Consider the following 284,567-nt stretch of genomic DNA (forward strand, 5'->3'; position numbering starts at 1 on the left):
AGAGAGGCAGGAGACCTGGCTGGGTCCCTCCCATCCCTGGGCCTCATTCGTCCATTTAGCCGCTATTCATGTCTGCCTCTCAGGCTCTGTGCTGGGAATCAGGGCTGCAGTGCTGGGCAAGAGCAGTCACACCCTGGGCCCTCGGGGACATGGGTCCCACACCTGAGAAATGCATGGTCTCCATGGGCGACCCCGAGCCACCTGCCCTGATTTCTCACACTGGGAGACCACATTTCCCCCACGGAGAGTAGAGCACCTCCTGCCTGCATGGCCAGAGCTGTCAGGAGCCCAGGCACAGGGTGCCAGTCCAGGGGACAGACAGAGGAAGGCTTCAGGATTAGCTTCCAGAGCTAGGGGGATACCACAAGCGCAGCACCATCGCTCTTATCGTTAGAAAACAAAAAGGAAAAAAAACACTTATTTTGAAAAGGAAAAGCAAAAATACCTATACAAAGTACCTAGGTCACCGAGGGGCAGTAGGCTGAGTGAGTTTCCCTGCGGCTCAGTGTTCAGAGCTCGTGATTTGGAGCCAGGCCACCTGGGCTCAAGTCCTAGTCCTGCCCCTTACACGTGACCTGGGGCGATCTTGAGGGAGTTGCTGAATGGGGGAAATCCGGTCCACCTGATGGTTGTCTCGCCCCTCACAGTTTACGCCTGGTGCACTCTCCCCCACTCCACCCCGACTTCAAGAGGGCCCTCAGGGCCCTGCCCCCCCACTTCAACGCCTCCACCGAGCCCGACTACCTCAGGCTCATCTCCAACTACGGCACCCACTTCATCCACTCCATGGAGCTGGGCGGCCGCATCTCGGCCCTCACCGCCCTGCGCACCTGCGAGCTGGCGCTGGACGGGCTCACGGCCGACGAGGTGGGGGACTGCCTGAGCGTCGAGGCCGAGGTCAGCATAGGCGGTCGCGCCAGCGCCTCCTCGGAATACAAGGCCTGTGAGGACAAGAAGCAGCAGCACAAGATGGCGACTTCCTTCCACCAGGCCTACCGGGAACGCATGTCCGAAGTCGTTGGCGGCGACCACACCTCCGTGCACGACCTGCTGTTTGGGAACCAGGCCACGCCCGAGCAGTTCTCAGCCTGGGTTGCCTCGCTGCAGGCCAGCCCCGGCCTGGTGGACTACGCCCTGGAGCCCCTGCACGTGCTCCTGGAGAGCCAGGAGCCGCGGCGCGAGGCACTCAGGCAGGCCGTGAGCAAGTATGTCACCGACAGGGCACGCTGGAGGGACTGCAGCCGGCCCTGCCCCCCAGGGCAGCAGAAGAGCCCCCACGATCCCTGCCAGTGTGTGTGCCACGGCTCGGCGGTCACCAACAGGGACTGCTGTCCCCGGCAGAGGGGCCTGGCCAGGCTGGAGGTTGTGAACTTCGCGGCGACAGGCCTGTGGGGAGACTGGGTCACTGCCACAGACGCCTATGTGAAGGTCTTCTTTGGAGGCCAGGAACTGAGGACAGCCACGGTGTGGAACAATAACCACCCCAGGTGGATGACACGGCTGGACTTCGGGGACGTGCTCCTGGCCACAGGGGGGCCCCTGAGGGTGCAGGTCTGGGATGCAGACTCTGGCTGGGATGATGACCTGCTCGGCAGCTGTGACCAGACTCTGCACTCTGGTTCACATGAGGTGACATGCAACCTGAACCATGGTCGCCTGAGATTCTCCTACCACGCTAAGTGCTTGCCTCACCTGGCGGGGAGAACCTGCCTGGAGTACGCCCCCCAGGGGCTTCTGGGGGAGCCTCCAGGAAACCGGAGTGGGGCAGTGTGGTGAGAAAAGTGGGCCTCCAGAGAACCGGTATGCCCAGACTGGAGGCTTCTCAGAGGGAGCCAGAGCCTATCTTCATAGCCCCACTAGACAGTTGGAAAACAGGCTTTATTTAAAATTTCAGTGAGGTGGCCGAATTTACAGGCCAGCCCTGAGTCTCCCTGCAAACTGCCTTAGCTCCCCGATATTCTTCAGCCTTGGAAATGAGCTGGGGCTAGGCCACTGCTGTGTACCCGCTGCTCCACAGGCCACAGCTTCGGTCAGGAGCTGGGCAGAAGGCCAGGAGGCTGCTCCCTTCAGGCTGCTTGGTGTCATGTAAGGCCTTCCCTTGTGGCCCTTTCTAGCGTGGTGAAGTCTCCATCATAGTAGCTCTAACCCCTTCTCCCCCGGCTTCTCTGCTTGCTCTCTTCTTTGCCCTCCAAGCTTTGCCTCTCAGATAGATCAAGAGCTGTCTTGACCAGTCTCATTGTGTACATAGCCTGACAAATGACCAATAAATGTGATGTGACAGTGACCATGATGGTGGTGGTTGTGGCAGAGGAGAGGACAGGGACCAAACATAGCCCTGGAGATAAACTTCTACACCAGCAACCCCACACAACAGGACAGGTGGTTCACCCCAGGGGTAGGCAGGTAATGTGAATAAACTGTTTTTCCACTCTTGTTGGAAATGTGGGGACCCAAAAGATTTTACTTTCCTTATAACTATCTAATTTGAGAAACAGCAGCATAAACTCAGTGATAAATGGCAATGGACATTTCGCTTCCCGCTGGGAGACAATAGGGAATGGTGAGGACTATGGCAAACTGAAGGGCACATGTCTTATCTAGAGCAGGTCTGCAACTCAGCATTAACCAAAGATTCCCATGCAGGGATGTGAGCCCAGGGCTGCCAGGTCTTCTAGTTTCTTAAAGTAACCAGAAATCCCAATTTGACTTCTAATTGTTGGCAAATCATTTCAATTTGTAAAAATAAACCTATGTGGGCAAACATGGTGCAAAGCAAAGAAAACACGTATGCAGGCTGTAATTGATCCACAGCAATCATTTGGAAAACTCTAATTTCAACAGAACCCATCTGACAGGCTGAACAGCTCTCCCCTGCCCCACAATTTGAGGGAAGAGGACGTGGTTCTAACAAGGTGGTATTTGAGGGCCTGGCTTTGGCACGCAGACCCCAGAGCCTCAGGGTCTGATATAAAATTAAGTGGTCTTTGTTTCACGTGCCTGGGACACGGGCCTCAGGACACAGGTCCACAGGGTGGGTGGCAAGATCCAGGCGGCCTCCTGGACATGGTAGGATTTGGCTGGGCAGGGCCGTTCTCAGAGGGGCTCAGAGTTGCTAGCATGGCCCTCCTGATTCTCTTTGAAACTCCCTACAAATTAAGCCCCTTGAGGTTTACATGGACCCATAGGCTCAAAATCCCAGCAGCTCTGACCCTGAAACCCCAAGCAGGGCGGGGGTATTGGCAAGCTCTAAAAGCCTGGTTGAAATGACCGTTCTTACACATTTCTGTTCATAGTCACACACACACAAACAAGAGCACAAGACAAATCTTGACACTTCATGCTGGCTGCTGCCCTAATTGAAGATAAACACGAGTGTGGGCCATACCCCTCTGGGAAAGTAGGGGCAGGGCAGGCCTGGCCCAGGGGTCAGCTCTGACAAGAGACGAGCGTCTTGTTCAAGTACCCACATGGTCGGTAACCTCCAGCAAGTCCCTCTGCTCCCTGGGCCTTGGTTTCCCCAAAAGGACAATCTTTGTTTTACTCCCTTTTTGGGACTACTTGGAAGGGGGCCATGAGCCTTTCTAGAAGGTCAATGCTACAGAAGGGGTCCAGAAAGGTCATCTGGTTACCCCTCTGGTCTTACATATAGAGCAAGTGAGGCCCAGAAGGAGAAGGGATTTAACTATGGTGACAGGAGTTAGCGGTAGAGCCCGGTCTCTCCGAGTTCTGGGCGCTCCACTCCGAGCACAGCTTTGGAGAGGCCAACAGTTCTCAAAGGAGGACCCTTGGGGGAGAAAGGTGTGATAAGACCAAGGAGAAGGAATGTGCCACTCTCGTTGAGGGGCAGCTATGGAGCCCTCAGCCCCAACTCAAGACCTAACGTGACATATTTGTTTCTACCCACATGGACATTAGGACATGATGTCACACCAGAGGCCCCTCGTTTGTACAGGAAATTCCCCACTGTGCCAGATATCCTTCATTTGCCCTCCAGCCAGTCTTCACCCTGCTCCACCGTGCTCTGGTGCAGTAGGCTGGCCTGCCTAAGCCCGTCTGTCCGTGGGCCGGAGATTGGGGGCAGGGGCAGAGGGGAGAGCAGAGATTGGGGCATTTACTCTCCTCAGTGTCTCTCAGTGAGGTGGCCTTGCCCTGGTTGTGTCCTTCTTCCTCTCAGGAGGCCTCTGCATGCCTCTCTGTCTGGGTTCCTCAACTGCCCCCTCCCCTAGAACCCAGGGGTGGTAACAGCTCCACGGCTGCCAATCCTGTTACTGCACTATCCCTTGTGCTTCCCCACACCCCCTACACCTTTGTAAATAGGCCCTTTATAAACAAACTCTCCTCAAATTATTACAATTTGAATATGCCATTGGCTTCTGCAATGGTCTGAATGTTTGTGTCCCCCCAAAATCATATGTTGAAATCATAATACCCAAGGTGATGGTATTAGGAGGTGAGGCTTTTGGGGGTGATTAGGTTGTGTGGGCAGACCTCATGAACGGGATTACTGCCCTTATAAAAGAGGCCCCAGAGAGATCCCTACCACCATGTGAGGACACAGGGAGAAGGCACCAGAAAGTGGGCCCACTGAATCTGCCGGCACCCTGACCTTGGACTTCCAGCCTCCAGAACTGTGAGAAATAAATATCTGTTGTTTATAAGCCACCCAGTCTGCGGTATTTTATTAGAGCAACCAGAACAGACTGAGACAGCTTCCTATCGGGACCCTGATGACACACCACCTGAGTCCTGGTGGAAAGCAGAGCCGCCTCCCCCCAGAAGCTGAAAATGCCCAATTCTTGCTTCCCCATCCACCCCTGGAACTAGGAAAAGACGTGTGACTAGTCTGCCAGTCGGGTGCACCTGCCCAGATATGGGGTCCCTTCAGAAGCAGACGCTAAGACAGGATCTGAATGCAGGTAATTTCTGTGGGAGGGGATCCAGGAAGCGCCAGGAGCAGAGAGGGTAAGGGAGCCAGGGCAGGAGGGGGCCTGTACAAGGTGCATTATCCAGTAAGTCTCCACTGTGGGCGACCTGAGCCAGTGAAGAACACGGACCTCAGAGTTATCCCAGGTGAGGGTGGAGGGAGCTAGGCATCAATACACCACCCCCCGTCGGTCATTGGTTTCTCTTTCTACTTATTTCATCCAGACTTGGCTTCTATTGTTGACGACTAAAAACGTTGGTTGATGACACCATCCCATCTTCTCCCTCGCTGCTTCAACTCTCCCATTCCCTTTCCCAACCATCTTCCCACCCCACCCTGGTGGGCCCACGTCCTTAGAACCACCACTCGATTGGCCCCAGCACCTCCCTCCCATGAGCATGGAGCACAGAAAAGCAGGGACCATTCACGGGTTCCATCATTCGACACATGGTTACAGAGCACCTCCCGTGAGCCAGGCCCCGGGGCCGGTGAACAAGCCACGCAGATCATCTGTCCTCTTGAGGCTCGTATCTGATGGGGGGAACAGATGTAGACGTGGAGGAAGACATGGGGAGCAGGGTGATATTCAGGGTATCGGGCTTGGCCGGACTGCTTTTCTCTCATTTTCATACATACAACACACACAAACACACACACACACTTGGTCCGAGTGGTCTCTTCCAAGACTTGGGGCTGGCGCTGATGACAGGCCAGTTTTTGCTTTTTAAGCAGTTGCCACAGCGCCTTCATTGCCCTTCAAACACACTTCGCGGTCTCTGGGGCGTGGCCCCCAGCTGCCCTGAGGGCCGTGTCAGTGTCTCTGACATGTGTGAGCAGAGGAGGACCTGTTGGAGGAGAAGCAGTATGGGGGTGGAGGAGGTGAAGGGGGCCCCTTACAGCTTTGAGAGGCTGTGAATCCTCTCTGCAGTGTTCTTCATTTCCGCACCTCTGTCACCAAGGCCAGCCATCTCTGCGTCTTAACATTGTCCCCTTCTGCCCATAACCACAGCCTCTCCAGCCCAGGCCACCAACATCTCTTGCTTGGGCTAGTCTTCCTGTAGCCTCCTCACTGATCTCCAGCCTCCTGTTGCGCATCCCTGTCCCTCTACCCCACAGCCAGAATGGTGTTGACACTCTGCCCATATCCCCTTGACCCCACTCCAAGCCGGCCCCTGCATCTCTGCCTGAGGGCCCACACTGCAGCCACTCTGTCTGCCCCACTGGAAGACCTAAGTGCTCAGGAAGTGTCCACGCACCACCCAGCCCGGACTAGCCTTCAGTGGCCAATAGGAGGTAGTATATAAATACCCCATCTCCCTCCCCCTTGGGGGAAGTAGCTCTGAGGGATAATTCTGTGCTGGCTCCCAGAGTTCTCCAGCAGGGTTGAGCTCTGGTACCCACAGTGGTGACTTGCTGGACCACACACGCTCTCTTGGCTGTCTCCTTTCCCTGTCTCAATTCCCCACTCCCCTACTGGTACTTTCTGGAATCACCTCCCACATAAACTAACTGCCCACGAGCCGCTGTCTCAAGGTCTGTCTCCGGGGAAACCAGCTAAGAAGCACATCTGACCACATTGTTGCCTTGCTTAAAACCCTTCATTGGTTCCTTGTGGCTCTTGGGATAAAGCTCAAATCCTCTAATGTGACCCACGTGCTGACCTCACTCTCAGCTCTGTTCCCCTCTCACTAAGTCCCGTCTCAATGAGCTTATTGGTTCCTCTGCTGGCCAGGCTCTCTCTAGCCCTTCACACACGCTGCCTCCTCTTTCTGGAACTTTTCTCCTCCACCCCAAGTCCTCCTCAGCCTCCAGGCTTCAGCTTCGAAGGTAGCTTCCTCCAGGACACCTTCCCTGACTACCAGGCCTAGGTCATGGTCCCTGTACCCTGCTCCTATGGTCCCCATTATTTCCCTGTCACAGGGCTGTGAGGCCAACGGCCATTTCTATCTTATTCATAGTTGAATAAACTAGTCCAGCACCTGGCATAAATTTGATGCTTGAAAAATATTGGATGGATGATTAGATGGGTGAATGAATGAATGAATGAATGAAATCCACCAAGGAACCTTCCAGCCTCTGCTCAAACTCTCCCAGAGGCAGAGAGCTCACTGTCTCTGGAGGTAGCTGTTCTACGTGTGGAAGGTTCTGACCATGAGCTGTCATGTTATGTAGAAACCTGCCTCCTTACAATGTCCAGCCCCGGTCGTGGCTCAGGGATTCTGTGTATCTAAATCTCCGGGCCCCTCTCCGACTTGGTTGGGTAGAAGGACCAGTAGGCTGATTCCAGTTCAGGCAGCCACTGCCCCTCACTCCTTTTCCTGTGAAGGAGCCACAGAGAGGACACACCGCCAGGGTGCAAGTGAACACGGGACTGGGCCGGGCCCCTCTTCTCTGTTACTGACAACAGAAATGAGAACCTCTCATGGAAGGTGAGTGATGGCTCTTGATTATTACCTACCCAGACTTCTTGTGTCTCAGTAGACCCAGTCACCAACTGAGTCCGTTCCAGCTGGCAGCTCTTTCTCTGGGCACAGCTGGTGCCCACTTGGCCTAGGCAGGTTATGACCCCGGAAGGGCCAGGCCCACCGCCTTAACCTGCACATGGGATTCCCCACCCCCACCCCTGCCCCACTGCCTGACGAGGTCCTTTCCAGCCAAGACTTCCACAGCCCAGGTGGCCACACACACGGGCAAGGGCAGACTGAGCGTCCACCTGGCTTTTCACTGTTCGAGATGAGGGAAGACAGGGGATCTGGTACAACTGAGCCCAGGGTCACAAGGTGAGATTCTCATGGGGTGTTTAGGGTTAGTGTCACACACACAAAAAGCTTAACCACCATCACAGACAGGACCCTCGAGAGCAGCCAAGGACTGACATCCAGCCCGGGCCACAAATGAAACAAGCCCGGCCACACATGCACGCCAGGCTAGCCATAGAGACCCATCTACGAACCTTGATTGTGTTCGACTGAGCCCCATCCTCAGTTCTCTTGAGTACATCGCAATCACACTATACCTTCTCCAGACCCCAGGGTCCCCAGCTGTAATGGGAGGGGCTGGCACAGTGATTTCTGCGCAGCTGTCCAGCTGGGAGGGGCTGGGCCCTGATTCCACAGGCCGTGAGTCCCCGATACCCACTGGGCGTGGCAGAACGGACCCAACAGCCCTCTCACCTGAATCCGATCCCCAAGCGTGCTCCACGAGCACCGCCTTCCCGATGCTTGGAAGCAGCCTGGCCCCCTCTGCCTTTCTCTTCCCAGAAGCCCAGACATGCAACCCCCGCCAGCCAGAGCCAGAACAGCTGCTGCTGTTTTGTGGGGTATAATCGGAATTTGTTTACTGTGGGGCTCTGACTGCACATCTGGGCTCACAGTTAATCTTCATAACAGCTGGTTCCCGTTTCATCTTAAAAGAGTATTGACGTCAGCCTGCTGGCAGGACACTGGCTTTTCCCCTGGGAAACCCAAACCCCCTGTGAGACTCAACCCTCGTGAGTGAGGCTGACCCCAGGGGAACGTCTTTGTCTCCCTTTCCTCTTTATTCACCGGAATCAGCACCTTTAGGACTGGGGACCTTCGCCCAACGTCCTGCCGCGGGTGGGAAGCAGTAGTTAAGCGAGGACATGGTTACTGCTCACGCCTGTCCCTCTGCGGTGGTAACGTGGGACTTCACGTGATTTCATTTGTAAGGCATTTTTCCAAGAGGGAGTCATTGAGAGAGTCCTCGCTCCCTTTCTTCGCCTCTTCACTTCTGTTATCTTTCTCTAACACCACAAATGAAATACTGATAAGTAACATTCCTTGAGTGCTAACTGTAGTGTTTTAAGGACCATACCTGTATTAGTGCATTTAGTCTTCCCAGCTACCCTATGAGGTGGAGTTACTTATGCCCGTTTTAGAAATGAAGTATCCCAGAAAGCCGAGGCCCTTCCCCTCACGTTTGTTCTGGACCGTCTCCACAGTTCCACTGTCTGACTCCGGCAGCTTCCAGAGTGTATTTTGCATTGTCTCTCCTTCATGGTCTTCACAACCATCTTCAACTCAATGCCTTCAAGTGGCTGAAGAGGCCTCACTTTAGGGGGATATTCTCGGGGGTGCAATCTCTCCATGCCACCTGCCACTCACTTTTTAAAAACTGTAATAAAATATACAGAACATAATATTTACCATTTTAACCATTTGTAAGTGTACAGTTCAGTGGCATTAAATACACTCACAACGTTGTGCAAGCATCACCCCTATTTAAACCTGAAACCTTCGCATCACCTCCAACAAAAACTCTGTATCCATTAAACTATAACTTCTCCCCACAACTCCCCCCAGCCTCTAGTATTTCTGTCTCTATGAATTTGCCTACTCGAGGTACCTCATATAAGTGGAATCGTGCAATATTTGGCTTCCTTGTCTGGCTTCTTTCACTAAGCATGTTTTCAAGGATCATCCATGTTGTAGCGTGTGTCAGGACTTCATTCCTTTTATGGCTGACTCATATCCCATTGTACGGAGATATCACTTTGTTAATTTATTCATCCATCAATGGACATCTGGGTTGTTCCTACCTTTGGCTGTTGTGAATAACACTGCTGTGAACGACGGGCTGCAAATATCTGTCTGAGTTCCTGCTTTCACTTCTCTTAGACACATATCTAGGAGTGGAATTGCTGGGTCCTATGGTAGTTCTCTTTAACCTTTTCGGAGACCACCAAACTGTTTCCCACAGCCTGCCTCGAGGTTCTTAGCTAGCCTCTGCCTTGACCTTCCTGGGCCCACCCTCCCACCTGTCAAATCAGGTCTTGAACACGGATCCAGCTCAGCTCTCCAGCACTGGGGAGACCATCCTCAACCTCAGGGCAGGGCTATGACGACTCAAGCCTCCCCAGGCGCCAAAGACTCAGCCCTGCCCACCACTCCGCCCTCCTCCTAGAGCTCCCCCATAGAGAAGTGGGCCCCAGCCCGTAGGCGGCGGTGAAGGAAGCTGAATGGTGGGCACCTGTTACTGGGCCTCGGTAGTCTCTTGCCTGGCCTGCTATCTCATTCTGCCGTATTCATCACTGTCTCCATAGCCCCTAGCACGGACCTGGCACATAGTAGGTGCTCAGTAAACATTGTTGAATGAATGAATGACTATTGAGATGTCTTCCCCACCCCCAACAGGACTATGAGCTTATTGAGGGGAGGAGCCATGGCCTGTTCATCTCAGAATTCCCATCAAGCCTGTTCTGAAAGGGAAATTCACAAACAAGAGAACATTTGTTGGATGGAAGTGAATTAACATGACAGTGATTGGGTGGGGGGTCAATGAGACTGGGGAGAGTGGGAGAAAGCACTGGAGCCCTGCTCCTAAGGAAGAGGGCTGGGAAGGGCTGAGGCTGGAGGCAAAGCTGTCTTCCTCCGTCCTCCCCTTCTGAGAGAGCTTCCCCTGCAGAGGAGCAGCCCCCCACCCCTCCTCCACCCAGAAAGGCCAACTCCACCCCAACTCTTTCCCCTTTGACCTCAAAACAATTTGAGGCCCATGAGTAGTGAGCCGACAGGTTTGGAGGAAGGGGTTTCCCACCAGAGTCAGCCAAGGTGCCCCCACCCTCAGGCACAGGTGCATAAAAAGGCACAAACTTAGAATAAATGTCAAGGTGAGGATGAGACTTCAGGGTTTATTGTTTGAATTACCTTTATCTACCATTTCTTAAGTGACTACTGTGGGACAGGCCCTGTGTAAATACACATTATTTCCTTTAATTTTCCTAAGAGCTCCACTTTACAGATGAGGAAACTGAGGCTAAGAAAGTTCGATAACCTGCCCAAAGTCCCCCAGTTGCTTAGTGCTGGGAAGAAAGATGAGATTCAAACGAGGGCTGTCTGCTGCCACTGGCCCAGGGTGTGGGTCCTGCTCTGGCTCCCAGTCCACACCCCCCAATCTGTCTTCCCTTGGCAGAGAGCTACTGCGGACCTTCAATCCCTCCTCTCCCCCCAGCCAGGGCAGGGGCTCTCACTGGGGCCTTCCCTTCTCTCTGGCTCCTCACTCCCTCCACTCTGGTCCATCTTGCACTGCAAGTTCTCAGCCTAGCCTGGCCGTCCCCCTGTGTTCTCCTTGGCATTTGGAAATGACTCCCATAGGTTGCAGAGCAAGCGGCACACTTGGTTTCCCTCCCCGGGGCACTCACTGAGCCAGCCCAACAGCTCCCATTCCCACCTTCTGGACCAGAAGAGGGTGGGAAGGCTGGAGTGGGAATTCCAAGGAGCTTGAAGGAAAAGTAGGGAGCGCACGTGTACTGAGCGTCTTTCTGTGTCAGGCACGTGCTGGGCATGCTGACCCTCCTTCTCTCTGTCACTCTAACCCCCTCAGCTCACAGGTAAGGACCCCACAGGCAGGACAGGAGGGGGTCTTGGTGAAGGCCATGCAGACTGGCCCAGAAGGCCCTGCTCCTTAGCAGCCATTCCTTCTATTCCCAAGGGTCCTCCCCTCCCCCAGGAGGCTGACAGCTAAGGGAGAGCCAGTTGCTGGAGGCAGCTCAGGGGATGCGGGGTGGGGGAGGGAGCTGGGGGGACAGGACTCCAGCCTGGCTAGAACCTCCCTCTCTGTGCCTTAAAGAGCAAGCTGGGCAGAGGAGAAATAGAAAGCCTGTGTTTAAGCTGGAGCCGGCAGTCTGAACATAGACATCTGTTTATGATTTCAAAAACAAAACAAAAATATAGTTTGCTGAACCAATTCACAGGGCAAATGAGATGGCAGGGAATTCTATAACTTTGTTAAGAACCTAAACTGCTTTCAAGTCCTTTGGAAACCATTTAAACCATGCAAATGTGCTTATTAAGCAAACCACACAAATTAGCTGATAAACCACGAAATCCCTCGTGCCTCTCGTCCGGTGCTCCAAGCAGGTGCTGCTGGGGTGCCAGCTGGGTCAGCAGTAGCTGATTCTTGGCTCTCATCTATAGTGTATCTGAAAATAATCCCAGGGCTTTCCTTGAAAAGGTTCAATGAATAGATGTTCTGGTCATTTCTTCCCTAATTATGGCTCTTTCCTAAAAGCACTTGTTTATTGTCTTTGTTGTATCAACAAAACTGGGTGAAGGGCTGTTATTGGTTCCATCTGCAGTGAACAGCATACCCAGAGCCTTCCCAGACCACATGTGTGCGGTGGGCTATGCCCTTATTTGCTAAGTGACCTTGAGCAAATGTCTTCTCCTTCAAGTCTCCAGTTCCTCACATGTTGCCTGGATGTTCTAACAGCTAAATCAGGGTTTCAGATCACACGTGTGCTCATGTGTGGAAAGGGCCTAATGTGGAAGCGTCTATAAACGTGTCGGGTACAGCAGTGTTCAAAAGGGGCCTCGCTTATGGCTCGATGCCTGTCCTGCCCCAGACACTGCGGACAGCTGGGAAATCCTGCCTGAGCTCAAAGAGGGTGTCTGGGGCAGGGAAGCGTTATCAACTCCATCTTAGTGATGATGAAACTGAGGTTGGGAGGGTAGAAGCAATTTGTCAGGCACGTATTAGATGCTCAAGAGTTTCTTTTTACTCAAGAAACATTCACAGAGACCTTACTGGGTGCGGAGCCATAGGGACACAAGGACACACCCGTCCACAGCCTGCTGCTCTGGTCTGCTGCTCTCACCTCCCCACCAAGAGACCTGCTCCTGCTGGGACCAACTTTCCTCCTCAGCAAACCTTCCTGGAAAATCTCTATGAAGCCATGATTCTGCCTGTAGAATTCGTCCTTCTTGGTTTGGAGGGGTTAAAACGTTCTTTTATGATGTGATAGTGTTGTGATGGTAGTTAATTTCTTTTAAATGGGCTTACTTTGCATCCTAATATTCTCTTGAAAATTCTATTTGTCTCTGCAATCAAGAAGTCGGGGAACCGCTGGAGAGAACATGAAAGGGAGGCTCCCCCACCCATTCTTTGGGGTCACGGTTTTTGTATTTGCTTTGAGAGCCTGATGCAAACTCTGGATCCTCTCCTGCGAAAAGTATATAAACACAATTTCACGTGCAGCTTCAAGCCTCTGAAGCCCATGGAACCGTCGATGAAGAAGAAAGAAGAAAGTCCCCATCAGCAGGTGCCTGGATAGGCCCCCACAGACACTGAGAGGTTCTTAGGAAATGCAGTTTCTCTGGGTCTCCGGGCTCTGGGCTTAGCAAGTGGTACCAATCTAAATGTTCGGGTGGATCTGGAGAGGAAGGGAAAGAAAGCTCACTGGACAGGGAGTCAGCAGGCTGGCTCTGCCCTTGGCTCCCTGCATGACCTTGGCTGAGTCATTGCCCCTCCAGGCCCAGAGCCCTCATCTACTAAGTGAAGAGGTTGGTTGAGGTGAAGGACAAGCTCCCTTCAGGTGTTGTATTCCAGTAGGGAACGAATTTCCAGCAGTGAATGCCATATTCTGGTAGTGAATTCCAGTGGTATGAAAATATTCACCAAAGGATCATTCATTCGTTCTTTCAAAAAATATGTATTATACCTGCTAGTTGCCAGGTCCTGGGATATTTCGAAATGCATAAAACACAGTCCCCAGCCCCAAGTAGCCTCCAGTCTATGGAGAAGGAGCCAGTGCAACCTCACCAGCATGGGCTTTGAAGGCAGCTTGATGATCTGAATCCCAACTCCCTGAGGGATACAATGGGAGCAAATTATGAAACCTCTCTTAGTCTGTAAAACAGAGACAGTAATCCCTGCCTCACCTGATTTGTGAGGCTCTGGTGAAATAATGTATGCAATGCCCTGACACAACGTATGAAAATCCCCAGAGGCATTCAATAAATAAAATTCCCCCTCTTCGTTTGCTAGGAAAAACCAAATGCTTTGTGAGTTATGGATTCATCCAACATTTACTGACAACCTTCTGGGTTCCAGGCCCCTTTATTTTTTTTTTTTAATTTTATTTATTTATTTTTCCCCCAAAGCCCCAGTAGATAGTTGTATGTCACAGCTGCACATCCTTCTAGTTGCTGTATGTGGGACGCGGCCTCAGCATGGCCGGAAAAGCAGTGCGTTGGTGCGCGCCCGGGACCCGAACCCGGGCTGCCAGCAGCGGAGTGCGCGCACTTAACCGCTAAGCCACGGGGCCGGCCCTAGGCCCCTTTAGACTCTGTAGACAAAAAACAAATCCTATGCAGCCCTTTCCTTCAAGGCATTCACAAGTTAGTAGAGGATATAGACAAGTAAATGGACAATGGTGTGAAGGTGCTTTGGAGAAGTGGGCACAGGGGCGCATGGGTGTTCTCTATGCAATTCTTTCAACTTTCCTGTAAGTTTGAAATTTTTCATAATGAAACGTTGGGGACGATGTGGGTACAGCACTTTTGAGAAGTCAGAGCCCTTTCTCTAGGGGTCTTGAGGGTACTTAGATCGCAGGAGACCTGAGTTGAGCGGAACTTGGCAACATAAGAAGCAGTGAGCTAAGGAGGGAAAGCGTATCAGGCTGAGGGAAGAGCGGAAGTCGATTCTGGAGTGTGAAAGAACATGAAGAGTCACAGATCAGGGGATGCCTGGGCTTCCTCCTTTGTAAAATGAGGATGATAATACACCCCCCTCCTCGGGCTGTCATGGACCTCCTGGAGGTGACGGCACACACAGAGTGCTTGGAAGAGGGCTGTGCTGCTGATCCTGTTTGTCTGTCTCCCCACTTCCCAGCTCTGGAGGCTGACCCCATGGACCACATTGCTGGGACCTCCTGCAATCAAAGGAAGGCACAGACAGGAGATCAGAGGATGAGAGAAGAGAGAAGTCAGGGCATCTACCCCAGCTTCTCTAGCCACACACTCAGCGATGCTGCTTTGGCACCAAACTCCCCAAAGAGACGAACTGACACCCAAGGAAGCAGAGCTAACTGAATAAGCCCTCAAATAAGAATAATTAATATCTTCAAAGAGGTGAGGCTTATTCAACCCAAAAAAGAATGAATTGGAAATCTTACAAATTAAAAATGTGACCTCGGCAGGGAGGGGCAGAGGGGAAATAGATCCACTACACACTTTAGAATGGCTACAATTAAAAAGACTGATGATAGCAAGCGTTGGTAAGGGTGTGGAGGCACTGGAACTCTCAAACACTGTTGATGGGGATGAAACTGTTTGGCAATTTTTTAAAATGTTAAACAAACACACATACCATATGATTCAACCACTCTCCTCCTAGGTATTTACCCAAGAGAAATGAAAGCATATGTCCATGCAAAGACTTGTGCCTGACTGTTCATAATAGTTTCATTTGTAATAGCCAAAACTTGGAAACAATGCAAATATCCAACAACAAATTGGATTAACCAACTGAGGTATAGCCATACAATGGAATACTACTTAGCAATAAAAAGGAATGAACAATTAATGTGCATCAAACATGGATGATTTCAAAATAATTATGCTGGGGGCCAGCCTGGTGGCACTGTGGTTAAGTGTGCGTGCTCTGCTGCGGCAGCCCAGGGTTCACAGATTCAGATGCCGGACGCGCACCAACGCACCGCTTGTCAAGCCATGCTGTGGCGGCATCCCACATAAAGTAGAGGAAGATGGACACAGATGTTAGCCCAGGGCCAATCTTCCTCAGCAAAAAGAGGAGGATTGGCAACACATGTTAGCTCAGAGCTGGTCTTCCTCACAAAAAAATAAAAATAATAACTATGCTGAATGAAAAAAGTCAGATAAAAAAGAGTACATACTGACGATTCCATTTATACAAAACCCTAGAAAATGCAACTGAATCTATGGTGATAAAAAGCAGATTAATGGTTACCTGTGGAGAGGGATGGGGCAGGGAAGGCCAGGAAGGAGGAATTACAGAGGGACATGAGGAAAATATAGGAGATGATGGATACGTCCACTGTCTTACTTATTATGGTAATTTCACAGATATATACATATGTCAAACAAAAAGTTATCAAATTATATACTTTAAATATATGTAGTTTATTGTATGTCAATTACACCTCAATAAAGTTGTTTTTAAAAACCTCATGGAACGGTAAAAAAAAAAAGGTTTGTATTGGAAAAAGAGTGTTAAAATGAACAATATTTTTCTCACCCATTTTTGAGTATGTTGGGTTATATAGGGTACCTCTGAGTAAGAGAGTAAGAGACATAATTAGTAGTCATTTGACAAGTCTTAGTAAACTTTTGGGGGCATATTGCCCAGAAAATGAGAGTTAATGACACCAATATAGGTGATAAATACTTTTGCAATTCAAGTTTTTCCAATTCTCTGCTTGTAACAAAATTGCAGGAGTACCTAGTTGAACTGGCAGCTAACGGAAAAAAAATTTTAATGTCTTGATGAGAGATTATGATGTGATTTTTGGCATATTATTCAGAAGAGGTTCATAGAATCGAGTGGCATTACAATAGCAAAAGTTCATGTCCATCTACTAGTTTATGTGATTACAAATTCTCAGTGCTCACATTTATAAGAATGAAAATGGATTATTTAAAAATAACAATAAAATAGAAAATCTAGCAAATGTGACCAAGAAAAACATGTAAGACATTCCTGAACATTAAAATTGAGAAAGGAGACATTTACAGATGCAGAGAGGCTTTCAAATATTTAAGAGAATATTATATATGATTTTACATTAATAAATTTTAAAATATTGGCTGAAGATTTTCTGTCTGTGTGTTATTCTGGGTAAATGTTGGTATTTACCAAAATTGACCCAAAGAAAAGTAAAAAGCCTGAGAAGACTAATAAATATAGAAGAAATTGAAAAGTTTATGAAAGAATCATCCCTAAAGAAATACCAACCCAATGTTAAGAGTTCTATGAAACCCTCAAGGAACAGATAACCCATGAGTTATATGAACTGTTCCAAAACATTGAAAAGGATAGAAACTACCTAACGCATTTTTAAGGTTATCACAACTCTGACAACACTAAAATGAATAACACAAGGAAAAAAACACTTATAAAGATAGATGCAAAAATCCTAAATAAAATGTTAGGAATTCAAATTCAGCAAGAATAAAACATCATGACCAAGAAATATTTATTTAGGAATACAAGGATTATTCAACATTGAAAGATCTGTTAATGTACTTTTCAATATTAATATATTAAAAGAGAAAATATATGACTGTCTCAATGGATGCCAAAAAAATTTTCTTAATTAAAAATCCATTCAAGATTTTTAAAAATTAGCAAACCAGGAATAAAAGGAAATTACTTTAACATGATAAATGGTGTCTATTTTGAACCTAGATCAAGAATAATTACATTTAATGGTGAAATAGTAGAAACATACCCATTAGATTCAGAAAGGAGTAAGGATTGTCACTATTTCAAACATTGTACAGGAGGGTCAAGACAAGACAAGAAAAAGAAACACTAATTATAAATATCAGAAAGAAATGAAATAGTATTTTCAGATTATATAATCATCCTCTAAAATCCAAGAAAAATTTTTAAAAAACTATTAGAGATATTAAGTGAGTTTGGAATGTGGCCAAATTCAAGCAAAAATATAATTTTTTTATTTTTTTCTACATCAGCAATAATCAATTAGAAACTAGAATAAGAAAATAATTCATAATTGCAAAAAAACTATTAAAAAACCATTAAGCTCCACGAGAAATAGGCATGACTTATAAGAAGAGTATTAATAACTTTTACTGAAAGACACAAAAGAAACCTTAATAAATATAGGGAAAAAAACATATTCCTTAGGAGGAAGGCTCAATATTGTAAAAGAGTCTATTCTCCCTGAGTTAGCCAATAAATTAAATATAATCGCAATCAAAATATCAATGGAATTTTAAAATAAAACTTGACATGTTGACTCTAAAACTCATTTGGAAATGAAAGAAGGAAATAAAGGAGAAAAGAAAATGAGAGAGAACTTGAAAAGACAAGAAAAGATCAATGGAAGAGAATAAAGAATACAGGTATGGAATATGATGCCAATACAATGACAGAAAACACAATCCAACTCGCTTGAGCACAAAGAGAATCGGCTTGTTAATTAAAAGTTCTCAGGGGATGAAGATCCCTGGGTCCAGGCACGATGCGATGCAGAAGCTCAAAGTCAACATCTCTCAGCTCAATTCCATCGGCCTTTGTGTGTTGGTTTCATTGTCATATTTATTTTTACCTCGTGGCTGTGTGACAACTGTAACCACTTCCAGCATCTCTTTTCAAGTTCAGCAAGAATACTTAAGACTCTTCTGGTCACTCAGGCAAGTGCTCAGGATAATCTCTGATTGGGCCTAATTAATCAGCTGAGTCACATGTCCAGCTCTGAGTCATCGCAGTGCTCAGGACAATGAGATGGACAGGTCAGCTCAAGCCTTGGCCCCTTCTGAGGATGGAAAGTCAGAGATGGTTACTGGAAGATGAATGGATGGTAGGAGCAATGACAGCCACACGTCTACCCTATGGATCCACGTGTATATGTGGACCTAAAGGATGACGAAAGCTGTGGTCCAAGGAGAAGAGAAACTTGGCTACTCAATAAATAATATGGAGCCAACTGCATATCCATTCAGGAACAAATAAATTCTATTCTCTACCTCATGTCAGTCACAAAAATTTATTCCAGATGAATTATAGAACTAAACATAGGGGCCATGTGGCGTAGCGGTTAAGTGCGCGTGCTCTGCTGCTGGCAGCCTGGGTTCAGATCCTGGGTGCACACCAAGGCACCGCTTGTCAAGCCATGCTGTGGCGGCATCCCATATAAGGTGGAGGCAGATCGGCACGGATGTTAGCTCAGGGCCGGTCTTCCTCAGCAAAAAGAGGAGGATTGGCATGGATGTTAGCTCAGGGCTGATCTTTCTCACAAAAAAAAAAAGAACTAAACATAAAAGACAACGTTGTATGAAAAGATGTTCCATCTTATTAGTAATCAGGAAAGTCGTATTAAGATAAAAATAAAAGACTATTCTTTCCCCCTATCGGATTGGCAAAAATTTAAAAGACTGGTGACCTCAAATGTTGGGGTGAGAATGGGAAAATGGGTATTTTCATAAACTCTTGGTGTTTAATTCAGCCCAGAAGATGGCCTTATTTAGTTCAAAGAAAGAATGAAAATTACTTTGGGATGTAGACATGATGTCTTATAGAGTTTGTTGACGGGTGAGGTGGGTGGATGGTGGGAAAAGGAAAAAATAAGCTCAGAGGAAGAGCAAAGTGAAACTTAAAAGGTCATGTCATAGACAATCTACTAGTGTGACTCATAGGAAACAAGCATTTTCTTGTGGGTGTTGAGGGGAACCTCTTGAAAGAACATAGGGGTTTGAATAGCCTCAAGTCTGAGAACCACAAGACCTTGAGGGACGGTTTTCAAAGCAATCATTCTTTCCCCTCAGCCCCCTAACTCCATCCAGCTAGAGAACACTTCCAGAAGGACTGATATTTCTCATCCCATCATTGAAAACGTCAGTGAGGATTCCAGTGTCCAGAGCTGGCTCCAAAATCCACCTCTGAAATGAGCAAGGGCTTGGAATCAGACACTCTCTGGGCCTCAGGATCCCCATCCATAAAATGGGGACCATAATACTACCTTGTAGTATATAGGACTTTTTTTTTTGAATGGGATGATGACTGTAAACGAAGCCAGGTTAGTGCCTGACAAGGTAAGTACTCTAATAAAGATCATAATAAGATAAACAAAGATTATTGATCTGGGACTGAGTCAGCTGCAGTGTAGACTGAGGGCACAGAGGAACAGAGATGACAGGCTTTAAGGGAACATGTGTGTCTGATGATGTTTTAAGGCTAAAAATAATGCAATGTATATGAGAAATAAAGTGTTGCCATCTTTACAAATCAACAAGAAAAACTCAGACACCCCAAAGAAAAAGTTAGCCAAGGACACAGACAATTCATAACAGAGAAAATATACATGGCCAATAAATATGAAAAAAGTTCAACCTCTCTATTAGCTTAAAAGAAATATAAAATTAAACAAGAATGAGATTCTATTTTGAGCCACAAAACTGGCAAGAACTTTTTACAAAATGTAATAGGCAGTGTTGGCAAGGATTGGGAAACAGTGTGCTCCTTCACTGCTATTTGAGACTGTAAAATAGGACATTTCTGGAGGACAAATTGAAGGTGCATCTTGAAAACCTTTACAATGGTCATTCCCTTTATTTAGGAAACAATCAGAGGTTTGCACTGCCATACGCAGATTTGGGGTTTCAACCCAGATCATTACAACCCCCTCAGTCCTCCTCGCTTCCCCATCCCCATCCACAGGGAAGATTGAGCAACAATTTCCCGGCCACATCCACAGGACCAGCGGCCCCCTCACTGAAGATGGGAGGGCAGGGCACTGCAAGATTGAGAAAGACAACTTAGTCTGGCTGGAACCGTAACAATGAAGTTGGAACCCAGGGTGGTCATTTTCCCCAAGCAGTGCCAGAGAAGGCTGACCTTCGCCGGAAAGAAGGACAAAGCAGTTGCCCAGAGAGGCCAAGACAAGCGTGAGGGTGTGTCGTTCAGGTCCTCAGAGTGATTTATTTGGGGAAACTCCAATGAAGGATAAAGGAGGAAGCAGAAGGCAGGAAGGGCCTTCAGACCACAATGGGGGTCTGACACCTGTGAAAGGAGAGAGGGGAGGAAGGGACCCACCCGGCTGGGTAGCTCTGAGGAACTCCTGCCCAGACCAATGGGGAGGCCCCAAGCTAGGCGACTGGATGGAGGAGAGCTGCAATGGGCAGAAGCCTGGCTCTGGTGGCTCTAGGAGCCCTGCCATTCTTAGTCACTGTCTGGGAGCAGCCCAAGGGGGGAGAGTGCTAGAGAGGGGAGCATGGCACACGCTGGACCCGAAGGTGCAGTAGCTGGAGGTTGTGTCAACTGCTCCCCAAAGCAGGTTCTCCTGAGGGAAGACCAGAGTGGTGTCCCCACATGGACACCACAGAGGGCTTCTGGGGCTTTCTGGACAGAGGAAGCCAGCAGTGGGCAAACCCTCAGCGAGCCTAATGGGAGAGCGTTTCCATAAGTTTGTTGCAATTGGATTAGGGCGGACAACTCGGCTTCCAGAAAACCTCCCTGCCTTTGCATGGCCCAGGTCAGAGCAGGGTTGGGTCAAGAAGCTCAAGGAGAGGTGAGTTCTAGAGTTTTCTGGGGGCCCTGGGCCAGTCACTGCCTTCCAGTTCCCAGTTGCAGTCCTCCCAAGCGCCTACTACAGTCCTACCAGGGGCCCCATGAGATCCTCCTACTGACCGTATTTCTACAATCCTCCTTTTTTGCTTAAGCCAGCCGGGGCCATTTTCAGTAACACGCAATCCAAGGAGCTCTAACTATTACCTGCATGAAGACTGGTGTTTGAAGGTGTTCTCTGAAGTATTGTTTATAAATTTTAACATTGAAAAATAAGCCGAACGTAAGGCTGCATATCCTGATAGGGGTTTGGGCTACACAGGTGTATGCATTTGTAAAAACCCATCAAAGGGTACACTTAAGATCTGTGCAATTTTTGGTAGGTAAATTTTACCACAAAAGAAAAAAAAAGCTTAATAATAACAACAAAGTAACCTAGATGCCTTAGATCAAAGGAATTGATTTTTAAAAAAGTAGTAAGTATTCACACAATGAAATGTTGCGCAGCCATTAAAATGTTCCAAAGGCTAAAGGCAGAGGGAAATGCTTTTGTTAATATGTGTATTAGTCAGGGTTCTCCAGAGAAATAGAACCAATAGGAGATAGATTGATTGATTATAAGAAATTGACTCATGTGATTATGGAGGCTGGCAAGTCCAAAATCTACAGAGCCAGTGTCCCAGGTCAAGTTTGATGGCCATCAGGCAGGAGAATTCTCTCTTACTTATGGAAGGGTCAGGCTATTGTTCTATTCAGGCCTTCAAGTGATTGGATGAGGCCCACCCACATTAGGGTCAAAAATCCATTTTACTCAGTCTACTGATTTAAATGTTAATCTCATTCAAAAGTACCCTCACAGAAACACCCAGAATAACGTTTGATCAAAAATCTGAGCACCCGGAGCCCAAGTCAAGTTGACACATACAATTAACCATCACAATATGGTAGATGAAAAGATAGGGTAACAAAACCTCCCGGTCCTAGTTTCCTAAAGCATACGTGAATGAATTGCATGCACATTTTTAAGACATGGCAAACACGTTATATGTATATTGATAGACTAGAGCTAGACTGAGATTTTTTTTTTTTTTTTGAGGAAGATCAGCCCTGAGCTAACATCCGTGCTAATCCTCCTCTTTTTGCTGAGGAAGATCGGCTCTGAGCTAACATCTATTGCCAATCCTCCTCCTTTTTTTCCCCAAAGCCCCAGTGGATAGTTGTATGATATAGTTGCACATCTTTCTAGTATGTGGGACGCGGCCTCAGCATGGCCGGAGAAGCAGTACGTCGGTGCGTGCCCGGGATCTGTACCCAGGCTGCCAGTAGCGGAGCGCGCACACTTAACCGCTAAGCCATGGGACTGGCCCTAGACTGAGATATTGAACATGGTTTTGTCTGGCTGCGAGACTGCATGTGATTTTTATTTTCTTCTTTCCTTCTTTGTTTTCCAAGCTCTCTCTGATTTGAATGAATCTCTCACCTTCTACTTGACCCGCTGTTTCCTCATCTGTAAATGTCGTAGTCTCGGCCTCGTTCCTAACTGTAAATACGATAGTGCATGTAAAGAACTGATGCAGGGCCCAGCGTGGTGTTAGTCCCCAACAGGCCTTAGCATCTGTCCTGTCCTGCCCTCCATCAGGCCAAGGTGCAGAGGGAGACAGCTTTTTCTTGTTTTCCCTCAGCCCACCTCAAGACAAGAGGGGCAGGATCATTCTGACATTTCACAAGAAGGGCAGCCCCCTCAGGAAGGGCCCCCAGCAAACTCTAGAACTCAAGTCACCTTTAGTTTCCTGACCTACTCTGCTCTATCCTGGGCCATGCAAAGACAGGGGGGTTTTCTGGAAGCCAGGTTGTCTGCCCTAATCCAATTGTGACAAACTTATGGAAACACTCTCCCATTAGGCTCATCAAGGGTTCGCCCACTGCTGGCTTCCTCTGGGACACCGCCAAGTCAGCCCTTCCCAAGGCCTCTCCCTGGCCCACCAGCCTCCACCTCGTGCCCCAGGCTGCCCTAGCCCTGCTCTGGTCCTTATAGAAGTCATGGAGGCTTCCCTAAGAGAATGACTACATGAGACATAAGGAGTACCTTTGTCCCCTCATACTGGCTCCTCTAGGGGCGGAGGGACCTGGGTGATCTCTGAGAGCTGGGGGCACCAACTGACCCCCTGCCGTCACTTGCCTACTCGCTCAAGCTCCCCTGACTTTTAAGGAGCCTCCTGTCTCCTGGTCACTACTTCAGTGACACCTCAACTGGACTCCTTTGCTCCAGGTGTCATGATAAACTCCACAGAAAAAGGCAATTCCTGCAGGAATACTGCTGTAAGGCATGGCACGTGGCTCTTCGCCACATTAACTCTGATCTCACCCTACAACATGAGTATCTTAATCCCATTGAGAGTTGAGGAAATTGAGCCTCCGAGAGGCAGGGTGGCTCACCCACTATCTTAAGTGCCAGGGGATGGATGCTGGAACCACTCTTGCTGCCTGAGCAGAAAGGGGTGTGTGTGTCACACAGTATTAGATGGCCAGAGGAGCAGCCCGGAGAAAAGCCCGACCACCCCACAGGGCTGCACTGGTCACAAGGGGCCCTCCTATAACCGGAGGAGGGGAGTGGAGCAGGAAGTGGGAGGTTAAAGATACTCGTTGAATTTTCACAACTAGCATGTGATCACACCTCACTCATGCGAATAAAAGATGAACAGCTTTTTGTAAGATAAAACCAATGAGAAGATATGACTGTGCTGACCCTGCAGGCGAAGTTGGGGGCCCCCGTACTGGACACCACAGGAGAGGATCAGGCAGGCCACCTCTGGGTGGACCTTCACTCTTTCAGCTCATCCTAAACCGGTCCTTGTGAAGAGTAAAGAAACCAAGGGACCCCTGGGGGGATGCCCTTCCACGGAGTATGGCCAATTCCTGGAGACTGGCCAAGGGATGGGAGGGTAAGGGAGGTCGAGAAGAGCTCAGACCATCAGTGCTGTAGGGTTTCCTGGGGTGTGGTGGCCGGATCCCAGGCACGGCGTGCCCCCTAGCCCTCTGCCCCCAGGGTCCACGCCATCAGTGTTTCCTTGTCCTAGGAGCTCCTCAAGAAGAAAGCAATGGAGGCCGGAGCCCCAGGCTGAATTCTGATCAGGAACCTCACTGCCCCTGTGCACCAGCGCCCGCGCCATCCTAGATCTCGCCACGCCCAGCAAGAGTGACGTGTTCACTCTCTTCCCTGAAATGCCACAGGCTCCGGGAGGGCAGGGCTGTCTCTGTACACAGCCCAGTTTTCATTCGTTGAATCACTGCCCACAGCCCACGTGCCAGTATCTCCACCCTGCACACCCACCCTTATATACAGAACCCTGTGTGCGCTCATTACCACCCACAGGTACACTCCTGAGCCAGGCGGGGTCCCAGCGGGACCCAGGTAAGGCCCGTCTGGTCTGCGCATGGTGGCAAACTGGTGTGGCCGGACCCCAGAAGACCTGGGAGCCTCCAGGAGAGAACAAATCATGAGGGAGTGGGAGCCAGGCATATCAAGGTCACTGGCCAGGGGTACCAGGTCCTCAGGGGGCAGCTCAACCAAGTGACCCAGTCGGGATCCTCAGCTACAAGTAAGCACAGACCCAAGGGCTCGTTCCAGTGACACCTCCCAGCCACGGCACCTGAGGCGGGGGAGGGCATCGGCGATGCCTGACCTCCTAGAGCAGCCCGGATGCCCGCCTGACAGTGACCAGACATGTCGGTGAGTGGGGGACTACGCCTGAGCACCCCAAAGGGCTTGGAGAGAGCTCTGCAAAGTTGGTTAAAACTGACCGCAGGCTTACTCCGTGTTGGGCACTGGTCTAAAGTCAGACACATACTCACTTGTTTAACCAGAGGCTTCAGACCGCGTTGACCAGCGGAGGTACTGAAATGTGAGCCTGTCCCATCTGTGTCACTACTACTGGATGTCCTCCCACAGGCTGCCGCAGGCCTGCAGAACTCGGGGACACACGTGAACACACCCACCCACTCCTGTGTGTCCCCACCCAGACCCCCTCGTCCCAGGCAGAGAACTGCAGAAATGCACGCACGCGCACACACACACACACATATCCTGGAGCACACACCTCTACACTCAGAAGCCACACGGACCATCCTTGACTCTGTTGTACTAGGAAATGACCCCGGGAGGCCTTCCCTCCCAGGATGGGGAGATCACCAACCCTAGCGCAGTGGGGGCTCTGGGTTCCATACTGACCACCCCAGCTGACCTCGGAACTACAACCCAGAAGGCCTTCTTCCCTTAATCCTGGAAGAGCTTGGGGAGAATTCTGGGGTCAGTGCTCTCTGCCTCACTTTCCCCATGGCCTCTTTACACACCAGTCTCTCAATGTAAGTGTGTTCCAGCATCCTGAAGGGGGGGTGAGAGGAGGAAGTGGAGGCTGAGGTCCACCCTCCTTCATAGCCCCTGAAATTCCACTTTGTTCCATTTCCCTGGATACAGCAGCCCTTCACACTTTAGTAGGAATTAGCCTGTTATGTTGCTTTCCTCAAGGAGGGGCTCAGCATGACAGCCCTGGGCATCCACAGCGACATGCTTATGGAGTTTGGAGATATGAAGTAGAGGGATGTCTGTAAAAACCTACCTTCTTTGAGAATCAGAAGCACTAAGGGCAGGTGCTCTCAACTCACCCTGCCCACCCACCATTGCTCTGAAAGAGCAGGGACCCCAGCTTGCAGCAGCACCATAACATCTGCCCCAACTGAAGACGTCAGCAGGCAGGCACACACCACATTTAGCCATTTTTAATGCTCAAAAGCTCTGTACAAAAAAAAAAAATCACGAATGAATCCTCACAACACCCCTGTGAGGTAGGTAAGCAAGTATTATTCTCCCATTTTACAGACGGGGAAACTGAGGCAGAGAGGTGAAGTGACCGGCCAGTGGTTGCAGCACAGCTGAAAGTCAGGGCCAACCGTAAGAACACGAAGGAGCCCTCCCAGTTCAGCCCTGATCTCTGATCCCTCATCTAGACCTTGTCTGCAAAGAAATTAAAACTTTTTAATACATGCAAAAATAAAAACAAAAACAACAAATCTGAGAAGGTAGTGAACAGACATACAGTAGTTTTGCAAAAGAATTCATCCAAGATGGTCAAATATTTTCCAATACTAGGTAGATGTGAACAACTTCGGCCTCTCCTCCCCTTTTCAAATATCACGCCCGGAGACACGCCGGCCCATTTCTCTGTAGAAGTGCGCGCGCCCATCCAGAAAGGCCTCCCTGGCCCCGACAGCCAGGCCAGGTGGACACCTCTGCATTGCTCAGCCCCCAGTTCCAGCAGACACCAGTCCCCAGAGGCAGAGCTGCAAGACTGAATCCACACCGCCTGCCTCTCTGAGCAGCCTTCCCGCTGTCTGGACGGAGCTGATCCCAGCCGCTAACGCAGAGCACTTGTTCCCTTCAGCTCCCACTGGAAGGCAGCTCAACGGTGCTCCGCGAGGATGGCCTGGGATCCACGTGATGCCTTGCGCCATCCTTAGCCCACTGTCACACACTCCCCGATTCACTCGGGGTGCCCACGGTCCTGGGGGCTCCTGCTGCAGCAGGTAGGGGTCTGGGGCCATCCTCCGCTGGTGGGGCAGAGAGCATGAGCAGAGGGACCTGCAGCAGGGGGCTCTGGCCTCCTCAGAACTTCCTGCCCAAGCTCCAGGGAAAGGGAGCAGGCCTGTTCCACAGGGCTGCATCCATCTTCTGGAAGCTCTCTCCTCCCCTGAGAGAGACTCGCTGATGTTTCCAGTCCTGGAAACCTGCAGTCCTGCCAGCCCCAGGGGAGGGGAAGCAGAGAGAGGCAGAGGCCTCGGCGGACCCACCGCACCACGTGGCTGTCCTTCCTGAAGTCTCCAGGTTGGAGATGGGGTACCAGAGGCAAGAAAACTGGGTAAAGCTGCCTTTAAAGTAACAAATCCACCCGGAGCGCCATCCACTCCCCAGAGAGCAAGGGGCCCAGCCCTGGAGCGCTCAGACAGCAAAAGGGGAGACACCAAGCAGGACAGCTGTAGCCAGGGAAAGAAAGAGAAGGAAACCAGCACTGGCCGGCCCGCTGGGCGCCAGGGACTGTCAGAGCTGCTCTGTACGGAAGTGGCCAGTAGCTTGGTTTCGCACCTTGGGGAGTGAGCTCCTTAGAGGACTGACACCGCCCGTCTGCAAGGCGCACACTGGGCCTCGCTGGAGGGCCGTCCACACGCCTGCCGTTACAAGGTATAACTGTGTGCTAATTGTCCTATAAAAAACTCTTTCAAAACGGGTCCCAACCCCACCCCAGTCTCTCTGGGAAGCTGGGGAATCACGGCCTCAGGGCCACTCCCAGTGAAGAGCACCTCTCACGCTTCCAGCCTGCGTGTGGCCCTGCGGGAGGGGGCAGGCGCAGGGGCCGGGGGAGCACGTCCTACAGGAAGTCCCCAGCAGCGGAGGGCTCGAGGCTGTGGCTCTGCTCCTGCCACCGCCAGCGCAGCCTCGAGAAGGGCTGGTCCTCCACGCTCTCGAGCTCTGGGAAGCCCAGCTGGTTGAGGATCTCGTAGACTCCGGCCCTGGATGCCACCTGGGAGGAAAACAGATGGGAGCAGCATTCCAGTGAGAAAGGGTGTCATTCGGGTCAGCCTGCCCCCTTTGCCATGCCGTCCGCCCCTCATGGGCTCCAAAGCACACAGGAGAGTCTGGGCCTCCCGCCAGCTCAGTGCCCTGACCGAGTGTACATTTTGACTTCTGTTAATGGCTCTGAGCTTCAGTCTCCTTGTGACAGGGTAACAGTCTCTACCTCCCAGGACCGTCGTGGAGGCTACAGAAGCACAGAAAGCACTCAGCAGACAGCAAGTGGAGAGCAGCAGCGGCGGCCGAGCACACCCTGTGCCCATGCAGCCTCGACGCTCCACGGGGACTCCCAGGAGCACAGGGCATTACAGCTGGGGCCCGCAGGGAGGGCTGGGGAGGGTAGTGTGGATGCAGGAGCCAACAAGGGCCCTTGGCTGGGAGTTCCGGCTGGACCCCGGGCAGGCCCACATAGGCCTCAGCCGCGGCCCCTACTTCCCCACAACCCTGTCACCCAGGCCCTGGCCCAGACTCAAGCCACCCATCAACCAGCCCCCTTCTCTCCCCACCATCCTGGGGGTTGGGGAGGATGCAGGCTCCACTCAGAACAAAGGACCCTGGGCAACCCTCACCCCCACCCTCCATTCATCCCAGGAGAGAGGGGCTGAGGGCCCCTGAGGCTGGAGCCCACACTCCTGCCTGGAGGCAAGCTCCTCCCCAGCCCCTGGCTCTCTGCTTCCAGTCTCCAAGCAGAAGCCGAGCAGAAGCGTCCGAGGTCCCCCCCCACCTCCACCCACCCAGGGGCTCAAAGAGGAAGCTGAGCCCAGGCCTGCTTCAGAGGGGGGCCCTGCCGTGGCCTTGGTGTGACTCACCCCCCATCGGGTCTCCTGACTCCCACTCATGAGCCTGAGGACCACCCTCAAGGCTCATCTTCAGCACAACTGCCCAGTAGCACCATTCCGGCCCCCGGGCACTGCAGTGGCCTCCCTGCCTCCATCCCCTTACAGCTCTGAACCCATCTCACACCTGCCTAAGCCCCCATACCCTTCCTAGACCCCCTCTGGCTGGGGTCACCGGCCTCCCACCCACCTGCGCCATGGCAGCTAATGCCAGCCTTGAGTCCAGATTAGAGCCGCCAGGGCTGGGCTGGTGAGGTCAGCAGGGGCAGCTTCCTGGCAGAGGGTAATTACAGGCCGCTTTGCTGGGGAGGGAAGGAGGCCTCTCTCCTGGCCTAGAGATGCCGAGGTGGCAGCTCTGCCTCTGAAACCAGCCGAGCTGGAGAAGAGCCGAGCGGCCAAGCAGAGAAGGACGGCGGAGGTGGAATGTGAGGGCAGGGTTTTAGGCCAGACATGGTGGACTTGGAACCAACCAACTGGCTCTAACGCTGACCATGAAGAAGGTACTTAACCTCTCTGTGCTCAGTCTCCTCCTCTGTAGAATGGGGGAGTAACAGCATCCATTTAAGGTGGACCGGCCCAGCACAGGGTCTGGCAGACAGCACTGTGTGTATCTCCTGGAGGCCCCACCACAACCTTCTGAGGCAGTGGGGACAGTGTCAACATTATTTCCATTTTAATGTTGAGGGCGGCAGGTTAGAGGGGTTAACTAACTTCTCCTAGGTCACAGCTGGGAGGTGGCAGAGGCTGGGCCACCATGCCACCTTGCCCCTTGCAGAGCAGGTGAGGGCTGAACACAAACTGGGCAGGAAGTAGGACACTGCCCTGTTCTGTTCCCCACACGCCTTGTCTCCTCCTTCCTCCTCATTCATTCACTCATTTATTCACTCATCAAACTTTTACTCACTGCCTGCCAAGCGCAGACACCTTGCTGGGGACCCAAGGCCGAACAAGACAAAATCTCAGCCAAATGGAAGAGTGAGAGATGAGAACGCTTCCCACTCAACAGGCCTGTCACCGGGTCCCTGCAGGCGATGCTTAGGGCAGCCTCAGCCCGCTCTCACCTCCCGCATCCAGGCGCTGAAGGGCCGCTGCCAGGAACCGGCCTTCTCCAGGTGGAGGTAAGCGTTGAAGAGCACCAGGTAGACGTAGCGCTCCAGGTACTGCAGGCTCCGCAGCTGCAGCCTCCGGGCCTCCTGCTCCGACTTGGCTGCCTTAGCCTGGAGGACGGCGCGGGGCAGGAGTCAGCGTGCAGGTCCGTCCCCACCCAGCACACATGGACACACCACACACACTCACACCACACACTCACGTACTTCCACATACACCCCCACACTCACCCTACACCCACCCCCACATACACACACCCACCCCCACATACACCACACCAAACACACCTACACCACACCCATACACACATACCCACACACACACACCACTCACACACACATACACACTCACAGCACCAGGGTGGGGACAGGAGGAAGGGATTCACACGGCAAGGCCAAGGGCGTCCACTTCCTACCCGGGAGGTGTGGACAGGTCACCCGGCCTCCCTGAACCCCCATTTCCTCACTGTGAAATTATAACCACCATCCTGTTCAAGGGCGACCAGACAAGGACCGGCTGCCACAGGAAAGCTCCGTGCAGGCCTCCTCCATGACGCCTGAGGTGTAGAGAGGCCCTCCCGGGTGGTAGGCCCCACAGACCCTGAGACTGATGCCCAGCTCTAACCACTGGGAGGACCCTTATCGCCAGCTCCTGGCAGCGGCTCCTCCTCCAGCCCCCAACCCTCAGGACTAGAGGAAAGACTCTCAGCTCCTCTCTCTCCCAACCCCTCAGGCCTCCCTCAGGGAAGGGTGGCTATAAGGGCTCTGATCAGTGACCCGGGAGGGGGCCGGGGCAGCGGTCAGCAAGGTTAAGGTCTCGGCGCTCTGACTGTGGATGCAGCATGGACCCTCTCCCCTGCCCCGGCCTGGGCTCTGAGGCCCCCAGCTGCTCACAGCGGGGAGTACGGGGAGAAACCCCAGCTTGCCCTCTGATCCCGAGTGGTCCCTAACTGACTTCTTGCCTATTTCTCAAATGGTTCGGGATCAGAGGCAGACGGCATGCCTATGGCCCTCAGACCCCAGCCCTCACCCTCCCAAAGGCTGGGGACAGATTGCAGAGAGGCCACCAGGGGTAAGATCAGCCAGAGATGCAGCAGCTCAGGGAGGGGAGAGCGCTCAGGTGTGTGCGTTGGGGGAGTATGTCGTGGGGGCAGTGATGTTTTTAACAAGCAATCTTGAGCACCTTCTAGGAGGATGATACCAGGCCAGCACTGGGGAGAGCAGGGACAGCCAGGCAATTAACGAGGGGTTTCCCAGAGAGCATGTGATTCAGCTGGGCCAGGAGGGCCTGGCTGGATTTGGATGGAGAGAGCAAGCACCAAGTGGGGGCGGCATGGAGGTGAGGATTGGGCCCAGCAGGTGGGGAGTGGGAAGGGGCTGGCCTGGCTGGAACGAAGATATGAAGCGACAAGAAGGGGAAGTAGGCTGGCACCAATTATGGAAGCTGTCCCCATGCCTGGGAAGTCCATCCTGGAGGCCAGCTTCCCAATTCTGATATGCAGATGCCTGGGCCCCACCCCAGACCAATCAAATGAGAATCTGCAAGGGGCAGGCCTGGGCAGCAGGAATTCGAAAGTTCCCGGTGACTGTAGCCAGGGTTGAGCACCGGGCCTTTAGGGCTGGGAGCCACTGAAGGCTTGGGGGTAGGAGTGACCTGCTAGCAGAAGACTCATGGGAGACCAATGCTCGGGAGGAAGGGGACTCAAGGGGTCCTCTTGAGGTTCTTCTCTGTGTAGGGGTCAGGGCAGGCGGGGGACAAGGCCCAGGACACACAGAGCCAGCTCTCCCCCCGCAGAGTGTCTCTGCCAGCATGACGGACTGAGCTCCTCTCACCACCACAGATGGGCCGCCCGCCGGGAGAGTCAACACCAGGCCTCACCTGGCACCCCCCCCATGCCCAGGCCCCCCGCCAGAGCAGCTCTCTCTGCTCCTCTGCTCCGGGAAGAGGATGTGGCACAGGGGCCACCCCTCAAGCATCTGGAACATCCGCAGGAGGGCACAGCCAGCCCCAGGCCCCTGGACACCAGGATGGGCAGTCTCCCAACAGCTGGGCCACAGCTGGAAGCCTTCATGCACAGGCAGAGTCAGCCTACGTGTGTCTCCTCCAGGCTATCGCAGGAAGGCTTCCAGGTGGGACCCTCTTGACATGACATGACACACAGCACCAAGAACCACGAGCTAGAGTGGGCCTGCCTGCCAGGCCTGTGGTCCCCCACATCCCACTTCTGCTCGGGTGACTCAGCCTCTGATGCCTCTGCTGTCTTTGCTCCTGGGGTCACGTGAGTGGACAGTAACTTGCACAGCCCCCACCCACACCATCCAGAGGAGCTCTGGGGCCTTGGGGATGGGGGCGAGGGTGCAAGGCGGACAGAGGACGGGGCCCAGGAGGGCCGAGGGCCCCCAGCCAGTGCTCTGACTCCCTGGGAGACACGACTGAGTTCTGGTCCTGGTTTTGCCGTCAAAACTCTCAGCCACCGCGTTTCTGGAGGCAGGACTACTCAGTAAAGTAAGCTATGAGGAAGCACCTGAAACCACGGAGAGCCACGTGGTCCAATCACTCATGGAATGGGAGGGAGGGCTACACCTCGAGAGCGAAGCCCGCACAGGCCCCGCCCGCAGAGACGCCGCGGTCTGGCGTCTGGGGAGGCAGAAGACAATGCATAGCACCCAGAACAACCGGATCATGGGGTCCAGGCAGGGCGGTAGCTGGACCAGGGAGGCCATCAAAGAGGAGGCGGCATCTGAGGGGGACTAGGAGGAAGAGGGCAGAAAGATGCCCTGAGAGGGGGAGGCAAGGAGTCAGAGTGAGGCTTGTGGCAGCAGGGGAGGGGTGATGGCCGGAAGTGGGGCCCAGAGCAGGTGTGGAAGCCAAACCACGTCCTGACCCTACAGACAAAGCAGCCAGCGAAGGCTGCTGGTGACTGGAGGCTGGGAATGGCCTCAGAGCTGCTGCAGCAAGACAGCAGGGGCGGGGTGGGGGCAGGACGCCTGTTGTTGTAAGGACCAACCAACCAAGTGCTCAAAGGAATGCAATTTTGTTTAGAAATTAGGTAGTGGACCAAAAAGAAGATTTTACCTAAATACAAATTGTGGCCCACGTCCCACCAGGCAAGAGCCATTTTAAACTGAAATTTCAACTAAAGAGCTCAGAAGAAACATCCTGTGGGCAAGAAAAGCCCCAGCTCCGGGCTTGGCCCAGGACAGGGCCACACCAGCCCTATCCTCTCCGTCCCCCACTCCCGTGGGGACAGAGGCCTGCTGCCCTCGGAGACACCACCGAGGACTGAGTCTGAGGACTACTGGGAACACAGAGGTTGAATGATTCCTTCTGAGCACTCCTGGCAAGGTAGGGTAGAATTATCTCTAAATTCAGACCACTGGGTAAAGGTGATGCCTGACACCCCCAGAAGGTTCCGTGGACATATCCTGCCTGATCGCAGTCTGTGATTTGAGACAATGACCCATCTTCCCATCAAGGCCCTGGTTTCCTTAAAGTCACCCCATGTTGGCACCGTCTGGGAAGGACAGGCCAGGCGCCTCCTGTCAATAAACACAGTGGAGCTGTTTTTAAATGGCCTGGCAGGCCAGGCTGTCATTAGCTGCGGGAGAGCCAGACAAGGCTTCCTCGTCCATCAGGACTGAGCCCTAAAATAGAAGGGCCCAGGAAATTTGGCCAGGCCTCTCGAACCTGCAGTCTGCCAGGCATCAACGCAGGCCCAGAGTTACCAGCAGTGACTCTCTTGAAGCTCTGCTTTTGCTGGGCCATCTGGGAGAGGCCCACTGCAGCAGGGCTGGCAAGCCTCCCCAGGTGTGTTCAGGGCCTATGGCATGCCACGTGCCAGGCTGAGCAAGTCATATCCAGATCTGATTCTTAGATTCTAATGTGCTCTCCCAGCCACCCCATGAAGGAACAGAGACATCCCGTTTTGCAGCTGAGGCTCTGCAAGGTTAAGTAACCGCCCAAGGTCACAGCCTTCCAAGCTGAGACACGAACTCCAAAATCCCAGCTCTCCTACCACCGTAGCCCCTTCACCTGCCCAGGCCTCACTCCTGTCTCTGTGCTGGTACCCCCTCCTCCTCCTGTCTGGAATGCTCTCCCTTCCGCCCGGCCTGGCCCTGTTCAGCTTGTCCCTCCAGGCCTAGGACAGCCCCCACTCTCCCAAAGCGGGCTCTGCGCGCTCCGCCCCACAGCCCCAGCCTCCCGGCCTCTCGCTCTCAGTCTGAACCATTTCATTAAATATGGCATCACATTCCGTCTTGAGGGTTTCTAATTGCTTCGCCAAGGCGCGATCAGGTCCTGACAGTGATAAGCCCTGGGGCAGGCACCAGATTATAACCAGGTTTGTATCTCCCCCTCCTCACGGCTGGAGGGTCTGACCAGGACTTGGTGTGCAGCTGGTGCCCAGTGGGGTCAATGGGTACTCACCGCCCAGGTCATCTCATCCCATCTTAGGGCAACTCCATCCTTCCTGCTGCTCAGCCCACACCCAACATTCCTCCTTGACTTTCCCCTTCTCAACCGCACATCCAACCCATCAGGGAATCTCGTCGATTCTACTTCAAACGCTCCCAGAAGCTGCCCACCTCTCCGCACCCTGGTCCAGGCCACTTCACCTGAGTGACAGCCCCTGACTAGCCTCCCTGCCACCACCATCACCCCCACCCCTGCTGTCTATTCTCAACACAGCACCAGAGTGACTCTACCAGAGCATTAAGTCAGCTCCTCTGCCCAGCACCCTGCGTTGGCCCCCGGCACTCAGAGTGGAAGCCAAAGTCCCTGTAATGCGTCTGTGTGATCCCAGACAAGGCCCCATCCAATCTGCCTCAGCCCCCACAACCTCCGACCTCCTCTCCTGCCCCTCCCCGTTCCCTCCCTCTGCTCCTCAAAAACACCAAGCAGCTCCAACCTCAGGGCCTCTGCACTTGCTGTATCCTCTGCCTGGATGTTGTTTGCATGGCTCCCTCCCTCACCCCCTTCAGGTCTGTGTTCAAATGCCACCTTCTCATGAGTCCCTTCCTGACCCAGACCCTACGTAAAACTGCAAACCCCTCCCCGACAGACGTATCACCACCCGACCCACCACGACCTTCTCTTGTGGATTGTTCACTGTGTGTCTCCCTCACTGGAGTGCAGGCTCCCTGAGGGCAGGGTCTCCCGTGCTCTGTTCATGAGGCACCCCCAGACCCAGCACCGTGCCTGCACTCAGGAGGTGCACAGCAAATGTTGGCAGAACCAGTGAATGACTAGCACTCGCATCCTGCATTGTCATTAAGCCCTGCATCACAGACTGCTTGGGGTTACCTAGATCAATCTGTGCTTTCCAGAAAGGGAGAGTGAGGTCAAAGAGGTGAATTCACCTGCCAGGGTCACTGGGAGGGCTGGACACAGCACAGGCTCCAGGAGAACAGAGCCCGAGGGGGGACACAAGAGGAGCAAAGCCAGGCTCAGAGCCTGTGTCAATGCAAGCCAGACAACACCCCCCTCCTGGAGCCTCCTGCGGCCCTCTCCACCCACTCAACAGGAACAAGCAGTCTGGTGACCTCTGCCCTCCAGCCGAGGTGGGGTCCAGGCTGGGCAGGCAGCTGACAGCCTTCAAAGATGGTCAGTCTCTAAGAGGCGGGGTCCCAGAGCTCAGAGCTCCCCCTTCTTCTCAAAGTTCAACACCACCCCTCACCTTGGCAGCCACTGGCCCCCAAGCAACCAGCGCCAGCTGCTTCCGGGGGTTTCCCTGAGTCCCCGTAAACTCCACCCTCAGGATGTAGCAGTGGGGCCTGGAGCACAAGGAAGCTTTTGAAGACCTGGTTTTTTTAAGATTTTATTTATTTTATTTTTTCCCCCCAAAGCCCCAGTAGATAGTTGTATGTCATAGCTGCACATCCTTCTAGTTGCTGTATGTGGGACTCGGCCTCAGGATGGACGGAGAAGTGGTGCCTCGATGCGCACCCGGGATCCGAACCCGGGCCACCAGCATCGCAGCGCGCGCACTTAACCACCAAGCCACAGGGCCGGCCCATAACAAGGAAGCTTTTGTACCTAATTCCCGGAAGGGAGAACATGGCCTTGGGCCCATCCGCAGGTAACTGGTTTTCCAAAGATGTGTCATATTTTGTGCAGCGCTTTCAAAGAATGAAGGGGCTAGACCTGGCACCATGGGCTTCTCGGCGTGCCATTCGTTCAACAAACGTTATTCACCCCTGGGCCAGGCTCTGGGATTCAGCACCACAGGCATGGTCCCGCCCTCAGGAGCCCCTTGTCCCTGCACACAAGCCAGTGGGTCAGCCCGGTGTCCCAGCCCCCTGCCCACCACACCCCACACACCCACTCCCACCTCATACCCTCCCCAGGCTGGTCCTCACCACCACCCTTCAAGGCAGGCGGAGCAGCGGTCGTGACCCCAGGTGACAGACAGAAAAGCAGAGGCCCACGCAGGCCAAAGGGATCTGCCCAAGTCTGTGCAGAGTTACCAGCAGAACCAGGGCTGGAACCCAGGGTTTCCAACCACCGCCCCAGGCTCTTCAGGCTGCTGCAGAAGAGCACCCTCTCCTGGAAGACCAACAATGTGGACGAGAACCAAACAGTATCACGACGGTAAGAGTCAGGTTTCTATTTAATCATACCATGATTTATTCAACCTTCACCCGTCCAGCCACTCACCAGACAGACATTTGTGGAGCCCTTATTTGTGCCAGGCAGCGTCTGAGAGCCATGGTTTCAGAGATGAGCCTCGCACAGCAGAACAGAGATGAGCAGCAGGGAGAGGCATCTCTGGTGACAACCACAACCCAGATAATGAGAGCAGTAAGCAGAGGCAGGGTCTCCGTAGATGGGGAGTGTGCTGGGGGGCGTGCTGGAGTTGAGATTGTAACCCCTCCCAAACCACTGAACATTCCCAGCCTGACAGTGCCCACTGAGAAACCAAGCCAGGCACACTGCAGGTGCAGTGGATGGATGGTGTTGAATGAACCAGGAAAGTCCCCCCGGAGGGCGGACATGGCTCCAGCTCAGCCATACAATGGCCAGGAAGGGAAAGCAGGAGAGGTCTCAGCTACTGAGAACACGTGCCCTGCACACACACACACACAGACCCACACATGCGCATGCACATGCACTTTTCGTGCATCCGCTCACTGACCACTGGCTCTATTTTGGGCTGGGTGTGAAAAAGCCTTGGAAAGCAACCCTTCCCTTCCGTCATATGTTATGTGACAGCTCACAGCATTCCAGGGCTGCTCTAATCGGACAGCCCGGGCCATGGAGGCACATCACCTACTGCAATAAGGTCTCCAGGGAACGACGTGGGCCAAGCCAGAGTCTGGGCCAAGCCAGAGTCTGGGAGACACTGAGAGAGACCCCGTCCGGGGCTCAGAGCCAGAGCTGTGTCACTTGATATTTTTCTTAAGAAATAACCTCAGTCCTCGGGGTGCTGAGTGGATCTCTTTGACCTCTCGGCAGCTCTGCACCCACTCAGGGCGGTGCAGGCAGTAGGGGCTGGCGGCTTCCTTGCCAACCCTTCCTTTTTCTGCCACAACAAAATTGCCCTCTCGGTCGTGGCTGCCACAGTGGAGGGAAAGGAACGCAGGTCGAGGAGCTGAGAGACAGGTTCTGGCCCTGCCTCTGGCTGGTCACAAAACTTCACTAGGCCTCAGTGTCTTCCTCAGTAAAATGGTTCTAATAAAACCTGCCCTCGTCTCCTCACCAGATGCTCCAAGGACTAGAGGAGACGAAAGGTAAGTTCTTAGAAAACACCAAAAGCACTGCTCAAAGTTAAAGCACTATCGTCTTTAAAAAATAAATCTCAATTTGAGAACAAAGGACATTTTCTCTCTGTGTGGCTACCTTCACTTCAGCTTTTCTTCAGACTCTTTCTGAGGGGCAGCCGGGAGACACATTAGACTGTTTTAAACACAGAACACTGAGAAGGAACGCCACCAGCCAAGGTTAAGGAAAAGGGCCCCTGGCATTAATGATTCTAGCAGGGTTTCCTCCAGGGCTCCAGGAGCCCTGACTTTGGTTTCTTTCACAAACATTCTCCCTTTCAAGGCCCAGCAGGAAACAACTAGTTCACCAGATGGTGTCACCATTGTGGGCTGGTGGCCATCGCGGATTCTCCTCAGCCTGAGGCCCAGCCTTCTCACCTCCATTCCGACCCCACAGAGTGGCTTAGTTCAAAGGGTTTCTCTTTCTTTTTTCCTTCTTAAGTGGTTTTTAAAATGTCCTGAGTATTCTGGCACCCTCACACGCATGGAGTGACCAGGCCCTGACCCAATGTCACCAACACTCTAGAGAATGGAGGCGCATCACCGGGCGGCGGCCCCCAGACGCTGGGCAGTCTGAGACAGGCCTGGGCAGAGAGAGGAGCCGAGGCTGCTACACCAGGGAAGGTCTGCCTCCGTGGAAAATGTGTGTGCAGGTTTGGTCCCGGCCCGCTCTGTACCATGACCCATTTGGGGTGTGTCTGTATTCTCTGGCTTTCTCCCCCCTACTCAGGGTGGGAATACAGGGGCAAGGATCACGGCTTCTAGTTCTTATTTATCCCCCCAGTAGGGCTTGACGTGGGCAGGGGAGGGGAAACTGAGCCTCCTTCTCCTTGGAGGCAGTGTGGCTTGGTGGAGAGGGCCTCATCTGGAAGTCGCTCTCCTCCTGCCATCCAACGGGTGTGTGTTCCTGGGCAAGCCCAGTGCCTCCCTTCCTCAAATGCAGAAGTGAGGGTAACATCATAGCCTGCCCTTCGCCAGGCACAGACACATAGTGAGGACTGAGCGGGACTGTGGATGTGAAAACGTCCAGTCAGCCTGGTGTGGGCACCTCGCGGGCTGGTTCTGAGGGAGCCGAGATGTCAGGACACGTTGGGGATGGGACGCCTGGCCTCCAGCACCGGCCTCTAGCGACTCCCAGCCTCCCCTATGAGCCCCTCCTTCTCCTACCCCGCTCCCACACGTCGCCCAGACCCTCATCTGGTCTGCTCTGGATCCTCGTCTGCAGGAACATTACATTGGGCGCGCCAAATCCAACCCCCAGCTTTAGAGAAGCACCCCTAAACCTCCTCTGAAGACGGGTAAATCCAGGAAAAGCAAGCACTGGATCTGCTGCTCGCTCCCGCTGCACCTCGGAGAAGTCTCTCTCTGGAAGTATTGCAGTTAATCAATGCAGAGGGAATGAAAGAGTTGGTATGTCAGCATTTTGCAAGCCCCCAATGAAAAAAGGAATCGAGGGGACTAGCGCCGGCCACCGCCAGGTCACAAGAGAGACCACAGGACCTTCCATGTCCCCGTGGGAGCACACGGCACCACCCATGACTATGCTGGCCAAAAACCGAGCCAAATCTGATCGCCTCTGGCTCTACCCGCTTACAGGAAGCACGGGGACTGGGACGCAGGCTCAACTAAACCCGGGGTGCAATTAGCAAGATCCAGACTGTGGGACACTCAGGAGGACAGCCCGTCACAAACACACTGCAGGGGAGAGAGAACTGTTCTGGATTCAACGGGACTAAGGGCCACATCAACCAAACCAGCAAGATTTGTGGATCTTGTCTGGATCCTGATCCAACTGCAAAAAGACTTTAGGAGACCAGTGGGAAAATCTAAACACCGACTAGGCACTGGATGGTAAGACATTACTGTCGTTTTAGGTGTGATAATGGCGTTATGATGATCTTTTTTAAAAGATCCTCCCTCTTTAAGGTATGTTCTGAAATATTTACAAAGAAACAGTACGAGTTCTGGGACTTGCTTCAAAATAATCCATTAGGGGTCGGGGGGCTGGGGGGGGCTTTAGATGAAATAAGATTGGCCCTGATTGGTAATTCCTGCAGCTGGGAGCTGGGCACACAAGGTTCATGGAATTATTCTCTCTACTTTGAAATTCCCTGTCTGAAATTTTCCAAAATAATTTTTAAAAAATAAGTTCCTACTTTTCAACTCAGTCAATAATTCTACTTCTAAGAATCAGTCTACAGAAGAAACCCACAGGGATGAAAGAGCCACATGCACTACGCCCTTTACTGTGGCATCACCCACCCCGGGAACAACAGGAATTAATCTAATGGGCATCTCTCTAGGAGCAGCTCGTGACACTGCACACTTCTGCTCGACTGCATATTATGCCAACATTAAACATGATGATGTAAAGGCTGTTCAACGAACAGGATAAAATGTCCATGAGCTGAAACTCTTTATTAACTTGCCTCTCCTCGTTCTACTGGAACGTCAGCTCAGGAGGCTCTACCCACTGTCCATCCCCAGACACGGCCACAAGGGACAGGCGCTCGGTGAGTACGCGCTGGCTGAGCGCATGTTTAATGCGTGAACGTTGTCCAGGTGAACAAGCGGGACATCCTAAGCGTGCACCGTGATCACACCTATGAGAGAAAGTGCACGCATGTGCACAGAGATCAGAAAGAAAAAGGCAGAAATGAAACCACCGCTGGGTTAGCGGGAGTGTGGGAGACTTTCTCTCCTGGACGAAGTTTCAGGTACTGGTCTAATATTGTCTGCCAACAATAAACAGGCTACCCACAGTCCTCAGCCGCATTGTGTAACCTCTCCATGCAGACGGAGATTTGTGCACACACTGAGCCTTCCTTTCTGATCCACAGCAGAGAAGTGACCTCCACATTCCCCCTCTCTTCTCCGCTGAGGGCCCGGAAATAGTTTTATTGCTGGAAGAAGCACAAACGCTGAGTTCCAGGAGCTGTTTTCTTAGTTGCTTATTATTCAAGTAAGTTGACTGCTGGGCCTGGCAGGGGCCAGAGAAGGGAAATTCACTGTCTGGGCACTCCAGGCGGTGCAGGGCAGGAAGCCCAGGAGCCATGTGATTTGAGGGTTTTAGAATTCCAAGGCTGTGGACACCTGGGATGAAAACTTCAGATGGGCAGAACGTGGACAGGACCTGGAATGTTCCCAGGCAAACGGAGCCCAAGTAGTGACAAATCCCCGCCCGGACCTGGGCTCGGGTACCACTTCCATTCGGAGTTGCCGGGGCCCTGACTAGGCTAACGAGCGTCACTTGCACACACAGCCCCCTGGCCTGCTCTGCGCAGACCCTGCAGGCTCCCGGAGATCTCCTGTGGACTTTGGTTTGAAACCAGAGGGCACAGGTTTAAGTAAACAGCCAGATACCAAGGGTGAGACACAGCTGCCAATTTCCAGAGGAGTCAGTCCATCTGAGGGAAAGGCGAGAGGAGGCAGCTGCCCTTCTGGAGGCTCAGCAAGCCCCTGATGCCCACCAGAGCCACACGGACCGAGATCCTCAGTCAAGGATGATGTCGGGGAGGGGCTGGGGGCTGGGAGAGAGGATTTTTGCCTCTCATCCCCGGTCTGCCGTCAACTTGCATGGGCCCTGTTTCCTCATCTGTAAACGGAGGGGCCAGACACTCTCTAAGACCCCTTAGCACTAAAATCTGAGGGTCTATATAGGGGTTTTGAAGCTATAAGACAGGACACTCTGGCCCTACAATGATCCTTGGAGCCCTCCCGCTAGTTGAGCACCAGTCCCTCGCACAGGTCCCCCACACAGCCCTGCCAGGAAGCAGCACTAGTCCAGCCAGGCAGTGGGGACACAGGCGGTCGGAGAGGAAGAAGACGGCCCTATCGGAACCCAGCTCCCTTCAACTCCCACATCCACGTTCCTTCCGCCAATCAGCCTGGAACAATCCAACTGCTTCCTTCTCAGATACACGGGGAGTGACTTTGGGCTGTGTCGACCAAAATAAAGTCCATTCCAGGGTCCACACACACATGCTGAGCTGGCCAGAGGCCCCTTCTAATCCGGAGGCAGCTGGGACAGCTCAGACCATCCTGACCTCAGGCCGATATGGGCTGCGGCCTGGCCAGGACAGGGCAAGCACAGGGTGACCCTGGAGGAGGCATTCTGCCTTTCTGGCTGATGGAGACAGCAGCCTGGGCACCAAAAGCTGTGATTCCCAAACCAGGTCCATGACCAGTTTCACAGATCCACAAGAATTTAAAAATATAGATCTTTTCAAGGACTGTCCTCTATTCTGAGTTTATGTCCATTCTACTTTTCTGGTACTAAAATATCTTTTCTTTAATGAAATGCCAACCATATCAGATGGTAGTTGGGTCTTTAAATTTTTGTTTCTTTCTTTCTTCCCTCCTTTCTTTCTTTAAAATGGACACATTTAACAAAATTACATGTTGGCAACTCTAGAAAGGTCCTTCCTTTTTTTTTTAACTGTTCTGTGAAATCCCAATGACTGGAATTAAGATCCCTTTTAGTTCTTTCTTTGATCTCTTACAGCACTTCCAGGAGCCTATGATTAGATGACTTCTAAGACCAGTATCCTTATAAGAAAGGACACCGGAGAGCTACACACACACAGACACACACACACACACTAACATGATGCACCAAGGAAAGGCCACGTGAGGACATAGTGAGACAGCAGCCGTTCACAAGCCAGGGTGAGAGCCCTCGCTAGAGACAGAATTGGCCAGAACCTTGATCTTGGACTTTCCAGCCTCCAGAACTGTGAGAGAATAAATCTGTGTTGTTTATGCCACACATTGTGTGGTATTTTGTTATGCCAGCCCAAGCAGAATAACACACATGTAAACCCCTCTCTCCCTCTCTAGGCTTCAGTCTACCTATCTGTAAAAGTGAGAGAGTATCACTCTGTAAGACCAGTGTTACCCCAACGCCAAAACCAAACAGAGACAGCATAAGAACAGAAAACTACAGATCAACATCTCTTATGAATCTGACATAAAAATCCTCAACAAACCAAAGGCAGCAATATATAAAGAAGATTAGACACCATGACCAAGTAGGATTTATCCCAGGAATGCACCTGGTGGTTCTACCTCGGCAGCCTGGGGTTCACCAGTTCAGATCCTGGGCGCGGACCTACTCATCGCTCATCTAGCCATGCTGAGGCGGGGTCCCACATAGAAGAGCTACTACTCTACAACTGTGATACACAACTATGTGCTGGGGCTTTGGTGAGAAAAAAGAAAAAGAGGAAGATTGGCAACAGATGTTAGCACAGGGCCAAGCTCCCTCAAAATAAATAAATAATTAATTAATGAAAAAAGAATATCCCAGGAATGCAAGGTTGCTTTAATATCCCAAATCAATGAACATAATATGTTTTACACCAATAGAATAAAGGGCAAAACCACATGATCATCTCAATAGACACTGACAAAGCATTTGACGATATTCCACATCTCTTCACAAGAAAAACATTCAACAAACTAGAAATGGAAGGGTATTTCCACCCTCAACCTGACAAAGGGTATCTATGAAACCACAGGCAGCATCATACTCAATGGTGGAAGACCAAACGCTCCTCCCCTGAGATCAGGAACAGCACAAGGACGTCTGCTCTTGCCACTTCCATTCAACATTGGACTGGAGGATCTTGCCAGGGCAATTAGACAAGAAAATTAAATAAAAAGCATCCAGATTGGAGAGAAAGAAGTAAAACTATCTCTATTTGCAGATGACATTACCTTGTAGATAGAAAATTCTAAAGAATTCACTAAAAAAACCCTATTGGAACCAATAAACAAGTCTACCAAAGTTACAAGACAGAAGGTCAATACACAAATATCAAGTGCATTTCTACACAGTAGCAACGAACAAACTAAAAAATGATACTAAGAAATCAATTCCATTTACAATAGCATAAAAATAATATACTTAGGAATAAATTTAACAGAAGAAGTGTAAAACTTGCACTCTGGAAACTATAAAACGTCACATAAGCAATTAAAGACCCAAATAAATGGAAAGAGATCTCATGTTCACGAGTCAGAAGAGTGACTACTGTTAAGACGGCAATACTCCACAAATTGATTTATACATTCAACGCAATCCCTACCAAAATCTCAGCGGGCTTCTTCACAGAAATTGATAAGCTGATCCTAAAATGCATATGGAAATGAAAGGGACCCAGAATAGCCAAAAAAATTCTGAAAAAGAAGATCATAGTTGGAGAACTCACAGTTCCTACTTTCAAAATTTACTACAAAACTAAGCAATTAAGACAGTGTAGATTAGCATAGGACAGACAAACAGATCAGTGGAATAGAACTGAGGGTCCAGAAATAAACCCTCACTTTTATAGTCAATTGATTTTCTTTAAGGGTGTCAAGACAATTCAATTGGGAAAGAATCATCTTTTCAACAAATGGTGCTCGGACAACTGGGTATCTACATGCAAAAGAATGAAGTTAAACCCCTGCCTCACACTGTATATAAAAATTTACTCAAAATGGATCAAAGACTAAATGAAAGATTATAAATATAAAGCTCTTAGAAGAAAAAAGGGGTAAATCCTTATGATCTTAGATTAAGCATGACACCAAAAGCACAAGCAACAAAAGAAAAAATAAGTTGGACATCATCAAAATTAAAAATGTATGTGCTTCCAAGGACACCATCGAGAAAGTGAAGACAATCCAAAGAATAGGAGAAAATTTTTGCAAATCATATATCTGATAAGAGACTTGTATCTAGAGTATATAAGAATATTTAGAATATATAAAGAACTCCTATGACTAAATAATAAAAAGATTTAAAAAACCAATTTAAAAATAGGCAAAAGATCTGAATAAAACATTCTCCAAGGAAGATACACAAATGGCCAATAAGTTCATGAAAAGATCATCAACATCTTTAGTCATAAGGGAAATGCAAATCAAAACCATGATGAAACATCACTTCACATCCACTAGGATGGCTAGAATCAAAAAAGACAGTCACCAGGGCCGGCCCCGTGGCTTAGCGGTTAAGTGCGTGCGCTCCGCTGCTGGCGGCCCGGGTTCGGATCCTGGGCGCGCACCGACGCACCGCTTCTCCGGCCATGCTGAGGCCTCGTCCCACATACAGCAACTAGAAGGATGTGCAGCTATGACATACAACTATCTACTGGGGCTTTGGGGGAAAAAAATAAATAAATAAAAATTATAAAAAAAAAAAAAAAGACAGTCACCAGTGTTGGCGAGGATGTGGAGAAACTGGACCCTTTGCACACTGCTGATGGGGATGGGAAATGGTGCAGCTGCTTTGGAAAATAGCCTGGCAGTTCCTCAAAAGGTTAAACCTAGAGTCACCATATGACCCAGCAAGTCCACTCTTAGGTATATTTCCAAAAGAAGTGAAAACATGTCCACACAGAAACTTGTACACAAATGTTCACAGCAGCATTACACTCATAACAGTCAAAAAGTGGAAACAACCCACATGTCCATCAACCAATGAATAAACAAAATATGGTATATCCATACAATAGAATAATATTCAGTTATAAAAAGGAATGAAATATTGATACATGCTACAATGTGGATAAACCTTGAGAATATTATGCTAAGTGAAAGAAGCCAGTCACAAAGGACCAAATAGTGTGTGATTCCACGTATAGGAAATGTCCAGAATAGGCAAATCTATCGAGGCAGAAGTAGATTAGTGGTTGTCTAGGACCAGGCCAAGGTGGCAATGGGGACTGACTGTTAATGGGTATGAGGTTCCTTCTTGGGATGATGACAATGTTCAATGGTTACACAACTCTGCATGTACTAAAAACCATTAGATTACACACTTTAAATAAGCGAATCGTATGGTATGTGAGCTATATCTCAACAAAGCTGTTTTATTTAAAAAAAGAGAGTGAAAGGACAAGACATTATAACGGCTGAATCCCCAGTGTGGCCCCGGCCAGGAGCAGCAGCATCACCCAGGAGCTCGTTAGATATCTAGATCTACGGGTCAGAAACTCAAGGGGGGCAGCAATCTGCACTGTAACCAGCCCTCCAGGTGGTCCTGAAGCTCACCTGAAGCTCACTTAGAGCACGTGGTTCTCAACCATTGGAATCACCTGGGGAACTTTAAAAAAGACCTATGCCCGAGCCCCCCCCCCAGCAGACCAACTAAATCAGGCTCTCTGGGGATGGAGCTCATGCATAGGTACGTCTCAAAGCTCCCGGGTGAATCTATGATGCAGCCAGCGTGAGAATACTGGATTAGAGGGTGTCTCAGGCCCCTCTGCTCTGCAGTCCCTTTAGGAGTTCGGCCCAAGCTCTGCTCACTGGGGCCACCTGGTGGCCATAGTGGGGAATGACATTACATCTTGCTTCTGCACTCCCCCACCCCACCTCCACAGAGCCCAGAGATGGGGTTTAGGGATCCCGATCCTCTCGCTGCAGAGATCAGCACCATCCTGGGCTTTGGAATGGGGGCAGGTGGGCCTGGTGGGGAGGGGATGAGAGTCCTCCACTGGCTCTGCTTCCCTCCTCTCATTAAAACACCCCACGCCCCAAAGGCAGCCAGAGTAACCACTGCTAAACACAGCCCCAACGACACCCCCCTTCCCACCTCACTGCAGTGGAGTGGAGCCAACTTACCCACCCGACTTCCTCTCCGACAGCTTCCAACACAACGGTGTTCGTGGGCACCACAGCACCTTCCCTGCCTCTAAACTCACTCTGCACCTTCCAGCCTTCTGGCCTCCGCCCATGCAGTCCCTCCCGCCGAAGTGCCTTCCCCTGGCTCTCATTATATTGGGATTGCTCAAGGCCAGCTCTGGGGAACCTCGCCTCTCTCCCCACAGCTCACATCCCCCTAATGCTCCCTGCTCCACTCTCTGTGTGCCTCACATGGACAGGTTTGGCTGCAGAGCTCAGGGGAGAGGAGGGCCTGTCAGCTTTGGAGGCAGGGGTGGGATACCTGGAATGCCTGAAGGCAGTGAAGAGCTAGCAGGGCTCGAGGTAAGGGCATGGGGAGGGGGACTCTGACAGAGCGTGGCCAGTGTGGGGTGGGGGACCTATGGTGCTTTGAAGCAGGGCTAGGATCCCTTTTCAACTACCTGGGCCTCCAGCTACAGAGAGAACTGGAAGCCTCAGTTCTCTGCCCTCTCAGCGTCTCTTAGTTCATCACTGCCACCTGGTGGCAGTATCCCCATGTGAGTGGGACCCAAAGGGAACTCAAAAGGGGATACAATCTAGCTGCTGGCCCTGGGAAAACCTGTCTATCTTCCAAAGCTCAGCAAAGTCCACTTTCTGAAACCCCTTAACCATCTTCCCCACCCCACATTTTGCAGCCTCCTAATCTCTGCAAACTCCCCTTCCAACTGACCTCTGATCTTGCGCACAGCCTGACCCCAACGCCCTGCTTCCAGCCAAGCACCCACCCTTTGCCCAATCATGGTGTTATCCGCGACCCTGAGCAAACGCTGGCCTGGATCAGGCATTTCACCAACGTGTACACGGCTACAGGCGGAGCACGGGGCAGGCTTGAACAGCCCCCTCTCTGCAGGGTCCACAGGCAGAAGCCATCCTTGGGTCAGCAGCGGAGAACACAAGGTCAGCACCCATGGGGGTGCTCACTCACTTCAGGCACAGCCTTCCTGAAGCCCCCCATTCCCCTCACGGCTGCTCCCTCCCACTCTAGCACCCTCCTTTGTCCCAGTAGCCAATCAAATTCACTGGGCCAGAGAACAGAATTCAGCACGTCAGCGTGCTCCACACAGAGACCAGAGGACGCAAAGTCCAACGCCCAGAGCGGCCCAGCGGGTCACATGACTGGACGAGGAAGGCCACGTGTGATAGAGCCCCAGGGACTATGACGAACTGGAGGGCACATTTTTTTCTAGATAGGCTGAAAATCCAGATTTTTATATGAAATCTGGACTTTTATAGAAACCTTCTGATTTTTATAATTTAATGAGTTATTCAAAAACAGTTTTTAACTGAGCAGGTCCATCTGGGGGCCAGACCCGGTTCCCAGGCAGTGCAGACATACGTAGTCCTGAGCATCAGCTGGTAAAACGCTGAACCGCCTCCCTGCGGGTTGTGGAAGAACCACTCTCCAAGGCCTTGGAGGGGCCCACCTGCCAACCGGACCCTGCCTCCCAGGACCCAGCAACTAAGCGGAGGGGTAAAGCCTGGCACCACAGGGGTCTAGATAAGGTGATCATTCTGACGGGCCACATCCTTGACGGGGACAGCAGCTGTTCAATACTCTGAACATCCTCCCTGCACACACCCCACCACGCACTCCAGAAGCTGGGCAAGCTTCCATTTCAGGGATGACCACCACTTCCAGAAGGTGACAAAGTTACCGAGAACCGATGAGGGTCCCACCCCCTCATCACCCGACACCCAGGCAGCCACACCCCGGGCTGTGCACATGGGCGGGCTCACCTGGCGGTAGGTGCAGATGATGATTTCCCGCAGGTGGTAGTGCATGGGCGTCATGGTCTCACTGACCGTGTCCAGGGCCGCATCCACCTCCTTCTTCACACGGTGCCCATCAGGCAGCAGCTGCACTACCTTCATCACCACCTGGGGCCAGAGGAGGGGGCATGAGCAGAGAGCAGACCAAGGGGGCGGGTGGGGCCTCCAGACCCAGCAACAGGCTCAGCCCATACGGAGGGTCACACCGGCCTCAAGACCCATTTCAACACATGGTGCTGGGAAAACTGGATATCCACATGCAGAATTAACTCAAATGCATCAAAGACCTGGACGTAAGAGGGCCGGCCCCGGGGCTTAGCGGTTAAGTGCGTGCGCTCCGCTGCTGGCGGCCCGGGTTCGGATCCCGGGTGTGCACCGACGCGCCACTTCTCTGGCCATGCTGAGGCTGCGTCCCACATGCAGCAACTAGAGGCATGTGCAGCTATGACATACAACTATCTACTGGGGCTTTGGGGGGAAAAATAAATAAATAAATAAAAAGTATAAAAAAAGACCTGGACATAAGAGCTAAAACCACACAACTCTTAGAAGAAAACAAGGAGGAAAAGCTTCATGACATTGCATTTGGCGAAGACTTCTTGGATGTGATGCCAAAAGCACAGGCCACAAAAGAAAAGACAGACAAATTGAATATCAAAATTAAAAACGTTTGTATGAAAGGACACCATCGACCATGCAAAAAGGCAACCCACAGAACGGGAGAAAATATTTGCAAATCACGTGTCTGATAAGAAACTGATATCCAGAATTCATAAAGAATTCCTATAACTCAACAACAACAAAACAACCCAAATCAAAAATGGGCAAAGAACTTGAATAGACGTTTCTCCAGAGAAGATATACAGATGGCCAACAGGCACATGAAAAGATGCTCAACATCACTCATCATCAGGGAAATGCAAATCAAAACACAAGGAGATGCCACTTCGCACCCACTAGGACGGCTATTATCAAAAAACCAGAAAATAACAAGTGTTGACAAGGCGGTGGAGAAACTGAAAGCCTTGTGCTTTGGTGGTGGAAATGTAAAATGGTGCAGCTGCTGTGCAAAAGCATGGCCGTTCCCCCCAAATTAAACAGAATTACCATATGATCCAGCAATTCCACCTCTGGAATTGCAAGCAGAGACATGAACAGATATCTGTGCGCCCACATTCATAGTGGCACTGTTCACAATAGCCAAAAGGTGAAAAGGACCCAAGTGTCCATCGACAGATGAATGGATAAACATAACGTGTTGTATACAGACAACGGAATGTTAGCCTTAAAAAGGAATGAAATTCTGACACATACTACAACATGGATGAACCTTGAAGACATTATGCTAAGTGAAATAAGCCAGACACAAAAGGACAAATACTGTATGACCCCAGTTATACGAGGTACCTAGAGAAGTCACATCCATGGAGACAGAATGTAGAACAGTGGTCCCCAGGGGCTGGGTGGGGAGGGAGGACGGGGAGTTAGTGTTTAAGGGGCACAGCCAGTTTGGGAAGATGAAAAAGTTCTGTAGATGATGGTGATGGTTGCACAATCATGTGAATGTACTTAATGCCACAGAACTGTACACTTAGAAATGGTTAACGTGGAAAATCTTATTTATGTATAGTTTACTACAATAAAAAAAAACAAAAAACAAAAGCAGCAGGGAATCAGCCAGGAGAAGGAAGAGAGAAGAGGTCCAGGGCGAGGGAACAGCATACGCAAAGGTGCAAAGGCCCCGGAGCTGGAAGAGCTTGGAGAGTCCGAGGAATTGCATGGAGGCCAAGGGTGGCAGGACAGCAGGGAGGGGAGGGGCGGGGCACGTGGCGAGGCTGGCCAGGTAGGCAGGAGCCGCCCACAACGCTGACACCAGGCAGCCACTGTGAGTTCCTCATTCCCCTTCTGTAAGATGGGGACACTGCCACCTACTCACAGGTGTCTGAGAAGATGACGCACGGCAGATACATGAAACCTGGGTGACTAAATCGGAAATGTTGGTGGCTGTCCTTACAGTGCCCTGGACTGAAATGGGGGCGGGCCAGGCCCCACACCAAGGTCACCAGCCACAGCTGGGTCCCAGGTGCCTGTGAGGCAGTCAACGTTACCCAGACAAGATGGTGGCCAGAGGCCCCCTCACCCAGGACACAAAGCATCCCAGCAGCAGGGCCAGGTGGGGTGGGGCGGTCCAGCCCCCCTTTCTCCCATGGCCATCTGCCAGGGCCCTGTGCCTTGGTTTGCTCACCTGTGAAATGGGAACAGGGAAGTACTGACATGACGAGGTGGAAGAAGGTGACAGCATTGAGAAGAGCTCTGACAATCCCCTCCCCTGGGTGTCCCCCGGGAACCCCACAGGGCATACTCACCTCAAACTCGCCCTTGGTGAACTTGGCATCAGGTACGCTCACGAGCTCCTCCTCGCCCACCTCGGGGAAGCCCTGAGGGAGGACAGTGCTGGGATGGGAGCCCCTCTGTCCTCTGCCCAGGACTGATGGGAGGGGCTCCAGGACCACATTAGGCACCGCCTCTGCCCCCCACTCCCTCCTGCCCTAGCCGTGCCCCAGGGACCGAGTGCCCACCCTGCCTGTGGGCACACACAACAGGCCACACATACTTGGTTGGCCCAGAAGGTGAGCACAGCCACCACCATGGCAGTCGTGGTCCGGCCCTGGCCGCTGAGGCAGCTGAACACAAAGCCAGTGCCTGCGTCCTTGGCGAGGGCAGCCCGCAGGGCCTCCAGCAGCCGGTCAAAATCCTGGGTGGGGAGACCAAGGTCTGAGTCAGTGGGTGCCCCCAATGTGGCCCACCTTCCAAATGGCCACCCCGGTAGCTGTCCCAGGAATGCTCGCTCCGTGCCAGGCTCTGCGTCAGGCTCACAACCTTGCATGCTCACACTCAACTCACGAAACAGCCACACCCCCGTGTACAGCCATACCCCCCACCCCGGGCACCAGGACCGGATGTGTGAGCAGACACACATCCACACCTGGGCCTGCTGCTGCCCACTATCCGCCAGGCAGGACATGCACATGGGTACGCCACCCCCATGTGCTGCGCCCCGAGGCTGTGCATGGACCCCCTGGCCCTGCTGCCCCCCTGAGCTGGACCCAACCCAGGTCCCAGACTGAGGGCAGGGTCCCGACTCCAGTCGATCCCTGCAGCTCTCGGCCACCAGGGAGTGACAAACACTGGGCAATGGGACCCACCTGGCAAAGCGAGGCAGGAAATAATTCTGTCACCACCTGTCACACGGAGCACAGCACACTCCCCACACAGACCCACACAGACACGTCACCCACACAACCAACATGTCATATTGGCACAGAGCAACCCTACACAATACATGCCACGCACACACACCACACAGACATATCCACATACCTTAAAGACACACAGACCATGTACGCACAAAGACACAAACCCCTGTCACACACAAGGACTCCACAACACCCTCCTCCACAAACCCCATACACATACCACACCACACAACTCCACACACGTGTCCCCCACTAAAGACAAGATGTACATCACAGACTCCACAATAACACACGTGTGCACCACACACACACACACACACTCCACAACGACACCCACTCCAAACATTCCCCCCACAGACACATTCACCATAAACACCATGGACATGCTCACCCCTACACACACCTACAACACATAATAACCACACATGTACACACACGTGCAAACACCAAGCTTGGAAGGGATGTGAATCAACCACCCGGGGCCACATCTGACACCCTGTGGAAGAAGCTCTCTGCCCCTCAGAGGAGTGGGCTGGTTTTCTGCTCCTGGAGCCAGGCCCATAGCCGAGGCCCGGGCCAGAGGGGAGGCGAGGACAGCCTCTGCTCCCGCCCCAGAAGCCCGGCCTGCCCGGCCCCTCACCTCCTCGCAGGGGGCGCAGAAGTCTGGCACAGGTATGCGGTGGTAGGTGAGGCTGGGGCAGGCCCCGCGGTGCTGGCTGAAGACCTCCTGCATGGTGAGGCACGTCTGGAACCGGGGGGCCCGTGGGCCCTCCACGGTGGGCGGCGGCGTGCTCAGGTGGGCCTTCAGCTGGGTCTCCAGGCTCTAGAGGAGCAGGGGACAGAGGGCTCAGGCCGCTGAGGGTGCCTCCAGGCCAGCCCTGAAAGACCAGAGCCTGCCATGGCCAGGACCAGTCCTGGCTTCTTGGCCCGTCTCTACCCCTTCCCAAGCTGCCAGGTTCATAACCAGACCCAGAGCCGGGCAGGTGGTCCGAATGGGAGTCCTGATCCAGTTGCTCCCAGAGACTGCGCCTCCTGGGGCCTCAGTTTCCCCCTCTGTATAACGGGAGCACGGGACCTTCTGAAGACTCTCCCAGGCCAATTCCCCAGAAGGCCTCCAAGGTTTGGGTGTGTAGAAGGCAGGCAGGCCTCACCTCCAGCTGGTCAGGGGCCATGGGGGGCCCAGGCCACCGCAGGCTGTGGGTGTGGCCGTCACACTCCAGCACGGCCTCCTCCCTCAGGTTGACCCACACGACCTGCCGCAGCTTCCTCTTGGTGTCGGTCAGGTAGGCCAGGATACTCCCCAGGGCCTGGGGGACAGGAGGGCTGCCAGTGAAAGGGCTCCCCGCCCCCCTGCCCCACGAGTGGACCCAGGCCCCCTGGGGTGGTCACCTTGGCGCTGGGCTGGGCCGTGCCATAGATGGGCATCCGAGGCACCCGCCGAAAGTTGGCCACATCCATCTCTCTGACGGTGCTGAGTGCATCCGGGGAGACAAGATCATCGGCCCCCTGTGGGGAGAGCAGCAAGCCTGGGACCCACAGCAGCCAGTGAGAGGCTCAGAGCCCAGCCCAAGCTGGGCAGAGGAGGGACGGGACCAGCACTTTACAGTTTACAAAGCACTTTTGGACACTTGGAGCTTCATCACCGCCCCGGCAAGGAGAATAGTGATGGCGCCCACTCTCCGGACGAGGACGCTGAGGCTCACAGATGCGAAGCTGGTGGCAAAGACAGTGGAAGCAGGTCTTCTGACTCCCTGCCCAGAGCACTTGGTTTGAGACTGAGGAGAGGACACTAGAACAGCGGCCAAAGCTGCAAATGCTTCCTGGGGCCTGAGAACAACCCCACTTCGCTCACAGGAGGATTCTACCCGCCACAGGCCAACATCCCTTTGCCTCCTATAAGGGCAATGCTTAAACCAACCCCGCAGGAACCAGCGGCCGACTGGCCCCCGGACGGCCCACACCCACTCCCACTGCCCCAGCCTGCCAGCCAACTCACCAGGGAGCCCTTGGTGATGAGGTCCCCGGGGACCACAGGCCCCGCTGAGGTCAGTGTCACGGGCAGGCGGTACAGCTCGGGGTGGGCACACAGCCAGTGGCTGAAACTGAGGGCAAAGGCCAGCGGGTACTGCAGCCCGAGGCAGAAAGACGAAAGTTCAGGGGCACAGGGCCATCCTGAACTCTCCCTGCCTGCCCCTTGGTGGGGGAGCCCCAAGAGTCATCCATGACAGCCAGGGAAGGGATGAGGGGGCAGGGGAGAGGACCAGGACATCCACAGTGAGATCCTTGCAGGCCCTGATGCCCTGGCTAAGGCTACAGAGCCCAGGGCCCAGGGAAGGGAGAGGAGGGGCCACCCTTTCTCTGACGTGCTCAGAGACCACCCCTCTATCTGGGTCTCTCCTTGCCTCCCCCACACCCACCTTCCTCTGGAACCAACACACATGTGTCCACCCTTCTCCCCAGGTCCATGAGGATCCTCAACGACCCCATGCCAGTCACTGCGGTGGGGAGGGCAGGAGGGGCCCCAGGAAAAGGGGGCGTGGGTCTGCGCATCCCTGCCCCACCTGCTCATGGAGATAGTAGTTAAACAGGATCAGGTAGAAATATCGCTCCAGGCTCTGCAGCGCCCTCTGCCGGACACTGTGCTGGCTGCCACTTCCCTGAGACGAGGGGAATAGGAAGGAGGGCAGAGTGCTCAAGATGGGGCTGCTCAGGCCACCCCGTCCCCACCCCTGGAAGGGCAGGAGTTAAGCCTCAGAAATCCCCAGAAGACAACCTAATCCCCCCTTCATAACACAGTTCTGGCAGGCTGGAAGTTCTTCCAAGTATCTAACCCTACCCATTTGCTGCGGTTCATCCGTGGTGCGGGGAGAGCTGCTGGTGCCTCCAGCAGGCACTACAGTTCTCCGCACAGGGACTGCCTCCCCCGCAGGCTCTGCGCCCAGAGGCAGGCTGGGGCTCCCCGCTTTGCTCCAATGCCACCCACCCTGCAGGGCTGCCCACAAAGTGCGCTGGAGCAGCAAGTGTATAAACACCCTTCCCTGAGCCAGAGGCCCTTGCTTAGGAGCTGTGACCCCCTCTCCCCCAAGAAAACAGAAAGATTCTCTCGACAGTGCTCCGTGGGGACCGTAATTATTACTCCTGCTTTACAGAGGGGAAACTGAGGTTCAGAGAAATGAAGTGACTTGCTCAAAGTCACCCAGCTGATGGCAAAGAGAGCTGGATCCCCAAACAACCGTCCTAACCCCAGCCCAGCACCCTCTGGGTAGGGGGCTGTCAAAGAGGGTTTAATCCCAAGGGTCCCTCTCAACCTTTGGATCTCAGGGTTCCCTGCTGGGTCAGTACCACCCTCTGGAGGACAAGTGAGATTCATACAGGCCTGAAAGAAAGGTCATGCCCTTTGATGAAATTTAATTCCATCTTTAGGAATCTAGGCCAGGGGTCGGCCAATTTTTCTTTCCATAAAAGGCCAGACAGTAAATATTCTAGGTTTACGGGCTACACAGTCTCTGTTTCAACTGCTCAGCTCTGACACTGCAGCATAAGAGAGACATCGACGGTACACAAATGAATGGGCAAGACCATGTCCCAGTAAAACTTATTTACAAAAACAGGTGGCGGGCTGGATTCGGCCCACGGGCCATCGTCTGCCAACCCCTAATCTAGACTAAGGAAAAAAATGCTAAACGCACAAAGCCTCATTTTCATGAAGCAGCTCAATGCAAAAGTATTTACACTGATGAGGAACTGGAGGTGATTCAACTGTCCAAAAAGAGGGGCATGTTTAGTAAACCACGGCAGGTGGCATGCCAGGGAGACCTTCTCAGTGCTTTATGGATCTTAGCTCACCTACCCCTCACAACAACCCTATGGGGTAGTTATTATTAGCGGCCCCATTTTACAAGTGGGGAAACTGAGGCACAGAGCGGTTAGGCAGGTTGCCCATGTCCACACACCTGTAGGTGGCAGAGCCAGGACTGCAACCCAGGCAGTCAGGCCAGAGCCCACGCTCAGCCTACCAGGCCAGTGATGGCTGAACCACGCAACGGGTCTAAGTCACGTAGCCAGTAAAATCTCAGTGACAACCGGGAATGGCCTGAGAAAGACAAGGTCAAAGAAAATAAGCAGGATGCAAACCTTGCTTGGGGCAAACTACACAGGAACACAAAAAACATAAAAAATGAAGGCAACCGGCCCAAAAAATGCTCACAGCAGCTGTGTTGGGATTACAGGTGATTATTTTCCTTTCTTCCCTAATTTCTCAATTTTCCATAATATAATACTGCTTTTAAAAGACATTTTTTAAAGTGTTAAAGAAGAAAAAGGCTCTGCGGGCTTTAGATTCTTTCCATGCACGGTGTGCAAACACTGTCAAGCCAAGCTCCTCTCCACAGAGGCCTCGTGGGACCTCGCAGAGGTGGGACAGGGCTGCTGAGACAGTGCAGAGCCCATCTCTCTTCCAGAAGCGGCCAGCTGGACCAAACCCCGGCCTTCCCAAAACACCAAGGGTTTTATTTGCAAGGGGAGCCATGAGCAGTCTGGGAAGTGTCTGGATGCAGAGGCCCCCAGCGCCCCGCCAGCAGCCCCCTCCTCCCTCCTGTTTATCCTGCAGCAAGGGGACCTGGTCAGAAAAGTACACCTCCCCCTTCCTCGTCATTCCTTCCTGCAGGCCCAGCTTCCCTATCGCCCCTTCCTCTGAAAACCGCTCTTCTCACAGGAGAAGAAGCAACCAGGAAAACTGAGTCCAACAGAAGCCAGTCAAGGGGCCTAAGAAAATTCGGCTGCAGGGCTCGGGCAAAAGCAGCAGCTCCCGTGCCTCACCTGGGCCGGGCTCTCCGGCCGGATGCCTTCCAGCTTCCTCTGGTTTTCCAAGACTTCTTCCTTCAGGTCGTGCAACTCTGCGCAGGCGGTGATGGCCCTGTCCACCTGGGGCCAGGGACCAGGGCAGGGAGGAGGGGACAGCAGCCAGGTGGGAGCAGGGCCGAGGAAAGATGGTGGGAGATACAAGAGAGCAAGGGAAAGAGAAATGATTGGCTGAGAAGGGGGGTGTCTGGGGAGGGAGAGACCTCACCAGGGAGCAGGGAGCAGCCCCTCCACTGCCCCGCCCCCAGCTCCGAGCCCAGCCCCCTCGCTCACCTCCTCCACCACCCTCCTTCCCTGTGGCACCGTGTGGAGAAAGCTCTGGATCACCTGGAGCTGCTCCATGGGGAGTGGCTTGGTCTGCAAGGGGACAGCCCTGACAAGGAAGGGGGCAGTAATCAGTGCTCCCAAAGGCCTCTAGCACGGCCCTGCTGTCAACTCTCGCCCATTCGTATGGCTGCTGAGAGGGACCAGACCACAGGTTCCAAGTCTTCCTTCCAAATCACGCTGAGGGAGGCAAGGGGCGTTTTCCCCACTGGGGAAACTGAGGCCCAGAAAGAAACTTTCTCCAGGTCACCCAGCAAGTCTGTGGGAAACCAGGAAATGAACCATAGGTGCCCTATTTCCAGCTCTGGGCTCCTGACGAGTCCCCAGCATCCTGGGGCAGCCCCGTCTCCTCCTCTCCTCATCCCCGCAGCCCCTTGGGACACTGGGTCCCAGGCCACTCACTCCGGCCTTGAGGCAGTCCCACTGTGGTGAAACAGGATGAGGGTACCCAGGACCATGCCCAGGTTGGTCCTGCCCACGCCCGTCTGGCAGCTGAAGAGGAGAGCAGGGGGAGGCCCATGGGCATCGCGGAGCAGCAGCAGGCTGGGGGTCTCCTGGGGAAGGACCATGAATATCAGGCAAAAGTGTGACCCGGAAACCCCTCGACTGAGGACCAAGTCGGGGGAGGGATCATGACATCGGCCACTCCCACCCCACGGTCTGAGGTAAGGTGGGGCCGGACAGGCAGCTGGGCCTCTGTCAACAAACCCACAGCTGATCGGCTCCACCTCCCCAGCCCTGGGGAGCTCAAGGAAGCCCTGGAAGTGACAATGACTCAGAGCAGACAAGGCCTATTTAACACCCCATGCGAGATGCAAATTAAACTGGTGACCTCCTGAAGGGGTGGGACAGAAACACCACCAGGACTCAGAAAATGTCACCTGAAGAGTCACAGGGTGAGAATGTTTAGCTCCAAGAAAGAAAGGAGGAACTTGAGGTCTAGAGAGGTTAGGAGATTTGTCCAAGATCACACAGCAATGAGCAGCCAAGCCACGGCCAGAGTCGTCCTCCAGACGGTCAATGCTGAGCTCTGTCATTAGAGCCGGTACAAGTACACACCCACACAGACACACACAACCCACACGTACACAGACAGACGTGTACACCCCCCACACACAGAGACACACACACACCTGACACACTCGACCCCATACACAACACAGAACTAGGCCTTCCTCTGAGGAAGGCTGGAGGCTACACCCGCCCTGAGCATCTCCATGGAGACAGGGCCTAGACACAGACCCACCCTCCAGACACCTGCCCCCACCCCGTGCTCCCACCACCCCCTCCCGCCCCCACTTACCCGGAGGACACTGACAAAGGCATCAAACTGGGCTTCCAGGGGGGCCCCATGCTCTGGCAGGGGCAGGCGGTGGTACCTGCCAGGGGAGGGGGAGCAGCCCATCAGGCAGGCCACACACCCCGGGCATCCCCCGACCCGGCAATCCCATGGGGTGTGTGAACCTGCAGACGGTGAAACTGAGGCTGCAGCTAGGAGCAGGCCCAGCACACTGGGGTCCCGTGCAGCCCCAAGCCTCTCGGCAACCCCAGGCAGGACTGGCCCTCAGTACCTGTAGGTGGGCTGCAGGAAAAGGGGCCGCCTGTACACCTCCTGGGTCACATGCACGTCGTCCTCGCCCCGGATGGCCACGGCGTGGGGCTCCTCCCGCAGGTCCTCGGTGTTGTGGTACACGTGGTACGTGTTCTCGCTCAGTTGGGCAAAGTCTCGGATCTAGATGGAGGTGTGGGGGCAGAGGGCCATGAGGACCTCAGGTCCCTCCTGGCCTTCCTGGCTGAGCTCTGGAGTGACCAGGCCACACAGAGGCCACAGACAGGCTGCTCCTCCTCCAGGGGGAGCTATGTGGCCAGAGCCACTCTCTATGCCCTGGGAGTCCTGACGGGATCAGGGTGGCCACTGGCCCGAGGGCAGCCACCTACGCATGGGCTGACAGGCCCACATCGGGGCCAGGTAGGAAGGGCTCTGCGCAGCGGGCAGCAGGAATTAGCTGAGCTGCCAGACTCCTGGACAGGGCGAGGCTCGGCCAGCTGGGAGCTAGAGGAAAAGACCAGTGACCAACACGGCCTCAGGTCGTGCCCAAGGGAGTCTCTAGGAGCACCCCCCACCACCCACACTCTACTCACACACCTCTGTCATGTGTCAACAGCCTCAGAGACCTTGCCAAGCCTCTGTGTTATGGAGGAGGACAGAGGACCCTCAGAAACAGAGGCCCAACGAGAGAAGTGACTCACCCCAGGCCTCACAGCCCACAGAGGACTCAACCCCAGTCTTGGGACTCCTACTCTAGCTCTCTTCACTCCACCAGATCCCTTTCTAAACAAGGATGCTGAGCGTGGAGGAGAAAAACAGGGTGGGAAAGGGGCAGAGGCAAACAGAGCCAGGACTGGGAAGTCCTTCCTCTGGCTGTCCATGAGCTGGCCTCACAGCCAACCTCTCACCCAAACAGAGCAGAAAAATGGTTGAGTGTGGGCTGGCGAGAGCCAGACAGGCTGTGGGCTGGGGTCTCATCTCAGCAGCCCGAGGCCTACCAGGGAGGGGGCCTCCCGCCCACAGCAGTGGCCCTCACCTCTTTCCGGATGGCCAGCTCCAAGCTCTCCGCCTGGACCCCGGGTCCGAGGCCCTGGAGGTTCTCCTGAAGGTTCTGCTTCTCTCGAGGTGTGTAGGGCATGAAGTCTTCCCCATCACGCAGAAACAGCACGGGCTCCTCCCGCACACAGAAGATGACGCACTCCTGCCGGAGCCCCGGGAGGAAGGAAGCATCACCATCCAGCATGGACACTCGCTGCATTGCCCCACCTCCGGGCCTCTGCCCAGGCCGTTCCCCCCTCCTCGAGGGCCCATCACCACCCTGTGCCTGAAACCCGAATCCTACTCAAAAAGCAAAGCTCAGCCCAAACGCCACCTGCTCCGGACCCCCCTCCTCTCGGGGCTGACAGTCCTTCATCTGAACCTCGTGGTGTTCACTCCTGCCTTGTACTAACATGATCAATGAAGACATCTTTTCTGCCTTCATGGACTACAGGTTCCTCACAGGGGGCATCATTTCCTGGTCACTTTCACGTCTCCACAATTCCTAGCATGGAGCCCTGGGTATATCAGATGCTTCATAAACATCAGCTGAACAAATGAATGCCCACCACCACCAGGCAATCATTCATTCACTGAGCACTGTACAGACAGAGGAAGATACATGTGCAGACCCCACTCCTGAGGAATTACAGTCAAGCTGGGAAGACAGGATCTGCACACAGCTAACACCCCCACCCTACTCTGGTTCACTCAAGGCCTCTCCACCTTAACCCCGGGTCAATTCAGATGCAGGCTGCCCTCGATGAGCCTGCAATCACAGTGGACCCTCAGCCTCTGTCCTGGAGACACTCGAAATCCCACCTCGACATCCTTGACAGGCAGTAGAGAGGAGTCATTAAAAGCAGGCGCTTGGAGTCCAGCTGCCTGGGTTTGGATCTTGGGACACCACTCATGAGCTGAGTGACCTTGGATAAGTCACTTATTCTCTCTGGGCCTCAGTTTCCTCCTCCGTAAAATGGGAGAATAACAGCCCCTCCCTCATAGGGTTGATGTGAGGATATACGTGTTAGCTGTGACCATCATCCTGTGGCTCTCTCATTATGACCTGGCCCCTCCTGTCACCCTGTCACCCTCCTCACTTCCTCCGAGATTCTCAGAGTGGGATGTACAAGGGGCTTCTGACCTCAGGGCTCCCACGTCCCTACAAGACAGTGCAATAAACATTCACCCAGAATTTCCCAACCATGCCAACCACAACAACCATCACGCATTCAAGGCCTGGCGGGGCCTGGTCCAGGCCACCAGCTGCCCTCCATAGCATGTGGCCAGGCCCTTTCAGAGCCTCTGAAGTTGTCCCTCCCAGGAGCTCCTTTCCCCAAATTTGGGGGGCTAGCCCCTGCCTGGAAAGTGACCATGCTTACCCTATGTCCATCCTTCTGGAGTTTCTGGAGGACCCGCCTAAACCCTGAGAGGCTGGGCTGTCCCATGCCGAACACAGTGAGTCCACCCCGCACCTGCCGGAAGTTGGGGGCCCCACAGCTCCGCACGGTGCCCAGCACATCCATCTTCTCAGCAACATCCTGCACCAGGAAATAGCGGCCCTGGCAGAGGAAGAGCCATGGGGGTTCACTCAGATGACTCAGGGACATCTTCTACAGGCAGGCTCTATCCCAGATCCCAGGGGACAGGGAGCAAGGGGATGGGGTGGGGGACATGGTCTTCAAATTGTCCGTAGGCTCACGGAAAAAACAGACAAAATAGGTGACCATCTGTGATCCTGGAAAGGGTGTCACAGAGTGCAGCAAAAGGAAAGACTCCTGACGGGGAATCAGAGAAGGCTTCATGTAGGAGGTGGTATCCGAGCCAGGCCTTGAAGAAAGAGAGCAGGGAGAGGCACTCCAAGGGCAGGAAACCAAAACTGGCTCTAGAGTCGACCCTCAGCCCCCTAGGAGGAAGGCAAACATCTCCTGGCCCCAGAGGATGCACATGGAGAAGGGCCAGCGTAGGGAGTCACAGGTGGGGCACCAGGAATCAACCAGAGAAAACTATGCCGGCCGCTTCCTGGGGGCCTGCAGTTCTGAGGATGGGCAGGTCTCTCCCCTCCTCAGCTGGGGTGAGCGGACGCAACGACCAGAGAAAAGAGGAAAACACTACTCAGGGATCAGGGGAGAGCAGGAGGAACCAGAGGAGTTCATTCTGGGCAAAGGGAACCTGAGGTCACCTTGTCCGCCTCCACGCCTCCAGGAGGACCTGCCTATACCACTAGACAAATGAGAAGTGGGACCAGCTCTTGTGACGCCAGAAATTCTCAGCCACCCTTTCAAGGACAGTTTAATCATCACAGTTATTCATTCACTGGACATCTACTGAGCACCTACATGGCGCCTAAGCACGGCTCTAGGGCCTGGGACCACAGGAGTGAACAAGGCAGACGAAAGTCATCTGTCCTCGTGGACTTTACCTCCTCAGGGATATTTAAGGCAAAACATAACAATAATAGCTAAGCTAGAGAAGTTCTGAAACTTCGAAAAAGAACAGGATGGAGGAAGCAGCCTGAAGTCCCCGGTCTCTGCTCTCCCTGGTGCTCTGATGGAGGAGGCTGGGGGCAGGTTAGGGCCAGATGGGGAGAGAAGAGCAGGGGGCAGGAGGCCCCGGAAACCAGGGGCGAGAAGTGGGGCCAGGACCCCGGAGGGTGGGGTGAGGCAGTGAAGTAGAGAGATGGGGGAACAGTGGGGGAAAGCAGGAGGTAGGGAGGGGCCGGGGAAGGGCCCTGTGAGGAAGAGGACAGGAGGGTGGGGAGAGGCCGGGGAAGGGCAGGGCCTGGGCTCACCTGCACCAGGTAGTGCTCGGGGGTGGTGTCCGAGAGCCGGCCCAGGGTGTAATGGGCCTTGAGCGGCTCGTCGTGGATTTGGAACTCCTCCCTGCAGTTGTACCTGCAGGTGCAGAATGGAGACCCAGTCAGGCTACCTCTGCGGCCAGGGCCGTCTCCACCTCACCAGGGGTGGACAGGGGACACCCCATCCCTGCCCATGCAGCCACCCATTTGTGGCAGAGACTGCCCACTGTCCCCCAGGATCCACTCTCCCCTTCTTCCTCAGCAATAAAACCCTGAATGGTGACCGGGCCATCCAGCTGAAGACTACATTTCCCAGCCTCCCTTGCAGCTAGCATGGTCATGTGATGAAGTTCTGGCCAATGGGATGTGAGGAAAAGTGACGTGTACAACTTCTGGGCCATTCCCTTTAAGGGAAGGTATCTTCTACTTTCTCTCCTCCCTGGCTAACATCCAGAAGTGGAGGCAGGAAGTAGACGTTGATGATGGCAGGGCAACAAGAGAGGAGGAGCCTGGCTGATCATGGAGCAGCCATCCCAGCCCGGAGCACCTCCTGGACTTTCGTGCGGAGAGAAGCTTCTGTCTTGTTTAAGGCCTCCTGTTCAGGGGTTACTTTGGTCCCAGATTGACCCCCCCATCAGACTGTCTCTGAGAACAACCCCCACGTGACAATCCCACAGCACAGTGAGATGGCTCAGAACAGGCTTTGGGGCTGCGTGGCCTGGGCATGAAGCCCAACCCCACTGCTTGGTTACTCCATTGTTTTGGATTCACTCGCTCTCTCTGTGGCTCCTTTCCAGTAAGTCTCACCTCCTAGAGCTGTTGTGAGAATTCAATGTGCTAATCAATATACATGCTTAGCCCAGTGCCTCGGGCACAGGGAGCATTTATTAATACAATTATTAGTACCAATAGAGTTCTACCTTCACACAGGTGTTCTACCTTCAAACAAAACTCACAGGTAAAATTCCAGACTTCTGTAGATGCTAAGCCAGGGGGAGGTCCGTGCACTCAACGCACAAAAAGATACTGTGTGGATTATAACAGTGAATAAGACGCAGCCTCCCAGAGCTCCTGATCAGACACTTGATCCTCTTTACAAAAGAAAGGCGGGTGGTGAAACGGTGGGGTGGAGCACGAGATGAGGAGTCCACAGAGCTGGCTTCCCGCCGCCAGCTCTGCTCCCTCTCACCACAGGACCCGCGGCAGACAAATCCCTCTACCTCCTCGAAACTCAGTTTGTATCTAAATCAGTTTTCACATCGGATCTAAAAGGGATTAGATCAGGAGTCAGCAAATCTTTTATATAAAGGGCCAGATGGTAAATATTTTAGGCTTTTGTGGGTCACATGGTCTCTGTTGCAAGGAGTCAACTCTGCAGTTGAAGTGTTAAGCATCCACAGACAAGATGTAAATGAATGGATGTGGAGTGTTTCAATAAAACTTTATTTACAAAAACACGATAGGCTGGATTTGGCCTGCAGGACAGAATTTACCAACCCCTGTGCTGGATGATCCCTAAAGTCCCTCCCACCTCAAGCATGCTACAATGCAGGAGTCCTGAGACATGGCTGGCTCCGGGAGGCGCGTACAGTGCCGTTGTAGCAGATTTTTACAGCAGGCCGCTGACTGTTCTGAGCCACACTACGGTTAAATATTTTCAATGTCATCCCCACATATCCTGATAAGGAAACTGAGGCTCAGAGAGGGAAAAGGTTTTGCTCAAGGTCACAGAGCAAGGGAGAGGCAGAGCCAGGTCTGGGATGTGCATCTCCAACACTGCCTCGAGGTCCAAACCTAGTTTTGTCATCTGCTAGTGGAGAGACTAAATATCAAGTCCCTTTTATGTAACATCTCTTCGCCTCCCCTTATCATGAGCACAGTGATATATTATGATTACAATTTTCCCGTCAGGCCCCGAAGCCAGCAGGCTGGATTTATCATGCCCACCCCTCAGGTCTCCTTACACAGAAGGCCCCATCTGCTAGGTCTCTGCCAAACTTCTATGTGTGGAACATATTTAATTCTTCACTCATCGTGTCCTACTTTCTACGTCCTGGAGGGGCCCAGAGGCAGGGGAGCGTGGTGGCAGGTTAGATGAAAGACAAGGTCTCCCAACTCACCAGGAGATGGATCCCATGTCCTTCTATCTGTCTGGCCTCGGGCTCCCCAGCAGCTGCTCCTTCTCTGGCCCCAAAGGGCAGACAGGGTTTCCGAGCCCCCTTCCTGACCCTCTTCCTCTGGACGCACACAGTGTGTCCAGGTCTCTCAAAACACGGTGCCAGAACAAACCCTCAGCATCCTCTGGCAATGTCTCTAAAGGACCTCATTAGGACAGTCCACCAACAGCTTCCAGCTTTTCCAGCCCAAAGCTCTTTAATGGCCTGGCTTAACCTCAGTTTCAAACCATAATTACTGGTTGTGAAAAAAAAAAATCTCAATTTTATGCATCTAAGTATATAAACTTCCTTTGAAAACGTTCAGCAAAAAAGTATTTTCAAAACGGTGTACCCCCAGCTACCCCTCCCTCTCACGTACCCCCTGCCACTCACGTGATCACGACGGGGGCCACCTTGTTGGGGATGATGGACTTGGCCTTACTGTTGTGCAAGCTCATGGTCTGGAAGGAGTGGACACTGAGTGAGTGCCGCCCGTCCATCGTGCCACTGCCCTGGAAGCCCTCGAAGGGGGCACCCGCTGAGACCGTCTGCTGGGCTGTGCTGGCTGTTGTACCCATAGTCCGCCGGCAGCCTCAGGACCCAAGACCTGTGGGGTGAGAGGCGTGTGGTGAAGGAGGGGGTGGGAAAAGCCATGGCAGGAAGGGACTCAGCCCACCCCTCACCCCCACTGTATAGACACAAAGTCTGAGGCCCAGAGAGGGCCAGCTTGCCCTGCAGCTGGAGACAGAGGGCAAGTATGCCACCTACCACACGTTCACTGAGCGCTCACTATGGGCCCTCTGCTGATGCTGTGGAGGAGTTATGGACACAGACATAGAGACGCAGCCCCTGATCCCTTATAGTTTATACCTCTCTGGTGAAAATAAGACAGTTAGCAAAGGGTTAACCCTCCACGCCAGGTCGGGACCTAGGGCTCTAAGTGACTGGGTCAAGCCACATGGAGGCCAGGCCTTTCAGACTGGGAGAAGCGGGAGATTGTCACCTGAGGGAGAACCAGGGGCAGATGCAGACGGAGGTCGGGCTTGCATTTGAAGGCTCTGGATGGGAAGAGGATGCCAGAGGATGTTCTAGCCATGAATGTCACAAAACGAGGCCAGGGAAGTCCAGATTGGGTGAGCTCTCAGCAGATCAAGGGTTCAAAGAAAGCCCCGGCCCCTGAACTCGATGTCAACACTATCAACATCAATCTCATCAACATCAACATCATCAACATCATCATCAACCTCATCAACCTCATCATCAGTAACATCAACATGATCATCATCAAAATCATCAATATCTACATCATCAACATCGTCAATAGCCAAAGCTTCCGCCCCTCAGGAGGCACGCTGGGCATCCTCGTGGAGTCAGCAATTCCTCTTGTAGGGCTCTCTGCTACGGAAATACTTAAGGATGTATGCAAAAAGTGGACCACAAGCGTATTTTGCTGATAGAAGTATTGTTTATAACAACAAAACACAGGAAACAACCTCCAGCCAACACAGGGGGATTTGTTGAATAAATTATGGGACGTCTCTAAGGCGGAATGTTAAATAGCCATTAAAAATATTGACTGACATGGAAAGACATCTAGGAAATTAGAATGGAAGGAGCAGGGCCGGCCCCGTGGTTTAGCGGTTAAGTGCATGCGCTCCGCTGCTGGCGGCCTGGGTTCGGATCCCGGGCGCACACTGGCCCACCACTTCTCCGGCCATGCTGAGGCCGCGTCCCACATACGGCAACTAGAAGGATGTGCAGCTATGACATACAACAATCTACTGGGGCTTTGAGGGGAAAAAAATAAATAAATAAGATCTTTAAAAGAAAAAAAAAAAAGAATGGAAGGAGCAGGTTGCAAGGCAAGTACAGGCTACAATCCCACTTTAATTCATAAAAGCGTATCAGGATAAAAGTCTCGGAGGGTCCACATCAAGATGCTAACGTGAGTTATCACCAAGTGATGAGATTACAGATAATTTTTATTTTCTCCTATTTGCTTAACTGCATTTTCTGATTTTTCTCCTCTGAACACTGGGTAATACAGTCAAGGCCTATTTAAAACAAATAAGGGAACGGCTGGGGAAGCGAGCTGGAGACCCATTAAGAGCTGCAGGAGAGTGTGGGGAGGACTGGCTCAGGGGTCCTAGAGTCAGGGCTGCTGGGAAGGGAAGGGGCTGGAATTCCACAGACCCAAAAGAAGGGCAACAGACATGGGAGACAGAGGCTCCCAGAACTTTCTGAGAGCTCAGCAACTGCTGGCCCCATATGGCACTGGCAGTCCAGGATCAGGACGGGGGGGCAACCTGCCCTGCCCGCCCCCAACTCTGCCTGCACCCTGAGATGGGTCCACTCTGCAGAAGCACAGGGACAATAAGCAGTCCTTACAACACGACAACTCCCCCAGCTGCCTTCAGCTGGCACGAGCTGCTCCACATCGTGGGGACTCTGCTCCAACCTTCCACACTCCCCCCACCCCGCCCCAGCCCTCTCATAACCAGCAGCAGCAGCTCAGGAAGGGGACGGTGGAGTCAGCGGGTCAGCACGAAGCCAGGGTGAGCAGGTCAGTCTGAAGGCTGAGCTCACCGTGTCCTCTCTCCCCCAGAGTCAGTGTTCCTGGTCCCAAGGCTGCCCCAGGCCTCCCCTACAGCTGTTCCTTAAGGCTCCCCACCCCCAGAGCCACCTAGACAGAATGACTAGACTCATCTGCCCCTCCCAGAACCTTCCCGAACCACCACCATCCCTCTCCCTCTCCAGTCTGAAAAGGGCTCCCTCTCCCCCTCCTGCCCAGCCTTGTCATCCTTGAAAACTCCCAGCGGCCGTGTGACAGCTTTGTTAGCATGCATACCTTGTGTTTATAAGAGCCCCATCATGACTTTCCACACCCAGTCTAATTTCTCTCTCTCTTGTTCCTTTGGTCAAAGGTGGAAGGAATGAGCCTCTGTTCCTAAACAGAAACACAGGCAGCTCAGAGAGGGTGAGGGGCTCCACCGTGGAGCTCCAACAGCAGAGCCAGAACCTTCTCTCCACGTCACCTGCCGTGGCAGGCCCCCAAGCCAGCTCACCGAAGTTTCCCAGACCTCTCTCAGCAGTCTGGGCCAAGGAGGCACGGATGAGAACAGCCTCCCGCAAGAACAGGGCTGGGGTGTCCCGAGGAAGGCGTGACAAACAAGACACGGGAAGGGCCTGCAGGAGGCAACAGCGGGCTCCAGCTGCCGGGCTGAGGCCAGGCCTGGTCCCAGCAGGCTGGGCCGGGCCTGACACCTCCACAGCTCCGGCTCCGGCCACCCTCATCTCTCACGGGCTCCACAGGCGATGACAGGCCCCAGCCGGCCCCTGTAGGGCCAGCAGGGAGACAATACAGATGTGCACAGCTGCAGGCTGCAGGGGGGGACAGAGTCCTTTGAAAGTTGACCCGCCTCCATATGTCTGGAGGAGGGCAAACCCCCGGGGTCCCCAGGCTTCTCACTCTGCAACTCTTCCACTGAAACCTCTCTCAACCCCGCCCAAAGGGAGCCTCACCAGCAGAGGGACCCTCAGCCTGCTGGCCACATGCTATGGGGCTTCGGCAACTTCCTTCCCCTCTCTGGATCTGAAAGCCCCTTCCAGCTTCAAACGGATCTGGCTCCTAAGATGGCAGCCTGGTGGTCACATCACTGCTGTGTTCAGGGACAGTGGTCAGCGAGGGCGGGGGTGCTGGTGGGGCCACTAGTGCTCAAACCTCTGCTGGGGGGAGAGTGGGGAGGGTGGATTGGGATGAGGCCAGACTGTAAGATAGGGGCCCATGAGCCTGGATGGTTTGTAAATAATTATGCCTTTAGTTTCTTAACTTCTAACTGAAAGCTAGCATTTCCTTCAATCACGAGTGAAGCCTGCCCCTGCTGCGTCGCAGAACTGGGGACGTGGTCGCCACAGAGCGCCCAGATGTTTCACATCACAGGACAGCCGTGCAGGTTTCTGGGAACGTGGCTTCCAGTCACCCCTCCTTTCAAGCCACAGCAATTATCAGACCCGGGTCCCCTGCCCACAGACCGGGGGTGACGTGACTGGCCAACTTTAGGCCACCCTGCGCCTGGCGGTCTTGGGCCCCCACAGTAGGATCCCAGGTTCTCACAACTGAGTTTAACTCAGTAAGCGTGGAGAATTCCAACGATCCTAGAGAGAAGCCCGTCCTCACCTTACGAAGCCAGCTATAAAGAAGCTGCCATTCCATCTGCAAAGTAGGGTCTCAACATCGGGACCATCAAATCAACCACAACTGCCTGGGTGTCAGTCATGCCGGTCACGTGCCCATCAAGCGCACACCCCAGCTTAATGTCCCACCAAAGCTGAGCAGCCACAGCCATGTCACCGATGGGTCCTTAAAAAATAAAATTTAACCTTAATTTACCTAATGGATGATCTTGTTAATGCAATAATAACTAAGGACATGCATTACTACACCACCAGTTTGCTTTTTAGTATTTTATAGCTCTCTCAATAAAATTTACTTCCTCTGGAATCCCATATACTTTGTACATTTAAAAACATTCTGAGGGCCGGCCCCGTGGCTTAGCGGTTAAGTGTGTGCGCTCCGCTACTGGCGGCCCGGGTTCAGATCCCGGGTGCGCACCGACGCACCGCTTCTCCGGCCACGCTGAGGTGTGTCCCACATACAGCAACTAGAAGGATGTGCAACTATGACATACAACTATCTACTGGGGCTTTGGGGGAAAAATAAATTTAAAAAATTTGAAAAAAAAAAAACATTCTGAGAAGGGGTCCAGGAGCATCTGCCAGATTGCCAGAGGGGGTCTTGGCAAATAAAAACAGAGGAACCCCCGCTTCAAGGCAAGAACAATCCCCACCAGACACAGGCCCTCTTCTACCTGCTCCTTTGCTTCTGTTTCTTACCATGTCAAAGCACCTACTGAGTGCCAGGCACCCCACAGCCCCGTGAGGTCCAGGCCCCGTGCGTCCGTTTTCAGGTGAGGTCAGCCGACTTTGGAAGTGGCAGCAGTGGTAACTGCTCCTCCTCAGCATGCCTTCCCTCCTCTCCACAGCCGACCCCGACAGCAGAGCACCCCGCACACTCTCCCTCGCTCTGGGATCTGTGCAACCCCCTCTCAGGGTCCGAGGACCCCCATCCACTCCACTCTCTGCCAGAACACCCCTGACAGGGCCTCCTGGCGCGGTAGAGAGATACACGGTTTCCCGTGGAGGGATCGAGGACCCAGGCCCCACGTCACCACGGGAGCTCTCGGTGACCAGCTAAGAAGCCACGGAATCATGTGGGCTGCAGCTATAGTGGCACTTGAGACAGTCCTGCACACAGACACGCCATCCTCCTGCTTCCAGGCAAACGCACGGCAGTCAGTCCCTGGAGAAAAGAAACTTCCCTGTGGAGCCCTCAGCAGAGAGATGGCCCTGTTTCCCCAAGAAGAATCAGACTTCAGAAGCTGGAATATTAGCTCCAACTCAGCTAACTGCCCAATACTGCAGGAGAAATGTCCAGCCTGCCAGAGTGGTGAGCTTCTCATCAGTGGCAGTATTCAAGCCAAGGGGAGGCTACAGACGAGCATTCTGGGTCCTGGAGTAGAGGAGGGCAGGCAAGAGGTTCAAGAGCTGATTCCTGGGGCCCCGGCTCCAAACGTCTCAGGAGTTGAAGTCCATTTCTCTTCATATGGTTCTTGGTAGAAGTGACTCGTCACCATTCTGGCCCATTTCCCTATCTCTAATCCAAAGCTCACAAGTACCCCCTCCTCTGTCCTTGGCATGGGGCAGCAGCCGTGACCTCCTGGTTTGTCAAACCCTGTGAGCTTTTCCAAAGCAGTGTCTGGCTCTTGGGATGAAGCAGAAAGCTGGACGTCTGCTACCAATCCTGGCCACCTCCCACCCCGTTCCTTTCTCCTGCCCTCTCTGCCCTCCAGGATCTCAGACCCTGTTGCAAAATCCCAAGTCTCACCTTAGGGAAAGACGTGACCACAGGAACCTCCACAAACGGCTGTCACCACTGGCCCCCAAAAGCAGAGATTCAGAGCTGGCTATACCCCTGGAGGTCAGCTAGTCCAACCCTCTCTTTCAACACATGAGGAAACTGAGGCCCAGAGAGGGAAAGTGATGTGCCCCAAGTCATAAGGGAAGGGGCCACAAGGACAGATTGGAACCCAGGGCTCCTGCCTCCTGCCTAAGATCCCTGGCTGGGCCACCCTGACTCTGGCCTGAGGCAAAGGGGAAGATTCTGTTGTGAGCACAGGGAGAGTGGTGAGCAGACACTGTACCAGCGTGTAATCACACTAGCCAAATCAGGATCTATTGGCCAAGAGTGTGTGATTCGTCTGCCTGCCCGGGGGGTTGGGGGCTGGGGGTTAAATACCCGCCTGAGAGAGCCAGTGATCCTGAGTGCAGAGATGGGGGCACCAGGAGGGCCAATGGGTGGATCTTTGACTGCAAACCATTTGCCATATATTATCTCATTTAATCCCAACCACAAAAAGAGGTGTCAACTCTTACAACTCAACATTAAGTTAACAAAAAATCCAATTAAACAATGGCAAAAGATTTGAAGACACATATGGATGCCAAATAAGAATATAAAAAGATGTTCCGCATCATTTGTCATCAGGGAAATGCACTAGAATGATAAATTTTAAAAGACCAACAATACCAAGCGTCGGTGAGGGTGTGGAGGAACTGGAACTCTCAGGTACGGCTGCTGAAGTGTAAGATCACCAGCCACTCTGGAAGACAGCTGTAGTTTCTTACAAATTTAAACATACATTTACTGTATGACTCAGCAATTCCACTCTCACATAACTACCCAAGAAATGAACACACGTCCAGAGAAAGGCTTGTGCATAACAACATTGTTCATTATACTCAAAAACTGAAGTCAATTCACATGCCCATCAAGTGGTGAACAGATGAACAAAATGAACACATTCATACAACAGAATACTACTCAGCAATAAAAAGGAACACGCTACTGATATACACAAGGACATGGATGAACCTCAAAAACAGCATACAAAGAGGAACAAGCCAGGACCCAAAGACTTCAAACTGGACTGGATAGCTATGTTTATACGACACCCTAGAAAAGGCAAAACTAGAGGGGGCAGGGGCCGGCCCGGTGGCGGAGTGGTTAAGTTCATGCGCTCTACTTTGGCAGCCTGGGGTTCGCAGGTTCAGATCCCAGGGGCGGATCTACACACTACTCATCAAGCCACACTGTGGCAGCGTCCCGCATACCAAATAGAGGAAGATAGGTACCGATGTTAGCTCAGGGCCAATCTTCCCCGGTAAAAAGAGGAAGACTAGCAACAGATGTTAGCTCAGAGCCAATCTTCCTCAACAATAACAAAAACCATAGGGGAAGAAGGCAGATTGATGGCTGTCAGGGGGAGGGGAGGATAGGGCCTCCAGGGCCCCTTTTGGGGGATAGAACTCCTCCATATATTGAATGTGGTGGTTACACAACTACATACGTTTGTCAACACTAACTGAACTGTACACTAAAAACGGATGAATTTTATTATGAAATCTCCCTCAATAAATCTGCTAAAAACAAGAGGTCCTTCCCTGTCCTCTGTCCCAGTGTGCTCACTCCTCTAGTCACCTTCCTACCCAGCACCACAACTCACCCGCTGTGCCACCTCGGCCAAGCCACCTCTCTGGGCCTCAGTTGCCACGCCCTTGAAATGGGGCCAATAGTGGTACATCTCTCGTGGAGTTGTTGCAGGGGTTAAATAATATAACGTAGGTGAAGGCCTCAGAACAGGGCCAGGTCAGTGAGTGTTGGCTGTCACTACACACTGCAGGAGTGGGGACACTGATCAGTCAGACTCGGGAGCCTGGCTCTACGGTGCTCTACGGTCACCACCAACTGCACGTGGCTACTGAGCCCCTGAAAGGCGGCTGGTCCACACGGGGATGTGCGACAAGTGTAGAATACACGCTGGATTTCGAAGACTAAGTACAAAAAAAAGTAAAATATCTCATTAACAATGTATTATATTGATTATATGTCAAAATGATAATATTTTGATAGATTGGGTCAAATAATATGTGTTATTAAAATTAAGCTCATCTATTTCTTTTTAATTTAATGTGGCTATTTAAAAAGACACACATGGCTTCCATTATATTTCTAGTGGACAGTGCTGCTGAGTCTCAAGTCCTCCGTGGTCCTCGAGGGCATCCGCGGTCAGCTCGGGGTCCTCGGAGTTGAGCCCAACGCCTGCTGCAGGTCAGAATCAACAACTCTCTGTCCAAGGCAGGAGGAAACCCCGGGAAGCTGGTACCGGCATTCCCATTGGACAGAGAAGCCAGGACTCGCAGAAGCTCTGAGTGACTCTCCAACGTCCTCACATCTACTTGGGGGACACAGTGACCCTCTGTGAAGCATGGACTCCAGGGCCAAATCAGATGGGCTGATTCCCATCTTCCCGGGACCCTTATTAGTTGTGTGGCCTGGGGCACATGGCTTAACTTCTCTGAGTCTCAGTTTCCCCAACTATATTGGGGACAGTAACTGTACCTCCCTAATTGGATCGTAGGAGAATGAAATACGTGAATGTGTATGTAGAGTGACCCCCACCCAGCCCGACACACAGCAAGGCGCAGACTCACCAGCCGCCCTTCATTTCACCCAGGCCCCATCCTCCCCGCACTTCTCTCCCCCTCCTCCTCCACAGCCCCTCCCTGCAACCGCTGGCTGGTACCAGCTACCAGATCTGAACCTCCCTGGCCAGGCCCAGGGGCCTGGGCCAGACACCGCCTATAAAGGAACGGTAAGGAATAAGCGGGCTCAGGGGTCCCCTGGCTCTCATCCCGGCAAACCAAAGAGCAGAGCAGGGCTGGCCGCAGCAGCTGCCCTGTTCTAGTAACACACAATTACAGCTCTCCCCCTTTCGCTCTGTCCACTTAGCCACATAGGGAGGTTTCTGTCTGCTCCTTGCCTTAATCAAGAACCACGAAGGCCCAGCCCTGCTCTGGGGCCTTGGGCAGTCCTCTGCCCACTCTGAAACTCTACCCACAGAAGAGCGGGTTTGCAACCTAGTCGGTCCAACTGCTCCCCCAGCCCCAGCCCCCGGCCCCCGACTGGATCCACTGCAAGAGCCTCTACTGGTCTCCCTCCTTCCCTCCTGTGCCCCCACAATCCATCCTCCATGCAGCAGCCAGAAGGATCTTTTAAAACCCTCAATCACATCTTTGGCCCTGCTCAGCCGTTTCCTCTTCTGTAAAGTGGGGGTCATAAACCCTGTCTGCCTCCCTTAAGGGTTGTTGTCAGTAGCAAAGACAGGAAAAAAAAACCCCATTCTGTACAAAGGGAATGATTATCATGGGAACATGGATGACAGTAGGCAGAAGACGCTGGTGGAGGTTACACCATTTCCTTCCATCACACTGTAACCTCCAAACTCCTCATCCTGGGTACATGCCCCACCTCCCTGACCTCACTCACCCTCTCCCCATGCCCTGCACTCCAGCCACTGGCCATGCTCCCCCCTCACGGAGGCTTCACACCCACCACCCCTCTGCCTGGAACACCCTTCAGCGTGTCCACGTGGCTGCTCCTTCCTATTGTCTTGGCTCAGATGTCCCTCCTCAGAGAGGCCTCTCTGAGCCCCTGGCGATGTCGTCTGCCCACGTCACCCCCACAGTACCTGTCCATCTCATGAGCCACTTCTATTTCTTAATCGCCTCACTGACAGCATTACATGTGTAGCATTAGTCTCCCCAATTCCCTAAGAGCCTGACTTGTCCACGCCGCGGCCCCAGCACCACAACAGCACCCGGGGCCCAGCAGATAGATGCTCAGGAAATATATATGAGATGAACAGCTGACCCACCTCTGGGCATCTGCAGCTTTCAGGACTCACAGAGGAACGAGCGCCCAGCCTCAGGGAGCAGGTCTCAGCCCTCTGTAAGAGGGTGTGGGGGGAGGTGCTTCCACTCCACACTCCTCTCACCTGGACTACTCTCCTCCCCCTCCCACATTCTACCCACCCTTGGAGGTTAAAGCCCACCTCCTCCAGGGAGCCCTCCCTGACTATACACCCACCCCCACCTCTCAACTCCCACAGCCCACTGTGAGCATCACAAAATGGGACACTCCATTCCCTTCTGCTGCATGCTGTTCCTGGCAGGGGCCCTTCTGTGTCCTTCCTGCCTCTGTCCAGCTGTCTGGCTCAAGAGAGGAGCTAGACACATAATGCTGATGGGACAAATCGGCTCCGTCCCTTTACCTCCCCACCCTGCCTGGCTCCTTGTTGACGGGACCAAGGACTGCACGCAACAACAATTAGGCACCAAAGACAGGAAGGATGTTTACTTAAACATTACAGTACCTATTCTTGAGACAGGGCCTGAGTGTGGATTTACTTTCTTCTTTTTTTGCTTATCCATCACTTCTAAATTTCCTACAATGAACATGATTACTTTGGAAACATTTTTTTAAAAGTACCATTATTGTTAACAGTTTCAAAGTTGGACAAAGGGCGTCCCCACCCGCCCCCACCGCAAAGCCCCCTGTCCTCCTCCAGCTCTGTGCGTTGCCGTCCGCCCAGTGCCCTCTGCCTACTGTCGGCCAGGTTCCCACAAGAATCATTCCCTTCACACAGCCTGGGGGAGGGGGGTCTGTGGTTTCTCTGTCTTTGCTACTGACAACTTTCAAGGGAGGTGAGACAGGGTTTATGACCCCCACTTTACAGAAGAGGACCCAGCTAAGCAGGGCCAGCGATGTTTATCTCTCCAGGCTACACAGCTTAGTAGAGGCAGAGTCCTGGTTTTTGCTGTGTGACTGTCACCTCAGGTCTCTAAGGGTCACTCAGACCTGTCCCTTCACAACCTCTGGCCCTGAGCCTCCTTCTCTTTAAAACTAGGATGAGATCAATTTAAAAAATAAAGCTGTCTGGGGTCTGGACAGCAGACATTCACCTGCTAAATTATATGTTGCTGATATGTTTTTATTTTTTCTAAACTGAAAAAAAAAAGTTAAAAACAGAAGGTGGAGAATTGTTTAGAAATGCTGCCATGTGTTCAGCAGGTGGGCTGCCCCATGGGGTGGGCCTTGAGTTCCAGGCTTCAGCCTGCCAACAACAGGGAGCCTTTGAAGGTCTGAGTTCCAGAAGGGAAAAGTCATCATCGTGACACATTGAGATGACACCTCGAGGTGGGCTCAGAGCCGGGAGTGGACAAAGGCGGGCAGAGTAGCTGGGAAGCCAGCCGAGGAGTGGTGGCAGACAGAGGCCAGCATGGGGGAGCGGCAGAGTGGGGGTTCACACTGCAGATGGACCCCCTGAGCCGGGAGAAGCTGCAAGTGGAGAGGCAAGCCCCCGCCCTTGGTGAGGGGGCACCCCTCTCAGCTCCCCTGACAGGTGAAGGGCAGAGAAGGGGCTCCTGCCTGCTCTGCAGCCAGCAAAGACCTTGGCACTTGTCACCAGATGCTCCAGCATGCGCCTGGAGGCTCCAGGAATTTGGGACCCTCAGGAAGGAAAAGGGCCCCTCTGGCCCCCCTAGTTGCCTGCCTCCAGGCCTGGGGAGCCCCCCACCTCTGGAGCTCCCCATAGTGGGTCAGCCAGCTCTGCCTGATAGGAAGCTCTGACTATGTGGATCTTGGATTGGGGAGGGGAGAAAAGGCTATAATGGACATTCTGAGGACAAGTGTGGGAAAATGTGAATATGGATTTTATGTTAGATACATAAGTTAACTTCCTTAGGTGTGACGACGATACTGTGGACACAAGAAGAATGTGCTTGTTCTTAGGAGATACAGGCTAAAGCACCCTGTGTCTGCGACCTTCATGCAGTTGAGAGAGACGGAGAGAGAGAGTGCAGACGAACAGACGTCGGCACCTGGTGAAGAGGGGCACGCGTTCACTCCACTCCTCTTTCAACTTTCTACAGGGCTGAAATTTTTCAAAATAAAAAACTGGAGTTACAAACATTTTTAAAATAAAATTTTTTAAGAAAATGTTCAGCTATCTTATGAGAAGCTAGTCTTCCACATCTTCCCCCTGGTTCTCCCCCTTGAAGACTCAGAGAACCCAGCTCGTCTGGAGGGAGAAAGCTGTAGCCCGCAGGCCCAAAGGGGTCACAGGTGCAGGGTGCTTGATCCTCAGTTTTGTGATTTTCCACTCTCACTAGCTGCCAGTACTTAAACATCAAGGGATTTCAGATGACACTCAAGATCTCCAGCTTCTCTTGAAGAATGAAAGTTGTGCAACAACAGGGCGCCATGGCAGGGAGGGAGCGGCGGTGCCCCAGGGGACCCGCTGGCATACTCCAGGCCCGGCTGGTCTCCATGCCCGGCCCTCCCACCCCTTGGGGTCTAAACCAGACTGCTCCTCCTCTAACCCTTGTCCTGTCCATTTGTGTCACTGCACCTACAGTGCTTCTTCATTTTCCCCAAGCCTTTGAGTCCCCGGCCTCCCGGCCCCTCTCCTTGAGCGAGCCTGTCCTCTCCCTCAGGCCCCAGCAGCCAGACACAGGCCACACTTGCTCAGCACACTCTGATCCTGAGGGGAAGGTGACCCCCCTCCTCATTCTGACCACTGCCACTGAGCTGACTCCCTACCCCTCGAAAGCCTATCTGTTCCCTCTTCCTGGACTGGGGCATGTGGTCTTCTGGTCCCACGGCAGGACTGACCTCACCCCTGGGAAGTCTCTCTGGGTGAGACTCTGCCATCCCTGAAGCACTGGTCCAGCTTCTCAGCCCGAGAACATCCTCAGGTCTGATCAAAATGCCCACAATGCCTTCATCCCCCTCCCTCCCTGCCATCTTACTAAACAAACCAGATGAGGGGCAGAGGCAGCTAGCTGAGCACACAGCTCCCCAGAGCCAAGACTACATTCCCCATCTCCCTTGCAACAACCTGGGGCCATGTGACTAATTCCAGCTAATGGAACGTAAGGGGCAGCGTCATAAGGCAAATTCAGGAATCCATCCTTATGAGCCCCCTTCCCTCACTTCTTCCATCCTGCTCCCTGGAACACAGATGTGATGACTGAAGTTTTGCAGCCATCTTGAACCATGAGCATGTGAAGCCACACCCTAGGAGTGGTGGAGATCAAGTTCTCCAAGGAATCCATGGAGCGGAACCCCCACACCAGGCCTGGATCGCAAAGCTCTGGCCTTGGACAGGACACAGAAATAAACTTCCATTTTGTGTAAACCACTGATATTTGGCTTTTCCTATTACTCACAGCCAAATGTAATCCTGACTAACACACTCCGTTATTTTTAGGTTTGACCCTCCATGACCACACGGCACCCGCCAACAGGACAGAACTTAACTTCTTTCCCCTCTGGCAGGAGAATGTCAAGTCTCCCTGCTGGTGAACATCAGGCTGCACTGGGGCTGGGGGTCCCATGTTTGGGGAGAGGGACACCAGGACCCTGTGAGCCCAGCCTGTGCTGGGGCCCCCGGGTTCACACACAGACAACATCGTCCTCGGCCACTGTGAGGGGTGTGTGAGGAGATGCACACAAGAGACGAGCCTAGCACCATCGACTGCTAGACAGAGTGTACAGCAGCTTCCCCCGAGTCAGCTACAGAAATACAGAAAGTTCCAAGTAGCTAAATGTCTGTTCCACACTCTAGATAGAGGCTTGGCCTCCATTGCTCCAAAAAGGCAGAGAGAGACCACAAGCATCTCCATCTGCAGTCCCTCCATGTCCCTCTCAGGGCCTTTCTGAGACGAGGAGCTCCCTGGAAAACAAGACGGTAGTATCTGGATGGGAGGGACCCTGTCTGTAGTTCTTTCACGGAGGTGCAGGAGGTGAGTGGAAAAATCCCCAGGGAAGGTGCCAGTCCCCTCTGGGAAGGGCATTCATTCTGTTCCTGAAAGAGCCTGAAGCTCCTGTCCATCCCCAGGGTCCACGCAGCCAGACAAGGGGGAGGGGGAGTAGAACACTGCGGGGAGGACCCTGCAGAGAACAGGGTACAGAGGACCTGGACATGCTCACGGGCTCAGTGCTGGGGCTCCAAGAAGCTGTGCATCTGGGCATCTCGAGGTGAGCAGAAACCCAGAGTCAGTCTCCTGAGACCCACCCGGGCCCCTGACCCTGCCGACACTGTCCTGGCTGCTTCCAGGGACTGAGCCCCAGAGGGCCCGTAGGAACTTATGCCTGAACCCCGCTTCTGACCTCCAGCAACACCACAGGAATCTGAAGCATCATGTCAAGGAGCTGGGAAGAATCATGACCCAATTCTGGGATCTGATCCCATCCCTCCCACCTCTGTGGCCTCCGGTCCAGACTCCCCTGCCTGGCATTCAAGACCCCTGCTCCCATCCTCACCACCCCCTATTTACCCTCCACACCCCGACATTCCAGGCTAATCCAGGTCTCAGCAGCCATCCAGTGTGGACCAGGAAAAGCCGCAGTGACGTTCCCCTCCAGCACGGGCTTTCCGAGATGCCTCAGTCCAGCACAGCCCTCTCCAGGCCACACTCCACTTCCATCTGGAAAGCAAGGGGGCTGGACAAGAAGGGCGGCTTTCAAACATTGTAGCAGCTGAACCCTTTGTGCAAAATCAACCTTTCACGCAAGTCCATAAAACAGCAAGAAGCAGAGCCGCTGTGCTGGCCGCCAGCTCAGGAAGGGGGCTGCAGAGCCTCCAGGCCCCAGACCCACCCTGGGGCCCCTCCTAGGGAGGAGCAGCTCCAGAGCTGCTGGCCAGGCATGCTCAAGACTGCTTGGACCTCCCAGGACACATCTGGCCCTTCCCTGCCTGCACGCCTCTGCCCTCCTCGTCCCACCACCAGGAACACCACCCTCACCCTCCCCCTTCACCACATCCATCAATGTCCAGTGGAAACGCCCCCTCCCCTTCCAAGCCTTCCAGCACTCAGCCTGCACCCCACACCACCCTGGCCTTGAGCCCACCGGCCTGGTGTTTGGTAAGTACAAGCCTCTTCTCCCCGCTCTGGATCCCATGCTCCTCGGGGGCCCCCACGGGGTTAAACAATAGTTGTAGATTCCAAATGTCATTTTGCTAAACGAAGTTCACATTCACTGTGTCATTTCAGCTTCAGAACAACCCTATGAGAAAGGCAGGAGCAGAGGCCAGCGTGCCATTTAGCAAATGGAAGAACCGAGGCTCGGAAACCTCACTACATGACACGATGACAGAGCCGGGCCTCTGGCTCCACAGCCTGGGCTCTTTCTACGGCAGCATCCACCTGTCACTCTCCCATGTCTCCTGAAGCCACCCTCGCTCTCCCAACAGCCACTGGGAAGCTTAAACCAGGGACCTCCAGAAGGCAGAGAACAAGCTGGACCCAGGGAAGAGTGCCCCTTCCCGGGCCACAGCCTCACACACCCCTGGCAGCCAGATGCCCGGGGCGGGTAACAATGGAGCTAAAAATAGGACAGGAGGCTGAGTGGCCAGCTGCAGGAAACATCTGCCTCGCTGCAGAACAAACACGGAGGAAGTCACCACACTGCAGGGTCTCTATTGCGGGGGTGGGGGAGAGCTGGGGGAGGGGGCATAAAACTTTCAGGTCTGCACCCAGGGCAGAGGCTCAGACCAGCCCCCCACCTGCCCTGGGCAACACACACACTCACACACACACACACACAGACATGGTACAGAGTATAAGTCCCCCTTGGGCACCAACACGAATCTTAGAGTTAAAGTCAGAGGCACCTTTGAGACCCTAATCCTCTTCCTCTCATTTTACAGAAGAGCAAACTGAGGTCCAGAGCAGGCCAGAGACCTGCCCATGGTCACAGAGACAGTGGACAGCACGGCACGGACCGGGGTCTCCTACTCCACTCCCCTGCACCTCCCTGCTCATCTGCTTTGCTGAGCATGTTCCTTCAGGGCCATGGAAGACCCTGACCAGGAAGAGCTCTCCTGATCCCGAGGACAAAGCACACCAAGCAGAGGAGACAGATTTCAGCACAACAGACTTCAGTTAGACTCAGGCGGAACCACACGGCAATCCATAACTTCCTGCAAGCAGGCCCAGCCTTCTTTTCCAGCCTATTGCTCCCCAACTCCTACTTTTGCTCTACACTCCAGCCAAAGTGAATTTCTTACAGTCCCTGGAACAGACAATATCGCAACAGGCCTTTGCAAATAATTTACAATGATAACAAAAATAATAATAAAGTAGAGGTGCATCTTACTGAGGCAGGGGATTGGGGTGGGGTGTTAGTCTGTGGAAGGCAGCAACTGTGCCTTTGAAAATCCTTTAAGTAGCTCATAAAGGACAAGGCTGGGCCATCTCTCAACGGGTCCTACCTAGTCAGCTTCCTCCAGCGAAGGAGCAGACGCCACCGTTCCTTCTGCCGAAAGCAGATGAAGCCTGAGGACCACCCTCCAGCCTCCCACTCATTCATCCACGTCTCCCTGCAATGCTCACTCCCTGTCTACCTCACTCCCACCCCCTGCCCCAGGAAACCTTCCCTAACCTCCCCTCGACCACATCCCACTATGAGTGTCACCCCCACGAGGCCCACCAGGCCGGGGCTGGGGCTGGCCTTCAACAGCATCCCAGTGCTTGGCACCAAGTAGCCACTTAAATGAACAAAATTGGAAAGATTTTTAAAGGACAGCAACAAAAAAAATCAACCCTGCAGGTGTCCACGTCGTGAGCATAAATGAGACAATATGAGCAGAGTTTTAGCCCAGGGCCCAGAATACAACAGGCATTCCATAAATGCAGGCCTGTTTTCATTGCTTTATAAAAAACGGGGGGGAGGGGAGAGGCCCTGACCCCGGGGTCCCACACAGCTGAGAAGATTAAAGAGGAAGGGACACAGAGGCCAGAGGCCGCAGAGGCCCCTTCGGGCCAGGAAGGAGGGTGACTCTGGCCCAAAGGAGAAGCAGACCCCACCCATGCGGGAGGGCTGCCTGGCTGAGACCCCTGGGTCTCTCCCGCTGAATCACGCCCTCCCTGTCTCCCAGAAGGGCAAGAAAAAGGGGGCACCTATAAAGTCCCCTGGGCCCCTCACTCACTCCTGAGGACCAAACACGTTAGCACCTTGAGCAGGATTTGAAATCACAAATGATGAATTTTTAACACCAAATGGCTTACATCACTCCCCCACGCTGTGTTCTTTCAGGTGTGTTGGGGGAGAGGGTCATTACGGCAGCAGGTGAAATGTCCCGGACCTCGGGAGGGGCCCAGTACTGCGCTAAGGCCGTCCACCTATCATCTAATCCACAGTTCTGACAGCGTGCTCCGCAGAGCCCAGGGGTCCCCAACACTTTCCAGGGGTCCACAAGGTCAAAACTATTCTCAGGATAGTACTAAGATATCACTGCCTTTCTCACCGTGAGGACATTTGATGGAGCGAAAGCCACAGCAGGGGAAGCTGTTGGAAGCTCAGCAGAGGCACAGCACTGGCCCCAAACTGGACTGGTCATCACTCACAGTGACAAAACAGGCCAGTGTCACTTAAGAACATCCTCGATGAAGCAGTAAAATTGATTAATTTCACTGAATCTCAGCCCTTGAGTACACGTCTTTTTAATATTCTGTGTGATGACATGGGACGCACCTGGGCTGGTTACTGGACTAAAACAGGGGTCTGGAGGAACAGCACTCCTGAGCGTGTCTGAGCCGTCAGCTGAACCAGCCTCTCTGGCCATGGAACACCACTTTTACTTGAAAGAACGGCCAACAGACAAATGACGGTTATTCAGAATTGAGTATTTGACAGAAATTTTCTGAAAAATGAACAAAGTGAACCTGTCCCTTCAAGGAAAACAACTGAGAGCACTGTTGCCAATGATAAAGTTTGAGCTTTCAAGGGAAAAATCAGAATTTTGGAAAACTTGCATCAGCCACTCTGAGTTTGACAGCTTCTCAAAACATTAAGATTTGGCAATGACATGGGTGAGATGCGAACATACGTAACTTTTGGGTATGATGAAATGAAATGTGTCCACGTTTGGAAGATCTGTACAACTCAGTGAACCAGTATTTTCCCAAGGACTGATGTATGATGTTACAAAATCACACCTGGATCAAAGATCCATTCAGAGTGCAAGACAGTCCAATGGGTTTTAACGTGACAAAATAAGAAAAGTTCATTAAGTTTTCGGAATCTACATTTTGACTAACCTTTAAGAAACTATCACTTGTCGAATTTTTATGTAGTATCAAAGGAAAATATCCAATGGCTAATAAAATACTCCTCCCTTTTCCAACTACACATCTGTATGAAGCTGGACTGTCTGCACGTACTTCAAGGGAGACAACACATCCCAAGAGATTGCACGCAGGGGCAGCTATGAGAATGCAGCTGTCTCCTATTCAGCCAGACGTTACAGAGAGACTGCAAAACAACACCACTCCTCTCACCCTATTTTTGTTTTGGAAAAGTTATTTTTCAGAAAAAGAAGATTTTATTTACATTAACATATAATGGATTTACTATTTTTTTTAATGAATTTATAAATGTTTTTAAATATGCTCAGTTTTAATTTCTAATACTGTAAGTATCAATTTATATATATAACCCACATAAACAAAAGCTCTTTGGGGGTCTTTACTTTCTAAGAATGTAAAGAAAGGAGTCCAGAGACTAAAAGGTTTGCAAATAACTATGACTTAGCCCTCGCAGTAGCCCTGTGGTTACTGTATACTAGCATAATTCCCATTTTGCAGGGACAGACACTGAGCTCACAGTCTGATAACCTGTCCAAAGGTACACAGATGGCAAGAGCTTCTGAGTGCATGCTCTTAACCTGCAAGCCGCCCCTCACCTAACGTTCTGCTCCCAAGGAAGTGCAGAAGGAGGAACGACGGTGTGATACAAAGGAAACCACAGAAGCAAAGGAAGAGAAGTAAATAGTTGTATCACCTTGGGGTGGAAAAGAAATTTCTACACAAAATGCTAGAGAAGACATACAGTTAGATATCAATAGATCAGACTACAAAACAATGGTCAGCTTTTAACCGACACAGAAAAACCATAGTTATAAGGGAAATGGCAAACTGGGTAAAAATATTTTCAACATATGTTTATTATTTATCATATTCAATATAGAGTGTTTTTTCCAAACAAATGAGGAAACAAGTACATCTTGAGACTAAAACAGATCAAAAAAAAAACCCAACAGAGAAGAAACACAAATGGCCAATAAACGTAAGAAAAAATTTCACTCTAACTTGTAATTTTAAAACTGGAAAAAAGAAAAAAACTGGAAACAATGAGATGCCACGTGTCGTCTACCATCGTATCATAGGTACAGCAGGATAAATACCCAGAGGGGGCGTCCACTCCCTCCTACACACCTGGCAGGATGTCGGCTGGCACAGCTCTCTGGAGGCCAATCTGGCAATAATTCTAAAATACCTTAAAAATGTGCAACCCTTTAACCCAGCAATTCTTTCATCAGTTGATCCAAAGGAAATAATCAAACACATGGCCAAAGGGGTTCAGTACAGCTCCATCTACATCAGTCAAAGACTGGAGACATCCTTCACACCAATGGAGGTCAAAGTCGAATGTATCATGGCCGTCATCCTGTAGTCATTAAAACAGAGGGACAGTGGGTCCGATGAATGTCACCAGTAGAATGTGGAGCGGAAGAGGCCAACATAAGCAAATCCTTTGCGACTGTATTTATCTAAATTCAAAAAGAGGCCAAGCTAGTCTACGGTGCTGGAAGTCAGGCAAGAAGTCAATTCTGGAGGAGGAAGGTGGGGCTGATGGGGTACAGGGGCTCAGGTGCTGGAAGCATTCTGTTCCTGTCTTGGGCGAGGCTCCAAAGGCTGTGCTCACCTGGTCCAGTCATCAAGCCGTATACTTGTGACGGATGCACTTTTCTGCACATGTTAAACGTCAACTTAAAAGTTTCACAAGAAAGAACTAGCAGTTTATTTACTGACACAGGAAAACATCTACTGCCTGTTTAGTCAAAAAAAAAAGACAACAAACAGTATTTTAGAGTTTTGTCCCATTAAAAAGGAGGGAGGGCTCTTGTATACAAGTATGCATGCACACATACACAAACACACACACACACACACACACATAAACATGAAAAATGTATGGAAGGCTAAATCTCAAAACATTAATGGTGAACTGTGGTTATCGCTGGGAAGCAGAGTCACAGATGATTTTTCTAATCTTCCTGCATATCTTCATGTTCTCTGATTTTCCTATAATGAACAAATACTATTTATAGAAAAGGGGGGGAAAAAAAGAACTACACAGTATGGCCGCTGATACCAATAATTCTGGTTCTGTATCAAACTTACAGCCCAGAGAGACCCTGAGTACACAGGAGAAGGTCAGAGGAGTTGGGATAGTCCTGGGTTCTTGCTGATGGAAAGCTAAACATCTTCCCGTGGAAAAAACTAGGACACTGGAGTCAGAAAGACCTAGGTGGATTCCGAGTGCTGTCTCCACCAGAGGCCTGGGGCCTGTCCCCGAGGCTCCCTGAGCCTCGGATTCCCTGCAGTGGAGGGAGGGTTAAACAAGGTCATGGATGCCCCAGCCTCACTGGCTCAGTGCGTGGGGCACCTCTGACACACAGACTGCTCCAGGCTCCACAGAAGAAGAAATAGAGGCCCAGGGAGGCTGAGCGATGTCCTCACCTCATACTGCAGGCCTGGGACCCCAGGGGACACCCACAGAGTCCCCACAACTGGAGTGTGGTCAGGAGGCCTGCCTCCTGGTCCTGACCTCGGGAAGTGCCCTCCCCTCCCTGGGCCTCAGTGCCCCCAGAGTAAAGAGCAGGCTGGGCACTGGACTTGACCTCAAGTAGACCCCTCCAACCCCACACCCATCATTCCCATGAAAGCCCCGTGTGGAAGGCTGTGGCAGGAAAGGTGGACAGCTGATACAGACAGGAAGGGACCTCACCGGAAGAATGACAGGCCAACATTCCATCAGGAGCCCCACCTGCTCGTGACCTTCAGGGTCATGGGAGCCAGAAGTGGGTGGGCACGCAGAGGCCAAGGAGGAAACAGGATTTACTGCGGAAGGCCAGGCACATGGCAGACCCCCAGCGGGGAAGTGACTTCATTTCACTCTGTCCTCCTCGCTTCCGCCCCAGCATGGCAGGGAGTTAACCCTGAGAGGGCCATGCTTCACCAGGCCCTGGCCAGCTCCACACAGGCCAGAGTAAGAGAACCCAGGCTTTCTCCTCCCCCCACTCCTATTATCCCCACTCCACAGATGAGGAAACTGAGGCTCAGAGAGGCTGACAACAGGGCAGGGACTGCAGGACCTTTCCTGCTACACTGAGCTGCACAAAGCAGGGAGATGCTAACTCAGGGTCAGGAGAAGGTTCCTGGAAGAGGAGGCCACTGAGCTGGGCCTTGAAGGATGAGCATCATTCGACGAACAAGAAAGGCATTCTGCACAGGGGGAACAGCATGGGGAGAGAAACGTTTGGCATTGTGCAGAGCCTCCTAGGAAGTGTTAAGGTATTGTGAGGCCAGAACACAGGATGGGGTGGGGTGGGGCTGAACCCGAGTGCCCTGGAGCTGTGCTAGGGAGTTAGGAGGTTGCTCTGAGGGGTGAGATGTGCTGCCCAGGCTGGGGCAATAGGAGTGAGGCATGATGCTGCCGTGTGTCAACCTAAGAAGGCTGCATGGAGGAGGTAACATGTGGGGAGCCACCTCAGCAAGGGCTAGATATTACTCTGGGACCACTGGGGCCCAAGTCTCAGCAGGCCTCACCCTACCATCCCATCATCCCCAACTAACTTGGTTTCTCTGTAAAAGAGAAGGGAAAGAAATTCACAGTACCAACAGTACTGTGTGCCAGGGTCTGCACCAGGTGCCAGGTGATGAAACAGCAGGAGCAGGACACTGGGTCCACACACGGCCTGGGTTTGAGCCTCGGCTCCACCACTCCTTGTGTGACCTTGACAGAAACACTTAAGCTCTCTGTGTTTCCACGTCTGTCAAATGAAGACAACAACACGCCCGCCTCTGAGGGCTTCGAGGCTTAACTGAGACAGCCCCGACAGGCCCTCTGGAGCGCCACAGCCCGTGTTCAGTGAACACTCGCCCTGTTATTTCCCCAGCACTCCTAGGGACATGGATCACGGCCACTCGGACCCATGGAGAGGCTGAGCGACCTGGCCTGGATCACGTGGCAGAGAAATAGTGGAGCCAAGACGCAAACCCTGGCCTGTCGGGCCCCAACGCCCAGGCTTATCCCAGCCCATCAGGCAAAACAAAACCTGAAACCCTAAAATCTAAAACCCAGCCGCTGTGGCTCTCCAGGCCTCCGGGCGGGATCTGGCAGGAGAAGGGCGCCAGCACCTCAAAGCTCCAGTGGCCGAGGAAGAGCAGGGAGAAAACGCCAGGGCACGAGAGGGGACGAAAAATATTTTTTAGTTTCTCCCTCTTCCTGTTTATCTAGCCTCTTGATCCCAAAGCTCCTGGTAGCTGTTTGTTCAGGGAAGTTCTGCCAACAGGGACATCCTGCCACTGGCAGCCCTGAAGCGGGCAGCCCCTGCCAGCCCTGTGTGGGGGGTGCAGAGGCCCCTGTCCCTGCAGGCCGACCCCTGCCCGGTGCAGGCAGGCTGCTTCATAGAGGGGCTTTCAGCAGAAACCGGGGCCCAGGAAGAGGGATCCGGGCCAGGGAGGAGGGCCGCGGCCACGGCCTCTGCAGTGCCAGCTGGCACCGATCAGCTCACACTCAGCTCTAATCAGCTGCGGAGAGGTGACGAGAAAGACTCAAGGAAATGACTCTAGGCCTGGTGCTGAGGGAAGAAAAGCCCAAGCTGGCCGGGGCACTGCGCTGGGGCTGGGAACACGGAGCACGGGCTGCACAGCCAGGCTGACCTGGCGTCCAGTCTTGGCTCACCAATGACTTGCTGTGAGACATTGGCCAAGTTACTGAACTTCTCTGAGCCTAGTTCCCTCATCTGTAAAATAAGGATGATATTGGAACCTACTTCACAAGGAGACAACATAGGGAAAGGGCTGGCGCCTGGTAAATGTGAGTAAATATTACTTATTCCCATTCCCACCGTCAAGCTGACCCCCTCAGTCAGTCCTGAAGATATGAGGTGCCTTTAAACTGTGCTCAAAAGAACAATGACAGCCTAAAGAAGGAATGAAATTCTGACACGTGCTACAACATAGATGAACCTTGAAGCCATTATGCTAAGTGTTTAAATAAGCCAGACACAAAAGGGCAAATACTGTATGATTCCACTTCTAAGAGGCACCTAGAACAATCGAATTCACAGCGACAGAAGGTATAATGGTGGCTGCCAGGGGACAGAGGAGGGGGAAACGGGGAGTTACTGATCAAGAGGCACACAGTTTCCATTTGGGAGAATGAAAAAGTTCTCGAGAGGAATAGTGGTGATGCGTTGCATGACAATGTGAATGTACTTAATGCCACCGAACTGTACAATTCAAAATCATTAAAAGGGTAAATTTTATGGTAGGTATATTTTATAATTTAAAAAAATTAAAGGATCATTAAAAATAACGGGAGGGATGCCCGTATTTATTTCTGCCCCTGCCCTTATAGGGTTCAGGGCTGAGAGGCAGGACAAAAATGGAAAGAGCTACAGGCACCACCCCCCAGGGAGCTGGCACAGTCACAGAACCCAGTAGAAGAAGCTGAGGAAACAGACATACACGCTGCCCGGGGGCCCGGGAGGGCTTCAGGAGGAGGGGGCCCGGGAGGGCTCCAGGAGGAGGGGGCCCGGGAGGGCTTCAGGAGGAGGGGGCCCGATCCAGGCATGTGGCTCAGCCAGGCATACAGCAGCCTGGATGAGCCACTCTGCCAAGCTCCTTCCAGTGCCAGGCGGGTCTGACCACCCTCCCCACGAGGCTGGGGTGAGAAGCAGGGTGAAGCTAGGGGTAGGAGGTAGGTAAGACCGGGGGTGAGAGGGCCTGGGGGTGGGGTAGATGGGCTGAGCTCGACCAGAGTCACCGTGTGGCCTTGGGCAAGTCACTTCCCCTTTCACATCTTCTGAAGCCTCCTTAATTTCCTTCTTGGTAAAATGAGGACTTAATCCCAGCACCCAGCAGGCACCCCAGGGCATACATCCCAGAGAAGTGAGTGTGTCCACCAAAAGACAAGCAAGGGTGTTCAGCAGCTTTTTTCATGATCAAAAACTGGAAACAAGGCAAAAGTCCATCCACAGAAAAAAAAATGAACACATTGTGGTATACCCATACAATGGAAAATACTACAGAGCAATGAAAACGAACCAGCTGCCAGTACCTGCAACATCGTGATGACTCACAGAGCTTATGTTGAGAGAAAGAAGCCAGATAAAAACAGCTCATATGGCATGATTCCATTTACATAAAGTTCAAGAACAAGCAAGACCAACTCTTGGGAAGGCACCCAGAATGGTGGCCACTTGAGAGTGTGGGAGGGTTGGGAAGGGGCCCCAGGGAGCCTTCCAGGCCACTGGAAATGCTCTGTATCTTGATCTGGGGATGGGTTACATAGGTGATAGATCTGTAACAATTCATCAAACTATGCCCTGATTTACTGTCTGTAAATTATATCTCAATTTACAAAACAAAATACAAACAGCTGATAACTGACACTCTGCCTTCCTCTGAGGCCTGCAGTGAGGTGATACTGAGAAGCGGTATATGGAAAGTGTTGGGTGGTGGGTAAGAACACGGGCTGGGAGTCAGAAGGACCAGGGTTCAAATCCTGATGCTCCCTCTGACCATGGGGTCAGATATCTGACTGGATATAGTTTTTTCTTCTGTGACTTTTTGGTTGACGAGATTTCTTATTACAAAATGTGTACTTACTGTCACAAGCCAAACAATGATGTATAAAGAAAAAGTTTATGCCCTTCCCATCCCTCTCCAAGGCCACCTCTTAAGCTTCCTTCTACAATAAGCTTTTTTCCCTTAACAGGACAACACAAACACCCCTCCCAGTTAATTACATATAACTCCAACCCTGTCTGTTTAGTGGAGGTGCATCATTTCATTGTATCACTACCCATTCAACACATGGCTACTAAGTATCAACCATGTCAATGTGACAGACAGGTCCTGGCCCCTCCTAGAGCAGACATTCCACCAAAAGAGAGAAAAAGAGATGGAGGGAGGGTGGGAGTCAACAAAGAAACACAATAATGACACATTGTATACACTGTGATGCGGGTTACAAGGGGCTGAGATGCCGAGACAGAAAATGAGGAAGGCAGGAAAAGGACATACTTTAGATATGATAGTCACAGAAGGCCTATGCTGAGATCTGAAGAATAAGAAGGTTTCCGCCATGTGAAAAAGCATGCCAGGCAGCGGGAACAGCAAGTGCAAATGCCCTGAGGTGGAGAAGAACACAGAACTGAAAGGAGACAGTGTGGTCTCCAGTGCACTGCCACAAAATCTTTGTGCACAAAGCCTTATATCCTGATAGTTTCACTTCTTTAGGACGGGATATCAAAATTTGGACTACTTAGATAAAAAGGCATATGCATTTTAAAAACTGTAGTAGATACTGCCGTATTACTTTTCCAGATGTTGTAGCATTTTGCATAGCAACCAGAAGGAGCACTCTACAATGAGGGCAGGCTGTTACCATCATTTCTGTACAAATGCCAGGAGGTAACTGCCAATTCCGTAACTCCCAAGCTAACAAGGAGAACTTCCTAAGGGGAGCTCTGAATGCTCAAACCCACAAGGCTTAGCACGGCTGTCCCTGGAAACAGGGATATCATGAGAAAAAGGTGGAAACTATGGCTCAGCAAAAAAGAGCACTGGGCTGGGAGTCAAGAGACCAGGTTCATAGTCAACCTTTCTGAGACTCAGTTTCCTCACGTATAAAATGGGCTAATTCATTCTCCCTTCATGCAGCCATTCTACAAACATTTCTGGGGCACCTGCTACATGCAAGGCACTACTCTAGGAGCTAACAGCACAGAACAAAAACTCCTACCTCGTACACGCTAGCTGGAGACACAGAAATAAACTATGTAAATTAGTAAAATATATGGCATATCAGGAGGTGATAAGCCATGAGAAAGAAAATGGTATGGAGATGAGGCATGAAATTTTAGACAGGGTATCCAGGGAGGCTTCACATTTGAGTAAAGCCCTGAAGGAAGCAACACAGCAAGCTATGTGGCTCTGTGAAGGAAAAGCATCCCAGGTTGAGGGGACAGCCTGTGCAAAGGCCCTGAGGTGGGGTGTTCCCAGTGTGTTGAAGGAGCCGTGAGTTTGGGTGCAGCAAGATGAGTGAGGGGGTTGTATTAGATGGTGGTGTCCTGGAGGCCATGGTAAGGACACTGGCTTTCACTGTGAGTAAATGGGGAGCCAGTGGGGGCTTGGGACCGGGAAGTGCCCTGATCTGACATGTACGTTCTTACAAGGTCACCCTGGCTGCTGTGTTAGAAGAGTCTTGGGGGGGGTAGGGCAGAAGCCAGCAGACCTGCCAGGAGTCTAGTGCAGTAGCGCAAGTGATGCGGGAGGCTGGGGCCGGCGGTGTGGGGAGGTGAGGGGAAGGGCTCCTCTGGGACCCGTTCTGCTGGTGAAGCCAGCAGCACTAACCAACACGGCCCTTCTGAAGTGTGAGGGAGACGGAGCACCAGGGACGACGTAGGTGCTGGGCCTGAACAACGGGGGTGGGGTCGGCGCCAACAGAGACGGGACAGACCGAGGGGGAAGCAGGTGTGCGGCGAGGCCTGGACAGACAGACAGGAGGGCCAGGGTCTCGGCCCCCGCTGCCATCGCAGACGGAAGCAGCGGGCCCTGGAGACCCGCGAGGGAAGAGGCACTGGTCCTGAGGCCCGTGCGGTCACTCTGAGGGTGTGACGAAGACAGAGGAGAGGAAGTGGGTCAGAGGGAAGTCAGCGCGGTGCATCTGACCCGCCACAGGCTTCGCTGCCCGCAGAGCCCGGGCCACGGCCAAGGCCGGCCGCCCACAGGCCCACTTCACGGTGGGAAAAGCTGAGTTTTACACTGGGTATCTTTTGTTTAGAAGCCAGACAGGGCCAGAATGAGCTAAGGGAGGGGGACAGGCAACTCCCACCCACCACCCCACACAAGGACGGTGGCACTGAGGCCCCACGTCCTGCCACCAGGAAGTCCACGGGATCCCAAGAGGCCGTGCAGGACTCTGGGCTCTCCAGGGCTGAGAACATGACTCAATCCAGACTCCATGGATGGCTACTGCAGGGTCTGTGAGCTCTTTTTTTTTTTTTTAATGGGATTTAATTCACATACCATAAAATTCACCCTTTTAAAATATATAATTCAGCGGCATTTAGTACATTCACAATGTTGTGCAATCATCACCACTATCTAATTTCAAAATATCAAACCCAAAAAGTTAAACACAGAATTACCATATAACCCAGCAATTCCATCCCTAGGAATTCACCCAAGAGAATTGAAAACAGGTTTCCAGACAAATACTTATACACAAATGTCCACAGCAGCATTATTCACAACAGCCAAAAAGTGGAAACAACCCAAACGTCCATCAACTGACGAATGGATAAACAGTACGTGGTATCTCCATACAATGTGTTATTATTCATCTATAAAAAGGAATGAAGCCCGACACCTGCTACAAGGTGAAGGAACCTGGAAGACATTATGCCAAGTGAAAGCCAGACACAAAATTCACAAGTTGTATGATTCCATTTATATGAAATACCCAGAATAGAGAAACCCATAGAGACAGAATGTAGATTAGTGGTTACCAGGGCCTGGGGCGGGGGGGGGGGGCGGGAATCAGGAGGGACTGCTTAATAGATACGGGGTTCCCCTTCGGGGTGATGAAAATGTTTTGGATGCTCAGCATCACTAATCATCAAGGAAATGCAAATCAAAACCACAATGAGATATCACCTCCTGCCTGTCAGGATGGCTATTATCAAAAAAAACAAAAGACAAGTGCTGGCAAGGATGTAAAGAAATTGGAACCCTTGCATACTGTTGGCAGGGATGCAATACAGTGCAGCTGCTACGGAAAACAGTATGGAGGCTCCTCAAAAAATTTAAAATAGAATTACCATATGATCCAGCAATCCCACTTCTGGGTATTTACCCAAAAGAATTGAAACCAGGATCTCAAAGAGATATTAGCATACCCATGTTCACTGCAGCACTATTCACAATAGCCAAGAGGTGGAAGTAACCCAAAGGTCCACTGACAGATAAATGGATAAAGAAAATGTGGTATATACATACTACGGAATATTATTCAGTCTTAAAAAAAGGAAAATCTACAATATGCTACAATATGGATGAACTTTGAGGACATTATGCTAACTGAAATAAGCCAGTCACAGGAAGACAAATACTGCACGATTCCACTTACATGAGCAATCTAAACAAGTGAAATTCACAGACTCAGAATGGAATGGTGGCTGTCGGGGCTGGGGCAGTGGGAAATGGGGAGTTACTACATAAAGTTTCAGTTAAGCAAGACGTATAAACTCTAGAGATCTGCTGTGCAACGCTGTCCCTACAGTCAACAATAATGTACTGTATACTTAAAAATTTGTTAAGACGGTAAGTCTCATGTTAAGTGTTCTTACCACAGTCAAGTTTTTTAAATGTTTGGAATCAGATAGAGACGATAGTTGCACAACCTTGTGAATGTACTAAATGCCACTGAATTGCACACTTTAAAACAGTTAATTTTATGTTATATGAATTTCACCTCAATTAAAAAATAATAATAATGAGCGTATATCCTGGGTCATCTGAATGACCTTCGTAAGCCAGTGCTACCGTGCAATTTGGGGCTCAAGTCTGCTCCTGTGTTTACGATTCAGTTCCTTCTCGTGAAGGCCAAACGACATCATGGCACACAGTACAAACAAAGGTTGTGGTTCAAACAGGAGAAGGAGGGTGGGGTGGAGAGCTGAGCCACCCCACAGCCCATGGCAGCCTGGACGTGCCCAATTCAAAGGCCCGGCATCTTAGCAGTCAGGACCACATCCACGTTGAGAGCATCTGTGTGAACTGAGCAGAGCCATCTCTGTTGTGCCAAATGCCTGATTCCCACAGAAGTGAGTGTAAGAGGCACTATACGCAGATTTCAATAACGCCACTGTTCCGCCCTTATATTCAGTCAAACAAGCCACTTTCCAGGTCTCAAGCGATGCTCGATTAAAACAGACATTTGGGGATTACTAACTGGTAGTTTGGGCTCAAATGTGAGGAATCAGAATTGCCCCAAACCACCCAGCCAGCCCAATTACTGATGCCACTCTGTAGAGCAGGCTCACGCGACAGAGGCAGGGGGACAGAAGGGGCCCAGCTCTCTACTATCAACCAGTTTACATCCTTCCACTTACATTAACATTGTTCATTGGAAATGGGTTGTCTTTCTGGTGGTGTTAGTTTTTTTCTGGCTTTATTTCATGTTTGTTTTATAGTTACATAAAAACTACATAGGTCTAAGGCATTTATACCCACTTTATATTTGTACACATATAAGTTATATTCAAATAAAGAAATTTAAATCAAGTAAGGCATTTTTTTTTCCTTTAAAAGGGAGTCCACAAAAAAAAACACATACTGTATGATTCCATTTATATCAAATGTCCAGAACATGCAAATCTATGGAGACAGAAAGTAGATTGGCGGGCTGGGGGTGGGGAGTGACGAGTTACAGGTACAGGGTTATCTTCTTGGGTTGATGAAAATGCTGTAAAATTAGACTGTAGGGACAGATGTCCAACTCTGTAAATACACTAAAAGCTACTGAATTGTACACTTTAAATGGGTTAATTGTATGGCATGTGAATTATATCTCAATAAAGCTATTATTAAAAGGGGGGGTCGATATATTATCCAGGTTTGAGCAGCACTAAGCTGGAGAAATCAACGAACTCACCTATTCATAGCTTCCCTCCCAGGCCCCCTCCCCACCCCCTCCCCCTACACTGTCCCCAAGGGCTCAGAAGACAGAGGCTACAACGAAATCCTGAGTCATAAGACAAGCCCACAGTGGGGGCACAGTTTGCTGCCCTGGAACTCCACAAGACAGGATTCCTATCCCCTGGAACCCACTTCACACAACTGTATTAAGCCACTACTTTGAATTATTAAATTAAGAAAAACTTAAAAACGAGGGGGATGCGATTCACTTATGCATCGATGGCAGTGTCCAGGCAAGAAGGATGACAATACAGATTCAGAGCCTCAGTGACCCAGCTGGCTGGGGTCGGGATAGAGCCAGGAGCATGCAAACCTGAGCACAGGCACCCCCCTCCTCAGGAGGCCGCAGACATCCCCCCCTCCAGCCACACGAAGCCCGCCGTGTGGGACAGGGTTCTGATCCGTGAGACCCCAAGCATGCTGCCTAGAAGAGTCTGCTCAGCCAGCGGCAACTCTGCTGCAACAAGAAGGGAAGCCTCAGGGTCCATCTCCTGTCAAGCCAACAAGTCTCCCTCCCCTGGGGCCTATTCCTTCCGGCGACACTTCACAGACACAGGAAGAGGAAGCCCCTGCTGCCGCTGCTGCTTCCGGGAGGTGGTGGTGAAGTAAGAAGGAGCGCACGTCCACCCAGACGCCCACCCCCAGGACAGACTGCTCCCTTTGCTCCCTCCTGCCGGAACCTGCTCTCAACTGGCCGCCTCCAGGAAGCCTTCACTCCCTCTCTCCAAAGCCTCACTGAGCCCCAGCTCAGGGCATGGGGAGACGGACACCTGCTCGCACGGCCCAGGGCCCCATCTCTCAGCCCTCAGCTCAGGGGCACAGTTCCAGGGCATGCGGGCAGAACACCAACGGTAGTGCTGGGGACACTCGCCAGGACCGAGGGCTAAGTGGAAAAGAAGGGCCCAGAGCCATGGACAAATGTGATCCCATTTATATCCCCAAATCAAAAACTCCAAATTCACATAGAGGTACAGGAAAAAGACCGAGGGGTAGTCAGCAAAGTGCCGACAGCTTTCCCTCTGGTGAAGAGAGGAAGTCAGAAGGGTAAGGGGGAGGTTTTACATTTTACTCTCTCTCTATGAAGCTACTACAGTCGTGCGTGGCTTAACGATGGGGATACATTCTGAGAAATGCGTCGTTAGGCGACTTCATCATTGTGCGATCATAGAGTGTACTTAGACAAACCTAGATGGTACAGCCTACTACACAGCTAGGCTGTGTGGTACTGATCTCACGGGACCACTGTCGTATATGCGGTCCATGGTTGACCAAAATATCACTACGCAGTGCATGAAGGTACTTGAATCTTTTCATGAAGATAATTATTTTTTAATTGAAAATATTTTCAAAAGCAAGATAGGCATGTCAACTGAGAACTCGATAAGCAAGCTGTGGTCCCTCCACACACTGGAATACTACTCAGCAGTGAAAAAGGAACGCACTCCTGAAACATGCCACAAGGTGGACGAGCTCAAGAACATCACGCTGCGTAAAGAAGCCAGACACAAAAGACTACTTATTCCATGAGCCCATTTACGTGAAAACCTGGAAAAAAGAAAAGCAGAGTGACAGAAAGGAGATAAGTGGGCCTGGGACCGGGGTGGGAGTGGCAACTGATGGCATCAGAGCACGAGGAACCTTCTGGGTGATAGAAGTGTGCTCAGACTCGACTGGGGGGCGGCTGCACGTCTGTGACACTTACCAACACTCACCAGGCTGCCTCCTTAGAATGGGTGAATTTTAGGGTATGTACACCTCAATGAAACTTTTCTTTAAAGTAAGGTAGAAGAGGGAATGGGGAGTAACTGCTTAATGGGTGCAGGTTTTCCCTTGGGGTGATGAAAATGTTAGGGAACTTGATGGAGGCAGTGGTTGCACAACACTGTGAATGTACTCAATGCCACTGAATTGTGCACTTTAAAATGGTTAATTTTATTTAAAAAAAATAAATAACAAAATAAAATAAAATGGTTAATTATAAGTGAATTTCACTTTGATTTAAAAAAAACTTTTTTTTAAGGTAGACAGGGAAAAAAATATTATACCCATTTTGCAGATGAGAGAACTGAGCTCAGAGGAAGCAGACAACTGCTAATCTGGGGTTTATCCACCTCTGCCTCAGAGCCTGGTATAGGAGAGACCTCCCCCAAGGGCTCTGCAACTCTGGGGCCCCATCTCCAGGCTGGGCCCTTCTCTCTGGGGCATTTGGAAACCAGAGCTGCCCACCAGGCCTGGAGGGAGCCAGCCAAGCAGTGCCTGTAGGAGACCTCCACAGTCCGTGAGCTCCGTCACCAGACGGGGCTGCCGAGGTGGGCAGGAGTGAGCACCCATCAGGAAGGTGGTCACACTAGGGCTGAAGCACCAGCAGGCAAGCATGTAGATCCAGGCTGGAGAAGGCCTTCTAGGCCCTGCCCACCAGGGCCCTGGGCTCTGATGGAGGCTGCCCCTGGGGAGGTGAAGGTCAGCACCAACCTCAGGGACCCCAGGAGGAAGGACTCAGTAACCACAGGGCAGCAATCAAATGGGACTTTTCCACCAGCCACTCTGTGAGCAGCAGGAAAAAGAGTTAACTCCCTCGTGGGGTCTACAGTTCCAGGAAAAGAAAAAGGAAAGGGGATTCTAAACAGAATCTTCAAAACGCTCAAGTGTCCCTGTCCTCCACTCTGGGGAGGGCTGGACAAAGGCCACACAGCCTGCAGACAGGCAGGGCCCGGGGCTTGGCAGGCTGCAGAGGCTGGCAAGGTCCAAGGTCATCTGAGGGCACCCACCGCCTTCCCCTCCCACCTCTCACCCACCTCTCTCAACCCAGCCTCTTGGCAGTGGGGTTGTTTCTCATGGGCAAGGGTGGGAAGCCCGGCCGTGGACCCACAGCCCTCCCAGCACCACACCCTCCCGCCTCCTGGAATTTCCGAAAGTCCTAGCGCCCTGGGAGCCCGCAGGATCAGCAGCAACACACCCTGTTCCCAGATGCTCCCTGCTGCCTGCCATGGGCATGGAGGTAACCCCAGATGCCCCACGTCCCTCTCATCAGAGTACCCAGCCCCGGCCCAAGTAGGGGCACCCCTCAGAGCTAAAGCCAGGCCACATGTCAGTTACAGGAACTATATAAAACATCTTCCAAGGTCTAGGAATGCTAGTGTTAGAAAGAAAGGTTACAAAGGCTTCCGTTCGTTCCCCAGGGGGGGACCTATTAACCCATGGGCATCTTAGCTAAGAGCAAAAACAGGCATGTTGATACTGGGGTGGGAGCAGTCTGGAGCCCCAGCTCAAAAATAAGCCCAGGGAGGGCTGGCAGGCATTTATAAGAGGGTGGGGGGCAGGGGTCTCTGGAGAATGGGGGGACAGCAAATGTGATTCCTAAAAGGAAAGAGAAGGCCCAGAATTCTGATGGGACTCCAGCTTCCGGGTCCTAACAGGGGAACCTGGGCTGCCCCAGAGCCCAGGGTGGGAGGGACAGAAGGTCCCAGTACACAAGTTCTTTCCTGACAGGCCAGGAGTGCTGAGGGTGGGTCCTCTCCCCAGATCCGTGGGTCTGCCCACATTCCCTGAACACACCAAGCTGTCACACCTCTGCATGGACTGCTCTTTCTGCTTGGGAAGCCTTCCCTCATGCTTGCAAACTCTTAGCCATCCTTCAAAGCCCATCTGAAGCATCACCCCATCCCCAGGCAAGCCCTTCCCTCTCTCCAGCTCCAACCATAGCTACACAGACCCGGGAAGGTCCCCACGGGGTATGGTGTAACATACACACACGAGCCTCTCTCACCCGGCAGGGGCTGGGTCTCACTCACCTTCAGTCCCTTGCATCTCATACTGACCCGGGGGCCAGGAAGGGCCAGGGACCTGAATAAGAAGCATCCTGGTGCCTTCCCACCAGGAGGCACTGTGCACACACCCTGGCCTCCGGGTGTGTGCACCCTGGCCTCACAGGTCTCTCCCTCTGCTGAGAGAATAGTAATCATGGTAAATAGCAGCACCTAATGTTTACAGAGCACTTACTATGAGCCACACACTTCCCCCCAGGTTCTCCGTGCACCACCTCCTTCCATCCTGGTGGCAATCTTATAAGGGAGTTACTGTCATTAACCCTGTTACACAAGACAATCAGGCACAGAGAGGTTAAGTGAGTTGCCTGGGGACACACAGCTAGTGAAGGAAGGAGCCAAAATTCAGACTCTAGTGGTCTAGTTCTGGAGCCAGTTTTCTTAATCACCAGAGGTCCATTAGGGGGTAGGAAGATGGTCAAGGGGGCAGTTGTCAGGACAAGATCTGAGTGGAAGAGGAACGCAGAGATTGTAAAGGCCAGTGCTTCCTGGGACTTCTCTTTCCCCAGGTACCACCCAAAGACCTAGGAAGAGCAGGAGGGCCTCCTCCCAGACCCAGCCTACTGCTCCCAGGCCCATCCCCGTGCCGAGTGCCAGTTACAGGAAACATAAAAGGCCCATCTGCAAGCACCTTGGCTGGGACCAGGGAGGCACACAGCTGCCCAGTGGGAGGCAGAGCCATGATTTGGGGCTATTCTTAGCAAACCACTGGCTCCCCTCCCAGAGGCCCAGCAGGCGGCAGGACCAAGCTTCCATATGCCCTGCCTGCCATTTCCTGACCCTGCATGAGGAGGTCCCACAGGGCTAAGGAGTGGCCGGTGGGCAGGGGGTGAGGACAAAGCCCCCCAGCTTTCAGAATGAGAAGTGGCTGCCTGCCTAGCCTGCCCAGGGCCAGGCCCCTGGCTGCTGAATCAGCTCTGGAGAGTCCTGGCCACTGGGGAAAGCTCCTAATCAAAGCTCACTGACTGAGTGCCACATGCTTTCCACTGACTATCTCCCATTTAACCCCCACAACACCCCAAGGGCTAGGGGTTACTGGCCCTATTTTTAAGATGAGGAGTTTAATCTTAAAGCTGAGTTAGTTAAAATATTAAGTAACTTGCCCAGGGTCACACAGTGAGTGAGTGTCAAACTGTATCTGAGTCTGGGCTGACTCCCAATCTCCAAGTTGGGCAGAAGAGAGGTGACTGTAACCAGAAGGTGGGGGACCCCCTCCCCTGTGCAAGCCCAGGTTTGCAGGAGGGGCAGTCCACACAGAGGACAATGGTCTCATCAAAGACCCAACTGCATATCCACTCTTTCTCTCCCCTAGGGACTGCTGCTTCCCTGCCAGAGACCCTCAGGCCTGGGCTCTGGAAGAGAGTCCCCAGCCAGGTTCCTCCCCCGCCCTGGCCATGAGGTCTCACTGCAGGAAGCTCTGGAGACCCAGACAAGAAGAGACTGGAAGGTTCAAGGAGCCCCTGCTGGGGCCTAAGGCATGCACGCAGCCCTGTAACTTAGGGAATGGGGAGGTCAAATGACTCTCAGAGTAAAACAAAGGATACTGAGCCCTTTGGGGTCTTCAAACCCCAAAGTGGGGTCTAGAAATGAAGCCACACCACAGAGTGCCTGCACCACCACCACCCCAAACGGAACAAATTCGGGGCACTGCTGCCACACGGGGTCACGGGGACGCCCAGGAGCACGTGCCTTGGACTGCATCTCGGTTCCACCTCTGTCCGTGTCCTGCCTCTGCTGCTGGGTGACTCGGCAGGTACACGTGTCTGTGTCCCTGGGGAGCCCACAGCCAACTCCATGTCTGCCCAGGCGCCGAAGCTTCTTCTGTGTGGTTCCATGTCTTGTGTCCATGAATGCCAGCTCACATCCCTGTCTGTGCTCCCGTGGGTCTGCCCATATGTCTGCCCCCTGACAAGTCTGCCTGCCGTGTGGATAGGTTCAAATCCCCATGACGGTATAGGTCTGTCTATATAGTGGCTGTGGCCCGTGTGTGGTCCATGTTGATGAGTTCACATTGTCTGCCCCCTGCACATGTCTACGCCCCTGGATTGCTTGTCCTCCTGTGTCTGTCTTCACGCACGTCTGTATCCAGTTCCTCTCTGCCTCTGCCCCACGCAGCCGTAAACTTAAGCACGCACATCTCGGCCCCCACCAGCATCCCCCACCCGCGCCCGGGTGACCCTGTGTGGACCACCTGTTTGGAGGCAGGGGGGTGTATCCACCCAAGTGCTCACAGGGCTGGCCAAGGGCTGTGGGGTGAGCTGAGCAACTCCCACTCCCAGAGCAGCGCCCAAGGCCATAGGCACAAGCACAGTACCACCCCCACAGTGTTCTAGAGAAACAGAAACCTGCCAGAGATGATGGGGGAGGGGGCAGAGCCCCAGACACAGCAGAACCTCAGAGGTGAAGTACCACTCACCCACCTCAAGCCAGCCCCGCCCAGCTGCCCACCTCCAACAACCCAACTCAACACCCTGTGGCCAGCGGCCACCTGTTTGCACTCACAGGAAACAGTGTCTGGCTCAGGGCCTCCAGCCTCCCAGCCTCATCCCCAGCTGCCTGCCTTCAGAAAGGAAGTGGGGACTTCCTTCCCGCTGGCCTCTGGACCTCCTATAAGGCTGAATCTAGACCCCAAACCTTAGGAGCTCCAGGGCAGCTGGGAGAGTCCTGTGCTCAGCCTGATCCCAGAAACCAAATGGGTTTCTTCAGAAAACTACCGGCAGGAAAAGACCAGCTGGGAGTGGGGCTGGGGGCACATACATGCAGGACAATCTCCTGATTGCTGCTCCTTGTCCAGGGAGGTGGTGATGGGTTCTCATTACCAGCAGGGTAATAAGGAACGATGGGTATGGAGCTGGAACATTTTAACATATTTGCATAGTTGCGTGAGAGCTGGATCCCAGATCCCCCAGCCTCTGTCACTCACTTAGCAATTATTGTTGTAGCCTCTTGGCATTTCCACTATTATTACTAATCCAGACTGGTATGGAAACCCCATATCAGTGACCTTTCGCTGTGTTTATGTCTTGTCTTCCCCTATGGGGCTGAGCCACCTAAGGGCAGAGCTCTCCAACTCCTCCCACCCTCCCCCGACAAAGCCCAGCATTTAAGGGGTGCTCGGTCACTGGATGCAGGTTGACTCTCCACAGAAGCTGAGGAGTTGGTGCCTGGACCTCTGGTTGGGAGAATAGAGAAGCCCAGGAGCTTCCTAAAGCCAGGAAGCTTTTCTTCCATCTCTGACTCCCCAAGAGATAAGAACATGTTCCAATCCTCCTGGCCACCTTTGAGTCTGGGCCAGCAGGTCTCCCACACACCACACTCTGCTTTCTGACAGTTCACTGCCCCTTCAGGAAAAACCTCTGAAGATAAAAAGGGGGCTCTCCTGAGAGACCCAGGTCCACAGACGGATGGCCAGATGGGGCCCAGAATCAAAGCTTGCACCCACTGGGACCTCTGGACTCTTCCCGGTTCCATGGGCGTCAAGCTCCCTAAAGATAAGCCCGGGGACCCCACGCGTGGATCATAAGATGTCTTCCCTCCCCCTAACTTTGCAGGAAGCCTGACTCCTGGGCCATGCCCCCAGGCCTAGCCATGAAGGGTGGAGGTGTCGCCGGCCCACGTCCGCCACAGTCCGAGGGAAACCTCGGGGGAGGGGGCAGCCCAGAGCCCGACATACAGTACGACTGCATAACTGCTCGCTGCTCAATATGTGAGCTCCCGCTTCTCTCCCAGGCACCAACCCCGTGCGGGTTTGGGTGGAGACCCAGGACCCCTCCTCTCCGGGGAACCCAGGGAGGCGTGAGCTCCGGGGGAGGTGGAGTGGGTGGTCGGAGCAGCCTCGGGCTGGGAGTGCCCAGAGGACTCCGGATCTGCCCTCCCCTCGCCAGCCCCAGGTCCCGACGCGTCGGTACCTGCCAGCCCGCGGCTCCGGGGGGCATCCGCGCTCCTGCGGCCGGCGCGCTGCGCCCGAACTGCGGGCGCCGAGTCAGGCAGCGGCGGGGCGCGCCCGGCGCGGGCTCCGGCTCGCTCCTCCCAACTTCCCCAGCCCATCCGTGGGCAGAGGCGGCTCCGGAGGCGGGCAGGCCGGGCGCGACGAGGCGAGGCCACGAGAGAAGGAGTCCGCGCTCGCCTGCGATGGGAACCGCGCGCCCAAGCCCAAACGCGCCGCGCGGCTCCCGGCGCCCCGCGTCCCCCTCGCCGAGGGGCGGACCCGGCCGAGCCGCCAATCACCGCGGCCGCCACCGCCCCGCCAGCCCGAGCCCCGGCCCCAGCCGCCGAGGGGGCGGGGGGCTCGGATTTAAAGACACACTCACCCAAGCCGCGGCCCGACTGGCATCCCAGAGCTGCGGCTCCGGGGCACGGGGGGACGGCTGGCCCCACCCTCCCCGGCCCCGCTGCCTCCCTCCGCCGGCCCACCCTCCGCCGGGAGGAAAAGTTTGGGGCGGGGGAGACTGTCTGGAAAGCCAGTTCCTCTTCCCTTGTCATTAGCTCAGCTCGTTCTGGAAGATGCCCAAACCCTACATCTAGCCTCTGGCTGGAGAAAGAAGCAAATGCTCTAGGCGCCACACCCCCTCCCAGACTCCAGCTCGCCGGGAGATCGGCGGACCTGGGCTTCCTCGCCCCTCTCTGCTTTTCAAAGCCAGGCCGAGCCAAGCAACCGGACACCGGGAAAAAGCCTCACTGTGCTATGCAACCTGAGCCAGGCGATGGTCCTCTCTGGGCCTCAGCCACCCCAGGTGTCAACGGGCGAGCCTTTAAAGAGTAGGCTGTCAGCTCAATAGTGGGCTTCTCCCAAGCTCTGGACGCCCAGGGAAACGCGCCCCTCAGCCCCCAGAGGCGAAAAGGAAAGAGCGTGGCAGAAACTTCGGGAGGGGAGAGGTCCCTCTGCCCCCATCCCATGGCTCCCGGCGGTGACACGCACCATCCCCGCGCGCCAGAGGGGCCTCCCCGGGCCTCCGGCGCAGCGCGGGGCTGGCACTTGGCGGCAGTCCAGCCAGGCCCCGGCGGACGCCCCTGCAGCCCACATCTGTCCTCGGCTCGCACGCCCCCACGGGCACCCACGTGCGTTCACTCTCTCACCACTGCTTCCTCTCCCGGGACGGGCCTTATTGTGGTCGGTGAGTCACTTCCCCCCCCTCCCCTCCACACTCAGAAATCCTTTTTCCTCACCTGTCACTGCTTGCCTCGCCCCTAGTCAGAGCTGGAGCGGGAGTCTGTGGAGCCCGGTACCCCCAGGATGAAGACAGAGCAGGCCTCACCTCTGTCCAAGGTGGCACCAGAGGGCGCTGGGCTGGGAGAGGGGCATGCAGGCTCTGAAAGCCCCCACCCCACAGTGTGAGCACTAAGAATAAATAAAGACAAGAGGAATGACTGTCATCCGTGCTGCTCTTACCCAGCCCCCAGCACCTAGGTCTCTGTGCTTTACCTGGATGATTTCATGGGGTAAACACTTATATTATCCCTATTCTAGTGGATGAGGAAACTGAGGCCAAAGGAAGAGGACGCCCTGAGCTCCAGGCCTCCTCCTGCCCCACCAGGAGTATATGAGGAGGAGGAGAGCAGAGAAAGTCCAGGAGTGGCCCTGGGAAGCAGACCTGACCTTCAGCATCCAGCAGAGCTAAGCTCAAATTGGCTCACAGTTTACTGGCTGTGTGGTCTGGGACAAGTGACATAACTCTCTGATCCCCAAGTTCCTCATCCGTAAGACGGCCTGTCCGCCTTCAAAGAAGTGTTGAGGAGCCAGGGAGCTGGGGCAGGGGATGCCCGGGTGGAGTGTGCGGCACATCCTTGGGCGCCATTCTGTTCCTTCCTCTGCTTGCCACGACCCCATAACCCACCCTACCCTGTCAGATTCCACACCTGATGCCCCCCAATCCTGAGGATGCTGCGGTCCAGGATAATGCCCCCTTTCAGCCAGGACTAAGGCAGGCTTGTGCGCTAGCATGTACATACACATATACACACACAAACACAAACATGCATGCACATTCACACATATACACACACGCTATTCCCCCTCCCTCACTGTCTAGCAGATGCTGCGGTCATTCCTATTCACTGTGCCCACAGTAGGTGTTCTTGTGGAATCTAGCAGAAAAGCCCAGAGCAGAGATGTCCTCAGGAGAGCCAGTAGTCACAGCCCTCCTGGCTCCAACAGACAGCCTCAGGGCTCTGCTGGTCAGCCCCAGAAGTAGAATGCTGGGGGCTTGGAGGTGTCTAAGGGACAGGCCACAGACTGCATCCAGACCACAGTGCCCAGACTCACCAGCCCACCCCAGCCCCCGAGGTTCTACCAAGTTCCTGCTTGGAGCAGCAAGTCCTGCATCCCTGGCTGGCTGCCGGCCATGGGGCTGGGGGGTCCCCTCAACCACACAAAGCCTTCTGGATCAGATTTGTCCCACCTTTGCCTGGGAGAGGGAAGGGGCTGGATATTGAGGAAGACAAGAAGGAAGGGACACGGAGCAGCCCAAGGTATAGCCAAGAGAAGGCACTGTGCCCTCTCTCCCCAGACCTGGCAGGAGGGAAGAATCAGTCAGGCCAACTCTCTCAGCCCAGACTGCTGCAGGAGCTCCCTGAGAGATCTGGAAGCTCCGAGCAGAAGCCCAAAGAGAGAGACCATCAGGTCCCAGAACAGGACCTCCCCCACTCAGCCAGCATGCCCACCAGCACTACTCCCACCCCACATCCCACACGCACAAGCGCCCAAGATTCCACCTTATCATCTAAAGAATGCCAGGGCCTCGTGGGTGGTCCTGTACAAACGTATGCTCATGTGTGCGTACATATGTGCTTGGTCATTTATGTGTGAGCTCACGTTTGCAGAGGTGTGAATAAGGGTGTACATGTTTGTGCAAGTGTCCAACGGGTGTAAGTGTGGATATACAAGTGAGCACGTATGTAGATGTGAGTATGTGTAGCACACACACAAACCAATCCACCATAGTTCAAAACCAGGCCAGCGGCTGCTGCAAAGAATAGCGAATAACCCCATTCTCACGGTTCCTGGAGACTCTCCTGTGGCCATCCACAGCTCCCTCCACCCGAGCAAGCAAGCTGCTGGTGCTCTTGCGAGAGAACCCTCAAGTTCAGTCCCTGTGCAGAAAACATAAGCTGAGGAAACCTCCAATTCCCTCCTGGGAACACTCAAGCCAAGAATTATTTCCTGACAGGCACAAATGACTCGCCGAAAGGCAGAGGAGCTGGGTTCAAACCAGCAAAGATGAGACTCAACAAAAGACGAGAAACAGGCCCTACCGCTCTTCTCTGCTCCTCGCTCCCCTCTGAGCCCGCCACGGCCTGGGGGCCAGTGGGCCCGAGGAATGGACAACGTCAGGGCTGGCAGCCGGCCAGGCCTTGCTCCTGCGGCCATGTTATTGCCAAGAACCAGGATCCCCATGGGCCCTCCAGGGCAGGTGTCCTGGAGCCTGCAGCTCCCCCTGAGCCAGGCTGTCTCTGAGCCTCAAGTATCACATGGCTGCTGCTGGAGTCCCAACACAGACCCGTCCCCATCTGCCCTGGCTGCCTCAGGGTCCTGCTGTCGCTGTCCGCCCTTCCAGGCCCACTGCCCCATCTCCAGGATCCAGCATGCCTCGTTTATTCAGGCCCCTTCTGTGTGCAGTCCAGGGCTTAAAGACACGGGCTTCAAGTAGGGTGGACCTGCCCTGGCTCTAGCCTCAGCATCTTTACCGCCATGTGACCCCCATCTAAGAGTAACACACTTCTCTGACTCTCATTTCTCTCATTTGTAAAATGATGCGAAGAGCAGCTCCTGCCCCCCAGGAATGTCTGGAGGATTAAAGGGACGCCTGGCACTCAGCCAGAGCTCACTGACAGCAGCTACTGTTGTTGTTACTTTTATTGCCCCTGAGGTCTCACTCTGACCCAGCTCTGCACCTGCCAGGACAGAGGGGTTCTCCAAGGCTAAGTTCAGGTTCCACCTCCTCCAGGCACTCTTCCCTGCTTGCAGGATCTCTGCCTACTCTGGACTCCTTCCCCCTCACCTCTGTGCAGAGCCCTGGGACCTGAGCACCCTTGCCCAGCACAGAATACATGTTCAATAATTGGCATCATAATTATCAGCAGGATTATTAACTTCATTGGTTGTACCTTCCTTTGGGTCTAGGTCCAAAGACGACATCTCCCACCTCCCAAATTCACACACTAGGTTCAAACTTTTTTGACAGTGACTGAAAGTAAGAAATACATTTTGTTCTGGGGCTACCAGCTACACAGAGACATGAATATGTGTGTGTTTCACAAGAAATGCTTAGCCTTACTGTCTGTGATGCGTTCTAATACTTTCTAATCTATCCCATCCTGTGTCTTTTTTTTTTTTTTTTTTGCAGTTTGCAATGCACAAAACTGATTTTACCTGTGACCTGCAATTTGAAAATGCTGTGCAGAATGATGAGGTCCTCGAGGGCAGGGGGACCTCCCCTTCTTCCCCCAGCACCACTCAGTGCCTGACTGAAGAGTGCCCAGAACTCTGGGAGGAGGGTGCTTCTGTCTCCAGAACATTGCTCAAATACTACAGGGAGAGGGCTCTATCAGAAGAAGTGAGAAAAGAGAGAAAGAATTCTGGCTCAACAAATATCAGTCAGTCAGTCAGTCAGTCGACAAACAATTATAGAGTCCCCTTCTGCATTCCAAGCCCTGTTCTAGCCCCTGAGCAGTGAATGAGGCAGACAAGGTCCTGCCTTCATGCGGCTGACACTTCAGTGGAGTGGGGGTGGGGGACACAATAAACACGTAAACAGAAGCAAGATCATTTCTGAGTGATTCATGCTATGAAGATAAGAACGCCACAGAATGGCAAAGGAAAGTGTGCTGGTGGGGCTACTTGAGAAATGAGGGAGGTCTCTGAGCCTCAGGTAACTCGTCTATGAAAGGCAACGATGACACTCACCTGAGCAGGTGGCTGTGGGGCTTAAATGGGGTGATGAAGTCAAATCACACAGTACCATCTTGGTGCAGAGTGGGCTATATGGTCATCCTTATTAGATGGATAACTAGGACCGAAGGCGGGCCGTAAGTTCCACAAAGCATAAGGTTGCCCTTGGGTTCAGAGGAGGGTAAGGGGACAATGCTGACTACAGCACAAGCCCAGCACCCACGCATGTATTGACTTGTCCCTCCCCGTTCTGCCCCAGCTCCCTAATCCCACCCCACAGTTCAGCCCAGCCCAGTGTGAGCTGTCCTCTCTCTAATAGCTAGGGCACTGAAGAGTTAACCTCCTTCTAGCAGGGGGTCCCAGACCACACAGGGACAGATATCCCATGCCCCCACACCCAGTAGCCTTTACCACCCCGCCCTGTACCTCAGTGGACACCCAGCTGGTCAAACCATGTCTGCTCAGGAGCACGAGTGTGGAATCCTAGGAAGACGGCAAGACTGTAGAGAGGTCCGGGTCTGTCCAACCAGAGCTGAGAAGACTCAGGGGCAGGACACCGTCTTCTGGTCCCTGCAGGGCTGTCGGGGAGAGAGGGAGGACCCCTGTCTCAAGAACAGCTGCTCAGCCGTCCAAGCTTCGTGTGACAACTTTCTTTAAGTACCTACCATGTGCCTGACCCTGGGCTCAAGGCACAGAGATGAGCAAGACCTCGCCCTGCCCTAGGTGTTCACAGACAACTAAACTGATCATTTCAGAGCGATGTGTTTCCTGCAGGGAGGAGGTAGGACCAGGGTGCTGGGGGAGCGTGGATGGGGGCACTCAGCATGACCTTCCAGATCAGCTCAGGGTGAAAGTGGATGTCTTGTGAGGGCCCTGCCCACTCTAGCAACATACAGTGATTTCTAGCTTTGGCATCAGACAGACTCTTGAGTTTTAATTCAATTTCTGCCATTTATTAGCTGTGTGACCTCAGGCAAGTCTCTGAGCCTCTCTGAGGCTCTGTTTCCACATCTATAAAATGAGTTTATTCATACCTACCTCGACAGGGTTTTGAAATTAAATGAACTAATAAATGTAAAGCCCTTAACAAATAGCTGTTCGAGAGGAAGCTCAATACGTAATAGTAGTTGTGGCTACTATGATCAGGAGAAGATTGCATCCTCCCTCTGCCCTCCTCTCCTCCCTCCCCCCCTTTCCCTAGCCAGCACTTGTATAGTGCCTCCCGAGAACATGCAGAGTCCCCTGCCCCCACTGCTATCAGAAAGGAGCTCCGAGCGGCCTTCTGCTGGGTCTCACTGCAGAATCCCAGGCCCTGGACTCCAGGAATAATGAGGGGGGGAGGGTGAGAGGGGCTCTGCCAAACCCTGCAGCAGGGAGACCGTCCATCCCTGAATAAACAGCCTGTCACCCCTCCCCTCCCACCCTCTCTCCCTTAAATGACCCAGGTCTGTGGCCCAGTTGTCTCCAAGCAACACCACTCAGGCTCCCAAGGATGTGTTGCCCTGACAGAACCATTTAAGAAGATGCCGCAGGGCCGGCCCTGTGGCTTGGTGGTTAAGTGCGCGCGCTGCAATACTGGTGGCCCGGGTTCGGATCCCGGGTGCGCATCGAGGCACCACTTCTCCATCCATCCTGAGGCCGAGTCCCACATACAGCAACTAGAAGGATCTGCAGCTATGACATACAACTATCTACTGGGGCTTTGGAGGGAAAAAATAAAATAAATAAAATCTTTAAAAAAAAAAAAAAAAAAAAAGAAGATGCCGCAGGGGTGTGGGGGGAGTGGCGGGGGTCAAGGCAGCCACAGAGGCCTGACACGGTGGCTTCCCAGGGCCTTCTTGTGGCAAGCTCCTGGCCCCAGGCACAGAGCTCCTGGGCTGACGCCTCACCAGACCGGGCAGGGGGTAGTGGTTGCTTTCCAGAAACATTCTAGGAGAAGCTGCAGCCCCCCAGACTTACAGAGAAGGTCCCAGGCTCCATGAAGCTTGGGACACAGAGGAGCTGGCGAAGTGCCTTAGAAAGATCACTGCCCCAGGCTCAGCCTCCTGAGTTCTAGTCTCGGTGCCAACACTCACTGGCTGTGTTACCCCAGCCAGGGCACCCACCCTCGCTGAGCCTGAAAGAATCTTAGTGCTAGAATATAGTTTCAGGGAGGGGTGGGAAAGGGACATTCTTATGCTTTTTGACAGGATCTTTCCAAATGACAAATGCATAGACTCTGCCTCAGCAATTCCATTTCTAGGAATTTAGCCTAGAGAGGTGCTTGCACGTGCACAAATGGACAACCGTACACATTACTCATAGTTTTGATGGTGAAGGATGGAAAACAACTGAAAAGTCTGGACAGAGAGACGATTGGCCAGATAAACTATGGAACATCCAGAAACTAGAAGTACCAAGCAGCTATTTTAAAACACGAGGCAGATGTATGTAGGGGGCTGGAAAACAATCTCTAGAGCTGGGAGCAAAGTCCAGATGTGGATGTGAACAAGGATGGTCAGGGCAGTGTTGTCCTTGACAGGGGTGCTGGAGCCACCTCGGCGTCCGTCCTCGGAGAATGGATAAGTCATGTGATCCCACCCACAGAATCCTGCCCGACAGTTACACCCAACCGTCGAGCACACACACAGAAACACGGAGCGAGCTCAAAAACAGTCTCCTGGGATGAAAGTAATAAACAGAGCCAGAGTAGCCATATAATACCATTGATGAAAAGTAACAACACTTATGCACAGAAAAACACTATAGTTTTTTTAAATGAGGATATGTACATTATATAAAAACTTTTATCAAACACACTACCATGAGTGCCTATGAGAAAAAGGAATGAGATGAGAGGAAGAGAAAATAAAGAGAACACCACGAGAGAAAGATTTCACATATAAGGATGATGATAATGTGCTATGGACTAAGCAAAATGGTTTACCCAACTCTGCAGCTGAGGTATGGAGGAGGGAGGGGGGGAGGGAGGAGGGAGCCAGGAGAGGAAATTGCAGGACAGACTCTAATATTCTAGCACTTCAGGAGCTGTAAAAAGGGGTGTATATAGGGGGCTGCCCAGTGGTGTCACAGTTAAGTTTGCGCACTCTGCTTTGGCAGCCCGGGGTTCTGAAGTTCGGATCCCAGGTGTGGACCTATGCACCACTTGTCAAGCCATGCTGTGGCGGCGTCCCACGTATAAAGTGGAGGAAGATGGGCACGGATGTTAGCCCAGGGCCAGTCTTCCTCAGTAAAAAGAGAAAGATTGGCAACAGATGTTAGCTCGGGGCTAATCTTCCTCACCAAGAAAAAAAAAGGAGGTGTGTGTATATATATATATATATATATATTATACATGCACACACTCACACACACACCCCCCACGTGGAAGGGCTCTGAAGGACAAGCAAGAAACAGTCACTTCAGGTGCCTCCAGGGAACTGGGTGGCTGGGCCGCAGACAGGAAGGAAACTTGTCACTGGATACCTTCTTGTGTGTTTGAATTTTGTTCCACATGGATGCATTATCTATTTTTAAACAATAAAAAAAAAAATTTAACTCACAGGTTTGTATACACACAGTCAATCCTGGAAGGCTAGGGAAGATGCTAGGCCTGGCTGAGCCCTCAGAGCTAGGCTTCTCAGAAGGGACAGACACAACCCCACCCTCCCTTTGCTGTCTTGGAGGCACCCAGCAGCGGGCAGGGGCAGCTTGAAGCCACCGGGAAACAGCCCAGCTCCTTGGAGTCTGTTCCTCTCCAAAGCAAACTCAGAAGCATAATGGCATGCCTGCATGTTCCCATAAACAGGAGGCCTCTGAAGCTCTGCGGGCTCGGAAGGCCCCCCAAGCACCCCCAGGTCATCTGAGACAGGCATTCACTGTCCTGGCAGTCGGGGATAAACCTTGGGCCAGGACTGGACAGTTGTTCCCTGGCCTGCCTGTGTATACATTTGAATCGCCAGCAGGAGAGATTTGACCAGATTCCCAGGCTCCACTCCAGCCCTCCTAAGCCAGACCCTCCAGGGCTGGAGCCTGGGAAAGCCCCCTAGGTAGTTCTAAGGCAGCAGAAAGTCTAGTGTTTGGGAACCACTGGGTCAAATGTCTCTGAGGCCCTCTTCTGGCTGCAACGGGCCAATCGACTTTTAGCTGCCTGCCCTTCTACCAAGATTCTGGCTGCCCCAGAATGAGGCAGAATGCCCCAGAAGGCCCCACACTTGTGGCTGGGAGAGGCCCAGGTGAGGCCAGCTCCTCTTAACTTAAAGTGTGCTGGCCAAGGCTCAGTGGAGCACACACCCCCCGCATCCACGGTGCTTTCTGGGGCTAGAGGCAGTGGGTTCAGAGAGGGCATCGTGCCCCCTCCCCTGCACAGTTTCGCTCCTACAGGGAAGGAGGCAGCAAAGGAGGAAGGAGAGACCTGAGCCTTCACTCTGCACCACAGCTCACCTGCATGAACTCACTGAAGCCTCACCCCCGCCCCCCCACCCCAGGAGGCAGGAGCCACCTTATCCTCCTCGAGCAGATGAGGAAACTGAGGTTCAGGGACGTGAACCCACCTGCCCCCGGCATCCCGCCGGTAAGGGGCAGAGCCAGGACTCACACCAGGCAGCCAGACTTCAGTGCTCGCCTTTCCACCCACAACACTTGGCTGCCCCCGTGCTCCAGCAACCGGGCAAGACATCTGATGTCCCCTCTGGCCTGCCCTCAAAGCCTGGTCAGCCAGGCTCTGCTCGGGATAACGGCGCCCGTCGGTCAGTGCACGTGCTACTTTACGCTGCGTGTCAGCTCCCATCCGCTGGAAGCAGACACCAAGGCAAAGTCAGCAGTGCAGGAGGTTAATCGAAGGAAATGCCTGTAGAAGACTAGGCGCGAGGGGCAGGGGTGAGTGGGGAGAGCCTTCCGACCACACTGCAGGTCTGATACCTGTGAAGGGATGGGAGCAGGAAGGAGGGTTGGGAGGAAGGGCCCCAGGCTCAGCCACTGGCCAGAAGCAGCCTAGGCAGATGGCCCTCTGTGCAAATACAGCAGGGAATCCTGAAGGTGTGGCAGCCGGGGGCAGTCAGCTGATGCATCCTGCAGCAGGTTCTCTTGAAGGGCGCTGGGAGGAGCGCACCTCGAGGCTGCCGCCCCTGGCATGACACGTTGACTTGCCTGTCCCCTCCGCCACTAGGCAAGAGTGGGCAGGGGAATACACACTGTCTTCTCTCTGTGCCAGACCAGGGCATGGCATATACTCGGAGCTTAATAAACGCTCGTATAATTGGCCAGGCCAACCACACAACCACTGCAGGGCAGCCGCTTCCACTGTAAGAGGTGGTCTTGGGCAGAGGAAACAAGGAAGAAATTCAGGAAGCAAGTCCTGAGTACCTACTGTATGCCAAGCATGGAGACAAGTCTGTAAAGTGCTTTTTGGGTTACAAAGGGCTTTCTCAAAACTATCACATGGACTCTTCTCGGCCAACCTGAGAAGTAGGTGCCACTCCCATCTCCCCAAGCCCTGAGGCTTGGAGTGGCGATGTCACTCGTCCCAGGACGGCCCCCTGATGCCAAAGCCTGCTGTGCTCTGTCCATGACGGTACATCCACAAGAAGTCCTGGACAGGACTCCTCTAGGGGCAAAGGGAGGGGAGGAGGCTCCACACCCAGGCCCCGGAGAAAGGAAGGTCCTTAAAGATCTTGCCCTGTGCCCCTCACCTGCCTCCTCCAGGCAAGACTCAGGCGGCCCCTCTTCCTGGGAGGAAACTGAGGCACCAGGCTCGCAGTCTCCCTAGGGAGACTTCCCTGCAGAACCATGCTGGGCCTTAGGGCGTCCTTCCTTCTGCTCCTCACACGAATCTGACATCACTTCCCAGTCACTCCCCTCAGTCCCCAGATGGTCCTGTTCCCCTCCCTCCTGCGACCACCAAAGCACGTGGACCTCCTCCTGGTGGGGGGGGGAGGGGGAGACTGCCTTTCAAATACTTGAGAAATTCCATCTCACACCCATGCACCCAGACTTCTCCAGCTGAACACCCCCAGGGCTTTCAAAGGCCGCTGGGAACCCCCAGGACCACAAGAGGCCTTAACTGTTATTCTAGCTCCAGACCCCCGGGGGGGCTCTTTCCCAAGGGGGGTCAAGAAGAGAATGAAGCCCTTCTTTCTTTCTCTCACCACTCAGCACCCCTCGACCCCCCAGGAAGCTGGTCTCCTGGCTCTGACTTCACACCCAGCTGACATCTGACATTTAGAAACTTGTGGACAAATCCCTTTCTGCGGCCGCCCACCCGGCTCCCAGTCCATCCCCCCGTCACCCCCCACATCAAATCTCTGAAGCGGGTGCAGCACTGAGCCACTGCCGGCAGGAGTCAGTGAGGCAGTTAAAATGCCCACTGTCCTGCAGGGGGAAAGAGAGAGAAGCCAGGATGGGGGCAGGGGGCAGCCAGCAGTTGGAGGCAGCAGGAAGGAAATAAAGAGCCCAGTGCAGGGGATCAGGAAAGCCCCGGCAGGGCGGAGTCTTGGAGGTGAGCATGCCCACCCCTCATGGGCCCCTGGTATCTCTCGTAAATTCCCGCCTTTTCTCACCAGATTGTTCCCCATTCCCTCACTTCCTCTCACAGCTTCCTCCAGGTCCCCCGGGGAGGGCTGCCCCCAACCTGCCCTCCTAAATCCACCATTAAAAAAGCCTCTCCAAGTTACGGTTTAATGGGCAGAGTTTCAGTTGGGGAAGAGGAAAAAGGTCTGGAGATGGATGGTGGTGATGGTTGCACAACAGTGTGAATGTACTTAATGCCACTGAACTGTATACTCAAAAATGGTTAAAATGGTCAATTTTATGTTACGCATATTTTATCACCATTTAAAAAAGAAAAAGACAACCCACAGAATGGAGGAAATAATTGCCACACACATATACACACACACACAAGCCTCTCCAAGAAGTCCCAAGTGGGTAGAAAGACCAGTGTGTGGGAGGCAGAGACCCCACACAGCCCGTGGAGTGGTCCTGGAAGTCCCAAAGCCACCTCTCCCCTCCAGCCTCCTGGGTCGCAGCCCTGGAGCAAGGGACACCTGTCAGGTCAGTGAAGGCCAGGAGACCCCCAGTCCCAAGCCCAACTCAGAAGGAGGTCAGAGCTGGAAGGTACCAGAGGCACAGAGAGGCAGTGCCTGGCCCAAGGTCACACAGCAAGTGAACCATAAAGCTGGGGCTTGAGGCCTGGTGAGCTGAGCCTCCAGAAGGGAAATGCAGCCAGTGGGGGTGTGTTCTGACCTGGGCCATTTCTTCCTGCTGCATCGCACCCTACCTGGAGACCCCCCTGATCTGAGGAGCCCCTCAGGTCTCTCACTTCCCCGAGGGTTCTGCACTCCACCTTTGCAGCCCTGGCACAGGGAGCCTTCACCCGCCCCTGGGTGGCAGTGTGTCATGGAAGGGGTCAGCCTTCAGAATCAGACAGGCCTGCCTGAGTCCCAACTCCACCCCTGGAAATATGTTTCTCAAGCTAGGCCCCTCATCTGTAAAATGGGCACAATAATGCCTAATTGGTGGGGTTCTTTTGAGGATTACAGCAAGTGACATAAAACCTATGGAGGACCCGAAATGCAGTACATGCTCAAAAAATATTCTCTCTCTCCTCTTCCCTCCCCGGGACCCAGGGCCTTCTGCCTAGCACAAGTGGTGTACACAAAGGGTCAGCAGTGTCCCCCCTGGGCTACTGATTGCCTGGGGAACCTGGGGGTAAGTTCATTCCCTTCTCTGGGCCTGTTTCCCCACCCGTAAAATGAAAGGGTAGAACCAACTGACCCTCCACCAGCATATATAACACACCTTAAAGCGCATACAGGCTTTGTAGGGCACGACACGTACAAGAATGTTCCCAGCAGCGTTATTCAGAACAGCCAAAAACGTGAAAAAAACTCAAATATCCATCAAGAGAAGAATGGGTAAACAAAATGTAGCGTGGTCTCACAACGGAATACTCGCCGGCAACTAAAATGAACGAACTACTGATCTACATACCTCATGGACGAATATCACAGACTCAATGAGTGAAAGAAGCCAGGTACAAACGAGAATGCAGCGTAAGATTCCATCACGGAGATGACGTCCTAGGACCCGCAAAACTAGCCGATGATGATCAAGGTCAGAAAAATGGTCACTTCTGGGTGAGGGGCGACACTGAGAGGGAGGGGGCCTGAGGTAACCTTCTGGGGTGCTGGGAATGTCCTACATCTTGACCTGGGTAGAGGTTACACGGACGTATGCACCTGTGAAAATTCATCAGGTCTGACTTGAAGATGAGTGCTCTTGACTGTATTATTTTCACCATCCCCTTCACCCACTAAGTTCCAGCCTAACCTCTTTCAGTTCCTCAAACCGGCCAACTGTGGTCTCTCCTCAGGACCTTTGCACTTGCTGGTCCCTCTTCCTACAGTGCTCTTCCTTCCTTCCACTTAGGTCTTCACTCAAATGGTGCCTCCTTGGAGAGGCGTTCTCTGCCACCCTGAAGCAGCCACTCACTCTCTCTCCCTGCTGCTGCTGCATCATCCTGTCGGAATTCTCAGCACAGCGCCCATCATTATCTGATACCTTCCTTGTTCTATTTGCTTGTTTGTTTATCGTCTTTCTCCCCCTCCTAGGATGTCAGCTCCATGAGAGCAGGAACGTGTCTATCTGGGTTCAAATCTCGGCTCCACCCAGAGCAATGGCTGGCACACAGTAGGTACTAAATAAGCATTTGTGGGATGAACAGGCCACCTCTAGAGCAGGTCAGATTCTGTCTCACAACTTTACTCTCTTAAAGGTGGAGAGAGGGAATTCACTTTTTGTTTTTTCATTCACCCCACAAACATGCAAGAGAGACCTACTGTGTGCTGGGCACAACCTGAACTCTTGGGGGTTCACTGTGGGGCAGAGGAGGAAGGCCCAGGCCAGATCTTTCAGGTGGAGTGTGAGGAATGGGCAAAAGAGGCATGTGCCCAGGGCTGGGGGAAGGCCCAGGAGTGAGCAGCTGGTTTAGCCTCCCAGTTCCCAGGCCAGGAGACTGTAGTGGGTACTGGCTGTGGCCGTGGCTGCCCAAGCCAGCTGAACGTCTGGGCAGCAGGAGGGCCTGTGCCTTGGCAGGAAGCCACCCCCCTCTAAAAAGCCAGGGAGCTCAGCCAAGGCCAGCACTGTCCCCGCCTGCAGGCCTGGTCACCTGCTGCCATGGCAACCTGTCCTGCCAAGCTAAGCGGGCTAAGTGCAGGAGGCACAGCGCCAGGAAGGCGACAGGGTGTCTGCGGGCTCCCCTGTCCCAGTGAGGGAGGCACCTTGGCCTGCCGAGCTGCAGCTGGGAGAGTTGTGTGTTGTTCCTGCACTTTTCCTTGTGTGTGTGTGTGTTTGTGCGCGCGCGCGTGTCAGGCACAAGCATGCGCCATTATGCCCAGTGCAACAATGGGCACTCTCTTGCATGTGGGATTGGAGGTTCCAGTAGGGGGTAAAAAATGGTCCAATAATAAAAGCTGTCAATCATGGAGCATTTATAACATGCCAGGCACCATTCTAAATACTTCTCATGTACCTCCTCATTCTAGTCTCACAACAACCCTATGAGGTAGGTACTATGCCCACTTTACAGAGGAGGAAACTGAGGCACAGATTAGTTAAGTAACTTCCTCTAAGTCTCACAACGAGTAAGCAATAGTGCCAGGATCAGAGCCCAGGTAATTGGGCTCTGAAGCCTTAACGTTAACCACTAGGAGCACAGCCTCTCCATGGGAATGAGTCATTTCGTTTTCCCACTAGTCATTCCGTTTTCTGAGCTCTGCATAGGCTCCAAGGACAAAGAAACGGGTTCCATCCAGTCTCGGGCTTCAAGTTGCCACTAGCCCCCTGCAGGAGACCGTAAAAACAACCACAATGCAGAGCCGTAGTCTCAAAGAAGCAAGAGAAGTGCAGAGGGCTCGCTGGGACAGGAAGGCAGAAGAGGGCAGCCGGCTTCAGCACTGGATCTCCAGCTGGGGGCTCCGGGACTGGGATGGGAGCTGTCCTGCAATCTGAGGCCTGCTGAGGGTACCCACCTCCGGAGGTGAAGTTCTGCCCTGGGAGGCCACCTGCTGGAAGGACGGTGGCAGGACAGCCCCGGCAGCCGGCCTCTCCTCCTTTCCCTCACCACAGGTATTTCCCCGGGGCCCACCATGTGCCTGGCACCGAGCAAAGTGCGGGGGATGCAGAGCAACGCAGATGGGGAATCCAGCAGCCCTCATGGCGACCACATTCTGGCGGAGGAGGCAGACACGAACCGATAGCCCCCAGGTAAAGACATAACTGACAGTCAGTGCTCTGAAGGAAAAATCCGGGGTGCTCTGAGGGAGTGTGAGAGGGGGTCGTCTTTAGACAGGGTGGCGGGGGAAGGCCTCTCCAAGGAGCTCATATTTAAGCAAAGACTTGAAGTGTGAATAGTGTTTGCCAGGCAGAGTGGGAGAAAGGGCATTCCAGGCAGAGGGGACGGCAAGGACAAAGGCCCCGAGGTGGGAACAAGCTCGTCAAATTCCAGAAACTGCAAGAAGCCTGCTCCAGCTGGAGAGCCAGGAGGCACGCGGGCCAGGGCTTCTGGAGCCTGTATTTGATCCCAATGCGATGGGAGGTGCTGAAGGGGTTAACCAGGGGAGGGCCGCAATCCCAGCTACGGCAGCAGCTCTTGTGAGGAGCGGATTAGAGGGGCCAGGGGGAGGCAGGGAGACCAGCAGGGAGGCCATTGCAGTTGTCCAGGCGAGAGCCAGTGGTGGCTGGGACCAGTGGTGACAGAGGAGACGGAGAGGAGCAGATGGGTTCTAGAGAACGATTTTGGGAGCAGAACAACAGGGCCCGTATTAGACGGGATGTTGGGCTGCTGGTGGGGAAAGGAATCAGGGTGCCTGGTTGAGTAACTGGGTAGAGGGAGGGGCTTGAGTGAAGCGGGAACAGTGGGCAAGAAACACAGAAAGAGCCCAGTCTCGGACGGGAGAGCTCGAGATGCCCACGAGGGAACCCAAGGGGGATGCACGGGGGTGGGGGCAGGTGGATTAGGGGTCTGAGCTCAGAGGAGTGGTCTGGGGTAGAGAAAGGGAGGGCACCATCGCATCGGGTGGGGTTTACAGCCTCACCTGTAAGACGGTGAGACCCCCAGGAGACACAGGTGGTGGGAAGGGGGGAGAGTGATGGGGGGGCAGGAGGTGGGTACAGAAGGAGGAGGAGGCTAAGAAGACCAAGAGGACTGAGCAGGCACGAACAGGGAGGCGGGAGGGAAGTTTGTGGCACAAAAGCCCAGAGGTAGGCGAGGCTTTCCACCACGTCAAAGGCTGGGGAGTGTGGGGGGGCAGCACCATCGACAACTTGGCTGTGAGGAGAAGATGCAGCATCTGGAAGGGGATTGGGGCGGGGCTGTAAGGACAGGGTTTCAGGCAACGGTGGTGTGCTCTGATGGGAAGGGGGGGCCCTGGGGGAAGCATGGAGGACATAGGCACGGCTGCGGGACCCAGCAGCTTTCCAGAGCCTCTTCTGCTCCTTCCACTTTCACCCTGGTTTCTGCGGTCACCCCTGGAATGACCATCCCTTCCTCTGATGAGGGAAACTGAGCCCCAGAGAGGGGCCCGAGGTCACCCGAGGGCTCTAAGCCGGCTCCTTCCACAGCAGGCAAAGGGTGGGGTGGGGTGGGGTGGGGGAGGTGTGCCAGGCTGCTTGGAGTCCTGGGAAGCCAAGAACGGTGCTGAGGTCACGTGGGCCCTGCCAGGCCTGCAGTGGCCCGCCCCAGCAATCCCCCACCCCTGCCCCCCTGGGCAGTGTGGCAGAGCGCAGCAGATATACCAGGTGCCAGGGGGAGATCACTTGTTATGGGGCCTGAGCCTCATACTGTTGGGGGAGAGGACTTTTAAAGGAAAAGAATACGAAAATACAAAATTAGGGCTGAAGGCCTTGGAAGGGTCTGAAACTTAAGCTTCCTTAGCCTCAAGGTAACTCCACCTGTTGGCTGCCGTGACCTCCAGCAAGTGACGTCACCTCTTAGTACCCACCCTGTAGTGTTGTGAGCAGTAGATGAGATCACGATGCAAAGTGTCATGTCGGGTCCATCTCTGTCTCCGGGCGAGCTCTGACAAGGTGTGGCAGCGGCTACCGTGTGCTGGGCCCCCGGGGGGCGGGGGGAGGGCAGAGGAGGGAGACCAGCCTCTGTGCTCCCTGCGCCCAGGGCAGCCTGGGGGTAGAAAGCAGGTGGAGGGCAAAAAGGCATTGGGCGCGTGCCTGACCCACCGCCTCTCCTGCCTCCCCCCGCCCGCCCCGGCACCAGATGGGGGCTCCGCACAGGGCCCTGAACTATGACGTCATGCTCGGGTCCCCACAGTTTACCAAGTCGGCACATGCCACCCCTCCCCGCCAGCGGCAGGAGAATTGGGCTATTGGACAGAGGCCCAGAGTGGGGAGGGGGCCACATCCAGCTGACCCCGAGCCCTGACCCCCAGGCCGCAGCGGGGACTCACCCCGAGCGGCGCTGTCCCGCGGGACTCGCGTCTGGGACCAGGGGCGGCGGCGGAGGGAGAGGCCCGCGGGGCGGCGCCGGGCGGTGGGCTCGGCGGACAAGACGGCACCGCGCGCAGCGCTCAGGCCTGGGCCTGGGGAGGGCGCCTCCGCCGCGCGGGGGACCCGCGACGACGCCCCCCTCCCGCCGGCCCGGGACACTCACCGCCGCCTCCGGCCTCGGTGCTCCCGCGCCGCAGCCCGCTCTGCCCGCCGGCAGAGCCGCCGGGTCGCCCTCCGCGCGCTTTCCCACGGGGGCGGCCGCCGGGCGCGCTCACCTCCCCGGCCCGTCCTCCCGCCGTTCCGCAAGCCTCCCAGGCGCCTCGGTGGCCGCGGGCGCAGTGCCAGGCAGGCCGGGGCACCGCCGCACACACATCCCTTTACGACCCCTCTCCGCCATCGAAAAGGCAAAGCCAGAGGCAGGCACGCACGCTGAAGGGCACGACTTTGACTCCCAAGTCCAGTACTCCTTTCTTTTACCTCGGCCGCCTCGCGATGAGACGACCGGACTTCCTGGGGAAAGCAAGCTCTATGATGAAAGTACCTTTTCAGCCTCATTTATTAGCACCTGTTAAACACAGGGCACTGAGTGCAGGGGGCCAGAGGAGACTTCTGCCCCCTGGAAGCTCATAGTCTAAGAGGGGGTGGGTAATGGGGGCATGATGTAAGGGCCCTGAGAAAGGTGCAGTTTGAACTGGAGAAATCCAGAGTGGCTTCCTGGAGGAGGAGGTCTTTAAAATAAGCAACAATTATTTTTAGAAGGCCGTGGAGAAGGATGCTTATTGTCCTGGAAAGATGTTCAGGTTACATTGAAAGAAGCAGTTTACAGAACAGTTCACACAGTGTGATTCTTCTAAATAAAAGATGGATGTGCACATATACGCCTAAGGGGGAAAAGCAGGGGGAACATACCCCAAAATGTGAACCACGGTTACATCTGGATCACAGGATTAGTGGAGGAGTTTTTTCTTTTCCTCTATGTACTATTATGTGGTATGCAAATTTTCTGCAGTGAATGTACATTAATTTTGTACTCAGAAAAGCACAATACACACAAATGAAGGGGGAGATATTTTGTTACATGTCATCAGCTGGTGGGGATGAGCAGAGGAGGAAGAAGCTGCAAAACCCACACGTGCAGGACCTGAACATCAGAAAATGCTTCTGCCCATGGGGTCAGATCTCCACCACGCCCAGGATAGCCAAGTGCCAAGGAAACTGAGGCTCAACAAGGCCACCACGTGGCTTGGCCAGGGTCACCTGCTGGTCGGGGTTAAGCTGAGAGTTTTCCCAGCTCCCTCCCCATTTCCCTCGCACCCCACACACCACACACCCCAAGTCTAACTGGTCCTACTTTAAACCAATACCCTCTCCCCCTCTCCCCCTCTGCCCTCAGGGAGTTTCGTTGGCTGGACTCCCCAGCAGGGCGGGGCTCTCTAAATCTGTTACCAGTCCCTCAAGCCCCACTGGGGCAGCTCCGGACCTGAGGCAGGCACAAGCAGAAAAGGGTCATGTGACCTTAGATCTTACCAGTGGGGAAGGAACAGGTTCTGAGGGGGCAGTCCACAGGGAGGACGGAAAATGGGAGCTGAGAGAGGGGGAAGGTTGGGGAGGGCAAGGATGCTGGGAGCCAGGAGGAGGCTGGGAGGGAGGTTGGGCCAGGAACTCCCCTGGGAAGGAAGCCAGGGTGGCCAAGGCTGGAGCTGGGCGGGGGGGCACAGCCTCCCTCAGACCTCCTAACTCTGGTCCTCTGGCTCTGAGACGGCAGCCTCTGTCAGGGGGCTGATGGGTACAAGAGTTGGTAGAATGATTGGGGGTGGGGGATGGATGTGGGAGCCACGGGATGGTGGGGGGCTTGTGAATTTATAACATCTCAAATCCTGGGGACGTTGTCTCAGCATTGGGTTGCCTGGTCCCTGTTCCCCAAGGATGCGAGCGTGAGAAGTGGGCAAGCAAACACAGTGCTGCCCCCTGCCCTGCTGCCCTCACACCAGAGTGAAGGAAAGACCAGGATACCCTGGGGGCCTGGCTATTTGTCCCCTCCTGAATGACAGGATGGAGAATGAGGGTTAGAGTCAAAACAGACCTCGGCTCCAATTCCAGCTCAGCTGCTTAGTGCCAACTTGACCCCAGGCGGGAATTTAAGCAGTCCAAGCCTCAGTGTTCTCATCAGTAAAATGGGAGTAATTCTACCATAGAAGACAATGTGAAAGAAGCTCCTCGCAGCTGTGCATGACGCACGTGTCCAAAGCACTCAGCACTATGCCTGGCACAAAATTGGTAACAGCTTCCAACCTGTTTTCCATCTATGGAATGGACACCCATTTGGCACAGCCCCCACCTCACTCTAGTTCCCGGGTCTAGAGGTTCTGTTAGTAGCCGTAGAGTGAAAGGCTCTGAGGGTGGGTATTGGGTGAGAATGTATTCAAGCTGCTTCCATTGAATTATCCGCTCCATGAAGACACTTCCTGCCCCATTGGGTCAGGGGTTAATCATATTAGCTCTCCCGGGCTTCCTGCATACCCAGCCAGGTATGTGCATCTCCCCTCCAGGTATGTGCATCTCCCCTCCAGCTGCCTTTGAAGTCTGGGGCCCTTTGATGTGAGTGGGGGGGTGGGCGGTGCACCAGCCTGGGATCCTGCCAGCCCAATGGCTAACAGGGCACAGGGCTTGGGGAATTTCGAGATGCAAGTCCCCCCGACCCTGCCTGAGTTACCCCAAGAGTGGGCTTTGGAGTCAGACTGCCTGGGCCCAAATTCCAGCACTGCCATTAACTAGCTGCGTGACCTTGGGCAAGTCACCCAGCCTCTCTGAGCCTCAGACACCTCATCTGTAGAAAGAAGCCAACAGAAGCACCTACCTCATGCGTTTGTGGAAAGCCGGAGAGAGAAAGAGAAAGAGATGATGCTATGTTTCCCACCTTACCTAATAAGACTCTCTGGAAGTGCAGGGACTCCTGGTCCCGCTCCAGGCCCACTGAGTCTGTAGACCTGTAAGACTTCTGTGTCCCAAAGTTTTAGTGTACCTTTAAGCTTTAGTAGAAGTATATTCTATTAAGTATACTTCTACTTCAGAAGCATAAATGATACAAATTGACAAAGAATATCAAAGTTTAATCATCTAAACCTCTTTTATGCTTATTTAGGTTCATAAATTTTGAATAATAATTTTTATAATTTAAAAGTTTATTATACTTACATTCATTTTTACAGCTTTAGTAAAGTATAATTGACACACAACAGCTGCAAATATTTACAGTGAACTTTCAGTTCACTGTAAATACCTTTCAGTAAACTTTGTCATATGTATCCAACCATCACTACAATCAAGATAAGGAACGTATTTATCACCCCCAAAACTTTCCTTGTGCCCCTTTGTAATTCCTCCCTCCCCCTTTCTTCCCAGACAACCCCTGATCCACATTCTGCAACTGATCTGCTTGTCTCTAAACATTAGTTTGCATTTTCTAGAATTTTATATAAATGAAATCACACAGTAGATACTATATTTTGTCTGGCTTCTTTAACTCAGCATCATTATTTTGAGATTCATCTTTGTTGTATGTATCAACAGTTGATTCCTTTTTATTGTCAATACCTATTCCAACGTATAGGTACACCACAATTTGTTTATCCAGTCACCCGCTGAGGGGCATTTGGATTGTTTTGAATTTTGAAAAATGACGTTTCAATTTTAATGTTTTTTGAAGATGGCAGATGTTTACTGAAATAAAAAAATTAAAAAGGTATTATTAAAAATTCAGAAAACTAAATAAGTGTAAAAGGAATTTAAATAATTAAACTATCAAAGGATAGTTTCTGTAAGTTTCTATCATTTATACTTTTTTGTGTGTGTGTGTGTGAGGAAGATCAGCCCTGAGCTAACATCCGTGCTAATCCTCCTCTTTTTGCTGAGGAAGACCGGCTCTGAGCTAACATCCATTGCCTAATCCTTCTCCTTTTTTTCCCCCAAAGCCCCCCAGTAGATAGTTGTATGTCATAGCTGCACATCCTTCTAGTTGCTGTATCTGGGATGCAGCCTCAGCATGGCCAGAGAAGTGGCAAGTCCGTGCGCACCTGGGATCCAAACCCGAGCCACCAGCAGCGGAGCGTGCGCACTTAACCGCCAAGCCACGGGGCCGGCCCCTATCATTTATACTTTTGAAGTTATTAAAGCTTAAAAGAGCACTGAAAAAAGTGCACTATGACTTTTGGGACTCCTTTATTTTAAATAAGTGCCCCAGGGGAATGTTATGGTCAAGCAGTTTGGTGAGACACCGAGCTAACAGTGCACATCAATCTCTTCGCACCGTCAGTGCCTGGCACACGGTGAACACTCCCTAGCAGCCTTACTCCCACGGTGAGCACTTTGTTCTTGGTTTGGATTCTTTTCCTTGCCCTCTACACACGTGCACGGCGGCTTCTCCCAGCCCCAGGCTCAGTCGGGTCATACAACTCCAGCAACTCTTGGTGGAGGGGAGATGGGGAGGTGGGAGGCAGGAGACAGGGGTGGCTGGCTGGGCTGTGGGAATCGCTGAGAAGCTTCTGGGGTGGGAGGAGAGGCATCCTCCTGGTGGTCTCTCTGTTTGTTTCCCAGGCCAAGCTGAGCCTTCACCTCCTGACCCTGTGGGAAGCGCAAGTCAGGCCTTGGCTCCACCTAGGAGGGGCTGGGGGGAGCATGAGATTCGGAGTCAGACAGGCCTGGCTCCTACCAGCTCTCGGAAGGCGACACCAGCCCTGCTCAGGTCACAGCTTCTGCAAGCATCACCAGAGAGAATGGAGGTGAGAGGGCAACATACACGATGCACGTAGAAGGCGTAATAACGTGAACTGTGTTCATAAGGAGCCAGCAGCACTAGAAGGCATTCTCTTGCTGATGTCAAGACATCGGCATGCCAAGACAGGCGTACTGAGCGTTTATCGAGCACCTACTGTCTACCCCACCAGGTGCTCAGAAGAGTGAGGTGGAAGAACATGAAACCAGAGGAAGCTAGTGACCTGGGGGGGCTTACGTCCTTTTGGTGGCCACTGGATCAAGAAGGGCCACCCCATCCTCGCCTTACCTCTGTGTCCCCCAGTCCAGGGGCTGAGTTAAATGTTTCATTCAACAAATACATTCTGAGTACTTGTATCAAACTGTGCTAAGCACCGGGGGTGGGGGGGGGGTGTTCCGTGGTGAACTTTATAGCCCAGTGCTGGTGGAGGGGAACAGACACAAAATAAACAAACAGCACCAAACCAAACAGGCTAATTTCCGACCATGGACGTGCTGTGGAGGAAATGAACGGGGTGATGTGAAAAGTGCAGGGGGTCAGTTTCGATGGGGTCAGTGGGGAGGGGCCCCTCTGTGCAAGGGAGGTCATAAACGACTGTGCTGGGATGTGGTAGTATCCAGTCAGAATGACTGAGGATCCATCACAGCTTCACCACTTGCTCGGTGTTCCATCTCAGGTAAGCTGCTTAACCCCTTTGAGCCTCAGTTTCCTCATCTGTAAAATGGGAGTAAATATCCAATGTGCTCCATAGGAGTGATGGGAGGCGTAAATTAGATGATGCAAGCACTTATTAAATAATAGATTATTCCTATCTCATCCAGCCGGGGCCAGGTACCCACAATCCATGGGTTAGTCCCTGTGGAGAAGGACATGGGGCGGCCCAACCCAAACACTCCTGAGTCTGCGTTTCCTAACTGATCCCAGTGTCTTTCTGTCATCCAGCATGCAGCAAGGGTCTCAAACTCATTTGTCTTCAGAGCCAGAAAATGGGTGTAATAAGTTGCACTCTGAAGAAGAGACCCTGCCTAAAAGGAAGCAGCTATTATTCAGCTTCAGGGACCTTTTGCCATGTTGAAATGAGGGCCCAGAACTTTCTACTTCTCACATGATAAAAAATATCTATTTTACGCAAAATCTTAAGAATTTTCAGTGTTGGCAATTCACATAAAAATCTTTCAAAACACTGTTGGGGGCAGACACAACACTGCTATCAGCCAAGGCTGGCGGCAGGCCTAGTTTGCAACCACGCCAGGCCCTTTGCTGAGCACTCTGAAGAATATCCAGCAAACCGGGCACCAGGCTTGCTGATGGAAAAGTTCTAGGGGCTCAAGGACCTCGACCCCTCAACAAAAAGCAGCTGGGTCAGAGCCTGAAGGTGGAGGGAGACTGCGTGAGGAAGGCTTCCTGGAAGAGGAGACCCTTGAGCTGGACTCTGGGATAAATAGGAGGTTGTGTGCTAAGGAAGAGGGGGCTAAGTGATTCCGGGCAGAGGAAGCACAACTTTGAGCTCCGGGGAAGGGTAGGTGTTTCCATGGGGCTGGAGTGCGTTTGGGGAACAAGGGGATTGTGCAGGAGGGCTGTGCTCTCTACGTCCAGATCATAGAGAGCCGCCTCGTGTGCTCAGCAGAGGCGCCCACACAGTACCTCTCAGCTCTGGGTGTCGGCCTCCAAGACCAGCAGTGGGGATAACAGAAGGGGTGGACAAGTCCTAAAGATGGAAGAACCCAGAAGCCTGTGCTTAGACCTGCCTCTGTCGTTGCTGGGACTGCATTCATTCATTTAGGCTGAAAATGACAGCAAGCAACTGTCAGTCATGAATCAGGGGCTGGGCTTTGGAGAGAAATGAGTTGGGGAGTCGTCCCTGCGTCTAGGGGGCTCACAGTCTGACGGTGGCCACTGAGGAGTGACAACTGCTCTACGAAGCTTTACGTAGAAGAGGGCTCTACCAAGTTGCTGTGGAGCTAGTGATAGGTTTGTAGAGGAGGCGATTTTTAAGCTGTGTCTGGATAGTTGAGTAGTTTAGCAGGGGGACAGAGTGGAAACAGCAGGAGGCTGCATGCAGAAGAAGGAGCACATGAAAGGCAGAGGTGGGTTGGGAACCTGCTTCGGGAATATGGGGTTGATTCAATCACGTGACAAATACTTCCTGAGTTCCTGTGTGCCAGGAGCTGTGTTAGGCCCTGGAGGGACATGATAAAGCAGATGCCCTCCACCCTCGCAAAGCTTAATTTTAAGCTATTTAAATCCTCTGTACCTCAGTTTCCCCATCCCTGCGAGCTTCAGTGAGGGCTGAATAGGATCACATAGGCTTCTGCAGGCTAACATACATGTGGAGACAGCCAGTGTCACACTGACATATAGAAAGTGCTCATTAGATATGTGCAGAGCTAAACTGCTTTCTTGCCTCGACTCCCTGAGAATCTAGCCCTTGGAGTTACCCTGCCTCAGACTCACCAGATAAGCAGGTTTGTTCAAAGAATGAATAAACGAATGACCAAATGCTACATGCACTATGCGCTGTACACACATTGACTACTCACAACGTCCCTGTCAAGTAGATACTATCGTTTATCTCCACTTTACAGCTGAGGAAGCAGCAACTTCAAGACAGCAAGTGACTGGTCTAATATGCCCAGGTGGTGATGGAGAAGGATCCAGACTCTGCCTCCTGGCAGCCTGACCTCAGAGCCTGGCACTTAACCATGCCACATCATGTCGCTCATGTCAAGGAAGGGTCTGGAATGGCCCGATGGAAAGCATTCGAGAACTTTGAGGGACTTTGCCCCCCACCCTCCAGCCAGCGCGGATGGCCCTCAAAGGTTATCTCCCAGGTCGGGTAACCTGTCGGTCAGTCTGTCTGGGGCAGGGGAAGTGAGAAAGTGTCATTCCCTTCCTGGGTAGAAGACACTTCCCGTCTTTCTTGCAGGAAGCAGGTCCTGCATTAACAAATGTCCTTGAAAAATGAGAAGGATGGCTGTTAGCCCTTGTCTTGAGGAGGGGACAGAGATTCGGGTTCTTCCAGGGTGCCAGAGCTGGAGAAAATTCAGTGATGGACGGGCTTGGACAGAATCGGGCGTGCTGGTCAGAGAGCAGTTCCAGGCCCCCACACAGCTCTGGGCCAATACACATCAGAAATGAGCCGTCTGCCGCTCACAGACCCTGGGAAAGGCAAGACTTTTATTTGAGAGTTTTGTAAAGGTCTTAGTACAAGGCACACGTTCACCCTCTCATCTATGGGGGAAGCAATAGGGCTAAAAGCAGGGTTTTGGGTAACAAGCAGACTGGCTGTTTCCACTTGTAAATTTGTGGCCTTGAGCAAGTTACCTTCTTCCCTCTGAGCCTCTGTTTTCTCATCCCTGAAGTGGGGACAATGATAAAATCAATGCAATGATTAACAGAGTGCCTATTGCCTTAGGTGCTCAATAAATGTGAGCTCTTGTTATTATCATTCATTGCAACTGAAACTTTTATTGAGCACCTACTGTGTGCCACATAGTGCAAGGGACACAGGATGAATAGAGAGTTACCCTTGATTTCAAGAAGCTTCTGGTCCAGTATGGGAAGTAGATATATCATCTTTTTTGTTCCTTCCCCAATCTTGGTGGATAAGACTGCTCTGTGCCAAATGTCACTGATTAAACAGGGACCACTTGGATTCTAGGAAATGTGGGGACTGGGGAGATCTGGGTTTTGGGGAGGCTGACTTACATACCTCTCTCTAGCTATATGTACCTCTCGCATTGCCATTCTCCGTGTTCTTCATTCCCGTGTTCCCGCGTCCTCCTCAGGGGCTCCCACAGCACTAACCACAATCTATCATTGTGTGAAGGTGCCGCTGGGGAGGGGTCTGCTGCGGAGGGCTGGGGCTGACAATCCTGAGCCAGCAAGCCCCAGACTGGGGAAGTCGGATGACAACCACTGCATACCCATAATAATATCCATATGCATAAGCTTTACAAACACACCAGGTTTTAGAGCTTGCAAAGCATTTTAGCATTCGTTTAACTTAATCTGCATGGAAGGAGGTATCTTCAGTCAGGTTTTACACATGAGGAAACCGAACGCAGAGAGGTGGGTTCCAAACCGCAACCTAGCCCACCCTGGTTCTCAAAGTTGTCTGATCAGAATCAAAGGGGTGCTTGTTAAATATGTAGATTCTCTCTCCAAATTCTAATTCTGAAGGTCGGGATTGGGACTCAGGAATCAATAGTTTAACAAACACCCCTGGTGATACTTACCTTCAGGCAAGTCCGGACACATGCCGGTCATTGATTTATCTACTCGGCTAAAATTCTTTGGGCCCCAACAAAGACATGTACCGTGGGGAGAGCATGAGGAACACAACAGTCCCCAGCTTTAAGGAACTGACAGTGGGCAGGGTGAGCAGATTGCCTAGGTCCTGGGGCCGGTTCGGGTCTGCAACCCGGCTCTCCCCTAGGAGTACCTTCCTCCTGGGTGGGAAGGCTTTCCGCCCGACGCAGGTTTGGAGCTCCTGGCTCCATTGTCTAACACCTGCTCAGGGCTGAGCCTGGGGCTCTTTGGAGCTGGCAGCATCCTGTGAAAGAAGCCGAGACGTGCCTGGCACAGAGTGAGTGTTCCAGTAAGTGCTAGCCAGCTGCTGATGTGCTTGTCAGGGCTCAGAAAGAACGGGGGCTGGGGGAGAAGGAGCCCTCCTGTGCTGAGGAAAACAGTTGGGGCCTGACGAGGACACGGATTTACATTTCTTTAAAGGTGATTCCAGCTCTGACCTGACTTTGCACCTGGAAGGGAGGCCAGGCAAGGACCACTGTTGTGCAGATGAGGAAAGCAGAGCCCAGGGAGAGGGGAGTGAGAGGTCCCAAGCTGAGACCCAGGTCTCCTGGAGTAACGCCGGGGCAGGCAGGGATCGCAGGCCACGGACAACACAGCAACACCTCTCTCCTGAAATCACTGGGGTGATGTGCACCTGGGAAGGGAAGAGCCTGATGACACCACAGGCGCCCCCCTCGTGAGGGCCAGCATCACCCGGGTAGCTATACCCCGGGCTCCAGCTTCTGCTGCACACTCCCTTTTCTGATGGAAAAGGCCATCCTTCGTTCCGGCCACCAGACCCTCTGTTTTCCCTGGGAGAGCACTTGAAGCAGGTGTTCTGGGCCTTGTCTGGAGCTCACCTTCTTTGTTCCAGCCACTCCGGGTACCCAGCAGTTTCCCAGAGGCCAGCCCTCCAGACAAGCCTTGCCAGATAAGGCCAAGGGTGCTCCCAGAAGCCTTCTGGACAGTGTCCTGGAAGGCTGCACCGGTGAGGCTGGGCTGAAGTCTCCCAGGCCAGTGTACACAGCACCCTGCCTGAGAGCCCCCAGGGTCCCCGCCATTACCTGCTCCTTGTTGAGCCTGCTCCATCTGGAGCGTGAGAGGGCAGGAAAGGGCAGGGATCCCAGGTGAGGCAGAGAAGGAAAGCCACAATTCTGACCTGGGAGTTAGTTTGCCAGAGACAAGCTCACTATGTCTCAGGAACAAGGCCTTTAGTATCTGCAGTAGCAGAATGCCAGGGTCCCTGGACCTAACGGCTCCTCCAGCTTTGCGGGTCTCCTCCCTGCCAGGCTCAAGTCTCGCCCGCCCCAGCAGGGGGTCCCTCTGGGGGGGCCACCAGGGGGGGGTGTATATAATCGTAAAGCGTTCCCCAGGCAGGAAGGGCGGGGGCGGGGCGGCTGCGAAGGCCCAGGATATAAGAAGTGGAGGCGCGGCTCCTCGGCCCGGCCAGCCCACCATGCACGCCCACCGCCTGCCCTTCCTCCTCCTGCACGCCTGGTGGGCCCTGCTGCAGGCGAGCGCCGCGACGGTGGCCCCCGTGCCCCCACGTACGCGGGGGCAGCCCTCGTCGCCGTCCCCTCTCGCGTATATGCTGAGCCTCTACCGCGACCCGCTGCCCCGGACAGACATCATCCGCAGCCTGCAGGCGCAAGGTAGGCAGCCCTGCCCCGCCCCTCCGAGCACCCCGGGGCGCCTCGGGCCGCGTCCTGCCTCCGGACTCCGGAGGGGCGCTGGAGCCGGCCGGGGGCTGCGGCTGCGCGCTGGGCACGTCGCGGTCGAGGGCGGACCGACGCGCTCGGAGGGCGCGTCCAGGGTCCGGGTCTGGGGGGGTCTCGACGCCTGCATTGGCTCTGGGCGTAGGGTTGGTGGATGGCGGGGATTCTGCCGTCGGGGGTGTGTCCCGGACAGGGACCTCTGCGTTCCAGGTTCTGGTTTAGGGTGGGTAGGTCGCGGTACTGTAGGGTGGGAGCCCGATTGTGCTACTTATCCGTGAGATCTTGTTAAATTACATAATCTCCGGCGCCTCAGTTTCCGCGTCTGTAGACCAGGGGACCAGTAGCTCCCTTGTAAGTCTGTGGCGAGGGTTAGGTGACAAAACACATAAAACGTTTAGCACAAAAACCAGGCATAGTAACAATAAGTGGTCGTTATTATTGCTACAATTATTTTGTCTTGCTGAGTTTTTTTTTCTTTTTGCGAGTGAGAGTGAATGGGTGCCCGGGTCTGAGGTTGGGAGTGTCTCAGGCTGAGAGCTAGCTTCGAAACCCGGTATCAAGCGTGTCATTTCAGGGATTAGAGTTCGGAGATCCGGGATTAGAGATGGGGCGCCCCGAAGTCAAGAATTGAGGCAGGCTTGGGTTCTCGAGCCCGGGCTGGGTCTGCGTCGGTGTCCCGGATGACTCCGAGTTCAGGGCCTAGATTTGGAGGGGGGGGACCATAGTGACCTAGCAGTATCGCCCCCAGGACCGGGCGGCGCGTTCTGGGTACCGGGCGCGGCGGACAGGTGGGTGTTGAGCAGAGGGAGCCCTTCCCGTGGGGTCTCCTTCCCGGGAGTCCCCTTTCCCCCGTGCAATCCACATCCTGGCGCCTGGTGTGTGTGTAGGGGGACAGACCCCTGCAGCTCTGCGCCTCCCTCCGCCTGCCGGGGGCCAGACGGCCTCCCCGGGGCTGGGGCGCAATCCACATCTGATAATCTGATCCGGCTGGCCACCCGCCGGCCCCGTGTGGTCTGGGGGTTGGGGCTCCTAGCTCCCTGGCCTGCCGCATCTGGGGTCAGACGGCCTGACCCTCTCCGGAAGGGTCATCTGAGGACCAGCCAGACTAAGGACACCCGGGGGGCGGGGCAATTTGAAAATTACTGGAGTGCTAGGCCTCTCTGCCAGGAAGCGGGAGCAGGGCGGGAGCGAGGCTGGGCAAAGGGGGGATGCACTTTTCCCGTTCAGCCCCTCCTCCCGGAGAATTCCCAAAGGTTTGTGGTGATTCCATCGTCTGGGAGTCTGGAAAACTGAGTGCTGGGCCCTCAAACCCTGCTTCCCATTTCCTGTGTGTCCCTGGCACATCTGTTGATTCCTCTAGTTTTCTCTTTTGTTAAGTGACTGGCTTTCTTTCTGCTTCATCTGTGTGGTAAAATGTACAGAACAAAATTTACCATTTTAACCATTTTTAAGTGTGCAGTGGCATTAAGTACATTCACATTGTTGTGAATTGGCTTGTTTTTTACAAACAGCAAGAAAAGCCTGCCTAGAGGGAGACTGATGGGAAAGGGCTGTCCCAAGCCCGCTCCTTTCCCTCTTGGGTTTCTTTGTAAGCTGCGCCAAGAGAGCAGGCAGTGGGTGTTGGAGTCTAGCCACATTGGGTTTGTGTCTTCCGCTGTCACTGTTTAACCTCCTTCACCTTGGACCTTCGGTTTCCTCATCTGCAACGTGGTGCTAACGGTAGGCAGGGTTTAAGGAGACAGTGCTTGTAAAACTGTTGGCAGGGGAAGCAGTTAGTGGAAGTTACCCTTATAATTTATAATACTGCAGAGTGGGAACTCGGTGTCACACCCACACCCTCCTTTTCTGCAGAGCCCCTAACCCTAACTCAGCCTCAGCACTCTGTTTGAGGGGAAGGAAACCCAAGGGCAGGAGCCCAGCCCCTTCCTTCTTTAGGATTGGAGATGGGTCAAGATATCCCGGGGGCCTGTGTGGCCAAGTCTGCATTCAGTGCATGGGTGGGTTTCAGGGTGTCCATGGACCCCTTCTTCATACCCCCCCAAAATCACATTTATTGTATAAGTGGGAGATGCAGTTTTTTCTGGGGAGAGCATTCTTAGCTTTCCTCAGGCCTCAGTGACCCCCCAAAAGATGAGACACCCTATTCTAAGATGAACCAGAGCCAGATCTAGGAGAACCTATCAGCACTGTGTCCCAGGGAGCCCTTGGCTGGGGCTGGGGTTGTGGAGTCCCCTCCATACACACTGCCCATCCCCGTGACAGATGGCTTCGTCCCCTGTCCAGGTCCCTCACTGCCAGGGCACCTTCATCTCTAACTTTGGGCCTGGGCAGTAAGCAGGAGGGGTTGATGACGGACAGCGCTGATTGCTCTTTGGCGGTTGTGCTGGGCCAAGTTGACACACATTATCTCAGTAAATCACAACACCCTGTGAGGTGGAGACTGTCACCATCTCCCTCTTACAAAGAGGGAAACTGAGGCCCAGAGAAGGCCTCAGAGAGTAACCTGCCCAATGTTAAACAGCACGTGGCAGAATTTGGACCATCCCGGGAGCCACCAGGGCCCCTGCTCTTAACCACGGAGCTGGAATGCCTCCCTCTGAAAGGCCATTTGTGGATACTTGTGATAATATGTTTTTATCTCCTGGTGCAGGTGGCCAGGAGTTGCTACATGTCCCACCTAATCCCCGGGGGTGCTGCAATGGGCAGTGGACCATGTTAGCCTCCTCCCCACACCTCTGGGGAGAGTCGCTAGTCAGGGGCCGGTTATTGTCCCCTGCAGGTGCTAATGAGGAGGGAAGTGGAAATTAAGTGAAAAAGAACAGCTAGAGAAGGGCTGGGAGAAGCTGCCAGGAGGCTGATCTGGGAATTGCCCCCTTCCAATGCAGGCTGGGTTTCCCAGAGAAATTCACTTACTCTCTGCCCAAAGATGCCCTATGAGACAATAAAGCAATAAACTGTTACGTGGTCTGCCCAGAGTGGACCTAAATCAGAGAGCATTACTACCTCTGGGATCCATTCATGAAAGGATTACTGTTTTTATGTCTAAGGAATAACCCCTGACTTTTATTTAGCAATCAACCTTCAAACCTCTTTATTTCCCTGGTTCCTCGTGATAATACAGAGGTGGGTAGCGCATTACTATTCCCATTGCAAAGTAAAGGAAACTAGGCTTGAAAAAAGTTAAAGACCACTTTTAGGTGACCTGAAAATCCACAAATACGTGCTATTCCCAGACATCAGACCAAATTAGTCCAGGACTAAAATAAATGGAATGTGCTCCTGTACTCCTCTTCTCCAGTTTGGGTTTAGTTGTCTTGTGGGTGGAATGAGCTGGCTGTGTGTGTGAATGACCTGGGGCAGGAGGGGTGGGCGCCCTGCAGGGAGGTGGGGGAGACCTCTGGGTGGATGAGTGTCAGGTCAGTGCAAAGTCAAGCTTAGAATGCCTTTAGAAGCCTATTTGTAAGGTTGCCAACAACTCCTGAAGTTCTGCCTCCATCTTTAGGAACTGGCGGGGGAGAGGGTGGCCAGTCTTTGGCTTCTGTTGCCTGTTCCCGCCGAGAGCCCCGAGCCTTTCCATGAGTGAGTGCGCACAACTTCGTTGTGCCTGTGAACAGGCCTTTCCAAAGAGAAAACAGAGCCTGGGAAGGCGACTGGCTCCAGGGTCACAGGGTGAATTTAGGTCAGAAAGCTCAGGGCTTGGCCTCAGACTGTGAGTATTAGGGGAGAGAGGACGGGGGAGACAAACTCATCCACTTTTTACCAGTTGTTGTCTGGCTGCGGAGCCTCTTGAGGGGAGCAGCGGAACAGTGGGTTGGGGTTTGGGCTTTGCAGTTGGGCAAATCCAGGTTTATCTTTGGCTCTGTCTGCCACCCTCCAATGACACCTTTGGGCAGTGATTTAACCTCTCTGAGCCTCAATTTTCCTCATCTTTAAAATGGACTCAATAACAGTCCCAGCTCTTAGGGCTGGGTGAGGATTAAGAGAGATGATTTACATAAGGTCAAAGCTCAAACAGGAGCTTTGGTTGTTACCCCGACTGCAGATGCAGGAGGCCCCCACTCACCCTGCTTCCTTCCTGGTTTTTCCCACCCAGATGTGGAGGTGGATGGGCAGAACTGGACCTTTGCTTTTGACTTCTCCTTCCTGAGCCAAGAAGAGGATCTAGTGTCAGCTGAGCTCCGGCTGCAGCTGTCCAGCCCTGTGGACCTTCCCCCTGACGTCCCGCTCTCCATTGAGATTTTCCACCAGCCGAAGCTGGACGCGGATCAGGACCCAGTCGACTGCCTGGAACGTCTTCGGATGGACCTGTTCACTGTCACTCAGTCCCAGGTTACCTTTTCCTCGGGCAGCATGGTCCTGGAGGTGACCAGGCCCCTCTCCAAGTGGCTGAAGCACCCTGGGGAGCTGGAGGAGCAGATGTCCAGTTTGGCTGGAGAGTGTTGGCGGCGGCCTCCCACACCACCTGTCACCAACGCGCTCCTCATGCTTTACTCCAACCTCTCCCCAGAGCAGAGGCGGCTGGGCGGCTCCACCTTGCTGTGGGAAGCTGAGAGCTCCTGGCGGGCCCAGGAGGGTCAGCTCTCCCGGGAGAGGAGCAGGAGGCACCGTCGACATCACTTGCCAGACAGAAGCCAACTGTGTCGGAAGGTCAAGTTCCAGGTGGACTTCAACGTGATTGGATGGGGCTCCTGGATCATCTACCCCAAGCAGTACAATGCCTATCGCTGCGAGGGCGAGTGTCCGAACCCCGTGGGGGAGGAATTCCATCCCACCAACCACGCATACATCCAGGTGCGAGGCCAAGGCATGGGGGAGGGGAGGCAGTAAGCTGTGGCGGAGAAGTGGCTGTACTGCCAGATCAGGGCGACAGGTCTCCAGCTTTGCTTCTAAGTTACTGTGTTCATTCATGCACTTATTGAAGCACCCACAACGTGCCAGGTCCTGTGCTGGGTCCTAAGGATGTGGAGATGACCAATGACAGCACCCTCAGAGAGCCAACGTGGAGTGCCATGCCCCATTGGGTAGCCTTGAACACATTCCTTTCCTGGGACTTCTTCCTTGTCTTTCATAAAATTAGGAGTGGAGGGTGTAGACCAGACGGTCTCAGCTCCTCCCCAGCCCTGACATTCTAGGAAAGGAAGTTCAGAATCTGGAGTTTGGGGATAAACAGGCCTGGATTTGATTCCTACTTATTAGCTGTGTAATATTGATCAAGTTACTTACTCTCTCTGAGCCTCAGTTTTTTCCCACCTGTAAAATGGGGATAGCAATGCCGTATTTCATAGGGATGTTGCAGGTTAAATGAGATGATATGCATACCGCATGTATAGCAGTTGGCAGATAACAGGCGTGTTTGATGTTGTATTATCTTTCCTAGAAGTCTGTGATTAACTGATGAAATGGGGGCCACGTTTATAGGGCCGTGGTTGAGATAGTATTGTTCCAGCCACTGTACTTTCGCTGCCTAAAACAGGAGTTGGACATCCATTTTGCAGGAGTACTAAGGCCAGAGGCTACCACCACGTGCCACTATCAACCTAAGGTCTAGAAGGTGGTGGAGAGGAATGGAAGGAGAATGAGATGGAGAAAGCAGAGAATAGAACCTAATGTGGTGGCCCTGCCCTGCTCTCAAAGGTCATGTGGGACCAAAGTGTTTTTACTTTACCCCATGAAGCCTAGACTGAGAATGTCTTGGACCTGTAGTACATCCTCCATGCCAAGCCTCAGGGGGGTTTCAGAGGCTCTGGGGAGCATGTGGGCTGAGCTCATGCAAGGGAGGCACTGGTGGGGGCCAGTGCCCGGGAGGACCTGTCCTGGGCAGAGCCCCTCCTGAGCCTCTCCCAGGCCCCTCTGCTCCACTAGCCTATCTGCAGCATGATCAGAGGGAGACACAGACCCAGAGAGTCCCAGGCGCCAACTCTGACGCTCTGATTTACGAAGACGTCGCTGGCCCCTGGGACAGGGCGCAGTTCCAGAATGCCCAGGGGTTGTTACCTTTTCCCCCACTGACTCTGTTTGCCCTTCTCTGGGCAGCAAAGCAAATCCCACAAGAATTTCCGCATGACTGTCTTCTGCTTCATATTTCTGGAACTAAACCAGGAGTTTCTTGGAATATCTTTTAAATTGGTATTCACTCTAGACCAGAACAATAGGAGAATATCTAAGTTAGCTACCGCTCTACCCAGATACAGCTTTTAGAAATCTGTTTAAGGACTGTTTAAAAAAAGAGAAAGTTATTTTAGGTGTGAAGAGTTGATGACGTATTGGCATACTGATTCCTTTAAGAAAACAATCTCTTCTATTTTTGTACCCAGAAACTGATTTTAACTCCACCGTTTTTCACCCTTACCCAGAAATGACGCTGTTCTGACCTGACCATTGGCATGTGACTTGACCCCTATTTTCCCTTTCACAGAGCCTGCTGAAACGGTACCAGCCCCACCGGGTCCCTTCCACCTGCTGTGCCCCAGTGAAGACCAAGCCATTGAGCATGCTGTACGTGGACAACGGCAGAGTCCTTCTAGACCACCACAGAGACATGATCGTGGAAGAATGTGGGTGCCTCTGAGGAGATCCTGGAGGGGTGCTGGTGTGCCTGTGCCCTGGAGGTTGGGAAGCTCCTGGAAGACACGCGAACCATCTGATCCAATGAGGAGAAACAAAGAAGGAACGTTGCTCTGTCCACAGACCTGAGGAGAAAGGGCTGCCCATCCTGTTCATGAAGGCTTCCAGGCTGCTGTCAGGAGAGGGAGGAGGAAGCCTGTGACCCGGGCTTGCTGGGTCTTCTCTTTACCAAACAGACAGTGGCAGTAAAAGCACTAGTGCGAGGGTTCTTTACCTTTTTTTTAACCTGTGAACCTCTGGAAATTATATGCAAAAAGTTGGGGCATATGTACATTTATTTTTGAGGTGGGACAAGGTTGTTTATAACTTTTATGTATTCTCAAAAGTGGTCTTTGATACGCACCCCTCCAAAAGATTAAGTATTACTGTACTGTGTTAAATTAAGAACAGTCAGTGGGTTCTTGTTACCTCAGGCTGGGTCGGGGAGCCCCCACATCTTTCTGGCTGGCCAGTAGCAATCTGTTGGCCTTGTCCAGAGGCTCCCTGGAGTAGATGTCTGCTAATGAGTTGCACAAACAATAAAGCCTTTGTACGGTCCTTCTAGGCCAGCTGGTGCCTTTGAAGGGCGAGGCAGGAACTCGTCCAAGAGAACTGGCCACGTTGGACTACAGAAGCTGGAACCCTCGGACATCCCTGAGCCGGTCTGCTTTGGCAGACACAATCCGAGTCTATTAAAGCTGGTGACAGTTCACCTCCATCTCTCAATGTGTGCTATTAATGGGGTCCCTGAGTTTCCTATCCAGTGGGGTGAAGGCCTTGCCCTGGGTGGCAGGAGACTTGGGTAATGGTTGCAGCTCAGCCAGAGAAGCGGTGTGACCTCAAGTGAGTAATTCACTGCTCAGCCTTGTCCCATGAAATGAAAGCAATGGATCCTAAGGCATTCCTGTTAAATGTCCGTTGGCAGGCTCAGAAGAGCCATGAGCTTTAAGCCATGGACTGTCCTCTGGGCCGTAGCCCCATCTCCCTCTGAAGCTTGTAAAGCCTGCTAAGCCCAGGCCCTGCCGCATCCCCTTTATCTAACCTTTTATCAGCTCCTTAGTTGCTTAGGGTTCTAAGACTGGCTTATTGCAGGTTCCACGAAGCAGGACAGCAAAGGGAACACAAGCCTTCTTGTAGGAAGCTCTACCACCAAAAACACCTGAGAACAAGTCTTTGCCTTCTGGATGAAAAGACCCCCAAGGCAGCGATTCTGCTTTTCTCTTATCAGCCGACCTTGTTGAGCATTGCCAAAACAGAGGCTTTTTGTTGTTTTGGCAGGGTGAGGGGGACATTTTATTGGGAATGTGAGTCCACAGTAAATCTGCCCCTGCTTTTCCAAGAAAGCCGTCAACTTGCACTCCAGCCTTAGGAGAATGACTCCAATCGTATGGGAACCCTTGCTGTGTTTACAAGTGACTCACGTGCAGTCTTGGTTGAGTCAAGGTAGTAATCCCGGCCCAGGCAGGAGTTGGCTAGGCTGGAGCCGGGCCTGGGCTTAAGAAACCTCAATGCCCTGATTCAGCAACAAAGTTGATCCAGCCGCTCACTTCCTAGAGTGGAAACAGAACTGCCCTAACCACAATGCAGAATCACAATAGGATTCTGCATCTGACTCGACTCAGAATTCTAACAGTAGTGCTGGGGGGCCTTGTAACATCAGCTTTTGTCCCATCCTCTTTCCTAAATGAGACCCCAGAGAGGCCGTGTGGCCCAGCCACACAGCCAGGAGTGGCAGGGCCACGAGCTGAGCTCCGATCTCTGGAGCCCCAGAGGCAGTGTCCTTAAGAGCTTCTAGAGGGTTGTGCTCCCCTAGCTTTGGCCAAGGCCTTAGCCCTTGGGACCAGACATTTGAATCCCGGTTCCACTACCAAACTGAAGTCCTTGGGAGTGAAAATCCCCTCCCAGGGCTTGAGAGCATCTTCTTCGGTGAGTAGGTGCCCAACAGCTCTTCTGTGGCTGGGGCCAGGAAAGCGAAAGGTCAAGCTGTTTGTGGCTACAGCTCGTGGGAGTGTTTACAGTTTGCAGCTCTACTGACTCAGAGAACAAACCTCACTGACAACAAGGCATTGCCTCACATCAAGCAGAAGACACAGGAAACTACATTTTGCTGACCCCTTGCTAAAATCGCAGTGTTTGGTGCGTTAGCAGCAGGGGCATTCTGCCTGGCCAGAGGTATCTGGGGCCAAGCCCAGCAACACAGCTCCACGCTCTGGACCCTGTGCTGGGAAGGCTTTGTAAGTCAGAGGAAATACTGCCTCTGAGACTGAGTCCTGCCCTAACGTGGGGGCCAGGAACGGGCTTTCACAGAATAGTCAGAGGTATTCTAACTTGCTCTCAAGGCAGAGGTCAACTTCTACTGTTCCTACAGCAGAGCTAAGTCAGGAGCTGAGTGGGAAAAACGGATGCATTCCTCTCCTTGGCTGGGGAAGGGGACAGGCCTGGCAGTAGGTGGGAGTGGAGAAAACGCAAGACATGGGAGAGGAGCAGCAACATGGAGCACACGAGCAGTAGGCAGCGACTGTGACTCACATGGTACCACAGTCAGGGGTTTATCTCGGTCTTGCAAAGTCTCCCCTTTTATTAGCAGGAAAACCCTTATCCCCGTATCCTAAATTGCCTTTGAAGTTAATATCCTACTTGCCTTTGGGGCAGAGTAAAGGATGAATTCAAGTGCTTTGAAAATTACCTGGCCCCCGTCTTTCCTTCAAGAGATTCTTTAACCCTCCTAGAGGTCCCACAACCAGGCGGTGGCTGCAGTAGGCAAGCCAGCTCCACTCCCAAACCTGCAGTCCGGGGTAAAGGACACCCAGCCGACCAGCTCTGGTCGTCACCCCAACTGAGCTGGGCCCGAGTCCTTTGCTGAACTCAATGTACCAGGCCCTGGGCTAAGTGCTTTCCATGATCTTACCTGAGCCTCACAACCACCGAGGAAAGACTTCTCATCTTAAGCCCGTTTTAGAGAAGGAAATCAAGGCTTAGAGAGATGAATCCTGCTGGAGGGAATGCAGCAAGAACTCAAGCCTGTCTTACTCCAAAGCCTGTGCCCTCAACATCTACACTGTCCTGACGGGAAGACATCTCAAGTCCAGTTTTCTTCTGTGGACCTCTGTTTACATCTAAAACATGCAAGGACAGAATTCTTGTTCTCAATACTAATAAATGAGCCTCACAGGATTAGCAAGAGCAAGGAATGTGGCGCTCATGCAGCACAGCCTAGTTTAAGACATCAAATATGATGGGTCTCTCACACGTGCTCCTGAGGGGTAGAGGCAGCCCTCTTCAGGAAAAGCTGTTGTTTGGGCTTCTTCCAGGCTGGTACCTAGAGAAGCGCCTTCTTAGGCGCCTCCAGCCCCAGCATGTACACGTTCACCTCCAAGCTCCTGAGGGAAGGGACACATCACCTCCTCACATATACAGGCCAGATGGACCAAGTCAGTGCTCCAAAAGTGGTGAGAAGAACTGACATATAAAGTGGCCAACTGCCTTTGCCCATCTCCCTCAGCAGCCAAGAATCCCAAAATGTGAAATCAACAGGATTTCACCTGAAATTTAAAAAAATCAAATAAAACACCAAGTTGATACTCAAGATCTTTATTGATTTAACTGTAACAGCAACCATTGGTGAGAATTTATTTTTTTCCCTAATTTCCAAACGCCAGCTGGTTTGGAAAGACAGTTACAAAAAAAAAAAAAAAACCCAAAACCGATCACGGAATCACACAGGACTGCGTCAGGACTGCACGGTGCCCTCTGCTATCCAGCCACGACAGTGAAATGGACGGGAGGGTGAGGGGACACCACATCGAGGGAGTCGAAGGGAAGACTAAGGAAAGCACTGGCAGGCTCCACTTTTCCATTCCGAACGGATGGAACTGCACCACTGGTGGCACTGACAGGGAAGGGCATTATTTTTATATATAAAATATTTTAAAGATGCTTAAAATGGACACCTGAATTACATGAGTGTCCTCTGGGCTCTCCAAGACACCTTCTTTAAGGTTCACCCCTAGGTAGCAGAGGTCTCCTCACCCAGGTGGGAAGAGAGGGGCTCCACGTTCAGGTGAAGGAAAGGCACTGGCTCACAGTACTCAGTGATGTGGACAGACACCAGGGGCAGACGGCTCACCCTTCTCTCTCGTGTCCTCCCCCACTCTCCTGGTTTCAAGTAAAAATTAACCTAGGCCTGGGCTTGAGGTTTTTTTTTTAATATTAAGATGGAAAAGAAGGGGGTACATTGGGGCAAGAATAGATATTCTGTGCTAGATTCATGGAATTCTCTAAGTTTGAAGTGTCCAGGAATTTTGGTTTTAAGCACCAGCAAGAGCTCCCTTTGGAAATTTCAATATGGCCAAATGATTATCAAGCATTGCAGCATCTCTCTGCCAGCCTCCCACTCTTAGAAAGGTGGCAGAGTGAGAGTTTAAGTACCCCAGGAAACATGTTTCTTCTTGGTAATCTTTTCCATTGGGCATCCATTCAGTATGGTCTGTCAGGGCTGCAGGCAGAGGTTAAGCAAAGAGTAACCACAGACCATCTGGAGAGGGACTTGAAAGACTTCTAAATCTAAGCTTTGCCAAAAAGTATCAACTTCCAGGACCAGCCCAGAGAAGGAAATTTCAATTCTAGAGGATGGCAAAGACATGAATGATTGTTTGAAAAAAACAAGTATGTATCAATCATCCTTAGAGTCCTCAGTAAGAAATTTCTGTGAGCTAGACTCAAGGAAACTCCAATACTAACCTGGAAAACCGTTACTAGAACAGGAAATGCTCCTGGGGTATACGCATTCTAAATTGTGACCCAATTGCCTCAAGATCTGATTTCATCTTTTATTAAAAGCTGAGAGGTAAAGAACCTGGGGGCAGGGGATATGTGTGGTAACTATGCCCCCTTCAAAGTCTAGACAGAAATTGCCCCCCTAAAGAAATAATGGTTCTTTAAAACAAATACTACCACCCTCCCAGACATCATGGGTGGGTAAGTGATTGGGTTCCGCAGATTAATAAATAGCTGCCCATATACATGTAGTCCAGAAACATTCCAAGAATGAAAAGTTCTGACCCAGACAGAGAAAGGCAGTGGGCCTCCTCTCTAAAGGGGAATGCAAAGGGCCAAGGGCCCTGGCTTCAAGCAGCCAAGATGCTTTGATCCCTCATCGAGTATCCAAGATGGGGAGAATGGAAAAAGACTGTTTCTGGGATATTGCTGCCAACACAACGAGCCCCTTACACCAGCTGCCTTGATTCAAAGCAGGCACTCAACATGTACTGGCTGAACGAGGGCCCCTGGGGGTGAAACCCACACGTCCAGCAGGCTGCATGCTAATGGTAATGTTTGAACTGGGAAGGTAAGGTCTGTGAGTCCAAAGGCTGGTAACCCAAACAGCAAAAAATAAAAGACCATCTGTTTTGACTCCACCCCAAAATCACAAGGAAAAACAAAATTCCTTTGAAGGTGCTTTAAAGACAAGTTCCTTACTTCCGGAAGAAGTACCTTTTCTTATAGCTGCCTCAGCAGCAATGCTTTTTATTCAAGTATACTCTAAAGCAAGCAGAGCTACAGATAAGAAAACGCTGGGAAGAGGCAGAGTGTAGACGCAAACAAGAATTTGCATCTTTAAGATGTCTGAAATCTCTAAAAACTTGGTTGGACACAGGTGCCAGAAACACACAGCAGACATTCACTAAGAATGTGTTGAACTGACAAGCCTCATCTAAGTTTCTCTCGAGGGTGAAACGGGACTGGTTCTCTTAACCCATTTCCATCAGGAAACCGAGGACAAGGACGAGGTGGGCATGCAGTTAACCTGCACGCTGGACTTAAAGGAACAATCAAGCACCGATAGACATTTCTAATCCCCAGATGTTCCCTACTTGACTGAGAAGTGGCTTCTTGGGTGAGAGACCCAACCCAAGTCTGTTTCAGCTGGTGTGGTTGGAGAGACCAGGTGCCAAGCATCAACTCTGGTGGTGACCTAGCTTCTGGATGCTATTTCACCCCAAATGAACTATTAGCTTTTCTTCAGCCCAGTAACCAAACATCTAATTCACATTTGCTCCCTCTGCTTGACGACCCTGTCTCCAATTAAGTCAGCTTTAGTGGCTCAGCTAGAAGGATCCAATTCCCTTCGCCAATTCCTGGCTAAGGGAGATAACAAGTAAGTGGTATTGCGTCTTAAGCACCATGCCTAGGACTTGCAAAGAAGCATCCTTGGGCTGCTGGTAGTCAGGCAAATGTATAGACACTATATTCTGCTGGGAACTGCCATTTCTCATCACCCCTCTCAACACCAGCAGGTGGCTTTGGGGAAAGAGAGAAAGCCTGTCTTCTATCCCAGTTGGTAGATGCATGTCTTAGAGAATCTTTCTCAGCCTATCATCTAGTTTAAACCTTCCCCCACCGTTGACCTGGTTTCATCCCCTTTTGGGTTGAGATGGTTTTAAGACATATCCACAAATTCTTTGATACTGCTCCATTCAGTAGGAGAGATCTAATTCCCCTCCCCTCGAGTGTTGCTTCTAAGAAACAGAACAAGGAAGAAGTGACGGTGTGTGCTTTCGCAGACTGTCATAAAAGGCACTGCAGATTCCTCCTTGCCCTCTGTCTCCGAGATCACCCACTCCGGGAAGCCAGCTGCCCTGGTGTGAGGACGCTCATGCTGCTCTACAGAGAGACTCAGGGGAAGGAACTTGGAGGCCAACAGACACAAAGAGGGCTCAGAAGTGGATTCTCCAGCTCCAGATGACTGTAGACCTGCTGACATCCTGACTGCAACTGCCTCAGACCCTGGGCCAGAACCATCATGCTAAGCTGCTTCCCAACTCCTAACCCACAGAACCTGACAGGTAATGTCTGCTCTTTTAAGATTTTAAGTTTGGGGGTAATTTGTTACACGGCAATAGATAACTAATACAGTGGAAGGACAAAACTCTTGGCTTGGAAGCCCGATACATAGAAGCCAGCTTCTCTACAGTGTGCTCTTGAGAATGCTATAGCTATTTCAACAGAATCTGAGGAAGTGACGAACTCAATGAACCACACTATGAAGGAGGCAGAACCACGACAATGCACGTCTCCTGATGGAATTTGGAAGAAGGTCCTTTCTCATTAAGATGGATTGTCCCCAGAAGTACAGAAACACGGTTTCCTCATAAAAAAGAAAAGCAGAAATGATCATTATGATTTTAAGAACCATCTCACTCAAACGGTGCCCTAAGGGTGTTCCCTCCCCCAAGAAAAAGCCAGGATAGATGACTGATTTAGGCTTCACCTGTGAATTTCCTTCCAAACATCCAGAAGTAAACCACCTGCTGGATTCTGGCTGCCCTGAAAACAATTCTACGAGGCATGGCACAAAGGTGTCATCTGCTGGATGTTCATCTGTCGCCTTGTGAAATTCTTTAAAATGCAGGCCAGGCGATGAAAGTATCTCTGGCAGCAGCAGCCTCCAGGAGAGAACTGCCCCAAGCAGTCAGGAGGTCCTGGTGAGAAGGCTGAGGGGTTGGGAGGCTGCTCTGCTACACAGCTGACACTCCCAAGAAATACTAGAAACATGGCCTCTGATTAGGGGGCCACACGCAGCGATTCCCCAAGATGGCAAGGGGAAGACGGCACCTTGATACTACTCCAGCTGGCATGTTTTAAATCCACTCCCCATTGTTCAGTGAGGAAGCCAAGTTTTCACGTGCAACAGTAAAGATCAAGAAGGGGATGCTCTTCTGCTCACCGACAGACTGACTGGCTGTAGCTGGAGTCAGACTCCACAGAAGGCAAGGCCAGGGTATGAAGAATGAAAAGCTCCATTCCCAAAGAACCAAGCTCCCAGGGGACAAATAGGTCCCCAGCAAACTTCTCGTGCAAATTATGGTGCAACTTAAGTTTTTCCAAGAGTATGTAAAGCAAAGTTTAGAGTTTAATTAAAATCAGAACAGGGATACATTAAACAAACAAACAAAAAATACTTATCTGATCATCAAATTTTGAGACTGAAAGCATCCCCAAAGCATTGGAGATCCAGCTTATTCCTGAGAGACATCAACCATCACAAAAGGTTTCACTCTTTGAACTATTCACATTTTGTAGCAGAAAACAGAACAAAGTTCCTTAGACCTCCTTCCTCTCTTCTGTCTAAAATGTATTTGCAAACAAGGTCTTTTCACAGTTCAAAAGAAAAATAAACAGCTTTCTTTCTTAGCCAATTGGCCTATTACTCTCACCCCAGGATCTGATCTCTTGATAAGAGGGTTCAGGGCACCAAATCCAATCAGAAATTCCCAGGACACCAGTGGCTACTTTACTTGTCTTTCTAGGAGAGGATGGAGGCATTAGTCTTTCCATGAGGGGAGTCACTCTCCCTGGATTATTGTGGCAGTCAACAGTCAGGAGAGTGGGGTGGGGAGAAGGGGGGATGAGGAAGCAAAGAGTGGGGAAGAAGCACGAGGCTTTCATGAACAACCCATGGCAAGGCAGAATGGTCCAGTTTACAAACCACCTTCTACGACTCCAAACATGCACACCCAAAACTAGAGGGAGAAAGAAAGAGCTCGTAAGGGACTGTGGAGACGAAGGTTGGTGACGTGGAACAGCAGACTCGCCTACGGACATTTCTCACCTTCCTGACACTGGAAGATGTGTAATTAAAAAGTTGCTGTCCAAAATTGTACTGAAAACATATCTAAAAATAGGTCTGTAGTCATCTTAAAAATAAAAGGTCACTCCTCAGCTAAGAGGAGTGACAGATATTATCAGATACCAACACTTGAGGTACCTTTGATGTACATTTGAAAAAATGGCCTGGCAGAGAAGAAGGAAGGAGAGAGAGAGGGAAAGAGGGAAGGAGGGAGGAAGGGAAAGAAAGAGAAATTCAGGGTATGATGAGAAAGGCAAGAAAATCGGGAGGAACACATTTTTTAAGCCCCTGCTTATCTATGTCAGCAGCCAAACAGGTCCACAAAGGAAATAAGTTTAGTTCTTCTCTAGAGCATTCTGAAAGTCAACTTTAAATTCAAAATACTAAGAAACTGCAATCAGAGACAATATCACAATGCTCATTGGATTGAAAAACAGTGACTACTGAGACTGGGGACTCATAAATGGTTCAGTGCTCTGCCAAGGTCATTCTAGGTATCATCCACGGAATACTATGATGTAGAGAGTGTAAAGATTTTTGCACAAATGTGCTAAGTAAAGGAATGGGAAGAGGAACTATAATACCAAAGACAGAAGACATTGCTCCCAGAGAAAGGAGGGGAAGCAGACCTCAACACAGTGCCACAGGGTAATGCTACTAGAGTTGCACAAGCGGTGCTCTGTCCCCAAGGACAAACACCTCAAGGTAAAAGGGAAAGCAGCTCTCTTCTTGTTTATCATTTCCCTGATGGTTCTGACAACCCCAAACCCAGACTCTTGCAGCACTGAAACGTGGCCAGGAGATAGGAAGGAGAGACAGAGGGTAAGAACATGAATAATGGCGAACCCACCAAACCTCTGTATCACCTCCCCAGACTTCCCAGCCAGGCAATTGTTGGTAGGGTGAGATTTGAAGTGGGATAAAAAAATTTTGTGGGGGCAGGAGGGAAGCCAGAGCTTAACAGTTTTCCTCTGTGGGCTGCTTAGTTCTACAGAAATATGCCAAGGGCCTTCGATCTAATCTGTCTCACTGGGATGGGGCTCAGGAAACAGGGAGAGGAAATGGTGGAATGAAGCTCATCTTCGCATCATTTGGCACCCGGAGGAAGAGGAGGAGGTGGAGACGCAGTGGGGACTGCTGGGACTGCCTCTCTGTCTTTTCATCGTTGATCCTAATGGCCAAATCAGGTACACACAGGTATCAGGGTTGCTGCTTTTCTTCTGATCCTCACAGGACAGTCAGATGTCCATCTCAAACTGAGCATCATCCCCTGGTTAGAATGAAGAAAAATTAGCACAAAAAGGAAAAGCAAAACAGCTTTAACTGTCATTCCCTCTGCACGAGAGTCAGAAACTAATTCAAACTGTCCCATTCTCTGCTGCTTTAACAATTACTCTGCTTTGGCTGGTCTTTTTAATCTGGGGGGGGATAAAAAAGAATGACAGTCAAATGACCCATGGGGAGGAGCATTTGGGGAAAAGGACATAAGTGACAACTTTCCCAGGGTCCTCTATCCACAGGTTGACCAAACAGGAGCTCCAGGAGCTCCTTGCCATCTCTCATGTCAGCACACTCTGCTAGAGGCTTTGAACTTTGGCCCTGCTCTGAATCGACACTTTGTCTAAGAATTCATTTGGAATTTGAGGAGGCAGAAGGCTGGCTCATGTACAGGGTCATGGTGTGCAGCCCGAGGTGTACTTCAGGAGCTGGCCGTTTCTACCTCCCTCTTCTGCTTCCAGAGAGAGAGAGGACTCATTACTGAAAGTGTGTGTGTGTGTGTAGGGGGCGTTTATTGAAACATTATAGGCAGTCCTGGAAAATGGGGGAAAAAAACATATTGCTTTTCCCCACACCATAAAAAGGACATTCTTCCTGTAAGAAATAAGGTCTTTTTCCTGAGGGAGATGGAAATGGGGACTATTAAATTCTGTTTTCTGTGTGTTATCCCTAGTCCAACAAAGCCCAGGTTCAAGGAGTCATCTTTGGGATTTACCATTCCCTGATTTTGGATTCTTTCCCCCAATCCACTAGATTAGACTTGATTATGATTTAGAACTGAGGGCGTCCAGAATATTTCAATAAACTTTGGTGAGGGGAGTGGGGGGAGTTGGGAATCTTAGAGACATATAACTGAACATCACTTATAACTGAAGCATCAACATTTTGCAACCTACAGCAGATGACATTCAAACTCCCAGGGCCACCGTCTTGGTCCCCAATACCAGCATTCTCTTACCAATTGCATGCTTCCTGTCATGATTGTTCAAGTTGTTCAAATTGTTTACTTCTACTTTGGAGTCTTCGATTAAGGTGCCAGGGCTGGTGACTCCTGGGATATTGGGCAGATGGCAGGGTGGGGTCTGAGCCATGGGAGAATTGCGACGATCCAACAGAAATTTTCGATCATAAATGATTCGGGTTCCTGGAAAACAGGGTTGAAAAGAGTTTGAAACAAACTATCAACATATAATACTATCAACATATAATACTACCCAGGAATTTAGTTTAAATCCCATCTAATCCTAACCCTTAAGGATTTTACAATTCAAGCAAAAAGGGGAAGCTCTCAGCTCCCTGCCTGGGACCAGGCTCCTCTGCCATTTGGAACGTTTTCCTCCCCTTTTGCTACGGAAACTCCTGCTCATCCTTCAAGCCTCAGCTCCAACATCACTTCCTTTACAAAGCCTTTAAAAAAAAAAAAAAAAAAAAATTCCTTCCCCCACCTTACTCAGTACACATTATCTATTACAGGACTCCTGTTTATCTCTTTGCCTCTCTCTAAAGACTGAGTTTCTTCCGCCAGAGCTACGTCTTAACATATATCTGACCTGGGTCCTAACTTTAACTACATCTTCAAAAAAGGTTTAAATGAAGTAATAAACAAGTATGTGAAAAAAATAGCCAATAGACAGATAGCCACCTTTAGGTTAAAGGTTTTCCAAAGAGGCACTGAAACCAACATTTTTTTCCAGACAGAGCTGTGGCAGAAGCTGGAAATGGCAGCCCTCCTCTATTTTACAAAACAATCTGCTTACCAGTAAGTGCTACCGAGTGTTTTACGACAGTTCTGAAGAATGCACTTTACTTGATAAACAGTTAAGAAAACCTGCTGCTGTCTAGTTCTTCTGTCACTGTCTTCCCAAGGTACTAATGGCTATAAATAAGACATAAAACTAAGTGACAATTTAGAGACGCCTGGTGTTGGCCTAACGTAGTGGATGGCTGGAGCTCTGCTGCCAATTCTAAGACTACGGCTAGCTCACTAAGAAAGAATGCGGTGGCCATTTAGTGATGTCTGCAGAAGGGGGTGAGGCGGAGAGGGGAGTGGCTGCCCGGCATACTTGCGTCCCTGCCTTTGTAAAAGGGAAGTAGTCATGTGGAGGTATCTTGCTCACATTAGACTTAAATCCAGAGAAGAAAAACCTGCTTTAAGGGTTCAGGCATCCAAGTTAAAGACAATATTATATGAAAATAAAATAAATTTTGTGCAAAGTTACTCGGTTTAAAGAGGTAGAACCTAAATACTACCTGCAGGTCAATGCTTTTCAATTCTCAAGTGAAAAGAATACACCCGTCGGGGCCGGCCAGCTGGCGCAAGCGGTTAAGTGCGCGTGCTCCGCTGCGGCGGCGGGGGCGGGGTTCGGATCCCGGGCGCACACCGACGCACCGCTTGTCAAGCCATGCTGTGGCGGCGTCCCACATAAAGTGGAGGAAGATGGGCATGGATGTTAGCCCAGGGCCAGTCTTCCTCAGCAAAAAGAAGAGGATTGGCAGATGTTAGCGCAGGGCCGATCTTCCTCACACAGACACAAAAAAAGAATACACCCATCATATTATAATAAGGAGAGTTTGGTTCAGGCAGATTTCTTCAAACAACACATGAGAGCTATACACCGGGAAGCAGAAGAACAAATAGAACAGCTAACAAATCTATCTGAAATGTGAGCAAGCACGAACAAAAAAGCCAGGCATATACTGCAAGAGGAATGGAAACTCTGGAGTCTTCCCAAAGAAGGAAGGAAAGAACATTTAATCTAAAGAAATAATACCAACATTAACCTAAATAGTTGGGAAATGAGTTACAAACTCAGTGATTTTCCTGGGATTAATATCTGCAGTGGTACCATGACAATTTTATGCAAATGCTAGTAAATAATTTCCTTTCAACTAGATGGAAAATAGAGCCAAACTAGCAACTTTCTAGGTAAGAAAATGGCCAGTAGAGACTACTCTCCACTCCCACAATCCTTGCTTTAAAAATCAGAATTAAGTATTAAACATATCCTCCTCCCAATACCACTACAAAATCAGTCACAGGAAAGAATGATTAAGTGTCTCAGAACGGAAGAATGTTCTCAAGGGGGTGTATCTATTAGCACATGAAGGCATTTCAAAAGAAAACCTTTAAGGCTTTCAACCCAACTCCAAAGGATATCAACATTCTACTGTCCAGTTCTGTTGCAACTACACTGCACATACAATCATATTTATAGTTTATAAGAAGTGAAAATAAAATATCTGGCTCTCAGCTTCTCCAAAATAAACTACTAAGAAAAATACTGTGCCATATTTGGAACCTACTAAGACAGTATTTTTGCAGATGTCTGCCTCAGAATCATCTGGGACGGTTGCTAAAAAATATTCTAACTGAATCCAAATCCTTAGGATTAGAACATGGAAATCCATATTTTTCCAAGTTCCCAAGGTCATTCTTATGTTCATTAAAGTTAAGAGCCCAACTTCACCCTTCTTCCAAAATCCTCATAACCGTGATTTGAGAATAGATGAAATATCTAAGTATCAGTAAGAGAATGATGAAAGAGGCTATAGAGATCACTTTGACGAATGACGCTGAGACCCAGAAAAATGACTTAATCAAGGGCACAGAGCTAACCAGAGGCAAAATTGGAACCGAAACTGTGGTCTCCTGACTCTCAGTCCAGCCTTTCACTCCAGCTCACAGTCTCTGTGGTCCCCAAGAGTCTGAAGTTAAAGGACCGGAAAACTAACTACTACTTATATATAAATAACAGGGTAAACAGCAGATGGCATGGCAAGCAGTTTATACAAGAGAGCATCCAACATCCGCCCTAAAGCACGGCTTTCCAAGAGTGGTGGGGGAAGAGGTGGGGACGGTGGTGTTACTGCCCCTTAGGAAGTGTTACTGAAATGGGTGGAGGTGGTTTTTGTTTTTTGGTCTTCTAGTTTGGCAAGGCCAGAGTACTTACATATTTTATAAATTACTTAATCTTTATATTTCTTCTTACATGACAGAAATACAGAGTTTTTAAAATTATATGACTGGGTAGGCTATATAATCTAAGAAATTCATTTCAGAATAGTAAAGGGGCATTACAAACTTTGGTAAGAAAGGGGATGCTGGTAGAGATGATAATCTCTAAAGGACAGCAGGGCAGAAACCCAGCTAACAGCTCTAAGTACTGTAAATGGTGCTCCTTTCATCTACAAGGCTGAGCGAAATAGGCAAAGGCCCAAAACTTCACAAAGGAAGTCTTTTAGTCCTAGCGTGGGCTATTTTTACTGCTAGGAAGATGCAGGTGCAAAGGCCCAGGTCCATCTGTGACAGGCCTCGACACTGTAATCTTCACCTCAGCAGAACAGCTTTGCACGCCTCCCTCCAACTCTGTAAGAGCGCTTGGAAAAGTTGGAAATCACTCATTCCTGGTTTAAAGAAGACAGTCTTAGACCCTGTTTCAAGTATAATTTTAGGACAAGGAAAATAGAAATTTACCTTCATCCTCTTTGCTTTGAAAAATAAGAACTATAGTAACAACTCAAAAAGGTATCTGGAAATTATGAGAAATGAGTCATTCTGGGTAGCAGAAAACAGTTCAACTTGGCAAACAGGGAATAATTTGAATCATTTTGGATAGAAATTTGTCTAATATGGATCTAAAACTTTTTACTGCCTTAAACAGAAGACAATTCAACCCTTTCTCAATGAATCAGAGTCATTATTATGAAAACCTTTATCATAGTATGCTGTGACCTAAGAAGTCATACGGCCTGGTCAGCTGATGCTCTTATTTTTTTTACACGTACAGAATTCAGTGGCCGAGGTTGTGCTTGTGCCCCGTTCCCCATTGTTTCTGTCTCCTCCCTCACTGTTAGGCTAAGAACCTTCTTTTTTCCATGTCTTCGTCAGCTTGGGCTGCCATAACAAAATACTACAGGCTGAGTGGCTTAAAGGGAAATTTATTTTCTCACAGTTCTTGACAAGTTCAAGATCAAGATGCCACATGGTCTGTTTCTACTGAGAGCTGTCTTCTGGGAAGTTCTCACCGTGTTCGCACATGGGGGAGGAAGGAGCAAGCTCTCTAGTGTCTCATCTTCCAAAGCCACTAATCCCATCATGAGGGCCCCACCCACATGACCTCATCTAAACCTAATCACCTCCCAAAGGCCTCATCTCCAATTATCATCACATTGGGGGTTAAGGCTTCAACATATGAAGGGGGGAGGGTGGTGGTGGCACAATTCCGTCTATAGCACACCCTTTACACTCATTCATACCTGATGTGCCTAATCTGTTGGGTTTGGAAATCGGGCAGGCAGTGACCTGATTATTAGAATGCTACATAAAATAGAGCGAATAGGCTGAGAGGGGCCTGACGACTTTGCATGGAACAAAGGGAAGGAGCTTGAGTGCCTGGACTTTGCTCATCTCTTGTGTCACCCTCACTGTTGTTCATGGCTAGGTTTCAGGAGGGTGAGGTTTCACTGTGAGATGTTCTTACTAACACTCAACTTGCAAGCCGGAACAAGATTATTCTCACTTCTGCAGTACACCAAGCTTAGAAACTGAGGCTGAGGTGGTGAAAAAAAGCACAAGATAAAAGCAAGCTTTCTATTTCTAAATTATATATTAGCAATAACCTATGCATTAAAGAACTGTAATTGAACCAAGTAGGAAACAAGTAGTAGAGAGTCTACCCAAATGTGTGAGGTACAAGAGACACTCTGAAGAACTTCTATGACTTGGCAGAGGCTATAAAATACATTTTTACAGCTTTACTGAGATATAATTCACATATATTCATTTAAAGTTATAATTCAATAGTTTTTAGTATATTCACAGAATTGTGCAAACATCACCACAATCAATTTTTAGAACACTGTCATCATCCCCCAAAAATACCCATACACATTTAGCAGTCCCCTCCATTTTCTCCAACCTCTCCAGCCCTAGGCAACTACTAAGCTGTTTTCTGTCTCTATGGATTTGCCTATTCTGGAAATTTCATATAAATGGAGTCATACACTATATGGTCTTTTATGACTGCTTCTTTCACCTGCATAATGCTTTCAAGGTTCATCCATTTTAATATTTACCAGTACTTCATTTCATTTTATTGCCAAATAATATTCCATTGTATGTATATATCACATTTGATCAATTAATCAGTTGATGGACATCTGGGTTATTTCCACTTCGAATAATGCTGCTATAAATATTCATGTACAAATCTTTGTGTAGACATGTTTTCATTTCTCTTGGGTATATACCTAAGAGTAGAACTGCTGGATCATATGGTAACTCTATGTTTAACCTTTTGAGGAACTACCAGACTGTTTTCCAAAGTGGCTGCACCATTTCCCGCCCCCCCAAAGCCCCAGTAGATAGTTGTATGTCATAGCTGCACATCCTTCTAGTTGCTGCATATGGGACGCGGCCTCAGCATGGCCGGAGAAGCGGTGCGTCGGTGCGCGCCCGGGGTTCCGAACCCGGGCTGCCAGCAGCGGAGCGCGCGCACTTAAACTGCTAAGCCACGGGGCCGGCCCTGGCTGCACCATTTTACATTCCTACCAGCAGTGTGTGAGGGTTCCAATTTATACACATTGTAGCCAACACTTATTTTTTTTTTTATTACAGCCATCCTAATGGGTGTGAAGCGGTATCTCATGGTGGCTGGATTTTAATTTGCTTTTCCCTGAAGGCTAATGGCGTTGAGCATCTTTTCAAATGCCTATTGGCCATTCCAATGTATATCTTCTTTGGAGAAATATCTATCCAGATCCTTTGCCCATTTTTTTAAATAGGTTGTCTTCTTACCACTGAGTTGCAAGAATTCTTTATATTTTATGAATACAAATCCCTTATTCCTTTATGATTTGCAAAAATTTTCTCCTATTCTCTGGGTTGCCTTTTCACTTCTGTGATAGTATTCTTTGAAGCACCAAACGCTTTTAACTTCAGTGAAGTCCAATTTATGTCTTCTTCTTTTGTTGCTTGTGCTTTTGGTGTCATATCTAAGAAACTATTGCCTAACCAAGGTCATAAAGATTCGTGCCTATGTTTTCTTCTAAGAGTTTTATAGTTTTGGGTCTTACATTTAGGTCTTTGAGCCATGGGATCCAACTTCAGTTTCTGCGTATTGATATCCAGCTGCACCAGCATCCTTTGTTGACAAGACTATTCTTTCCCATTTAACTGTCTTGGCATCTTTGTCAAAGATCAATTGGCCATAATTGTGAGGATTTATTTCTGGACTTCATTGATCTATGTCTATCCTTATGGCAGTACATACCACACTGTCTTGATTTGTAATAATGTTTATTTATTTATTTTTTTTTTAAAGATTTTATTTATTCAGTTTTTTACCCCCAAAGCCCCAGTAGATAGTTGTATGTCATAGGTTCACATCCTTCTAGTTGCTGTACGTGGGACTCGGCCTCGCGTTGGATGGAGAAGTGGTGCCTCGGGGCGCTCCCGGGATCCGAACCCGGGCCGCCAGCATCAGAGTGCGCGCACTTAACCGCTAAGCCACGGAGCCGGCCCTGTAATAATGTTTAAAATCAGGAAGTATGTGTCTTCCAACTTTGTATTTCTTTTTCAAGATTGTTTGGGCTATTTTAGGTCTCAAAGTTCCATATGAATTTCAGGGTCAGCTTGTCAACTTCTACAAAGGCAGCTGGGATTTTGGTGGGGATTGTGCTGAATGTATAGATAAATTTGGGAAGTACTGCCATCTTAGCAATATTAAGTCTTCTGATCCATGAATGTGGAATGTCTGTTTATTTAGGTCTTCTTTAATTTCTTTCAATAATGTTTTATGGTTTCCACAGTGTAAGTTTTGTTCTTTTTGGGTTATTTTACTCCTATGTATTTTATTATTTTTATGCTATTATCAGTGGAATTGTTTTCTTGATTTCATTTTTGGATTGTTCATTCCAAGTGTATAGAAATACAATTGGGTTTTGTATACCAATCTTGTGTCCTGCAACCTTACTAAACACATTTACTAGTTCTAATAGTTTTTTAGTGGACTCCTCAAGATACATTTTTTTTTAATACTTTATTTATTTTTGCAGGGGAAGATTCGCCATAAGCTAACATCTGTTGCCGATCTTCCTCCTCCCCTACCCTCCCGAAGCCCCAGTACATAGTTGTGTATAGTTCTAAGTTCTTCTGTGTGAGCCGCCACCACAGCATGGCTACTGACAGACCAGCGGTGTGGTTCTGTGCCCAGGAACCGAACCTGGGTCGCCAAAGCAGAATGCACCAAACTTTAACCACTAGGCCATCAGGGCTGGCTCTCCTAAGGTACATCTGATTTTGAATGAAAACAAGGTAAACAATTCAGAAGAGAAGCACTGTGAAGAACTAGGGTCTTAACTGAGCTGTTAATGTTCTCAAATATGGCCAGGGAAAAGACAAGTACAGAAGCACAGTATTTTAACTGCTTGAATTTTACATCACTGCAAGCTAAAAAAAATTAACTGTAGTAGATACATAGCAAAAAAGGGGAATCAGTCTGTCAGTGACTGAGGATTCTACAGTGTAATTCAAAAGCATCTGACATTCACAAAACCAAAACTATTCAAAGAGAAATATTAAGACTCGACTATGAATAAAACGTCAGGAAAAAACCCTTTATTTCCTTTGTTGGATACTGTGTTTACTGTGAAATTACATGAATTCTAAGAAAACCAATTAAAAAACCTAACATACTCAAAGTCTGTTATACACGTGCATGCACAGACACACATTTTCTGAAGCAAGAACTTCCTAGTAATTCAAATTTCATCCAAACTGTCTGCCACATTTATGTCAGCCCAACTTAACATGAACCAAGACATCCACAGCTAACTAGAAACAAGTTAATCTTAAATTCCTAAAGAAGGAAAACAAAAGACCATACGAGAAATCCACAGCTTGCATATAACACAAGATTAAAATGGGGCATGATCTGGATTAATTGATGGAGTATTTAAATAAAGAATCTATTGGACCTTGACAATGGAAACCTTTTCCTTCCAGTGAGTTTTCCATTTCCTCTTCTATGAAAATAATCATAACCCTTGGTTATATTGAAAAGTTATAAAAATCACAATATCATATATGCTATTTACTGGTTTTCAATATTTACAATCAAACCGTAATAAAAGCAAAGAATTATAGTTAAAGAAGAGTATGTAAATGTTATAGACCCTGACATTGTAAAAATAATGGAAAGGTCGACCTACTAGAAAAGCGGAGGCAGGACAGGTGGATAGTATAATTTTATATAGTGGAGAACCAAAGCTGACAGATTGAGACACACGGGTTTAACCACATTATTTAGAGTTTTAAAAGTAATTTCCCACAAGAACTAAACACAATAATTGTTTTGACAATATCTGACAGAAACGGGTAAATGGAGAGGGGAGGGGAGGGGAAATGAGAGGTAGAAAGTAATGAAAAGTGTCTTAGATTCCTCATCTCTCATAACAGGGAGCCAATGTATTATCTAATGTTAAGAAATCAAGAAACTGTGGTATACACACATTTACAGCAACAGTGATAACCACTAAAAGCACTATAAACAGAAACTGTTAAAAGCAGTTGTCTACTGGCATTTTACTTTGCATTTTATGCACTTGTGGTCAATTTTTCTTTTTCTATTTTGTTTTTAAAGTGTGCATATATTTCTTAGTCTTCATGTTTGGATTTCAGAACAAACAGGGATCTTTAGATCTAGGTTAACATTAGATATTTATAAATTTTCTTCATCCCTTTGTGACCAGATATTACGATAAATCTAATACCTTGACCCAGTACTTTCTAGATGCTGACATTACTAGGAAAACATGAGAGAAAAACTGAGTCCCTTTGATGGAGAATAGAGAGAAGAAAAAAACAAAACCTTCTACCTTTGATCTAAAAGCTAGTGATTTTCAAATGGCAGGGAACAAGAAGGCCAACGAATGAGGACCCAAATTATGCTTGCCAAGATGGTCAGTACAGAAACAAGGCCATTCAAGCCTAAAGGCCTCTTTCAAGACCAAACAGCTTAGTTTAAATGATAATTAATCCAAGCATTAAGTTATATACACCTAAGAAATTGTATAACTTGAAATAAAACCACCTAGAGAAAGTCCACTATAAAACAGTTAACTGACAGGGTAGCAGTTACTATACTTTCAGCGAGTTCCCACCATAAACTTCTGTCTAACGAAGGCTGCTTCCAGAATTAGAATTAAGCATCCACTCATGCAAACAGACAGCTTGAATAAGGAATATTAAGAAACTTGCCCAAATTGCACAGCTTGAATAAGCTGGTGATAAAACACTCTAAGAAGGCTGAGATGGACCCACACCCTCACACAACAGTGTCCCAGGCAGGGAGAGTGTCCAGTCAAGCAGTGCTTTCCTCAGGGGACTTTCTCCATCGAAGAGGAAAATCTTTCTTAGAAAACCCTTAGCATACCTTCCTCTACACCTCATTTGGCCAGAACTGGGTCAGAGGCCCACCAGACCAGACACTGGGGAAGCCACAGAGTAGTCATGGTGTATATGCCCTGGGGCTTGGCACACTACCACTTAAAAAAGGAAGAAATCTGAAGTAGCATGGAAGAAGACGGAATGACTGTTGGGCTGGAAACAGTATCAGATACATCTGTGTTTAATATTTACCAAAACTGAATAAATATTAATTTAACGAAAGTGGGTTAAAAAATTAAATTAGGAGGATGGGAGGTAGAAGTATATATATTGGGAGAAGGGTGTACATAGCAACTAAATCCTCATTTTCCACAGCAGAAAACTAACTGTTAACACCTAAAACTGAGAAATAATATTAAATCATGTTATTTAGAAATGCAGAGGTAAACACTAGAAGAAATAGCTAAGAGTTCAAAATGGTTTCTCTTGGGAGTGGAAATGGAGAGGAGAGGGGATGGGCATGAAAACGTTGCTTTTTGTTATGAGCCTAATAATAATATAGTTGACTTTTAAATTTTACTTACATAGATATAAAAAATAAATATGAAAAAAAATAAAATAAAGGATGACAGCAGGAATCTTGAAAACGTTATGCTAAGACAAACAAGTCAGTCATAAAAGGACAAATAATGTATGAATCCACTTATATGAGGTACCTAGATCAGTCAAATTCATAGAGACAGAAAGTAGAATGGTGGTTGACAGGGACTGGGGGTGGGGTGGGTAACGGGGAATTACTGTTTACTGGGTATGAAGTTTCAGTCTGGGAAGATGAAAAAAGTCCTGGAGATGGATGGTGGTGATGGTTGCAAAACAATGTGAATATACTTAATGCCATGGAACTGTACACTTACAAATAGTTAAAATCGTAAACTTTATGTTATGTATATTTTACCACAATAAAAATATACTCGATTTCAGACTTCTAGCCTCCAAAAATGTAACAGAATACGTTTCTGTTGTTTAAAGCCTCCCCTCAAAAAAAAATATTTTTTAAAGATCAAGAGAAAGTGTAAAAAAAAAAATAATAATCATTATAAGGAATCGAAAAAAAAAAAGGGACTCCAAAGTATTTGTAAACATAAATATATACACAACAGACCAACACTGTTAAGGCAGCGGGCACCATGAGGAAGGAAGGTGTCCTTCAAACCTAGAAACTGAATTAAAAAAGAAAGAAAGCACCTGGCAAGTAACCTCAGTATTCCATTAGGAATTCTTGACAATTCTCTACCTACGTCTCATGGAAGGGCCCACCAAGAGACCAGAAACAAGATGAATCAGCATCAAGTGCTTCTAATGCATTTAGAAAGGAAGTCTGCCTCTTTCCCTCTTTCCTTCCCCTCTCCTCCCAATAAGAAGTGAAAATACCATATAGAAAGGACTTATAAAGAAAGTGGTTTTCTCTGCTTTTTATTCTTCCAGCTTGGGAAAGTGGTAACAAGGTCTTTGTTTAATTGTATTAGAGAACACTCGTGAACAAACTTCAGTTTTAAACATCTGTTCATGGAGGCTCTGGATAAAAAGACAGACTCCTAAAAGCTCTATGCCAGATAACCCAGAGGAAACGAAAAGCTGCCTAACCCAGTATCCTCCAGGGAGGTTGGTAGAGGCCAAAGCATGTTCAGTGTGTGCAACCATCAAATCCCTAAAGTGCTAATAAAACCAAGAGAGGGACAATTTTTACATCAACAAAGGGCACAATTGGAGCCTCAGGATCTTATAACCAGTATGACTAAATTATTACAGCACATGGAAGACATCCAATGTTTGTGAAAAGCCAATTCTACTGTCCTTTGATTAACTCCAAGTCTCAATAAGTGGGAGCAAAGATTTCCAAGATACTAATGTCAAAGGATGGCTTCCTGCCCAATCGCTTAGGACACTGCCATAATAGAACGCACACCTAGGCTGAAAGGGATATTGATAATGACTATGTCCCTATTCAGAAGGCCCAGTGTTAGAAGAGGCCTTAGAGAGTAGCTGGCAGAAGCCTGTCATTTCACAGAAGAAGAAACCAATAACCAGAGAAGTTAAAAGTACTTGGCAAAGATCACATAGTGACACAGGAGTCAGGAGACAGACACAAATAAGTGAGGTCCTCTAAGTAAATCTGGTTCTCTTGAGTCTCAGCTGCAAAATGAATTGAAACAAATGATCTTTCTGGCTAGTACCAGGTGCAAAATGGTATATGAACCACAAACTAACCTTAAATAAATGCCAACTGATTTTAAGTCTATTTAGCCTTGATCATCAGAAAATCTGGGTCAGAATAAAGTACAGTCACGCGCCGCATAACAACGTTTCAATCAATGATGGACCACATATACAATGGTGACATACAGTGGTGGTCCCATAACATTAGTACCATATAGCTTAGGTGTGTAAGAAGCTACACCATCTAGGTTTGTGTAAGTGCACTCTATGATGTTCGCACAACCACGAAAGCACCTAAAAAGGCATTTCTCAGAACGTGTCCCAGTCGTTAATGACGTGTGACTGTGCATCAAATATGTCCACTTCCGTCTGGGACTGAATACTCATCTTGAAATAAATTTTCTCCATAAGAAATGCTTGGCTCTGATTCCAGGAAAATGCAGGTTGGATCTGCCATGCTGCTGACTGCATCCTGGGTCAATTCTTTGGATTAGATTTCACAGCTGTTGTGGTTCAGCCTCTGTCGGTAATGCTAATAATTCATGAAGGATCTCTGTTATTGGTATGGAAAAGCACTCAGATTCAAACCTGGCTTTCATTCCAACTATTTACTCTCCTCTCAAGTTCACTCCTCTTGGGCACTTCTTATTTTAAAAATAAAAACAATGCAAATCTATCAACACATCCCACTTTTACTTACTGTAAGGAACTTGAACTCTATCAACAAAGTTTCTAAGAGGCAAAAGCCTACTGGAGATCATTAATCTAGGTCAGGATTTTTATCTGCTTGCTGCCTATTCACAATGGTTCTGGGAACTTATCAGACCAGAGAAGGGTTTCATTTCATTGTAACAGCTGCCCAACTCGAACATAAACAGTCTCTGGTGATGAGATGAGCTCCTCTCTGAGGCCCAAATGATTATGACATCTTAAAATGAAGAGTCACAAACCTCTCACACTTTCTGATAGGTACCTCTTAGAACCCAGAGAGCAATGGTCTATCTTCACCAGTAAATAGGTAGCACTTCTGCTATAAACAGCAGGCCATTCGTAAAAAAAATTAATATTGAATGAAGCGAGTATTACCTTGATACTAAAACCAGACAAAGATATCACAAGAAAAATACAGACTAATATCCCTTATGAATATAGATGTAAAAATCCTCAACCAAATATCAGCAAACCAAATTCAGCAACATATAAAAAAGATTATACACCATGACTGTGACCAAGTGGGCTTTATCCCAGGAATGCGAGGCTATTTCAACATCTGAAAATCAATTAATGTAATATATATCATATCGATAGAATAAAAAACAAAAAGCATACAACCATCTCAAGAGATGCAAAAAAAAATTATGCATTTGACAAAATCCAATACCCTTTCATGATAAAAATACCCAATAGACTAGGAATAAAAGGGAACTTCCTCAACCTGATACAGGGCATCTATGAAAACCCACAGCTAACATCTTACCTAATGATGAAAGACTGGATGTTTTCCCTCTAATATGAGAACAAGTCAAGGGCGTCTGTTCTCACTATCTTGCCATTTCTGTTCAACACTGTACTGAAAGTTCTAGCCAGGGCAAGAAAAAGAAATAAAAGGCACCCAGATTGATAAAAAAGCAGTAAAACTATCTCTATTCACAGATCCCGTGCTCTTGGATATAGAAAATGGCAAGGAATCTACAAGAATTGAATTGTTATTTTCCAGTTAATTTATTCTTGCTTGTTAGATTTTACTTTTTAAAACTACTCAATGTTGGAGCCGACCTGGTGGCGTAGCGGTTAAATGCTCGCGCTCTGCTTCGGCAGCCCGGGGTTCACAGGTTCGGATCCCAGGCACGCACCCACGTACCACTTGTCAAGCCATGCTGTGGCTGTGTCCCATATAAAGTAGAGGAAGATGGGCACGGATGTTGGCCCAGGGCCGATCTTCCTCAGCAAAAAGAGGAGGATTGGCATTGGATGTTAGCTCAGGGCTGATCTTCCTCACACACACACACACAAAAAACTACTCAATGAGATGAACAGCTTCTGTTTGTCAGGGCATCTGTCCTAACGATCTGAAAGGTTACTGATTTCAATGTAAACACTCATAGATTTCTGAGCTTTTGGCTTTAAGCTGTGCCTGAGAATCAGATGAAGGGGGCCTTTAAAAACTAGTGAGACATCCAATGGATAGCTGCTGCGTGTTAAAACACAGGTTTTAAGGGGCCTTCATGGAACAAAATTCCAAGATGAACAAATTTGAAAATGGTACCTAGACCATAGCTATTCAGTAAGTTGAGTGACTGCAAGTCACAGCTGACCTTTGTTCTATAACAAATGGAGCAGCAAACATCTTTTCAACAGTAATCTGTTCACATAAAGAGTTGGGAGCTACGAGAAAGCTCTGCCATTCACCAACAAACTATTCTCCTGCTCAGGCTCTCTTCTCCGACCAGATGAACTAGCTTTCCCCACACTACCATCACCCTATCTGATCTGCAAATCTTTACACATACTCAAGAAATCAAGCCTACAGTGTCTCCAAACCATGCAAGACCCCTCCTATAAAATCGTCTTTAAGACTCCAGTTCTCAAAAAGTCTTTGCTGAACAACCCTGGTAGTGCCAGCTTACAGACTCGGCACTTTTCATCCTATTTCACAGGGGCCTCAGCAGAGCTGAAGGGAGTTGTGCATAGGACTGCGGTCCATGCTGCACAATCAACTTGTAATAGCTGTCTTCCTCGGTCAGACTCACCTGCCTTAGGGCAGGCAGAGGTGCTCCTTTCCCCATAATGCACTGCTATCTACCTCAAGGATGAGCACTGCTGCCTTCCCCAGGCTCAGAACTCAGTTCCTCATCAGCAAAAATACACCCAACATAGGGGCCGGCCCAGTGGCGCAAGTGGTTAACTGCACCGCTGATCGCTGGTTCGGATCCCGGGCGTGCACCGACACACCACTTGTCAAGCCATGCTGTGGTGGCGTCCCATATAAAGTAGAGGAAGATGGGCACAGATGTTAGCCCAGGGCCAATCTTCCTCAGCAAAAAGAGGACGACTGGCCGATGTTAGCTCAGGGCTGATCTTCCTCACACACACACAAAAAAATACACCCAACATAAAAACTAAAGCACATCTTTTATTATTTACTTTGGTAGCTGATGAATAGGAAACTAAAGCTGAATCTTCTACCGAATGACAAAACATGTTAATATGTATTACTCTAAGATAAGTAAATGCCACCTTCCTCGAACACAAGGCAAAGTGATTGAACAACTTTCATTGTGTTTTTCACGCACTTCTCACATGTAATAAGGAAGTCCTTTGGTTAATGACTGACGCTAGAGAGCCAAATAAGTGCACTGGTTGGTTCAGTAGAAGTTTCTGGCCTAGAATAAACTAAGCCAAGGTCACCGAACTAGAAATTTTATTACAGCCAGAAACTGGCCTTCCTTCCCCATATCTACACAAAGAGTTCTCTATTTCTCCCAAGAAAGGTACCAGATTAAAACTCAGGACTCCTCCCAGATACTCTTATTATAGCTCACTCCAAGCAGATTCTTTTCCTTTCCCTTCTTCCTGCCTTCTTCTTTATTTCCAGACCCTTCCAATGGCCTTCAGGTAATTCTGCTCCAGTGAACCAATCACAGCAACTCCCCAGCTGGCAAAGAGGATGAGCCAACAGCATGAACAAGATTTCAGACCATCATAGTTAGTTCCCCTCTGGTGCTCTTGTTATGGCAACAACATACTTTTCCACAGTTGATGAGGATGTTATGCAGGAAAAGCAAGACAAAAAGGCTAAGAGCTCTCAATGTTTCTGCTCATTCCCCAGAGCACAATTCTCCCAGGAGACAGTTCAGAACTTATAAAAGAAAGAAGGTTGCAGAAAGAATTGCAATAGCTAGTATTCTGGAGGTACAGAAGTCTCGTTAAATGTTTGCAAACTTTTAAACCTTTCCTAGTAAAATAAGCATCTTAAGATAGTAGAGGAAAAAACTGAAACAGGGATCAGGACACTAAATATGAGGCTACCCAATAACATTAATTAGCTGTGTGATACTAACAAGTTACTTATTTTCTCTGGGTCTCAGTTTCTCTCAATTATAAAATAAAAGCATTAGGTTCCGTCCAGCTAACCAGAGTTTTATAAAAGTGAAGTCAACTGCAGTAAGTTTGAGGCTAGAAGTAGCTTCTCAAAGGAAGAACTAAATATCACCCCCACTCCTCCACAGGCAGATAAAATAAAATAAAATCCAAGGGCATTTTTTTTTTGCCTTGAATTTACTCAACAAAAAATTTTCCTCTTCCTTGATGAGAAAAGGTACTCTTCTAGCAATACAAAAAATCCAAGAGGTTACAGTAAGTGTTTTTCACCCACCTCTCATTTCCCAAACCACAGGAAAGCAATTTTGAGAAACCTTTTCGAGGGTAAGCTGTATCCTCTGATCCCCAATGAATAAAGGACTCTCAAGGGGGGAGAAATCCTCAAGCTATGTCGTGAATGTCTCTGCCCAGTTTGATCATTTAGGGCATTCACCATATCAACTGTTATCCTGGAACGCTCTGACATGGGTATAACACTCCAGAAGGTTTCCAAAAGCTTGAGACAGGAAATGTTAATCCTCTTCCTTCCCACTAAATAGATTTCTAATACAAGCCTACTGACTATCATTTTTCTAAATGTTGTCAAGTCTGAAATATATGTTAGCACTTGACTCTGCAGTGCTATATAAGTTTTTTGTTCTAGAACTAAAAATTTTATCTACCCTCAACCCCCATCAAGATTTTAAAACCATTCAGAGCAAGGACTGCATTTCCTACTTTTGTCTGTGGTCCCCTTTTGTGCAAAGCACTACACTGGGCCCACAAAACTCACTTAGGATATCTAACCACATTAATTCAAGTGCCTGGAGGTGACCAAATAACAACAAACCATCTTACCCTGGTTCAGGGAAGTAAAATCACACGGGAGGAGAGGGAAATGTAACAAGAAAGATGGACAAACCACGAGAGGGTGGAAATTTTCCAAAAAGGGAAAATTAAATCAATAAGTACTGAAAATCTCAACTGCACGGAGTTAATTGCTATAAAATAGTGATTAAATCCAATTGCAACAGTGCTGTATCCTATAAACACATTACGTAAGTCTTTGTGTCTGAAATCCAAAGAGTGCAATGTGCTCTACCAATAAATACAGGCTCAATATAATAGATGAACTAAGATGACAAATATTTAAATCTGAAACAAAGAACTGCATGTAGAAACTATCTGGAGAGAGATTAAGTGATACTCCAGAGAGCAGTGGTGGCTGTGTGTGTTGGGAGAAAGGGTAAATCAATATTTCTGGCAGAATCTTTCCAAGCATTTTAGGAACTAATCCAGACTATGAGACAGGCTTCTATCTTTAAAATAATGCTTAAAGACTAGGCCCTTATTTTAAAAGCATGGTAGCTTGGTTGTTTGAAATATGCCAAAAAGGTGCCCCTCTGTGGCTCCTGCCTTAGGGGACTAACGATGAAACTATGGCTAGAAGTTTAGTTCCTTCCCCAAATAAATAATAGCTGAGCGCAGTTGTTACTATGACATATGTTCTGAACTGCTGGAGGCATAGGCATTTACTGACTAATACCACAAAGAATTCTGGAAGAAGTTATAAATCCCTTTTCATCACCTTAGAAAGCAATACCCACTTCTTAAAAGCTGTCAGTTCAAGCTCAAGACAACGCTGTCTGGAGCAGATTCTGGTCTGCCAAAATCATTCACCATTAAAAAGCAAGATCTCAGCACGCTCAGGGGCTGGCCTAGAACAGATGAGGTCAGAAGGGAGGTTTCACCAATGATGTAAGCCACCTCTCTGAAACTCCACAGTTCTGCAGAGTTAAAACTTCCTTAAGCCCAGCTCTCCAAACATATTGATGAACTTCTGCCTAGATCATTTTAAAGTCTTCCAAGGCAGCCACCGTTCCTCTAGAGCGGCCTGCCTGGATTCCTCAGTACAGCTCCCTCCTAGATTTTTATCCCTGCTGGTTGGCAAGGTCTTCTTACTCTAAGGGCCTTGCTATTGTGCAACAGACTCAAGGATTGCCCAGGCCTAACTGCAACAGATTGACTGTGGTACAACTGGTGAGCCCAGCCTACAGGAACCAAGCTGCAATCTTGTAGACTGAAGGCGCTGCCAGCAAAGTTCAAAAGAAGACAAAGTTCCTAAGTTAAAAATGAAGCACCATTCCCTTCCATAAGGTCCCTCCAGTCTCCTCCCTCTGGAGAACTGCCCAGTCAGGGGACAGACAACCTTTGAGCTCCCTTTTCCCGGGACCAATTCAACGCGCTTCACCTCCACCCCAGTGTTCTTCCTTGTAAACAGTTCCTGGTTGTACTTCGGAAAGCAGCAGCCAGGAACCTCGCTCTGCACTGCCCCTTCCCCAAGACCAAGCAATCCTACCAACGAGGGTGCCCTCCTTGACAATCTATCTCCAAACATGTCTCCGCCAAAACAGTACCCTTAAGGCTGTCAGCGCTCTACCACCTACACCTCCCTTCCCTTGACTATTACTTGAGCATTACTTGATCACTCTCTCCTCCAGCCCGGGGACTCCCCCACCCGTGGGGCCTCGTCCAGCAAAGTAAACAATGCTGTCAAGGCAGGATAACGCTGGGCGAGGCTTCCCAACTCCGCATTCCAGCCTCCTTCTGGTGTTCTAAAAGCAGCAAAACAAGTCACCGCAGGGTCCCAGGAGCGAAGTACTCTCCCCAACTTCCTTTCTAAAAAGGCCCGGCAGACAGCTCCAAAACTAAGCATTAATGTGCACAAATGCACAATCTGCAAGAGGCGGAGGTAATGCAGAGTGAGCGCAAGGCCAAGTGCAGACGAATTTGCCCGGGAGGCGGCGGAGAGCGGGGAGAAAACTGGGTCGAGCGCGTAAACCTGCCACGAAGCGGGAACAAGGGCTTTTTTTTTTTTCGCTACGGGAGAGCCACGTTCCCAGAGCGAGCGCGCTGCATCGAGTTGGGGCAAGAGAGAATGTGAAGTTAAGGTTCCCGAAAGCAGTCCATGCAGGCTTCGGTGGAGCGGGGGGGAGGGGCTTTGGTGGAGCTGGGGGGCCGAGGCGGCCCAGCGAGGACACGCCCTGAGTTAAAGGACCGTGGCGGGAGACGGGGGGACACCGCGCCAGCCGGCTGCAGGCTCCGGGGGCCAGGGCGGCGCGAGGCCGAGGCTCACCTCCCGGCGTGGTGGAGAAGAGCGTCCCCCCGGGCGTGGTGCAATAGTCATGAGGTAGCTGCGCGGCGTCGCTGATGGGCACGGTGCGGGTGGGGATGGCGCGGCTCTGGCTGGGCTGGTGGCCGCTGCCGGCGGACGAGGACATGGCTCTGGGCGCGGGCTCTCGGGCTTTGTCCGGCGGCGGGCAGGCGGGCGGCGGCGGCGGTGGCGGCTGGGGGCCCGGGCTGCTCCGGCTCCTCCGGCGGGCGGAAGGGCGGGCGGGGCTGGCGCGCTCCGCTCGCTCCTCGCTCGCTTCCTCTCGCTCCCTCGTCCCGCTCCGCTCCCGCCGCCGCCCTCTCAGCCGCCGCCGCCGCCGCCGCCCGATCCTCCGGCCTCCGCCAGCAGCCTCAGCAGCAGCAGCAGCGGCAGCAGCGGCGACGAGGACGACCGGAAGCGGGCGAAGGCGGGAGCCAGAGGGAGTTCGGGGAAGCGGGTCGGCCGGAAGTGACGTCGACGCGGGGCGGAGCAAGGCGGCGAGGGGCGGGGTCGAACGGCGCGGGGGCGGGGCCGCGGGCTGGACGCGAGCGGGAGGGGAGTTGAGAGAAGTAGTCGTGAGCCCCGCGAGGTTAGGCGCGGGACACTTGCGTGTTTTGTTTTTTTTAATTGTCAGTTAACACTAGTTGAGCCGACCTCTGTTTCCTACCCATCTAAACAAAAGTGTAATTTTACTTTTAATTGCTCAATATTAAATATAGGCAATGCATGCACGATATATTTTAAAAAATCAAGAGCAGAAAGGTTTACGGTGCCACTGTTTCCCAGGTTCCCAATTCCCATTTCCAGGGAAACCACTGGTACCAGTTTATTGTCTAGCTTTCCAGAGACAGTCCCTATATACACACGTAATGCAACATATAAACATTAAGAAAGAGATTAATATAGTCACCTGCGTCACAAGAATGAGTACTGAGTTAGAGATAAAGAAACTGAAACACAAGATGGGGTTAAGACCACGAGATCCCTGAAAAATCTAGATCTGCAACGCTGTTCTTTCCTCTAGGGGTTCTCAAACTTTTAAGTCTCAAAGTTTACATTCTTAAAAATTATTGAGAATCCCAAAGAGCTCTTTTTTGTGTAGATTATATCTATTGATGATTACTGTATTAGAAATTAAAACAGAATTCTTTAAATGTTAATTAATGCATAAAATAATGTCATTACATGTTAACATAATAGTTTTATTTTAAAAATTATATTTTCCAAAACAAAAAAAAATTAGAACAGTGGCATTGTTTTACATTTTTGTACACATTTTAATGTCTGCTTAATAGAAGACAGCTGGAGTCTCACATCTGTTTCTGCATTCAATCTGTTGTGATGTGTTGTTTTGATTCAAGTATATAAAGAAAACCCAGCCTCACACGGGTATGTAGTTGAAAAAGAGGGAAGGTCACAGGTCCCTGGAAAGGGTCTCAGGGACTGACTGGGATCTCCAGACCACACTTTGATAACCACTGCTCTGGGCAGCATGCCCAAGATGGAATTGAAAAGAGAATCATCAGTACTGCCAGCATAGCTACCATATTCCCATTTTGCGAATGAGGAAACTGAGGCTAAGAGAGGTTGAGGGGTTAGCCCAGGTAAAACAGCTACTACTTCACTACTCGGAGAGCCGAAGAGGCGCTCGACAAAGACAGATGAAAGAACTCACACAGCGAAGCAAATATTGTGGCTGGTGGTTGGTCTGGCCAGGGCATAACATGGAACTGATTTTCTGGTGAGTGTCCCAGGAATTCAGGGAGAGGAGCCTGCTGCCTGCCCTGCACCTGTGGAGGTGCCCAGAGTTGGAGGAGACTGAGCTCAACCTTGAAAGATCCCAAGGCTTTGGATGTGTCAAGAGAAGAAGGCACTTTCTAGCAGAGGAAAAAGGCAAGATACTAGGTTACATCTGGTGAGGAGCTGACAAAGTGCATGGTTACAATGTGCACCCTTCCTTAAGCTATCTTTTGATTACAGATTTTTGGGTGTTCTGAGGAGAACAGGGAGAACTTTCTAGGCAGAGCAAAGGGTGAAGATGGTAGGAAAAGTTGGACATAGGATTGGGGCTGGAGTATGGAATGAAATGAAGTAAATGAAGGTTGACACCAGAGTACAATTTTGAAGTTTGGGGGCCAGGGGAGTATCATCTGCTTTTTATTCACTTTGGCAGTCAGCCTGGAGTAGAGAATGGAGCACAGGTTTTGGAGACATGCAGACTGGGTTTGAATCCCAGCTCTCTCACTAGGAAGCTGTGTAACCCCAGGCAAGTTACCTACCCTCTCTGAGCCTCATCTGTAAGATGGAAATAACAATGTTACCTCACTGAGTAGTCCTGTGAGTTAAGCATATGAAGTGTTTAGCAAATAATTACCTCCTAGCAAAGTCATATTGAAATTAATGGAGGTTTAGGATTTCCTTCTTAGGACCTCTGCTGTCTTCCTCACTCCTTCCCCATTTAGAAGGTGCCACAGTCAGCTGTTCTGGTTTCAAAAGCACAGCAAAATTGCTTTTGTGGTCTTTTGAAATAAATGTGTGTGTGTGTGTGTGTGTGTGTGTGTGTGAACCCACTCAGCTGATTTTTCACATTCTTTCTAAAAGCTTGCTCCTTTTTTGGGTAACAGCTTTATTGAGATATAATTAATTTACCATAAAAAATCAGCCTTTTAAAGCATACAATTCAGGTTTTTAGTGTATTCACAAAGTTGTGCAACTGTCACCACTATTTAATTCCAGAACATTTTTGTCACCCCAAAGAGATACCCCATACACATTAGCAGTCACACCATTACCTCCTTAGCCCTAAGCAACCATGAATTTACTTTCTATCTGTATAGATTTCCCTTCTTTGGACATTTCATAAGAATAGAATCATATAATATGGGGTTTTTTGTGACTGAATTCTTTCATTTAATGTAATGTTTTCAAGGTTCATCTATGTTGTAGCACGTATCAGTATTTTGTTCCTTTTTATATGGAATAATATTCCATTGCATGGATGTACTGCATTTTGTTTAACCATTCATCAATTTAGGATGGACTTTTAGATCAGTTTTGATGGAAATTTAGGTTGTTGCCACTTCTTGGCTATTATGAATAATGCTGCTGTGAACATTTGTGTGCAAGTTTTTGTTTTGTTTTGTTTTTGTCTTTTTTTTATTGCAGTGACATTGGTTTATAACGTTATATAAATTTCAGGTGTACGTGATTATATTTCGATTTCTGCATAGATCACATCATGTTCACCACCCAAAGACTAATTACAATCCATCACCACACACATGCGCCTAATCATCCCTTTCACCCTCTTCCCTCTCCCTTTCCCCTCTGGTAACCACCAATCCAATCTCTGTCTCTATGTGTTTGTTTGTTGTTGTTTTATCTTCTATTGATGAGTGAGATCATATGATATTTGACTTTCTCCCTCTGACTTATTTCACTTAGCATAATACCCTAAAGGTCCATCTATGTTGTCACAAATGGCTGGATTTCATCATTTCTTATGGCTGAGTATTCCATTGTGTGTATATACTACATCTTCATCCTTTCGTCCATTGATGGGTACTTAGGTTGCTTCCAAGTCTTGGCTATTGTGAATAATGCTGCAATGAACACAGGGGTGCATGTATCTTTACACATTTGTGTTTTCATGTTCTTCGGATAAATACCCAGCGGTGGAATAGCTGGATTGTATGGTAGTTCTATTCTTAATTTTTTTTTTTTTTTTTTTTGTGAAGAGATCAGCCCTGTGCTAACATCTGCCAATCTCTCTCTCTTTTTTTTTTTTTTTTTGCTGAGGAAGACTGGCCCTGGGCTAACATCTATGCCCATCTTCCTCCACTTTACATGGGACACTGCCACAGCATGGCTTGCCAAGCAGTACGTCGGTGTGCACCCGGGATCCAAACAGGCAAACCCTGGGCCGCTGCAGCGGAGCGCGCGCACTCAACTTCTTGCACCACTGGGCCAGCCCCTATTCTTAATTTTTTGAGGAATCTCCATACTGTTTTCCCTAGTGGCTGTACCAGTTTGCACTCCCACCAGCAGTGTATGAGAGTTTCCTTCTCTCCACATCCTCTCCAACACTTGTTGTTTCCTGTCTTGTTAATTATAGCCATTCTGACAGGCGTGAGGTGATGTCTCATTGTAGTTTTGATTTGCATTTCCCTGATAGTTAATGATGTTGAACATCGTTTCATGTGCCTGTTGGCCATCTGTATATCTTCTTTGGAGAAATGTCTGTTCAGATCTTTCGCCAATTTTTTAATTGGGTTGTTAGTTTTTTTGTTGTTGAGATGTGGGAGTTCTTTATATATTTTGGATATTAACTCCTTATAAGATGTATGATTTGCAAATATCTTCTCCCAATTGTTAGGTTGTCTTTTCATTTTGTTGATGGTTTCCTTTGCTGTGCAGAAGCTTTTTAGTTTGATGTAGTCTCATTTGTTTATTTTTTCTATTGTTTCCCTTGCTTGGTCAGACATGGCACTTGAAAATATGTTGCTAAGACTGATGTTGAAGAGCGTACTGCCTATGTTTTCTTCTAGAAGTTTCATGGTTTCAGGTCTTACATTCAAGTTTTTAATCCATTTTGAGTTAATTTTTGTGTATGGTGTAAGATAATGGTCTTCTTTCATTCTTTTGCATGTGGCTGTACAGTTTTCCCAACCCTATTTATTGAAGAGACTTTCCTTTCTCCATTGTATGTTCTTGGCTCCCTTGTCGAAAATTAGCTTTCCATTGATATGTGGGTTGTGTGCAAGTTATTGTATGAACATATGTTTTCAATTCTCTTGGGTATATACCTAGAAGTGGAATTGTTGGGTCATATTGTAACTCTACATTTAACCTTTTGTAGAACTGCCAGTCTGTTTTCTAACGTGGCTATACCATTTTACAGTCCCACCAGCAGTGTATAAGGGTCCCAATTTCTCCACATTCTTGCCAACACTTGTTATTATCTGTCTTTTTGATTATAGCCACCGTGTGGATGGGTTTGAAGTGATATCTTACTGTGGTTTGATTTGCATTTCTCTCATGGCTCATGATGTTGAGCATCTTTTCATGTGCCTATTGGTCGTTTCAAAGTATTTCTCCTTTGGAGAAATATCTATTCAAATCTTTTGCCCCCCCTTTTTTTTTTGCAGGGAAAGCTTCACCATGAGCTAATGTCTGTTGCCAATCTTCCTCTTTATTTTTCCCCCCCAAATCCCCAGTACATGGTTGTATATCCTACTTGTAAGTCGTTCTAGTTCTTTGATGTGAGCTGCTGCCGTAGCATGACAACTGACAGGTGGGTGGTGTGGTTCCACGACCAGGAAGCAAACCCAGGCTACCAAAGTGGAGTGTGCCAAACTTTAACCACTAGGCCATCAGGGCTGATTTGCCCATTTTTTAAATTGGGTAATTTGTATTATTGAGTTTTAAGAGTTCTTCATATATTCTCAAAACTGGAGCCTTGTCAGATATATGATTTGCAAATAATTTATCCCATTCTGTGGGTTGTCTTTTCACTTTCTTGATGGTGTCTTATGAAGCACAAAAGTTTTTAATTTCAATGAAGTCCACTTAATCTATTTTTTTTTTCTTTTGGTTGCTTGTGCATTTGGTGTCATATCTAAGAAACCATTGCATAATCCGAGGTCACAAAAATTTATGCCTGTGTTTCCTTCTAAGAGTTTTGTAGTTTTAGCTCTTATGTTTAGGTTTGTGTTCCATTTTGAATTAATTTTTGTATATGGTGTGAGGTGGGGGTCCAAATTCATTGTTTTGCATGTGGCTATCCAGTTGACCTGGCACCGTTTGCTGAAAAGGCTTTTGTTTCCACATTGAATTGTATTGGCAAAAAATTGATTCTTAAACTGACATTCTCTGGGAAACTGTACTCCATGATGAGGAACTCAAGGATGTGGGATCACTGTAGATTGGCAGAGCGCTTTTTGAAATCAACTGAGCAATAACAACCACAGCAACTCCAAAGGTGACTACCATTTCCCACTCTTCTCAGCACATATACACCACTGCTTCATATATTCCTGACAACAGCCTTACGCAGTAGTCCCACTGTTAGATCCATTTCACAGATGGGGAACTAAGGCCCAAAAAAGTTGAATAACTTGCTGTATGTTCTCTATTGCTGTGTAACAAACTACCCCAAAACTTATGACCTTAAAAGAATAAATATTTATTCTCTCTCAGTTTTTGAGGGTCAGGAATGTGAAAGCTACTCTCTCATGAGGTTGCAGTGAAGATGTTTGCCAGGTCTGTAATCATCTGAAAGCTTGACTGGGGCTGGAGGATTTGCTTCCAAGCTCACTCACATGGCTAGGGGCAGGAGGCCTCAGTTCCTCACCACATGGACCTCTCCATAGTGTTGCTTGAGTGTCCTCATGACATGGCAGCTGGCGTCTTCCAGAGTGATTGAACCAAGGGGGGAACAAGGGATAAGCTACAATGACTCTTGTGACTTAGTCTCAGAAGTCACATATCATGTCGTTACTTTTGCCACATGTTATTCATTAGAAGCAAGTCACTAAGTACTGCCAACATTCTATGGGGTGGGAATTAGGCTCCACCTTTTGAAGGGAGGTGTATCAGAGAATTTGTGGACATATTTTAAAATCACCAACTTGCCCAAGATCACAAAAGTTGTAAACATTTTAACAGGAGAAGCCCAGTGTGCAAGCTCTGATAAACCCCTGCCTGCACCACGCTTGTTAATGTCCCTTTGGCCACAGCAGGTCACATGGCCAAGCCCAGAATCAATGTGGAAGGGGGCAAGAGCCTCCATACTGGGAGTCATAATTCACTGGGGGCCACCAACAGAACAGTCTACCACAATGCAATATGTCTTATCTCCCTGAGATAGTCTTTCTGAAGTTGTCTTTTGCGACTTGCATTGTCTTTATTTCTTTTGGGTTTACTGTCTCTACCTGTTTTTAAGCCCCTGTTTTTCAGGTTAGAAGCTTTCCCCACATCCCTGATGATGTTGGGCTGTCCATTCATAGTCAGACATTAGCGAGGAGCTAAAAATCCTTAAAGGAAGCTCTGAGTGGGGGGTGGAGTGGTAGGGCTTGTCTCAGGGTGAGGTTCTCTGTGGGGCAGTCAGATCCAGACCAGCCATTTCGTTGGAGGACCCTCAAATGTCAGTACCTGTAGATCTTTTGTCTTTTGTGTTCAATGCTCCCAAAGAAGGATCTTCCATTTTCCTGCCTGGGGAGTAGAAGTCTGGGTGCCAGGTTCTGAAAGCCAAGCTGGGGCTGAGCAGAAGTAGGGACTCTCTCCATTCAGAATGCAGACTTTCACTGACTCCTTTGCTTCCAGTACAACACCTTCCCCTGGCCACACCTGGGGTGGGTCTCTGAAGCCCCAGGTGTGCCCCTGAGACCTGCTGTATCTGCTGTTTAACCTCTCATACCTCCCTTCATCTGCAGGTGTTGGGGAGGGAAAGCTGCTTAGCTGGGCGTGATGGTGGGGGAGATTTGGGCATTCCAGCCGCTCCTTTTAAAGACTTTGAATCAGTCTTCTTCTCACCAGCCCCACCTTACACCCCTGACTACAGAGGTACCACGTTAGTGCCATTGAGTCAATTCTGACTCCTAGCAACCCTGTGTACAGCACAGCAGAACCCTGCCCAGTCTTTTTGCACCATTCTCTCACCTTCCTGCGCTATGTTAGACAATGCTCCACTGCTATTCATAGGGTTTTCATGGCCAATTTTTCGGAAGTGGATGGCCAGGTCTTTCTTAGTCTGCCTTAGTCTGGAAGCTCCGCCGAAACCTGTCCACCATGGGTGACCCTGCTGGTATTTGAAATACTGGTGGCGTAGCTTTCAGCATCACAGCAACATGCAGCTGCCACAGTGTGACACCTGACAGACAGGTGGTGTGGTTCTCTGACTGAGAAACAAACCCAGGCTGCAGCAGAGAGAGCACTGAGCCTAAGGGCTCAGCATAACAAGACACGCCAGAAGGAAGTTAGAACAGGTGTCGAGTGCGCCAATCTATGTATCCACCACAAAAGGTAAGAAAATGTGCACAAACATTCTATAACTGAACAATAAGGATTCATTCTCACCATTTTTCTCACTTCACCTAACTTCCTTCCTCCTAGCCTTTGGGATTAAATTCTAAAAGCATCCCCTCCTTGCTTGTCAGCAAAATTTTTCTAAATCTTAACCACTAGACCACAGGGCTGGCTACAGAGGTACCTGAAACCTCTGAATTCATGAGCCTTCCTGGAGTGCTGTGCTCTGAACTGCCCTTTTTCTTGTTAGCTGCCCCCCCTCCACTTTTCCCGCCTTGCTAACTCAGTTATCACTTGTCTCTCCACTTTTCCCGCTTCCAAATGTTGCCATCACTGGTCCGCTGCCGTATCCTTTCCTGACTTCTTAGTCCTTATGGGCTTGTGCTTTTAAAAAAATTCCTCTGCTCTCACTTTAGGGGGGCTAATGGGAAAGAAGAGCTAAACACATAGATTTAATCTACCTTCTTTGATTTGAAGAACACAATATTTTTTTTTTTTTGGTGAGGAAGATTGTCCCTGAGCTAACATCTGTTGCCAATCTCTTTCTTTTTGCTGAGGAAGGTGGTCCCTGAGGTAACATCTGTGCCAATCTTCCTCTATTTTGTATCTGGGATGCCACCACAGCATGGCTTGATGAGCAGTGTGTAGGTCTGCACCTGGGATCCGAACCCACGATACCTGGGCTGCTGAAGCGGAGCGCACGAACTTAACCACTATGCCACCAGGCCAGCCCCGTTAGATTATTATTATTTTATTTTTTATTTTTTGGTGAGGAAGATTGGCCCTGAGCTAACATCTGTGCCCATCTTCCTCTACTTTACATATGGGATGCTGCCACAGCATAGCTTGATGAGCAGTATGTAGCTCCAGGCCCGGGATCCAAACCTGTGAAACCTGGGCCACCAAAACAGAGCACGTGAACTTAACCACACCACCACAAGGCCTGCCTCTAAAGAACACATGTTTTTAAGTAGTATATCCGTCAGGAGTTGGTTGTGATAACAGAAAAGGTTTATTCAGAGAAGTAGGTGCTTAAAACAAACTGGATGAACTAGAGGAATGGGCTCCAGGCTGGGCCTCCAGGAACGACCCTCAGGACCCTGCAGACCTGACCCTCCAGGAGAGCTGCTACGTGGAGCAGAGTCAGGAAACTGGGGAATAAGCAACTACTGGCCCAACTGCCCGCCCCACCTGAGCCACAATTCAGAGAGCAGGGAGCTGCTGCCAGGCTGTCAGCTTCCAAGCCACACAGAGCCTGCTAGATCCACATCAGCAAATGGGGTGCCTGGAGCAACACGGCCTTTCTCCCCCCTCAACTCAGGTCTGCATTCAAGTCTGTATGAAAGCGTCTGATTGGTGTAACCCTGACCCCCGAAACACATCTGGGGCGCTTGCTTGCAAGGGAAGGTAAAAAATGCCATTTTTTAGCTTTTCAGCCTCTGCAGCGTAAGAAGACACACCAGAAGGAAGTTGGAATAGGTGTCAAGTGCACCAATCCACGTATCCACCACAAAAGGTAAGAAAATGTGCACAAACGTTCTATAACTGAACAATAAGTATTCATTCTCACCGTTTTTCTCACTTCACCTAACTTCCTTCCTCCTAGCCTTTGGGATTAAACTCTAAAAGCATCCCCTCCTTGCTTGTCAGCAAAATTTTTCTATAAAATGTCAGAGAGTAAATATTTTAGGCTTTGCAGGCCATAAAGTCTGTGTGTTCAACTTTCTCATTGTAGCAAGAAAGCCATAGACAACATGTAAACACATGAGTGGGACCCATAAGACTTCGGTGGCTGGCTGGACTTGGCCTACGGGCCGTAGTTTGCAGATCCCTGTCTTTGCTTATACTGTCCATTAACTGGACACATCCTTAATGAGCACCTACTGTGTGTCAGGCACTGGTCTAGGGGAGGGATATAGCAGTAAACAAGACAGAGGAGCCCCAGCTCAGGGGAGCGAACGTTCTGCCTAGAGTGATGCTCCACTCCCTGGTCCTTTCCCTGCCTAACCCAGACTCCTGTTTAATGCAGTCAGGCACCGCATAACGACGTTTCAGTCAATGACAGACCGCATATACAACGGTGGTCCCATAAGATTAGTACCACATAGCCTAGGTGTGTAGTAGGCTATACTATCTAGGTTTGTGTAAGTGTACTCTGTGGTGTTCACACAATTGTGAAATTGCCTAATGTTGCATTTCTCAGAACATATCCCCATTGTTAAGCGATGCATGACTGTCCTTGGTTTGGGTTCGCCGTCCTTGATTTTCTGCTCCCCAGCCAGGCTTGATTCCCTCGCCCTGAGCTCCCATAGTACCCTGTGCACACTGAAGTCACTTGTACCAGCCTTTGCACAGGTGTTGTCTGCTCCTGCATCTGGTTCCCTGCAGGACTTAAAACTCTTCAAGGATGAGAACTGGGCCCTCCTTGTCTCGCATCCCATAGGGCCTGGCTTAGGACCAGCCTGTGATCTATGTGGAACTGACTTAAAGAATCCTTTGTGGAGGCTGAGATATAAACATTAGACACAGCTATGGCAGAGGGGTCCCCAGTGGCCCTATTCAGATGAGAATTTTTGTTTATCGACTGGGTTATGGTGTAATTTACACGCACCCCGTTCAAGTGTGCTTGTCGATGAGTTTTGACAAATGATTATATCCTTGTAAACACCACCACGAATCAAGATATGGAACATTTCATCACACCCAAAGTTACCTTGTGCCTGTTTGCAGTCAACACCCCCTACCCCAAGACCCCAGCCTCAGGCAATCACTAATCTGCCTCCTATCACTACAGATTAGCTTGGCCTGTTCTAAAACTTTCTATAAATGGAATCATACTGTATGTACCATTTTATATCTGGGTTCTTCACACAGGGTAATGTGTTGCTGTGTCAGTAGTCCAGTCCCTTTTATGGCTGGGTAGTATTCCATCTATGGATATACTACAGTTTGTTTATCAGATGAGAATTTAAAGGAAAAAGATATCTCTGCTCCCTCCCCCAGAACCTACCATGGGGGGCTAGGACGGTGTCGTGTGGCTTCAAATGTACTGGTGGTGTATTATCTCTTGTAATATTGTGATTTATAGTAAATATATATTTGTTCTTAGTCCCTGTTCCTGTCACAGAGCTCCTAAAACCCTTAGAATTTCCTAAATGGTGAGAGTGATAAAGGTGTCTTTTGTTATGTTAACGAGGTGACTTTTGGAACACCCCTAGGTCACCCAAGGATGGGGGCTGGTCACCAGAGGAACCAACCATGTGATTGGAGGGTTGGAACTTTCAGTCCACCCCCTAACCTCCAGGGAGGGGAGAGGGCCTGGAGAAGACTTCAGTCACCAATGGCCAATGATTTAATCAATCCTGTCTATGTAATGAAGCTTCCGTAAAAACCCAAAAGGACTGGGGGTGGGAGTGGTTGGGAGAGCTTCCAGGCTGGTGAACACGTGGAGATTTGGGGAGAGTGGTGCACCTAGGGAGAGTGTTGAAGCTCCATGCCCTTCCCTATACCTTGCCTTATGCATCTCTTCCATCTGGCAGTTCCTGAGTAATATCCTTTTATAATAAATCACTAATCTAGTAAGTAGAATGTTTCTCTGAATCTGGTGAGCCTCTCTAGCAAATTAATCAAACCCAAGGAGAGGGTCATTGGAACCTCCAATCTATAGCCAGTTGATCAGAAGCACAGGCAACAGCCTGGAGTTTCAATTGGCATCTGAAGTGGTAGGGGGCAGTCCTGTTGGACTGAGCCATGAACCTATGGAATCTGACATTATCTCCAGGTAGTTAGTGTCAGAATTGAGTTGAATTGTAGGGGACTCAGCTGGTATAGGAGAATTGCTCGGTTGTGAGGAATTCCACATGTTGGAATTGGGGTCATAATCTTATCTCTGAATGAGGTTATTTAGATAGCTGGGGATTGGGACACTGCCCAGACAGTTGTGACCCCACAGACGTAGTATCCCTGGATGTATACCTGATGTCCTGCCAGGATCAAACATGCACAATATACCACATTTGGACAGCCCTTTCTTGGAAATTTTAACATTTTTAATATAATTTGAGTTTCAAAAAATGGAAGTGGCCGACAGGGCCCTGCTTCAGTCTCAGTATTTCTTCCTTTAGAGGTCTTGTCAGGTGATGCCAACAAAAGCCTATGCTGTAGACTTCAAAAAAATGAGGTACAGTTAGCTCAAAGTTACTTAGGCTTAATAAAGTCCTCCACTGAAGCCAGTTGATCTGCCTGTGTACTACAGTTCAACACCTGTAGTTCCTGTCTCTCTCTCTCCAGCCCAGCATTTAGGAGGAGATTCTTTGTGGGTATAACCCTCCCTCTGTTATCACAGCTTAGCCTAGCCTACCTTAAACGTGCTCAGAACACTTACATTAGCCTACAGTTGGGCAAAATCATCTAACACAAAGCCTATTTTATAATAAAGTGTTGAAAATCTCATGTAATTTACTGTGTTCTGTACTGACAGTGAAGAGCAGAATGGTGGTAAGTGTATCGGTCATCTACTCGCGTGATGGCGTGGCTGATTGGGAGCTGTGGCTCGCTGCCACTGCCCAGCATCAGAGAGAGCATATCACCAGCCCAGGAAAATATCAAAATTCAGAATTTGAAATACAGTTTCTACGGAATGCTTATCACTTTCGCACCATTGTAAACTCGAAAAATCTAAGTCGAACCAGCGTAAGTCGGGGACTGTCTGTGTTTTCTAACATTCACCTAGTTGATTCTTACTCTTCCCTTATCATTCCCCTCCCACGCAGATGAATTTTCTCGGGGCAGCCTTCCCAACCCTCTCTGCCAAAGCCCGATCTCCTTGTTAGAGGCTCTCGTGCCACTGTGTGCCTCACCTCCACATGACCTATCCAGTTATAATTGTGTGATTATTTCATTACTATCTGCCCCTCCACTGTAGACGTTAAGTGCCATGAAAGCAGCCTATCACGTTCTCTGCTTTTCCCCAGGGACTGTCATGGTGCCTGGCACATGTAGGTGTTCGGTAAGTGTCTGTTGAATAAATAAATGATTTGTGGAACATTCAGGGTCAGGAAGAGCGCAGGTGTAGATGGGCTGGATTGTGTTCAGTAGTTAGAGGCTAAAATGACTCGATGGAAAGTGAACATCTTAAAAACTCACTTTTATTGTGACATATCTGAACAACTGAATCTAAAAGTGTGTTTTGTGGTATCCTGGATGGGAATAATATGTGTCCATACAACAGTCACACTGAGCCACCCTGGGCTTGGCATGAGTGTGTCTCTCTTAGAAGTTCCAGACTCCTTCCTCCTTCCAGAAGAACATCTTGTGTTTTGATCACCAGGCAACTCTCTTAACAATGTCCTTCCTATGAGTTTCCACTTTCATGGTCAGAGGAAGGAAAATGCAGGGGGAGAAGGGAAGGGTGTGGTAAGGTAGAGGGAGCTCCAGCTTGGCAGTTCCAGTAAGGCCCAAGAAATGCCAAATAGCTTGTCCCAGTAATAAATAGAAAGGTGAGCACATGGGGTGCTAGGTACTGAATTGCATCCCCCTCCCCAATTCATATATTGAAGCCCTAACCCCCAGTGTGACTGTATGTGGAAATGGGGCCTACAAGGAGGCAATTAGGTTAAAAGAGGTCATAAGGGTAAGGCCGTAATCTGATAGGGCTGGTGGCTTTATAAGAAGAGGAAGAGATGTCAGAGTTCTCGCTCCACCATGTGAGGACACAGTGAGAAGGTGGCCGTCTGCAAGCCAGGAAGAGAGACCTCACCAGAAACCAAATCGACTGGCACCTTCATCTTGAACTCCCCAGCCTCCAGAACTGTGAGAAAATAGATTTCTGATCTTTAAGCCACCCAGTCTATGGTATTTTGTTACGGCAGCCTGAGCAGATTTAAGACATGAGGCTCCATCCAGGAGGCACCATTTCACGCTATAAAAATAAGGTTGAGGGACTTCAGAGTTTAGTCTTGTGTTCTCCTATATCTCTAACTGGACTTTTCCTGTCTCCCATGATTTTTTGGCATCAGAGTTTAAACATGCCTAAGTCTCTACAGCTTTAAACATCCTAGGTCCCAAGGCCCTTCCTAGCTATGGCCGTGTTTTCCTCCCTTCCTTCCAGCCAAGCTTCCTGCAAGAGTTGTCTACGTTTGCTGATCAGGCTCTCATTTCCATTTATTCCCTCTGCTGTCACTTCAGTTTGGCCTCCACCCTGCCATTGCACAGAGGCTGCTTTGATGTCACATCCAGTGGACAGTTTTTGGTCCTCATCTGACTGTTCTTTTTTTCTCGACCCTTTCTCCTCCCTCGAGTTTCTGGACACGAGTCTCTTCTTTTTGTTCCTTCCTGGCATCTCCTTTTCAGTCTTCACCGTCTGCTACCCTACTGCCCCTCATGCAAATGTTGTTCCCCAGGTTTTGTCTTGTGCCTCTTCACTTCTCACTCCACACCTCCCTCGAGTGAGCTCACCCACTCCCATTGCTTCAGCTTCTGCCGATGGCTCCCGAATCTATAGCTTCAGCCCACATTCCTCGCGGAGCTCCTGACTCGGATATCTCACAGCTGCCCGGATGTCCCTCAAGCACATCTAACTGGACACTCTATAAATTGAGCCTGCCATCTCCCCCTCTGCTCCACATCCTCTCCCGCTCCTGCATGCCCTTTCTTGGTACACGGCACCATCGTCCTCTGATCACTCCAGCCAAAGACTAAAGGTCAACTTTGGTTCCTCTTTTCCTCACTCCTCATATATAGTCAGTCACAGTGACCCGTCTTTACTGCCTCTTAAATATTTATGTGCATCCACTTGTTTCTTTCTTTTCTGCCTCTTAGTCCCATATGGAGAGACTGAAAGACTCTGATGTATCTGTTGCCTCTATCTGGCATTTTTTAAAGATGTGAAGGGAAAGGGGCAATGAATGCACAGAGGAAATGGTCCTTTGCTCTTTCTAAAGCTGCAAGAGAAAAGTGGGTTGATCTCTGGAGTTGCAGGAGTTGGTAGATTTTTAATGAACACTCTATCATTGGAGGCATTCAAGGCGAGGCTTGGGGAGCCCTTGTGTAGGATACGGTAGTGTGGTCTGCTTTGGGCATGAGATGGGGCTGGACCGGAGGTGGCATTCTGGTGACCGTATTTAGCTCACAGATGCATTTTATTTGGCTCACATATCGTTCAAAATTCTTTGAGTTGCCAACATTAAAAAAGCTGGAGATTTCAACATAAAAAGTTTCTAGCTTTTCTTGAAAAGTCAGATTTAGTAGTTCTCGGCCCGTAGCATGAATCAAGACTGGGAGCTGATTTACAGCCACCCCGTCTGGTGCACCATTCTCCACAGTCTTCACCTGCCTGCTTCACTCACTCATGCTACTGCCTGGACCCCGGGAACATCCGAGTTTGCTTTACCTGCACTGGATATTCGCAGGTTTTCATGCAGCCTGTGATTTTACATCTTTGTATTCGGGCAGTAGAAGAAACTCCCTTGGGATTTCCCCTGGGCTCCCCTATCTGACTGATCCTAGTAATTCCACCTTCCCTCGTCTCCTCAGTGAGAAGCGTTACTGAACCCGTCTGCGTTTTGCCTCTCCTCCCACTTCCCTTTCCCGTCCACCCCAACCATCTGCCTATTTCCAGTACTCCTCTGGCTCAGGCCTTTAGCTCTCTCTGAGGCCCATTCCATTCCAATATTGTGTCTCCTCAAAGCCCAGCCTTCCCTGGCATTTCAGTAAAGACTACATGTGCCTGTGTTTTGTCATTGCTCTGGGAGTTTGCATGACTTTTAGAATAAGACATCAGAAGATAGATGAGTGGGATGTTCTTATTTCAGGTTCTGACCATCCCCTAAGAGATGCAGATGAACTACAGACAGCCCAGGGAGAAGCTGGACCAGTCAGGAATGCCTTCAGCTGCAGGTAATAGAAAAGTCTCCGCAAAGGCTTGAATAAAAGCCATGTGACAAGATGTCCAGAGCTCTGAGGTTGCTGGAGGTGGTTCAGAGCCTGTCTGTCATGGTCAGAAGATGGGAGCTGAGGCTGCAGCTGTCATGTTCACATTCAAGACAGGAAGAAAGTTGTCTCATTTTATCAGGAAAGTACATGCTTGTTCGGCTGATTTCTGTTTTTATTTCATTGGTGGTGTTGGTTGAATTGTGTCCTCCCCAAAAAAGATATGCTGGAGTCCTAACCCCCGTCCCTCAGATTGTGACCTCATTTGGAGATAATATCTTTAAAGAGGCAATCAAGTTAAAAGGAGGTCATTAGAGTATGTTCTAATCCAATATGCATGACGTCCTTGTAAAAGGGGAAATTTGGACAGAGACAGGCACAGAGGGAAGGCCAGTGTAAAGAGACAGAGGGAGAAGAGGGCCACCTACAGGCCAAGGAGAGAGGCCTGGAACAGATCCTTCCCTCACAGCCCTCAGAAGGAACCAACCCTGCCGACACCTTGATTTTGGACTTCTAGTCTCCAGAACTGTGAGACAATAAATTTCCATTGTTCAAGCCACCTAGTTTATGGCAACCTAGCAAACTAATGCAATTGACCAGACCACAACACATGGTCTCCCCTAGTTTCAAGAGAGGCAGGGAATGTGAGTATTTAGTTGACATATTGCTGCCCCAAACAAAATGGGATTCTATTGGTAAGAAAAAAGAGAGCGGTAGATATTAGAATATCAACGAGTAGCATCTGCCAATATCCTGGTAAGTCAGGGACAAGAAAAGCTGATCTACAAGAAGGAGTGAAGAGGATGGATGAATTACTGATTTCCTGATTTGTTGCTAACTAAACAATCAATCAATAAACACTTCCTAAGCATGTAGAGTCTCCAGCTCTGTGCCGTGTAAGGACACTTCCACAATTAGTCTCAGCTCTTCCCCCAAGCAGCTCATAGTCAGACTGCAGACATAAGATCTGTATTTATAAACCATATTTCCCTGGGATCCAGTAGTCTGAGCATGAAAAACAACGTTTATTTTTTGGGCTTAGTCCCCACCTATGAATTGTAGAAACCCCTACTCAAAATACCTCCCTATGGCAGAGACTTTTAATTGTGCCCCAGTGTTTATCCCCCCCGCCTTTCTTTGGTGAACAAGATTGTCCCTGAGCTAACATCTGTGCCAATCCTCCTCTTTTTGCTGAGGGAGATTGGCCCTGGGCTAACATCTGTGCCTGTCTTCCTCTACTTTATATGGGACGCCTGCCACAGCATGGCTTGATGAGCAGTGCGTAGAGCCACACCCAGGATCCAAACCCATGAACCCCAGGCCGCCCAAGCGGAGCACGCAAACTTAACCACTAAGCCACCGGGCCAGCCCTTCCTCTTCTTTTTAATAATAAAATTCACAAGTTAAAGCTGGGCACATGACCACTCAGCCATAGACTACATTTCCCAGGCTGCCTTGGAGCCACATGACCAAGTCTGGGCCAAGGGATGTAAAAGGGGGTGATGCCTGCAACATCTGGGTCATCTCCTTAAAGGCAAAGTGGCTTGCTCTGGACATATTCTTTTCCCCTCCCTGCCAGCTCAGACATGGTATAACTGTAATAGTAGCCTTAGATCCAGAGAGGGAAGAATGTATTGAAGATGGTAGAGTTACCGGCCATCATGGTTTTTAGATGAGCAGAGCTGTCAACCTTCCCTAGATCACCTGTTTCATGAGACAGAAACAAACTATTTTATTTATGCTGAAGTATTTTTTTTATAGCAGCTTAGCTGTACCCTAATTGACATACTACCTGAGAATGAAGTAGGGGTGTCCCGTGTATATTGGCAGACATAATTCTCCTCTAGCACTGTCAGGGGGAATACTCTCCATTCGGACATATCTTACATATGCTTTGTTTCCAAGTCACACAGTAGTGCTGTCTCTGGCTTTCAGTTTCTCATGAGGCCCCAGAAGCTCGGGGCAGGGCTAGGGTGAGGCAAGACCTGAAGAGGCACTTTCAGGCTGTGCACTGTCGGGTTGGCAGCAGAGAGTGAGTTTCTCTTCAAATTTTGTACCCTGGAGCCTCTGGTACCTCTCCCTAGTCTCAGCTCTGCCAGAAGCCATAGCATTTTCATTAGAAGACTTTAAAATATGCCTGCTCTTGGACCTAACTGCTAGGAATTCTTCCTATGGAAATAAACAGGTCTCTAAACCATAAGTACAAAATGATCGTTTCCTTGAAAAAGTATATAAATACAAGACTGGAAGGACACGCATCCAAATGATTACAGTAGTTACCTTTGGGAGACAAGGATATAGGTGATTTTTTTTTCCATTGTGGTTTTTATCTTTTGCAAGTTTTCTGCACTCTTCAAGTAGTATTTTTGTGGGAGAAAAAATCACTATTTAAAACATTTTTTTAACTATTCCTCTTTTCCAAAAGTGACCCATTATGCTTGGGGTAAGCACCTTGCTGTCCTCTTCCCTTCTGGGGAGCACTTTCCCATGAGGCTTTCTGATCTTTTATGCAAATAACCCCACAGAGTCTCACCCCACACACTCCCAGACAGGCCCAGACATGTCTGAATCTACAGGCAGGCTGGGACAGACCTTTTGGGGATGCTATCTTCCCTGAGGGGGATATAATGGATTAAAGGTGCTGTGTAGTGCTGGATAGAACTCCCCGCCTCCCCAACCTCTACCTCCTCTCGCGACTGATTCCCAGGGGTAGCTCGGGGAACTGATACCCTTGTGGATGGAGTCTGATGGACAGGATTTGAATCCTGACTCTGCCATGAACAAGCCATGTGATCTGGGCAAGTCATTTAGCCTCTGTGCTCAGTTTTCACATCCCTAAAATGGAGATAGCACTAGTAGTTACTTCATTGGGTGGTCTTCTGGAGTGAGAAAGAAAATGCATGTGAAGTGGATCACAGCCTGGTGCTAGGTGACTCAACAAGAGGTAGGTGGTGGCATTGTTACTGACACCCCACGTGGATATCTCACCCTCATCTCAAACACAATATTGGACATGCTGAGCTCTCGATCACACCCCTTCCCCAAACCTGTTCCTCTTTAGGCCTGGGTCGTGGCACCACCCAGTAAAGGCTCAAGCCAGAAGCCAGGGTGTCATCCTTGATACCTCTCTCTTTCAGCCTCCAAATTCAGTCTGTTGCCAAGGCCTAGTCATTCTGCCTCCCAATTATCTTGCATCCTTCTGTCTCCCATTGCCATCATCTCTCCTCTGGAAGACTGAGTGAGCCTCTTCATTGTTGTTCCCATGCCCATTCTTGGTCCCCTCCAATCCTTCTCCCCTTTGCAGCCAGAGGGATCTTAAAATACAGGTCAGATCCTGTCTCTCTCCTGTTCAAAACCCTTGATGACTTCCAGTTGGATTTGGACCATAAAAATTTACCAAGACCAGCCCCTGCCCATGACCCTGCTCACTATGCCCTCTCTCCCACTGACGCCAGCCTCACGGACCTTCTGTCGGTCCCTTGAAAATACCAGCTCTTTGCAGCTTCAGCAGCTTGAAATGTGCTGTGTCCTCTGCCTGGGATACTCTCCTCCTCATCTTGTCCTGGTTCTCCTCACTCATCGCCTTTCTTCAGGCCTCAGCCTGAATGCAATTTCCATGAAGAGACCCCTCCTGACGCCCAGTCTAAGTCAGGCCCTCCTGTTACTCTCTCTCTCTGTACTTTCCTTCAAGATTCTTTTCACAAACTATAATGATAATGACGTATTTGTATTGTATGTTCTTTTAATGTCTGTTTCTAATACCAAATTAAATGCTCCAGGAAAGCAGGGACCATGCTTCTTTGGCTAAGCACTGTATCCATAACACCTAGTATTGTACCTGTGGCAAAGTGCACATAAAATAAAAACATCGTTAAAAGAACTAGTTACATATCAGAATAAAACATCTCTGAGTGTCAATATATGTGATATATAAACTCACAGTAAATGGTACAGGAATTTGGGTCAGTGAGACTTATTCTGAGTTGATTTGGCCTGATAAATCCTCTGGGAGGAGCAGTAAGCATCCGTCTATCCACCCGTCTGCCCATGCAGCCATCCACCCAGCTATCCATTCATTCGCTCATCCATCCACCCACTTGCCTAACTGTCCATCCATCATTTCATCTGATATTCATTGGACACCTTATGCACATTGATTCAAAATGTTGAGGGGCTGGCCCAGTGGTGTAGTGGTTAGGTTTGCACGCTCCACTTTGGCATCCCAGGGTTCGCAGGTTTGGATCCTGGGTGCGAACCTACGCACTGCTTATCAAGCCATGCTGTGGCAGATGTCCCAGATATAAATAGAGGAAGATGGGTACAGATGCTAGCTCAGGGCCAATCTTCTTCAGCAAAAGGAGGAGGATTGGCAACAGATGTTAGCTGAGGGCTAATCTTCCTCACCAAAAAAAAAAAAAATGTTGAAATTTGGGGATCTAGTGTAAAACATGATGACTATAGTTGATAATACTGTATTGTATAATTGAAATTTGCTACGAGAATAGAACTTAAATGTTTTCACACACAAAAAAGAAGATAAATATGTGAGGTGATGGATGTGTTAATTAACTCAATGGAGGAAACCTTTTCACGATGTACACGTATATCAAATCACCACGATGTACACTTTAAATATCTTAATTTTTTTTTTTTTTTGCTGAGGAAGATTAGCCCTGAGCTAACATCTGTTGCCAATCTTCTTCATTTTTTTGCTTGAGGAAGACTAGCCCTGAGCTAACATCTGTGCCAGTCTCCCTCTACTTTATATGTGGGTCGCTGCCATAGCATGGCTGACGAGTGGTGTAGGTCCACGCCTGGGATTTGAACCCAGGAACCTGGGCCGCCAAAGTGGAATGCACCAAACTCAATCACTATGTCACGGGGCCAGCCCCTAAATATCTTACAATTTTCTGTGTCAGTTATACCTCAATAAAGCTGAAATTTTTTAAATGTTGAAAATTGGAAAGAACTGAGAGATCATCTAGTACAGTGACTCAAAAGCATTTTTGACATTGATTCACAGTAAAAAAAATACATGTTTATATCATGGCGCAGTCCATACATACATTTGTATAAAACTGAAACAAAGTGTCCATTAAATAATGCCTTTATCATGTGTGAATCTCCCTGCTGTTTCCTGTTTTGTTCTATTTATAAGAAGTGTTGGTGTTACCACTGTGGCTGGCAGCTTCTGAAATGGCTTCCAGTGATTCCAACCCCCTGACTTCATACCCTCTGTAGTCCCCTCCCCTTGAGTGTGGGCTGGACCTGGTGACTTGCTTCTCGTGAACAGAATACAGCAGACAGGATGAGATGTCACTTCCAGGATTAGGTTACAAAAGGCCGTGACTTCTGTCTCTCTTGCTGACACTCTCTCTTGCCCTCTTGCTTGCTCAGATAAAGCACACTGCCATGTTGAGGGATGCTCTGTGGAAAGACCCATGAGGCAAAGAATTGAGGGAGGCCTCTTGCCAACAGCTTGTGAGGACTTGAGGTCTTATTCCTGTAGCCCTTGGGGACTGAATCCTGCCAGCAACCATGTGAGTGAACTAGGAAGAGGATTCTTCCCAGTCAAGCCTTGAGAGACAGTGAGAAACTCAGAGCCAGAGGACCCAGCTAAGCCACACCAGATTCCTGACCCGTAGAAGCCATGGTACAATAAATGTTGTTGTTTTTAGCCGCTGTGTTTTGGGTAATTTGGTTATGCAGCAATAGATAATTAATACAGTCACTAAATTGACTTCTCAACCTATGAATGGATAACGACCTATAAACTGAAAAACACTGATCTAGTTCTAGATGAAAGTCCTGCGCTAGTCATTAAAGGGAGATTTGAGGATGAATAAGACCTGGTCATTGCCTTCAAGGAGCTTTTAGTGTCTTTTCAGGATCTAAAAATTCTAGGGCAGGATGTTCAGCCTGTTCAAAGACAGTAGAAGTAAATGAGAGGTTCCCTCAGGCTGAAATACACCATTGTGATGAGCACGAGATATCTTTGCTGGGGAGTCCTTAAGGGAGAAAACACAGGCTTCAGAGGAGGACGCAAGGGATTTCCACACCCAGAAAGGCTTGGAAGAAAGGAGGAGCTCATGAAGAAAAACTCTGCTCAGGGGAAGGGTCAAAGTGGCCACAAATCATATCTCATTTCCACTGTGGTTACAACCTGAGGATTATTCGGTAGGCTGGGGGGAAGGGGGTTGGAGGGAGGATGATAAGAGCTGTTGTGAGGATTAACTGAGTAAATATGTGTAAAATGCTCAGAACAGTGCCGATGCATACCAGGTGGCTATGTGTTGTATTATTGTCACCTGGTCCTGGCCCTAGCAGTGTTCACAACAACTTTCAGATCACCAAACCCGACAGCCCTTCTCAGCCCTCCCCCTCCTTGCCTCCCTGCAGCATCTGGTCCTGCTGCCAAGTCCTCCACTGAGGCTCTGGAGGCCCCTGCCTTCGGGAGCCAGCCCTGCCCTCTCTGCCCACCTTCAGATGTTCCTCTAGTCTCCCTCCTCAGACCTCGCCACTTCTCGTTTATCTATCTATCTATCTATCTATCTATCAATCATCTATCAATCATCTATCAATCATCTATCTATCTACCTATCTGCCTATCTACCTATCTATCATCTATCTGTCTATCATCTATCATCTATCTATCATCTATCTATCTATCATCTATCATCTATCTATCTATCATCTATCTATCTATCTATCTATCTATCTATCATCTATCTATCTATCATCTACCTACCTATCTACGTACCTATCTATCTATCTATCATCTGTCTATCTATCATCTATCTATCTATCATCTATCTTTCTTTCTTTCTTTCTTTCTTCCTATCTATCTATCTATCTATCTATCTATCTATCTATCTATCTATCATCTATCTCTCTATCTCTCTATCTCTGGGGACTCTTCTCCTCTCACATGCTCTCAACCGGGGCCTCTGACCTGAGACTGCAGCCTTGACTTCCAGTCCTGGTTTCTCTCTGGACTTGCAGACCTCTACTTCCAAGACTTTGTTGGACAGCTCCAAATGGACGTCCCTTTAACATCCTTCCCAACACATCCTAAATCCTCCTCTGTATTCACCCCTAGACCAGCATGCCCTGCCGCTAGCTTAGTCCTGTGCGGGACACAGCCTGGTCCCCATGCCCCACACCTCTCCCATATGTTTTTCTCCTCCATCCCCACATCAATTTCCAAGTCCTGCAGAGCCTATTTCAGAGGTGTCTCTTGATTCTGTCCCCTTTCTGTCACTTCTACAACTACCTTAAGTCAGGCACCTGTCTCCCTCACACAGACCACCAAAAGGGCTTTCTCACGGGTCCTTCCATAGCTTAGCGGTTATAGGTACTGGCTATGGAGTTAGACTACCTGAGACTGAATTCTAATTCTACCACTTAGCAGCTGTGTGCACTGCAACAGGCTCATTAACTTCTCTGTGCCTTAGTTTCCTCATCTTTAAAATGCGGCTGCTAACAGTTGTGTGTGTGTGTGTGTGTGTGTGTGTGTGTGTGTGTGTGTATAAAGATTGAATAGGTAATGTGAAGTGCCTGGTGGAAAAACTGATAATTACACTTAGGTATAAACTATTATTATTATTATTATTTTTTGGTGAGGAAGATTGGCCCTGAACTAACATCCATTGCCAATCCTCCTCTTTTTGCTGAGGAAGATTGGCCCTGAGCTAACATCTGTGCCCATCTTCCTTTATTTTGTATATGGGACACCACCACAACACGGCTTGATGAGCAGTATGTCCTTGCCCAGGATCTGAACCTGTGAACCCTGGGCATGAAGTGGACTGCACGAACTTCACCACTATGCCACTGGCCCGTATCATTATCATTATCATTGTCATTATTATTATTATTATTATTGTCATCCCAAATCACCCCATACTCCGTTCCTTCCTCTAATCACATCACTGCCTTGCTCAAAGGTTTTCAAACTCTCCATTTCCTACTGTGCGAGATTGTTGCAGTTATGGTCCAGTGTGTTTACCCTCCCTGTATCCACACCCTTATGTGGCCCTTCCCTATTGAAGGGCTTGGTTGCGTTTTGGCTAATGATGTAATAGAAAATTTGTGCCACTAGCAGAGGCTTGAAAAGTATATTTGCTTTGGGGCTTGCTTTTAGCCTGGCTGACCTCCTGGATGATGAGAGACCACATGGAGCAGAGGTCCCATTTGGTCCCCTTGGAGGCCCCTAGACCAACAGCCCACCTACTGCCAGACACAGGAGTGAGGCTGTCCTACACCAGCCAGCCCCAGGCAGGTGCCGGCTGACTGCAGAGATCAGCCCAGCTGGTTCAGAAAAGAACTGCCCAGCTGACCCACAGAATTGTGAGAAATAATACACGATTGTTGTTGTAAATTTCAGGGTGGTTTGTTGCAAAGCAAAAGCTAACTGAACCACCCAGTAAATCAAGTACCACCTCATCATCCTGGCAGCAAGGGTGCTCACCATCAGCTCAATGTACCTTTTCATACCATTCCCACCGCCTCCTTATCCCTCAAGCCTCAGCCGAAGGGGAACTTTTGGTGTTCCCAGGAATGTGTGATGCTTTCTGGCTTCTAAGCCTCTGCTCAAGCTGAGCCCTCCTCCAGGAATGGTCCTCCTTTCCCTACTTCTTTCCCACTCTCACACCCTTCCTGGTCTTCTGTACCTGTTGAAATTCAACCCAGCCTTTAATACTTAAGTATCATTTTTTCCCGTAGTTGGTGAGCCAATTGGGAGCAGCCTGTCCTTGAAACTCTGCTTGGTACTCCCAGACTCACATTTCTCTTCCTCCCAATACAACAGTCTTTTCCAAGGTGGGAGCTGGATCCTTGTGGACCAGGAGCACTGATGTGAGAGTAATCCCCTTTTCAAATCTCTTTCAATCATTTTGAATTAACCAAAGTGCTAGTGTGTCTTGGCAATCTCCCTAACACTTGCTGGACAACTTTTTTTTGTGTGTGTGTGAGGAAGATTGGCCCTGAGCTAATATCTGTTGCCAATCCTCTTCTTTTTTGCTGAGGAAGATTGACCCTGGGCTAACATCCGTGCCCATCTTCCTCTACTTTATATGGGATGCTGCCACAGCATGGCTTGATAAGTTGTGCGTCAGTCCACGCCTGGGATCCGAACCTGCGAACCCCAGGCTGCAGAAGTGGAGCACGCGAACTTAACCGCTTCAGCACCTGGCTGGCCCCTAGACAACTTTTATAACAAAGAGAACAGCCTCAGTAGCAGGTCTTCAGCAGGCAACAGTAATTTGCTAGAATTTAATAACATTGTTTATTTTCATTGTATATTTTTCCAGTTTTATTGAAATACAATCTACTCATATTTATTTATTTATTTATTGCTTAGGAAGATTGTCCCTGAGCTAACATCTGTGCCAATCTTTCTCTATTTTGTATGTGAGCCACCACCACAGCATGGCCACTGATGAGTGGTGTAGGTCTGCACCCAGAAACTGAATCCGTGCCACCAAAGTGGAGCGCACCGAACTTAACCACTATGCCATGGGGCTGGCTCCTACTCATATTTATTTTTAAGGTTACTTTCTATCTATGGCAAGTTATGCTGGTTTATATTTGTGGTAATGATACAAAATTTCCTTTTAAAATAAAAATTTTTAAGTTAAAAAGTGAGTCAATTTAAAGGCAAAACTGAGTAAATAATAGTATAGTGGGCTGGGAAACCGTTTCTCCACAAAAAGTCCCAATTTGTAGTGTGTGCTGATTTTCATGGTGTAAATTTCACACCATGCCTATTTCCAAAAACCAAGGTGACGTCACTGAACACAGAGTTGGAAGAAGATGTGCGGAATGAGCTCTCTGAGCCTGTACAAGTGACTCAAGCTCTCACTGGGTGGGGCTCAGATACCGTAAATACCAGGAAGTTGGTCCGGCAATTGCTGCAGCTTGAGAAACACTTTATTATAGCCATTTTTTGGATAAGTCTTATTTCCCATAGCCAAGTGCAAGTGTCCTGAGGGTACTGACTGCTTCTTGCTTATCTTTGCAAACCCTGAAGTAGCTGGAGTGGGGCTCATGGTGGATACCTCTCATCAGACTGAACCTTCTGGAAGAGCGACTAGGTGAACTGCTGTTCTGCTTAGGAAGGTGGTTACTTAGAGTGAGCTCGAATTCCTGGCTGTTGCTAACTCAGCTCCAGGCAGAGGTGTGGCCCCAGGTGGAGGATGCGGGGAGGCAGAGGATGGTGCCTGGGGCCTGGCTCACTTGTGTCATTGGGACTTCATGTTTTGTTTTCTACCTGAATGTATTTTCCCTCAAGAGGTGTACGATAAGGACAAATACAAGAATAGAATGGAAAAGGAGAGATTTTAGGCATTGTATTAGTTTTCTAGGGCTACTGTAGCAAAGTGCCACAAACTGAGTGGCTTAGCAATAGAAATTTATTGTCTCACAGTTCTGGAGACTAGAAGTCCAAAATCAAGGTGTTGGCAGTGTCGGTTCCTTCTGAGGGCTGTGAGAGAAGGATCTGTTCCAGACCTCAATCCTTGGCCTGTAGATGGCCCTCTTCTCCCTGTGTCTCTTCACATTGTCGTCCCTTTATGCATGTCCCTCTGTGTCCAAATTTCCCCTTTTTAAAGGACACCAGTCACATTTGATTAGAGTCTACCCTATTGACCTCATTTTAATTTGATTATCTCTATAAAGACCCTATTGTGAAATAAGGTCACAGTCTGAGGTACCGGGGGGGGGGGGGGTTAGGGCTCCAACTTATCTTTTTTGGTGGACACAATTCAACCCACAACAGGTCTTGAGAGATTGTAGTAATTCTTTGATGGGAAGTGGTCCCCATCAGGGCTCTCAGTCGTAGGAGTTGAGCTGCTGGCTCTGTCCACAGGACAGTGTCCCTTCCACAAGTGCCCTGAGAATATATCCTGCTCAGCGAGGGGTAGACCCTCCAGGAAACAGCCAGATAATTTTGTCATTGCACAAGAGATTCTCACCTGGCAGGCAGCTCGCAGGCTTTCAAGCATCCACAGCGGCTGTGTTCAAGCCCTGGCAAACCTGTAAGTCTCTCTATTCATAGGGGAAGGGTATATGGCTTCCAACTCAGGTGACTAGGCCTGGATCAGGTCTCTAAGAGGCCCAGGCCTCCAGAGAGGCTCTGAATCTCTTCAGAGGAGCCTGTTTGGGGCCAGCTGATCTTCTTCACTGAGAAGCCTCAGTGGGGCTTCCCCTTGCACAGCCCTGTCTTCCTGATCTCCTCATCTGCTATTCTGAAACTGAAGGTAGCAAAGGATATCTCATGAGTAAGGTATAAAATTTTGCAAATTGATTATGTTAAATGAAGTCCGTAAATATTGTGATTGAAAATCTTAGCACTGTCAATAAATATTTACCGAGGACCCACTATGTGCTAGGTATTGTGGAAATATTTATTGAGCATTGCAATAGGTTGCAAAACTACCCTTGATTCTCTATCCATCTCTGTGTCCATGTTCCTTGCAATGTGACTTTGCTGCTCCCGCCATCAGGAGATGGAGTCTACTTCTCCACCCTTGAATCTGGGTTGGGCTTGTGACTTGGTTTAGTCAGTTCAACTATGGAAGTGACGTACTGCCAGTTTTGAGCCTAGACCTCGAGAAACCTTGTATGATTCCAGTCGTGCTCTTGGAACCCTGTAGCTCCATGTGAACCAGCCCGGGCTAGCCTGCTGGTGGATGAGGGACACGTGGCCCAGTTACCTCAGTTGACAGCTAGCCACCTCCTGGAAGCAGGGGCCTTTGGCTCCCTTGCTGCTGGCCCCAGATGCATGAGGGAGTCCAGCTGAGATCAGAAGAGCTGCCCAGCTGAGCCCAACCTAAAATGCTGACTCCCAAATCATGAACTAAATAAACAATTGTTGTTTTAAGCCACTTTTAAGCTTTGGAGTGTTTCATTGTACAGCAAAATGTGTCTAAGCACTCACCACGTGCCAAGCTCTGGTCTGTTTAAAATCAAGCAGAGCCTTGGGAGAAAAGACTTGTGCGGAGATGGCATGATAATGAGCATGATGCAGGCAGTGCTCTGGAGAGCAAACACACAAGGAATAGAAGAGGTGGCATTGGGGCTGAGACGGCGTCTTGTCCACCTGGAGTTGGACGGTCCAGAATGAAACTCCTGGAAGAGGGAACCAAGTAAGGTAAGGTGTGAATGTGGGAAACCCCAGGTTGAGGCTGTCAGTCAGTGGTATTTACTGAGCACTTATTAAATGCACGGAAGCACTGTACTGGCTATCTCAGGTCTGCGTACGGCCTAGCAGGGGAGAGAAGACATCCACGTGTGGAAGTTGGCCAGAAATGTAAGGCTGGTTTTAAATGGAACAGAAATAGCAGGGTCTGCTTTGTCCAGAGTAATAAGGATCTTGGCTTGTGCAGAATGGGACTGAATCCACTTGTTATTTAGCTCTGGTACCTGGTATATACATGGCAGGGGTGGTGTGACGATGAGGTTGGGGAGAGGCCTCCATAGTCTTCCTGGGAAAGCACAAGCAGTCAGCAAACATGGCTGCTCAGGCCTCCACACGTGTGGGTAATGCCTCGAGGGCAGGGTCTGTGTCTGATGCATCTTGGTATACCCCAAGACACAGGGCCTTGCATACACTAGGCATTCCGTTTTGAAAGATTTTCCTTGCAGCTATTTCTCATCGCCTTCCCTTTATTCCTGCTCACCCGCTGTATTTGCTTCCTAGGGCTGTTGTAACAAATTGCCACAAGCTGGGGGGCTTAAAACAAGAGAAATTTATTCTCCCACAGTTCTGGAGGCTAGAAGTCTGAAATCAAGGTGTCGGCAGGGTTGGTTCCTTTTTGGAGGCTCTGAGGGAGAATCTGTTTCTTGCCTCTTCTTAGCTTCTGATCCTTGCCCACAGTCCTTGGGGTTCCCGACTTGTAGACATGTCACTCCAATTTCTCCCCCCATCTTCACATGGTGTCTCCCTGTGTGTATCTTCTTATAAGAACACTAGTCACACCCTACTCCAGTATGACCTTATCTTAACTAATTACATCTGCAATGACCCTATTTCCAAATGAAGTCACAGTCTGAGGTATCGGCGGTTAAGACTTCAACATATCTTTTGAGGGGGGAGGGGACAAAATTCAACCCATAACATCCGTCAACGTGTGCGTTCCTTGTCTGACTGCCCCCGTTCCCGGAGGCAGAATGAAATGTTCTTTCTTCAGGACTCCCATACTCAATCCATGCTTCTGTTTATTAGAGCATTGGACTCGTTGATCATCACCGGCTGGGTTGGGGCCTCATGTCTTTTGTCCTTGCCATGGCGCCTCTTAAGGGGTATCTGGTGAGTCCTCCATAAAGGAAGGCCTGTGGAGCAGCTACCTTTCCCGGAGCTATCATCTGGGCACTGCGCTAAACATTTCATGTATTAATCCTCACAATGACCCTGTGAAGTAGCTATTTATATATTTTAATTCCTATTTAATAGCGGAGAACAGTGAGATTTAGAGAAGTGAAGTAACAGTGTAGCCAGAATTACTGTCTCTCAAAACCTGAATGGCACCTGAAGGCATCACATGAAAAGTTTCCTATTCCCCATCTTCACGTTTTTCAAAGTACTCCTGATCTTGCTAACTCAACTCCATCTCCTTCAGAAATACATATCTGGAGCCTCAGGCCTATCGATCCTGGGATTTGTTGCACGTTCCCGTCCATATCCCTGCCCTCCCAAGCGTTTTCCCTCCAGAAGCCGCACACAAAGCGGACCCACCCTGCGGACGAGAGCGCGCGGCCGCCTTTCCGCGCGCGCCCCGCCCGGGCGCGGCGTGAGGACCGGCGCGCTGATTGGCTGCGCGCGGCCCGGGCCCGCGGCCTGCTCCCGCCCCGGCGCGTATCCCGGCGCCGCGATTTGCCGAGCGGCCGTGCGCGCGGATCCCGCAGCCCCGCGCGCCCTACCTGCCGGCTCCTACGCGCCGCTGTTGCATGGGGCGCCGCCAGCGGCCGAGGGAGCCTGACTGCGCTGCGCAGGGCGCTAGGAGGCATTGTCGCCGTAAGTGGAGCAGAAAGCGGCCCGGACACGCTTCGTGCCCCGCAAAGTAAACGTAGTCTGAGGCTAAGCGCTGGAGGGGCTGGGGGAGAGAGGGAGAGAAGTGTCCCCGTTTCTGCAGCGTACCCTCCCCTCCCCCAGGTCACCCGGTGGAAGGAGAAGCGGTGCACCAGCTGCGGCTTCTGCGGTGCCAAGGGGCCCGGCGCCGCGCCGGCTCTTGCTTGCAGACTGCGGCTGGACCCCGGCTGGCTCGGGGGAGTGGGCACCGCGCTGCCAGGGAATAGGGAGCTCGGGGAATCTGTCCCGAGTGGGCCTCCATTCCCCGTGGGAGGCGCCCCTGCTGGGAGAGGCCGTTGTATATTTCGTCCCTGAAGCGACACTTTCGGGATTTGCTTCCGCTCTGGGGAGCTGCATACGCCTACTCCAGACCGTGCCTCTCGGCCTCCGGGTAGCGCGGGAGTCCCCGGCCCTCTGCGCTCACCTGCGTTCCCTCCTCTGCCTACTTTATTCTCCCCAGTCCCCGCCTGCCCCGAGAGCGGAGGGCCGGCGACGAGGAGCCATTGGCTGCGGACGCCGGGGGGTGGGGTAGACGGGTGAGGCGGCCTCCTTGTGCGAGGCGCGGGGACCCTGGCCTGGCCACCGCAATCAGTGCTGGGAAGCGCAGCCCAAGGATGCTCAGATGCCCATAGGGAAGCCCGCGCAGGACGCTGCGAACCCCGTGGCTCAAAAACAAGGCGCCAGGCCGTCCCGCTGACGCCCCAGCGGGCTTCTTTCCCTTGGGTGGAAAAGTAGGTCAACTTTGTTCTGGCTTCGAGTGGGCCTTCGGGGCAACTTGGGTCCAATCTAGCCGGCTGCCTCTCACCTCGCCATCAGCTCTCCCGCTTGGCGTGGTCCAGAGGACCCGCTGGAGCCTGCGATGGGGGGAGCTTGCACACATGGCTCAGGAGGCTCGAGTTGCTCTTGGGAGCGGCTGCCAGGCTCTAAAGTTCCCAAGTGACCACACAAGTAACTAAATATAGGAGCAGCTGGTGCGGACGGGGTGTCGCAGCAGCTCCTTTGCACAGATCTCAGGGCTGTAGGTAAGGTAGAGTTCTCACTGGTGAGGGCGGGCGCCGTGGCAGGGGGCTGCTGTCAGGTTTTAGGCAAAAATCACCCCTCCCCCAGCCTTGAATCCAGGTGAAACCAAGTTATAGATACAGGAGGGCAGTATTGCCAGCTCTCACAAAGCAGGACTTGTTTTTCTGGCCTTCAATTTATCATATCCTAACTTACTGTCTGTACTTGTTTACTCACCTGTTGGTAATGCCTTAGTGTGGGAAGTGCTTAATAGTTTGCAAAGACCTTCCTTAAAAGTTATATAATATTTATATCTCAAAACAACCCAGTGAGGAAAGTGGTATTTCCATTTTACAAACAGGACTGTTAACAACACTGAGAACTTTCCAAAACTCTGGTTGGGTTAGGCTGCTCTCCTCAAAAAGCTTTTCACAGTTCCCTGCAGAGAAACAGAGGCCAGACTTATAGGAGGGCTTCCAGCCCCCTCGCCCAGTGATCTGGGGACAGCCTGGCTGCCTGTTTCCTTCTTTCTCTCATCATTTTGGAACCTCTGCTTAGCCCCTGTTGCTGTTCTCTCCTCCCAGCCATGCCATGTGCCTTCATGGCAGAGGGTACACATACTCCTTGGGCCAGGCGTCGAGGCCCTATCAGCATCGGGCTCATTCTGCCTCTTGTCCCAGAGTCTGTCTTACCCGACGGGAAGCTCGTTCTGCCCCGTGCCTTGCCTCTGTACCATTTCTCCCTCAGTGCGGGCCTTATAGAAGATGCCCAGGAGATGTTTGTTGGATTTGAACATTTCCCGGGACTGTGTGCACACTGAGAAAGGGGAGTTGGGGATGTGTGGAGAGGGATATGTTGCTGGGACAGCAGCAGTGTGAGTATGAGTTTGGACCCTGTGCTGAAGGGTCTCCAGGATTTGGAGCACTTTCTTTGAAATTTTCTAAGGCCGCCTTCCAGTGCTTGGGAGCAGCTGGGGCCAGTAGAGCCATCGGATTGGGGTGCCCCAAGCCCAGACCAGACCCATGTGGGCTGGTGGTTCTTGTTTCTCCCCTTTGGGACACTCTGACTTTCTGCCACCACCACCCTTACCTGTGGGGTTGACCAGATGCCTCACGGAGCCCAGAACTTGGGCCTATGGGGTTGCCTTGGGGCCCTGTGGTTGGGTTCTGATTCCAGGAGGGCTGCCTTGCATGCTGATTGCTCCCACTGGCCAGTGTGATATTTTTTTTGTGGGGCTGCATGAGATTGGGCGGCAGAATGATGCTGACATGCTGATTTTGGTTGATTCAAATTGGGTGGCCCTGGCTAGGGGGCTTTGCCCTCAGTCGGAAGTGGGTCCATAGCTCCCCCCCCCCCCACTTCTCTCCAGGCTCCTGTTGCATGCTAAATAAATTCTTGCTATTTTTTTGTCAAGGAGGCCCAGTGTTGGGATGGGGCTGCAAGGAGCAGTCAGTGAAGTTGGACAACCTTGTAAGAGCCCTTTTGGGGACCCAGTCCAGACTCCCATCATCCCAAGTTTGTCCTTCCCTCAGTTCTGGGCGCCTTTTACTCCATCTTAGGCCTTCTACCACAGGTGGCTCTGCCACCCTCCCTTCTCACAGCCCTGCCTATGCTGGAGCGACAGGCCTTTGTCATCTGACCTGGGAGAGGGACTGTCAGCTGGACTTTATGAAGGAATTCTCCCTTGAGGGGAGGGGTAGTTTTAGGGGAAGGGAGGGTAGTTTTCTAACCAGTTAGTGGGGATGGTGATTTTAGGCAGCAGGAACATTTTGAGGGTCTAGGGCACAACTGTGCTGTGCCCAGAGCATCCTCAGGAATGTAAGGACACCCCCCCCCCAGTGAATTGCTCTGATGCTCAGACTTTACAGGTTGCTCCTATTGCTGCCTTGATGTCTGTCCTCTGACCCTTACCATAGGGTGTCTGAGCTTGCCACCAGGGGTGAGGTTTTTAATCTGGGACTAGTTTTCATCATGGGCTCTGTGGCCTAAGGCACCACCGCCCCCACCTGGTGGCAGCTAGTAGAATTGCAGGCATAGTGCCTGATTGAAAGTAATTAGCCTAGACCCCACCAGGGTTAGCACAGACCCTGGGCAGCTTGGCGATTTACCTTCCCTGTCCACTCTGCTGTGAGGCCAGGGTTGCCTGAGTGATGTTTAGAAAGCTCTTTCTCATCAGAATCGCAAGCCAAAGCTATTTCCTGTATTTCTTTCATCTTTCTTCATTCTTATGCCCTATACCTAATTGATGCTCAATACATGTTTGTGATTATTGATGATGAATATTAGAGATGGGGAAAGGTGAGAGCATGGTATGGTAGGAGGAATCCTGGGCTGCGAGTTAGGAGACCTAGGTTTTGGTTTCCACCTAGCTGATTTACCTCCCCTCTTGGGTCCTCAGTATTCCCATTCCTAAAGGGGTTAGAGTAAGTCACCAAGATTCCAGCAACATTGCTGTGACTCAGCTTAGGAGAATGGTCTTTTTTTTTTTTTTTGGCTGAGGAAGATTCGCCCTGAGCTAACATCCACTGTCAATCTTCTTGTTTTTGTATGTGAGCCTCTGCCACAGCAGGGCCACTGACAGACGAGTGGTGTAGGTCCGCACCCCACAATCGAACCCGGGCCACCAAAGCAGAGCATGCCGAATTTAGCCACTAGGCCACCAAGGCTGGCCCAGGGGAGTAGTCTTAAAAGTAGCACGATGAAGGTGTTGGGTCCAGTTTGCCATAGTTCTCACTACTCCCTACTGTCCTACCCTGGCCCACCTTATGCAGGTTGCCCACCTGGCACTGTTACGTATTTGAATTTATGACCCTTCTCATTTAGACAGTGTCTTAGATTTGTTGTAAGAGTGAGTTGACTTGTATTTAGATTTGAAACCCAAATGGTGGCTGTTGATCATCATCAGTACCACTGGGGGATACTAACTGAGCATCTGTTTTCAGTGTGTGGTGTAAAGTGCAGGGGCAAAGCACAACACAGATCTGCTCCCTGCCCTGAGCTGCCCTCAGGACGACTGGGGAGACAAGTATGCATGTTTAAAAAAGTTCATAAACAACCCAAATGGCTTGTGCTAAGGCATCGAGTGCTACTGAAACTCAGAGGGAGGAGAGAACACTGAGGGCTGGGGCAATGAGGGAAGACTTCCTGGAGGTAGACAGATGGATATTCTACTTATTCCTCAAAGATGAGTTCCACTGAGTTGTTTGTTCAAAGTCACGTGGCTATGAAACTGGGATTAGATGCTGGTGTCGTGTCTGCACATGTACTGCTTTATCCTTTCAACTAGGATTTATTGAGTACCTACATGTCCTGGGCCTTGGGCTAGAAAGGTATATATATCTTATTCAATCCTCATATGAACCCAGCGAGAGGGCTATTACTAGATGTCCTACTCAGATGAAGACACTGGGGCTTGGAGTAGTTAAGAATCTCTCCCACAGCTTCTCAGCTAATAAATAGCAGAGTTAGGCTTTAGGCCTGTCTTCGAAAAGCAGTCTTTCCCCCCTGCACCGTGGTCTCAAACTTCCCATGTCAGCCTCCTTGGGGAGATGCGCGCACACACACACACACGGAACTCACCACTAAACTCTCCCCTGAGCAGATGGTGGGCTTGGCCAGCCCGCTCGGCCTCGCCTGCCCAGTCTGTCCGGTTGAGCACATGTGGATTTTCTCCTGGTATCTGTTAGCAGCTCCGAGTGCCACCCTCACCCTCTTCTCTCTGCCCTTCACGTTATTCTGCGCTTGACCCTCCGAGGGCGTTCATTAGAGCTCCTTGAGCTGTCGGTGAAGCAGGGGTTGGGATCCGGGGCAGAGAAGGGCGCTGACCTTGGCCTCAAGTTTGTTCTCTCCGTGGGATGCTGCTGCCGGTGGTGTGGGTGACTTTTGTAAAGGAGTGAGCACTGGGCATGCAGCTGGGCTGGCTGGATTACTGCCACTTATTCCCTTTGACCTTGACCAGGTCATTTAGTCCCTCCGTATGCCTCAGTTTTCTTCTCTGTAATAAACAGGGAGTTGGCGAGTCCCTTATGTCTTTAACACCTAATAATTTTGATTGTGTTCCTCACCCTTCTTTAAGCCTCTTCTCCCCCAGTGATCCAACTTGCCATCTCTCGTTTCTCTACCCCACCCCCCGTTCCCTTGGGGTCTTGCAGATAAACTCAGCGTCAGGCTGACAGTCAGGTCTGCAGGCTAAAACTGTAACCTTCCCTCCATATTGAGACCACCCACCTGCCAGACTGAGCTCTGACCAGGCAGGGCTACCTTTCATTTGCCCTTGTGTCCCCACTTCCTGGCATGCATGAGGAGCCTGGCAGAGGTGGGTGGGCGAAGGGGAGCTGGAGGAGCTGTCCTAGGGGTTGTGGACCGGGCGCCAGCTCCAAGGCTGTGGGGTGGAGGGTCAAGTGTCTGTCTCCTGCAGTTGGCTGCGCCCTGCCTCCTCCCCACTGCTCCCCCTGTTAAGTGAGTCACAGGCCAGCACACACTTTGAGTCCTCACACCCGCCCAACCACTCGTTCGGGCCCTGGCCCAGGTCCAGGTCAGATGAGGTCACACGTGTCAATCCTCCTGGGAAACTGGTAGGGCTGGGCCCCCAGCCTCTGATGGGCACATCGGACACTCTGAAGGCCGAGCTGGATGTGGCCTGGGCTCTGGGCCCCTCGGGAGGAGGTGAGTGGCCTGGGGCCCTCCCTGCAGTCTTCCTTGCAGCCTGGGTCCCCTGGGAGGGTGGATTCAGGGGTGGGGCCCAGGCTGGTGGTCTGGTGCTTCACAGCCCTGTGTCTTCCCTAGGCCCAGGTCCCCTTTTGAGCAGCAGACCGGCCTGGTGGCTGGCAGCAGAACACCCTTGTCTGCATGCTGAAGAAGATGGGTGAGGCTGTGGCCAGAGTTGCGAGGAAGGTCAACGAGACGGTGGAGAGCGGCTCCGACACCCTGGGTGAGTGAGGGCGGGACTTTCCAACTGCAGGGCGCCCTGTACGTGGTTTGCGATATCAGTTTAGAAATGCGATAGAGAAGATGGAAGAGATAATATCAGTGTGCGCCCCTCGCCACGAGGAGAAGTGTTTCACGGATGTCTCGCGCAGCTGTGTTTAGCTTGTGTGCACCGGGTCCCAGTGTAAGGCATATTTCTTACCGTGGGTCGTAGTCAGAGATGTTTGAAAACTACAGAGTGAGGGGTTCCAGCCACCCGGAGCCTGTCTGCCTGCCCTGGGCTGCTGGTGACTCCGAGTGTGTATGTGCCCTTGGCCCAGGGGATGAGAGCTGGCACTGCCTAGCAGCCCCAGGTACCAGGCCCTGTGCAGGTGCCCCATGACTGTTGCCTTATTGAGTCCTCACAGCCTCCCTGTGATGGGTGATACCCACCAGGCATGATGGGTCTTCAGATGAGGAGGAGATGGAGGGTTGAACGCAAAGTGGGCTTCTCTCAGGTCACCCAGCCAGGAGGCCCCTTTCACTCCACAGTTTTACTTGAATTGTCTCGTATATATTTTTTGCTTTGAATTGGTCATAGCATTTTATTCTGTAGTTGCCCCGAGACTCAATGCATTTAAGCAAATCATCCCATTTAATTGAATTCAACAGCTGTTATTGACTATCTGCCGTGTGCAAGGGTTAGCAAGGGATACAGTGCGTGTGTGTGCATGCGTGCATGTGCGTCTCACACGCTGGAATGTAAGTGCCACCTTAGAGCCGCAGGCATTCTGTGGGAACCCAGAGGAGGGGAGCATAGTCCGCCTTGGGGATGATTGTGCAGGGGGTCAGGGTGGGATCTTAGGTGGGCTTTTGGCGCACGGAGAGGAATTTGCCAGGCAGATGGGGTTGTGTGTGTGTGTGTCTGTCTGTCTCATGAAGGAGCATTTCCATGGAGGTTACTGCCTGAGCAAAGACCCAGAGACTGGAAAGGGAGAGCCTTTCTATGAGCAGCCTTTGGTCAGATGTGTCTGAGGCTCCTGGGGCAGGGGGTCGTGGCCCAGAAAGTGGAGGGACACTCAGCCTTCAAGATGAGCTTGGCCACCACCTCTTCCAGGAAGCCCTCAGCCCTACTCCATCTACCCCTTGTCCCCTTCCTTCTCTGTACCACCCGTTGAGTGTCCCTAGAGGGCAGGGATCCATCTTTTGTCTCTTGTCCCCCACTTCCTAGGAGCCAGGGCACTGTCAGGCACTTTGTAAGCACAGGGAGGTGTTTGCTGGACTGAGCTAAAGTGAGAGAAGCATCTCCTCCATCAGCAAACATACTTGAAGATTGGCATTGGTTTTGGAGGGAAGTTTCTGGTGAGCTGACGGCTGTGGGCCCTCAGAAAAGGAATTCTGGAAACCTGCCTGGTCTCTAATACGGTTGTACTCACCCCAGTGTTCAAGGCTCTCCACCAGTAACATGGCCGGGATTAGAATCCCTGCTCTGCCACCTACTAGGTTGCTACCTTAGCAGGTTGCTTAACCTCTCTGAGCCTTGGTTTCTTCATCTATAAAATGTAGATGGTAATTGTGCCTACCTCATCAAGGTGATTAGGAGTAATTGTGATGTCTGTCAGGTGCTTGGCATGTAGGTCGCTCAATAAATGGCAGCTACTATTTTTAATTTATTCTCATCTCCAAGGGCCGGAGGTGCCTGAGTCCCTCCCATCCTGTGTCACAAACACACCTCCTCTAGGTGTCAGCAGGCACCTGGCTGAGTGTCTTTACATGCTGCCTTCAAATGGGGAGTTCAGTGCAAATCGACAGTTCTCTGCGGTGAATAACCTCCCCCTACCTTAAAATGTCACAGGGGAGAGGGACACGTGCGCTCAGTCTCCTCCAGATGTGTGAAGGGGGCAGGGGTGGAGGGGCAGCAGAGGAGGGAGAGCAGAGTTGTGACCTCCTGGGAGGGTGCTGTTGGAGAGAGGATTTCCAAGGCAGCAGGGAGGGGGCGGTATCCCAGGCAGTGGGGGGCGGCACGGAGTCGGAGGAGAAGCTGCTACAGAGTTGCCCGTGGCCTGGGGGAGGTGATGAGGGATGGTGCCCGGTAGGTGGACAGCCTGGAAGGCCCTGTTGAGTCTAGACTTCAAGGTCTGTGGACCAGAGAGTGCAAACTCCATTACCTCCGCAGGCCAGGTGGAGATCGTGTGAACTGAAGATGGACGCCTTGCCTGGGGTGAAGTGTGCAGGGCGTCCGGGGTGGGGTGCTGCAGCCAGCTCCTCTGCACTGCCCGGGGCCATGCCCACCGAAAGACCCAAGCAGGCCTCTGGCCACTCTGTCTGGCCGCCACAGAGCCTGGGATTGGACAGAGCCTTGACTGTCTGGCCCTCTCCCCACCCTGCTGTCCTGGGGCGGGGGTGGATGGTTGCTGGTCGCCAGGGCCATGAGCACGGCAAAGCTCTAGTCAACTTGGGAGAGGAGTTGGACCCTTTAGCCTTGGTGGTCTTGGCCAAAACTCGAGACTTTCACATAGAGGCGACTGGGTCTTTAAAGTTAGGGCTGAATGGTAGGGGCCTTTTCACCTCTTCAGTGCCCAGAGAAGAAGCAAAATGTCAGATGAGGCCAGTGTAGGTTCCTGAAACCCTGCCCCCTTGGCCAGTGGAGCTCATCAGGCTCATGCAATCTGAGGGGTCTGGGGTCTGGGGTCTGAGCAGTCAGCACATATTGAGTACCTGCTGTGTGCAAGGTGCTGAGGGCAATAGAGTTCTGGACCTGAGACCAGCCCACCACTGTGAGACAGAGGGCAGTGACACCCGGGTTCCATGCTGAGCCATGTTGGATGGACCACAGGTGGTCACATTTTGGAGGTGGGAGATGTTGCTGGGTGTTGAAGTAGTCCAGGAAGGCTTTCTGGAGGAGGTGGGAGTTGAAGTGGGTCTTGAAAGATAGGTGAGGTAACCCAGTACGGTTCTCGTGTAGAATAGCAAATAGCCTGAAGCAGCCTAAAAAACCAGCATCAGAAAATTGCTTAAATAAATTTTTTGTTATAGCTATACGATGCAATTTATGTAGCTGTTAACAATGGTGCATAAAATTTCATTATATGCTTGAATGAAGACTCTCATGTATAAAGTGAACTGGAAAAAAACAAGGATTCCAAACTGTGTAGACAGTAAGATGCTAATTATGTTAAACGTGTATATACATAGAAAAAAATTGGAAGGAACTAAAATAAGACACAAATGCATGTTAGAAAATACTATTTTGCATTTTCTGAAAGTTCTATAATGAATATACTACTCTTGTAAGTAGAGAAGACTAGATTTTAGGGAAAGGACCACCTGCTGCTATAGAAGGTAGAAGTAAACCCTGCTTCCTGACGACAGACGAGAGTGACGGGGGAGCTCCTTCTTGAGCTCCTGCCGCTGGGTGTGGAACGAGCTCCCCTGGCTTGCCCCCTTCTGCTGGGTTCCCTGCCCTGCCTCCCTGTGCACAGGCCTGGGGGTGCAGGTGGGGTGGCTGCTTCACAGCGGCAGGTGTCTCGCTGCAGAGTGGGAGGTCCCTGTAGAGCCTGGGCTGGCAAAGCTCCGTTCCAGGCTGGCGCTCACCTCACCCAGGTGGGTGACCCTGGCAGCATCACTCGCGTGCCCCCAGGCACTTGTGGGTGCTCTCGGGAGCCAGGCTTGTGCCTCCTGCCACCTGACCTTTGGTTCCCAGCCCTTGTTGCCCACTCCAGGCCTCTTCATCCCCCAAGAAGTGGGCTCCTTTCCACCTGGCCCCTGGTCTACCGCTCAGCTTGAGTTGAAGCCACTTTCCTCCAGCCCCTCACCCCCACTCAGCATCATCTTCTAGACTTTTCGAATGAGCTTGCAAAGAGTCAGGAACTCTACACTGTACTGAGCCTCCCCTCCCCTGAACCAGGCTCTCCTCCCCATCCACCACCGTCTCCCCACGTTAGTTCTTTCTCTTTGTAAAGGCCTCGTGTCTCCTGGTCCTCGTACCCCCGAGGGGCCTCTGTCTGACCTCACCCTTCCCCCCCTGGCCTCGGATGACAGCATGTCCGGCCAGTGGACCATCAGGCCAGACTGCCTGCACCCCACTCCTCTCCAGGGACAAGGCTCCTGGGTCTTTGGGGATGACTTAAAAACTGATCATTATGGCAGAGGAGCAGGATTTGGAAAGGCCTGGGAGAGTGTGGGACGGGAGGGCGTGGCTGGCCGGGACAGGGGCATTGAGGCCAAGAGGGGAAGAAGGAAGGACAGCGTGAGCTGGGAAGGAAAGGAACCAGCGTTTGTCTGGGGCCTGCTGTGAATCAGGCTGCCATGCTGGGCGCGGAGGTTTGATATCTCTTTTCATCCTTTCTATGGTCTTTTGTACTTCCGGACTGAGGATTCCTGTCTGTGTTCTTTTCATGAAAATTCTGAGCCTTTAGCTCATGGCGTGTTGCTATCCCGCATCCTACAGTCTCTTTTCTTGGAATTCCTCTTGCATTTTCAATTCTGGGCCTCCGTTGCTTTAGTGTATTTTCTTTTTCTTCATCTCTCTGCTATAGTCTGAGAAATTTCCTCAGATCTGCCTTCAATTTCACTATTTGCTGCTTCATTTGTATTTGATCTGCTGTTGAATCCATCCATTGAGTTTTCATTTTTAAGGCTATATTTTTTATTTTCAAGAGTTCTATTTGGTTCTTTTGAAAATCTAATTTAATATACTCTGGGTTCTCTTCAGATCCAATAAATGTTTTACCTTTTGCTAAAAAAAAAAGATTCAAGGGAATAATGTCTTGTTCCTTTATGTTTTTAACTCTATTTCATTAATCATTTGACTATACTTGTTTTTTAATTTTTACTACTGCTTCTGTAAGAGGAAGTTCCTAGGGGTCTAAGTCTGCTGTTCCTGTTGACTCTTGCTCACAGTGGATCGTTCTGGGTGGATTTTACGTAATTTCAGACCCTACACTCTTGCCTGGTGGAGCTTTATCTGTAATCCTGGGTGGAGGGGGTGCGTCCTCCAGAGGGGTTGCGCGTTTGTTTCAGGCAGATGCCTGAGTGTGACCAGCCTAGAAACACGTGTTTGTTAATTTCTCAGCCCTAGGGATTTCTGGACCTTAAGGGAAGTGAATATTCAAACTTCAAACCCAAGTGCGGGCAGGCCTGTGATTTCAGAATCTTAGGGGAGATTTTTTTTTTCTTTTTTAGGTCAGTGCCCAGGCAAAGATAAAACAGCTTTCTAATGATCAAAAAGTGAATTTTATCCCTAGTTCACTCTTTCACTGAAGGTAGTCCTGCAGAATCCCAACTTTCTGCGGGTGTCTCGGTTTCAGCTTCCCTCCTCAATCCAGCAGGCTCAAAGCTGCGTTTCTGATCCCTTCTGGGCCTTTAAACCTGAGTCCCTGGTTACACAGCCTGTCCGTCACACCAGCCCTGGCCAGCAATGCATCAGTACCTGCCCATCACTGTCTTTGAAATTCCTCTCTGTTTCTGACTGCTGGGGCTTGCTCTTGTTAAGCACCAGGCATGTGGTCAACATTTTACTGGTTTTGACTCACGTAACCCTCACAACAACTTTATGACAGAGGTGATATTAATATCCCCATTTTACAGATGAAGAAACTAAGGCACGGAACTTTTTTATCCGGTGTTTCTAAGTGTTTGGTAGCACGAGGGTGTTCAGCTGTCTCCTCTGCCGTGTTGCTTTTGGAGTAGGAGTTTCCCCGTTTTATAAATACTGGAGCCGAGGCTGAGGGTGAGTGACCTGCTGGTGACACAGCTGTCCGGAGGTGGAGCGAGGTTCGTCACAGCTCTGTGTAGAGTAGCCCTGCCTCTCCCCATGTGCCCCGCTGCCCGCATTGAGGGCTGGAGGGAGATGTAGGGAGAACTCAGATCTCCCTCCGTCCCCTTTGGGTTTGCCTCTCCTCTCACACCATTTTGGAACCACAGCCGGCCCGCCCTGATCCTTGAAAAGGAGGCAAACAATCAGCGGCCAATATCTGCCTGGTCATTTAAGACGTCTCAGATAGTAAGAGAAGGTGGGGACAGCCCCATGGGCTGCTTCTGTTTGCATACATGGACCTCCCTATAGAGCTTAAAAGTGGAATCTCCAAGGGTGGGAGTGTGATCTGCATTAATATGATTCTTCCCTGCCTTTAATTTTGAGAACCATGGGCCTACAGTTTACAATCTGGAACTTCCTTCTCCTGGTGGGTTCTGGGGGGCTGGTCAGGGAGAGGCGTTGTCTGGGCAGGCCTCTGGATTCTGTGTGTGTATGTGAGAGAGCGAGCGAGAGAGGATGAATGTGAACGTGGATATGATCCATCCCCGGGGAGCTGAGCAACTGGGCTGGGACCTGTGAGATAATCAAGTGGGGAGACCAAGGCTGGTGAGAGAAGGATGTGTCTCCCCCTTTCCTCCTTCCCCTCCCTCCCAGGCTCACCCCCACTTTGGCCAAGTGCTTTTCTCCTTCTGTACTCACCAGCAGATGGCGCCCTGTCACCAGCCGGCCAGGTGACAGGCAGCTGAGACTGAGACTTGACCTGGCTGTTGCTGGGTGTGAGCGCTCAGGTCCTGACGCGGGCTTCCACTCTCGGCCCAGCTCTACCCTGTGTTTAGTTCCTAGCTGCCTCCCACAGGGATCTGATTTTGCAGGCCCTTCCTTGAGCATGGGTACTTAGGAAGCGCAGTATTCAGGAAGCACTTAATATATGCTCACCAAATCAGAATAATCTCTTCCCTTGGGTCAGACACCGCCCCTGGCTCCTTTTTCAACAAACACACGTTGAGCACCTGCTGTGTGTAGCCCACCTGGAGAACTCCGTGCCCCAGGAGTGCCCAGTCTGCAGGGGAAGGCAGACACACACACGCACATACTCTTATACTCCCGCACATACCCCCTGAGGGAGGGGAGCAGCCTGGGGCTGTGGTGGAAGCAGTTTTCCTGGCCTGATGTGGTAGTGGTCTCGGCCCCAGGAGGGGCTTGTCAGCCTGCACTTCCTGGCCCAGAGCCCCAGGGGCTGGTGCGGGTGCGGACGAGGGGTGTGTGTTCTGCTGTGACGCTCCTGGTCGGGGAGTCCTGAGTGTCAGCAGGCACAGGTCAGCTCAGAAGGCGTGGAGGAGGGACGGCCTCTCACAGGGCAGCCCTCTGCCCGGCCGGGGCCGCCTGTCTGTTCGCCATGAGGGCTGGCAGCCTCAGCTCTGCCGTCCTCGGCTCCCTGCCTCTCAACTGGCGAAGCAGGCCGAGAGTTTGCCAGCCGGGGAGGGGGACAGTGGTACCCACAGCCAGCCCCCTGCTGCTCTCCCAGCTCCGCTTCCTACTCAGCGTAATGTGAGGGGGGTGACCAGAAGACTCTGCCCAAAACCCCATCTCTCTTCATGGTCTCTCTGGGGGGTCCTGGGAGGCTAAGAACCAACCCTGTTTTCTCCTCTACGCCCCTTAGCAGAGAGCTTTTCTCTCTCGAGGGCTCAGTAATTATTGAAATGAAGCCTTCGTGTGCCTAGGCTGGTGTTTCTCAGTCTTGGCACTCTTGACTTAGGGGCTGGACATTCTTTCCTGGGGGCTCTCCCCATGCATCATAGGATGTTGAGCAGCATCCCTGGCCTCTACCTACCACGTGCTGCTAATACCCCCTGCCATTCTCCTCCCAGCTGTGACAACTACATTTGTCTCCAGGCACTGCCAGGTGTCCCCTGGGGCAAAACTGCCCCCACCGAGAACCACTGCTCTAGGAGGCCACTCCTGTAAGTTGTTGAGCCTGTTGTCCAGTGCGGTCAGCTCTGCCAGGGCAGGACTGAAGCTGAGTAGAGTTTGGTTGGTGAGCTGAGATGAAGATGGAAGCTCTGTTTGTGGGAAGGGCTCTGATCCAGAAATCAGGAAGCTGGGGTTCTGGACCTCACCCTAACCCCAACTGCGGGGCCAGTTTCCTGTCTGTGAAATGCGGGGCTCCGGCCCTGACCTTTTGTAATTCTCTCTGTGCAAAACCATCATTGGCTTCCCTTTGCACAGAGAATGAAACCCAGGCTTGTACCACAAAGCTGGGGATGACTGACATCCGCCTTCTCCCACTGCACTTTGAGCCGCTTGGGGCTTCCCCTGTTATGTCCAGCAAGATTGGATGCTTTTTAGTTTCTTCAACTGCTGAGCCCTTTCCAACCTCAGGGCCTTTGCACATGCTATTCCCTGTTCTTCATTTGGCTGGGCCCTTCTCATATGTTAAGGTTCAGCCTAAATGTTTCTTCTTTGCAGAGGCTTCCTGACCTATTCTAAGTCACCTTCACCCAATCATTTTCCTGAAAAAAAAAAAAGCTGTGAAAATTTATACACACGTAGGAAAGTCCGTAAAACCATATACACTTAGTTCAGTAGATTTTTATAAAACAAATACTCGTGTAACTACCATCCAGTCTAGACATGGAACATTACCAGAATCTCCAGAAGCTTCCCCACCCCCAGAGGTGGCCACTGTCCTAACTGTTGTCATGAACCTTTCTTTCCCTTTCTTGAGTTGGATCTTGCTTTTCTTGAGTTTTCTGGCCCTTGGATTCTGGAGAGAGCAGGCTATGGGGGATCAGGAGGTCTTTTGTAGGCAGGATGTGTCTGCACAGAGAAAGGGGTGGAGGTGAGGCCCTGGGGGGGGCAGTGTGTGAAAATATTATTTGGAGGCAAATAACCAGTTTGACAAGGAAAATCAATAGAGCTTCCAGAGAGCCGAGGGCTTCCCTGGCACCGAGTTGGCACAGCGCGGCGGCCTGTGGTGCAGAAATGCAGGGCCTGGGCCTGGGGCGCCTTCTCATTTCCCAGGTGAGTGATTGGTGTCAGCCCTGTCCGGGGCACCTGTGGAGTTCTGGCTGCTTGTGGACTGCCCCAGAGAAGCGGACACGGACGATGTGTCCAGGCGGGTGGCACTGAGCTCGCTGTTCAGGCAGGCCAGGAGAGGGCTGGGTGGGGGTTTCTGCAAACCTTTCTCACCATGCCCTCGTCTGGCATTGCCTCTTTGTGCCGCAGGTTGGCATGGGCTCAGTGGGGGCCTGTCTGGACCCCAAGCCTCAGGTACAGAAGGGGCCGTGGAGGGAAAGAGAGAAGCTCAGTATTGGAAGGCAGCTTTTGGGATGGAGAGAGAGAGAGAAAAATTGTTCTATGGCTCCAGCCTGGGCCTGTGCACTCTGAGGAATACGATTAAAACTGTATATGTTTCAGTTTAAAAACAATAGCCATTACACGTGTATTGTGCACAAAGCGCGAGGCCCAAAGGGTGAACAGTGAGAAGCTGGGCTTCCTCCCTCTGTCCCCTGGTCCCTTCCTCCCTGGCAGTGTCTTGTGGAACTAGAGTGGTTCTGAGGCCCTTTGGGGTTACACTGGCTAACTCTAGAATTGCTGGGGATGAGGATGGTTAGCTGGCGTCCTGAGGCTTTTTCCGTTTATAGCAGTAGTGGAAGAGGACCCCAAAGCCCTATGGTTGTGGCCCAGTTCTCTCTGTTGGGGGGTGTCCTTGAGTCCCCTTCTAGAGCTTTAGAAGCTCCAATGGCCATGAGCCCCTCCTGCCCTCATTCCAGCCCCACCGTGGACAGAATTCTGGAGGGAGGGAGGATAAGAGTGGGAGTCAGTGATGGGCGACCTCAGGCACAGCCGACCTGTTCCTTGAGTCCCCGTCGCTGCAACGCTGTCTGACACAGCATCGGTGCTCAGAACGCACTTGTTGCGTGGGTGGACGAATTCCTTCATGTCGTGGTTACAGATCACTCAGCCTTCTCGCCTTATTTCTCGCCCCCGTCTCATTCTTCGGTCTGCAGAAATGGCCCCAGCTGTGAGAACGAGTCCCACCCTGGGAGTCTCCGGGGAAGCCCAGTGGGAGGTGAGTTCCCTGCACAGGAGGAGACTGAGACCTGGATGGCACAGTGACTTGTGGAGATGCCACAAGCTCTGGAGACAGGCCTGGGCAGCAAGCGATCTCCTGGGTTGTGAAATATTTGCAGAACATAGAGTGAACTACATGAGGATGAGTTCTGCCTCTCCTGTCCTGAGCCGTGTCCACACTGGGCGCTGGTGCAGCATCATGCTAAGGGGGCTGCCTGGAAGAGGTGGCGTTGTAGCTGGACCTTGGAGGATGGAGCAGGTTTAGGGGCGTAGGTGTGGGACGGGAGTGATGGACAGGGCATTGTAGGTGAGGGGGTCTGTGTGAGCAGAGGGGTGGGCAGCCTACAAGCCGGTGCTTGTGACGGGAGGAGCAAGGCTGTGACACACAAGAGTAAAGGGAGCTGAGGCAGGAGGGGAGGTGGAGGTTGGCTTCAGATCTCAGAGGGCCCCGAGTGTCGCCTTAAGTAGTTTCTGCAGTGAAGTCCTATCTTACACAGGGGTTAGATTGTAAAGATAGCCTGAAAAGTGAAAATCACCTGAGTCAAAATGCCCCAGGAATAATAATGAGTGCGCTCTTATTTAGTACCCTGTGTGCTAAGCTGTCTCACTGAGTCCTCACAACAACCCCCTGATTTAATCGTCACTCAGCCATATGAGGCAGCTGCTATTATTGTCTCCAATTTCCAGAGGAGGAAACTGAGGCCCAGAAAGGCAAAACAACTTCCGCAAGGGAGGGGATTTGAACCCAGGCACTCCAGCTGCCGAGTCCTTACCCCCGTGTTAACCAACAGCACGGAGTAGACTGTTGCTGGTTGGAAACCGGGTGAAGTCGCTGGCTTGTGAATAGCAAACCCGTGTGGTAGCTTCAAACACCAGAGTCATGCTCAGCATCTGAGTTCAGTGAGTTAACTGGGGGCCTGAGCTGCCTTGGGGCAGCAGTGGGGAGCCCCTGGCAGTTTCTGAGCAGGGAATGACATGATCCAGGTGAGGGTTAGGGGGATCACCGCTGGGCGTAGGATGGATGTGAGACCCGCGGAAGGGAAACCAGGGAAGAGGCCCCTTCCACGTGCCAGGCCTGTGCTGGGGTGGCCTTGTCCTGAGTGGGGCCAGTGGGAGGAGACACGTGAGGAAGGAGAGGCCGTGGATGGCGGTAGGCTGCTGATTGGTTGTAGGGGGCGTGCAGTTTGAAACCTCCTCATGACATAACAGAAATAGGAAAGTCTGGGCTGTTTGGGGTGGATAAGAGGATTCTGATGAGTTGGGGTCCCCAAGGGACACCCCTGAAGAAGTGCATAGCAAGGGGCCTGGAAATACTGGCATAGGCAGCTAGAAATGGAGATTTCCACACGAGTGCTGCTGCCCCAGAGGGACCCTGTCTGTCTCGGCCCCCACCCTGATTCTGGGGTCCCTGACAGCCCCAGTACTTCCTTCCCCCTCTCTCCAGCGCTGACCCCCGCCTGCCTGGCTACCCTACGTGTCACGCGCACTTGAAGCGGCATTTTTTAGAAGGCGGAATATTCTTGGAAATCACTTGGATAATTATGCAGCTTCACAAAATCTGTGTTGGCAGAAGAATGAAAATGTTCTGCCTCAGAAAGATAACCAAATTGATAATTTTGTGGCATCAAAAGCTTGCATTGCTTGAGTATGATAGTGTTAATCTTGGGGAGGTGATTTAGCGAGGCTGGGGAGTTTATTAAAATCAAATACTTCCAGAAATGCAAACATGGCTCTGGGCTGACGAGGCAGCCGGGGACGGAGGTGCATGTCGGAGGGGCCTGGCAAAGCCGGTCATTCTGGAACGGAGCCCCGACAATCTCCGAGCTGTAAATGTGGTGACAAAGACTGAGACGAGTGATGTCTGCTTTCCTTCAGAGGTTAGAAAATTGTGGCTTGTTCTGAGAGACAGGTGCTGCAAAAGGTCCTTATCTTCGAAGACGAGGTTGAATTTAAAAGCTTTTTAATTGGCATCTGCCTCATCCTGGTTACCTGCGTTTTGCTAAGACACACATTTTTTTGTGCACCAATTTATCCCCAGGATCCCTTATTCTGTCGAGTTCATTTCAGCAGATGTGTATTCCCTGTGTGACGCTCTGCGGAAGGTGGGGAGGTGGGAAGAGGAGGAGGGAGCTAATTACTGAGCTCTGGCAGGCACCCTGTGAGGCCCGGCACTTGCTGGTATTTCTGCCCAGATCTTTGCATGCCCTTCTCCTTTTTACCCTTGTCTCAGCTAAATGTCACTTCCTCCAAGAAGCCCTCCCTGACCGCCCTAGTGAGGATTGCCCCTGCGCCCGCCTCAGTTACCTGCTCTCCCATTACACCACTTTGTTTTCTTGAGAGCAGTATCACTGCTTGACATCCTTTCAGGCATTTGTCTCGTATTTACCGCTCTTCTCCCCACACTCGGGTGTCAGCCCCTTGAGGTCAGGGGCTCTGTCTTGCTGGCCCCCGTGTCCCTGGATAGCGCCAGCATGTCCTGGGTCCTCAGGAAGTGTTGTCAAGTGAATGCTTGCATCTGATTTTCCCAAGACCTCTGGACAGGTGGAGTTTTCGTGTCCCTCATAGAAGGGGAAACTAAGGCACCATGAGCTGCAGTGGTTTGCCTGGATTCTCACAGCCGGCAAATCTTGTGCTGGATTTTGCACTTGAGTCTGTTGGCCCCTGTGCCCCAATAATATGCCACCTGCCTCAGTGGGACCTAATCCCTGCCCTCCAGGAGCTCTCTGCCCTGCCAGGAGGAGTGAGACAGACGCATTAGTCATTCTCACGTGAGACACCCAGGATTGGCTCCTGACTGAGGGAGCACATGCCACGGGGGCTCAGGGGCGGGAGCAATTACACGAACTGAGGACGTGAGCAAAGGCTTCGTGGAGAGGAGGCATTTCAACCAGACCTTGCACCATGGTGTTGACGGGAGAGGAGGTTTTGGAGGATAAGGGAGGATGTTCTACTTAATGGGAACAGCACCAGGAAAAAACACAGAGGTGGGCACATAAAGGGGGTTTGCAGGGAACAGTGAGCAGTCTGGCTGGGCTGGAGGGTGGGCGTGGAGTCACAGCAGGGTGACCAGAAACGGAGGTCAGACTCAAGTCCCTTGGCAGGAAGGCCTGGCTGCAGAGGGTGGGTCATCCATGTGGCGTGGGGAGTCCTGAAGGTTCTTGAATGGGGAGAGGTGTTCAGGTGATGGGGATGGAAGGCAGGGCAGGGTGTGGAGGCCAGGAGAGGGATTCCTCCGTGAAGAAATGGCCACCGTCATGGTCCAGAGTTGTAAAGCTGGTTTCTTTCAGGTGACAGTACAACCGTCTTTGCTGAATAATCACATCTTTGCTGCAGGCGGCATGGTTCTTGCTGTGAACTCAGATCCTAGACGAATATTAGCTCGCTGTTTCCTTCATTCCCCAAAAGGGCATTTGTACCCCCATTTTACAAAGGGGATCCCAGGACAAAGCTTCCCGGTGGTGAGGGCTATGGTGAAGTTCAGTGTTTGCCCAGCTCTGTGCTAGGCCTGGGGTGGTCAGCAGGAGGACCCCCGCTCCTCCAGCCACGTCTGCTGCTCAGGGATCCTGGAGGCTGGTCTGCAGGTGTTTACCAGCTGGGAGAAGAAGGTCCAGGGCAAGCACTAAGGCGGGTGTCTCGGGGTTGGGGGTGAGGTAGTTGGGGCACCCTTCCTGGGGGTGGTGGGGCTGGGCTGGCCAAAGCGTTTGTGGGGCCAGAGAGGTGAGGGAAGGGCGTTCCAGACTGTGGGAACAGCGTGAGCCTGTGGTGGTGGGCCTGGCAGGTGGGCGAGATGCTGGGTCAGATGCTGAGCACCAGATGCCGCTTGGAGGCGTTGCTGCTGCTTCCTGGGTCCGTTCAGTCGTCCACCTGTAACCTCGGGAAGACCAATTACTGCTCTGAGAAAGCATTCCTTACAGGGCTGGATTCCTTATTATTTCAAACCCTGAGCAATTGTTTGAGGAGGAGAAAAGATGTAAAAATTCAATCAGTCGATAACTCTGCAGCTCTATTGTGCCCGGGGCACTGCCTTTTGTTGGGTAAGTGTGGTCTCCCCAGCTGTCAGCCCAGCCCCCTCGCCCTCTGCCCTGCTCAGAAGCAGGCTCCAGGCTAATTGCATTGTCTGGCATCTCATCACCCCTGGAGACGCCCACACGTTCCTCGAGAATAGATGTGGGCTCCTGCCTTGTGGCCAGCGGCCTCAGCTGTGGCGAGGGTGCCGCCAGAACGATCCTGAGGTTTCTCTGCTGCCTAGCAAGTGAGGCCAGGGAGATTTACTCTGGGATGTGCACTGGCCCCTCCTGCTCGGCGCTGGAGGTGTTGGGGAGGACGAGAGGTGAAAGGACACTGTCCCTGCCAGCAAGGAACAAGTGTTTGCCTCCCTTCGACTATGTGCACGTGACATTCATGGTTTTGGCCATGTCAGAAGGCCAGCTGTACCTTCATTCGTGGGTGGAATAAGGTGGGAGATCCCAAGTTGGGCTGCCTTGGTTTGAAGCCTGGCTCTGCCACTTCCTAGCTGTGTGACCTTGGGCAACTTACTTGATCCCTCTGATCAAGCGGCTGCTGTTTGTGTATTCCCTTTTGTACTTATGTGTTAGCGATGAGTCACTGATTAAATTAAAATAATTTAATATCTCAGATTGGTGACTGTGTGTCCTTTGGTTGTATTCTGTGTGGGATTTACTTTTGATTTTAATTAAATGTAGGGTTTTTTTTTTTTCCTTTAAGGTGGTTGCCTGGCTTGCCAGGAAGAAGCAGGGATGGTTTTGGCAAGTCCCAGACCCCACAGTAACACACAAGGTTGTCTCCTTGTTGTGAGGTTGTTAGAACTGCCAAGGGTCTGCTCCCTCCTCCAGGGAGCATCACATCCTTGTGATGAATTCTCATGTGAAAACCACGTCTGCATCCTCGGAGCAGCATCTCCAGTTTACTGAGCACACGCCATCTGCCGTGCTCTGCGCTACGCCCCTCGTGGACATATTATTTCACGCTCAGAACAGCCGTGTTAGGTGGATCATCTTGTCTTCATTTTTTTTTAATTGAGGAATAATTCACATACCATAAAATTCACCATTTTAAAGTGTAATATTCTGTGGTTTTTAGCATATTCATAGTATATTCATGATGTGTAACCATCACCATGATCAGTTTTAGAATATTTTCATTACCCCAAAAAGAAACCCTGTACCATTGAGTAATCACTCCATTTCTCCCATCTCCCCCAGCCCCTGGCAACCATCAGTCTACTTTCTGTCTGTGCAGTTGCTAATTCTAGACACTTTATATAAATGGAATCATACAGTATGTGGCCTTTTCTGACCGCCTTACACTTAGCATACTGTTTTTGAGGTCCATCCATGTTCTATCAGTACATCATTCCTTTTCGTGGCCAAATGATATTCTGTTGTATGGAGATACCACATCTTGTTTATGCATTCCTCAGTTGATGGACATTTGAGCTACTTCTATTTTTTGGCTCTTGTGAGTAATGCTGCTCTGAACATGCACATACAGGTTTTTGCATGAATTCTTGTTCTCATTTTATTGAAGGGGAAACTGAGGCTGGGGGTAACTAACTTGCCCTAGATCCCACAGCAAGAAAGAGCCAGCCCAAGAAAAGCCTCAGTTTGGACGCCAAGGGAGAGAGAGCCCTCAGGCCCATGCTGCGGCCATCTCTTCCTTTTAAGGTCTCTGGCTCTTGTGTGGTTAGTCCTGACTGTTGGGTGTGATGGCTGCTGGCCAGGGGGCCAGAGCTCAGCTTTATTCTCTGAGGCAGGCGGCCTGCAGTCATGTTATTTACCAGAGAGGTTGGGGCTCCTGCAGTCGGTCGGGGATTCTGGATTCCCGTGTGTTTGGCGTTTGTCCTTTGGGCTGTCGCTGCGCTCTGCAGTAGCTCCTCTGAGTGTGGCCCTGACGGGATTTTCGCCCCGTTCCCCATGTCTGCATCGAAGTGGATCTCCGGGGACCCAGCCTTCTTAGCACTTAGGGAATACAGTTCCCCTGGGAAGCTGCATAGTAGGGATGTTACTTTCTTTAAACTGAGAAGTAATAGTGCTTGTGAAAATATCAGACAATACAGAGGTCTATAAAGTAGGAAGTAAAAGAGACAGCTCCTCCAAACCCAGAGCCCGGTCCAGTGAAAAGGTCCCCCCACGTCCCAGAAGACGCCACGCCCACTCCCCCTTCTCCTGAGTGCCTCTCTCCCTTCTCTCTCTCACTGCCGTCCAGGGCCCGGGATAAGTGCTCTTGTGGTGGAACTTTCTGGACTTCTGTGGTCCTCAGTGAGCTCTTCCTCCTGTGCCCTTTTCTCTCCAGGGGATGCGACATGGGGTAAGCCCAGGAAAGGCTGTTCTAGAGATCAGGGGTTAAACACCAGCAAAATCCCCAGAAGACTTGAAAATCCTTGTCTCTGGAGAAGGGGATTTGTCAGGAGGGAGCAGGGCCAGGGCTTCTTTTTGTCTTAAACCTTCCAGGGCTAGTTCGCTCTGTAAATGCTGTACACAAGTGACTCTGTTAAAATACAGCCCAACTGCGCGCAGCGGTGTGTCGGTGCAGGCCTCGGTGACCACGTCCTGCACCTCGAGCTTTAGAGATCAAGTGGCATCTTGGAGACTGGCGGCTGGAGTCAGGGAGGCCCAGCTGTTTACCGTTTTGCTTCTTACTCCCCTGGCTCTTGAATATACCCAGAGGTGCTGGGAAGTTGATCTTCTGGAAGGGGTGCTGGCTCTTCCCAGCAGGCCCAGGTCTAAGTTTTCATTTTCGTGTTACAGAAAAATCTGTGTCAGCCTCCCAGATGAGAGCCACACCCCATCAGCCTCCTGAATGAGAGCCCCACACCCACCTCCCTCGTGGGGTTGTTCCATTAGATAAGGTGTGTCAGGTGCTTAGGGAAGTCTCAGGAACACAGGAGTGCCATGTAAGGGTAAACTATTATTCTATTACTGCTTTTTTAGGCCTGTCCTGTGACCAAGGTAGGAAGAGAATTAGTGTAGATTAATGTGGTGTCGTGGAAAGACCATGAGCTTTGCAGTTGCACTGCTCTCGGTTCAAATCCCAGCTCTGTACTCAACAGCAATGATTCCCTCCACTATAGTGCATGTTCTAGCGTGTTCTAAGGCACAGACAGTTCACAAACATTTGGCTGCAGCTTGCAGCCTCTTCTCTTTGACAGGAGCACTGGCCGAAGAGACTTTGCTCAGTAGAATCGTGGAGTCACAGAATGTCCAGCCTGATTGAGACCCCAAATATCCCATAGTCCAAACCCTCATTGTCCAGGAGAGGAGACAAGGCTCGTGGAGCAGTTGTTTCCCTGAGCCCCCATAGCTGAGAGCAGAGGGGCTGGGACGAGAATGTGGGCTCCTAAGCCCAGCCCAGGCTGCTTCCACACCGAGGGTTGCCTGTGCCTCTTTCAGAGCTGGAAACACGAACAAGGCAAGAGAGCAGACTGAAGAGACAGGGGCTCTGCCGTGCAATAGCCTGGTCTGAGGGGACGCGGGAGGCACACAGGCAAAGTAACTTTCCATGAGTGAGTAAACCCACAGACCCTATGCAGGCCCGGGCCAGCCAGCTGCCAGTAAATGTGGGTTACCGTCAGTATTGTCACCATTATTGTCAGTCAGGGCCAAGTAGCCCCAGCTGGCAGGAGCCCCAGTCCCTCTGTGCCGGAGATTCTGGAACCTGAGTGGGCATCAGAGTTGGAGGGCTTGTTAAACTGCAGATGGCTGGGCCCGGTCCCCAGAGCTTCTGATTCGTAGGTCTGGGGGGTGCCCGGGGATGTGCATTTCTAACAAGTGCTGGGATGATGCTGATGCTGCGGGTCTGGGGACCCCGCTTTGAGAACCACTGTGTTGGACTAGCCATTGCTACTGAGAGCGGTCGTTGGGCCTGCTTGGTAGAAATGCAGGATCTCAGGCCCCGCCCCAGATCTGCAGCGTCAGAATCCTCGCCGTACTAGGATCTCCAGGTGATCTATTTGCACATTGTAGTTTGAGAGGCGGTGGTGTAGTGCAGAGTCCGGCACCCTGGCTGCATATTAGAATCACCTGGAGAGCTTTGACACTCCTCCCTCCCCCAGTCCCAAGCCCCAGCTGACACTAATTAAGTCAGAATCCCTGGGAGTGGGACTCAGGCATCAAGAGCCTGTGAAGTTCCCCAGGTGATTCCAGTGTGTGGCCAGGTCTGAGGACCACCAGCTGGAGTCCACAGTGGCAGTCGGGAGGGGTCTCAGAGAGACCGGCTCCAACTCTGGCATTTGACCCAGATGCAAACCAAGGGTGTAAGAGCTGGAGGGTCCTGCCTGAGGTCCCACAGCCCATTAGTGACAAATCCAGGCTCCTGATACTGGATAATTCTTTCACCAGCTCTTTCAACTCTAAGTCCCCTTAAATAGTTCCATGGTAACTGCAATATACCGGTGTCCGTAGGAATCCATTGTAAGTCTTGGAAGACATGTCTGCTCATTGGAAACTCATAATCTCCCTTTTTTGTGTTTTTTTTTTTGTGAGGAAGATCAGCCTTGTGCTAACGTCTGCCAATCCTCTTTTTTGCTGAGGAAGACTGGCCCTGGGCTAACATCCCTGCCCATCTTCCTCCACTTTAAATAATTTTATTTATTTATTTTTTTCCCCCCAAAGCCCCAGTAGATAGTTGTATGTCATAGCTGCACATCCTTCTAGTTGCTGTATGTGGGACGCGGCCTCAGCATGGCCAGAGAAGCGCTGCTTCGTTGCGCGCCCGGGATCCGAACCCGGGCCGCCAGCAGTGGAGCGCGCGCACTTAACCGCTAAGCCGCGGGGCCGGCCCCATCTTCCTCCACTTTATATGGGACTCCGCCACAGCATGGTTTTCCAAGCGGTGCGTGGGTGTGCGCCTGGGATCTGAACCGGCAAACCCCGGGCCGCCACAGCAGAGTGCGCGCAATTAACCGCTTGCACCACCGGGCCGGCCCCTGCAATCTCCCATTTTGTTTCAGAGCGGCCGACTGTCCTGAGTGAGAGGTGCATATTCTGGGGAGGCCGTGTAGTGTAGTGGTTAGGGACATGCACTCAGGGCCAGCTCTGCCACCCACTAACCAAGACCGGTGGCTCTGTGCCTCAGATTCTTCCTCTAAAAACAGGGGTGGTGATAATATTTCCCATCTCATGGAGCTTGTGTGAGGGTTAGGAGTTAATATGACAACGCTGAGATCACTGACTTGCACATACGAAACACTTTATAAATGTTAATTATTATTTCATTCTCTGGATGACCTTGGATAAATCATGTGACCTTGAGCAGTGCAATCCTGTAACTTCTCTGTGACTGGGTTTCCTCCTCTGTTAAATGGCGGTAAGACTAGAGCTGACCTCCCAGGGTGGTTGTGAGGAGTGGGTGAGACCGTGGGGCTGAAGCCCGAGCACAGTCTCTGGCTCACAGCTGGCATCAACAAATGGTGGCTGCAGTCGTCTGTTACAGACTGAAAGCCTGAATGAGTTCTTCTGGCTGGGACAGGGTCTGAGCTGGGCCAGTCCCCACTCTCTGAAGGGAGCATCTAAAACCACGGGGGTTGAAGGTTCTGGGATGTTTTTGCCTGGAGAAAAGCTTATCACATCCTTCACCCTCACGAATGTAGAGAATTGTCATGCAGAAGGTGGGGCAGATATACTAGATGTACTATCTAGGAGAACAGAAGGACCAGTGGGTGGTGGCAGGGAAGCAGTGATTACATGGTTCATGAAAGAACTCTCTAACAGTTAAAAGCACTCTTTGGAAGGGGGAGTGAGCTCCCCATTACTGAGGTGTTCAAGGAGAACTGTGTGCCCTCTGGGGGAGACATTGAGAGAATTTCAGGTCTGAGATTGGAGGCTGTGTTACTCAGTGTTTCCCAAGTTTGCTTATTGATTAGAATCACCTGGGAATACTCGTTAAAAACAAATTCCCTGGTGCCATCCCAGACCCACTGAAGCAGAATCTCAGTTGGGAGGGGCCTAGGATCAGCCTCTGCAGATGATTCTTACTGGGAAGTTTGGAAGACATGGGCTAAATGACCTCCAGTCTCCTTATAACCCTGAAATTCCATGAAAAAAGACATTTTGTGAAAAAAAGACCTTCTGGGCAGGACCAGATCACACTGGCTGCAGAATTCCTCCCACAGCCTTGGGAGCCTTGCGTCATGGCCAGCCTGAGTGCCTGACGCCTTCTCCTTCGGCCCTGTGACTTGGTTGGCAGGGGCTCCTTGACCCTGTCCGCTTCCCCCTGTGGGGCCCCATCACCAGGCCCACCTCAGCAGAGTCCGAGCAGGGGTCAGAGTTCCATGTTTCTGAGAAACAATGCAAGCTTGACCCAGCTCTCCTGACTTGCACAGAATGTTCTATTTACTTCTTAGATTTTGCTTGTGTTGCTCTGGTTCTGCCCACGAGTTACGTTTCATCAGGCATTCATTAGAATTAATGAGATAACCTTTAATGAAGGACTCGTGCGTTTCGAATAAAAAGCTGCTTTGTTAACACAGAGTACTGTCCTAATTAGAGGTTTGGGGACATGCCGTTTGGCTCTTGCAATAATAATTATAATTATGAGAATAATTACGCCTTGTGTTTATGACAGCGACTTCCCCCAAGCACCTTTGTCCTCTGCTGCAGTGCAGGTGTCTGTGGCTGGATGGAGGCACTGGGGAAAGGCAGCTTGAGTCTAGCTGTCCAGATATTGGTGTTGCTCCCTGTTGTTAGTACCCCTGAGCTCCTGTTAGGGTCTGTGGGCAGGCGTGCACCACCGATTAGCATGAAATGATTCCAGTGCTGGAGCTTTCCTCTCTGAGGACTCACAGAGCAAGGGCGAGGCTCTGGGAAATTATAAGAGAAGGCAGAGCTCAAAGGTGGAGTCCTAGGGGAATGAAAGTCCTCTGGGCCTTTGCTCATGCCATGGCCTATGCCTGGGTTGCCTTCCCTGTCTCCTCTCTGACTCTGGTAATCTCTCATCCATCAGTGTGCAGCCTGAATCCAGGGTGACCAACTGTCCTGAATTACACAGGACTGAGGAGGGGTCCCCTAGGATGCAGGACTCTCAGTGCTACAATTGGGAACATCCTGGGCAAACCAGGACATGTTGGTTACCCTACTGGAATCTTTGCATTCATATTCTTTGCACTCCATCATCTTATCAGAATGACCTTGGACAATTTACCCATCAACACGGGCCTCATTTTCCTCCCATGAGGTTGAGGGCAGCTCATGATTGTTATGGAAATTTAATGAGTTACTATATAAAAAGTGCCTAGTACTGTGCCTGGCACATGGAAAATACTCAGTGATGTTGGCTACGTTTTACTGAGTAGAATGAGACCTTTGAGATCACCGGCCTCCACCTGGTCCAGGAGTCCTCTCTGTGGGGACCCTGCTTGAACACACTCTGTGATGCTCTACTCCCCTCCTCACCTGGGAGCCTTTTCTTTATGTCTGGTGAACTATTCCTGTGCCGTCAGCTCTGAGGACCCAGAGAGAATGGGACCCTCTTCTTGATGACATCCCATGGCTCCTTGAGGATGACTTGCCCGTCTCCACCCTGGGTCTTCTTTTCCCTGGGTGGGGTACCCCCTCCCTAGTGGGACCTGGCCACCAGCCACATCCTGGCTGTGTCCTCTGGAAGTAGTGCTATCTGCCCCCATAAGCCCCAGGGCCCAGCATTGAACTTGGCTCAGCTCAGGGGGCTTTTCTGTACTGCAAACAGGTATAGTGGGTGTAGATGGTGCCCATCGTCTGAATTAGACCTGGAGAAGAATTTCCTGAGAACAAAAGGTGACTGGCTCATGAAGAAGACTATGGGGCTTCTGTCCCCAGAATCATGGGCTCTGAACTGGAAAGGCCTACAGGACTTTGTAGACAGGCCCTGATTTCCCATTGAGATGCTCTGCATACACTCCCCTTTCTCTGGCCCGGCCTAGAGGCAGGCACCTGGGCACGTTCTTGACTCAAAGGGGCAGGATAGTAGAACGGTTAAGACACCTGGCTTCCTGATCAGCGTCACCTTCGTCTAAATCTTACTCCTCTACCTTTAGCTGCATGACCTTGGGCAAGTCACTTAATTGCAGTTTCCTCGTGGGTACAGAAAGGATAGTTCTTACAACTAGCACATATGAAATATTAAGTGGTACTGTTTATGGTTATCCCATCCCCCAGGGGATGAACAGAAAATATTGTGCTCCTTGTGCACAGATGGGAAGATGACTGGGCAGGGTTGAGATTTGTTCTAGCATGTCTGGGTACCTAGAGCTCCGTATACTTGTCCCAGGAACCACGGAGAACTGTTCCCAAGATCATGGACCTCTCCTCTCAGCGGGGATTGGAGTCCACGTGCTGTGTTAGTGGCTGGTGATGTGGCCTGGATGGGAGGTATTTGCATCACATCCCAGCAGAGCCCTTTGCCATCTGTGGCAGCCAGACTGTTCTGAGCAGGAGCTTTGTGGTGTGCCCCTCCCACACGCACACCAGCCTCTGGCAGGCAGTTCTGGGGTCAAAGGATGGGGGAACAGATGGAGTCCTCAAGAACAAAAAAATCATAGGGAAGTCACTGGGCACAATGTGTGCCCCGCACACAGTAGGGCCATGATAGCTATTTGTGTAGAGTAAATGAAAGCAGCAGGCGTGGAGACATTCCGGGCCCTCCGCCCCCTCCAGGTGTGGGGGTGATACGCTTCTGTGGCTTATGTCAGTTGGCCCAGTGAGGCTGCCGGGGCCTTGTGTTGCTTGAATTGGCGACTGGAAGAGCGGGTGATACAAGGTTGGGATGGTGTGTGGGTGGCCCAGGTGGGCGGAACGAGGCTGTGGGCTGGGCGTGTCTGGGCTGATCTACTCAGGGAAGACAGCTCTTTGAGGACCCTTGGAAATCACTTGAGTGACTTTATGGGTTTATGTCTTTCTGCCTTCAACTTGAGCACTTTCTCTCCCCACTTTGGGGAGCGGGGGTGCACTGTATGATTGATTCTTCAGTGGTGCCTGAGTCCTGAAAGTTCCATCTCGTAGCTTCTGCTCCAATCCATTGCAGAGCGTTGCTGCCTTTCTTTCATGGGTCTGCCTTTCTCGTTTCTCTCATTGGTGAGGAGCTGGCTGCTCTTGGTTTATCCTTGAACTTGCCAGGTTATTTTTTCCAATAAAAGCTATTTTTATGATAAACTTATTTTTCTATTTTAAAAGTAAAGTATCCCTATATATACTTCAAAAATATCTTTATATAAATATGTAGTGGGTACTTAACTTATTTTGTATAAAATGAACAGTGGGACTATAAATAGTAATAAATGGGTCAAATCCTTTCTAATAACCATTTAACATTCTCATTATTTTCCTTTGGATCTTCTTTCCCAGGCATGTATACTTTTTTACCTAGTTGGAATTACAGTGTGCATACAATTTTTTAATTCTGCTTAAAAAAAAAAGCCCTAAATACTATAACTTGAACTATTAAACAAGAAAAACAGTGAACAGACATAGGTTGATAATACTATTTAAGGAGCTCTACCAACATTTGGGGGGATAAAAATGCCAGAACTCCAAATAGAAAAATAGCAAGAGACACAAAGAGGATTTTCCATAGGGGAAATAAAGATGGTTAATTAACCATGAAAGATAATCAGTCTCATTATTGAAAGAATTGCAAATTAAAGCAAGGGATACCATTTCCCCTGATCGTATTAGCAAAGAATTTTTTTTTAATCATCCTTCTACTTGTTGGACAGAATATATGTAAATTGGCACGAGTATTCTGGAGACCAGTTTGGCAGTAAATATCAGGAGCCATGTATTTGTTTACTAATTGTATTTTCTCCCTGTGAATGTCTTATGTCCTTTCTCATCTATCTCTTGGGTGGTTTCAATTTTTTTTAATTGAACTATATTGAGCATTTTAAATAATAAAGATGACTCTTTGTTATCCTATGCTATTTGTCTATCCTATTTATAGATCCTTTTCACCATCTTTTGCTTGCCTTATTTATTTTAAGTATCCAGGCATTTTATATTTTTTGTACAGTTAGGTTTATTGATCTGTTCTTTGTGATTCTTTATGGCTCCTACATTTAAAAAGTCATCTTCATGTAAGAGGTTATGTAAATGTTAAATCCTGTTTACTTCTGAGTTTTTTTGTTTAATTTCAAAAAATACTATTATTGCTGTTCAGAATAGGATCTTTAAAAACTGTATTTTATTACCGGCATATAGGAATATTATTGAATTTGCATATTTATTTTGGAATGATCTTCAGAGGCTTAGAGGCCTGGGAAAGCCTAGCCTCTTTGGGGAGAGGACAAGAATTTGCTGAGAGATGGGGCAGTGCTGTCTGAGTTGGTAAGTACCCTTGGGGGTCAGGGGTTGGGAGTGATCACCAGTAATGGCGGTGATCCAGGAAGATTTCCAGAAGAGGTGGGATGGGAGCTGGCCTTGAAGTATGGAGAGGATTTGGATGAGGAGGGGAGAGTAAAGTGGAAGGGGAGGAGAGAAATAACATCTGTAGCGTTCCCGCTATGTACCTGCCCAGCACTTTGTTAGTACATTTAGTACTTTCTATTAGATTTCATTTTCCTGATAGCCCCGCTAGGTAGATGGTGATGCCCCCATTTTACAGATGAGGAGACAGAGGCTCAGGCACCTTAAGTGACTTAGATGAGCTGGGCAGCCTAATTTCTGAGCCTCCGTGCTTTCAGTATCTTCCTGCTGCCATATATAAAAAACAGCTTTATTGAGATACAATTCACCCATTTAAAGTGTACGATTCAATGGTTTTAGTATATGCACAGAGTTGTGCAACCATCACCACAATCCATTTTAGAACATTTGCATTACCCCCACAAAGGAACACCCACCCCTTTGTTGCTACCCCAATACCCCCAGCACTGGGTAACCACTAATCTACTTCCTGTCCCTATACATTTGTCTCTTCTGTACATTTCATATAAATGGCCTCATACACTATATGGTCCTTTGTGACTGGCTTCTTTGACTTAGCATGATGTTTTCAGGTTCCATCCATGTTGTAGCATGTATCGGTACTTCATTCCTTTTTATGGCTGAATAATATTCCATTGTGTGGCTACACCACATTTTGCTTGTCCATTCATCCGTCGATGGACATTTGGGTTGTTTCCACTTTTTGGCTATTGTGAAAAATGCTGCTCTGAATTCATGTGTAATTGTGTTTTTGTGTGGACGTATGGTTTCATTTCTCTCAGGCATACACCTAGGAGTGAATTGCTGGGTCATACAGTCACTCTAAGTTTATCCACCTGAGGAACTGCCAGACTGTTCTCCACAACAGCTTCCCTGCCGCCTCTTGTACAGGCTTTGCCTTCAGAGTGACAGGACTGGGAAGAAGGGCAAACCACAAAGTCTGTGAATTGCCTGTTTTCAAAGCAGTAGACTATTATAGAGTACAACTATTATACAGTTGTAGACTGTTAAGGCTACAGCTCCACTGTTGAGTCCTTGATGCTTCTAGAGGGATTTATGAATTCTGCAGGCCTCAAAGACACTGCTGTGAATGCTGGTCGTCATTGTGCCTTCTGCATTCTGGCTAGTAGGCTGTGGTAAGAGAGAAGGTGCTAGAGTAACCCCTAAGGTTCAGGGTGTGAGGTAGGACAAGTGTGATTAATGATGAGGAGGAGGAGGAAGGCTCTTGGAAGATGGAGGGCAGGGTCTCGAGCCTGGTGTAGGGGAGAGAGGCGGGAGAGCAAGGAGGCTGGAGGGGAGACAGGGTTGGGGTTCATGTGGTTTGAGGCAAGTCCTTGGGCAGCTGTGGCCGCTAACTCTGCTCTGTCTTTGTTCTTTGGCTGCAGATCTGGCTGAGTGCAAGCTGGTTTCCTTCCCCGTCGGCATCTACAAGGTCCTGCGGAATGTCACCGACCAGATCCACCTCATCACGCTGGCCAACAACGAGCTCAAGTCCCTCACCAGCAAGTTCATGACCACGTTCTGTCAGCTCCGAGGTGGGCCTGGTCAGCTGAGGCCAGGAGGGCTTGGCTAGCCCTCATTGTTCAGGCTCCAACACTGTCTGGGGAGTGTCATGAGGGCCAGCCCCCAGTCAGCTAGACCTGGGAAATCATTCCCACGGGGAGGCTTTGAGGATGTGCCCTCCCTGCAGCCTGGAAATCTCTAAGCGTCACTCCTGCCTCTCGATGGCTGTAAATGAGATTGATATTGGTCAAGGTAGTGAGTCCTGGAGTGATTCTCTTATTCTGAACAGACCAGTAGGGTGTTTGGGGTCCTGAGGCCCAGGAGCAGTTATTTTTCAGTAGACTTGAACAAGTCCCCTTCTGCCGCCCGCAAAGCTGGCGTTGTTCTCCTGTGCTGCTTTCTCAGTTCAGGAGTGACAGGTGCTAGGGCTGTTGGTGTTCCCTCTGCTAGGTGAACACAGAGCAAGCAGACAAGGGTGCTTGGCAGGGAGATGGGCAAGAGGCCAGCAGGTGGGCATTGTAGGTTCTTTTGCAATGGCTTCTCCAGAGGGACGAGCAGGATGCAGAGGGCACTGCAGTGCCAGCTCCCCTCTCCACAGAGTGGTCCCTCCATCCTTCTGCAAGAGTCCACTGCCACCCAGTGACCCATGGAGTGGAGCTGTAGCCTGGGCACTTGGTGTATGTTTGTGAAATGAGGGGCGGGAGAATTGGGGAGGGCACCAGGGGCCAGCCCGGTGGTGCAGTGGTTAAGTGCACATGCTCCGCTTCGGCGGCCTGGGGTTCGCAGGTTAGGATCCTGGGCGCGCACTGATGCACCGCTTGTCAAGCCATGCTGTGGCGGCGTCCCATAGAAAGTAGAGGAAGATGGGCACAGATGTTAGCCCAGGGCCAGTCTTCCTAAAAAGAAAAAGAGGAGGATTGGCATCGGATGTTAGCTCAGGGCTAATCTTCCTCACCAAAAAAAAAAAAAAAAAAAATTAGAGCTGTCTCTGCCATCTCGTTTCATGGATGGAGATGAAAGGTCAGGGAGAGAAGGGCCTTGTCAGGGGTCTCAAAGCAGTACACCCAGGTCGCCCACCTTGCAGACCAGGACTGCCTTTCCAGGCCACATGCATCAGCTCGAGGGTCCCCTAGAGATGTTTGCTTTCCAGAGGAGGATAGAAAGATAGAAAACGGATGGTTGGGGTTGCCTGGGACCCCCAGGAAGGGCACAATCAGGCGGTGGGGCTTACTTTGGGTAAGAGGAGAGTTCATTTGTGCTTTCCTTCATTCGACTTTCCCTTGAGCACCTGCCATGTTCTGGACCTGTGTCTGGAGGCGGGGAAACAAAGGCCAACAGGGAAATAAAGTCAGTTCTGCTTTGGGTGGTGGGGGTGTTAGTTTGCTAGGTCTGCTGTAACAAAGCACCACATCCTGGGGGGCTTAAACAACAACCTACTTCCACCTTCTTCCCTAAAGGAGCCCAGGGATGTGGAATAGACTCCACCCAGCATACCGAGGGCTGTGACAGTGGTGTGGAAAAACCCGGGACTGCTGGGACCAGCAATCAATTCTTCCTGAGAGTGGCATGGGCAGTGGGGTGGGTATGGAAGCGAGGGCTTTCAAAGGAGTTGACATTTGGCAGCGCCTTGTGGAATGAGTAAGTAGGCCCTCTCCAGGGGGCATGGTGACAAGTGCCAGAGAAATGGGCCTGGAGCCCTGTGCATTCGTGCCTCGGCCTTGGAAATGTATTTATCATAATACCCTTCCTGTCAGGAGTCTGTTGAAGAATGCGGTTTATACTCCCTCCTGTGCTGCTGATGCTTCTGACTCCCCCACGCCACCTCGGATTACAAACGGAAGGCGGTGGTGTGCCCAGTAATTGGATTTCACAGAGGTGGCAGCGATTGAGGGACGATGACCAGGGACAGGCAGGGGGGCTGGAGCTGAGAGACCCACCTGGCTCCCGCCAAGATGGCTTTGGGCCTAGCCTTTGTTGTGGTTTCTGTTTCAAATAGAAAATCCCTCTCCTTTCATGTGTGAAGAGGAGGCTTGAATAGGCTTTGCTGGGGTCTGCACAGCCTGCCAGCCACCTCTTCTGAGTTTTGATGGAGGAGTTGGCCTGCCTTGGTGCTGGGGAGAGAGCCGTGTGCTTACTCCCTGCCTGCAAAGTTGTTTCCCCTGGGTGCCCTGGGGACTGTCTCCTGCTAGGCTCATGGCCTTCTCAGAACTGGGTCATCTTTAAATGATTCCATTGCCTTGATATCCATCACCCATTTTATGGAATGAAAAAACAAGACCTGAGAAGGCCAATGGCGCAATGGAATCCACCCAAAGGGCAGGTGGGCCTTGCGGAGGAGTGGGTCCCAATGTTTGGCTGTGGCTCTTCTGCCCCACTCTTCTCCTGTGTTCCCATCTCCCCACTTCCTCCTGGGGCAAGTCATTCAGGTCTTTTTACTGAGTGTGTCCTGGGCCTGCCAGGCCAGAGGTGTGTGAGACACGCCTGCAGACATAAGTGAAGACCACCCAAATGAGAATAAGCGGAGGCTGTTGATTCAGAGCTTGCTGTAGCACGGGAGTCAGCCATGGTCTCTTGCATTTGGCAGAGACTCAAAGGCAGGCAGACAAGTGGGAAAGCTTTACAGCGGATAAAAGGGAGGGCGTCAGGGGTGCCCTGATTGGAAGCTGTTGACCTGGGGAAGCTGGGGGTGGGCCAGCTAGCAGGGGGCGTCCTATGTGATTGGTTGGCGTGCAGATTTGGCTTTCACCGATCGGTCCTAAGTTGGAAATGGGGACAACAATTAGGGAAGCTGTCAGTAATCAAGTCCTGGCCATTTGGGGCTGATTGTTACAGGAGGTGTTATTTGGCTTCCTGGATTGTCGGTAAGAGATAGCAGTCTGACTTCCTACAAGTCTGACTTACAGCAGACTAGGCTGGTTACATATCTAATGAGTTGGTTTCCTGGGCAGGTTGCTGCTGGTTGTGGGTCAGAGTTCTATTTTTATATTTGGTCTGGCCATTGTCTGTGTGTACATTCAGTCTCACAGCCTGCCTGTCAGCTCAGTTCAGGAGTTCCTCATGAGTACCTGTTCTGGGCCCGGCTGTGGGCATGATCAGGTGAGTAATAACACGAGAGTCCAGGTTCACTGGGTGTTTAGCCCTCCCAGCTGCATGCTGAGGATTTACACTTGTCATCTCATTTAATCCCTGTAGCACCTGACATTTGGGAAGGATAAGAAAAACTAAGATCTAGACCTGGTCTTTGAGGAGCCCACAGTCTCTCAGGGGAGGCAGGTGTATAAGCAGACAACCCCTTATAATGTGAGGGATGACACAGCAGACATTTACTCAAAGTCCAGCAGGTGTGCCAAGGAGGCAGAAGTCAGTTCTGCTTTGGGTGGTGGGGGTGTTAGTTTGCTAGGGCTGCCGTAACAAGGCACCGCCTCCTGGGGGGCCTAAACAACAGTCATTGATTTCCCACAGTTCTGGAGGCAGGAAGGCAGACTCAAGGTGTTGGCAGGTTTGGTTTCTCCCGAGGCCTGTCTCCTTGGCTTGCAGATGGCCACCTTCTCATGTGTCCTCACATGGCCTTTCCTTTGTGCATGTATTCTGGTGTCTCTCTGTATGTTCTAATTTCCTTTTCTTATAAGGACATCAGTCAGGTTGGATTTGGGCCCACCCTAAGGGCCTTATTTTAACGTAATCATCTCTTTAAAGACCTTATCTCAAATACAGTCACATTGTGAGGTCCTGGGGACTAGGGCTTCAACATAAGAATTTGGGGGGACACAATTCAGCCCATAACAGTGGGGAATCAGAGAACCTCCAGAAGAAATGGCTTAGAGGGAGCATTTGACAGATGAGTAGGAGTTTGCCAGATGGAAAAAGGGGGAATTCCTGAGGCATCTTTCAGGAAGATGAGAAATGTGTTTGGAAAATGACTAGAAAAATGGTACAAGACTGACATTTCAGAGCAGAGGGATATGGTGTGTCGTCAGGGACTGGCCCGAGGGAGACATCTGCCAAGTGGGAATGTTATGGTGCAAAGGGGCACGATCTGCTAGCCGCAAGACAAAAGCTGATCATCAAGAGGCAAGATGATGGCAGAGAAAGGGCATTTTATTAAGCGATAAGCTAGCAAATCAGAAGATGGTGGACTAGCATTCTAAAAACCATCTTGAAGCACTTATACAGGCCAGTGGGTTATAGGGGAGGGGATTAGGAATATCGACCCTCTGGTGTTACAGACTGGGTGTTGCCACACCAGATCTTTCAGTTGTTATGGATGTCAGCATAGAATCTCTGTCTGGGGGTCATCGCATTCCTAGAGAACTCAAAGGAACAAAGTTATCGTCTTACGGCAGCTGAGAGGGGCCCTAAAATCTACAGAGCGTATATATCTCCTGGAGGGTGCATATCCAGCTGGGCTAGTTAATCAGAGGTCATTCAAAGTTACAATATGGTCTCTTTTCTACAATATGGCTTCCCTTATGTCAACCTTGTGTTGAGCTGGTATCAGGAACATTTGGGAAGGGTCCTGGGGGGTGGGATGGGACAGGCCTGTGGCAAAGGCAGAGAAAGGCATTTCAGGCAGGAGAAGCAGCGTGCGTCAAGGTGTGAGGCCAGGAAGGTGCGGGAGGTAGCCTCATGGCCGACAGGAGACGTCTCACAGGCTGAATCTGTGTCAGCGGGACCTTGAGTGCCAAGTCCTAAGCCTTATCCTTATCCAGCCCCCAAAGGAGGTCATGGGACCCTTCGGCCCCCCAAAGCGATGAGTCCCCTTACCAGGAGAGCCTGCTGCAGGGGGAGGCTGGGTTTGGGCTGGCTGAGATGGGCTTCACGGTCCCCGGGTCAGGAGTCTTGCGAGGTGTTTAGGGGCAGGCAGGGGGTGTGCCAGTGGACGGTGTATGTCAGGGCCCCAGAGGGCTTTCTTTGCTGGTGTTCCAAGAAGGGAGGAGAGGTGGGGGTATGGGTCACTGGTTCAATAATGATCCAGAGCCAGAAGAGCGAATGAACCGTCCTGGGAAAGTCCATCAGGAAAGAACCAGGGCAAGTGACCCAAAAGCCATGGAAGACGGTGGGTCACAGCCACGTTGTTCTTCTCCAGCTTCCTACTTTGCCTCTGCCCACTGGGTTTACTTTTCTTTAGCTGATGGCACTTAGTGGATGAAGGGGGAGAGAAGAGGGGATCCAGAACCACGCTGGGACAGCAGGGCAGACGTTGAAGCTTTGCAGGGGACAGTTGGAGGCTGATGTCTTGGTTTTAGTGTGGGATCAAGCAGATCTGTTCTGCTGGGCACGCATTTTCTATTTGTCTCTGCACAGCCCACCACTGGAGTAGCGGGGTCTGGGACAGTGCATCTCACCTGAGTTATCCACAAGGGGCAGCTCCCAGATCAAGAGAGGCAGTGATAAGAGTGTGGCTTTCTGCATCAGTGTTTGCCATCAGTCCTCAAGGGCGTCTGTCCCCTGGGGTTACCTGGCTGAGCTCAGTAGGGCAAAGGCCAAGCTGTTTGTGATCCCTGCTGCATGCTGACAGGCAGTGGTCAGCCCTCCCTAGCAGAGAAGTAAAGGAACCCAAACGTCATGGGCTTCAGCCTCCTTGGGATAGAATCGTGGAGATAAGATTACCAACGCCAGCAAGTCTGAGCATTTTAAGGCTGTTGGTATACACTACGAAGTCATCAAGCACTTATGTCACCCTGAGCCTGGGACCTACCAGGAGATGAGGAGCGGCCCACCCTGTGGTTAGGCTGAACCAGGACACACAAGATGAGATGCTGGGATGTTTAGTGTTCAAAGCACAGATGCTGAGCTCCAGCCTAGGTCTGGGGCACGATGTCTTCTGTTTGCCCTCTGGATCCACTCTCCATGCTGATCCTCGCCCTCTCTCACCCTCTGGCTGTGGTGGGGTGCAGCCCCTGGGGAGCCCCACCAGGAAGTCAGAGGAAGAGAGGAGAATAAAATCTGTGAATTTATTCCCCTGGCCACCTCCCTGTGAGGTCCACCTCGGGCTGGCTGTGCCCGTCGTGCAGAGGTCACACCTCTCGAGGCGGACTTGACACCACTCTCTCCTTCCAGGTTTCCTCTGGGTGGTAGCAGCTCTCTGCTCCTAACCCTGGTTACTGCACGATCCCTTGAGGTTCCCCTACAGCCTCCCACATCTTGAATTGTCCTAATTTGAGTGTGCTGTCTGTTTCTGGTTGGGGCCCTGACAGATGGTCTCTGCCACTTGTTGGCTCTGTAACCATGAGCAGGTTGTTTAACTGCTCTGTGCCTCAGTTTCCTCCCTGGTACAATGGAATAATAATGGTAATAGTCTCTACCTCCTGGGGTTCTGGTGAAGAGGGAATGAGTTAACCCTGCTACAGCCCTGGGGGTAGCTGCGTCCCCAGCACTGTCCAACACAGTACTTCGCCCTTAGTGGTGGGTGTTCAAAATACGTATTGTGAGTGAATGAATGACTTCGCATCACTCAGTCAGCAGCATAATGACCCGCCGAAGATGTTCACGTCCTAGTTCTTGAACCTGTGACTATGTTACCTTACGTGACAAAAGAGACTTTGCAGATGTGATTAAGTCAAGGACCTTGAGATGGGGAGATACCCTGGATTAACTGGATGGGGCTGATGTGATCACAAGGGTCTTTATACAGAGGTGGAGGCGGGAGGGCGAGTCAGAGAAGGAGATGTGACGATAGAAGCAGAGATTGGAGTGATGCGACCACAGGCCTCTAGAAGCTGGAAAATCAAGAAACGGATTCTCCCCTAGAACTTCCAGAACGTACACAGCTCTGCCGACAACCTTATTTTAGTCCTCGAAGACCCATTTTGATCTTTTGACCTCCGGAACTGTAAGATGACAAATATGTTATTTTAAGCCACTGAGTTCATAGTAATTTTTTACAGCAGCGATAGGAAACTAATACATACCAGAAGGGTCGGGGCCTCTTGCCTCAGTCTCCTCACCATGCTTGCTTTTCCTACCCTCCTACTCTACTTCACTATGGAGCCAGGGCTGTGCCCCAAAGGGGAAGGCTTCTCCAAGGAGCTGCCCTGCCCACTTTTCTCAGCTGCCTTGTTTTCCTCAGCTCCTCCCAGCCTCTGGCCCCTCCTGTGGCACGCAGTCTAGATCCTGGTGGAGCTCGAAATTGTTCTTGGTGTATTTTGTTCAAACCCATAGTAGGGTTTGAGTCATTGTTGGACAGCTCTGGGCTTCTGCTTTGTCATCCTAAAATGGACGTAATGATATTATTTCACGGGAAGTACAGAAATCTCATATGCCATGAATTTCTTACCTTTATATGTCCTTATAAACCAAATGAGATCCTCTTTTTGGGAAGTGACAGGAATAAATAAAAGAAATTCCCTCCGGAGGGGAGTGAGAGGCAGCCTGGAGAGGTGTTCCTGCCATACAAGCAGGAGAACATCTCCATCCTGCATCTTGACAACCCCTGGAAGTCAGCGGACCCCAGCAGCCCCTCTGCCCACCCGGTCCGGGACTCCTGTGCACGCCTGGAACACTGGGACATTGTTTGAGACTGCATAAACTCTGATGCCTCAGTCCTCCTGGGCCCAAGCTAACATTTGCCACTCCCCTATGTGACGTGGGACTTCGAAGTTTCCCTTCATTTCTTTGTTGGAGCTCTAAGCACAGATCTCCTGTGCTCCTGGCTCCGAGATTTAGAAGAGTTTCCATCCCCCACTACCCTTCTTACCCACCTCCTGTGCATTTCTCTTGTTGTAAAGCTCTAAGGCTTCATTTTGAAAACAGGTTCCTGTTAGTTGTTTTTGAATAAGCAATAGATGCACACGGTACAAAATTCCAAGGGTTGGAAATGGTAATAGGGAAAACAAGTCTCCCTCTTACTCCTGCCCCCAGATATCTAGTTCCCCTGCCCAGAGGGGACTGCCATTACCCGTTCTAGAGATCTTCTAGCCAATGTGAGCATCAATGTATTTAATTTCAGTAGCATTTACTGGATACTGTAAACCTAACCCAAACACAAGTTTGTTTACCTGCCACATAGTAGGGCAGAAAGAAAAAATTGAAACACCAGGCTTGTGGCAAGGAAAGAAGTTTACTATTATCGAAAGGCAGCCAGACAAGGAGATAGGAATTAGGACTCAGATCTACCTCCTCTCAGGGAAAAAGGTTTTAGGTAGGGGAGGGAGAGCACATACTGGGGTTTTAGGTAGGGGAGGGAGAGCATATGCTGGGGTTTTAGGTAGGGGAAGGGGAGCAGTTGGCCATGCTGATTGGCGCCTTCCACCAGCCTGTGTTTGGCCTTGAAGACTGAATTTCTTTTCCCTTGACTTTCTGGACTTTTCATCTTCAGCCTGTGTTTGGTCTTGTGAGGCTGAATCTTGATGTCTGGACCTTGACATCCTGGGAAAGACAACTCACTCAGTATACTAAGGAGGGCCAGAAAGACCTAGTTAGTTTACACAATAGTTGATTATGCTGAATATGCACAGCTGCAGTTAGCAAAGCTTGTCTCCAAGTTTTTGTTCTCTTCTAGCCCAGGGAAGATTATTTAACCTCTTCGTCCTCGATTTCAGTACCGTGGGCAGGCACTGTTGTAAAGCACTTTGCAAGTATAAAATTATTTAAATCTTTACAACCCTGTAAGGTCAGTACTGTTATCTCTTTGTTTTAGAAGAGGCAGCTGAGGCAGAGAGTGCGTAAGTCACAAGCGAGAGAAAAGGGGTCAGGACTGTGGGTGCAGCCCCAGAGCTCCTTTATAAACTACTAATGGCAGTGGAGTGCAGGCACTGTTTTGCAACTTGCCTTTTTTACTTAGCAATATATTTTAGTAATTGATCCATGTCGGTACAGCGAGAGCCACCTTGCTCTTTACATGGCGGCAGCATGGTTAGCTGTTCACGTCCCAGCCCTGGTTAGAAGAGTTTTCTCAGCCCTTCCCTCTGTCCACCCAAGGAGCGTATGTGGCTTTTGGAAACTTACTCCTGTCTCCTCACCCTTTGTCCCCTGCGGGCATCAGCTGTCTCTGTGCTGAGCATGGGCCATTTGAAGGACACGTTGCCCTGCAGGGGGCCCCTTGCAGGCAGGAACATGATTGCTCATGGACGCCGGTTGCAGCCAAGGTGCTGATTGATCCTCGGTGGGCAGGTATTTTTGGAGCTGGTACATTCCCTCGCTGCCCGGCTACACAATTACTGCAGGCCAACCTCGTCTGTCCCTTAATGGAATCAGCAGGCCTTCAGTCTCCACTGGGGTCAGTCTAAGGCCTCTGAGTCAGCCTTGGCAGTTGTCCAAGATAAGGATGATGCGGAAGTAATGAGAAGAATTTAGGGAAGGAGTGGTCCATTTAACAGACACCGGAAACCACAGTTCAGTAGGGATAATGAATAAGGGAATGTTCATGACGGGCTGCTCTCAGGCTGGGGACGGTCTTGGGAGTAGGATGGCGAGAGTCTTCTCCCAGAGCCCGTGTCCATCCGGGGAGCCCAGGTTGTTCGACTCTGAACCCTGGCATAAGAGCGCAGGAAGAAACATCAGGAGCCCCCCTATTGCAGCCCCCTCGGCCCAGAGAACCTCAGCCCTCTCTGTCCCAAGAGAGAGGACGGCGAGACCCTGGGCATTGTTGTGACACCAACAATGAGAAAGACTGCGTGTGACCCCAGCGGGAAGAAGCAAAGCTAGAGGAGGCTGCCGAGATATTTACTTGGAAGCTCAGCACACCAGCTCATCAGGTGGCTGGGCTGTTGGCCACACTGTTGCTCTTCCTCTGAAGTGGAAACAACAGAGAAAACCTCAAGCGCCTGGGTTGGGGCAACATCAAGTTCCAGGAGCTAAGCAAGACTGCGACTTTGACAGGCATGGGGTTATCATCCCAGACAACTTGCTTTCTTTGTCCTCCCCTGGTGGTGAGGGGGCCTGGAAGCAATTCCATGGTTTGGTTTCCACTCAAAACCTACCACATCTATTATGAACAACTTGGCATTCATAAATTTGACAACTTAGAAGAAATGGACGAGTTCCTTGAAAATCACAAACTACCAAAATCTCTAGGCCCAGATGATTTCACTGGAGAATTCTATCAAACTTTTAAACAAGAATTAACATCAATTTCACAGTCTCGTCCAGAAATAGAAGAGAAGGGCACACTTTCTTACCCATGCTACGAAGCCAGTATTACTTTAATTTCAAATCCAGAAGAAGACAGTACAAAAAGAAAAGGAAACTACAGACCAATATCTCTCATGAACTAAGACACAGAAACTCACAGCAAAATATTAGCAATCAAATCCGGCAATGTGTAAAATGGATTATATGCCATGACCAAGTGGGATTTATCAATTTTTCCAAACGTGCAAGACTGGCTCAACAGTTGAAAATCAGTCAGTGTATCTATCATATCAAAGGCAAAAGAAGAAGAATCATACAGTCATATCTATTGACAAAGAAAAAGCATTTGACAAACCCCAACACCCATTCATGATTTAAAAACTCAGCAAACTAGGAGTATTGGGGAAGTACCTCAACTTGGTAAGGAACATCTATAAAAATCCTGTAGCTCACATCAGACTTAATGATGAAATGCTTTTCCCGTAAGATTGGGAAAAGGTAAGGCTGTCTGCTCTCATCCTGGAAGTTCTAACCACTGCAGTAAGACAAGAAAAAGAAAGAAAAGGCATATAGATTGGAAATGAAGAAATAAAACTGTCCCTATTTGCAGATGACATGATTGTCTACATAGCAAACTACAAGGAATCTACAAAAAAACCCAATCCAAAAACCCTCCTAGAACTAATAAATGAGTTCAGCAAGTTCCCAGGATACAAGGTCAAGTCAAAACCTACCAGATCATGCACACTCATCCTCCAGATGCTTTCCTTGGCTTCCTGTCTCACTTGGAGTAGATCCACTATCTTCCCAAGGTCTCTTAGGTCCTGCATAACCTGGTACCAGCGTCCTCTCTGCCACTTTTCCTCTCTCACTCCCCATTCCAGGCACGCTGACCTCTTCTCTGTTCCTTGGATGTGCCCAGTTCTTTCCTACCTCAGGGCCTTTGTACTTGCTGTTCCCTGATAGGTTTCCTTGGGGCTCTTTGCACAACTGGTTCCTTCTCATCCTTCACTCTGACCTTAAAGGCCTTCCTAGCAATCTGAGATAATCTTATTTATTTATTTTTCTTGTGTATTACTTTCTCTTCCCACTGGTGTGCAAGCTTGTTAAGGGAGGGATCTTGTGTTCCTCCTGATTTCCCCACAGTCACATGGCGCTGTGCCACGGGAGTGCTGAGTGATGTGCGTGGAATGAGCAGGTAGAGGCTGTTTTGCTATCACTGTGACTGACTGACTTTCCTGTAAGCCACGTCTCCCAGCGGCATCCACTTTCTCTTTTATGTCCCCTTTTGATTCTTGCCTTTAACATTAGCTTTCAATTTTGTTTCCATGAAAGGCTTTATAATCCAAGAATTGTCTCATGTGTCTTGTCCCTCTCCAACAGAAATAGTTCTATGTATTGAGTGCTTTTACTTTTAAGAGATTATCCTTTTCATGTTCAAGGACAGGGCTGAGTATATAATAGGTGCTTAATAAATATCTGTGTAGTGCAGCACACCCTGCCTTTCACAGCACTCGCACCCCATCCTCACAGCCCTGCTGTGAATGGATGGGGGACCTTCCTGTGAGGCCATCCGGAGAGAGGATGGGCCCAAGGACACCTGATGAGAGAGCAGACCCAGGTCCTCCCAGTCTTCCCCTTCGTCATTCACCACTAAATAGGCAGGGATTTGCTGAGGATCTGCCCTGAGTACAGGGGCTGCAGGGGCTAGGGGTGCAGCCCTGGAAAAGCTGGGTGCTGGAATGGCTCCCTTCTCTGGGGAGCCATTCTCCCCAGAGAATGGTAAAGCTCCCTTCTCTGGAATGGCTGGGGTTCTGATCCTGGATTAGGGGTTGGGAGAGGAAAGTCAGATACCTGGGGGAGAGGTTGGGCTTTGTGTGACCTTAGACAAGTTATTTCATCTCTCTGTAAATTGGGGGTGACGGGTTATAATAAAATTAAAATGAGGATTGCATGTAAACCCCTAGAATGATTACCTGGAACATAGTAGTGCTCAATAGCTGTTAGCCATCATTATTAGTTTCTGTTATAAGCCCCATACTCAGTGAGCTAAACCTTTGGCATCCAGCAGAAGACCTCTTTCCTGGAAACCATGCCCCACTCAAGCCCAGCACTTCAACACTTTCTTAATGTGGCACTTCTCCAGAGCAGGTCTGGGCCGCCTTTGAAGCTCGATAGTGGAAAGCCTCCCCTTCCCTCCCAATTTCAGTGCAGCCCCTTTGATTACTCTAATGCACTTTAAGGAGCTGAATGCCAAGGATGCGAGTCCTGCCTGCCCAGCCACCACTCCCTCTGTGCCTCTTGCTTTTCAGGAAAGCGTCTGAGCTGGCGGAGGGGCTGCCTTTCAGGGGGTGCAGCCTCTCCTTGCAGCTGGGCCTTTCCTTAGAGCCCGCTGCTAAAGAAAGGCTGGACGTCACAGAGCAGCCTTCCCTGGGGAATGTGGAGCTGGGGCAGGGGCTGATCTTGCATCCACAAGTCTCTTAATCTTGAGGGCAGTGATCTCCAGAGAAGGATACACCAGGCAATGACTCGGAAATCTGCCTAAGCCCTATTGAGTGATAATAGCGGGTCTCAAAAGAGTATATAGTGTATGATTCCATGTTTGTTTTTTTAAAACAATATCTATCTATCCATCCATTAGTATGTACGTAGAAAAATATGGAAGAATGCATGCCAAACAACATTGGTCCTCTCCAGGGGTGGAAATACATCGGATTTTCATTTTCTATGTTCCATCTTTTTGTGATGGCTGCATTTTTACAGTGAGCATGCACTGGTTTTGTAAACAGGCAATGCATTTAAAGTTAAAAAAACTGTATCAGTCAGGATAGGCCAGTTTTGCATCAGGAATAAATACTCCCAAATCTCAGTGGCTTAAAACAACAAAACCTTGTGTTTACAGTTGGGATAGTGTGTGGTTTCTGTGATTGTTGTCAGCGCCGTTCACGTGCCCGAATGCTACGCTACCTGACAACCTTAGGAGCGATGGAGGCCTGGACCAGGACTTTTCTTGAGAAAATAGCTCCAGCACAAACACGGGCCAGGAAGTCTATCCCCAGAATGGGAAAAATAATAAAACAGTGATAACATATCACCCTTGGTGATAACAGATTTCAGCAACAACATCTCATTTTAAGCAGTGCACGTTTCTGCGGCTTCTTCAAGATAAACCAGCTGCAAATGTTATTCATGTCAGAGTGTTGCCAGTCAGTAAGCGGAATGGCTAAAAGCGTGGGCCCTGGAGCCAGGCTGGCCTGAGGTCAGACGTGGCTCTGCCATTTCTGCCATCTTGACCTGTGAGATGGGATTCCTTCACCGCCTGCTTCAGTGGGTCATCGTGAGGATTAATTTAAGGTAAAACATGATCATGCTGTTCAGAGTGGTTCTTGAGCAAACATTTCTGGAGGCAGAATGCCTTGTTTGTCTTTCATGTTTTTTTTTTTTTTCTTTTCCCCAAAGCCCCAGTAGATAGTTGTATGTCATAGTTGCACATCCTTCTAGTTGCTGTATGTGGGACGTGGCCTCAGCATGGCTGGACAAGTGGTGCGTCGGTGCGCGCCTGGGATCCGAACCCGGGCCGCCAGCAGCGGACCGTGCGCACTTAACCGCTGAGCCACGGGGCCGGACCTGGCTTTCATTTTTTAATTAGCCATGCAGGGTGAGGGAGCAGTCTTGGCCTTCTGACACCTAGGGCGACAGACTGTAGAGAGTTGACATTGGTTTATAGCTGGGAAGAGTAAGTCTCCTGTGGGTCTGTCAGGCTCTGAGCCTCTCCAGTCTCGGGGTCATCATTCTCTCCATGCAACTCTGTTTGCCCACCCCTTTGGAGGCCCAGAGTGTTTGGAGCCAGACAGATCCAGTATCAGATTTCAGCTGCCCCACTTACTAGCTGTGGATGTTGGGCAAATCACCCAACCTCTCTGAGTCTCCAGTTTTTTCATCTCTAAAAAAAGAGATGATAAAACTTACCTCTGTGTTGCTATGAAAATTAAAGTAGGTGATATGTGTATAGCACTTGGCATACAGTAGGTGCTCAATAAACATTTAACTCCTTCCTTTCCTTAGGTGTAGGAAAGAGAAAGGACATAAATCATTTACAGTCAAGAAAACCCAGACCGTAGAAGGGTGGTGGCCTGCTCAGGGTGACCAGGAACTGGACGCCGAGCAGGGAGGGGCGTATCTTTCCATCTACTGAGCCTGTAACCATGGTTCAGTAGTTCCAGGCCTAGCTCAAGGGACACGTGTTGAGTGTTCTGGGCAGAGAGGACCCCCGCCCTCCTGCTTCTCCTCAGCCCTAAGAGGAATGGGTGTGACCATGCAAAAGCCTCGGGATGCTGTTCATTCTAGCAGCACACGAGTGACGGAGATCTGCAGAGGCTTTGAGTCATGGCTGGAACGAGATAGAGACGTAGATTAATTTACAACAAAGGAGGCAAGGATGTGCAGTGGGGCAAGGATGGCGTCTTCAATCAATGGTGCTGGGAAACCGGACAGCCACGTGCAAAAGGATGAAACTCGACCACTGTCTTACACCAGGCACAAAATTTAACTCAAAATGGACTAAAGCCTTGAATGTAAGACCTGAAACCGTAAACCAGAAGGCTTTGACTGCCTGGGAAGGAGGCCTTGGAGAGCCACTGAAGGTTTGTTAGCTAAGAGCTGCGCTCACGTGGTTAAATGGGCCCCAGTGTGCAGTGTGATTGGAGGGGGGACTGGAGGCAGGAGGCCAGGGAGGAGGCTAGCAGAGTGGTCCAGGTGAGAGGGACTGCTTCTGTCCTAAGGAGGTGTTTGGGCTCACAGAATCAAGAGAGGGGAGATTCTCTTCCCCGCCCTCTGAGGGCCTGAGCGTGGGAAGTACAGAAGGTCCTTCCCTTGGGAAGGAGGTTCTAGAAGTGGGGAGAAGAGGTGTGCAGCTTGGAAGATAGAGTCGGGAAGAGGGGAGAGTGGTGCAGGTGGGTAGGCTGGGGTAAGATGAGGGCTTGAGTTGTGGACCTGCTAAGTTTGCCATCTCTGGGGGCATCCAGGGGCTCATGTTCAATTGGTCCTCACTAGAGAGGCCGGAGCACAGAAGAGAGGCCACACTGGGTGGGAGTGGGGCAGCTCTCCGAGTCTGCATGAGGAGTAGCTGTGGCTGCAGGGGAGGAGAGGCCCAAAATGAATAGGCCTCTTCTCCCGGCTCTCCAGTCTATCCCCACTCCTCCCCGGGCCTTGCTGTGACTTAGAGGACGGGAAAAGGTGCAGTTGGGCTGCATGTGGTCTTTGGAGGCAGTGGACCTGGGTTCACACCCTGGCTCTGCCACTTGCTAGCTGCAGGATTTGGCCTTAGGCACTGAATGTCCCCAGGCCTCAGTCAACTTATCTGTAACATGGGAGGGATGCTAATGGCGACCTTGTGGGGTGGTCGTGAGACTTTAAGGAGACCATACAGGGAAAGCAGTTAGCACAGTACCAGTCCCTAAAAGGTGCTTGGTAATAGTGTTTATTTTTTTCAGGAGGGGCTGGTTGTGGACGATCCTAGAATGGCCAGAGAAGGCCGAACCAGGTGGGCAGAGCCAAGCAGGTGGTTCTGAGTCCCAGGCACCAGCATTGGGTTCCTAGATTTAGCAAATGAAGTACAGGATGCCCAGTTAAATTTGAATTTTAGATAAACAATGAATAATTTTTTAGAAGAAGTATATCCCAGGCAATATTTGAGTTGTACTTATACTAAAGAAAAATTATTTATTGTTTATTTGAAATTCGAAATTGAGTGTCTTGCGTTTTTATCTGGCAACCTTCTACCAGTGGTACAAAGGCAAGGAGATAGGGAGTTGTGGGGGTGGTGGCTGTAAATGAGGCAGACTTGGCCACCCTGCTCGGACCCTGGCTGTTCCTGGAGAGTGGGCAGGTCTGAGCCAAGGCGCATGGGGGTAACGTCCTCCCTCAGCTGGACAGATGGACAAACACACACACACACACCCCTTGTGCCGCGAGATTAGCCTTGTGCCGGGCCTGGGAGCAGCAGAAGGAATTTAGGGAATTTGTGGTCAAGTCAGCCTGTCACAATCCATTTGTCCCTCCATTTGTTCATTCATTCATTTGGCAAACCTTTCCTGAGCACCCTCGCGGCAGGCCTTGTGCTGAGCACACAGGTGACAAGGATGAGCCACGCGGGTCCTAGCCCTCAAGGGGCCCCTGGTCTGGCCGTGGGACCTGGTTTGATAACTTGGCTTCAGTCTTTTCCCTTGGAGCTGAACCCTGACCTGTGCTAATTCCTGGACCTAGCCCAGGGCCTCCCAGGACACTGCTGTCCTCTTTGCTGGACATGCAACCCTGCCCACCCGCCTGCCTGGGGTTCCCGCACGCCACATGGCCAGCTCTGCCTGGCTTGCCACTTGCTCTTCCTTTGGCCCCTGCCCTCTCTCCCTGGGGGCTGCCTTGCTCTCCCTGGCCCAGCAGTACCTGGGTACCCACAGTGGAGGGAGCAGTGCCTCTTCGGCCTGGGCTCTACCTATGAGACTTTGGAGCCAGGCAGAGGGCCACCCACACATCTGCTCCCAGCCTCAGCACGATCCCCCCTGAACCTGGATGTGAGCAGCGAGCGCCCACCAGCTTGTGAGGCAAGCCTGTTTGAGCTGCAAGAAAGCAAGCCTCTCTGGTCATTGTGGGAACTTCTGTTTAAGGATGTCATGGTCCCTAAACCAACCTCAGGAAAGACCTCAAATGTGTTACCCTGAGCAGGGGTGAGGGATGCTGAGGGCTTTCTAAATTGGTCGTGACCCTTGGTTTTCCTCTCTGGGGCATTGGGCAGAGCCTTCTCAGCTCTCAGTGTCCCAGACTAGATCAGCCTGTCTCCACCATCCCCGAGCTGACTGGTGGCAGGACCTTCTTGCCCTGAGTAGCAGAGATGGCGGGGCAAGCGAGGCTCCCGCCAGTCAGGGACGCTCCCTTGGGGTCCTCCATGGTGGGAGCAGGCTGCCTGCTGGGGTAGGGTGCGGGGTGAGGCCTCTTAGACCTCCAGAGAGCATCCTTCTGTCAGCTTCTGTGGCCCCATGGCCCTGAGCCCTCAGGCTGCACACGGAGGTGAGCTCCCAAAAGGCTCTCAGAAGCTGCCTCTGGAGGTGGATGCTTCTGGCCATTCTGAGCTGCTTTGGGGCTGTAATTAGACTCAGGCCCAAAATGCTTTGATAAAAGGCCGTCTTTTATTTTTTTTTTTAATAACAATTCTGAGCACATCAAAAATTGAGGGTAACAAAATCAAGAGGGGGGAGAATCTCTTCCCTACCATCCGCAGCAGTTATCCTGGTTGCCCCCCAAGCTGTGGGGTCTGGTCCTGTAGTGTGAAGGGACCAAGCCAGCATGTGAGACCTCCTGTAAACTCACGTGCTGTGCATCAGTGATGCTGTGGCCGTGTTTATCAGCTCCCTGCAGCTTGGTGCTCCAAACACCTGCTCCCCAAAGGCCTTGGGACCCTGTGTGCACTTAGTAAACAACAAAAGATGGTCTTGTGTTCATTATCCCTTCAGGCAAAGAGCATTTTCTTCTCTTCTAAGCTTAAGTTTGGGTGATTAGAAGTACAAGTCTAGTAGGTAGCTCAGTACTAACTCGATTACTGGGTTCACCAGGTGCCCTGCGTGGTTTGCCATATCTATCTGTCTGTCTCACATACTTACATAGGATTTACTATGTGCCTAGCACTGTTCAAAGCCTTTTTCATGTATGAATTCATTTAAATCACAGCAATCCTATAGAAAGATATCCTAGTACTGTCCTCATTTTACAGATGAAGAAACTGAGGCAAACATAAACAACTTGCCCAAGGTCACATAGTCAGGAAGTGGCAGAGTCTGAATTTGAACCCACAGACACCAGGCTCCCGAGCCTGGGTTTGTCATACTGACCTTAAACAAACAGCCAGTTATTTCTCTAGCAAAAATGAGTTTATTCGGGATCAACAAAGAATTGCAATTTGGGACGTGCATGCTATGGCAAACCATAGGCAAATTCAGAAGGCAAAGGAAAGAGCTTGCTTTTATGGAGCAAAAGGGGAGTTGGGAGGGATTGTTCTAATGGAAAGTCCGTGGGAGTAAACTAACAGTTCAGGGTGGTGACGACTTCTCATTGGCTGAGCTGCGGTGCTTCTCATTGGCTGGGCTGTTGCCAGGAGGGGAGAGAAATCTTCCTTTAGTAGTAAAGTAGTTGCACTTCCGGCCTGAGATGTAAGCTTACCTCTCTTCCTGTTTAGAGTAATTGAAGATGTATGATAGGGTGAGAGAGCTCCCCCTACAGGCCTCCTTGACTCCAGTTTAGTCCAGGTTTCTTTTATTAATTCCCACAGTCTCAGGGGAATGGCATGGCCTCTCACTGCAAGCAGTGGGAGGAGGGATGCTGAGGGGCCTCCCCTGCCCACATGGGACCATCCGCCCACTGCATCTGTGTAGCCTGGATGAGATCTGCTAGGGGAATGCAGTAGGTTCCAGGAAGGGAAGATCCAGAGCCAGGATGTGAGGAAGCCTTCCTAGAGTGGCCAGGCATGCTGGATTCCTGACCATGGAAATGAAAACAATCCTGGGGACAGCTGGGACATTTGGGGACATTGGCCACCTCCCTGTCTGCAACACCAAGCGGTGTCTACCACGGAGCTCAGCAAATGGGGCTGTGCCCTCGCAAGTGCCCTCTGGTCACCAGCCGCTGCCCCATGGAGGCCAGGCTAGCTCCCTAAGGGGTCCATTATAGGCCCCCCTGGCAGACAGGCTGTGAACCCGGGATTTGGAGGTGCCGTGGGGGACAGACCACACAGAGCCTGGCAGGCGTGTCCCCAGAAAATGAGGGCTTAGAGAAGTGCGTTAAACAGGAACCAAACAGCCAGGAAAATTGGGCCATGTTCTCATTCGAGAACAAATGTCCATCCCAGGGAAGTGGTATCTGAGAGACTCCACCAGGAGCCGCCCGCTGCCTGGCCCTGGCTGGCTCGGTGCCACTCGCCCCCTGCCTGGAATGTGTGCTCCGCAACCCACTCCACTGGCGTAAATCAGCCTCGGGCCCAGATTCTTCATCTGGCAACAGTGTCCAGTGAGAATTGAATAACGCTTTTATGGAAAGCAATAATAACTTTTTCCATTTTATACAAGTAAAAATGAGCAAATAAATTTAAGGAAAAACAGTGGTATACGTGGAACAAAAATTTGGCAAAATTGTGAGGATGATACTCAAATTCATTCATTTATTCACTTGTGTACTCATCAAATATTTATTGAGTGCTTGCTGGACACTGTTGTGAGCACTTTTCTACAACAGAGGCAAAGCCCCCGCTCTCATGGGGGAGCAGACAATATATAAACAAGTCAGTGTGTTAGGTAACAATGGATACTGTGAAGGTAGATACTGCAGGGGACAGAAACTGATGGGAGAGGGTCCTACTTTAGTAGGGTGACCTTTGATCAAAGATACAAATGAAGTGAGCCAACAGCCTTACAAATGTATCAATAAAGAGCATTCTAGAAAGAGGGAGCTGCAAGTGCCAAGACCCCGAGGCAGCAGCACGCTCAGAGTGTTTGAGGAAACTGTCGGGCAAAGGCGTGTTTGGGAAGCACTGGGCTAGATATTCTCCAGTGTCCCTCTGACACTGTGACCTTATAACTGTGACCTGGACAGGGATGTTTTCTGGTTTAAGGCGTGGCTGTCTAAGAACCTGGCTGCTGGAGGGGTCCTGGGTTTGTGGGGGGGGCACTGGGTCTGCTGATGGAAGCTTGTGTTCAGGATGTCCCTGGAGGTGGGAAAATGAGAGGCAGGCCAGGCCCCCTGTGCTGTCTCCCCTGTGGGGAGAAGAGTCATCATTCATCAAATATTTGCTGAGTAACCACAGGGTGCCCCTCAGGGGGCTGGATGTAGGGAACAGAGTTGAATCAGATACAGTTCCCATCCGCCAGAGCCCCAGCGGGGGGAGTGAGGGGCCCACAGTGACTCAGGTGTGTGTGGGACCAGAGGGCCCTTGTGGCGGGGCTCTGCTCTCACTGCGGAACCCTGGGAGGTGCTGTCCGGACCTCAGAGAGGCTCATCCCCCACAACCCAGGGCTGCATCATGGAGCTATGGAGCATGGAGCACAGAGAGAGGAGCAGGGCCAGCTACGTAATAGGTGGGGCCCAGCGCAAAATGAAAATAGAGTTCTCTCTTTTAAACAGCAGGAGAAAAGTGCCATTAAAGGTACAAAGAAGTCTTTTTCCTTTCTTCCAACGTCTCTCTCTTATTGTGTCATGGTGCTTTTCATTTCTATTTCATGTCCTTCTAAATAAGGAAAAATTAAAACTTTATTAGTGAGAATTTTACCATTCATCTTTATAATGTACAATGCCAGTTTTAAATGCAAATATAAGAGCATTTAACGCATATATAGAATCATGAAATTACACCATTTGTATTTTGTGGCTTGTTTCCAGAGGGTGCCTCGAGTGGGCCCGAAGGACAAACTCAGGCCAGACTCAGGAAGGTTGGAAGGAGGCAGAGAGGAAGTGCAGGCTCTCACAAGTGCCCCCCACGATGCAGGGCACACGTGCACATACCCTCAGGCCTGACAGCTCCCACCACATGCTGGACCCCTACACTTCACCCTGGCCAGGGGTGGGACCTGGGGAGGTCCAGCTGGGCATCCGAGGGTCTTTAAACCTCTGCCTCAGGACATGCTCAGGATCTGGGTCGGGGGCAGGCAAGAGGCTCCCTCCTGCCAAGACTCAGCCTCCAGCTGCCGCCCACCAGACACTCTTTGACGCTGCCAGCCCAGGGGCTGGGGTTGCAGGGGGCAGGGAATGGCTGCCACCGGGCTCCGCTCTGAGACGTGATGGGCACACGTGCCCAACTGACCCTCCCTGTGCCCGGGCCCCTCCCGGGGATGGAGGGCTGCAACAGTGGCAGAGCAGGGGCGAGGAGGGAGAGGCCAGTGTTACCCTGAGGCACCAGACGGCAGGAGAGCAGGCTGCCGAGAACCCATCCTGGGAGGTGGTGTGGGGCAGGACCACATGGGAGCTGAGACTCCATGACTCCGGCTCTGCTTACAAAACACAGATTCGAGGATAAAATTATCAAGATGGCAGCACAGAACATTCAACCCCGAGTGTGAGCCCTTCCAAGCCTGGGGCCCTGTGCTACTGCACTGGTCGCCTGCTCACGAAGCCGGCCCTGGGGAGGAGAGCTGAGGTCGGTCCTCAGGTCACTTGGCATTTCTGGCCCCCAGTTTCCTTTAGGGCAGACAGGGCGGGCGGCTCGCCTGAGTAGTGTGACGGGAGGGCTCATGTGGGGTCACGTGTAGACAGGGCATGGGGAACCAGCAGAAACCGAGGCCCCTGTGTATGCTCTCATGACAATTCTGCTTTTCTGCCTCCCCCAGTCTCCTGCATCCTCTGCTTCCTCAGGTTCCTCCCTAACGTTTATTGAGCACCTACTGTGTGCCAGACACTGTGCAAAGCACTTTGCATACATCTGATCTTCACAGCAGCCCCAGGCTGTAGTAATAACAGTGGCGTGTGTGAATGGTCACTGTGTACCAGCACCGGGCCCAGTGCCTCACCCGGGTTCACAGATGTCACCCTCAACAACCCTGTGAGGTGGGAATTAGTATCAGTCCCTTTCTACAGATGAGGAAACTGAGACCTAACGGGGTAAATAACGATCTGAGTGAAGAACTTGTAGGTGGCACAGTTAGGGTTTAAACCAGGCAGTGGGGGCCCCAGATCCCCGACCCTGAAGCCCTGCATTATGCTACCTCTCCACCCCCCACATTGACTCTTGGTTTCTGCCCCTCATCTCTTCTCCTTACACAGGGCCCCTGCGGGCGCCCCAGCTCTGTGGAATGCAGCATTTCGGCTTCAGCCTCCACCACGCCCAGCACTGCCTCGGCCAGGTTCCCAACAGAGAGACTCCCACCTGCCCGGCTCACCTCCTCACACAGGTCCCTGCGTAGGTCACTGGTCAGCTTTTGGAGCAGCTGCTCTAGGGCTCCTGTGGCTGGGCAGGGAAGCAGGGTCACGTGACACAGAACTTGGCTGCCCTGGTGGCTCCTTGAGCAGAGAGGGCTGTGTAAAGTGATGTCCCTCGAAGGGGCTGTGGCGTGTGGGGAGCCCAGAGGCTGCACATCCTGACCTGTCCCATCAAGGCCCGGAGTTGAGGCCTCATCCGAGGGAGGAGCCAGCACGTCCTGACCCTTCTGCTAGGCCCAGGCTTCTATCCGGAGAGCCTTCTGTTCCAAAGCCAGAAGCAGGGAGCCCCGCTGGCATGACCGGAGCGTGGTGGGAGTTACTACTCCTCTTGCATAAACACGCAGTCAGCCCCTTGGGGGGACTTCCTTTGTGGCCAGGGGCTTCCTCACTGCCTTCCTGGCCCAGGCAGGGGTGAGAGCCACAGCTGGCGGTCACTGTGGTCTCTAGGTTGCTCCCCTCGTCATCTTTCCTTCTCTTCCCCCCGCTACGGCAGAGCTCCACCTGGAAGGGAACTTCCTGCACCGTCTCCCCAGCGAGGTCAGCGCCCTGCAGCACCTCAAGGCCATCGACTTGTCCCGGAACCAGTTCCATGACTTCCCCGAGCAGCTCACCACCCTGCCTGCCCTGGAGACCATCAATCTGGAGGAGAACGAGATCGTGGGTGAGTGGACCCAGCCCGTTGGGCCCCTGCCTCTGTCTGCAGTTCCTCCCTCCGAGCTCCCCTTCCTGAGCGAGACTCACGGGGCACAAGGCATGGGGCTCTGGAGTCAGACTGGCACAGACACGAGGGCAAGGATGGCCTGAGTACAGGGCACTGGGCCTGGGGAGGTAACCGTTATGAGGCCCTCCTGCCTGCTGGGCACAGGGGACTGGGTTGCACACTTGCTTTCCCCTGGCAGGTAGAAGGCCTCGGCTTTCCCCACCGTGCAGCCCTGGACTAGCTGGGCCACCTTGGGCCGCAAGCTGTCTCTCTCTGGGTCTCCATCTGCCAGCCTAGGCTGCCTCTAAGACCCTGCAGCTAGGATCCTCTATACATTTACTCCTACCTGTGTCCCTGGCTCGCCCTTCCCGGCCTTCACAGTGAGCTTGTCACCATTACTAAGCAGGGGCCGCTAGGCAAACATGTTTGGAACAGCCTCTCTATGCCTTCCAGGATAAGTATGCTCCGCCCAGGGAACCAGAGGGTCTTCCGCCCCAGGTCTAAGATGTGCTTTCTGCTGAGGTGGAGGAGTGGTCCCTTCCTTCTTTTGCATCAGTTATGTACCTCTTGGTCTCATCAGGACCTGAGCATCCTCTCCAGCTGCTGTCTCATCTCCCTGGAGAGAACGCGGCACTCACCAGGGTCCCTCCGTGCCCCTCCTCCTTGGCTCCCTCATTCAGCTGCCTTGATGTGCTCAGGAAGCCTATCTCCAGCCCCATTTCACCCTCTCTCACAACACCTCTAATGTTGATGAGGTTAATAATAACCTGCTTCAGTTATGCTTTTATTTTCGTAAGCCCTTTCACAGCCATTATGTCACTTGATTAAAAGCAAGGGCTCTCTAGTGGTTTGCAGCTGCTTGACAGAATGGCCTGCCTCGGGCGGGGAGAGCATCCCGCCTATCAGGGATGCTGTCGGCAGGACTTGAGCCCTGGCTGAGTGGGAGATGGGACCAGCTAACCTCTGAGGTTCTGGGACCATTCTTTCACAGTTAAGTAAACCAAGGCTCAGAGAGGTTATGAGAGAGCATCAGGTTGCACAGTGAGACTGCAGAAGTGCCAGGACGAGAATACATGATTCCAGAACTTAGTCCTGTGCCTCGGCTGGGGTTCCCTTGCCTGGCCTCTGGGAAGGCCCTGGGGCTGGGCTCTGGTTCAGTCTTGCCCTCCCAAGACCAGGATCTGTGAGTAGCTTGCCCCTGGGTTAGGCCCCCTGGTCGCTTGGGCCTCTCTGCTGTCTCTAAGTGGAAGGGACATGCCCAGAAGTGCCTTGTCCCTCCTGCACTCTCCTGACCACTGAGGTCGTGCCCTGAGCCCTTTGTACCCTTCATTCCAGGCATCCCTGGCCCTCTTTGCGGGGTCCTTCCTCCTCTGCCTCTTATTCTTTGAGGCCTTCATGATGCCTCCACTTCCTTCTGCTGCTTGTCCAAATGGGGCAGTAACCAAGCAGGGGCTACTACGGGCCGATGCCGAGACCAGAGCCGGGCATGTAGCTGCAGGCAGGCGGGTCAGGACAAGCACTGGCTATTGGCTTGCCCACGTCCTCACTGCAGCCTTGGAAGACTCACATCACCTCTCTGAGCCTCAGCTGCTTCTCAGCCTTCCCGCACCCCAGAGGGTGGCCTTTCCCCAGGCAGGGGAGCAGGCGAGTGGGCTGGCTGCAGTACAAGAAGTAACTTTACCCAAAGCGGGCCGTATGGGGTGGCATAGATCCCCTAATCCTTCCCCTCCCACAAGGCTGACGACATCCCTCAGTAGCAACAGCCTCCAGAGCAAAGATCGGCGATTTTTACTCATTCTCTTGTGTACATCGCTCTGCCTTTCTGCAGAGTGACAGTAATAACTACACGTGGAAGCATCTTACAGTTTACCAAGAATGCTCATGCGCAGGCCCAAGGCAGCAGGGTGCTTGTCCCCACTTGACAGATGTAGAAACTGAGGCTCTAAGAGATTCCCCAGCCTTCACGCCAAGTCCTATCACACACCTGGCCAGGTAAAAGAGAGTCAGCCGCTGGGATGTGTTTCCCAGTCAACTCCACCTGTAGCGGAGCCCGCTGCTGCCCAGCCTGGGCCAGGCCTGGAGGCTATGGAGATGCCGGGGACTGTCCCTGTCCAGCAGGGGCTCCTGCTTCTGCCCAAGTGCCCAGTGGCTCCCAGAGGTGCTCTGCAGATCCCAGGGCCCCTCCACTGCGGGAGGCCTTGGGTGTTCTTCCCCCCTCCAGATGGAGAGAAGGGGCACATGCCGGAGTCTCCTCGCTTCTGTTTTCTGCCTCACCCTGATCCATCCTTGTTACTTGGATGGCTACAGGGAAGGGCCAGGCCACAGCCTCCATCGCCAGGTTGGAGGGAGGAGGGCTGTGATCACAATGGAGAAGGCGAGGGCTGCACAGTCCTTCATTATGGAAATAGCTTTGCACTGCTGGCTGGTGTAGCTGATCTCCTGCAGGATCTCACTGGGATAATTGTAGTAGGAGCTTAGGATGCCTGAAGAGGGGCTCTTTTTCCCCTTCGGAGGCCTGAGAGTGCTGGAAAATTTTATTTTTTTGAGAAATAAATTTGAGATGCATGAATTCTCTTAAAGCTTTGGTTCAGTAAGTAGAGAACAGGTGGCTCTGAACACGAGCCCCCAAGTGCGTCAGGAGACTCCCTCCGAAGGGACCTCCCCAGAGGATGCATCAGGCCTGCCCCAGGAAGACCTGGAGGCTTGCAGCCTCCTGGGAGCTGCCAAGGTAAACTCCATCATCTTCTTTATGAATAGTACTGCCACCCGATCTTCCTCCACTCCCTGGGCCACGATGTGGGGAAAGGAGAGAGGGCTTCAATCCATGGAGGGGAGAAGGGATGGGACCTCAACAGGGCATGTAAGCTGGGAGAGACAGGGACACTTCTGTCTGCTTTCTGATGCCAACTGCTGGGAGGTGTGGTGCCTGTCCCTGGTGCTCACCAGTGGCTGAGTGCCCTCAAGTCATATATCTGGGTAGCACGTGATGGGCTCATTGCTGCCACCCTATACAGACAGTCCTCTGGTCTATGTGTGTGATGTCTCCATGTCCTCTCATCTCTGGAGCCACCCTGCTCCCCACCCCCACCCGCCATTGAGCATAGTGTCTGGCGTACGGCAGGCACTCAGTTGGTTGGGAGCACTGTGCAGAGCAGGAATTCCAAAGCCTCGAAGGCCCTCTGAAATGACTGAGACACAATCGGGCAGATCATTTCAAGGTGCCAGCTATGACCCACTCATGTGTTGTCACGTCAAATGAGTAGGTCAAGACCAGCTGGTGACGGAGGACATCACGTGTAGCGTGGTAGATCCTGCTTTGTGACTTTTTATTTCAGTTTTGTTATGTACACACACAGATATATATACTGGGTCATGATGTAAAAATGCATTTCTTACTGTGGGTCATGATGTAAAATTACCGAAAGCCACTCCGTGAGTTGTTGCGCAGAGATTTGGGGTCTGGTCTCGGCCAGCCGAGCCACTTGTCCCCTTGCAGCATGTCCCCCAGCCACACTATACATTCTTCTCCCCTCTCCTCCCCACCATGTCTCTGTCCCTCGTGGTCAGCACTGCCTGCATTCTCTTGGTGACTGGTTGTCGGTTGGAGTGAGGATGTGCAGTAAGGCCCCAGACGAGGGGATGAGCTCCCCGCTCACCTGAGTGTGGAGCCAGGTGGATGACAGGTTCAATGCCACCTGACTGTTTATCCCCACCCCATCCCACTTCACCCACCCTGCACGGCCTGTGCTCTCAGTCTGGAAGTCCTTCCTCCTGTCTTACTATTTTCTCTGCCTTTGGCCACACCCCCCGAGCCTGCAGGTCTGAGCCAGGTTCAGATGAACAGGAAGTAGCCCAGGTCAGGGGCCTCTTCCCTCCCTCCCCCAGCTGGTCCCTGGCACACACGCAGCATCAGAGGCCCCCATCCAGGTGGGAGGCTTCCTGGGTCCTTGGGGACAAGCCTGCCAGGACACGGTTGTTTGCTCTGGGCGCTGCCAAGCAGGAGGAAAGGATTTGTAGCTTAGAGTATTTGTTCAGACGACAGTCAGTTCCAAGTTTCTGGGGTATGGGGTGGTGCCTATAGTTTCCAAACCAGAAAGTAGTATATGGAAGCTTCTAAGTACTTATGAACAGGACTGCTTGGGGAAAGATAGTCTCTGGAGAGATAGGGGCTACCAAGATGAATGAGATGCAGTCAGGCTGGTTGCAGGCTGGGAGGAAGATGTGAGTGGAAGCAGATATTCAAGTACCAGATAAGACATGATCAGAGTGCTGAGGCGTGCCGGGGGCAGATCCAAGGCAGAGGGCGTCTGTCCATGTGTCCTTGTGAGGTGGGGTTCGAGCCCAGGGAAGTTTCTGGAGGAGGTAGAGGTATTCAGTCTGATTGTGAGCGATGCCACGGGGAGATGAGGGTCACCCCCCTTGTGACAACCAGGAATTCCGTTCTTCCACTCCACCAGCGGTCACATGTGACCTGAAGGTGGGTGCAGGGGCAGCAGGAAGTCTGGCCACTTGCTCACAAGTCCTCGGTGCTGCCTAGCAATTTCATCTGTTCCCGGAACATGTGGGGGTGAAGAGAAAGTCAAGTATTTAGGAGACTTCATTTTGCTAAGCAGGAGACTATTTCGGTTAAGCTAGAATTTAATTTTCCATAACCCTCAATTTGCTGAGGTTTTTCCCCTGTGTACCCACTGTTCCAGAGAGAGCAAGAGATCATCGGAAAACAAGCTCTTGTTAAGAATTTAACAAATGGAGCAGTAGCACTTTGCAAAAGAAAAGTGTCTGTACCACTTAGGGATGCTCTGGGCTGCGTTTACTTAATTCGGCCCTCATACTGTTTCACTTCTTACTGTCGAGGCCAATATTTCTCAAAGTGGGGTCCCAGGACCAGCAGCATCTCCTGAGAACTTGTTAGAAATGCACATTCTCAGGCCCCTCCCCAGACCTCCTCAATCTGAAACTTGGGGGAAGGCGGGCAGCAATTTGTTTTAATATGCACCCCCCCAGGTGATACGGACGCACAGTGAAGTGTGAGAACCCTTCCCAAAGCTCTGGCTTCTCCAAGTGTCATCCACCGTCCAGCAGCAGTGTGGGCATCCCCTGGGAGCTTGTTAGAAATTCAGAACCTCAGGGTCTCCCTCCTACTCCCGACTCAGAATCGGCTCCTGAGCAAGATCCCCAGTGGATTTATACGCACAGCCTGGGCTGAGAAGTGCAGGCCTTTTCCTAAAGCACCACGTGCCACTCCCGGGCAGCTGACTATGCTAATGGCCCCACCAGCCTCCCAAGCACAGCTGTTCCTTACGCCTCACTGAATTCCTCCAGGTACACATCACAGCTCCCACATCCGAATCCCCGGGGAGTGCTTGTTAAAAAGGAAGCCTCCCGGGTTCACGGGGCCAGCCCGGTGGCATAGTGGTTAAGCGCGTGTGCTCTGCTTCGGCGGCCCAGGGTTCATGGGTTCAGATCCTGGGCGCGCACTGACATACCGCTTGTCAAGCCATGCTGTGTCGGTGTCCCATATACAGTAGAGGAAGATGGGCATGGATGATAGCCCGGGTCCAATCTTCCTCAGCAAAAAGAGGATTGGCATCGGATGTGAGCTCAGGGCTAATCTTCCTCACAAAAAAGAAAAAAGGAAGGCTCCTGGGTTCTCTCTCAGCCCTACTAAATCAGAATGTCTGTGGACGGGGCCCAGGAATCTGCATTTCTAAAAGAGCCCTAGGCGGGGCAGTGGTGTGTTGATCGAGAATCTCCCTGTACTGATGTCTGTACTGTTTCTCCTCCTTCTTTCCCCACATCCATCCAGTCAGTGCCCAGTCCTGCCCACTCTGTCTACTGAATCACCAGTTGCAACTGCCTCCTCCTTGCACATTTCACAGCTGTCCCACCCCCACCCCCCGCCGCCTTAGTCTTTCATCGTAGTTTGTCTGGGCCATGGTGCCAGCCCACAAACATAAGGTCTCCAAAGTACAAGACCCTTGTCCCCTGGGATACAAGGATGGGAGTGGGGGACACTGTGGGGACTTGGAGGGAGCACGCCAGGCCCAAGGGGGGCACCTGCACGCCAGCCAGAGCCCAACATATCACTGTGGGCCCTGGCCCTGTGTCGCAGCATCCTCTCCCTCCTCTGGGTGGGAAGTGGAGACGGGGGGGCAGGGCGCAGATCCTTCCTGGGAGCCGCAGCTTCACTCTGGTCTCCATCAAGAGAAGTGATCCTCCGGATGTGATGTCGCTGTCACCCTCCCTAGTCTGGGGCACAAATGCCCACCAGGACCTCAGGATCACCCTCCCCTGACATTCACATCACTGTTCCAGCCTCACCCTGTTTCACAGCATCAGTTGAGCAGAGTCACTGGGGGCAGAGGGAACGTGGCTTTATTTCACTTTGGGGGCTCTACCAAGCTGCCCCTTAGAGAGAGGTTCTGCAGGTTCTGGTAGCTCTCGGAACTCACCTGTGGTTGGGGGATGAGACAGAAACACCGGATACCAAGTGCTGAGTGAGTGGTGCACGGGGAGGCTGGGCAGGGGAGGGCTCCCCGAAGGAGAGAGAGGGAGCAGGACCCAGTCCTTTTGTTCCACAGCACAGCCCCTCTGTCCCTCTGGTGGGCTGGGAGAAGAGCTCACTGCTAGTTCTTTCCCTGGAGCCCAGGAAATGGTTTTTAACAAAGGAAACCCTGGAGGAGAGAAGTGGAAATAATGCTCTGTTTGATCTAAAAAGATAAGTGCACAGACTTTTCAAAACCTAATAGCTATTGATGCCTTGCACAGCTTCTCTGTAATTACCACATTTATCTGCTCAATCCACTTTTCTAGATAGGTAGTGTTATCTCCGCTTGTCAGCTGAGAGGCTCAGAGAGGTTAAACAGCCTGTACAAGGACGTGGTGGAGGGAGGATTTGAACCCAGGTCTTTGGTGCACCAGAGCCCATGTGTCTTTGATGTTCCAGAGCCTGCCAGGTCTTCATTTGGTGGAAGAGGAGGGCATGGGTGGCCACACAGAGAAACAGGTGCAGGATGCCACATGTCTGGTCGGCATCCTTAGACTATGTGCCAAATCAAGTTGGCAGGTTGCCAGGGGAGAGCTTTCCCACGCTGGCCTCCTCAGCCCTGACCAGAGTCTTGTAGGAGCAGAGAAAGCAGCTCTCCCCGGGGGCAGTCACACTGCAAGGCCTTGTTAGCTGGTATTTCACAAGGGGCTGATTAGCAAACACATGAGCTCCCTGCCTGCCACGGAAGGCCATCAGTCCCTAAGACAGGTCAAAGCAGAGAAGCTGGCCTCTTGCTCTCCTTCCACTTCCCCGTGAGGCCGCCAGGCTCTGGTGGGGGTGAGGGCTGCTCTCATCTGAGTGTGGACTAGTATGTGGTGCCTTGTGTCCTCCAGCACCAGCAAGCTGCTCTGTTGGTAGCCTCTGCCCAGAGCTGTAAAAGAAATGCGTGACAGGGGCCGGCCCCGTGGCTTAGCAGTTAAGTGCGCGCGCTCCGCTGCTGGCGGCCCGGGTTCGGATCCCAGGCGTGCACCGATGCGCTTCTCCGGACGTGCTGAGGCCGCCTCCCACATACAGCAACTAGAAGGATGTGCAACTATGACGTACAACTATCTACTGGGGCTTTGGGGGGAAAAAAGGAGGAGGATTGGCAACAGATGTTAGCTTAGGGCCAGTCTTCCTCAGCAAAAAGTGGAGGATTGGCATGGATGTTAGCTCAGGGCTGATCTTCCTCACAAAAAAAACAAAAAAAAAGAAAGAAATGCGTGACATCTGGCTGGTTGCATCTTTCCAGGGCCACCATTTCCACTTTGCACCGCTTGGGGTTTAGCCAAGGCCTGGTCCTGGTCAGTGGAAGATGCCAGGCCTTACAGGAGAGCCCCATTCCTGGAGAGATTTCACATTAAAGGGAGACCCTGCCAAGGCCTTGAGGGCTCTGAGAGGTCAGGCCTGCTGCCTGACCCACCGACACTCACTAGGACAGAGGAGCAGGACGTTGGGAATCTTGGCCATGACAGGTGCTTCTGGACACTGTGATTACTTCCCACCGTCTGCTAGTCCTGTAGCCATTCAGCCCACCCAGAATCCTGGCTGCGTGCTGCCTGCTCAGCCTCTCCGCCCTCTCCTTGCCCTCTAGCCTGCTGGGCTGGGCCAGGACAGAGGAGGCAGGGGACACTGCTACAGGGTTGGACAGAGGCTACCCAGTGGGCCACAGCATCAAGGGCAGGGCTCAGCTGGCCAAGAAAGGTTTGCCAAAGTTGTCCCTCCAGAGGATTCTGAGTGGCCAGCCCCCAGCAGAATTGTGGCACCCTCCCAGGTCCCTTGGAACCCACTTCATCTCCCCCAACCACATACAGATACCCTGCAGCAGGCTGCTCTGTCATTCTTGGTCCCACTCTCGGGTCCGGTAAGGAGGGGATTTGAGATAGGCACTTAGTAGATGAGAAGAGGGAGTGACCACGATGTGCAGCCTTTAAGCCTGGCAAGGATTTGACTAGGCAGGGGCCCTCTGGGCTGGCACGTCTGGAAGGACAAAGTCACACCTCGGGATCTGGGGCTGCAAGCCCATCTGAGGAAAGATGGAGCTGTCCCCTCCCTGGACATTGGGGTCGGATCTCCCCCCAGTGCAGCCAGCTGGTGACCATCTGAGCTTTGCCCTGCCTCCCAAGCACTGAGTGTCATGGTGCCCAGGGGAGGATGACTCACCCTCCAAGGTGGCAGCTGCCTGCGTGCCACGGCAGACTCATGCCCTCTGCCCAGCATGCCCTCATCTAGCGCCTGCAGAGCACCGAGTTGTGTTCATGGGCAGTGAGCAGTAGGTACAAGCATCTATCGTGCTAGCCAGCAGCTTGGAGAAGAGATCATTAGACAAACAATGCAGGGAGCGCTTGCGTGGAGCCACGCAGAGGGAGAGTCAGGGAGTAAACAAACAGGCTTCAACAACAATTAGTGCAAATTAGATGTGGCCCCCAGACACAAGGGAGAAGGAAGCTCCTGTTTGCAGCCACTGCCTGCGTGTGTCTGCCAGCAGGGAACTAGCAAGCCAGGTTTCTGGGCAAAAGACATTTTGCACACTTGGTCTCTGCCCAAATGGCATTCTCTGTGTTAACTGTTGCATGGCAAAGTCTTGATTACCCAGCACCTCCAATTATCCAGAATGCTGTTGGCATTCTGTTGGTAGCACACAGGCGAACAGCAAGAAAAGGAGTTCTTTGACATTTGTTTAAAACAAAACAAGGCAAAACAATTCCTTGCTCCTTTAGCCAGCCGGTCTCCAATACGGCCTGCCCCTGTCTCTGTCCAGAGTGCTGGAGAGCAGCCCTGATGCTCTGACCCTCAGAGCTCAGCCTTGCAAGGGCCTTATTCAGGGAATGAGAGGCTCTCAGGGACACAGGCACGGATTTTGGCTTTGGGGAAGTGTTCATTCATTCGCCAGGTGTTGTTTTTTGATTGAGCGTCTTTCTGTATGGCAGGCACTGTGCTGGAGACAGAGGGGCACACAGCATGCTCCCTGTTCACCTGGGGCTCGTGGCATGGCCAGCTACACCAGCTGACGTTCAGTGAGCATTTACTTCACGATCTTCTCCAAGCATTTCTCAAGTGTGCCCTTGTTTAATCCTCATGACAAACTTACGAGGCAGGGACTATTCTTCTCCCCAGGTGAGGAAACTGAGGCACAGGGAAGTTAAATAACTTGGCCAAAGTCATGCCGCCTGGGCAGAGCCAGGATTCGAACCCAAGCAGTCTCGCTCCAGAACCCAGTCTATTCAGCACAGCCTTGTGTAGGGAGAGATTTTTGCATGTAGCTGTAGGGAGATAAGCCACAGGCAAGTTATGGCTGAAGCACGTAACTTTGGTTGGAGGAAACTCCCTTGGGGTGGAGAGACGGTGTAAGGTAATGAGGCAGGATTTCCCAGGCCATGTAGGCAGTCAGCCTCGCTCCTGACAGCTCCACCTCATGGAGTGAAGCAGGTGAGCAGTGTTCCAGGATGGAAGTGCTATGTGAGTATTTTCACCAGATTCCCTGATTAAGCCCCACCAGGAAGACCAGTGGTGCTCAAACTAGCTGACACTCATCATCTGGGGAGCTTTAAAAAACTCTGTGTCCAGACCACACCCATGCCAATTAAATCAGAATTTCTGATGGTGGGTTTCAGGCTTGGTAATTTTTTATAACTCCCCAGTGATTCCAATGTGCAGGCAAGATAGAACCACTGAGCTAGACCAGAACCTTCCATCAACAACCGCCTTCCATCCCTGAAGAAGCTGTAATCTGTCTCTTCCCCCTCCTCCCGGTGTCTGGCGTGTGTGTGTGTGTGTTTACTACACAGGATGAGAAGAGCAACCAGCCCAGCCATGAGAGCTGACTGTTGGCTGGGAGGGTGGCAGAGGTGAGCTCTGTGGACTTGCATCCTTCCCTCGAGATTCCTCTTTCCCACTCACCCTGCTGTCCCCAGGACCCTGGGCACAGTGCTCTGCTGCCCCAGTGCCCACAAAACCCCCTCTCCTGGTTTCCCTGTAGCGCAGCCCACTCACCTGGCATTTTCAGAAGGAACTTCATCAATAAGCCAAAGGCAACTGAGAACATAGACAGCAAAACAGTGGGCAAGTTCCCAAAGTACAAGTTTATGGCAGAGAATCCTGGCGTAAGTGGAGACAGTTGGCCAGAGCTCTAGCACCTTTCACTCGGGAACCTGCGGTCCTGCCTGGGTGGGCTGCTCAAGTTCGCTCACCAGTGGTGTGCTGGAGGCGCTCCCTCAAGTTCAATGACCTCACCTCTGAACCTGAAATCTGCCATGGTGGGAGCATTTGCACCACGAAAAATCAACGAATGCTACAAATCAGGGTTTTTCCCCCCAAAGAGTAGCTTGCTAAACATTAGCCAGCACACCACTGGCTCAGACCCTCCGCACTGCCTGCTCTCGTTGGTGTCCTGACCACCCCACACACACACACCGCCTTTGACTCATTTTGTTTCCCAGAAGCTGATTTCCCTGGTGGGGCCTTACCTACCTCATTCCTACCTGGTGGCTATCTTAGGAGCTTTCCTTCTTATTTTTCCAATTGTAAGGGAGGTCTTATTTCTCTGACAATGATCTTAAACCTGAGCAGAAAGATTTGTGAAGTTGGTATCAGCAACCTTAATTTCCAAGCGTGGAGAGGGATTTACAAAGGAACTATTTGCCCATCCGGCCCCACCCCAGGGAGAAGAACCTTTAGGGGTAGCGACGACTTTTCCATCTGCATGTCCCATCACCCCTCACTTCTAGACACACGGCAGACACACGGCAGATGAGGCAGTGCTGGTCCTCTGTGCAAGGGTGAGATACACGCACACCGCCAGCTGTGAGGGAGGGAGTGGCCGACACTTAATGAGAGGTGACAGCAGAATTATCATTGTTTTCTGAGTCTCTCCCACAGCATCCAACTGAAGCAGTTGGAGGAACTGAAAGGGGCCCAGAGCCCTCCACTGGCCGAAGTGCAGGGGTGGGGGTTGTGGGGCTGGGGGTGAGGGTGTAGAGAGAGCAGGGACTTCAGCAGGGAGGAAGGGCTGGGCCCAGGGGAGCAAAGGGGAAATCTGACTGGGAAGATGAGTGCCAGGCGTGGGCAAGGCAATTTGGGTTGCTTATTTGCTGTTTCCAGAGCAGCGTATACAAAGACTGTGTTATTTCTGCAGAGAATTGTTATGATCCGGCTTTGATTGCATATTAGATCCAGGCCGGGGAGTGTGCAGAAGGAGATGGCTGTGGCAGGTGGCCCACTGGATGCCATCAACCCACCATTGCAGGCCAGCCTGGGCACGGAGGAGGGAATCCCAGCCAGGGCTTTTCTCCTCTGTTTTTCTTTCCCCACAGCTTGTACTTAAGGAAAAAAACGTGTCTCTAGGTTGGTTAGTGGATTCTTAAAACACTGTGTTTCCCATCCTCTCGATGGGGGTGCCCACCACACTCTCTGCACCTCAGTAACCCCTTCCTCCTTAGGGAGCACCATAGGGTCCCCTCCACTGTCCCCTGTGGCCCCCTGAGGCAGAAGGACTATTGTAAAGATGACAGGTTGAGGTTCAGAGAGTTAGGGGCCTGCCTGAGGTTGCATGACCTTACATGGCAGATCTGGGGTTAGAGGCCGGGTCTCTGCCCTGTCCGCTCTCCCAGATGGCCTTTCTTTCAGCAGAGGACTGAGAACTCCCGATCCACAAGCCTTCCCTGAGGGCCGAGGAGCTCAGCGTGCAGGATTGTCGAGCACGTGCGGTGTGCTCTTTGCTTCCTGAGGGCAGGGGCTACTTCTGTTTTCTTCCTGCGCCACTCCCAACCCCCCACCCCCACCAGGATGCTCAGTCCAGGGCTCTGTGGGGCTGGAGAGGCTCAGTCACTGCCCCCACCTGGCTCCTGCCAAGCCTTCTGAAGGGACGGACCCAGCGTGAGTGACGGGTGTGCGTAAGTGTGGCCCGGGAGCCTTCTTGTTACAGGCATAATTCCCTGTCCTCCCCGGGTCACCCGAGTTTGCTGGCTTGTCTCTTGTGGCATTTTGAGTGGGGGCGTGAAGCTCTGCCCAGATCAGCTCAGCACAGCACCCTTGATCTTAGTTGTTTCGGTCTCCAGGCACCAAGAGCTGCATCGAGGCTGAGGTCTGGGGCCAGCCCTGGCTGCCAGAGCCGGCCTGGTTCTCAAGCACAAATGTGCCTGCCAGCCCCAGGGAGGCCAAGGTGGCCTTCCAGGTGCCGCCCACAGGCCTGAGGCTCTAGGGCTGGGCTGCTGCCTCTGTATCTTTAACTAGCACCCCAGGTGCCATTGTAAGGAGGTGTTTCCAAGGTGTAGGCTCCAAGGGATCCCTTGGAGATGGAGCAGAGAAGCTAAAGGGTCATGAAAAATTGGGCATTCTGTCCAGAAGGAGATCGTCCAGGTCGGAAGTGGAACAGCCAGCCATGTGCAAGCTCTCCAGTGCACTCCAGCCTGGGCAGAGTAAGGGGTGCCATGATTTGTTTCTTTTTTTTTAATAATTATTTATTTATTTATTTATTTTTCCCCCAAAGCCCCAGTAGATAGTTGTATGTCATAGTTGCACATCCTTTCAGTTGCTGTATGTGGGACGCAGCCTCAGCATGGCCGAAGAAGCGGTGCGTCGGTGTGCGCCCGGGATCTGAACCCGGGCCACCAGCAGCGGAGCGCGCGCACTTAACCGCTAAGCCACGGGGCCGGCCCATGCCATGATTTGTTTCTAAGCTGCCAAGGAAGCCAGAGAACTTGGGCTCTGGGCCACCAGGTTGAGGAGCCTTGGATCCCAATTCCAGAAGGGACCTTTGATGTCATGGGGCCCAGCCCCACCCAAAGCAGGAATCAGAGGTTGCTGGTCTCTGCTGGGTCACCTCTGCGCTGGGAAGATCACTCAGTACCCCCTTGCCACTTCTCTGAGCCCAGATCCCTCCTCCTCTCCTTTTAGACCATGGGTGCCTCATGTATGAAGAATAGTGATCATTTTTATCATCTTGCCTCTAGCTGGTCCCACTGGCATGCAATAAGTTTACCAGTCAATAGTGCTAAAGATTGGTGAAGTGAGGTCATGCTGACCTCAGGGAAGTGATTTTCTCTAATTACTGCCCACTCTGATTCTGCTGTTATCAATTACTTTAAGTTCCCACAGAGATAGGCGGGAGGTTAGGATGGCTGTCTGTGGTGGGAGGAGGCTGGATCGTCTGCACAGCTGGGAGGAGGGGCAGACGGGGCATGGGGTCACCAGCGGCAGCCTTGTGAGATAACGGGAGGGTGCAGTGGACTGTGCCCCACCTGTGCCAGCGTTCACGTGTTTAATCCAGGTGGCGGTCCTTCTTCCCTGCCCCAGGCTGCTGAGTGGCTTTATTTATTTATTTATTTATTTTGTGAGGAAGATCAGCCCTGAGCTAACATCCATGCCAATCCTCCTCTTTTTGCTGAGGAGGACTGGCCCTGAGCTAACATCTGTGCCCATCTTCCTCCACTTTATATGGGACGCCGCCACAGCATGGCTTGACAAGTGGTGCGTTGGTGCGCGCCCGGGATCCAAACCCAGGCTGCCAGCAGCGGAGCGCACGCACTTAACCACTACGCCACGGGGCCAGCCCCTGCTGAGTGGCTTTAGTCCCCACCTAGGATATAAGGCCTCACAACAGAAGTCCATCACCACCACCATACACTTGGGGGCCATGGGAAAGTCAAAGGAACATTACTCTGGCTCCATAAAAGAATTCTAGAACCTTACACCCTACATTCCACAGTCACAGACTGAAAGAGATGAAGTAACCCCGGAATGCCTTGTGGGCTCATAGCCTCTCCTTATCTGTGATAGTGAAAGTTGGGAACAACCTGAATGTCCAACAATAGAAAGAGGAGACAAAGTGTTGTCCCTCCGTGCCGTGGACTACTGTGCAGTCGTAATAATGGCGCCGACTTGTAACCTGAAGAGATGTTTACGTGTTATCAAGAAAAGCATGTTATGGCATGGTATCTAGGAGGCCATTTTTTAAATATAGGGGTGTGTGTATTAAAAAAGTTTCTTATTAAAAGGTTAGAAAGGCCATATACCAACATTAACAGTGATTGGTTCTAGATGGGGGGCATGGATGGTTTTATTTTTGCTCATCCATGTTTGCTCATTTCCTAACTTGGATTACTGGTGCTAAAGGGCCAGTGTCCTATCACAGCCTTGGTCCACAGAGGCCTGGCTCTGACTGGCAAATGGGCGCAGAATGTGAGGCCGGGGTAAGGGCTCCAGCCCTTGAGTATAATATGGTCACCAAGTTGCCTAATCAAGCCGTGTTAACGGTGGGTCCACTGTGTGCCCGGCCCGGGTAGTCCCAAGCCTGAAGGAACTTACGATTTAGTTCAGGTGGTAAGACATTCATTCATTCATCCAACAACTAGTGACTGAGCACCCTGTGGGCACCGTGCCAGGCCCTGCATTTGCAGGGGTGGACAAACACATTCACAGGGTGCAGGGTGTGATACACGATACAAGTCTGGTAGAAGGGTTATGGGAGTTTGGATGGGTACCAAGGGGAGTGACAGAGGAGGTGGCTTTTGAGCTGACATTCGAGGATGAACAGCACATTGGTGAGTGGCGATGAGGGCATGGCCCAGGGGAGAGGGGCGAGCTGAGGCTTCCCCTCCGATCCAGGTGTGCCAAAGCCCAGAGACCTGGCTTCAGTTACCACCGGGCCACCCGTGTGCCACGTGCCCTTGGGAAGCTTATTTAACCTCACCAACCTCAGTTTCCCCATCCACAAAATGCAGATTGATCATATGCTCCTCTCCACCTTCCAGCCGTCTTCCCCTCTAGTCAGGATGCTGTGAACGGAAATGGTCTTCTTTTAGCTTTATCTGGAAACTCCTGGATGGCCTCTTCGGCTTGTCACTTGCTATCTTGGCTGCTCCGGTTTGTTGATTTCACCAGTTTGATGTGGTCTGGTGGCCCCATTGCTCCTTCCTCTAAGCTGCTCAAACTACTTTAGCAGTTAAGTCAGGGGAAAGAGAGACACCTGATCCCCGCTCTGTGCCTGTGAAGGCCGTCACTGTCCTTCAGCGGGGTGGTTTGGAGAACGGGGCAGACCCTGGAGACGCCAGCGCTGTGGGAGCCTTGGAAACGGCCGGCTGAGAACCAGGCAGTGCTGGGCTCGAGGCCTGGAGCTGCAGGGATCTGCTCCAGGGCTGGGCTGCAGCTGCTCTTTGTGTCACGCCCCGCAAACCTGCGGCAGGGACGTCACAGGGAGACTGTCTTCTGCTCTCAAGCACAGCTGCTCTGCAGGCTGCTGACCTCCCTGGCCGAGGGATGGAGGAGTCACGCAGTCCAGAGTGGGAAAAGTCCTTAGCAACCCCCTTGCTCACCCCCCTCTGGAGAAACTGAGGCAGAATGAGTGGTCCCCAGTGGCAGGTGGGGAGATGGGGTGACTGGGCAGCTCTGAACCTCAGCCGCCATCTCTGAAGTGAGGCTGTACTGAGAGGTGAGGTGATGACGGTCAGCCCGGGTCCAGTCCTTAGTGAGTTGCTCCACAAAACCTGCCTGTCATGATTATCTTCCGGGAGCCGGGGGCCAGCGGAGGGACACAGGGTCTTGCCCCTCTCTCTGTTGTGGGATCAGGAACTGTCCTGCCCTCACCACTTGTTAGCTTGGTGACCCCGGGCCCTGTCAAAGAAAAACCAGAGCTGAGCAGGAGTTAAAACATTAAAAATAGATTTTATTCAGGATGTTGCAATAGAGGAAAAGAGACCTCAATATAGAACCAGGCTCAATTCCAGATACAGCCTGGGAAGTGGGAATTATCGCCACAGAGCAGGGTGGGGGTCAGTGGATGGAAGATCACTAAGAGGAAGCATCAGGGTGAGAGGGGACTGGCTAAACCGACCTCACGGGATTCTTGCTGAAGGTGGGCCAAGGTGGTCAGACATCACTGGGGGGATGGTGGAGGATGAGGAACCCGACCAGATATCGAGGGTGATCAGATATTGAGGGTGGAGACTCTGGCTAAACCACCTTAGCAGTATTCTTGCTAAAATTGGACAGTGAGAGACAAACACAGAAGCTCAAAAGTCAGGCCTAGTTGGAAAGTTCAGGGGAGCCGGCGTAGAGTGAGAGAATGTCTGTGGTCACTGAGAATCCGAGGCTCAGTTTCCTTATCTGCAAAACGGATCATTGTGAGGAACCATGTAGCACAGGGCCTCAAATATCACTTCCCAGAAGTGGCCTCCTTTGCTGGGCTCATTTAGACCAGGTGCTAAACCTCTCTGGGCCTGGATTTCCCCATGTGTCACACAGGGGTTATAATACCCCATGAAATGACTTTACTTACCTCTTAAAAGCCCAATGCAAGGAGGTTTTCTTATCTGGGCAATCAGGGGCAGAGGGGATGCTGTCTGTCCTGCCTGCCCACACAGCTGGCTGTGCTGGGGGCCTTGGCCGTCAGAAAGCTGCTGCTACTGTGAAGAAGGGGAAGGGTCCAGGTCATTAGCCCTCTTCTTCCCAGCCGTTATTGGTAAGGAAAATGGGGGCCCAGCTCACATGGAGAGAACCAAGAACTACCGTGGGCAGCCCCTTCCTTCAGCCCCCACCCAGGAAGGGGCAGGGAGGAGCAGGTTGCTGGCCGCTGTGTAAGGTACCTTTAGCACGCGAGTGAGCTCAGGAGAAAGCGGAAGGATGTGGGTGGGAACCGATATTGGTTGATCTTGCTTTTCCTCCCCTCCCCTGAGTGACGTCTGCTCACAACCCTGCATTCTGGAAATAGTCTTATCTCTGCTGCTTTCCCAACTCTGGGTCCCTCCTTCACTGCACAGAGGTCCCTTCCTGCCAGACAAGTAATGCCCAGCTCCACGCACCACCCTGTAGCCAGTCTTCCTGTTGGGGACCCAGCTCCCGGCCACCGCTCCGCCTCATAACTCCCTCCCAGCTGCCCAGAATGTCTTTTTGTGCCCACCAGGTACGTGTACCATGTATGGTGTTTGGCCCTGGGGATTCAAGGATAAAGAAATGACTTTGCCCACAGGAGCTTAAGGGTTTCCTGTGCTCCCAGGGCATCCAAGGCCGCAGACTGGGCGACTGGGCTAACAAACAGAGCCGGGCCCTTGGAGCTCAGAGCCGGGTCACCCCAAGGGCAAACCCTTCCTGGGAGGGGCTGCCTGTTCACAGGGCCCGGGGACTCCTGCATGTCCCTCCTTTCTGGTCTAAGTGAGTCTTCTCCGTCTCAGCATCAGCCTGGCCGCCCAGTGACTGGGTGATCTAGGGCAAAGTTGCTTCTTCCCACTGTGCCTCAGTTTCCTCAACTTTGGGGGCCCTCCCAGCTCTGATGGTCCTTTGCTGTCATCTGTACAGCCCCTGGCCAGCAACCCATGAAAACAAATACCTCAAGGAACCTTCCGGTTGGTTCTCTCAGCTCTCAGCAGAGGCCACATCCAGGGCTCTGACCTTCTGCGAGTAGCGGTGAGGGGCTCGGGGAGCTGTAGCACTTTCAGGAGAAATCTGAGGCTCAGCACCTCTTCCCTTTCCACACGATCTCACATGCAGTTCCTCTTGGTGGCGAATTCTGGCCAAGATGTTGCTGGCCAGGCTCTGTGGCTGGCGCCTGCTTATCCTCAGGGATCTGGGGTGGTGCTTGGCTGGCGTGCTTGGTGCGGGCACCAGACTAGCGACAGGGAGCCAGGGGGCCTAGGCTTGTTGAGTGTGTGTTGCTGGAGCACTGCGTGGCATACTGCATGTGGTCGTCTCATCAGATTCTCATGGCCTCCCTGCAGGGTAGGCAGAATGACCTATTTACAGGCGAGAAAGATGAGGTTCAGATGTCCTGCCTAGAGCAACACAGTCAGTCACTGGAAAAGCCAGTCTTATCTTTCTGGCTCCAAAGCTCTGTTCAGCATCTTAACTACCTTCCCGCCACCCAATACCGCATGAAGTAAAGGATCTGGGCGTTCGCCTGAAGAATGTGGTGGGGTTTGCTGGGTTACAAGTTTCAGAAGTGTTGTTATGGACAAGGAGGGGCAGGTTTGTTCTGCACTGTGACCTAGACCAGAACAAGGAGGCATGGAAGGTTCCAGAACTAATCTGAGAACACCTCCAGGAAACCCTTTCTCTCAGGGCAGGTCAGCAAGAAAATGGCTGCCATGGGGACCTTAGTGGGCTCAGAGATTCTGTGACTCCTGCCCTGTGTCCCTGGCTCTGTTAGAGGTGGAGTCCCTGGGCTGTGGAAGGGAGCTGTTCCTGACTGGGTGGCCCAGACAGCTGTGAGCATCCTGGTCAGGGGAGGCCAGACACTCCTGCGGGCTCCAGGGAGCCCTGCAAGAAGACTGTTTTCTACCTCCCGTTACTAAGGGGACCCCTTGAATGGTTCTCACAGCTGGTGGAGGGGGGAGCATGTTAGGCTGGAGGGCCATTTGGGGGTGGCATGAAGAGCACGGACTCCAGAGCCAGCCAGCCTGGCTTCATATCCTGGCTGCAGCACTTCCTAGCTGTGGACCTTGGGCAAGTTACCTAGCCTCTCTGCACCTCATTTTCCTCGTCTATAAAATGGACACCATAATAGTACTCAATTCATATGGCTATCACGAGGATTAAAAACCTTAACACAAAGAGCTTAAGTCAGCAAGCACTCAACACATGTTAGTTAAACACAAAAACACCGTCAACAACAAAACTTGATCCAACACAGAGATCCCAAAGACCCAAATCCCTGCAAACTCCCACCTTGCTGGGAACATCTCAGGCTGACAGCCTTGGGGAGGAGCCCTGGGAGTTCCCGTAGTTGCTGAGTCGCCTGCTGATTCAGGCTTAAGGCCTTTGGGTTGCTTTCTCTCCTCCCGTCCCCACCCACCCAGCCGGGCGAGGACACTGTGGAGCTTGCTGCGAACCAGCGAGCAGCAAATCAGGGCCCAGCTCTGTGGCTTCATAGCCCATCGTCAGTCTTTTCTCAGCCTCGGTTTCCTCATCTTTAAAGTGGGCAGAGGAGGACCTGTGCTGCTCTATCCCCATGGCTATCGGGAGAATCAATATGGAAGTGCTTTATAAACCTGAGTGACATGCACAGTGTAAGGAACTATCCTGAGCTAGTGGCCTCCCCTTCCCTTCTCCCCATAAGAGCTAGGGCGTAGTTACATCCTGGTTACCAAGTCCAGAGGGGAGGAGAGTATCTGTGTTCAGAGGATTCAGTTGTGTGGGGTCTTTCCAAAGGGTAGAGAGCAGAGCCTAGTGTGGGCGCTCCTCACCCGCTTCCTGGGCTGTGGAACCCCAGGCACTGCCCACCCCTCACTGCAGAGCTCCAAGGCATGGGAAGGGAAGGATCCCCTTGCTGAAGTTCAGGGGCCTGATGTGCGTCAGCCTGGAGATGGCGGGCAGGTCCAGGCAGCCTCTGTTGAAAGCTCTGGGGCAGCAGAGTGACCGGAGCTCCCGGCAGACTCAGCAGGAGTTCTAGAGAACAGGTAGATGAAGTTACACGCATATCCTTTGCCGGAGCAAGCAGTCCTGCTCCTGGGCATCCATCCAGAGACATTGTCACACCGGCCCTTAAGGACAGACGAGGCCACCTGGGTGTCCCTCGCTGGCAGAGTGGAGAGGTAGGGTGTGGTGGGAACACAGGATGGTGCTTTAGGCAGCAGTCAAAAACAAATGGATTAGACGTTCCTGGGACCCCGTGAATGGATTGTGAAACATGGTTGGTCACCAGCACTGTTAGTGTTGGGCACTGATACCTTCCCCACGGAAGGGAACCAGGACTCCCTGGTGGCTGATTCCGGGGCTGGGGCAGCGAAGGCTCGAGGTGGGCCTTCCTAGAAAGGAAGCAAGTGCATCAAAAAGTGCTGGGGGCATGTCAGAGACTCGAGCCAGATTGGAGGGGCTCCTACTGGCCAGTCTGGAGCAACTTGAGCAGCAAAATAAATACAATCATGAACTGTAAACCACTAGAAACATAGGAGTCAACATTGATAATCAGTAGATAAATGAGAGAGAAGAGAGGGCTCTTGCTTAGAGTAAAATAATGGAGCTGGAAAATCATCATTTTGCAACCATCCTAAAGATCAGATCAGGCAAGCATCATCAGTGGATGTCAAATCTCGGAGCGATGGATGCTAAATTTTGATGAGGAGCAGGATATTTGCATACTCTTAAAGTGTGTCCCCACAGACTTCTTGTTAGTTGCAAAGGAGGGAAAAAAACAGTAATTTTACAGTGGTGAAATCAGGTATCAGGTAACACCTGGACTGGGTGATGAAAATTAACATCACTTATGAGGGACAGATGGACCCCATGTGTCTCCAGATGTGACACCCCAAGAAGAACATACCACCTGTGCGGTGTTTCAGCTGAGGATGCATAATCCCTGTCTAATCCTGGGGAAACACCAGATGAACACAAAACAAGGGACTCTATCAAAAAGACAGGGACGATGGTCGTGATATTCTTCCAAAATGTCAATGTCATAAAAGACAAAGGAGCCCAAAGAGACATGACAACTAAATGCAATATGTGACCCTACACTGGGTCCTGTGGTGGAGGAGGGAGATGCTAGAAAGGACATTATTAGGTTGCCTGACAAAGCTGAAATATGGGCCAGATGTTAGATAAGTGTTCTATCCATGTAGTTTATGAATCGATAACTGAACTGTGGTTTTGTAAGAGAATGTCCTTACTCTTAGGAAAGACACAGTGAAGTAGGAATGAAGAGCCATGATATATGCATATTAGCCCCAGGTAATTCAGAAAACAATCGTGTGTGTGTGTGTGTGTGTGTGTGTGTGTGTGTTGGAAAGAGAGAGACGGCACACATGCACAGAAGATAAAGCAAAGAGGGTAAAATGTTAACAATTGGTGAATCTTGGTAAAATTTGTGGTGTTCTTTGTACCGTTTTTACCTTTGTAACTTTTTCTAAGTTTGAAATTATTTCCAAATAAAAAGGTAAAAAGAAAAGAGTAACTTGAGACAATAATATTCAAAATGTCCCAAGTAAACAATTCTTGCTCTGAAGACACATACTAGATTGTTCCACTTATATTAAGTTCAGGAACAGGCCAAGTTAATCAATGATGCGAAAAATCAGGGGGTATAAACTGGAAAGAGGCACAAAGAAACTGTGTGGGAGTTCTCGACATGTTTTACAGCTTGGTCAGGGTGGAGGTCACGCAATGTAGACGTTTTTGTACACCTACCTGTACTGTAAGCGTTTTATTGTATGTGTATCTCAAAATAAATTTAGTGGTGCTTGGGGAAGAAACACAGAAATAGAATGAGATCTATTGCACAATACCATTTACTAAATTAAAAATACGTGTGTAGGGCTGGCCCCGTGGCTTGGTGGTTAAGTGCACGCGCTCCGATGCTGGTGGCCCGGGTTCGGATCCCGGGCGCGCACCGAGGCACCACTTCTCCGTCCATCCTGAGGCCGAGTCCCACATACAGCAACTAGAAGGATGTGCAGCTATGACATACAACTATCTACTGGGGCTTTGGGGGGAAAAAAAAAAAAATACGTGTGTAACATGTGCCAGTGTGGTACAAAATTTAAAACAAAACAACCACAAAAACAACAAACCCTTATCTCTGCCCAACGCACGGTGCCCTGGAGAGGCAGGAGCTGGCTGTTGCCATCACTGATGGCCTGTGGCTGTGCCAGCTCGGAGGGCTGAGGCCCTGGCCCTGTCCTGGGCTAGGGCAGGAGATCATATGGGATCTGGGCTGCTCACAGAGTGGGATCAGGGCGGAGCGAATGCAGCTAGAGCTTCCGACTGGACAGGGCTTGCGTCCGGGGCAGCTCAGCCCTGGGCCTGCGTGTTGCAGTGTTGGCGCTGGTTATCAACAGCCTAGTATGCGTCCAGACACTGTTCTGAGTGCTGTGTGGTAACTCCTCTGATCCTTACAACAACCCCATTGGATAGGTGCTATCATTTCCCCCATTTCACAGATGAGGAAACAGAGTCAAAGAAAGTTTGGTTAACTGGCCCAAGGATACACAGCTAGAAAATGGCAGAGCTGGGATCTGAACCCAGGTGGTCTGGATCACTCTCTGGACCTCAATATGCACCCTCCTAAATAGAGACTTCCCTATATGGTGGTCCAAAGTGGGGAACAGAAACACAGATCAGGTTGTCCCACAGGGCTCCCTGGGCCCAGGCAGGAGGGCCTGGCTCCCTGGGCTGAGGGGCCCTACAGTCCTTGGTGTTCCAATCTGCCCGCAGGGCTGGGCCCCAGGATCTGGACCTGGAAGCTTATAGATGCCAGTGATACAGCCTTCCAGGCCCCGCCCCCTGCCCTCTCTGGCATCCTGCCCCATGCTTTTACCCCTACTGCTCGCCAACCTCAAACACCCCTTCCCCTCATTCAAATCCTGCCCATCCTTGAAGTCCTAACTCAGCTGCCATCTCTGTGCCCGGCTGGCCATTCCCTCCCTGAACTCCTGCAGCCTTTTGAGAATGTGCATTCTAACCTGGGCTCAGGTAGTTACAAGCGTGTTGCCTTAGGCAAGTTGACTTAACTTCTCTGGGCCTCGGTTTCCTTTATTAATAGTATCTAATATTCACTGAGTACTGTGTGGAGTACATATATTCTTTCATTCATCCTCAGCCCTGCGAGGTATATACTATAGTATTATTATTACCCTGATAGGAAGTTTAGTACTTTGCTTTAGGCACACAGCTGTTACGTGGCCCACCTGGGACTTGAACCAAAGACTGAGTGATCCTAAAGGTTAAACGTGAGGAACTGTCAAGGGTTATCAGGTGTTAATACAGCTGCTGCCTTGTTCCAGTCTGGTTTTTTTAATTGAGGTAAAATTCACGTGACATAAAATTAACCATTTTAAAGTGTACAATTCAATGGCATTTAGTACCTTACAATGTTCTGCAACCATCACTTCTCTCTTGTTCCAAAATACTTTCATCACCCCAAAGGAGACCCCCTGTACACATTAAGCAGTCACTCTCTATTCCCCTTCCCCCCAGCCCCTGCAACCACTAATCTACTTTCTGCCTCTATGGATTTGCCTATTCTGGACATTTCATGTAAATAGAATCATACAATATGTGACTTTTTGAGTCACTTTTATATGTGACTCAACATAATGTTTTTGAGATTCATCCAAGTTGTAGTATGTATGAGTGCTTCATTCCTTTTCATGGGTGAATAATATTCCATTGTGTGAGTATACCACATTTTGTTTATCCAATTCTCTGTTGATGGGCATTTGGCTATGGTGAATCATGCTGCTATGAACATTTGTGCACAAGTATTTAAGTACCTGTTTTCAATTCTTTTGCTTCTACCCAGGAGTGGAATTGCTGGAATAAGTGGCAATCCTAGAGTTTAACTTTATTTTGAGGGATGCTTTCCTGCATGTGGATGTAATGCCCGGTGGGCCTGAGGGCCCCTCACACGGGGCTAGGTGCCAGCAGCTGGGCCCCGTGTGCAGTGGGTGATGGAGAGCTCCTCCCCACCAGGGTGAGTGTCTTCCTGTTCCCTCATCCTTCTTCTCTGCCTGCTTAGCCCCTAACCTGTCCTCTCTCCCCAGCAGATGTGCCTGTAGAGAAGCTGGCCGCCATGCCCGCCTTGCGCAGCATCAACCTCCGTTTCAACCCGCTGAACGCCGAGGTGCGCGTCATCGCCCCACCACTCATCAAGTTTGACATGTTCATGTCTCCGGAGGGCGCGCGGGCGCCCCCACCGTAGGCCTCCCCCCTCCTGCCCACCCACCAAGGGACAGAGGCCACCTGGCATGGCGCCCTGAGGGAAGGGTGTCCCAAGGCCCATGGGAGGCCAAGGTTGGGGGGCTGGGGATGGGTGGGCCGCACAGCGTGGTGGGGGGTGCAGCTGGTCCAGGATAGATAGCTTAGAGCAGTAGCGGGCCCTGGAATGCCCAGAGGGAGGAGGCGAGGTGGGGGCTGGAGCCCGAACTCCGGGTACTCACAGCTTCTGTGCAAACCTGGGCAGACCCCCACCATCTCTGAGCCTTGTTATTTGGGAAAAGGGGTGGAGGGGGGCCTTTGCCTCTTTTAGGCTCCTTGGAGGCTCTTTAGGCAACACGTGCCCCCAAGTCACCCTCAAATCCTCGGGCGCCTTCTGAGCCCACAGACAAGCATCGCGGAGCATTTCCTGGGCCCCTGTGAGGTTGAGGCCTTGTTTCTAGTGGTGAAAGCCAGTCGCTGCCCTGAGCGGAATAGAGGACAACCTCCATCTATTTATTGCTTCCTGAGGACCCGCCGGATGAGGCCCTTCCCAGTGCCCCAACCTCACCCTGTGGGTCTCTGCACCGGTGGGAATGCTGTGGAGAGAGTGTGGCCGGCGCTGCAGCAGAGCTGAGGATGGTTACATAGGAGCCCAAGGCCTGTCAGGCCAGGGGACCGGGGAACAAATCGAGTCGGCTCTGTCCTTCCTCATGATGTCGGTGGGGTGGGAAGTTCCGAGTGCTCCTCGGGACTGAGCAGGTGTGCCTGGCCTCACCCTTTGAGCCACAGGAGAGGTGGCCCAGAGAGAAACAAAGCCATGTGTGCCTGTGGCTCTGGTCCCGGGTAATTAGATGGCCACTCCCACCACGTTCTCCCTCTGGCTGCCTTGTCTTTGGTCCACCTGGGGGCAGAAGACACCACAGACTATTGGATTTGTGGCTGGCCAGCTCCCAGGCCACCATCCAAAGCCCTGCTGACCTAGTCATTTCTAGGCCCTCAACCTGGAGTCTAGGATGTGGCCAGGCAATAGGGTGACCAACCATCCCTGCTTGCCCAGGACTGAGGGGTATCCCAAGATGTGGGACTTTCAGTGCTAACACTGGGACAGTACCAGCAAACAGGGACAACTGGTCCCCTTACCAGGAAGGAGCCTGGGGCTCTTGCTTTATGACAACGTCTGTGGTTTGTAGAACCCCTGACCTCTTGATCTCCAGGAATCTACCTTCTCATCTGTGGAGCAAGCAGACTCAGAGCCCAGAGCCCCTCTGGTCTGGACCTACCTTTGTCTTGGTCTGTGGGAGACACCTGAGGCCCCATGATTTTGGGCAAGCCAGGCTACCCACATCCTATGTCCATGGACCGGTAGCCACTCTTCTACTCCTAGGAGTAAGGTGTTCAGAGCTCAGAGCACTAACCCTTTCTCAGAATGTTCCCATTCCCTTTATCCCCGGCCTTGGGGTCTGCCCCTGCCCAGGCCTCTTGTCTCTTGGCAAGAAGCCAACAGCTTGGGCCATTGTTGGCCCATCACTGAGCACTCAGCGTCCCAAGAGATGCTTTGTTCACTCTGCTTATCTCACAAGGCCTGGCTGGCCAAGCTCTGGGAAAGCAGTTTTCAGGGTGAAGAGGTCCAGATGGAGCTCCAGGGTTACAGAGTTCAGCTGTGGACACTGGGGACAAGGGGGGCTGCAGTAGTCCAGGCTGGCCTGGTCCCACCCACCCTGTGTCCTGGAGTGCAGTTTCTCTTTGTTGAAGAGGGGTGCACTTTTCTGATATGCACAATGGCATCATGTGGCCAGAACCTTGCATCTCAAAGTGTGGTCTGTGGACCGGCAGCATTGGCATCCATGGGAGCTTGTTAGGAATGCAGAATCCCAGGCCCCACCCCACACCCCTGGAATCAGAACCTGCGTTTCCACAAGATCCCGAGCGACTCCTGTAAGCACTTTACAGTTTGAGAAGCAAGGGCCTGGGGGTGACCCTGGGGATGTCCTCGGCGTGGAGGGTGAATGTTCTCTGCCCTACCCTGCCACCCCAGGGCTCAGAGTCTGTGTTCCCCCTCCCTAAACCAGCCCCGGGAGACCCTGAGCCTCTTAGAACTTTTCAGAGTCTGCGTGGCACTCCCAGTGAAGAGAGTAACCGGAAGTCACCAGGAGATGAGGGTCAGGTTTGCCTGGCCCTCTGGACACCGCCTTTCTGGTTAACCTCTGCATGCCAAGCTCCTGCTTCCCCAGGTCCTCACCTCAGACCGTTGAAGGGGTTGCTTCTGGAAGCTGTTTTCTTTCTGCTTGGCAATTTTGCCCTTGCCTTTCTGGGAAAGCTTGGGCAGTCAGAGAAGCCCCCAAATCAGAGCCCGCAGTGTGAGTGAGCCCTTAGCTTCAGTCTGCAATAAAGAGTGCGTTGGTTTCATCTGCCTGCTTGGTGTTTGACTCATTCACACTGCACAGACCTCCCGTAGCGTTAGTGTCAACCTGTCCAGCTGCAAAGAGGAAGGGCTGCCCCTCTTGTTGCAAGCATGAGGTAAAGGAAGCCACACGGGTGCTACTCAGACTATTCGCAGATGGGCGCGCCGCAGCCAAGCAGGATTGATGTGGCCCTAAAACTGTGCTGCTGTAGGGGGCAGCTAAACATCAGCCCTGGGGGAGACCTGGACACCCGGGAAAGGATGAAGGGACCCGCTGTCCCCACATTTTTCCCTCACTGATGTGAGAAATTACACTCTTAGCCATTCATTCCGCAGGGTCTGTGGTTCTCAAAGAGGAGTCTCTGGACCAGCAGCATCATCATCACCAGGGAGCTGGTTAGACATGCAAATTTCCGGCCCCGCCCTGTATCTAGAATCAGACACTCGAGGGGTGTGGCCCAGCACTGTTTTAACAAGCCCTCCAGGTGTTCTGATGCACGTGAGAAACCACTTTGAGGTTCAAGGTTAAAGTCAGTTTTTGTTTTCTAAATCTGAAAGGCCAGCCTGAGTTTGCCTTGAGTTTTAGGTCAGACACTCTGTTATTTTTATGTAACAAACACACAGAGCTCAGTGGGTGCCAGGCAGTGTCTAAGCACGATACAGATAGTAACTCATTTGATGCCTGTGACGACCCGAGCTAGCTCTCTGAGTTGGACAAGTCCCTTTCCCTCTCCAGGCCCCGTTTCTGTCTGTAAAGTGAGGGGGCTGCTCTGGGAGATCCCCAAGGGCCTTTTGGGAACTCACGTGGTCACTATTTCTCTGATTCTGGGGGCCCTGTCATAACTCTCCCTTGTGGATTAGCCTGGACTCAGGCTGCTGCCCGCCCCCACCCCAAAGGTCAGAGGGAGGACCCCATCTGACTCTGTTTCTTGTCCAATGCTGGCACCCACAGATAGCACGAGATTGCCCTGCCAAAACTGAGCCGGCTCTTCTCGAGGAAGGGGAGAGCTCCCCCTGACAGTCTGACGAGCGTGTCAGCGCAGGGAGGGCAAAGTCACTGTGGTTAGGAGACTTAGGAGTCTGGTTTCAGGTGGGGCTCTCAGTGCGAGGGAGGGCGCCTTGACTGGGATTGGATAAAGAGCAGCATATAGTTTAGGGTCGGTGGACACGACAAGGGGGCATGGCGAGGTGAGGGGTTGAGCTTTAAGGTGCAAACTCTTCTTTTTATGCTGTTTGCTGAAGAATTGAGCAGTTTGATGTTCCCTTTAAGTGATTCTTTCAGGAATCTCCTAGAATAAACAATAAAGTGAGTTACAATTTTACTTCCTGGGCAAGATTTTCCTGGAATAGTACCATTACGTTGAAGAAGATGGTGGAATAACAAAGTCTTATTAATGTAGACAGTAAGCAGCGTGGGGCTGGAGGGTTTTGTGTGTTTTGAGATATAGCTGACATATAACATTATATTAGTTTCAGGTGTACAACATAATGATTCACTATATGTATATATTGTGAAATGATCACCACGATAAGTCTGGTTAACATCTATCACCACACATGGAGGGTTTTGATTCTCAGTCTCCCCGAAATAACGTGTTGGACCCCAGAGCCTTACTTTGGAGTTGCCATTTACATGAAATGTGCCCGCCTCTTCTCAGAAAGCCAGCTGTGACGGGGAGCAGTTTCTGGAAAGGTGAGCACTGGCAGCCACCCCAGAAGGCCTGGCCAGAGCCCTGGGAGAAGTGCCAAGCCCGAGAAGAGCAGGCATGGGAGGCGACTTGACTCGGGGCCACTGGGCGGGCCGTGGGCTAGGCTGGGCCCAGGAGCAGCCACACCATGCTGTGGATGTGTATCTCAGGGCCAGGTGGGCTGGACCCATCCCTCAGAAAAGGGACACAAGCCCAATTGCTTTAGGTCTGAGGAAGAGCACTCATTGAGCTCCTACTGTTTATCGGCACCGAGCAGGCACTTGTATGTTTTCTCGTTTACTATTAGCAACACCCCTCTTGGTGCCCAGTCTACAGATGAGGAAACAGGCTTAGTTAGGGGGTCAGCATGTGGCTAGGAAGGAGCAGAGATGGGGTTTGAACTGGGAGGCTGGCTTGGACGGGAGAAGCAATCACTTTTTCTAACTCACACATTCCTTCTCCCATCACATTCCTGTGAAGAGGCCTCTCCGGGCCTTGCTTTCCTCATCTATCAAATGGGTGCTAACCTGCCTTCCCTAATGCCATAGGGGTCAGCAACAGACGGTGGAGGTAAGTGGTCCTTAGTGAACGGCGTTACACCCATTTCACACACCTGAGAGCTTCCTCACCCATCTGCTTACACCTGCCCTGTGTGGGCCCAGACCATAGAGCCCTGACTAGAACCTCGCCTCTCAGGACAGTGCACCGCTGCCTGTCACATGTCCCTGGAGCACATCTGGATGCTGATGGGAGATTTACTCCCACAGGGAGTAAGAAGACCGACAGCTCACTGCTCACCCCATCTTCACAGTTAGGATTCTAGGAAGCTCGTGTCAGGCCTCGAAGACAACTGAAGACTTGGATGATGAGGCGTTCAAGGCCTTGGCCAGGAGCCAGCTGGGGCTATGCTACTCTGTGTACATCCAGATTCTTACAGCCAAGGGACCTGGGCACCCTCTCTCCTGTAGACAGGAAGCACTTAAATTAGGGTGTCTTCAAGGGTGAGCCCTGCAGGACTGCCACATTGCACAACTCCAGTGGGTGTCATTCACAATGCATTCTAGCTAATTGGCATCAATTGCACAGAAAACAATGTGAACGGGCCCCTGGAGTTGTGCAAGGGCTGGTGCTGGATCTCTGGACTATCCACAAAGGAGTCAATCACTGGGGTGTTTTAAGATGCAGATTCCCAGGCACACCTCAGCCCCAGTAAACCAGACTTGAAGCAGGGCCCACACTTGTGCACCTTAAATTCTCTATTTCTCCTCCATACAGCACCCAGAGGATCCTTTTAAATCCTAAGTCACTTGTCTGCCCCAAGTCCTGCAGTGGCTTCCACTGCACTTCAACGTAAAGCCAAGTCCTCACAAGTGTCTTCAAGGCCTGCCGTCTTCTTCCCTCCATTACTTCTCTGGTCTCATGCTTCCCCATCCTACAAGCTGTTCCTCCCCATCCTTCACTGCACTCCAGGCACACTGGCTTCTGCTGATCCTTTAACACCCAGGTGTGCTCATGCCTCAGGGCCTTTGCGTCCCACCGGGAAAGTTTGCTTCCAAAGAACTTGACAGCAGTAGGAAGTCTTCCTCACTTTGGTCTTCCCATCCTTCAAAGCCATGATATCACGGCTGGGGCTTTTCCGGCTAGGGTTTTCCTAAGTGGAGTGGCCGGAGCCAGAATGCATGACCTGAGGGAGGATGGGCAATCCCCCGATCCCCCCCACTACCCTGCCACTGTGCCTGAAGTCCCACGAGGATGAGAGCATTGCTTTTGGTTAGTGCTGCCCTCTTCCTGTGATCTTATTCCAACTGTGTCAGGACTGAAGGGGATTCCTATAGACAAAGCTGAGAGGTTGGACCAGGCCCTTGCCACTCAGAGTGTGGTCTGCAGATGAGCAGCATCAATGGCACCCGGGAGCGTGTGAGACCTGCAGAGGCTAGGTCCCTCCCCAGACCTTCTGAATCAGAATCTGCATTTTAACAAGACCCCCATGTGACGCATGGACACGTTAAAGTTTGAGCCTGGCTTTCGATGACTTTGAGATCCTCTCTCACCTTCTCAAAGTCCCTGTGACAGGCAGTGCCAAAGTATAATTTTCAGAAGCTAAAAACATGAATCTTACAAATAGAGGATGAACATGTATCAAAAATTTTATTCAACTCATTAATTAATGAGGGAACCAGGAAGACGGTAAAGCTGGTCCCCAGAGCATCTGAGGAACTGGGGTCCATATAGTCCTTAAAAGAATATTGGGATAAGATTGCTGTTACAGGGCCGGCCCCGTGGCTTAGCGGTTAAGTGAGCGCGCTCCACTGCTGGCGACCCGGGTTCGGATCCCGGGCGCGCACCGACGCACCGCTTCTCCGGCCATGCTGAGGCCGCGTCCCACATACAGCAACTAGAAGGATGTGCAGCTATGACACACAACTATCTACTGGGGCTTTGGGGGGAAAAATAAATAAATAAAGATTGCCGTTACATACAACACTGATCGGTGTCCTACAGGACAGTAAATAGTCAACTTTAGGGTTGACTTTTCTACTGCACACAAATCCACAAATTAACATGTAACTTCTCAGAGTCTGTGCCCTTAATTAATAGTAACTAACAAAACCACAGTGGTACGTTCTCGTGGGCAAGCCTGTTAAACAGCGCTTCATGCGTGCAGTTACCATCTTGGCCTCATCTCTAGGTTTTGGGTAATGTTTCCTAATAACAGACTCCCCTGGGTGGCTGTTAATATTCCTGGGACTAAGGTGATCGCCTGCTCTGTGTTTCTGTTAAAGGACTGGGGCCACCCGAAGCTTGAGGAAAAGAAAAGAGCCAGAGGTGTAAAAACGAGCAGAGAAGGGGAAAGGCAGCTGAAATAAAAATATGTACTAGCAGCTTACCATGTGTCTGTAACTATGCTAAGTGCTTTCCATTTCTTTTCTCATTTAATCCCCACAATAATATAAGAGGTGGCTACTATTTTTGTGTCTGTTTTACAGATGAAGACATTGAGGACTGGAGAAGATGGAGAACCTGGCCAAGGTCAGACATTGGTCAGTGGGGCAACTGGGTCTTCTGGCCAAAGTCCATGTCTCTTAGGATCAGTGTCCAGGGCCTGGGGAATGGTTTACGAAAGGCCCCACCTAACCTGGAAGAGGCCCCTGGGATGCTCCCAGAGAGCTGCCCACCTTTCCCAAGAGGCTTCAACACCTTCCCAAAGACATGTTCTTCCTGACACCGTGGAGACTGACCAGAGCCCCACCTTGACCTGGAAGCCCTCACTACCACCACCAAGGGTGCAGGACCCTAGCCAGAGAGCTGGACTTCCTCAGTGTGCCTCCAGCCTCTCCTCAGGAAGAGACTCGTTACCCTGGGTCCTCCAGAGGAGAAAATCAACTGGCAGAGTGAGAAAGTTCTTCCGGTCCAAACCTCTCCCATTTTATAGATGGGAACACTGAGTTCCAGAAGGAGTGTTCCAGAGGGCATGTGGAGTGACTTGCTCAAGGCCATGCAGGGAGCTGGTGGCAGAGCTCAGATGAATGCCCAGGTTTCCTGGCTCCTGCCCTGGGTTCCTTCTGGGCCTTCGCTGGGTCCTGGAGTTTGGGAGCTCGTCTGCTTAGCACTCCCGGCCTCTCTTCCTTCGCCATGCTGCCCTAGCTGTGCTGTGGGAGTGAGTCAGCCATTAGAACCCTCGCTTGTCATTTATAAATGCAGATAACAACTCAGACCTCCTTCCTTGGGGAGAGCTCACTAATAAGCATTTTAAAGCATTTTGAAGGAAGTGCTCCTCAGAGACTGGCTGAGGAGAGGGAGGGGCACCTCCTGGCTTCCCAGGAAAGGACCTCGCTCTGGTCCAGACCTTTGTAGCTCCCCTGGCCTCACTCTTCAAGAGGACAGTCCCTCCTCGCCCACTACCACCACCACCACCACCACCAAACAGATGCTGAAAACACTGGCAGTGTGCCAGGGGTCTGCATCCCAGGGACCATACTGCCGCCAGACTGAGACCTCTTTCCCTTTCCTGTGGATTCTGAGCCTTTTCAAAATGGTGGCTGTGTGAGTGGCCTTCCTCACCCCAAAGGCCCGCATGCATTTCCAGCCAGGGAGCGACAGACTGGGTCTCCCAGTAGAGATGCTTGGCTTTCCCACCACTAGGGAGGTATCCCATAGGGGACTCTACAGCTTCATGCCAATCCTTCACCAGGCACCTACCAATTCTCTCAGACATCTCAGAACCCACCTCAAACTCTGCTTAGAGGAGAAGGAGTTCATGTGAGAGGCCAGCACAGGCCTCGTCCATTCCATCCACATCCACTGGGGGCCTGTGACCAGGAAGGATGCCAGGTCATTAAACATCCAAGGAGAAAGGCAGTCCTTCAGTCACGCTATCGTCCCCTTCGACTTCCCTCACTGCCCCCTAGAAAGCTTGATTCTTAGACGATCACCCTCTACCTCCCCCCGCTCCCTTTAGACCCCTCTCCAAGCAGGTGTCCACATCAATTGCAGTCAGCACAAGAGGCCCTTCTCCCATCAAGGACTTTCTCAATCCCACTGCCCCTCCTGCCACCTCCTGGTCCCCAGCTTTTCAGATGGAAATCAGCTTCCAGGATGCTGGGGCTTTCTGTGGAAAGACTCCCTAGGCCACAGCTGTTGGGGGTGGGCTGGGATGGGGATCAGCTCCCCTGAGGGTGAGGGGCCAGGCCAAGGGCTTGACCAGATTGAGCAGAGCAGGAAGCCCTGAAGAGCAAGGAAGTGGTGGGGCTCCTCGAGATGGACAGGGATTGCCCTGGAAGACTGTACCCATAGTTTCGCAGATGCTCCCAGAGGGCCAAGAACCTTGAGGGCAGGCTGGGGTGGGCGCAGCAGAGCCAATGCCCAAGTTGTCCAAGGAGTGTTCAGCCTCTTTCCTCCACTGTCCAGCTGTGCAATATTGGGTAAGGCATTAGCCTCAGTGGCTTCACCTGCAAAGTAGCAACAATGGTGCCTTCCTTGTCTGAAGGGCTCTGGACCCGAGCTTCAGGGCAGGAAAGTAGCCCAGGCCCCGGTCAGGTGAACCTGGGAGGAAGGCATGATCTGAAATAGAGTATTACGGTGTCTCAGGTCTCCTGGGGGCCCCTTTGGGATAGGGAGGGGAGGGATAGAAGGTGCTTTTTTTACTGCATGGAAAGACCTTTACCCAACCTATCTGTTTGGCCTCTACCGATGACTTTGCGGATAAGGACAGGCACTGCATTATTCGCGCTTGACTTTTAGTCCTCACAGCAGCCTTGAGAAGAGGATTATAAATCCCATTTTACAGATGGGGAAAATGAGGTTAGAGGGCTTAAGCCACTTAGCCGGGTCACAATAAATGGTGGAGGAAGGATTCATACCCAGGTCTTTCTATCCACGGCACTGCCCTGCCTGCCCCTCAAAGGCTAGACCCACCGAGTTTGTTCTGTATGGTGCCACAAGTACTTGGGCACTGGACAAAGGCTCCAGTGGTGGAAGAGAGAGGTCTATAGAAGAGGAGGCAGAGGAAAGAAAAAGAGGCTCTGTGATCCAGAACCATTCAAATAAGAAAGACAGTGAGTGGGGGGAATTGACCACGAGCTTCTGTTAATGCACTAGAATGATGTGGCTGCTAAAGAAAGGAGAGGAAAGGGAAAGAAGGAGAAAACAAAGTGGAAAAGTGAGACTGAATTATTCAAAGCCTGGTTTCCAAATACTTACTGTGATAAGTGCTTTACTATATGGCAGATACTATTATCATCCCTATTTTGCAGATCAGGGGAAACTGAGGCACAAAGAGGTTACATAACTTTCCCAAAGTCACACCTAGACTAAATGGCAGTGCTGGGCTCGACAGACTTTACAGCAGTGTCCTGAACTCTGCATTGGTCAAGGGGGCTGGATACGACCTGTCACAGTTCTAGGTCATGACCTAGAGGGATTTCAAGAACTGTGAGCACTTCCATAGGAAGGTGGACTCAAGACAGTAAGGATATGAATAGCTACCGTTTATTGAGCACTTACCATCTGTCAGGCACCATTCCAAGGGCTCCCTGTAGAGTAACTCATTTAATCTTCACAACAACTCTAGGAGATAGGTAGATTATTTTCCCCATTTTACAGAGGAAACTGAGGCAGGTCACAGGAAGAAAAAA

At 51.0% G+C, this 284,567-nt stretch overlaps 5 protein-coding genes and 1 long non-coding RNA gene across 13 annotated transcripts in view; 4 read left to right on the forward strand and 2 right to left on the reverse strand.

Moving 5' to 3' along the window:
* The window catches only part of LOC101402008 (perforin-1), a 4,759-nt gene extending 2,474 nt beyond the window's left edge, over window positions 1-2,285 (forward strand). For all 3 annotated transcript variants that reach the window (XM_087432068.1, XM_087432067.1, XM_014784895.2), the window contains one exon: window positions 648-2,285. In XM_087432068.1, the coding sequence (XP_087288194.1) occupies window positions 648-1,776 (1,129 nt within the window). In that variant the 3' untranslated portion in view covers window positions 1,777-2,285. The remainder of the gene's footprint in view (window positions 1-647) is intronic.
* A 23,425-nt stretch (window positions 2,286-25,710) lies between these two features.
* Window positions 25,711-119,184, reverse strand: PALD1 (phosphatase domain containing paladin 1). Of its 5 annotated transcripts, XM_087432070.1 has the most exons (23): window positions 101,228-101,481; window positions 67,871-68,053; window positions 66,759-66,879; window positions 66,542-66,640; window positions 64,087-64,300; window positions 61,532-61,634; window positions 60,123-60,302; window positions 58,739-58,903; window positions 57,725-57,885; window positions 57,457-57,532; window positions 56,556-56,707; window positions 56,103-56,202; window positions 55,788-55,892; window positions 53,531-53,626; window positions 52,966-53,094; window positions 52,359-52,475; window positions 52,121-52,276; window positions 51,610-51,792; window positions 50,327-50,467; window positions 50,079-50,150; window positions 47,680-47,820; window positions 29,470-29,625; window positions 25,711-27,522 (listed from the first exon to the last, which is right to left on the reverse strand). In XM_087432070.1, exons 5-23 carry the CDS (start codon window positions 64,269-64,271, stop codon window positions 27,370-27,372), a joined length of 2,571 nt encoding a protein of 856 aa, XP_087288196.1. In that variant the 5' UTR covers window positions 64,272-64,300; window positions 66,542-66,640; window positions 66,759-66,879; window positions 67,871-68,053; window positions 101,228-101,481; the 3' UTR covers window positions 25,711-27,369. The 5 variants fall into 5 exon arrangements, with proteins under 5 accessions (XP_087288196.1, XP_087288197.1, XP_087288199.1 ...); XM_087432071.1 differs by lacking the exons at window positions 67,871-68,053; window positions 101,228-101,481 and having other exon boundaries at window positions 66,759-66,951; XM_087432073.1 differs by lacking the exons at window positions 66,542-66,640; window positions 66,759-66,879; window positions 67,871-68,053; window positions 101,228-101,481 and adding an exon at window positions 119,164-119,184.
* On the forward strand, window positions 116,108-123,815 carry LOC147916822 (uncharacterized). The gene is made up of 3 exons (XR_015552460.1): window positions 116,108-116,221; window positions 116,311-116,448; window positions 123,280-123,815. It is a non-coding gene; the product is annotated as an uncharacterized LOC147916822 (long non-coding RNA).
* A 5,358-nt stretch (window positions 123,816-129,173) lies between these two features.
* Window positions 129,174-144,881, forward strand: NODAL (nodal growth differentiation factor). Its single transcript, XM_004427023.2, has 3 exons — window positions 129,174-129,399; window positions 133,556-134,253; window positions 135,878-144,881. Exons 1-3 carry the CDS (start codon window positions 129,204-129,206, stop codon window positions 136,028-136,030), a joined length of 1,047 nt encoding a protein of 348 aa, XP_004427080.1. The 5' UTR covers window positions 129,174-129,203; the 3' UTR covers window positions 136,031-144,881.
* Window positions 143,958-166,186, reverse strand: EIF4EBP2 (eukaryotic translation initiation factor 4E binding protein 2). The gene is made up of 3 exons (XM_004427024.3): window positions 165,793-166,186; window positions 146,931-147,116; window positions 143,958-145,964 (listed from the first exon to the last, which is right to left on the reverse strand). The coding sequence occupies exons 1-3, from the start codon at window positions 165,935-165,937 to the stop codon at window positions 145,933-145,935; spliced, it is 363 nt and encodes a 120-aa protein (XP_004427081.1). The 5' UTR covers window positions 165,938-166,186; the 3' UTR covers window positions 143,958-145,932.
* A 29,504-nt stretch (window positions 166,187-195,690) lies between these two features.
* Window positions 195,691-276,750, forward strand: LRRC20 (leucine rich repeat containing 20). 2 transcript variants are annotated; one of them, XM_087432075.1, is made up of 5 exons: window positions 195,691-195,775; window positions 201,614-201,758; window positions 227,362-227,511; window positions 249,993-250,160; window positions 274,191-276,750. In XM_087432075.1, exons 2-5 carry the CDS (start codon window positions 201,677-201,679, stop codon window positions 274,346-274,348), a joined length of 558 nt encoding a protein of 185 aa, XP_087288201.1. In that variant the 5' UTR covers window positions 195,691-195,775; window positions 201,614-201,676; the 3' UTR covers window positions 274,349-276,750. The 2 variants fall into 2 exon arrangements, with proteins under 2 accessions (XP_087288201.1, XP_004427082.1); XM_004427025.3 differs by having other exon boundaries at window positions 274,194-276,750.
* The last annotated feature ends 7,817 nt before the right edge of the window (window positions 276,751-284,567 follow it).

This window comes from Ceratotherium simum, chromosome 6, assembly GCF_057802395.1.
Source record: "Ceratotherium simum simum isolate JZ-2026a chromosome 6, ASM5780239v1, whole genome shotgun sequence".
In the NCBI taxonomy this organism is placed as follows: domain Eukaryota; kingdom Metazoa; phylum Chordata; class Mammalia; order Perissodactyla; family Rhinocerotidae; genus Ceratotherium; species Ceratotherium simum.

Excerpts from the sequence above, each read along its gene's own strand:
- PALD1 (XM_087432073.1), bottom strand. The coding sequence starts at position 64,271 with ATGGGTACAACAGCCAGCACAGCCCAGCAGACGGTCTCAGCGGGTGCC. Across the intron at positions 56,708-57,456 it reads CCTTTGTCAGTGTCCTCCGG|GAGACCCCCAGCCTGCTGCT; the intron begins GTAAGTGGGGGC and ends GTCCTTCCCCAG. Across the intron at positions 53,627-55,787 it reads GGCCGGAGAGCCCGGCCCAG|GGAAGTGGCAGCCAGCACAG; the intron begins GTGAGGCACGGG and ends CCCTCGTCTCAG.
- NODAL (XM_004427023.2), top strand. The coding sequence starts at position 129,204 with ATGCACGCCCACCGCCTGCCCTTCCTCCTCCTGCACGCCTGGTGGGCC. Across the intron at positions 129,400-133,555 it reads CCGCAGCCTGCAGGCGCAAG|ATGTGGAGGTGGATGGGCAG; the intron begins GTAGGCAGCCCT and ends TTTCCCACCCAG. Across the intron at positions 134,254-135,877 it reads CCAACCACGCATACATCCAG|AGCCTGCTGAAACGGTACCA; the intron begins GTGCGAGGCCAA and ends TCCCTTTCACAG.
- EIF4EBP2 (XM_004427024.3), bottom strand. The coding sequence starts at position 165,937 with ATGTCCTCGTCCGCCGGCAGCGGCCACCAGCCCAGCCAGAGCCGCGCC. Across the intron at positions 147,117-165,792 it reads CTTCTCCACCACGCCGGGAG|GAACCCGAATCATTTATGAT; the intron begins GTGAGCCTCGGC and ends CCTGTTTTCCAG. Across the intron at positions 145,965-146,930 it reads TGACAGGAAGCATGCAATTG|GGGATGATGCTCAGTTTGAG; the intron begins GTAAGAGAATGC and ends CATTCTAACCAG.
- LRRC20 (XM_087432075.1), top strand. The coding sequence starts at position 201,677 with ATGCTGAAGAAGATGGGTGAGGCTGTGGCCAGAGTTGCGAGGAAGGTC. Across the intron at positions 201,759-227,361 it reads GAGCGGCTCCGACACCCTGG|ATCTGGCTGAGTGCAAGCTG; the intron begins GTGAGTGAGGGC and ends CTTTGGCTGCAG. Across the intron at positions 250,161-274,190 it reads GGAGGAGAACGAGATCGTGG|CAGATGTGCCTGTAGAGAAG; the intron begins GTGAGTGGACCC and ends CTCTCTCCCCAG.